Here is a 288,358-nt window from a genome sequence, read left to right on the forward strand (position 1 = left end):
ACCGTCTTTACTAGGGAACCAGCTTCTTTCAAGAACTGCTTGTAGGATATTAGCCTCACACTACAAAGCAGCACAAATGAAAAACAATTCACAGAAAATTGAACATAGTCATCGGAACAGTATGTAGCTTGAAGATAACCTAAGACAACAAGAGTAGTTATACATAAAATGAAATGAAGTCTTACACTAAGCCTTCTCAAGCTTCTTAGCTCAGCTGTTACTTTTACCTTAAGTTTAATTTACAAGCACAGATGCTTTCACAGTTTCTTCCTGCTGAAGCAGCACTCCAAGGAGTCTCCCTACTTTCATCATACTTCCACTACTGAGAAAGGTAATGAATCACCCACGTCAACAAATTAGCAGAGCCCACTTGGCATTTTGAGATTGTCTATCTGACAATCTGCTAGAACAACTTATCCCCAAATTGCCCACTTACATTTCATGCACTTTTTCCTAACCAGTACAAATAACACAAAGAAAGGTGTCTGAAAATTTTAATCATTTTATTTATGTTATTTATCATGACACACTCTAAGCCTCGCCACTGCCAGTCAAGACTGAATAAATGCATCCACAATAATTTTCACCAAAAATCCTTTTTTTGTCAAACATAGGTAAAGCCACACAAGAAATATTAATTTATTCTGGGAGAAGGCATTCAAATATCTAGGTCACTACCTTGGGCTTCAAACATGCCTATCATTTTAAACTAACTAATTTTGAACTGACTGTATGTTCATCAAACAATGTGAAATAACTAGAGTTCTTCACTTTTAAACAATCCCATTATCATTAATTGTGTGGAGTTCATTCTGTAAAAATTTCTCTGCACTATGATTTCTACTGTTTCTTTCTTTCCAGCCCTTCCTCCCAGCTTTTCTGCCAAACTTTGAAAATTTAAAATTATTTAATAAAGTCTTTGAGTTGAGGTCAGCATGAAGTCAGTTTACAGCATTTTCCTAATGTGTTACTGTATACTTGGCTAACTGCAATAAAGTGTCATCTTTATTAAAGGAGCATTTAACTGGAGTTGAGCATAGTTTATGAGATAGAAAATTCATAGCATCTCATGGTGCAAACTATTATCCAATTGCTACATAGAGGCCTTTTAAGTGTACAGCAATACACTGGTTATGTTTTGCTTGCAGTATGTTTGGAATTTTTAGAACAAAATCATATATACATTAAATAATTACATCCACACACAATCTTTTGTTCACGGAGATGTTTATTTTTGTCTTCAATGCTTGTAGGGAATACGGTTTCACTACAAAAAGTGTCTCAGAGAAACTCCATTCAAAATCTAGACTTAAGAATGAAGGGAAAAATATACTTTCAGCTGTACCAGTCCTGAGCAAAGAAGTAAAAAAAAAAAAAAAAAGAAAAAGAAAAGAAAAGAAAAGAAAAGAAAAAAAAATCCCTTAGAGAGATAGGAAACAGCACCAATAAAACTGGAGGGCTTCTTACTGATATCTGCTCATGCTTTCCTGCTTCAGAATTGGTAAAATTTAGGTGGGAAGAATTACTTTATTAGAACATGGACCTGACTAAGATTCACAGTCCCAGTTTCTCGACAAAAATACCATGGATTCTTTTACATTTAGAAATCAGGGCCTCAGTTTTACTTTACATTAAAGTAGTCAGGACTGCTAACAGCATGACTGTTGCCCCACGGTGTAACATTTTCTCTTAAATTGGTAAATAAATATGTACTTAATATACTTATTTTAATAAATACTTATTTCCTAACCAACACTGAGTTCCTGAAAAGTTACATTTTTCTTAGAAGTATACTACTCATATGCAATTGTAAACTTCTGGTAACATCAGATCTCTAAATAAATTAAGTGGCTTACATTTCATCTCTTGTTCTTGAAGATTTCAAGCCATTGGTAATGCTCAGTACTTAATAGTCGGTTTATCCAGGACATTAAGATTCAATCTGTCAAAGTAAATACTTCTAAGAGTCAGAACAGAAAAGGCACTTAGTCATTTTGGGGAAGACACCTGATGGATACAATTTTTTTCAAAACAACAAGCCCTTTTTCTGACAATAAAATCCTTAAAAACTACCTTTAGATAAACATATACCCTATGAATAAAACCAACTTCTGTGCCCCTTCCCAAGAAAGGTAACACTACTCTTGATTGGGAAATCAAGGGTAAGAGCACCTAGAAACATTTAGAAGTTTTATTCACTTCTGTGATATTCTAGTAGGCTATCACAGCTGCCTGGAAGAAAAAGTATTCTCTAAAGAGTTTCCATTTTATAAACTGAAAGCCATAGCAATTTCTGGACTGTTTCTTATTAGGTGCTTGTATCAGCAATAAAATCTAAGATTCTAATGGATTATAACCAGAAACATCATGTCAGTTATAATCAACAACCTGTGACTCCACCCAGAAGAGTAAATCTATCAAACTTCCTTTCTTTCTGTTGAATCATTGCCTCAGTGATGCTCTGGATAAGGCACTTCATAATAGTAAATTTAAAGAGCATCTGACAGTGCTGTTGGTAGTTTTGATATGTCTGTGAGGGTGCCTCAATATTAACTGGCTAAGGTGTGGAATAATCACTGAAAATAGCCATATGAACTACTGGTCACAAAACTCTTTTCAGAAGCCACATCCATTCTCGTCTGTGTTCTTATTACCTTTTCAGCATAAAGTTATCCTTTTTCTAGTAGCCCAGGAATCTGACCATCTAAAACTGGGTAATGTCTAAATGTACCAGAGGAGTCTGTTTTGGTCCTGATTAGCTCTTTAATCAAAACTACTGCCCTTTCAATACACATGACCTAAGAGAGGAATGTATTTACACAAAACCTTACATCTATCTTTAGGTCAAAAGTCACTGGAACCAACATACATCAAGAATTGAAAAACAAAACACACCCATATGGAGTGTGGGATGCTGCCTACTTCCAATACAGTACACAGAGAAGGGAATACTAAACTCATGAAGAAGCTATACTATAAAGGCTTTTCTAGGTATCACTCTGAAAATACATTTTGCTTCTTCCTCTTCCTCTTGTTCGACTGAATGTTTCTGAACACTGCATCATGTAACATTTTAGAAATAGAAGCTGCCTACTCAGAATTTCTGTAGAAAAGCTGAAAAATGCTCAGTATCTGTGCACTCTCCTTGGTGGATCTTTCTTCAGCCAGCACGGAAAGCATTTTCTTGTGCCTAACAAAAAGCCTTCACATACTGCAATTTACCTGACAAAGTCACACCTCCATCAGTTAGAAAGCATTTTGCTTATTCTTCCACATGTGGAAAGCTCACAACAATAGAATCGGACATCTGCAGGAACATGGATAGGAAGACCAGCAACTGGCATTCCAGAATTCCAGTTACCTCATCCAGAAAGCTTGAATAGTGTAGGATTGCTAAAAATAAGTTTGTTCAGCAAGAATCTCTCCAGTAAGTCAATTACATAGAAACAAGGACAAAATTGATAGAAGAGCTCCAAGCTCTGTTCCACATACCATTTCTGATCTTATAGAAACCAAGATACACTTGAAGAACTGGAAATATCAGTCAAATTTACCACTTAAAAAAGCAGGTAATACAGATTATTTCAAATTCACTGCATCCACTTACACTACAGATGCACTTTTTCCTAAAAAAGATAAAAAGGGATCCGAATTTGTTCCCTTTAGAAGTGGGATTAGTGACACTCAACAAATATATGTCATCTTAAGAGATTTCCCTTGATTAGATTAACTCACAGCTGAAGGCCATTGCAGTAAGAGATGATCAAACAGATGGCAAATTTTCTTGCTTAGAAGTCTGTGCCTTCAGGAAATGGGCCTGGCATTGAAGCATGTTGATTTATTCTCTGTAAGGAAGGATCAGCTTGAAATAGATTATTTTGTCTTCAGGGAAGGCAGTTATATATTAGATGCATATAAATCCCTAATTAGATCTCTGAATTCCCAAAGTGAATATTCAGAAAGTAAAATCTTAGCCTGACCACTGGCTTGGCTTAACTAACTGATACTAAGTGATTCTGAACAACTTCGACCTTCTCTAACGAGGGATAGAGAGTCTGCTACCACCTTTGAACTAAGAGAAGTTGCAGTTTGTAGAATCCAGACCAAGGCACCTTGCTTGAAATGATGGAGTCTTTACTGCTTGAACCACAGACAAGGTAATACAATCTTACTAGTGGGTGGTGAGCAAGCTTAGGAAGGGAGAAAGAGCCAACTAGATAATCTCATTAGCACAGGTTATATGTGTCTCATTCTTGAGTTTACTTTTGCTTCCTCACATTGAAGAGGAACATTAAGAGCATGTGGTTAGCAGGTTATCCAAAAACATGTTCATATGCTCCTTCCCCCCCTAGTCATGTTCTTAGTAATTCCACTGTAAATTAGAGTTCCTTTGGTCTAGAGCAACGTTTCTTAAAATTTTAAGCTTGAGGGAGCTTGTTCACTTTGCAAACACTTTGACAAAGATCAGTATTTTAACACTGAGAAGACTATAATTAAAGACGTATCAGGCAGCTTTTCCAGGTGGTCTAGATCTTGCAGATATATACTGAAAGGACTTGCTCAGATTTCCTATCTTTGTGAAGACATGCTATACTCCCCCCAAAATAACTGACATTTTGGCTACTAATCTTCAAACTACTTCCTGGAGCAATATCTTTCTGATGATTATTGTTTTCCTAAATATATGGGAAAAGGAGTAATAGATCATGTATCATTTTGTCTTTTTACAAAAGCAAAATAATACAGCAATGAATGGATGTGACCATTCTCCATACTACTTATTTGAGCTATGGAATATGCTTTTGCCCTACATCTTGCATGGTTTAACTCCTTAAAAGTGCAGCTAAAACCCCCTGTGCAAAATAAACCATCCACACAGTTCCCTGTGTGAGTGAATAGAGTAATTTCTTCAGGATGACTTATTTGTTTCCCATAATAAAAGCGACAGGATTAGGATGGAAAGCATTTTTGGAAGGACTAAGTATTATACAATGGATGTTCATTTTTACTAATTGTCACCTATACACTTTAAAAGAAGCTGTAAACAGCTGTGGCATCAATAAGACTATAGGATCTGAAGCTAATTTATTTGGGTTCTACATTTTCTTTCACTGTTTGAAATTTTGATGATAGTTTAGGCATAGAAGGTGGCATCTGGTCTCCTGGGCTTTTTCATAGACATATCACAATCTTCCTGTGCAATGTCTTAGGCAAGCAACTTAAACTTCCCTTTCTGTTGAATAATACCATTTATCAACAAAGATGTAGCCACCCATTGCTGTTGCACCATTTTTTCCATTCATATCCATCTAGGTAGGAAGTTGTAATAATTTCTGTAAAACACTAATTTCTGATTAGATTGTGAATTTTAACAGTAGTCAAATCCTGTTAATTTTCATTAAGACACAGCTTTTTTCTTTAGACATCAAATGAAGCTCAATATGTGATTATTGTCTTAGACAAATCTCTTGAACCTTTTTCCCCTCTTGTTGAAATTTTGACAGTACAGAAGGAAACCAACTGAGCTCTCCTCACCTTAGCTGATTTTATTGTGCATCTTTTGCTAGTATGTGAAGTTACACCCCTTCAAACTGAGACTGCTTTCACAGAAGTTAGGACATAATTTCAGGTAGGAAAAAGATTCTGAAGCTCAAACAGTATCTCCAGCACACTCAAATCTTAACATTAAGATAAAAGAATGTTTTTGCTAAATATCATATTTGACTGGTCCACAAGCAATCTTATCTATTTTATTCCTGAGAAAGCACAGGCCAAGTTTACTGCAAGTATTGTACTCCAGAGGAGAAATAAAATTGATTTCCTTTTCTATATGGTTTCTGATATTTGAAAGGACATATACCCAGACTCTCTAGTAGAGAACAGAGTCAACAAAAGGTATGTGACAGCAGATAAGAGTCAAAAAAAATCTGGACGTACATAAAAGAACATAATAGAGTTCCATGCCATATCCATCCTGCATAAAAACATATAACCAAATAGCATAATCTGGGAAACTGTCAAGCTTTTGAGATGGGATAGATACAAACTAAAAACTGATGATGTGAAGCCATATAGCTGTGTCAAGTTTAGAAGACCCGCCTGAACACTATAAAGAACTAGTGGAAACAAATTATAGAAAGTATTCTATCTCATATATCTATCCAAAAAAAATTTACTATCTGTAATATTAAAAATTGTAAAGTGCACAAATTGTAAAATCTCGAAAGTTGTTTGTACTATATAATCTACGTCAGAAAACTTCAACTGTCTAGAGAAACATGTAATAGGTTAAAATTTAAATCATACTCAGTTTCAAGACTTTTAATATCAAGATTTTTTAAAGCTAAGTTTTTGAATGTAATTTTTTTACTATCATGCCTCTTAGAATCAAGATTTCATATGGCAGAATTTAATCTAAGTAGAACGACTTTTGTTCATCTCCAATACACAGACTCAATTCCAGAAAAAGAGATCACAGTCTACAGCTGTATATTTAATCATTTCCTTATGCCACCTATAATTACTGGCACAGTTAGGAAGATAGAAGATTGAACAATTGTATATTTTATCAGTGAATTAACTACAGTTCATTTTTCCCCTTCCCTCCCCTCCCTTTTCCTTTCTAAAATGGGACAAATACTCAGTACATAAAGGAACTTATTTACATGGAACACCATCACATTTGTCTTTGTTGGATCATCATTTCATGGAAAAATCCAGAATGTATGGCTGTTGAAGACTGGTGCATATTTAGGATTTAACAAATAACAGTTCTTATGCAGAAAACAGTCACAGAGGAAAAAATAGCTAATCAAAACACATTACAACATTAGATTTTCACTTTTTATAAATGGAGTAAAGATGCTTTTAAATATATTTACAGTTAGAAAAAGGATTTAGGATTACTACAAGTCAAAATTATTTAGAAATTATGAAAGTGAAGTTGATTTAAATTATATTTGTAACATTATGAACAGAGTGAAATTGCCAAACTCTACTGATTTTGTCTACTCTGTTGTCAGTATTGTCATATCCCTTTAATCATACACGGGCAAAAATAATTTTGTTTAATGCCACAACAGGCATTGCTGTAAGGTAAACACTAGCTATGTAACATTTACTCTTTCGATTAGAACCACCACAGCTCAATTTTTAGGTCCTAGCTGACTTGCATTTGCAGTTAAAAATTGCTTTTCCAAATCTTATTCCAAAAAGAACAGGGACTTCCATAAGCCCTTTCTGCACTCTTTTCATTATAACCATAATTTTACCACATTTTTAAGATCACTCTCTAGCGACAGTTGAATCATAGCAAAGCCACTCAAATCCTTCTTTCCTTCCATACTAAATTGCTACTTATTTCTACAGGTAAAAAGAGACCTCTTGTTGGCAGTGCTGGGTGGTTTATTCACATAAACTTAAATGAAAATAAGATTCCCATTTAGTGATCTACTGGTGATAGATTATTATTTGCTTGCAAGGAATAATGAAATGTGTTAGCATTCATTACATTTAAATTAGAAGCACATTTCATAAAACATCTTGCAATGAGATTTGCTATCATTAAACTGCTTACTTTAAACAGTTTCAGTTCTCTTGTAATCCATTACATCAGTATATTCTGCAAATACTCCCACCTAAAAATAAAATATAAAAAAATAAAGTTGAGATGCATGTACTTTTCTTTTAAAAACTAGTGTATGTTATTCTGACCTCCAGCCCAGCCCCCAAAACATTTAAGTACCTTAAAATACATTGTTTTAAAGATACTAAGATTTGGCCAGGTAATGTCAATGAACAAACATCCTGTTTAGTAAGATAAAGCAGAATACATAGTAAACAGGTCAGTAGTCATCCATCTGAAACAGCCTATACTTAACATTTGATGTCTAAAAAGTTTAAACAGCAACACCAAAGAATGAGGTATGTATGTTCTCAGATATCACATCAGACTTTCATTTTATGCAACTAACTATTTCACAACTAGCATCTTACAAAATAGACAGTACCATTGTGCCTGTAGAAGTACTGCATTAAAAACAGAAAAATACATTACTACAAGAAACCACCAAACATCACAATTGTCAGGGGCTACAAAAATTCATCATTTTAGCTGTTAGGAAGATGTATCATAGGTTGGTAATAATTTAGGGCTGGATTCACTACCAAAAGGTCCATCCAAATTTTATATGGGCATAGAAATATGTATTTTGGATGAAAGAGAAAAGAATCACAGGGATGTGAGTGGACTACCTCATAAAAAGGAGCCAAATGGACTTTTGTTCTGAATCTATAATTTTAAATCTATACATGGATGTATGTGTGTTTGCGTGCACCAAAACACTTATTGGTTGTAAACAAAAATGCAAAATCTGTATTCACAAAAATATTTTATTGGTAATTTTACATAATATTAGATGGGATTGTAAATAGTTCTGCTCTGTATCAGTATATTGCTAAGTGCGTAAATGTTGACAATTTATGCCTTAAAGCAGGGTATGGAGTTTTTTCATATGATTTATGACATAATATTTTCTAAAGGGCCAAATTAAAATGCAAGGAGTTGATTCAAGAACAAAAAGGGTAATAGTATTGTTATTTCCGTATTCTTGTGCAACATCTGATATTTCTGTAATGAAATGGTAAGTGACTGTATGACACTACATAAACTTGGGGCAAGGAAACAGTGCTAAGCAGAAAAGAGAACTGTACTTCTGGTTATTTTTAAAGCTTTTCCAAATTTTCATATTTCCAGATGTTAGTTTTGCCAAATGCTCAGTCATCTGAGGTTCAATATGCTTGTTACACAATACAGAATACCAGTGTATAATGACAATGTAGTACTTCACCTGAATTATAGAGCTAACCAATAAATCCTTAGAATATGTTTTCTATTTTGCTTGTAAACATTACAATAAGTGTTTTAAGTGTGAAAGAAAATGGTAAAACCAGCAACATAATTCAGTAACAGTGATCTAGTAAAATGTGTCAAACATTGGCAAAAATTCATACAAATGTTTTATTTAATAACATTTTCCTATTTAACCACACCAAGTACCAGCAGGTGTTTTTAAGAAGATAATTATTATGAAAATTCTGTTGCAGCAATAGTTGATTAAGTTGATCTTTGACTTGCATACATATAACTATGCTTCACAATTCTCAAATAATACATATTTAGGCAGCTTGAACTATGTTATAAAAATTTAAATTCAGTACATGCCAATAGCAGAGAATCCAAGAACTGTGTTAGAATTCACTAAACTAAAAGTAAAAATGGACTTACCAATAACACTGCATAATGAACATTCAAACCACATTTTCATGGCACCTTTACACATGAAGATTAAAAAATTGGTCTGAAAATGCTTTGTAAGCATTATTAGATTGCATTTAAAATATCATCTCTAGCACTGCATTTTTAACTGCATAAACTATGTTCCAGTAAACATACCAGTTGTGCATGGATAATCTGTCATGAAAATGTGGTAACAGGTGGCAGAAGTTATGTATTTGCATGTTTTGAAGAGAAGAGACTAAAGAAACTGGAAGAAATAAACTTTAATGAGATTCTCCATTCAGTGATGAGGCTTCTCCTCTGGGTGAAGATGACCTTGACATTCCCCTCTCTGTGTTGTCAGAGCTAGAACCACTCTGACTGTGTTGATCCGCAGAAGCTGCACTGGAAGCAGGTGGTGACTTAGTTTTCTCCTTAAAGTCTGTAATTATGACTGTCAGGTCTCCAACGGTAACTTCCAAATGCTGAGCGCTACTTCGATCCACATTTTTCAATCTTGGCCTAAATAAAACAGATAATCATATTAAAAGCACCCATACCCTCGTATTATCTTGTCTTCTTCCTACTTTCTATGAGCTCTGGAGAAGATTCACGTAACATCAGCATAATACTGCTGTGTGGAACAAGTAATACATTAAATAACGTACCACAAGTATTTACTATAGAGTATTTCCAGTGAAGTTTTACATCAAAATAGCTGTTATACAGACACAGATGAAAATAAGAAGTTGCCTTCTCCACCTTTTCCTAAGATTATATAAACTTGACCTTATGGATAACATAACTGTGCAGCAATACAGTTTTGTTATACAATTTAAGGCTTTTGTTTAATAAAATATTTCTTTTGTTATTGTGGCTATAGTTATGACCCAGAGAAATATCTATTTCTGCAGCAAGACTAAAACAAGTCTAAGTAGAGAACAGTGTTTAATAATGAAAATGTTGATGTCTGAAAAGCTCATCTGTGCTTTTTGAATTCGACAGCACTGATAGTTTTAACTACAATTTCAGAATGCAGAAGAAAGTATTAGCTTGCAGCAGGTATATTTCCTTTTAAAACCTCACTAAGACTAGTATACTGTTTGGACTGGACTTTGTGTTCAGAGTATAATTCTGGTATCCCTAGCACACGCTGTGATTTAAGTAATGCACAGAGCTCCGTATTACACACAGTGTTGCTGGCCAAGTCTCTTCATCTAATCTTTCCATCATTTGATTTTTACAACATACAGAATCAGGGAAGAATACTATGAATTATATTCTGTACAAGTGGTTGAGAACAGCATGGCTTTACGCATTTAACTGACTCCACAGTGTTCACCAGGTCAAGCTGCAATAGAAGAAATTAATATGACATCACATGCTAGCAGGTGTTTTAACAGCAAAGTCCTGACTTTTATCCTATCATCTGACTTTGCTTCAAGCAGATGTCCAGTAGGTTCCCAGTCATTTCAGCTGAAACACCTCATGCCCTCCCTCTACCAGACAGAGAGAGGGTCTGACATCTTGTTCCCCAGAGACTGAAGAATCTAAGAGAAGGCTGAAAATCTGCTGCTCTGTAACATGGGAATGGAGAGGGGAAAAAACCCAGCTTTATCAGCCTGCAGAAGCAGCATGTCTGGAGGTTATTGATCACATTTAGCATGCAGGCAGATTTTATGACCGTTTCCAGCAGAAACATATAACTTGTCGGGCAAAGAGAAAATGATATCCTTGTTTATTGACGAAATCTACTTACACTAGTCAAGCATTCTTAACTTGCTATCCTATCTAGTAAATCAATTCCGTGTAAAAAAAAAAAAAAAAAAAAAAAAAAAAAAGGGAACTTTTTGAAGAGTTAAAAAACAGAAGCCCCACAGCCTAGCTGTTTCCAGTATGTTTTCTTCGTGCAAATCTCTGTACTGCTATTTTAGTCCAAGATTTTTATTTAAGTGTTCCCCATTTTTCCTTATCTCACTTTCACATTTTTTAATGTAATGTTGCAACTTAAATGTAAATATTGAAGGTTATAATACCTAATTAGCTTCATTAAAATTTGCTATATTAACTTCAGATATTTCATAACAGAAGTAGATCAGCTGAGTGTGTGGTACAGCTAGAAATGTTGAATACAAAAACCAAGAGAAACAATCAAATAAATGTATTCTTCTGCTGAAACATCTGTCTCCTTAATCCTAACCACATCTATCTTAAAGACTGTTACAGAACTTCTCTCTTGTCTCATAGTTTCTCCCTGGTTCTGATCCTGATATTCTATTTTAGGCATAAGAAAAGCATTTGCTACTTCTCCACAGAACTGATCCCAAGAAACCTTTCTTGGCTGGACTACTTTGGAAAGTTCTCCCTCTAAGACTCTAAGAGGCTAAAGTTTCCTTCAGTATCCTAGATGTAGTACGGGGAATTTTTATCATGAGGAAATTTATTTGCCTTACCCTGTCACAATCAATACCTTAGTTTAGCTTCCAAAATTTATTCTAATTCTGCAAGGATACAAATGACTATGTTACTTTCCTACTCTTCTAGAAGCTAGTATTTGTTCTTTCTTTCTTTCTTTCTCTCCTATTATTCTGCATAAAACTAGTTGCTCTCCTCACCTCTGTTTTCCAGAACCTAATATCATCCCTTTTGCCCATCTACGGTTTCGTATGGTGCGAGAAAGACATCTCTTCCCCTTAACAAAAGTACCCAACTCTCTCTCTTTCATTTTCAGCTGGTCTCCATCTTCTGGTCAAAATTACGAACTGCAGGTTTTCTTCACATTTAATAGGCAGCCTAAAAAACAATGAAACTTCAACACAACTATTTAGCCTTATTTTTGAAAGAGTTTACCACAGCACTTACAGAGCAGTAAAATGCAGAGCATTTTCTTACTTTTTTATTATTATATTTACCAATACTGCAAAAGTTTCTAAAAATTTTACCTGGTTTTCTTATGACTGTTCTTTTTGCTAGTTGTTTCCTTTTCACTTTTTTCCTTTTCTACTTTGTCTTTTTTCTCTTTCTTTGATTGTGTAGGGGGCACGAATTGCTGGGGAACCTGCTGTGCAACCAGCTGAGAGACAGGTCGAGGTTTCCTGTGTGCACATATATATATATATACACATAATGCTTAGACTTTATAACATCAGTCTCAAAACTCTCTACACTTTGGTTATTAACAGTAACATTCAGTACAAAATTAAATACTGCTAAAACTTATCTAGCTGCTAACACTTCATTATAACAGCATATCAAATTTAAACCACTAGAGCTTTTTGATTCACTTTCATTATGAACAACAGATTTTTTTCTGAAGGATTTAAAGAAAGGACTTTTCAATGTACCCTCTTCCTCCAGTTATATCCAGACAGACTTACAGGGGGTGAGCTCCACAGGATGAAGCTTTCAGAGGGAATACACTTTTTTATCCCCCCTCAAATGAGGACAGGGTCCATTTGGAGTGTCCTGCAGTTCCTATCAGCACACAATACTTATCACAAAGAAGAAAGAGCTGACCTTTGCATTTATCAAAGTTACAGCCATTGTAAGCTTCATAGAGTAAAACTTACTGTTTCAACTCATATTCCCCAAAAGCAATGGCAAATCCTGTTGAATGGTGTTTCATTTTTATCAGGTTCTTCACTGGAAAAAATATACACTAACACAGTAGGCTGTAGCTATCAGGACATATATACTCTACAAGCTGGCCACCAAAACTTCCGAACTTCAGAATACACAATGCAGTTTTTTTCCCTGAAGTTTTGATCCAGATTAAAAACAGTTTACTATTTTCATATGTTCTGAAATATGAATATTCTTTCTTTTGAAATTTCTTCATTTTGATTTTATTTTGTATTGGAATACAAGAATTCTAACATGAAATGGAATGTTTTACTCTTTCCAATTAAAATGTATTTCTTCATTTTGAGATTTTGGAATTAAGAACTTGAAAATCATCACATATAAAAGGAAAGTTCTCTGATTCTATGAAGACTTTAAAGTCATGAAATTCTTCTCCAGAAGAATGTTTGCCCTGCAAAGCTCTGAGTTTTTTTTGTTGGTGGTAGTTTTTTTAAATAGGAAAAGCACAAATTACATGCACTGTGACACTCTGAAAATAGAAAGCAGTTATTTAAGCTATACAAGCTATCAGCTCTTATGCATATTTATTTACCCCAACCTACAAGATCACACTACCGGCACTTCTTGCTTAGGTGAAGTGATATAGTAAAAGCAGAATATCAGGGCAGCTGCCATTAGTAAGTTATCAAATTTTTAGCAATGATTGCTATAGTTCAGGTTACATACAGAAAGCCAAGCTACAAATATCCACAAAGTGCAGAAAAGGCAGTTACCATAAGACAGTTCAGATTTCACGAGTCTCCACAAGTTCTTGATGAATTAAAGTAAAAACAGACTATTAAAAATGTCAACACAGTGTAACTTCGGGGTAAAATCTAAACTACTAAATACCCAGTCATTAATTAACCCCACACTAACTCAGGAAGAAACCCTCTCAGCAATAGATTGCTTAGTGGAAACTACCCAGCTTTTATCAACTGGGAAATATATGACTAAATGCTTTTCGGCCAACCACTGCAGGTAGTTCCTCAGGAAACAAACACAGTATATTGAATCTGGAATCGCTAAAATGACTCAGTGGTCTATAACAATTGTTTGTATGAACAGAGTATATATGACATTTTTAAGAAAACCTGCCTCAGAACAGTCTCAACTTTTCATCATAGTAGTTCATAACAAAACAGGGAGAATCAAGGTGTAATGGATGCATAAATTTATTTTATGTGAAAAACACTTGTGATATATAAACAAAACTGTTCATCTGTCTTGAACTGGAGGTTGTCCCAGGAGACAGGAATATGGTGAGTTAATATTTCTAGTGACAGCCAAGTGAAAACCCCATAAGTATTTCATGGTGACCTGTGAGAATAACCTGACAGGTCACTTATCACAGAATGGTTGAGGTTGGAAGGGACCTCTGGAGATAATCTAGTCTAACCCCCTTGCTCAAGCAGGGTCACCTCACGTTGCCTAGTATTGTGTCCAGACGGCTTTTGAGTATCTCCAAGGAAGGAAGAAGACTCCGCAACCTCTCTGGGCAACCTGTTCCAGCGCTCAGTCACCCTCACAGCAAAGAAGTTTTTCCTCATGTTCAGACAGAACTGCCTGTGTTTCAGTTTGTGCCCTTTGCCTCTCGTCCTGTCACTGGGCACCACCGAAAAGAGTCTGGCCCCATCCCCCCTTGATACCCTCCCTTCAGATACTTATACACATTGATAAGATCCTCCCTCAGTCTTGTCTTCTCCAGCCTGAACAATCCAGCTCTCTCAGCCTCTCCTTATATGAGAAATGCTCCAGTCCTTTAATCATCTTAGTTGCCCTCTGCTGGACTCACTCCAGTAGCTCCATGTTTCTCTTGTATTGCAAAGACCAGAACTGGACACAGTACTCCAGATGTGGCCTCACCAGGGATGTGTAGAGAGGGAGCCCTCAACCTGCTGGCAATGCTCTCAGGATACCACTGGCCTTGGCCACAAGGGCACATTGCTGGCTCATGGTCAGCTCGTCATCCACTAGGACTCTGAGGTCCTTCTCCACAGAGCTGCTCTCTAGCAGGTCAGCCTGTACTGGTGCATGGGATTATTCCTCCCAGGTGCAGGACCCTGCACTTCCCTTTATTGAACTCCACGAGGTTCCTCTCTGCCCATCTCTCCAGCCTGTCGTGGTCCTTCTGAATGGCAGCACAGCCCTCTGGTGTATCAGCCACTCCTCCCAGTTTTGTATCATCAGCAAACTTGCTGAGGGTGCACTCTGTCCCTTCATCCAGGTCAGTGATGAATAAGTTGAACAGGGCTGGACCCAGTATTGACCCCTGGGGGACACCACTAGCTACAGGCCTTCAACAGATAAAACAGTAGAAAATTCCTTGAGATAGGATTAATTGATGCCCAGGGCTGTGGATAACACCATGATCATGGAAACATCTTAAAAAGGAGGGGAGTGAGATAGAGAAAAATAAATAAATCTTCAACATCTATTCTAGGAGTTTTTAATATGAAACAATCTCAGTTTCAGAGGGCACACTAGATTATTTCTATTATAGCACAACTGGGAAATTAGGCTTAGAACCAAGTCCTACATTTAGAACTTTGTTTATCTGGTGCCTAATACCATGAAACAAATGAAAAAGTCCCCCCCCCCACCCCCCCCGAATCTTTGCCACAAGGAACTGGTCAATTAAAACCAAAAACACTTGGGAAGATGCACTAAAAATAAATCGAGAAGTTCTGCATAGTTTTGTTGCGACAAGGAATTCCACTAAGTTGTTTTATTCCTCCTGATTAAGCATCCATCTTCACTCTTAAGATATATTTTTACTTGAGAGGTATTTTTGGCCTAACTCCTCACAGAAACAGATCGGACTGTTTAGGCTATTACTTTCCCTGAAGTATATTACTTTTCCCTAAAGTATATGAAAAATCCTCATCTGTCCAATGTATATTTGTCACTTACTTCTAAAGCTGTGTATCAGCTTTAGATTTTAGATGTTAAATGAGGCATACAATTTAAAAAAAAGAAAAAAAATGAATTCGCATCTCTCAATACTGATTTATTCTTTCAATGTTCAGTTATTTTCTCAGATACTCAAAAGGACCTACAGAACTGCAATCAAACACTTTGCAAGCCATGCAGGCTTCAGAAGATAACCGTACCACTTGAAGTTTTTAACCAATAGACTAGTTCATGACTTCGCAGTAGCTCAGTCATGTCATTCCAGCATGAAGGAATTCATACAGAGCAAGGCTTTCTTGCAGAGAAGACAAAGGTAAGAAAAGATACTATTTCTGTAACAAGAGATCAATTTTGATGATTTGCCAAAATACTTAAGACGTTTTAAGTTATTGGTTTTCAAAAACACAGTTAAAGAATCCAGTGTAATAGGTTACTACAGATTAAGTAGATACAGACAGTGTTAACATTGCTGTTTAATTCAACATATTCATAATAATTTGCTTTTTGAACATATCCAGGACAGAAATGTTCATAAATGTAATGCATGTTACTTGTTTAGATATATTGTCAGCCCCTCAAAACTGCATTTTTATCTAATAATTTCACTTCAATTGTTACAAGTGGAACACTAATCAAGAGACATACACTATTACAAAAGGTAAGAGCTATCAATTCTTTCCAGTAGAGACAAACACTATGGTTTGGACCCTATGCCTCTACCATTGGACCGATGAACTCTCACAATACCAATGGACTAATATATTAAGCTTCCCTTTCCAAGGGGACTCTAAGCATCATAGCTCCAGTTATTAAGCCTCTCCTTCTCTAACGCTTGGGTTTTCCTTTTCAGACAGTTACCTTTCTTCTAAGCTGCCATCAGCCATATTTCTACTAAAATACATTTCTATTCCAACCTTCTCTATTATAGTTTCATATATTATCTAATTGCTTTCATAGGAATACATTATCACATTCCTTTCAAGGACCTGTGAAAACATACATATGTTTTATATATATGACTGCCTTAAAAAATTAGAACAAACATTTGCTAAAACAGACAAACAAAAACACCAATAGACACTCATACAAACATTCAAGCATACCTTTGTTGTTTTCCCTACAAATCCCACAAATGCTAATCAGCAAGGATATCATCATTTTAGACACGTTTACTCTAGTTTTCTTGTTGCAGAATATGACTGCATTTTTTATGGGATTTGATATTGCTACTATTTTAGGAGATATATGTAAAGAGGCTGCAGAGAATTGTTTATTTAGGATTTGTGTGCATTAACTCATCCAACACTGATGTTCCTAATGGGAGCAAATACTTAATACCAAGAAGGATGTGCTAGTTTCTGTTGTTGGCTTTCTAAAGAAAGCTTTACACTAAAGCACTTTACATGCCTAGACATGAAAAATATCTGGAACTTGTGCCCTCAAGTCATTTCCCTTTCCCATTGCTATCTTCCTTTTCTTAAGTCATTTGGGACTTTCCACAGCAGTGCATGCTTCCTTAATCTCTCTCACCCTGATCTTCATCAATAATCTACCTAAAAGGAATTTCAACCAATTTGAAATGTTCAATAACTTGGTCTCATTACAACAAAGTAGATCAGCTTTGAAAACAAACCAAAAAAAAAGCAGTGTGCAGTGTTTCATATTCAATAATCAACATAGGCAGCAGAAGTATTGTAAACTCTCAGTCACCCCGCCTGTACATCGAACAGGCAGTGGGACAACCAAACAGGCTTACTGCTGAAGCAGCTTGGGTCTGGCTGAATTTATTTAACTCAGGCAGAGCATAATTGCATTTGCACAGTGCCGCTTCTACAGCCAGTATGGGTCCATAAGCAATCTAAAGTCCCCTGCACTGCCCGGAGTCTGAGCTCAGACTCTGACGGACATGAACTATTTATCTGTTTAACCACCTCTAGGGTCCATGCACTGCAGTCTGGAAACAAAGAGCATGATGATCTGTAACAGTTTTGCATGGAGCAACTACAAATTAACTAAATCTCAGATGATTCCTGCACAACCCTGTAAATCTTGGTACAAGACTTCCCTGCGTGCAGGGTTCTGTGAAGATCCATCCATTTGGTGCTGCATGCCCTGAGCACACAGAGCCAGCCAAGACCACTGAGCAGCACAGAGCAGAGACATCAACAGTCTCTAACACAGCAGCCAACCCCTTAGTTTTGACTCAGCGCCAGGCACACTGACTGGCCCATACAGAACCAGTACTCTCATCCTCCCAGGCCTCATATCATTCAACTTTTTCCACTGTCTAAACTCTCCCAGTCTCCCATGAGTCTGACTAATCAATCACAGCTAACAGAAAGTCCACTTCTGCAAATCTTAAAAAAGGAATATGAGCTGGTGAGCCATGCTAAAGCACACTGCGGATGCCCTACACACTATTTCTTCTTCAGTTTGATGAAGCAGCACAACACTCATTTCTTACTGTTCTCTCAGCAAGTACACAGATCTCAGAATACATCTTATTCTTCTATATTGAAAGCTAGCTGATGTAATAAAATCTCGGGACCGAACACTGACTTTTCAACCTATTGAGAGACTCAGGTCTTCATACTGTTATCTGTAGTACGCAGTTTACAGGGTAAATATTATGAAGAATAAATGATGGGGTATGTCCTCAAATGCACATTTTTTCTTGAAGTTAAATCCCCTATGCTTCATATATCCTACTATGAGAAGGCATTAAAATATTTCCTAAACTTCACAGAATGTCCTAGATTAAGGAAATACCACCACTTCTGTTTTTCTATCAAGCTGAAAGATGTTCTTCAACAGATGACCTGGATCCAGAACTAATATCCCCCCAACTAGAGCTTCCATTCTAATATGACCCTTCCCTTTCCTCTTTTTGAGTTTATCTATCTCCTGGCTCCAATTCAGATAAAAAGCCCTTGTCAGAGGCTTATCCTGTCCTGAGTAGCACATTACCTATTTCATAAAGCAAAGTGCCACATATGCAAAATAACTAAAGGCTTTTAGAATACAGTATGCAAAGCCAAACATTTCAGTCTCTTATTGATCTCTGGTCAGTTTACTCACCTCACTTCTCCTTTTATAACGAGTGCAATATTCTAGTCTGCTTCTACTTCTCTATCAATGAACAGATACAATTATGTTTTCAATTCATCTTACTCCCTGGATTCCTAAAAAGTTATATATATCCTGCTCCATCCTGGAAATTAGGAAGAAATTGCTGGATATTATGCTGTAGAGGTCCAGCATACTACCAATCTGTTTTTGTTTCATGGACTCAAGTTTCTCTTTCAGATATTAGGAAGCTACCTTTTGAGTGACAAAAGGATTGAACGAGACAGACGATGTTTATGCTATCAAACAGAAAGGTAACTATTATATACGAGGAATCACTTATTCATCAGAACAGTTCTAGTTTCCAGACTGATGAGACATATCTTATCTCCTATCATATTTTCATTTCCAGAAAAGACCAGCTCCTCCTCAGAACAGTGTGCTGTATTTTTTCAAAATTCATCATTTACTTCTGTGTGGAATCTCTATAAGGTATATTCCATAACTTTCACTTGTCACATGATTTTTTTTTCTTTCTTCCTCTGTAAAAAATCATCACTTCTTAACAAGCAGGTTTCATAGACTTAAAATAATTTTATCCAACGGAACCCCTAATCGCTAAGAAGCACTGCTTATCTAAACTTCTCCCTGCAGGGAGACGCTGACCAAAATTTTGTTCAGGACAGCAGACGCAATCCTCAAGAAAGAGAGCTTAGAAATATTTGGAATAGAAACCTTACTGATTTTGTCCTGTCCCTGGGCACAGTATGCTTTTCTCAAAAATAGAATGATCCACATTATTTTTCAAATCCAAAATATTCTTTCTTTTCAGATGATTCAGGAGGACTGGATAAATGCTTCCATGTTAAAAGAAATTTGCAAATCTTCTACACTGCTGCTTGTTCCTATTTTACCCTTAAGGCCCTTACTGCACAGGACTCAACTAATGAGCCGCCCAGCATGCTTCTGAATATTTGTTCCATTCACACTTCAGATATCCACTATATCTGTCTCACGAGCAAGGCAAACTTCATTCATTGGGAACCAGTAATCTAGTCAATCAGTGCCCTGAATTTTGCTCTCCAGGGTTTTTCCAAGGATTAATTATCAGAACCACTATTGCCAAAAGGCCTTACAAGCAGTAACTAATCTACTTAGTCAAGTCATGTTTGGTCAAACTCTTGAGAAGCTGATTGCTAATGGAAACAGAACCAGCACAAAAAAAAAGAAATGCTTTGGCTTTTACGCACATTCACCACACATTTTTCCTTACAATGTCTCCTTGGAAAAATTTTAGAGTTTGTTGCAAAAGCTGCATTATAAACACAGCATATGCTAATGAACTTCAGACTAAACTCAGTAAGTGTTTTCCTGGTTCTGATTAAGGTAGTAGGAACCTTAAAATCGGAGTCAGGGGGTTCCTGATTAAATATCTTCAGTCAAAGTGTAGAGAACAAGCTCTGTCAGCTTCTACGAAAGAACACCTAAAACTAATCCTAGGCATCAGAGAAAGTCAATCAGCTCCCCAAACCACTGGAAGTTTTCCTGTATCCCACTTTCTTCTCTCTCCCCCCCTCCCTTTTTTTTTTTTTTTTTTTTAATACGTATGAAGGAACTGTTTAAAAAACAACCTTCCCAAAATTAAGCACTTCTGACAGTCATGAAAAAATATGACTATTACAGTATCATCATGACAATGCCACCACTTTTTATCTAATTCATATCCCTTTGATTTTATTCCCTCCTTTGTATGCGGTATATACAAGCTTATGCAACTTCTATGTTATTTTAAGTCATGCCTAAATTCAGCTGGTTTCTATCTGGATAGCAAAAATTTTTGTTAAAGGACTCATCTTTACTTTAATTACACAAACTCTTCTCTCCATTTGTCTATAATTACATTGCCTGTTTCTTCCTTTGACTTCTCCATTTTCCCCTCAATTCCATATAAAAATGTGACCCATAGATCTACCTTAACCTTTAATGTGAACTTTTACCCTCATGTTCCAGCTATCTCAAGCAGCATTTGCTACTACAATTAGAGGGTCACAATCTTTAATATAGTATTCCTCACAATAGTCCACCATGGCAGAGCAATACTGTTATCCCTAATGCTACTTATTAGCAGAAGCACAAAAGAAATAAGGACTCAGACATATGAGAAGTATAAGCTATACATATAATAAGCTGATGTACAGTAACCACCATGTGCACTCTTAAACCACTGCAAACGCTCCATTACTTTTGTTAGATTAGTTTTCTTCCACTGATAAAGAAAGCTTTACTGAAGAGCCTTGCTACAGACAGTAGGCCAATTAGGTGATGCATAGGAACTGATAATACTATTGTAAGAATTCATACAGCATTAAACTTCTAAGAGACTTCTCAGAATTACTGCCAAATCTGTGGCAAGGAAAGCATTTAACCCTTTCTTAAGTTCAAAAGAAGTACCCTTATCACAGGTTGACCTTCTACTCAAGTAATTGCACAATATTTCAAAGATTAAGATCTTCCAGCATTAATACTCAAAATTTAATTTTTCTGCAAAATGACATACATTTCTATACTATCACCAGTACATTAACATTTGATTTTTGAGATATCAGACCACAGTAGAACGTACAATCACACACAGATGTATACAATGCCTACAATAAAATTTCTGGATACTTGAAAACAGCATGCACCTTACAATAATATATATCACATAATAAAAACACTGTGTTACTGTGATACAGCTAATTACTACTTTAACCATATCTTGTCCTCCTTTCCACCCACCCCTTTGGGTCTGTCTTCTTTTAGGAGTGCCAGCTTTTAGAGGCCACTATCAAACTCCAAGCTCATTCTGCACAGAATTTAAAACTCCTCACTTCCTATGAAGCCTACAGAAGTTGCACGTACCTTCTTCAGCTGGAAGTTACTGTAGCTTTACATCATTTTGAAAAAATGGTATTCCTCTCTCTCCAGTGCCCTGCTGTCTTGGGCATCTCCTTTCCATTTTCTACTGTGGGACATCAGCATGTTTTTGGCTAAGCTGACTGAGTTACAGTATTCTAATTTTTTTCAAAAGGTATTCTAATTTCAATCACGCTACTAGTACTCCCTGTACCAACTAGTACTACTTTTGCCAACTTTTGCTATCACCTCATTTAGCGAGGACATCAGAAGTGCCTCATTAACATGCCTTAGTTTTTCTAGCCTTCAGTTCTCTTAGAATTAAAAAGCAAATTCAGTTCTTGTGACAAGGAGATAGACTGAAAGTCTTTACTTGTCTATATCTTGTAGTGCATTGCCATGGAAATGAGAATAATCCTTGATAATGGAAGACAGGTCGTTGAATAGATTAAGTACAGTCATCTCCTTCTTATAGCTTTGGTCTTTACGCAGAAAATAACAGGATGGGCGACATTTCTGATGATCATCTTTGAAGTGTGTAACCCGTTTACAAACAGCAAAATGTATTTTGCATCACACAAGTCACTACATTCTTGGAAGATTTACAGTATAACTTCACACACTAAAAGGCAGATGTTGCATACCCTTTTTGGCACTACATCTCGGATACAGTGTTGCATTTCAGATATTCACACTTAGGACTGCACATTGTCATGATACTTTATGTTCTGTATCACTGTTTCACTTCTTTAACTTTTTATGTTCTCTATCACCTTTTCCTCATCTCTAGACAACACAAAGAAAGCCAGCCTAATGATGGTTATGACTGTCTCTTCACTCAAATCATTCTACGTTATCAAATCTTAATATTAGTTACTCAATCAAATAGTTTCATAAACATGAACTCTTGGCTGGATGATTTCACAAAGATGTGTCATGTAAAGACTCTCGTATACTCCCTGGTTTAAAAACAAAACTCTGAAAAAACACATTAAAAATAACGATCAAAACATTATTTATTTAGAACACTTCCATAAGAGTTTTTAAGAGTGTAGTTGCAAGCCAGGATGAGACCTGATACATCAGCTTACCAAGAAAAATATACATGGTCGTTCCATGGAGCAGTGCATCTAATAAGCCTACAGATATCTTTGCTCAACACCTCTTGAAACTGCCACCAAAAATAAAAATGAAACTCCTGTAAAGCTAATATTGGGGTACGTACTTGTTCTTTTTTCTTAAATAATTGATCTCCTTGAACAAGTAATCAAACACTAACATTCTAGTGTTTATTTCATTTAAAAAAATTAAATTATCAATATGTTGTTGTGAACTTGAACAAAAGCATTGCAAGCAACAAGGTTAGGTTTAACCAGATCGTAATAAAAATCTTTTTGTCTGATATTTGTATTACAGATTTTTTTAAAAAACTTCAAACAGAATACTGTTAAGTGCATTAGAATCTTGTTGAGATCAAAGTTGAATAATTCCAATCCTACACTGTTCTTTCATTACTAGACTGAATCATTTCCCAATACAAATGTACAGGCTTTAAATATCTTATAATTTATTTGAAGATCATTTTCCACACAGGTCTATCCTAAATATTAATGTCTCAAGAAGCTAATAGAAATCTGATACCCACAGTAATACTCTAATCTCCATTTTTCTAGTTCACAGTCATTACTGAAACCTCAAGAAAAGCTTATCTTTGCATACTTTCTACTTAATCATCATATTCCTCCTAGTCCTGACTCAATTCTCCTTCACCACATGTCCTCATTTCTCTAACTACTAAGGTCCATGCTCTCAAATACCTTAACACAGCAATTATATCAATTAAATTAAAAATAAGAAGTTACTTCTCATCTCCAATGCAAGTAGATGCATAGAGGGAACAACTGATCAGTTAAGCTGGAATGATGCCTATGGAGTTATTTTACAGTGAACAACTTTTTGAACAAACAAAAGACTCCAAAGGATATGAAAAAAACTGTATTTAGACAGAATTTTTTTTAGCTGAAAATTATTCATCACATAATGCATCTTATTAGGAGAATACCTTCACTGAAGTATGAATGTTTTGAGCAATTCTTATGGCATTTAAGTAACTTCTACAGGATACAGCTATAGTTAAATATTGTAACAATGTAGTACAATAAATCTCCTGAGTGTTTTCAAAAAGACACCAGTTATGCAGAGTTCTAACTGTAACTTTGGACTACAGCTTAGATAGCTTTCTACTCTGAAGATCACAGGACAGGTTACAACAAGCAGCTTTGGAATGCGACTTTTCCATGATGGACTGATGATTTGGATTTAGATGCTAGAAGGTCTAGTTGGCTCCAGAATGAAATATATGTATTTCAGAATTTTCCACATCAAGTAGTGAAGTACCACAAAGTAGAAGATACTAAGAATTAAATACCTTTTCCTCCGGCCCTTTCTTCCATTCTTTTTAATACAATTCTACACCCTCTTACTCCTATATAATGATGACCAGGTACTTTACAAGTGTCAAGTAATTAACTTTTTCACTTCCTCAAGCACGTCTTCTCTCTTTGTCAGAAGTCTTTCTGCAAAAGAAGTTACAATGAGGATAGTGACTTTTGCATCTATGCCCCTTCCTGTCTCATTTGCTTCCCACTTTACTGGACCTTAATACTAACAAATGCAAGCAACTTCACCTAAACAGGAGAATAAAGTTTTAAATATACATAACTGCTCCAATCTTCCCTGTTTGGACAGACCTCTGCCTGCAAAGAGCTTAACCTCAAACAATTTTTTTTTTAAAGACCAGGATCTATGAAAAATATCACAACAGCAAGGCCTATATTTATACAGACATTACAATGGTGTCTGCAGCTTTAAATAAAATAAATGGATATAAATTAAATTTAGCATCCTGATCTTATCATCACAGCTTACAAATACATAGGTAAAGAATTTCCTAAAATTCAAGAAATCGTTACTCAAGTTCTTTATAATACAGAAAGAAATCGATAGACCTGAAACACAAATACCTGCATTAAGTCATTACACAACTGTCCTCATGTAATAAACCAGGCAATCAACAGTCATTAAACTGAACTGACACATACTGAATGGCAGAATCTTATTAAAATTCAAGTCAGAAGGCAAAATTAAAATCCTACATTTTAGACCACTTATTCTAGTTTATGCACAAATCTCTATCATTAAGGTGCCAGTACATGCAATCTGGCAGTACAGAAGCAAAGAAAAAAGACTCCTTATCTTTAATGACCTCTCAACAGAGGTGCCTCAAGACAACAATGAATTTTTCAAATACCAGTTTGACAGTAAACACTTTAAGCAATGTCCTGAAATATTTTTCAGATTTCAGTAGCAGTGGACAACACACAAAACAATCATATCAAAATAACTAGAGAGAAATGTCACACAATTCTACATACACACACACACACCCCTCTCAACTTTTAATATGTCCCTCCACATACTTGCAAGTTAGTAGCTACAAAGTTTGAGACTTCATTTTCTTACATCCGGCAATTTTTTTTTTAAACTAACTAAACATTTAAATTTTTCTAGATTTGATACACAAGCAAAATTTATTTTTAAATCATAGTTATCTTTTAATGGACTATCACGTTTACCCTGTAAACTGTTTGTACAGCACCTCATGTAGCAAGAACCTCTAAGTACCCCTGAAATACCGAGTAAATAATACTCCAAACCTAAGGAAACTGCTTGCTCAACTTCACTGAAAAGCCAGCACAAACATTTGTCCCCTTACCACCAGAACAGGTTCATAACTTACCTCCTGATTCCACAGAAATTTATGATTGATTTCTGCATAAGCACATTGGTAATATTATTTAGAACAAAAGGAAAAGCATAAGAAGTGTTGTGTATACACTAAGTAGTACTGCACATATTGTGGCCAATTAGATCTTGCAGCCTGTGGTCTACAGAGCAGAAGCTAGAAGTACATGTAATGATGCTACTCTGCAGTTAAAGTCACATTATGAGAATCTAAAAATATTTCCTATTACTGTTTCTTATAGAGCAAATACAGTAGTTGCTAGCAATTAAATTACATCACTAGCAGAAGAAGCAGTCTTTGGATTATGACACAGATCAGCTCATCCTCCCCCAGTCATCAGTACTCTATTAAGCAATCCATAGCATAAAAACTATCACATTAAACTACATTTTTCTTGCAGTATCACATGAATATGCTCATGCTAATCACCACACAAAGCCACCTTGTGAGAAACTAGTCTTTATTTCTACATTGAGGCAGTTCATGATTAAATGCATCTTCAACATGCAATAATCGACTGTGCTACCCAAAATTATTTTTTCTCATTACCATCACTTCTGTTATATTCTGGAGTGTTAACAGTACATTGCACTGTCTCTGCAAATTATACAACAGAGTAATCCTGACAATTCACACACTGGAATTAGTGGTCTGTATGGGAAAATATAATATAGACCCATATGTGTATCACAGAGTAACAATGCAATTTCTACACATATACTGTATATTTTAATGCTAACTTTCAGCCAGCTCTGATTTCCAGTGTTTTAATATTCCTAGCTGTTTTACTGTGTGAACCATTTACTTGGAATTCATCCATTCAGCGCATTTCTAGCAATTCTGTCTTTCAATAAAAGCTGATTCAATTAGAATAGACTTACAGAACCCATATGGTTTTATCAGTCACTGTATAAATGTGCAGAAAACTACCCCTTGAGGCAGCGTCCCTATTTAATCATTCCCTTTAAGGGAATGCCCTATTTTCCAGATGGCATTTAACAGATGAGGCCAGCAAGTCTCCTGCAGACGACTGGTACAGCGTACAAAGGTCTGCCCTAAACAGAAATATCTGTATCGGGACCTTTAGAAAGCCCAAATTCATCTTCATGAATAGTTTTTAAAGCAGCTATCAAATGTTACTTTTTCAACAATCATTTTTAAGACTTCAACTTCTCACATGTTGTTATTAAAAATTCTTCCCCATGTGCCACAAACCGTGTGGTTCATTGATGCTCAGCATAGGTGACATTTATATTGAAAATGTTCTGTTTGAGAAACACATACACATCAACCAATTCCTGTTTCCTAGATGACAATGTGCTACACATGAGCAGGGCTCAAGAAGCTCAGTTTCCTTAATAACATCCCCTGAGGAGGCAGTATTTGGGAGTCTGCAGAGAAGGCAGTGGGTACAGTCTTTTAGACCCCTAGATCCTTGGGATTCATGGGGAAGTGACCTCTCCCAACTTCCAATCCCACAAAGGATTGGATCCTCCAGGCTGCTCCTCTGTCCCCTTCCTGTAGAAACTGTGATGCTTCTTGCACCTATGCGAAAAAACACACGTGAAAAATGAGGTTCATACCAATGCAGAAGCACAGCTATTGTTGCACAAAACAGGGTAAATATATGGCACAGGTAGTTTTGTGACCAAACAGGAAAGAACTCGTTTCTGATCTATCTTATTTGCTCTGCACTATGGGTGTGTTTGATCCTCCCAGAAGGCTGTGGCATCCTAGGAACTTCCTCCATTCAGAGCCAGCACCACAGAGATGTCCATTTTAAGGAGGAGGAGAGACTATATACTACCCCTAAACCAAGCCTCCATAATGCTCCTAAGGAAGCAGCATATTCACAGAAGAAGATGCCACAAAATCATCACTCCTCACCTTTTATTTTTCCTTTCTTTTTCAGCCAAATACAGAACTTCCAGCTCATGACACTGAGCGTACAATGTGATGATATTTGTAAGACAACTTTCACTGAATGTATCAAACCAACTTTTTTCAGCTTTTAGAGTTAGTTCTACTTTTTAAAATAAAATTTAAAATCCCCATTAATTCACTTTTTTTTTTCTGATAAGCACTATCATTTGAACTATGCAGTTCAGATATAGTGCATTCAAACTTTACAGAAAAGTTTAGAGATGAGGCCAAGACTTTCAGCAAGTCAGAATAGGAAAGCTTTCAGTTATTCATGTCCCCTCCTCTCCCCACCAGTCTCCTAAGAAAGCAAGAAAAAACTTGTAGCAGACTTCAAGGTCATATCTTGTAGTCTTCAACCTGATTTCTGATGGAAAGTTTGCCAGCCGACAGCCTACCAACAACAGTCTGCAGCTGAACTCTCCAAGTTCAAGCCTGCTCTACATCAACGTACCACACACCCGTGGAATGCACTTCAGAGAAAGCAGACAATTCTCAGGATCTCTCTGTCCTACTTAAACTACTCATCCAGTGTAAGCTGAAAGTTACTGCATGAAAGCACACAAAATGTACACTTAATGTTTTGTCCCAGTAGCCTACTTCAAAAATATTTTGTAGCCAACTGTATCAGCCAAGAAGAGAAGACATTATTTTATCATATATCAGGGAAATTTTTCTGCAGAGCATGCTGCCCTAACCTGACTTTCAAGAGGAAAAGCACAGATACTTGTATCAAAGTATAAACAGGAATAGGGGGCAGTCACAACAGTAAAGAATAAATTGTTATAAAAAGTTACAGGGCAGATGTAACTTCTGGTCATTCAGATGATCAGGTGATACTACAAAGAGCTTCCTTCTTATCAGCAAGACTTCTATTTATTGTATGTAATCTCAATGTAGGTATTTATCTTTCAGACCAAGGCAGCTAATTATTTTACTGAGAAAAGATACAGTAAGTGAGAATACCACTAGTGGAACTAAAAGCAAAGATGCTATTTCCACTAACAAAAAAAAGCTAAACATACTGAAACACTCACCATTAACGTCTGAAAGGAAAGTATATAAACATGGAAATAGAAAGGAAAAGTATGTCCATTATCAAATATAGAAAGCAAGCAAATACCAGATGGCATGAAGGCTTCTTTACTTCATTCTCCACACAAAAGTTTAATTTCATATAGCCAAATTAAACAAGGGAATATGAATACAATTTGCAATAGGAAACAGAACAGGCTACTGAATGCTACATGTGGCAGTCAGTAGCATCTAATGAAATTCACTCTAGAAAACAAATTGTTTAGAGAACTACAGGAAAAGGGAGAAGTCATCAAGTACTATGGGGGGTGTGGGGGGGAATCGCAACATGGGTAAATAAAAATCCAGGAAATTGCAGGTCATTCAGCCTAGCTTCAAACCTCAGAAAGATCCCAGAACAATTTTGTAATAATTAGAAGCAATGTAAAGGGTAAAGCCAACTGGCTTAGCATGTCTAGTTTCTCTGTAACAGAGTAATTGCCTCAGTGATTAGAAGAGCAGCAGTAAATGTCTCGAGTCTCAACTTGTGACACAGTCAGAAATGCATTCTCTCACTCAAGCTAGATATACAACAGGGATGAAGTTGCCCAAAACGAAGTGCACAATTAGTTGTTCTACTTTTTAATAGTAGTTCTCAACCATCAGTTGTAGCATTTACAGTGAGGTTTTACAAGGTATACTATTTAATGTACTTATTTGCAGTTTGGACAAAAGATTAAAGTACAAAACAACCAAACAGCACCAAGCTGAAAGGTAATGAGAATTATCTCAAGATAGTCCTGGCTTAGGATGACTCAAAAAAAAAAAAAAAAAAAAAAAAAAAAAAAATCAGAATGATAAAATCCAAGCAAGACAGCGCAAAGCACTACAGTTAGGCCAGACAACTGCATAAAAACAGAAAATACCCAAGTAAAAGCGCGACACAAATGGATATGAGACTGCATTGGATCAAGTAGATCACAGCATGAAGAAGCCAACATCACAATACTGTTGCACAAAAGGAAAATCTTCGCTCAAGGCAGCAACAACAGGCAACATTATTTATCAAGAATTTGAAAAGGAGTAATCCCACTATGCCTTACACTACAAGTGACTAAGCTGAAGGTCTATCTACAGTTTGGAGGTACCACAGTAAGAAAGAGGTGTACAGATGGAAGAGTCAAGAATAAAGAAACACAATAGACACTGAAGAAACCTGTGACCTGTAAGAAAAGCTGGTGCGATTTTCTGTGTCTAGGAAAGAGATTTAGAAAGAGAGAGAAGACAATGAGTGAACATGGAAACTACATTCCAATAACCACAGAACTACAAGTATATTGGGAACTTCACTGGGAACAGGGCATGTACAAATCATCTTAACTTACTGAACAGAAAGGCTGGATATCTAGAAAAATATCAAGGATAAAAAAGCACCAGAAATAAAAAAGGTATCTAAAAAGGTTACAGTCTCCTTCACTGGAGGCTTCTTAGGACAAAACTCAGAGATCGCCCAGATTTACTGATTGCCCTTCAATACAGGGAACTGAAGTCTCTGGAAGACCTTTTCCATCCCGTGCTCTAAGGCAACACAGACAAGCCAAGGGATCTTTAAGGCACACATTAGCCTTCTTAGAACCCTTCCTATAACAAACCAAATATGTTCAAAGCTTTTCTTACTTTAGTAACTATGGAAAACAAATACAAATATATATTTTTTGCCTTTGGATAAGCACAGTTCATCTGAACAAGTCATTCTTAACCAGCAGAACCTACCTCTGACCCTGCAGTGCCCATTTACAAAAACAGCCTTCCAGAGGGGATATCTGCCAGCTCCGTAATGAGATCTCTGACAGCACTAGTTATCATAGGAGGGGAAGAGACAAAGCTGTATGGAAAGGGATGATTTGTTTTCCGTTTTGTGTATGTTTCTTTAATTACGTAAGACATATGCATACAGAAGGCCAAGTCACAATAGCAGTTACCTAAATTGCAGGCTGAAGTTGACTGCTGATATGACTACCACTTTGAACATGATACAAAAAGAAACAACTAACCTACATTTAGACCTAGGTTGGATAACATAAACAGCCCCCACCGTGTCATAGCCTAAAATCTAATGAAATATGGTTTGCTCTGTTTTGGGGAGATTTTTTTGTTTTTGTTTTCCATTTCAATACACAAGCGATAATGAAAAGAAAGAGTCATAGAAAAAAGTTAAATTAAAAATACCAAGCTCATGATTAACAAAAGCACATTTTTCATGAGCTGTTTAAAGTAATGGATTAAAATATCTGTCAGGTTCAAAAGTACACAGATCTAAGAACAGAATTAATCTAAAAAAAAAAAAAAAGGGCAAATTATGTAGTCTTCCAAAAATATAAACTCCATCTTCTTTTGACTACCCGTTACATTCTTTATTCTCCATACAAGCTATGCCTATCAATAAAATAAAACCATTTTATTATTATTTTATTCCATATAGGAAAAACAAAATAAAACTCCATTCACATTCCCCTGTGCAAAATCCCAAAATCTCACTGCATTTTTCAGGGAAAATAATCCCTACTATGATGCAAAAAAATACTTTTAAAAAACATCTGAAAAAGACTTGAAGTCCAGAATGCCCAGATTATCTGATGATTATACACAGACTAAAAGGGAACTATTCAATAATGTTCTTCCTCATAATAATTTAATACTTCAACTAACAATATAAGACTTGTAATACAGAGCTTGGTAAAGTATGTACTACATATAATTTTTTCCACACACTTCATTCCTGCAAACATTTCCTTTTCCAAACTACCACATATAATGAACAGCTCTTCAGTACGTTAAGCTTGATTTAGGCTTATACTTGTAAAATCAGCACGACAGCTGGTTCTTCCTCTTTTTCTCCTTCACAACCTACCCCCGACACACACGCGCACGCATGCGCACACACACGCAGGCTGCATACTGGAAGGCAGAAGGGAGAGTCCTTAATGAGCTGTTGTAAAACAGGCATGTTAGACCAGATACACAAGATAAGTACCAACTCTCTGTCCTGAACACTACTGCATTTCAACAGAAATACAAATACCAGATTTGGTTAAATGTAACTGATTTGTGCTTATAAACATCCAGATGGTACATGACTAAACAAATTGCACATGTTTTCTGAAGAAAAATGACCTTGATATCCAAGATAAAAATTAAGCATTTTATTTATGCTTATCAAAGCATAAAATAAACTCATGACAGCTTCAAGTAGAGACCTGTATCTTGTATTTCTGAGATTGTCAGAAACATTTCTAAAATACATGCATATACAGAATGGCCGCATTCTCAGGTACAGTCAAGGAGCACACATCAAATATCAAGCAAACATACAAAGATGGCTTCCAAGTTCCTTATTTCTCTGACTGTCTCTTCTCTCTGGTTACGATTTAAAGTTGGCTTTTCATACCTCAAGCCAAGAGAAAAGGAACAACACAATAATGGAGATCCATAGAGCACAGGACATGCCCTCATTCAGCTGGGTTTTTATAAACATATAAATACACACACACACACACACATATATATATAAATAAATACGTGTGTGCATATATATACACAGACACAGACACATACACACTTTAGCAGTACAAAGTGTTAGAGGTATCCATCCCAGTCCCACAGAAATTGATCCTAACTTGTGATAGCCTGCTCCAGCCTGGCTACAAATTTCATGGGCTATTTTATGTAAATGAAGTTACATATAGCAGCTGGCCCAACATGTTTATCAGAAAGAGGAATACATCTTACAAAATATATCCCCACAGAAGCCAACTTGTGCCTGTTTTCTTATCTCGTTATTCTCCCTGCCTCCCTCTTTCCCCTCATCGAAAGGAAGAAAAATGCTTTGAGTTTGCATAGTGTGTGCTAGTCCTGTAGGTTCAGAGCTTTTACTGAATCTAAACTCAGCAATAAAAGTAGTTCTAAAATAAAATAAAATAAAATAAAATGAAAGCATAAGAAGGATAAAGTCGTTACACCTTTGTACAATAGTCCTTCTCCAGTTATTAACTTAGAGAATACTATTCACAAAAATATACTCTGGAATTCTGCCCATTTTGCTAATTTGAAAATCACAGAATGCTGTCACGTCCAAAGAGAGAAATCAATCACATACTGTTTTCCCCCCACCAAGACTGCTTTTTCTTAACGTTAAAAGAAGGCAACAGAGTATCACACCAAGCATTTCAAAGTTAAAAAAGCCAGATTTGCAGTTCCACCTGTAACTCTCACTATACTCCCCTGGGTGTTCATCCTTTACATTGAATGGACAGTTTGTCATAACATAGAGAAAAAGAACGGGATCAGGTAACTACAGACCAGAACGCAGTACACAAGTATAAGAACCAAATTAAGAAGCGAAAGCAACAGATATTTTTAAATCCAGACACTACACCACTATCTATATAATAAAGCGTTAATATGATTTGGGGGAAGAAGGAGGAGAGAAGGGATGGAGAGGTAATGCAGTTTCCTAGAAGACAGGAGAGAACAGGAAATATACATCCCTTCAGATCTAATGCTAGTCCTCTTCCATACTTATTCCCAGTATGTCCTTTCAGCAAGGCTGGAACACTGAACCTCGGCTTTGTAATATGCCTGAATTACATGAGCTGACAAGAAAAAAACCCAAACACCATACTGGAGGAAAGAAAAGAGGAAGCAATTACTTGCTGCAATAAGGTCTGTTCAGGGATCCAGCCCAATTCTTGAAATTCAACCTGTATTCACATACAAGTATTCACATACTCCTGATTCAGACAGTGCCAGATAGTGAGTGGAAGGAAAGAAAGAAAGAAATGGTAGTATGCCCACTGAGGCAATTCTCTTTTGGGAAAGCAATAGTTGTGAGAGCCAGTCCAGACACAGCAACCCCACTATAATATCCTCAGGAGCTAAATAATGCACTTCCACGGTTTTCAGCATAGTATCATTGCCACTGTTGCTTTTACAGTGGTGCTAGTGTGGGCTTTGAGAGTGCTCTATTACTTCATTTTTCTGTACAATGCAAGTGACAGAGGGGAAATGATGATTTTCAAGTGTTTGTGTCTCAGCAAAACTTAAACAATTTCATGGGGCAAGGAAATCAAACCACTTATTTAGCCTAAGGACTCTTCCTCTTGCCAAACTTCAATGGCTTTTGCAAACAATAGACCTTCTCAAAGAGACTGTACAAATTCTTTATCATGGAAACTATTAGGCAACCTAAATATAGAGTTTGTTACCAGTTCCCTCTATACCACAGTATGTTAGGGTTCTCTTCAGCATTCCTTACTCATACTTCTAATGAATTTCAGCAGGAGATTTGTCCAAGTAAGGAATGATTATTGCAGCCCTGGGTTCCTTACATTTATACAACATCTTTCATCTAAAGAGATTTCAAAATGTTTTAAAGGTCACATATAGAAAATTACTATATTCAGTACAGTCTCCTATCAAGAGGAACATAGTAATTTATCAGTACCCAAGCAACAACATAGAAAAACTTAGGTTAGCAAGTAAATAAGAAAGACATATCTACAGGGAGAATTTAGAACCTTGATGACGTCGCCAAATTAAAGTCTGGCAACAGTTCCACAGTAAAAGGCAGGCAAAGGGATTTAACTGGCAGATAGGACCATAGTTTTACATCTGACTCATAGCACATCCAACTCCAGCATCGTGCTGGGGCAACGATTTAGTATTAAACCCAGAGAGAAGCCTGCCACCTCAGGAATCAATTATACCACTTCCTGCAGCATCCAGGGTTTCTCTTGGAGGTCTTCCATCCAAGCACAGCCCGGGTTAACCATGCAAGGTGATACTGCCACAGTCAAAGTTAATTGAACTCCATGAAACAATCTGTTTCAGTTTAAAAGTATATTAAAATACAATCAAAAAGTCATAAGAATCATTTTTACTAATGTTAAAAATTCCACCAGTTTTTCAAGACCATAACCCATGTCTAGCCTTTGGCATAAAAGATCATTCTTTCAGAGAAGAAATTATTCAACAGTGAAACCACACACCAATGTGAAAAAATTTCCTACAAAGTTAATTGTACAAGATTAGTATGAAAACTACGACAATCAATTCCCAGCTAACTTCCAGTGGCTTTCAAATACATTCATCTTCACTACAATTGCCTGCTTTTCCACATGTTCACATTTGGTGAATTTTAACATTCAGAAGCAGACATTAAGTCCATCACAAAGAAACAGGATTCTCTGAACTGAAAAAGAAAAAAGTGTTTTGCAGTATCTTCTAGACAAAGTTCTCATCTCAGGAGTAAAAAAAATGCAGTAGACATCTTGAAATAAGAACTAATGCACACTAAAAACTCTGTGGAGGCATCAGCTTAATCTATATAAACATTAAATTTCAAAATGGTAGGCCAGAAAAATGTCATTCCCAGGGTCATCTAAACTCCACAGCACTGTTGTTCAGAATAACATTGATGAAAAACACTCCACTGCACAGGCAATACAAGCAAATGTTTTAACAGGGCCCCAGTTTGGTTTCTTGGACTCCAGCTCCTTTAAAAAAAAAAAAAAAAAAAAAAAAAAAAAATCCACCCAAATGGCCTTTTGTGTCTCTTTGGCACCCTAATGATTCCCTCCAGAGACGCAAAGCTCTACTTACTAGCTCAAATCTAATTTCAGATTTGGGGCCTAAAATTGCCTGGTCTAAAACTGCAACCTGTATTTATCTCATGCCATGTGTAAATCCTGGACTTTGCACACACATGAAACTGTGACCCATTTAAACCTTACGGGAAAGAAAAATCCATAAACCTAGTCACCTACACATTTGTTGTGGAGTTTGAGTAGAGAAATAAAAATCAATGCACCAACTAAAACTCTGTGTATCAGAACACCGTGGGGGAGGAAGGGGACATCAAAAAATTAAGCTCCATATTGTGCTCCCAAAATATTCAAGAGGAAAAGAAAAGGCCATAATAATACTGGTTTATCCGATTATTTCTTCCACACTTTTTTTTAAGTTTTAGTGCTTTTATCCCACTGAGTTTCCAGTGGGACAAAACAGTATTTTAAACTGACTCTGCCAATAAAACTGAATAGAGTTTAAAAAAGGCTGTTACCTGCATTTGTGCTGTTTTAAAGATTTTGCATTCACTTTCAGCAGGATTATTCTGTTGAATATTATCAATCCATACGCATCTATCTGTGCCATAAATACAAAACCATTCCCAACTGTAAACTATGTTACGTGCGACAGATACAATTCCTCTTAGCACATTTATCTCACCGATTTCCTTATTAAAAAAAAAAAACAACAACAACAACTAGTATTCAAGACTAAGTTATCAGGAGACTTCGGACATTCATTCAGCTTTCCAGAAGTCTAGGAAACAGGCGTTAGAAATGAAGCAGAATCTTACTTGCAAAATAATTTGACTTAACCTTGCACATTTGATTTCAAACATAGAACATTTGCTGTAATTCATATTCCATACTGCTTTGAATGATATCTAGAATGTAATTGCTGCTTTTGATAGAATTGCAACTTTTATTGCCACTTAAACTTCTCTTGCTGACAGGATTAGCCAATAGGTATGATAACCACAACAAAGGATTCTTCAATAATATTCTGTCAGCACACAAAGACTACAAGTGCACTCCTGTTGGTTTTATAAAATCCTCCATTCCCCGGGCGCACACATTTAGGCTGCAATATCGAACAATACGGATACATGCGGGAACCAGTTAATTCACTGCAAGCTTTCCGATGGGTGCTACAGGGGAAAAAAAAGGCCCTTGTGGGAAGCCACTGATTTTTCAGGGTGCCACTTCCACATGGCACAATTCAGCCCATCCGCAATTCCCTTCTAAACAGCCAAGAGTCACTACCCACCTCAAGAGCCACTAAATCTGCATGGGGGGGGGGGGAAGGCAACAGCTCTCTGGATGGAGACAAGTGTGGGGGGGAATGACGTTTTAGGGGGATGAAGTTAAACTCCTTAGAAGGATGGGGGGAAAAAAAAAAGGTATTAATTCAGGAGTGTTTTAACCAACCGGCCGTGCCCCAGGGGATCACTCTCCCCTCGCGAGGGGCACGGCTTTGCGGTGTTTGGGCCGTACAGACGATTATTTTTTTTTTTCTCCCCCTCTTTTTTTTTTGGTCCTTTTCCTGGCGGCTGCAGGGCGGTGCAACCCAGGGAGAAGGAGGTTACACACCCTCTTCCCAGCCAGTAAATCCCACAGCGGGGGAGCTGGGCCTGCCCGGGGTCACGTTTACCGGGGAGCTCCGGGCCAGGGGGTCGCGGCGAGACTCGCCGCGACCCCCTGGCCCGGAGCTCCCCGGTAAACGTGACCCAGCTGCTGCCTCCGGCGGTCTCCCTGGCTGCCCGGGGAGCCCGGGCGACGGCTCCCCGCCCGGCGCGGCGGGGACTCACCGTGTGGAAGTGCCCTTCCTCACGTCGCACATCATGCACTTGAAGGCCTCGGCGCTGTTGCGGAAGGTGCAGACGCTGCAGTCCCAGTAGCCCTCGTCCGAGGAGGGCTTCGGCTGCCGCTTCGGCCTGCGGAGACACACGCACACAGCGCGGGGCGACCCGCCGCCGTCACGCCGCCCCGCCGCCGCCGCCTCCTCCCCCGGGGGCGCCCCGCCGGCCGCCATCGCTCCCGCACCGGGCCGCGGCAAGGCGGCGCCGCCGCTGCCCCTACCTGGTCGGGCTCTTCTTGTCTCCCATGCCGGCTCCAGACGCGGCCCGGCGCGGCCCTTTGTGTGTGTGTCAGCGCGGAGCGGCGCGGGGGGCTCTGCTCCCGCACGGGGACCCGGGGAGGAGGAGCCGCCGCCGCAACCTCCAGCTGTCGGGGAAACTCCTGCCGCTGCCGCCGCCGCTGCCCCCTCCCCCCTCACGTGTCCCCCCGCCGCCAACCAGCGGCCGCCCGCAGGCCGCGGCGCCCGGCGGGCCGCGCGCGGCGGCAGGTTCGCAACGGCCGGCGGCGCGGGCGCTGCGAGCCGGGCGGCGGCGCGGCCGGGCGCCGCGGGGGCTGCTGGGGGCGGCGGGGGGTGGACTTCGCCCGCCCGCGCGGAGGGGCGGCCCCGGCGCCGCCGCCGCCGCCGCCATTGTGCCGCGGGCGCCCCGCGCAGGCCGCGCGGCCGCACATGGCCCCGCGCAGCGCCGCCGGCGCCTCCCGTGGCGCGGAGGGTTGGCGGCGGCCCCGGCGCGGCCTAGGCCCGACCCCACCGGCCGCCCCGCCGCGGCGCCAGGCGGCGGAGGCCGCGGGCAGGGCTGGGCCCGGCGGCAGGGAGCCCCGGGCGGGGCGGGCCGGGCTCAGGGCGCTGCGGGCAGCCGGGCCTCCCTGCGGGGACCGGCCGCGAGGCTCTCCCCGTCGGTGGGAGGCGAGGGGAAGGCCCGGGCCAGACAGCCTGGCCCGGGATTTGTGCTGCTCTGCACCGCTTTCCCGCTGAAACCGCTTTTCTGTTAGCACAGAGTAACGTTTGTGGTAACATCTGGCTTGCCTCATTCTCCTTTCCAGAGAATTTCTTCTTTAAGGAAGAAAAGGAGACAAACTGAATGCTTCATGAGGGTCTGTTTAGAAGGCTACGCAGGGCAGTCGTTTAGCCCGAGGCGTGTGGAGAACGCAATAGGCGCTGATAAAAAATCAGAAGATAATGGTGTTATCTGGTATCCATGTGCAGTGCTCCGTTTTTGCGCTGAAAAGCGTACAAGTATAACCTGGTTCACATGCAACGTAGCAACATAAAACAAAATACTGTTATTTGTTACCTGTGTTACGGTAGTGTACAGGGTCCCCGGTCACAGATGAGGATGCCATTTTGCAAGATGCTGTACAACCAGAACAGAGCACATGTCCGAAGTACGTAACAAAAGGCAGCAGTCAGACACAGGTGGATGGCAGAGCACAAGCAGACAATGAGATGGTGTTGGTCAGCCTCACAGTGATCAAAGCAATTTTTGCTGCACAGCCTTTGTCAAGGAACAACAGGATTTCAAGGAGAACAAAATGTGCCTGAGGGAAGCTTTACCCAAGTGTTTGGAAAAGCATAACTGAAGGTGCAGAGCTCTTTGAAAATTTAGTAAGTGGGCAATGGAGAAACTTTCTGGTTCTGAAGCCAAAGTTGTCAAAAAGGATTTCAGCTAGAAATAGTGGGATATAACGAAGGGAAGGAAAAAGTAGGTCAAGTGCTTGACGTTATCTCCTTAGGGAACCAACGAAAGTCCAATGAAATGTCCAATTAGTTGGAACATTTACATTTATGTAGAAGTTTGGGGTTTTTTGTTTTTTTGTTTTTTTACTACTGCCTGGTTTCCTGACCTCTCTCTTTAGCAATCCTGTACACCAGCAATTTGAAACCTGTATAGTATTTCCTACCTTGTGGCTGGTCATTTATTCTAATTGCCTTCCACATTTACATCCTGCTACCAGTATTCCCATTTTCCCTGCCTTCTGTTTTCTTCACTCGGATTCCATTGCCTTTCCCTTTCTTTGCCTTTCCCATTTTTGTTCATTCGTTCTTCTATTTTTATGCTGCTCTTAGGGCCTAGTGTCAATTACAGATACAATGTAGGGACTGCACATCTGGGGATGGCCCAAGGCTGAAGCAGACAGTTGGAATGGGATTTATTAAGTTAGACATCTGCAGGGACTTGCTACCCAGACCCAAACCCAACAGGAGGAAATAAGCACCTACAGATGGTAATTCAGACAGATGGTAATTCAGGCAGATGGTTTTCTCACTTTTGGGGACCACTTCTTTCCATTGACTATGAAGAGAGCTTTGCACAAAGAATTCAGAGCTGGACATTGACCCTTTATAATTCTAGAATTACGTGAGATGACTCTCACCCCTCCTTGAATCTCACCCTGCGTAGAAATCTTTAGACAGGAAACAGTGGAGAAACCTGTCTCCTTGTGCCCTTTTTACATATTGCACTGTCTCTACTGTATAAATAAACATATTCTTTCTCCACTTTCAGAAAGCAATTATTTTGAAATAACCTCTTTCTCCTGACCTTTCCTCTGTCACAGAATACTTTTCCCACATAGATTATAAGAAACAAAACAAAACTTCCATTGATGGTTACAAAACACTGGGATATATTGTAATCCCTCAGGAACTATTCTTGGAGAGAACCATTTCTAATCAGCAGGGAGAATCACAACTGCCAACCACAAATGTTATCCCTAACAGCCGAGTAATCTTTCCAATTGTAGCATTCCAGCCTTCTGCTGCATGGACATCACCCAAACCACTCTGCTTAAAGATCATAATGTTTTCCCAGCAGCACTGGGCTTGTTTCCCACTGAAATCCCAACTAATCCTTGTTTTGGGAGCTTAAAGGTGATTCAGTAGGGCATTCAAGAGATGATGTAGATGGCCCATGGTGTCATGGCTCTTGCAATGGTGAGTCTTATATTTGAATAACTTTGGAGAGGAAAAAAATGTCATTTTTCTCATACCTTGTCCTATCCACAAATAGGAACAAATGTAAACACCAGTGGAAGCACTGAGCCTCCAATGTTGACACCACAATTAAAAGACTGGTGGTTTTGTCATAGGACCAGGTGGCATTGAAGGGCTGGGAGGGGATAATTGCTCCATGCAGTGTTGTTCAATTCATAAGAGATTATGAAGAAAGCCACACTAAGCAACTCCAAGCAAATCCTGAACTTAGTCCAGTAATAGGACACTACCCTGGAAAGCACAAAATGTACTGCGTTACTGACAAGTCTGGGTGAGAAAATACCCATGTTCCTCTGAGAACTGCATTTCTTTCTTCTCTGAAAAATACTGACTTTTCTCCATTTGTGGAATTGCATTTTATTTCTGAAATGGACTATTTAAGCCTTTTCTGTTTTCAGAAAACTATCTTTTACCAGTAATGCAGGAAAACACATGGAAGAGGTGTGTAAAATAGTCAAATGCTTAATCAAGAGAGTATTTCAGAGATGTAGTAATGTTCCTAGGGCTTTGCTACAAACTAACAAAGCTGGGACTTCCATAGCCAGATGTTCTGACATCCGGTGATCCCCATATGAACCCACAAAACTTATTTGTCTTCTGCTAAATATTTGTATGGCGTGTTACCTAGATAGTTTGTGTGACTGACGAAACTGTGTGAACTGATGAAATCAATTATTACACATCTTAAAAAAATGTTTCAGGGAAGGAAAGGGAATAACTTTAATCTTCATTTTAAATTCCCTTAGGTTTTAAGTTTGGTTTTGTTTAGAAGTGGTGTTATTCCAGAATAGTTATTTACACCCTCTTTTAATTCAGCTAATGTTCAAAAGTAAACACGTCTTTAAGATAGAAGGGGTGGGCAGTATATTTGCCTCTCACTCAGTACATCAGGGATTCACTCTCTAGTTAGGATATGGTCTTATACTCCTCTCTTAACATGGACATTTTTTAGCATTGTACTAGGGAAACGCTCATGATTATAATATTGAATACAATATTATGCTGATAGCTTCATGGAAATTAAAGATATTTTCTGTATCTTATGGTATAAATGTTCTGGCATGCATGACTTCTCAGTTAAAAGTTTATTCATACTAAAGAGGATGTGAAAGGGAACAGTGGCTATTTCTGATTATTCTTCTCCAGGGAGATTATTATTATTCCTAGGGAAAGTATGTACATATGAGGTTATTCAAGACCAGGCTATTGCTGTGTAAATCCATATGAAGACTTGCCATTTAGTCAATAGTTGAACCATTGTTGAGCTCATAAAATCTATGCCAGTTACTGCACTCTCAGTATCTTCATCAATTATATAATCACTTTGGCTCTGCCAGAGTATAAAAAAGGTCTCTGTAAAAACAATTACTATTATACTGTAGATAAGCCACCTTTTAATCCCTTATTATATCATGGAAAACTGTGCAAGTATAAAATTGCACTGGTACAGATGTCACTTTATTCCAGCACAGTACATCTGTTTTGCTTGGGTTGCACTGATATAATAAAATCAACACAATTAAATGAATTCATGGGAATTTACCTGGTGATTTGTTTTAACGTGCTTGGGATAATGAAGCCTGAATCCTCTCTGGGCTTCAAAGTGCTACTGCACTGCAAAAAAGTATTTCAGAGCTCTTGAAAAGTGAAAGATATATAGCTCTTGTCATTGCAGAGTTCCCTTAGACCCTGTGATAGAGACAGTAAGCCTGGTGACAGTGGGAACTGTCCCCTCCGTGTTAGCCTGGGGTGTGTTTGCTCAGCCTGGGGGTCAGCCCAGGTCAGCCTCAGCTGAGGAGGGGCAAATGGCACAAAAAGGCGTCAGTGGCTCCTACCAGTCCGCACTTCCCTTCCTACTGAATGGGGGCAGGAGAGGGAAATTCTGGTTTGAAAAGGGCTGAGAACTCCTGGCATAGAGGGGTCATGTCTAGGGAAAGAGAGGAATTTAATCACCATGGTGATTCAACCCTTGGCCTCTTTTCTAAGAGCCTGTCTGCACCATAACATTCAACATGTCAGGGAGCACATCATAACACCCAAGAGCCTGAACCATGTTTTAAAGAAGTTGCACTTGCTTGTATGTATAGGCCTGACTGAGACACATTGTACCAGTTTGGGGGAACTGAGACTTGGTTCTTCAGGTTTCACACAATTAGAATTGCCGTGAAATCGATAGGGATATACTGTCATAAACCTCAAGTAACACAGTGGTGAATGAGTCCAGGAGTCTTTCTAAGGCCATAATTTGACTCTGCAATATGATTGTGAGAATTCGGCTCCAAACACAGGCCAAAGAGTGTTGTACGTAGAGCGCCCTGAAGTTACATAGCATGGTAGCATATAGTTGTCTGTGCAGATGATCATTAGAAGATCAAGAAGAATTTGACCATAGTGATGTTTTTTTTTATACCTGTCCTCTACTGATTGGAATGAAGCTATAAAACCACTTAATTTTAGATACTTGGTAGTTATCAGATAATTATTTCAGTAACTGCCTACTTCTCATTTACCCTACTGCTTTGGGTCTAGCCTTTATCATTGCAGATTTTGTGGTGAACTTAAAAGATGACAAATGGTCAGCACTATAGTCTCTGCAAGCCCTCTATTTCATCACAGAAAACTGTCACAGTAAGTTTCCATACTTTTTCCATTCAACATGTCTCAGAGGTGTAAAGGATCACCTCTAGGAATAAAAGAAGATTCTTAAAACTCATTATATTTCTGGTCCTTTTGCTGATATTGCTAGGCATGGTGGTGCATGTGACAGTCTTTTAGAATAATGACGCTAATTCATTTCAGCTAGGTCACTAACGAATTATTAATAAATGATAATGACGCTTAACTCTTCTATCATACCTCTCACAGGATAGGTGTGTTGTATAATGACTATGAATGCTAGATTAAAGGTATTTCAGGCTATTGCTACAAGCACCAGGAAGGTATTCAGACAACCTACATTTGGGCTAGACAGGCAGTTCCCTTTCTAACAAATGGTGAAAGACTGGCTTCTCCAGGGGGAACGGTTCGAAGTGAGTAAGCTGGGCTCTTGCTTTGAACCACCTCTAAAGGGAGCAGAGGGTGCCAAGGCTCACTAGCCTCTGTGAGAACTCTCCGAATTTGGACCAGTGGGGTTAAAGGAAGTGGGGTGAAGCTACCATTATCAGCTGTTTAAATTTGAGGCTAAATCTTTCCGTGGCTGCTCACATCAGGACGAACTGAGGTAATATCCAATATACCTCTGCTAAGGGGCGTGCATTCAGGCGAAGCGAGCATCCCCTGAGGAGGTGGGGTATGCATTGCAGAGGCTCCTTTAAGCAGAAACAACCTCTGTCTTCAGCTGCCAGTTCTTGCTGACATCAGCATCAGATCTAGCTGGTTACAGGGGTGAGCACATACCTTAATTAGCAAGCCAAGCTCCCTCCAGGCTGTGGGAGCAAAAAAATAGCCCACTCTCAGTGCTGTCTGTTCAGGTCTGCTTCCTGATTTCATCATTTGCCTTTATCCCTCCTGCCTCTTTCCCCCTCTGCTATTTGCCATCTTCCTATTTCTTTTCCCTTCTCCTCTCTTCTTTATGTGTTCCTTCATCCTACTTCCTCCTTTCTTTTCCACCCTCTCTTTCCATCTGAGATTTATCTTTCCAGCTGGTCTCCTGTACTGCTCATTCTGTCTGCGCCAGCCTCTGATTCGCCTCGCTTTCTGCCATGTTTCACTCTTGTTTCCTTCTCACCTTCACTGATGCTCTCTCTTTTAGGAGTTGTCTAAAGTGTTAAAATCTGCCCAGAGGTTGAATTTCCTATTTTTGTGTTGTGCAGGTGGCAGGCTTCCAGCAGAAATGGTGCCAAAGGAAGAACAGCAGCCCAGAGGAGATTTCACACTTTACAGCAATATTTAAAGGATTCTGAGACTGGTTAGGGGATATGGCTGAAAGTCACACAGCTTCCTGATCCTACATAGCATTTTTTAAAAGCTATCAGAGCAAAAAGTAAATACTGGAACTAAAGCCCCTAAGCAAATTCTAGCTTGAGGTCAGTACTCTGAGGTAATGTCTGCAGACACACAAATGCCTACTGCAATGACTGGATTCAGAAGTGCCATAAGCCACCTTTGGATCTAAAGTACCATTCAATTTTTCTCACTATAATTCTCTTTTATAAATTCCTCCAGATTTAATTGGAAATCAGAATTTGACTCATATGCATTATCTCTGACAAATGAAGGGAAACGGGTGAACATGTAGAACTGTAGCATCGGGAGGAAAAAAGGATATTCCAAATATACTGGTTTTTTAAATACAGTAGAATGTTGTGAATGAACAAAACCTTCTGTCAGATAAAAACATAAAAAGACAATGACTTCTTAAGAAGGATGCTTTCTCAATGTATAATAAAAAGCATGTTTCACTGCTTTTATCTATATACATATGCACACACAGACAGGCATGGGCACATATACAGATATTGAAAACAATCCCAAATTTATCTTAAATGATATGTTGGATCAGGTCATTACATTTTCATCATAAAATACTCTGAGGTAAGAGATCTCCATGAGAACCCCCTCCAGTTCCCACACTATTCTAGATGAGGAAGAGAAAGTTATGGATTTAATCAAGGTGCAGCGTGCTAGAGTGCTCGTAAGAGACCTCTTTTTTTTTTTTTTTTTTTTTGACTTGGAGTCACTGGCTTTGGCTCAGGTTTGCAAAAGAATGTCTTTCATGACATAATTCATGTCAGTATCCTCTGACTGCAGCCCCAGTGTTACACTTTTCATTTTCCCCTTTTTGTTTTTTCTCTCAATTTAATTACATAAATATAAAATATATCATCTAAACAACAAAAAGTAACCCCCTAAAAAGCATAGGGAACAGCTCCAAAGAAAATGTTGTTGCTTTGTGGGTTAAGAATCAAGGTCAGGTGAGGAAACCTCTCCCCTGAGGGGAAGACGATTCCTTGTCACTGTGCTAAGGTTATTCCAATGGCAGCGTCTCTGCACTGCATCTTACCACCCCTTCATCTCTCTCTTATTCCTTTTGGTTGGACTTGTATTGCTGCCAAGTGTAGGGTTGGACTGTGTAGAGACTTAACATTTGGTGGAAGCTCTCTACAATGGTTCTTTTCCGAACTAAACATATAAATGTGAGAGAGAAAGAGCAACAAAGTTCTTTAATTAACATTGAGCATACCCTCAGGCTTTGCCTGTAGGTTGAGAGCACTGTCTGCAGTGAGCCCATTGCACTGACAGGTGGTCTGGGGCTGGGAGCAGAAGAAATCTCCCAGAGGAACCTGTCAGTCATAATGGATTGGTGCTGATTTCCTCCTGTTAGGTAATTGCTCAGGTAGAAGACTCTTCAAATTGTTCAAAATTCAAGAAGAAAGATGAGCTCATCCTGCAGCAGTGCAATTTTTAAGACAATTTTAACCTTAAAAAAAAAAAAGTCCATGAAAACATACCACTGTCATCAAGATGATCTTTGCAGATCACCATCATTTGAAACTGAACACTGAAATCAGGCTTCTTCTTAACAAAACAGCAGCACTGCACGGTCTTGCTTGTGCTGTTTTGCCTGCAAATGGCTGGGGAGGCTGCACAGCTAACACTGCAAAGGCACGCCACTGATGCAAAAGCTCGCCAGCTAAACAGCTACTGTCTGCCTGCTAAAAAGGAAAAGGGAAGGTGGTTACCCAAAAGGGAGTGTGAAAAATGACAAATTTTGCTGCTTACTTCTGAATTGGAGTTACCATCATCTGTGGCCGTTACATAAATTTGTCTAACCCTCAGCATGCTCTGCTACAGCATTATAAAGAAATCTTCAAAGAAACACTGGGATCAATGCAGTGCAGGCACAAGCTTTAAGTCAGCTTTGCATGCCCGCGTCTGACTTATGCTTTCAAACATACCCACAGATCTCTGCCTGAGTTTGTCAGTTATCACTTGCAAAATACATAAGGGCATACAGTGCCTTAATATACCTCTCCCAGGAGAATAAAATCCTTATCTTTACTCTATTAAATTAGATGGTTTAGAGAAGAAGTATATTTTCCTAAAGACTGGATTTATGAAAAGACTGTCTAGAAGCTTCTATTTTTAATTAATTGCAAATTCTGTAGCATTATAGACAACTTTTATGTCCAACAGTAAATCTGTTTTAACTACTACCATTTTCATATAAACATTGATAAATATAGCTAAGAAGGAAGTGTTAACTGTATCTTTTATGATACTAGTAGAACACACAGTAAAGGCTTCTTACCATTGCCCTCATCCTTGCAGAAGCACTTAAGCAGATAAAGTAATTAATAATGTGAGTTCCTAGCTTATATAGTAACAACAGAATATTTGTTAGCCGCACATGTAAGAAGATTTCAAATAAATTCACTAGTTATATCTGTAGTTCATTTCTTCGAAAGAAAAAATCCTGTAATTGGATTTATTTGTTGAAAAAAAGCTATTTCACAGTTAAGGAGGGAGAGAAACAGCAGAAACTCCTTAGCCATGAAACTGTCATTAATGTGTGGTAAAATGAGCTAGATCTTCAGCTTGGGTTAAATGGCAAAGCTTTATGCAAGCTGTTTGACCTATACAATTAGTTCCAGATGAGTGTCTGTCCTTGTGTAACTAGAAGTAGGAGATAACAAATTATATAGCAGACATAGGAAAAAAGCACCTCAACAAGACAGTGGCAGGAAATGATTGACTGACTCTGTGTTCATTTGGTAACCTCAGGAGGTCAAGAGAGGCTGTAGAGCTTAAAAGTTTAAAAAGTGTACATGTTCTAAGAGCTATGCTCTGTCTTCTTAAGAATTTGCCTAGGATGCTAGCCAGAATAGCTCTGCAATAGCACCTGATAGATAAAATTAAAGCATGAATCATAATCTCTGGTCTGCCAAAGTGAGGTTTACTCAAATTGTAGTTTTAAGATAGATTATGGTTTATAATTTGATGGCATGTCCAAAAGCTAACTATCCCTTAATTTTGATCGTGTTACAGAAAGGTCATGTATTTGTGCTGGGGTACAAACCTGGGTTTGTATGATGAGAACTGAGTAAATGGGTTCAAAATCATAATAGTTTCTGCTGCTTAAATTTAAATGATATCAGCTGGACATTTGCCAGGATAAGATATCCATCTGACAGACCAGAACACTCAAGTCTATAAAACTCTTTGGATTAGTCTAAAAGAATAAAGGGTGTCAGAACATTCTTCCAAGGTAGGATAAATGTGGAATGCTACAAAAACAAGCATTCAAAATAGTGTTGATAAGAAATTATTTAAGCAGAGTTTGGAATTTGGAATTCTTGATGTTTGAAACCTTTATCTTAGCTATGAGGAAAAAGACTGGCAGACTAGTCCTGGAATAAAGCCCATTATAAGGTAAAGGCTATTATTTTCATTAATACTGGGATTGTTGATAGGTTAATCTTCCAAAGCAAATCTTCTTAATCTATAATCTTTGAAGCTATAGAATTGGTTGGATACCACAGTAAGTATCATTCTTCCAACTTTCATTTTAGACGCTGTGGCAATCAAGGGATCATACAGCTTCAAAGAGGAACATGATATAGTTTGAAGTTCAATCTATCATGCTGGTAATGGACCAACCACTGGGAATTTTTAGTTGGCTTGACTGGGACAAGGCATGGACATACAGAAGTCTTCAATCATCAGATTATGTTGATATGCATGACTAATTGCTGGTCTGAATATGAGGTTTTGTAAACTAAACAGCTTGTAATTGACAGCAAACTGCCCACTTTCATCAACACTAATGAAAAAGACTGATGCTTTCTAAGAGTTTTTCTCTCTGTGCCTAGTTATTGTAGCAGATTTGTATCTGTTAAGAAGTATGGTAATACATAGATCAAAGTATAAGATAGTATAAAAATAAAACAGAGTATTCCATTTACAATTTAAATAGTCTTAGATTTGAGTTATCAACTCTGAAAAGTAAAATAAATAGTAGGCTTCAGTTTAAGAATATGTACTTACTCTTTAGTCTCTTCAATATTGTCCAGTCAAGACTAGATATTTGGTTCCTCAGTTGCAGATATAATGAAATCTGTGAAAAAAGGGATCTAGATTTTGAGGTGAGTAGCCATTGCTAGATGTAGATCATATCTTCTCTGGGAGTATTTTCAGTTAAATTAATGATATATAAGTTAGTGATATATATATATAGTGATATATGTTCTAAATATTAACTATGATTTAATGTTGATCTTTGTCTGAGAACTTCTTAAAAAGATTTTTACATATGAATATTTAACAAGAAAACTCAGGAAGAAACCCAACAAGAAGAAACAGAAATGGTACCACAATATCTGGCATAAAGTAAAGATATGCATATATGATGAATCTTCACTAAACTGAAAATGTATTTGCAGTTTTAAGATACTAATCCATCAGTATATACTAGTTGCTTTGTGCTGCTACGTGACAATGCAAAGCAAAAAAAACATAGTGATAAGTTAGACCGGGTCTACAGCTGCTTTGCATTACTGGAAGAGCTAACTCCAGCCCAAAGAGTCCTTATAAAACTGATCATTAAATGACTACCATTCAGGCAGAGAACTTCTAAAGAGTGACATTGAGGAGCGGGTGATAATTGTGTGCGCTGTCGGGGAGAGCTATTAACAGATGAGGCCACTGTCCCTGGCTGATTTTGCCCAATTTAGTTGAATCATGCAGATGGGCTAGTGACGAAGGATGATGCTTAGCTTTGTTATTGCCAATGTTATATATCAAGTTATAGATCTGCATCTGCTTATCACCTACAGTAATTTCTATAACAGTCGTTAATACCATACAGTCAATGTATGACCTCCTGCTGTAGCCTACATGTGAGATTTCAGGAGTTTAACTCTATGGAAAGTTTGCACTCTTGTGTTTTTGCATTATTGCACAGAGATGTGGGATAAAAGACTGGCAAATGGCAAATTTCTGAAGTAGCAATTTTTTTGTTTTAAATATTAAGTTAAAAATGAATTAAAATGTTTTCTCTGTAAATTGTCACAAAAAGTGCTGTATGCAAAGCGTAGGTGATGCATTTGCAATCCATAAGAAAGGATCTTGAATGCTTGATGTGTAAAAAGCAGAGTTTTACATATTGAACAATTCACTCCGATATCCATAAGAAGACACATACCACAAACACTCCAGTACTCGCTTTTCCTTACCATACATTCAAGGTCTAGAAATATGACAATAAAAGTCACCTACGGTGACAATATTACAGATTATATAAGCTTTTTCTGGTGTTCAGAAGGCGTAGAAAAGATTGGCGTACTAGGCCTAGTCAGGATGATCTCTCACAGTGTGCTGCCACTTCAATTCGAAGTCCTCAGTAAAGAGCTTGGAAGAATTATTTCTGGCCAGTCCAATCATGGTGTCTCAGATGTGCTGATGAATGGTGTTGCTATACAAAAACTTCAAGTTCAGAAGCAACCTTGAAATGTCTGTTTCCAGTGTTATCAAAGATAGGAAGTGTTGTAAAGCGAATGTTACCTGTATAAAAAGGAAAGGAACAGCAGGAACAGCAGTGATAATATGAGTGTGCTTCAGCTGTACCTGGACAGTGGGGAAACCAGGGAGTTAAAAGAAAGAGACAGTCAGTTCCAGAAGATGGCCTGGGTGAAATTTTTCTTTTATTGTCTGCTGTTTTATTTCATTTTTAATTGGCAAGGAAGAGGGGTCATATTCTGATTCCAAGAGCCTTCCCACAGTCAAGAAATGTCATATATAAAGTAAGTCAGCATATTTTTTTTTCTTGGAAGAACTATCAAATACTAAGTTACTAAGTTTATTAGCTGATAGGTTTATTTTAAGAAGCAACTGAATATTATACCTAGGGTAATAAACTATGCAGTAACTGTTTTTTCTCTACAAATCTTGTTTCCGTAAGACAAGAAAAGCTATTACACATGAAATATTTCACACAGGCAGATGTGCGTGCAGATTCACTGTCTTAGTGTTTGAAATCGAATAGAGATGGGCGGAGAGAGAGAATTTGGAAAAGCTAGTTACATACCACAGTTTTCAGCTGCATTAGGGTAACCGTGTTGGTCTATTGGGAAAAAAAAAGTTCTGCTTGAATGCCCAGATATATTACCCCAGAATACCAGTAACCTCTGCTAACTTTTGCATTTAGGTCACCATAGGAAGATTAAAGTACATTTTCAGAAGTAATTATTGTTACTAGCTTTTGTGTGTCCAACAGCTCCCAGTTGTCGTAGCCCCTTGGCGCTTTCAGCAAATGAGGTGAATCAGAGCACTTTGTAGACTTCTCAGAGCTTTTTTTGGAGGCTGCCCTTACAACACCTAAATCCCCAGAATCCGGGCAATAATCTCTTTTACTTGAGTGTGGCTTCCCACTTTATGACCAAGCACTGGGGCCTAGGATTCATCAGATGTCCACGCTGAGGAACCTTCTCTTGGCAGTTAACAGGGTCAGATTTACTGCAGCCACAACTGCCTAAACTGATTCACAGACTTCATTTCAGGACAGCATTATGTGTTTAGACTGAAATAAACAATGGGCCTAGGTTCTTTCTTGTTTAAATCTGCTTCCAGGTTGTTTACATGTGATTCTAACTCAGCCTTTGACAAAGATTTTGAGTTCTCATCTGTCTGTCCCTGTAAATCTTCAGTGACTCCACTTAAATCAAAGCCTTTGCTCTGGATTTTCAAGAGGTTTAAATAGATGCAGTCTTTTCAGTTTTATCTTGTTTTGTTTTGTTTTGTTTTTTTTTCCTCCTTTTTTCTGCCTGGGAAATAAAATAAGCAGATGGAATCTCAAGTCTTTTGAGAACAACGGCAGGGAAGAAGTTTTCTGTGGGTGTGCAAAAACAAGCTAGAGGACAATTTGTAATTTATTGCTGCATTGCTGAGTCTGAAGTAATTGTGTCACTTCTGAACAGTCTGAGGAGGTCGTGCACATATTAACATGGGAACATTACTAGAAAAAAATTGCAATGTCAAACTGGCTAGTTCCCACAAAAATTGCTGATGTGTAAATAATAGAAAAATTGTTATTTTTCACAATGATGTTAAAGTAGGCATGGACTAAGTTGCATTAAATATAAATAAATTTACAGCTTTTCTAATTAGAAACCTGTGTTAATGGATGTGAATACAGCATTAAGAATGATTTGTTTATTGCCAGCCAAAATATTCTGACACAATTATAGCACTCCATGGTCTTTCTTAATGGATGGTGTTAATTTTGGAGCCTATCCAGGTTTGCAGAAATTATTCACTGCATTAATAGGTGCCAGCTGTGAACATAAGTCACTGACAGTTTCTTAAAAACACCCTTCTTCTTTCACACTGATTTCACTTAACGCTAATCAATGCACAGTTCTTGTTTGCTGCTAAAAGCCAAAAAGAAAACCACCACTTTTGTTTACTACTGTAAATATGTAACTGATGAAGTACAAAATATTCTCCAGCTTGCTCTTATTCTATGCCAGAAGAAATAACCATTTTTAAATAATCATTCTTTTTCGTTACATTCATTTGAGGAAAAAAGATATTGTAAGGTGTCTTCTACTGATTCTGCAGCTTCACATGGAATTTCTCATAGCACTTCTAGTGTGTTTTTTACATGTAAATTCACTCGAGGAAAAAATTTAATGCAAGTACTTCTGAGGAGCAAAAAGTGACTGATCTTGCAGTTTTACAGTCACTTTATCCAATTTAATTGCAGGGAGCACTCCCCTTCTCCGGCCAGTGGCCTGTTCCTGCCTCCTCCCTTGTGCTGGCTGCCATACTTAGAGAGCTTCATGGTGCTATAGCTCAGCTTGCCAGTCTGACTGTAACTGCTCTACTGGGTTTTCTGCAGAGTTCATTTTCTGTACTCTGATCTGTGAGATAGTCCAGCTCAGCCCACAGCTGTTTGACTGGAAGCAGCAGGAGCTTGTAACCAGAGGCAAGGAGGAGAGAGCTGGACTGTTCTTTCTAGGCTACAGACTGAGTGAAGCTTCAATGCACACATCACAAGGCAGTAATATAAAAATAGGTAACCTGAGCAAGAAGACAGCATTGTAAGTTGCACTAAAAATCACTAAAATAATAAATTGTCCTAACATCATCAAAAAGGACATAAATCTGACCTACAATCAAAAGACAGAAAAGCCTCCAAGCAGGCAATGTACTAGGAAGCAAAGAAGCTCTTTGTAGATTATCACTTGTTTAATAACAGCCATGTAAGTGGTATTTCACTGATATAGGATTGATTCCTGCCACTTATAGTCTAAACCCTTGCCCTGTACATTGCAAGATGGAGTTGCAGGGACCTGTCTACATCATGGGGTTGCAGTCTTGAAGGATCAAGCCCTGTGTTAAATAATTAGACATGATTATGGGAGGACTGAACCAGAAAGTGTCTAGACACAGCTATATTAATTTACAAGAATAAAACTGTACTGATGTCATAGCTGACATCAGAAGCTAAGGCCTTGCTTTTCCAGGGTTAATCCTGGCCATGTGGTCTCACCTGTTTGCCCTGTACTGCATCTGACACTGTTCGACCCATCTGTGTGCCAGTTCAGCTCACTAAACTAGCTTTCTGCCAGCTTAGCCAGTGGATCAAAGGCACTGTGGGGACACGCGAGCACTAACATGAAGGCAGAAGGACTGGCAGAGCAGTGAGCAGCCTTCCAGAGGCAGCCAGCCTTGGCTTGGATTGTCTCAGCTATAAAGTGAACCCAAAAATTCTCCAAAGCACTTATTATTTGCATTTGGTTTATAGCACTATTGACAGCAAATATGTGTTTGGTTATTTTTCACTTCAAAAAATCAGCATCACAAGATGTTTCAGGTTGGAAGGGACCTCAGGAGGTCTGTAGTTCAAAGTTCTGCTCAAAGCAGGGTTGGCTTTGAAGCCAGACTCAGTTGCTCAGGGCTTTATCCAGTTGGACCTTGAAAAATCACAATCTTTCATTTGAGAAGCTCCACGGTTTGCATGAAGCCTGTGATATTTTCCAGGGAAAATGCCTTTCCTCTGTCACCAGAACATCCACACAGCTTTAGCTGAGAGAGAAACTATAAAAAATGACCATTGTGCTTCTCTTGTTTGGGTTGCTCAGGCACAGGCAGAAGCACACTCTGCAAATGCCTCCACGCAGAAGGCAGCTGCTCACTGGCCACTCAGCACCTTCTCAGCTGGAAGGGGCCATTTCTGAGGGTCTGCTGAGAGTGCTGTGAATGCCCATCCTGGGAACTCTGGCTTTCCCCTAGCCCCCCTCAATCCAAATGAGGCACATGAATGAGCAAAGCCTGCTGCTCATGCTGTTTCTGACCCGGGAGGGGATGGAGGGCTCACCTGGGGGGTGCAAGGACACAGGAATCTTTGCTGGGCAAGGGGTGGATGACTACGAACCTGCAGGGAGGATAATTCTCCCCCAACACAGGTGGATCTGGAAGAGGGCATCAGTCCGTAGCCTGGGATACACACAAAATGGATGTTTTTTTCTTCTTTGAAATGAACCAGAAATTTTAGTAAAAAAGCAGCAAGGAAGAAGAATGTTATATGGGTAGCAAAATCAGCTACTCAAAAGTTAGGAAATGCCACTGCCATGCAGTGTTACAGCTGACTACATGACCTTGACTTGGTGCCCTATGCAAAGTGCATTATGCAGTATTAGCACGTATTGTCCATTTGTGGTATCTCTGTCTTGCTCAGTGCAGAATATAGATGAAAAAGGAGTAATAAGGGGATCTTAAACTCACCACTTTCTAACTTTCCAAAGCTTCACCTTGGACCTTGTATCCTGATTAATATTCCTGTAGTGTAGAGGGTTACATGCAGTATGTATGATGTGTGTAGACACACCTGTACATGCTTTGGACCTGGTTCTGACCCAAAAGAAAAGTAAAAATGCCTTTAAAAAGACTGAAAAAATAAAATGATCAAAGATGAGATTTGTTTTTCTCTCCTATTACAATTCATGTTAACTTTGGACTTACAAGGTCATGTTAAATAATTTATATAGGAAATAATAAATCAGCTAATCACAGTGAATGTAAAACAAATATGACTGAGTTTGGATGTGACAGCACAGACATTCACATGGGGAGAAAATCCAGGCAGCTGGCTCCAAATAACCAGTAATCTTCCCAAAGGCAACAGACAAGAGAATGGGCTATGGCCTCTAAGACCCTGACCCAGCAAATTTCAGGAGAAGCAACGCTGAAGAAGCTGGGATGAGGCAGAATGCTGAGAGGGGAGCTCACAAACAGTGACACCATTTGATACAAATGCTGGCTTTTTTCCATCTTTCTTAATCTCTTCAGCTTTTCTTTTCCTTCCAGAATCTGAAATAAATTCCAGAAGACAATATGTGCATGACTTCAGCCACATTAAAATTTTTAGATGCTTAGGAATCCAAGTAAAATTCAGGTAAAATTTCAGGTAAAATTTCAGGTAAAAGTTCTTATACTCCCAAGATTCTTGCAAAGAGCAAGAAATATATAGAATGGGCTTAAAGGTAGGAAATCTCTACTATTTACTCCCTGTGGAATTCAGTAACCTTTCTGTATAGCTTTCTGGCCCTTTATTGCTTCATTTTGCCTTTGTAGATGAGGTACAGAGCCATCATACTAAGGGTTTCTATTTGGTCCCTCAATTCCTATTAAAAAATTGGGGAACTATAAGATGTTAGTGGCAACACACACTGGGTGAAAATTAGGTATGGTAATGTGAACAGGAGCTTTGCCATTGGTTTAATGTGATCAAGATTTACACCACTGTTTGGTAAAAAGGCATCAATTTCCAAATGTCCATAACAATAAAAGGGCCAAAAGGTGCCCACATTTAATCAGAAAAACATGCACAAAAGAAAAATTGTAAAGTATGAAAACCTTTCTGACATAAATAAGATGTCTTTAAACACACTATTTTAATTCAGATCAAGTGTTTGTCAATTAAGAGCATTAGCTGAGGACACAGTCTTCCTAACTGGCATATGCATTCATCCATTGACATAGCCTGGAGGGATGGTGATCAATTATTCAGCAAGGCATTTTATGCTGCGTCTACCTTTCATAGCACATCATCTGCTAGATTGTGATCAGCAGCAAATATGTGAACAGCACCAAATGAAAAAACAATATTTCTAGATTGAAGCTAAGTGAGATTTTAATTTCCTCAGAAAATACTCTCCTCAGTCACTAGATTATGGAAGATGCATGAGTCCAGCTCCCTCTGTTCTCCAAAAAGAGCTGCAATGGTGGTTTCCCATTCTCCAGATAACCCATATGCTTAGCATTCAAACCCCTCAGAATTCTGCCGCTTCCATCACATTTTATTGTCACCTCCTCCTCCCCCAGATCTTTCCTGTTGGTCCATTAGTGTATCAATAAAGAACAGCTCTCCTCATGTACTTTTCCAGTTTTGAAATCCTTCTGTCTAAGAACAGTCAGAAATATTCTGGCTAAAGCTGATAGAGGTAAAGAGGTAAAAATCCTTTTCTTTCCCCTTCCTCGCCATCTACCTCCAGCCCAGTTCATTTGGGACAGCCCAGAGAAACCTATCCCACCAAAAACACATTAGTCTTCTGTTGGATCAGTGGATCTGATTCACCCTAAAGTTGCATAATCCCTGGAGGCAGTGTGAGGAAGAGAACAGGAACACAGGTGGGAGTGGGGACATGAAGAGAGAAAGACTGCCGTCTTTGGTGGCAGCCCACAGTTATACCAGATTAGGTGCGGCATGCACTGCTCTTGGAGGAGAACATGTTGACCACAATGTCTATACTGGGAAAATACAATCTTTTAAGTTAACATAAGCTACTTCCCACTTGTTTTGGCTTTTTTAGTTTAGGCTTTTTAGTTTGCGTTTCATTGGCCTGTCCCTCTCTGAAGCTGGAGTCACAGTTTTCTTTAATGCCTAAAGCAATTTATTCACTTCAGAAATGAGAGATGTTTAAAATTCCTTCAGACTCAGCTTTTTTTCTCAAATCATCACATGCCTGGATGAATCTTTGCAGGACTCTTTCCACATTCATCCTCTGACTTTCTAAATTATGTATTCTTCACTCCTTTGCTTTCTAGCACCAGGTAGATTTCACATCTTTTATGTGTAGAAAATAGCTTTTTTACTTCATAACAAGAAAAACGTACCAAAGATCATTATAAAACAATCAAGATTTCTAATCCTATTCTTCTCCTGTGGGAGCTGCTTTGTGCTTCTCCAGCTCCAGGGCATCCATCTTTTGGAAGAGCATATTTAGCGTTTTTTCCCCTGTATTTTTCGTTGTCACAGGTAACATTAGGTACAGAGTAGGACATGTGGGTGAAACTGTAGTATCTCTCTTCAGCTCTCCCTCACTCCCAGGAGGTTAGGGGTAAATGCAACATAACTAGAGAAAAAGCATTTCAGTTTATCTTCCTGTGGGCAATTATTGTATCTTCATTGTCTAAATACATTTGCTTAGTAACTTGAAAAGGTCTGGCTGATTCTAAACTAAGGGCAGGATTTGGAAAAGAAAATGTTTTCTACTAAGGGGTTAAATGGAACTGGAGATGCTGGGGTAGCTCTTTAACAAGTCAACTGTGCAGTTCTTACTTTTGTGTAAATAACCGGACATAAGGTATCTAAACTCCACTTCATGTGGAATTAAATGCCTAAGTAACAAAAAGGTAACTCACGAGAAAACATTCTGGTCACAAAGGTACCTCAGTAGGCCTAGTCTTCACCAGAAAACACACTCAGTCACCTTATTTTCAGTATCATTTAAGTCAAATACCCATGACCATTAATAGCTGGCAAGGAATGGACATAGAGCCAGTCTAACTACCTGTCACTGAAAGATTTTTCTGACAGAAATAAACAGCTCCTGTTTGTGTGAGATGTGTGAATGTGTCTGCCATCACTTCCAAAACTGTGTCTGTACCTCTTCAGTGGGGAATCTTTTGAGAGAAGGAGCAAGCAAAAACTAAGAGATTAAAAGTAGAGTCTTACACGTACCAAGGTCCTGAGGTGAGACAGAAATGTGACATGGTCTGATCAAACCTGCTGAGGCGGGACAGGCTGGAGAAGCGAACTTCTTTGCTGTGGAAAGGTCAGGGAGAGGATAGCTTGAGTACACTGGACAGTTCTGCTGAAAAAAACCTAGTACTTTGCAGTGTGGCCAGAAAATAAGACCTATTGTGAAAAAAGACGTAAAGCACCCACCAAGGAGGTCGTCCCTCATTTAGTCTGCCTATTAGCGTGGGACAGTTTCAAGGGTAGCTGGGAACTGAGGAAATCTTTTTTAACTCCTATGCTACCACTCTCACCCGCATCGCCACTCTCAGAAAACTTGTCATCATCCATGGGTACCCCTCTTGGAGGAGGGGAAGTAACCCCTACAAAAGGGAGGCTTGAGGGCTGTACCACAAAAGCCCTGCTGTACTCAGGAACTGCATCCACACTCCCACACCAACTGCAGTCAAGTTCTCTATGGTACAAACAAGACATCCCCCAGCAATGGACCATATATTAGTAATTTAGGACTTTTTATAGGCCCCCTTCAAAGCCTTGGTTAGATGTTCCACTAGTCAAGTATTTTCGATGCCTCTTCTTTAAGCATGCATGTGGCAATGGCACAGTATACCTTATCACTGGCCATTTTGCCAATGAGGGACTACTGCCCGGCAGCTCCTCCCCGGAGCCTGAGCAGATTCTGGTCTAGGATCTACTTTGGATCACAGCTGATAGGACTGAATGCAAATGACATTCATATGGCATCTGATGGACTCTACCTAGGTGGCAGTGCCACATTGTTGGGTACTATGGCAATGGAGAGGTCCAGGGTAATAAGGCAAGGTCCGAAGTAAAAGTTCTGGCTACAGAGGTCCAACTGTAGCAACTACAGAAAAAGAAAGGAACAGGCTGAGAGCTTACATTTAAAGGAATCACCTTTGCTTTGGGGCATAATCATTATGTGTGGGCCAAGAACTGACCAACAAAAGACTTGTGGACAGCTGAGGGAGGTCCAATAAAACCCAGCTGAGAATAGATAATACCTGATCTGTCATATAACCTGTCAGCACAGATTTAGCCCCCCCCCCCCTTTTTTTTTTTTTTTTTTTTTTGAACATTTAACTTCCTGGAGTGACTTAATCAGTATTTTGTATTATGTGACTGCAGGATTTTGATCTGGTGCAAAGTGTTCATAAGTTCAGTTTAGCTTTTTGTCAGTCTATGACCCAGACCCCTTTACTCCATGGCACTATCACATCTGATGGTATAGAAGGAGCTTGGGCAGGACCCAGGCATGGCAGGTGGACCCACAGATCTACGTCACTGCTCTTTAAACCACTGTTTCATTTTCTGCTCTGTATCTTCTACAATAAACCACTGTTTCATTTTCTTTCTTGTGTCTTCTACAATAAACTGCAAAGCGCCATTGTTAAAGGAGTTATTAAATAAATAAATGCTGGCGAGGAACAGCCTCCTCTTAAGCAGGAAGCTGTGTGTCATCGAACTTCTCATTTATGTCAGGGAAGAGAAGAGTGAAGGAGAGGTGATAATGACAGGGGTTGCCTCTGGGGAGGGAGGTGGAGACAGAAGAGCTCTCGGCATTGGAGGGGGTGGAGAGATCAGATCGTGGCGAGGGAGGAAAAGGAATATAGTGCAGTCAAAGGAATACGGTGGAAATAGATGAAGGTCACACAAAAGAAAAATTGATTAAAAGGGAAACAAAGCAGAGCAACCAAAGCCTTCAGAGCTATAAAAATGAGGGAAGGAAAAAGGTTTAAAAACATTCCCACCAAAATTCCTAAAATAGGCACATGTTAATGCATTCAAAGAGGAAAACAAAAATAACAGGGAGGCTTCGATCTTGTCTGTCTCTTTCTCCACCCTAGCCAGCAGTGTGCCCACGTTCCTGTGCAATTATAAGCTGTGATCTATCAAAGTAGGACCTGGAAATTTTCATCTTATTGCCCTGAAAACATAAGGGGAAGACTGCAAAATTGTTACGGTGCTGACTCCTTCGGTCTAAACACACTGTTATTTAGCACTTCACGATATGTCCACATAATGAGTAGCTGGATTTGCAGGGACTGGAGATTGACAGCATCAGACAATTAGATAGGAAATCTTATGAATGTGACCAATACCTCACACAGGTTTACTGTCTCTTGGCATCTAAATTGGAAATTGCTTTCAGTTGCCTCCTTTTAAATGGTGATCACATGTAAGACTCCCTTTCCAATTAACAAAAAACCTTGAATGTAAAACTACATTTAAAGAGCCTTTTTCAGTTTTGTCATTTATTTGTACTCGAGAGTCTGTCTTTCATTCTTTCCCCCACATGCTGACAAATTCCATGCTGACAGACTGAAGAGAATTGGACTCAGCTAAGCCCGGAGAATTTTTATTTCAGCTTTGGGCATTTAGTGCGTTGGTGATGGGTGCCTCTCTTTACTACTTCATCAAAGCACTAGCCTGCCATTTTAAAGGAGTCTAAGCCCAGAAAAATATAGGGATTCCCTCAATCTAAGAACAGTAAAGTGTTTTATAAATGTGGCATTTGATCTTGTTAGGGATGGGATGTTATTGATACTAGTGTAAAGGGGCACCAGAGTAGAGGCATAGTGGAGTTTGTTGGGGGCTGTGGGAAGTACAAGCAGGAAGAAGTCTGTGGCCCCAGGCTTCAACGTACACTTGAAAGACAGAGGACAATTATTAGCTTTGAAGATCTTACAACTTGCCTCCAAGGAAAAGAGAATTTTGTTTTGCTAGAGAGGGACTGTGGAGATCAAAACAAACAACCCCCCCCAATCCCTCCCAGCTTTAAAGGATCTCTCCCTGAAATATGAACGATAAAGTTGCTTGTGAACTGAACGTTAGCAGACCTAGCATTCTCTGGCAAAGAGAGTCTACTGAAAACTTAGATCAGCCAGGAAAATAGTCAGTTATATGAAATCAGTTTTAGGAGGGTTAGCTCATTTTTTTCTGAAAATCTTTTATTAACAGTCTGCCTGGAGATGCTGCTTAGTTCCTCATCATCTAGCCAGTGTCCCTAGTGGACAAAGAGGAGCCTTGTGCACAGGTCAGTTCTGCCCAGGTGATCGCAGCTGTGAGCAGAGGGCAGAAGTCTGCTGGAGTGGAAGTCCCATGAGAAGAAGCAAGGGCTGAGCAGAAGGTACTCTCAGAGGTCACCAGAGGTAGCTGATTAGCTCAGGAACAGCCAGAAAAGGAAGATCTATTCTTATGCCCATTCAATATTCAGCAGAATCAGACGAAAAGCCAGGACAGCTGGTGTCCTATGAGATGCCTGTCGTTTGCACCTTTTACAAGCATATTCTCCATTCTATCATCCAAGGTGTTAAAGAGAGTATTGAATAGTATTGCATTCACGGCAGATCTCTGCAGAACCCCACTAAGTACATCTCACCAGTCTGTCCTGTGAACTACTGAGAACAGTTTTCCACAAAATTTTGCATTCAAGTTATAGCAGCAACATTTAGACCACGTCATTAGTATGTCAGATGAGACAGTATCACAGATCTCAATGAATTCAAGATACAGAATATCTACCACATCTCTTTTACTTGTAAATTCTATTTCCTTACATAGAAAGACATCAGACTCATTGCAGTCCACATTAATGTTTACTTCTTGTCCCTTTGCTTGATTGTTTTGTTCTGGGATTTTTTTAGCATGGGTCTAAAATTCCTCAGCTCCTTTTTTTTTCTTTTCCTTTTTTTTTTTTTGAACAGGAGCTAAGTTTACACTTGTAAATGCAAATTCTCAAAGACAGCTCCTAGAATTGCCTAGGGCCCATATGTACTCTGGGTTGAACTCCATAAGGCCCAGCCATTTTAAAAGCATCTAAGTATTCTCTAACCCTTTCTTTCCCTATTGCAGCTTGCATCCTGATACCTTTGCTGCTGGCATTACAGTTGACTTGATTAGTGAAGACTGATTCCACCAGGAATTAAACACTTCTGCCTTTTCAGCTTATGCACTGAAAACTCCTCCCTGTTGAAGGGTGGATCAATTGAGTCCTCAGTTTTAACCTCCCTATGAACATACCCTGTTTTCTTGTTATTCTTCCAACACTCTTTTGTTTCTCATTTGATTGGCTGATGTTTTGATTTTCTCTCTGTATCCTTGTGCCAATTACAGTTAGCGAACTTAGGTTCCATTTTTCTTTCTGTGTTTCAACACTTTTGAAGAGCTCATGGTTTAGCTAAGTTGGCCTCTTATTTCACTCCTTATTTTATCCCACTTTGGGATAGTTTGCAATAATGTCTTTATCACTGCTTCTTTAAGGAATTGCCTTTTTGGCTTTTGACTGTTTCCTATGAGCTCTTAATTTCTCGTTTCCTACTGCTTCAGTTCTGCTGTGACACTATTTGAGAATTAACAAAGTAAATTTTACTTTCACTGAGTGTAACTTGATCCATATTCTTTCAATGAGAAAAATAGGTTGGGAAACCCGTAAAAATGAATGATTGGTCGTGTGGGATTCCTCCCCAGCAAGGTGACTTGTTTACTTCATATGACTCACCTGTTTCTTAATGAAACCATTCGTGCCACATAAATGATAGCAGTCTATCGAGGTTCCTCTGAGTCTCTCAGTTCCCTCCTATGATTCTTTTCTTAGAGCTGACATGCAGTTTCCCTAGATAAGTATTCCTATGTACTGGTACTAGTAAGATATATGAACATTTGTGAACAGCCTGAGTAAGGGACTATAGAAATATGAGTCAAAATACAGAATAACACTCTGCTGGTTGGCTTATTCTTATTAAAAGGGAGCATCAGCTAATACTTATTTCTAAATGAATTAAAGTACAATGAATTATGAACTGAATAAGCTTAGGACAGTATCTTTGAAATCATATCAAGATATAATAAAAATTCCCACTCATACTGTTTTCTATACTAGAAATAAAAATAGGCTCCTAAAATGAGCATGTCTGCCAAACATCAGCAGATTTCCATGGTGAACTCTTTAGTCCTTGAACAGAAGGGGGAAAGGAAGAAAGAAAGAAGAAAATAATGGAACAGCTAATAAACCTTTTAAGATAGCAACAGCAAAAAGCACTGCTGATCATAATACTGTGGCACAAAATTCATCCTTTAAAATCAGATATGGATGAATACACTTACCACTCAGACTGGAGGTGAGTATGAAACTGATATGAGTATTCTCCAAAGGACTGTGTCTAGACATTTGAAATACAGTTCGTTGGCCTCTCTCATCCGCTGAAGCCTCTGTATGATATATCTGTCATCAAACATGGCAGCAAACATTTGCCTGTGTGATTCATTGCTTGTTTTTTCTTGCTATAATTCAGTTAATGATGACCATATATATTTTAATCATCTCAGTGAATTTGATTTAGGTCATTTATATTATGCAACAATTATATTGCAAGGAGAGAGATAAACAGAGATGGCAGAGGACAGTTTCCAGGCAGGCAACTGTCAGCAAATTTTGGAATGACTTTCTTGTTCCTCACTCATTATTAATAGCAAAAATTTTAGAACAAAACATAGGATGAACTTGTATTATTATTTCCTTACTTCAGCTGCTAGGGTTGCGTTCGTTTTTAAACATTTTATATTTTTCTGGTTAATTAATTTTTTTTTTAAGGGCTAAATGTGACAGATGATGAATGTGATAACTGAATTCTTCACATTATTGGCAGTTTGCCGAAGGAAACATGACTTGAATGACTACTTTAGTTGTAAACTTAGGTCCTTATTTAGATATCAAATTAAATCAATGATAAGAAAAGTGGAAAATCAGTTGGACAGAAAAACTAAATGAAAGACATAGCTGGAAAGCATTTTTTTCTTTTTTAAAACATCTTGCATTACAATGAAAACACCCCGAAGGTAGTCTGCAAATTGGATATAAAAACAACAGAACAAAAAACTCTCTACTTGAGAGAGTAAAAGATCTGGGGAGGAAACCCTCACCATAGGAAGAAGATAAATCATCAAGTTATTAAAAAAGACAAAACCCCTGGGCACAAATGAAGTCAATGGTGAGGTGAAGAGAGATAGCAGGACTCGTCATCCAGACGGTTTGAACAACTGAAGAAAGCTCTGAGCAACCATAATCCTATGGGAGAAGGATGGACAGTAGAGCAGGGAGCTGGGTTAAGAGACACTGGTTTGCTTTCAGAGGCACCATTATGTCTCAAAAGTTGTTTGTTGGCTAAAGAGGTCTTGAACAATAATTGGAGAAGCAAGGGAAATCATTCTTGGGTTTATTTTTCAAAAAAGAAACAAAAAAACCCAGTGTCTTGCATTCACCTTGGCCATATTGGTATGAAGCTCAGCACCAGAGAAAATCAGATACAGAGTTCAGAGTTGACTATGAAGGATAAACCTTCACCACAATATATAAAATCACTCATTTTCTATACAAGCCTTCTTTAAGTGGAGGGGAATTAATATTAAAGACAATCATGTGTTTCAGTTTTTGTTGGTCTTTCATCTGTTCCCTTTTTCTCCTTACTTTGATGCTGGTCTCTGCTCCACAAATATTCTCAGTCTCATCTGCCAATTCTTCTTCTTTTTTTTAAGCTTCTGAAGTCTTCTCTATCTTCCCTCCAAGCACAATATATCCTTATTTTCCACAAAGCTGCTGTGCTGTCTGCATTTAAGCCCCTCTTAAACATAGACTTACAATCACTACAGTTGACTTGTGTGTAAAATATCAATCGTAACTTTAAGTTATCTCTATTTGTCTTTAAACTGTGGGTTCTTTGAAGTTGGTTTGGCAAAGGGCAGGAACAACCTTTGTTGAACATCTAGGATGTACTAACATATCAAGCTGCCTCCATATTAGTAGGTCATAGAACTGATAGGAAACATTCAAGTTTGGGGTTAAAAAAAAGACAAACCTCTTTTTGTCCAACTAAAGTTTTGAGATTTTTAAGATGTTAAGGGAAATTCAAGGATTTCTCCCCTACTAACTTAGTTTCTCTGGCTGATTTTAAATATCTTTAATAATATGTCAGATGTGCTTTTCACAGCAACTACTTTAGAATTGGAAGACTTCCATGAAATCAGTTTTGCTAACTATTTGTCCTTCCCTCATGTCAGAATCTATTTAAATACATCAGCTATGTAAAAAATAGTGTACAATAAATTGTTCTACTAACATGCCGGTGTCATTGTTCTCCAGGAGAAGCCAGTTCAAGCAGGAAGATAACTTAACATGAAGGTCTAGCAAGTCCCATATGCATTAAAATAATCTGTCCAGTGCTTTTACTATACTTCTGAAAGAGTCATACTTCTGAAATCAAATCTTTGCAGTTAGAATTTACATCTATATACTCCAGACTGGGGTACCGCATAAGTTTAATCCTAATAAATCCTGATCTAAAGTACTCTTAGGGGGTGAATCTGTACAAAGACATACGAAAATATTTAGCATAAGTGATACACACTGGATGGACCTTCAGCCTACTCATTTCTCTTTCCTGCCTACTTACTTCCTTCTTTCCTCTGTCTCCCAGCCCCAGGAATCACAAATAATAGATCGAGAGAATGCTGCTATAGTTATTACTGATTCGCTCTTCCTTGAAGGACGAGAGGAATCTGCGTGCAGTGCTCCTACAACATTCAAGTCAAGGAGGCTCACTGTCTTCCCAACAACCAGTTTTCCATTTCAAAGGTTTAAATGATGATTTTATTCATATGAAATCCTGAGCAAAACACCATACCAAATTTGTTAGCAATAAGTTGGTAGGAGTAATAACAACATACTGTGTAGTTTGCCGTCCTTTAACATTTAGTGGGCATACAACATGCATGCAATATAGTAAAAAATCCCCCACTCAAGCACAAGTAACAGAAGGGTGAAAAAAGTAAAAGTTTTGCAAAGGCTACTTTGTCCTGAACGCATGTAGTCCGCAGTGAACTTGACCTAAATTGTGCAGCAAAGGGACAGGATTCTGGACAGTCTCCAACAGCTTCAGCTAAATTAAATATGAACATGAATAATGCTCTGGGGCCCTGCATTCTCTGGGACTCCACAGGCATGGGACTCACAGAGGAGCCACCCTTGCTGCAGAACTGTGTTCCAGATTTTAATTAACTGAGTTTCCTCCGTTAAGGTTTTCCTATGAAAGCCTCCCACCATGAAAACACTTCTCAGAGAGTTATCCTGCAGCTGATGAAAATAAATCTTTAGCTGTTGTATTTTCAAAAAGAAAAGAAAAATTACATTTGAAAGAGTGTAATTTCAAGGACTACAATCACTCCTTTCAGATACATGGTTCATGAACTCAAAACCATCACGTCCAAGTACTGCATGTTCTCATCTTTCCTAACCTGCCATATGCTACCAAGTCATTTCAATTTATATGCACACTTATGGCTCCAGGCATCATGGGCAGATGGCTCTTTGCCACCTAATCAAATCCACACATCAAGGGCATCCCAAATGGAGTCCTTTGTAGGATTATATCCTCTTTTAGTTCCTCTCCCTTCCTTGAACATTTGCACTTGCCACAGACTTGTTCACCAAAAAGGTTCATAATTTTCAGATTTAACACAGTCATTATTCAATTAAGCACAAAGTATTACAAGCATTTGTAGCCCATTCACTGTAATAATACAATTCAGTACTTTGGAACTTCACAGCATATCCATTCAGTCCTTAATAGCCCTTCTGGTACTACTTTGAGTCCCTCCTCCTTTTATGGCTGCACCTATTCATTGGGTAGAAAGCTTATACAGATATCCTCTGCTATCACATACACAGTTAAAATCATGCATCTTCATCCCTGCAACCAAATGACAGTTTGTGCTGTGCCGCACTAAGCTCGATGCAACATCTAAATCTGGAAGCCTTCTAATTTTCTTTAGCTGCATGCTGATAAAATTGGAATTTCATGGATTAGCTCATCTTAACGTAGGCTCACAGTTGTTGCCCTTGATGGGCTCATAATCTCAGAGTTGCATTTGATTCTCTGGAGCATCCTATTAATCAGATGGGAAAGTTCTCATATTAGTAACTCAGGTATTTCTTCATGCCACTGTGACCTACACTGGTGGTTTGGTTTTTCACACATGCTTTTATCACATCTTATTGCTGTGATTTTTATAACTCTTTACCTGCTGGTTTACCTATTACATCCATTAAATACTTTTATAAGTAGACATCTTGGCTTTCAGAACACACAGCAAGGTCAGGGTTAGCCTGGCACTGAAGAAACATTATTTCACAAAGATTCAATTAGACCTGTACAAACAACTTCAAAACCACTACTTTCTGTTACATGCGGAATTTCCTCAGACTTCTAGACTTCCTTCCTTCTTTCTAGACTACTTTTTCCAGACATCAGGATAGATACAAGAAACAATCTCATCTACCCCCTGAGAGAGATTAAGCCCTTGAGTTTACACCTTTTCCTCTGAAGGAGGAACAGTGTAGTAATTTTTAATATTGCCTTCAATAGCTACAGAAAAAACTCACCCTGGTATGATCCTTAAGATAAACAAAGCTGTTTAGTATGAATATTTTAAGAATACCTAAAAACAATTTTGGAGTCTCTACCAATAAGAAGCAATAGACTATCTAATACCAGTCATTTTTTGATAACACAGCTGGAAGAGTCTATTTTAAATATTTTTATAAATCAGCAATAGTGGAAATATAAAGATATAAATTATTAAAATGACACTGCAGATGCCAGATAGAATAGAAATAGGAAACAAAGATATTTTCTCTATACTAATACCTCTAAATGTTCACAGTAGCACTTCATAAGTCCTGTTTTTAAATAGTGCATATGTCTTATATCTAGCTTTTCTAAACAGTTCAGTATCTTGTGCCTCAGAAGACTACGGCCAGAACAGCATACACAGCTCACCCTCCCATGCCACAGTAAGTCATCTCAGCAGGTTAACGAAGGGCTGTCCTAGAGAACATGGTGACCCAGAAGCCAAAAATAGAGTGTTTACAATTGGTTCCAGACATCACCTATTTAGCTACATGTAGTTCTTTGTATTTACAGCCCCTTCTACTGCTCTGCTGAGTGTAGTAACCTGAATGTGTCAAGAACATAGTGGTAGACTGCTAAAAGTGGACTAAAATACTCTGGTTTTCCAGTTTCTTATAGCTGCAATGGCTTAACAAGTGCTTCATAGGTACATTTTAAGTAATAAATTTATAACCAGTTAAGCTAAGATTCCTACCGCCTTCCATAGCCCCCTTTTTTTCCCAAAGAGAGATAAAAGTTATCCTCTAGTGGCTTTTGAGACACTACTCTACAAGCAAATTCAATAGACAAAAGAGGTCCTGTGACCCAGAAAACATTTATTTTGACAATTTTCAAGCCCTCTTTTGAAAATACAAAAGACAACAATCTAATGAGTGGATGTTTGCAGAAAGATCCAAGTTTCTGACATGATTAAAAAAATATCTATTTGCCACTTAAAGTCATTTCCTCCATAATTGTAGTCAAATTTAGTATCCTATGACAACAGCCTTCAGCTTGCTAGGCTAAGTTGAGGCCTTAAAGTACTTACTAAAAAAAAAAAAAAAAAAAGAAAAAAAAGAAAGAAAAAGGACACAAAACCTTGTGGTTTGTCTGACAGTAACAGGAAGGTGTTCTAAAGGATGTTTTTTTCCTTCTCTCTTTTGATAATATGGCTACATAGTCTCATCTGCTTCCTGAGCTGGTGCTTTAAAATACCAAACTATGACAAAAACACCACTTTGTCACCCATATTTTAAAAAGTAGTTGTACCCTATTGGCCTGCTCTAAAATCCTAGTTAGCACTCCAGCTAGCCTCTGAATGCTGATAGGACTCAGACAGGAACCTAAAGCCAAGCTGCCTGGCGTAGGTCAAGTTGGGCACAAACAGGAGCAAATCCCTTGGCATTCAAAGATCAAGGAGAGGTAGTCAACAAGCTTTGGTCTTTTCCAGAATGAGGCAGCTGCATCAGGGATTGCTTCAGACAACAAATTTAGATATATAAAGCAGAACAGGTACTCTTTCTCTCTAATTTAATAGCTATCTAATGCTGGCATTCTGAATTTCCCACCCAAAGATACTTCATTATCTTGTCAACAAAGAATAGAAACTTGTATTCCTAACTTTGGTCCCTTGAACCAGTGCAAGTATCCCACTCCTCCAAAGGCCCTCTGGGTCCTGTTTTAGGCACTTGGTGTGTTCTTTTTTATAGTTATAAGGCATAGCTAATCAATAAAAGTAAAAACAGTATAAAGAAAACTGTTAAAGAAAGATGATTCAAGGTAAGGAATTCTAAGGGCCAATTCTGCACAGAAGCAGGCTTATTTTTATCTGCTTCTTTTCCAGTGCCACCTGCCTCTTGAAGCGACTTTAACACTTGAACAAAGGAGCATGGAGAAGTGACACCAGGTCAGCTGCAATAGTCTGGACTGAGCTACTGCTTCATGCTGACAAAAGCAATTCCTGGGGGGAAAGCAGAAGCAGCAGCATACAAAGATATATCAACCTGCTTTAGCTACTGAAACCCCTTGAAAAAGTGCTGTATTAGGTCAGAATAAAGGTCAGTTTTGTTTGTTCTGACAAGACAGCAGTAGCAAATACTCAGGAAAAGTGTGCAAGAATGTAGCAGTTCTAAACTGATATTCTCTGTGTATTTCACAATTACAAGTGGTTAGTAATTGAGGATTTTTCTAAGTAGAGATTATATTTAAGCCACCATTTTTGAATAATTATGACATTCCACACATAAGCCTAATTCTTTTGACCCTATCACATTGAAAAAAGGCCCACTGCAATGAGTTCCACTACTAAATCACGAAGTGTGTTGAAATAAAAGTTTGTTGAAATTCACTGCCTGATCACTTCATTGAATGCCTTTTAACTCTTATGAGCTAGCAAATATTCCCACAACAAAGGCATGGATGATGTCAAGCAATCCTCTGTCCCATTTCAGTTTATAGCATTGCAGATGTAGAGAAACCATGGTTTTCAATAGTAGCATAACTTTTTTCCTGTTTTGTGCTCTATTTCTTTCCTATTTTTTTTGTTTCTTTAAAGATTTCATCTGCTTTTTTGACTATCATGGAGCAGTAGCCTGGTATTTGCCAAGAAGCATATATTCTAACAGCAAGATCTTTTTCTTAGCAGAGCTTAGAACTCCTCACTGTAGAAAAACAATCTTAATTATTACAGATGATGTGCAGTGATTTGCATTTATTAATACTAAATTGCACCTGGCACTTCAGAACCCAGCTACTCAGTATCAAGAGATCTTTCTGAAAAATCTTTAAAGCTTCGTATTTCACTAACCTGAGTATATTGTGCTTTCAGCAGAAAGTCACAAAGCAAGCCATAAAAACATTCTTTGGAGTACTGAGACTAAGATTTTCCTATATGTAGAGGAGTGGAGATGTACCGGGCTTTATGTCTTGAGTAGTTAGTGCAGAGAAAAATCTTTCACTTTATTACCTTGTTCTCATTTCTAAACAGAAGACCCCAGAATGACCTTTTAAATTTAACTGCTTCATATTAGCTAACTGGGAGGTAGGAGGTGTTGCTGAAACAGTCATGCAGTTATACATTTAAATGTAAATTGGCATTAACTAAGAATGTGTAATGGTATATCCAGATTTACATTTTCTATATCTAAAAGGAAATCCAGTCTTGATAAGCAACAGGAAGATCTGAAAATAGAAACAGAGGCCAGCTGGTCTCTTCTGCCAAATGTGAAAGTGTGAATGTGTTTTATATTGTGCCTCCTAAAAATGAAAAGCTTGACTTTGAGCAACCACTCATCTGTACTTTTGGGAGTGATAACTGTTGCACTGCTTTATACTGATCCTGATGTGTCTGAAGCTCACTAGGAGAACGCCTGACTAGAATCTTACAGAGATTTAGGCTTAGAGACCCTATTTGAAAGATCTGAACAGCTTTAGGTGCCAGATAGGTGCCAACATGCTTCACTCAGACTGTAACAGTTCCAAGCATACATAAGAGCTGATTTTCATGCACTTAGTGAACGCTATAGGTCCTTCAGGTTTTGTCAGCATATTCAGCCTAAAAAGTAGATATGGTTTTGAGATCAGTGTTAGATACAAGTACATTTAAAATCAGTGCAGAACCATAATGACCATGTTACACACCAAAATTGCAGTCAGGAAAAACAGTGCCCTCATCATGTTGGGAGACTTCAAATATCAGACTAGAGAATATTAAAACATAAGCTATTAGATTAGAGCAAGTTACTAAAACTGTACATAGGACAGAAAAAACAACCTTTTTGGAAAACAGACAGCTGTATTGTTTGGTCTAAAATGTTTTCACAGAACAAGCTTACGAGACAGTATTTTATTAAATAACTGCATAAACAATTAAAAGACCAGCACAACGACTAAGGCTGAAAATCAGCCCTAGGCAGAGGAGCTATGGCAAGATTCACATACTACTAAAGCACTGCTTCCAAACAGGCTCTAAACTGACCAATACATAAAGTGTCAGTGGTGCTAACAGAGATCCTAAGAGGAACTCCTCTTAGTTTCTCTAATGAAAAGGATTTCACTCCCAGGTTCAGGTCTAGACACTAACTGCATGAAGTGTTCTCCCAGATATTTCTCTGGATTTAAATTTAGAAACACATCATTGTCTTCAGCAGTTGCCTTGATGGCAGAAGTTGAGAGAGATCAAAGATTTTGTGTTAGGAACTAAAATGGGGGTTGGAGGGAGGTTACAACTGCTACAGGTTTTTTAGTAAACATCTTCAACACCAAGACAAACCCGTATTTCAGATAACCCTGTAGCACTTTACAAAATGTACATTATTATATAAATACATATGTATATAAAATAGTATTATTTCAATCACTAAGTTCTTCCTCATCACTGAAATAAGCACTTTTCTTAATCCGTGGACGTTTTGAATCATCCGAAATTGATGATTCTCCTGCAGTCTGTGTCCATCTTTGTTCCTCTTCCTCAATTTTGGCTTGCTATAGGGAAAGAATAGAAAGGATTAGATAGTACTAAGAAAAACTAAGATGCATTACAGATCAAAATGCTAATTATTAGTATGCATTGAATTATTTCAGAAGAATTCAAAGGCTTTTACCTCCATTTCCAGATAGACTGCCTGATGGCACTGGAAAGGCTTTCTGAAAGTCATTCCCACGTGCAAATAGTACAAATGTTTTCTGAACCAAATGCCGGCCACAGGCAGTACCCTTTGCTTTTCAAAGGGAGGACCGGTATGCGCATGGTAAATTTACAAAATTTTAGAGTAGTTGAGATTTGAAGCCAACTACACATTGCATTACAAGTTGGCAATATTAAAGCAGCTTTGTTCTACTAAGACGTTATCTCTTGCCTTTTGCAGTCATTCGTTTACACCCTCAGCGATGTGGAAATTACTCAATTGAAAGTTAAAATAGATATTTCCGATTTTTACTTGGACACATGACTTCCCAAGCAAAAGCTTAGGATGATGAAAGAAACTGAAGTATTTCCTGGCTTACTTACCACTTAAAATTTTTACTTCCAATGGTGGAATATTTTCAGATGGGTAATAGTGTGAATTTGCAACATTTTTTTCAGACTAGGTCATGTAAGTGTCTATTCTCACCTTGATACAGTTATATTAAGGACAAAGTTATCCTAATAACTCCGTTTTTTCTTTCTTAAAAAAAAAAAAGTAAAGGAACAGCTGGGGATTGGAAGCCATGAAATCTGTATATCAGTTCAGGCTTGCTCTGTGCAGTGAAGCAGAAGTCTGTACAGAACTATAAAGGAGATAGTCTGACAGCTGTATTACTATCACTATAACAGAAGCTGCATTAAACATGTCCTGAGGAAAAGGATCTATTGAAGACAGTGATGGATTGTATTAGGTAAAGGAAGTGCTCCAGAAACAGGTGTTCAAGGTTTTTCTTCAGTGAGGGCAAATGACATACCTGTTCATTTAGACATGACTTTGTCTGGATGCTCAGATAATAGGGTAAAAAGGGATTTGCGGACCAAAAACCTAATGGAGCATCACAGCAGATATAACAGGGAACTAAGCAGTGAAAAAAGCTTGAAGGAAAGGATGAAGAATTTGAATTCAAAAGCAGAGATAGCAGAAGTGAAACAGTAGAAAAGACTGAACATGTCTGCAACATGAAGAAACAAACCAAAAAGTCTACAACTACTGTCAGGTACAGTGCCCTGATAGCTACAGAATGGACAGACCTACGGGTGCATCTTACAGACTATAAGACTGCTTTTGAAAGGCAACTACAAAAGGAAGTTTGGTTGCATTTAGAAATAAATATACAATGCTCTGGTTTTGTACCTGAACAGCTATGGCCTGGCTGAGGCTATCTAGAGCAGGGTCTTCGCCTTCCTCTTCGCTTTCTTCTTCTTCCTCACTTCATTGCACAGAAAGAGAAAAACACATAAACCTCTATTTTAAGCATTCAGTATGAAAAATGCTGCCTAAAAGAAACAGTAGCATGTAAATAAATATACATACATTTCTTCTGGTTCGACTATTTTCTTTCTCTTCTTCTTTTCTTTTTTTTTTGGTGGCTCCCGCTCTCCTAGCATATTTTTAGGACAAGCATAACTTAAGTGTCCTGCTTCCTTGGAGGAAAAAAAAGGAAATATTGGTTAACAGAAACCATTACAAACAATTATACGTTGAAACAAATCAGGAGGAAAGTTAACATAATAAAGTTAACAAAATACAGTTCATAGCGAAAAAAATGGAAGCAATTAATAAGGTAAATGGAATGCTGTATTAGTACACAGAAGGCAAATTCTTATTTATAAATTTGCCATGGAAACAAGGAGATTGGTGGCGATATGTACATTTAGCCTCAAATTCAGAACAAGCTACAAACAAAGCAAATTTTATTCTGTTGCTGCAATAGCTGAACACACTACAGTTCAGTTTATGTTCAAGATCAGATATAAACCTCAATGTTAAGAGTATAAGAAATGAGAGAATCAACATTTCTGCTCTCAAAAATGTTAAGAACAGAGATTTGAATAATTCAAGTCTGTATTTGGTGTTAAATACTATTCAGATCTCAAATGTCTTATGATATTATATTCAAGACAAATGAGGAATTGCCTAAAACTTAAAACTTACCACTTATTCTGTGCAATGACAGTTGTTTCTGACATTTGTTTTACCCCCAAACATACCGTGAACTCCCAAAGATACAGCAAAAGCAGATAATCTGAAGCAAGGATTAGGAGGCTTTCCTTCTCACACAGCATTTTACTGATAATATTCAGCTCTGCCTACTCATCAGCACACTACACAATCATTATAAGCACATATATTTGCCTCAACCCCAAAATTCCAAATAAGAGAAGAAAGTGGTACTACCATTCCTGAACTCACTGTTATGTGAGTTAATAATACTAGCAGCAAAAAATGCCTACTACATGCAGGATTAGCAGTGGTCAAATGGGAGAAAAACTAAAAGTCAAAGATGGAATATGTGTGTTCATTTTGGTTTTACTCACCCCACATTCATAACATTTAGACTTATCAAAGTAGTTTCGCCTGCGAATGAATTCTGCTGCTCTTCCATTATCAATGGCAATACTTGCTTTTATTACTCTTCCAAATAACTACAGCAAATTGCAAAGAGAGATGAGTAAATATTTTGGGGCTCTAAATGCAACCCTTTTGTCGTAATAACTTTCCCTAACTTACCTGTTTGTTATTGAGTGCCCGGGAACAGTTTTGTGCAGATTCTTTATCCAAAAACAAAATAAAAGCAACTCCTTTACTCTTCCTGGTGTCTTTGTCTTTCATAATAGTAACTCTGAAAATATATAACCACATTACTGATAGGCTAAAATTCTTTCAGAGATACTTTTTCCTTAGTTATAGATCCTAATGGGATCTTAGCTTTGTTAAATACCCTTTCCTAATTACCATATAAAAACAGAAAGGCTCATTAAACAGAAATTCCAAAGAACGGCTATGTAAGTAATGTGCTTACAGGTAGAACGGGGATAATCCAAAAAATATTATGTGGAATCTTCCAGAATCCAGTATCATTTTTTATTTCCTTGAATGAATTAAAGAATAGAGAATACACTCTTTAGATAGGCAGATGACATAACTGGAGGGAACTACACATATTGGAAGTAAAGTTAAAATTCAGGAATAATCTTGGTCATTGCTATAACTGCTGAAAAACAAGGTGTACTGAACTAAGAATTTTGTGTTTGGGTACGACTAACCAACTAAATAGGTTCAGGATGGGGAACAGCAGACATTCTGCAGTATTGTTCTACAAGGATCTCTGACTGGAATGCAAAGCAGTCATGGGTCCATGACTTGTTATTTTACAGGACATATGAAGTAAAATCTTCAGTCTAACATAGGAAGCATCAGCTGCAGTACCACATCTAGTAATAGACATAGCAATTCAAAAAAGATTTAAACTCAATAAAATCCGCAGGCAAAGAAAAAGAATGACAAGAGGTGTAGGGAAAATGAAACCTAACCTCAGCTCTTTCAATCTTATGTCAAATTTATTTAGTCTTAAGAAACACCAAAGGAAATACAATTGCAGTCTTCATGTAAGTTAAAAATAAAAGTACACATTAAAAGGTAGAAAATAAACTCTCCATGTCCTCTGTGTCCACTACAAGCAGAAAGAGGTTCAACCATAAGGCAACCCAATGATGTAAGAAATAAGACTTCCCCCCGACAAAAAGAGCCCCCCCACACTTCAAAAGCAGGTCTGCCAGAGAGTCTATGTAGGTAACGTATGATCTGCATATTAAAAAGTTCAGAAAACAAAAGCTTAGTAGAAAAGCTCAATTTCTTTCCCCCAAATACACTTGCACACTAAGAGTTCATAGCAGTTTTTTTTTAAAATAGAGCCTCTTTCACAAGGATGCGTGTGAGCAAATGTTTAAGGTTGAAGCATCAATAAAACTGACTTTAGAACAGTTTCATTAATTCTTTTGCTATATTATTTTCCCAAGAATTCTAATGGAACTCTAATATGAAATTGTCAAAGTTCTGGTTATGGTATTTAATGTACCTGTTAATAACACAACAATGGAAAGAAACGAGGGTGACAAGTTTGTAAAAGGTTAGCAATTTCTTGGAGCCCTAATGAATTTGATTTCTCTACTGAACAAGCTAGCTGAAATCCTAATAGAACCAGCACATATTGGGGTAAGCAGTTTAGTAAGGAAAATGAGTCGGCATAATTTTGCTCAGTCAAGTCACACCACAGAAGAGACGAAGTCAAAGCTGACCTAGATAACATTGCAAACTTTTGGAGAATTGAAGTGCTTCAATGTCTCTCACCAAAGACTCTACAGATATCAAACTGTCTATTAAAAAGATCTTCTTGGGAGTTGACAATTAGTTATGAATAAAAATTTGAGGATAACCAGGATCAGTTTTCACACTGAAATGGAATCAGCAGTTGAATTCTACAGTATTTGCACTGTTCAGAGTCACATCAGCTTGCAAGGTGGCAAACAGCTCGGTAAAAGTTTTGCTACAGAAACAAAATTATTCATGACAATGTCATAAAATATTTCCAGTCTTATTTTGGCAATCATGAGATGAAATGTCAGGAAAAATTAAGCATCAGTAAGTAATTTTTGCAAAATAATACAAGTAGGGAATACAGTAACTATAACTATGAAGATAGAGTTGTGAGTTCTAAATTAGCTTTTTTCACACAGGACAGCACAGGATTTATTCTGCAAAAGCATCTGAAAACACCATTTCTACTCTCTATGGTAGTCAAAAAAAGGCAAACAAAACACCAGAAACTATTACTTAAGGAGGGAAAAAAAACACCCCACACTGCTATGACACCTTTCAAATAAACAATGCATCATACAGTCAATATTCCATGCTATTCTGATCCTCCTATCTGAACAACTTCAAAAGCCAAAAAAACATGACATACCCACATTTAGATTGTGGAACTCCTTACTGAAGGATAACTGGGAGGTCAGAAGTGATAAATTTATGGAGAATAGGTCCATCAGGAGATATTAAACACCAACAGTATTACAACATTTGGCTCAGGATTTTTCTAAACCAGTAGTTCAGCAATAGACTAACACAGGTCAGACAGCCCCACCCTAAAAGCAAAAAGACCATAGCAGCCCAGTTTTATTGGTCACTGCATGTCTGCCAGTGTCCTACATAAGGGTTTTCCTCTCAAAGTCAATTTAAAAAGCATGTTTTTCTAAAGCTGTAGTTTGACTGACATTTTGTGCTGTTTTGGCATCTGAAATACACTGCTAAGAATACAGTAACTTTGAATTTAGCTCAATATCTCACAAATTATTACAGCAGCTGCTAGAAGTTAGAGCTGATGCTTGCTGGTGGAGGGTTGAAAATAAAAGTCTAGTTATTCTGACTGGTTAAAAAACCCAAACACATACAAAAACTAAAAAAATTAAAAAAACCACCAGCAAATTCCTTAAAATAACATTTATTCTATCATTTGGTACAGGCACATATCTACAACTACTGTTCATGGATACTCCACATATTAAGAGCCATTAATACATAACCATATGCCTAATCTGGAACGTAATACTAAACAATCGCAACAAAAAGTCCCTCCAGAGGCACAAATAAAGGAATTATAGTTAGCAATTGTGGGAACTAGTTTGTGGGAATTCTAAGATTTAGTTCATGTATGTAGAAGCTCCCACTTTTTCTGTTATCCACATAGATGTCGAGAGGTAGGGAGGAAGGGGAACAACACTTACTAGAAGAAAAATATTGTTTCAACTACTTCAGAGAAAAGAGCACTGGTATACAACATTGTACTCACTCTTGAAAAGTGGTTAGCAAAACAGTACTCGTCTCCAACTCAAATATTCTCACGTTATGCATGAAACTGCAAGAGCTCCCAGCCATTAAATTAAATTTAACTTTATTAAAAATGAACAGGACTTCAATACAGTTCCACATCTCACACTTAAATTATAAAAAGCACAAGACATTCAATGGAAGCAAAGACATTAAATATTTAAAATCAAAGCTACAAAAATAGCAGGCTATATCAGGTCACTTACTTGACAACTTTCCCATATTTTGAAAAAATCTGAAATACAGAACAAAATAAACAGATTTAACAAGAAATTATTGCATTTCCTTAGTAATAAGTTTATCAAGACAAACTTCTCTGTAAATAATAGATGTGTGTTAATGGTGCATTTACACTTACAATAGCTGTCACCAATTTTAATCTGAACGATGTAACTTCTTAAAACAGATTGCTTACCCTGTATAGATCGTTGTTTGTCAGAGCAAAGGGCAAATTGGAGACATACACTGTGCTTTTGCTTGGTGCCAACCCACCACTCATTTTTCTGATGAAAGGAGAAAAAGAAAAGAGTTAACTACCTGTATTCAACAAAGCAATTCAGTTAAAAAAGCAGTTGTCAGGCTTGTTTGTTTGTTTTCTCAAATATAGCTGAGACAGTCATCATAAAGTTGGGGAAAGCATAGCTTCCATTTTCTTTCCATCATTTTACACAAAATCAGTATTTTTTTTTTTTTATGTTCTATAGCAAACAGATACTCCACTACACCCGGGCTCTGAAGAGTATTATTGTTCTTTCCTACTCAATCTGTAAGTCATGACAAAACAGAAATGTTAGTATACTTAAAATTAGCCTCTGGTCATTTGTGCAGTAAACACCGGTTTAAGTCAAGAAAGAAACATGCAATCTTCCATTTATTAAATATTCTGGCCAATATGTGAAATTAATGATCTTTGTTCAAGTAACTGCATGATCTGATTCTTTATACAGGTTTCAGTTAAGCTGCATTCAACATAGAATAAACCACATATGGTTAGAAAAAAACCTTCCTTAAAGCAAGAGTTCTAATTAAAGGGGGAGTGGGCACGCACTTCACTGGCTTAAAACTGTAGCCCAGCTGCTAAAGCAGTATTTCCTCAGTCTTGTATCTATTACTCCTGCTTCTACATCGCTCTGGAACCGCAAATTTGCGGAGCTGATTATAGACAACATCTCCCCTAGAGGCACTCCTCCTTCTGAGCAGGCAATTCTACCAGCAGGAACCAGGGAAATCTTGAAGCCATTTTCTTTTCTAACATCTTCCAAGCTCTGAGACTAAGTAGCCAAGAATATGCCTAGAAACAATAAATCAATTCAAAAACATTTTAAACATTCTGCGTTACAACTGCATGCAGATTAGATAAGTCTAGGTAATGAATAACTGAACTTGAAAAAGAGCAGACTGTGTTTTTCCTCAGGTTTGGATTCTTCCCCAACATTTTTAGTAGTACAAGAGCCTGTGTAAAGCACTTCTCCTTCCCTCTGATCCATTCTGTAGCTATGGCTTGGTCCAACAGCTAAATGAGTAAAACGCAAGATCAAAATAAAGCATCACCCTTACAAGAGGGCATGCCAGGTAGTGCAGAGCTCCCTACACAATCCAATTAATTCTTGCTTCTCCAGTTTCCTGCAGCTTATTCCAGCTTTTAGCACACCTGATTCCTAACTGCCTCCTCATTGAAGATCAAATCACTTCTTCGGCAAGACCAATTCATTTAAAAAATGCAAGCAGAGAATGATGATGAAGAGATGAAAGAAAACAAAAATATTAGAAATCAACATTCCCTACAGCACAGATGTGTAAGGGGACTTCTCAGGTGGGGAGGCTGATCATGCACAAGGGTTAAGTGCCACCAAAGTAACTAATATCATACTCCAATCCATCTGTGGTTATTTTCTAGTGTTTCATGATTCGGCCACCTGAAGACATGACATTCCTAGTAAACACTGATTATCCAAGTGTTTTGCTTCTCTTTTTCGACATGTTTACTGCATCCCAATTCAAGTGGCAGTTTCTAAACAGCTGGATTTTGAGTCTTCCCATCTACAGAGACTGTGGTTTTTGACATGAGTAGAAATGGCAACATAAAGGTTAAGCAAATGAAAACAAAATAAAGATTTGCAACAAAAGCCATACATTCTATTTGGTGTTACACAGACTGGATTCTAGTCCTAAATTCCTTGCTGCTTGGCATTAGTATCTTTGACAAAGGTAACCAAACAGACTTGGCAACATGCTATACAACTAGATACCCCTGAGTGCGGTTATCGAGAGGTACAGCGCAATACAATAGAGCTGGTAAGAGCTATCTAACTGCTGCATTATGGCACGTTGCCAATGCTAACTTACTGCAACAGCAGAGGGGGAAGCAGCAGAGGTGGACCTCACATGGCTGTAGATGGCAATTTACTCTGCTTAAAAGACAACAGAAGCTACAGCATCTTCTAATTGGGGACCAAACAGATCCCATATTAATGAACAGGTGCTAGGGAGAACAGCACAGCTGCACAACAGTCAGCTTGCATATCCCAAACACTGCAGTGCAAGCCTCCAAAAAGAAGGTGACACGTCACATGAAGATTGTTACTGGCATATTATTTCAGTACGTAGGAAATTATTATGACTGCAAGGTGCAGAATTGCCATTTTCAGCTGTACACTGCTTTTTCCAACATGTTTAAAGAAGTTCCACCTTGGATCATGGCCTCCAGGCAGCTAAGGCTGAGTTTTGTTTCTAGTCCCTCAGATAAATTCAAGTGAAATAACTGTTGCTACTCTGACCGCCCAAATATTCTTGGCAACTTGTATTGTCTAGGATTATTATGCTAGGATTTCTGTCATTTTACTTTTAATGTTTGACTCACCAAACAGATGCAATTTTAATAAATCAAGAAGTAAAGTAGCTGTAAGACCATTGCCATTTTCATATTAAATTTTGAATTTACTACTCCAGGAAAGAATACTTCCCCAAAATAGCAAGAAGACTTCCTGTTGCAAATACTAAGGGGCCTTATAAATACTTGTACTTATTTAAGCCAGCAGATACACCGAGAGGTTTGCAGAATTGCAACATTTGGGCCATTCAGGCACGTCTACAAAAAAACCTGGTTGTCCTTACTAAGTCTTTCACATTTAAGCATTTAACATTTAAGCATAATAGCTCACTAACAGCAATCTCTCAAAAAAAACTTAGGCATGTTAAAATGCTGATTCCTGGTTATCTGTTGTGGATATGGTGCTATAAATGGAATTTTAGATCTAGCTACTGGTACAATTCCTCCCAGCCTCAAAAACCTTAACAAAACAGCATACCTCTCAATTCTAACTCTGTCATAATTAATCAGTACTTTATTTTTTGCTATTTTTTTTTTTTTTATCATCATGAGGCCACTACAGCTGGTAGAGTACAAAGCACCAAAGTCATATGAATGACTTCCCCTTCCCCTGCCATTGATGGATGCTAACTTTGGCATACTAGCTTCACATTTTTTGGTCCAAATTGTTTCCAGCTTTGCAAAAAAACAAAAACAGGAAAAAAAATCCAACCCCCACTTTGAGTCAACTGTCTAGAAGAGATACTCTTCCATTACAAGGCTGCAGTGCCATTTTCTTCAGGAATTTTACAACTTCATAAATCTGTCCAAGTTTAATATTTTCATCACATTCCTTCTCCTTCATCACCAGTCTCTCTGCTCTGCAGGATTTCACTTCATAGGCTGACCAAAAGAAAAACAAAAAAAGGCAAAAAAAAATCCCATGAGCTTTCTACTTGCTGCGGGAGACTCACCCGAGAGTCATGTAAAATCTGGTTTCTATATCCTGCTAGAACTCTCCAACAAAATTGAAACATTTCTGTTTTATACTGAATGCTTTTATGTGGACTCCCTGATCTTCAAGGTATCACTTGGATATTTAACTTTAAAGCATCAGCTGAAAGCCAGTACAATATTTCCATGGGGCTAAGCACAACTCCCATTAAAGGATCAGGAAAGCTGCAATATTAATCCTTCCTCATTCATCATTTTCATATAGTAACTTTTGGGATGGGGTCATCTTTCATTACTATGACTTCCTGAATTTAATCTTTTTGTCTTATCCAACAACTCAAACCAAGCAAAGCCATTCTTCTGACAAGAGGCATCTGTTGGTGATGATTAAGTCTCCTGAAAGATATACTGGGCATCAAGTGGAGTCTGAATTTGCCAAACTTTTTATGCCTTAACATAGCAAGACATAAAAATGCCATAACATCAACATTTCAACTTAAGCACAAACTTTAAAAAAAAAAAATTGCATAGAAGCAAGGTAAGTTACTAACTTAATGAATTAAAGTATAAACAAGTTGCAGATAATTTACTCAACATATGCTACCTCAAGACAATCAATTTGAGTTTTTTTCTAAAGTTTTTTTTAAATCTTCATGCTTAAAACTCCATATTCGACCTCTTATTTAGCACCATCAACAGAGTTTAGACCCAAATAAACAAACATAATTAGTTGTGTTAAGAACTTGGTTCAAGCTCATAATCATATGCCTGTGGCGAAGGAAGAGATGGAATCCACATTCTCCTTGCTCCCAAGCTAGGACAGTCAATCACTTGCTATGCTTCTTTCCTACACAAGGGACAAGTAACAGGCTATCAGAACAGAGTCAGTTTTATCTGTACATAGTTACTTAAATCTTAAGAGAAAGATATTAAATCAGATCAGAATTAGGTCAATAAAGTTGACAATATCAGCAGAAAGAGTGCAAGGTCTTTCAATCTGTTCAAGTCAGGAATATACACTAAGAGGATCCATAATCTGAAGCAGCAGTACTCTAATATTCTACTTAACTACAAAAAAATAAACTTCAGATCATTGAGACATGGCAGCCAGGCCATCAAAAAGGACTATTAGTTTTAACCAGGCTCTCTTTCTAAATGGATTCCCAGCACACTGGAGATGTGTAGTTCCAAAAAGTTGTGTGGTTCAGTCATTTCTAGTCTAACCTAGAAACTGAACTACAAATAGCAGATCCACCCAGCTCACTTAGTAACATCAATTCCTCCTAAAAACTCTAGCTGAGACAAAGTACTTCTACTTCAGAGCACAGTTAACTGCAAGCCAACACTAAGATTAGAAATCTATAGCTTATCTGTAAACTTCCAGATATTGTGTAGAAGAATTAAGCTGTAAATCACATTAAACAATGGTTCTTCCATACCGGTATGGATCCTACCAACTGCTTCCTCAGCCTTATCTAACTGCTGCGCAACGATAAACTGTTACTTCCCCAACGCAGAGGCTCCTCTCTGCAATCACCCAGTCTTGGTGCCACCGCTGCTCCCATTCCACCAAACCACCGCGAAGGAGCAGAGCTAACCCACACACCCGGCCCCCGCATGTTTCCTCTAAGGAGAGGATAGAAGCCCCAGGGAAGCACAGCGGCTTTACACAAAGCTGTACCAGGAACCCCCTCCCCAGACGGGAGCTGCCTCTCCCCGCCTCGGGCCTGTCCCTCCGCCCCCGGCGGGGCCCCGCCGACACAACGGCTGCTTGCACGCAGAGCGCGGCGACGACACGGCCCACAGCGCCGCCGGGTCCCGAGCGAAGCGGCGAGAACAGGCGATGCCGAGCTCCCCGCCCCGCGGCCCCGCCCGGCGCCCCTACCCGGCACAGCGGGCGTTCAGCCCGCCCAAGAGCTCATGGCGCCGGAGCGCCCCTGCCCTGCCGCCGGGCCCCCGACTGCCACCGCTCCGGCGGCGGCACGCTTCCGCTGACGTCACAGGATAAACACGGCCCCCGACCAGTAGACGATGGGAATGACGGAAGGGAGGCGGGCGCTTCCGACAACGCGCAAGGGGCGCCGGAAGTGGCGCCAGGGAGGCGCGGCGCTAGCGCGGGGCTCGCCGTGCCGCTGGCGGGAGAGGTGCGGCCGCCGCGCCGCGGGCACGTGCGCACGGTGAGCGCGCGCTGGGGCCCTGGGGGGGGCGGGGGCCGGGACCCCCTCCCCCGGGAGAGCACCCGCCCCCACTCCCACCCCCGCCGGGGGGCGCGGCGCGGAGCCCGGGGCTGGAGCCGGTGTGGGGGGGCGGGGCGGTACCGATGTGTGCGGGGCGGGGGGAGGGTCCGTGCGTCCGTGCGTTCGGGGCCGCTGCCCCCCACGCCCTTGGGCTCCGCTCGGTGTCCCCCGCCGGTCCGTGCGCGCTTCGGTGCCGAACCTCCCCCCCCGCCCCCGGCACTGCCGTTTGTCACGGTGTTGAGGTGGATCTGACGCTTAGCAGCCTGTGAGCGCCCTCGCCTCCTTCCCCTTCAGCCTGAAGCGAGGAGCTTTTAATTAATTAATTAATTAATTATATTTATTTATTTATTTATTGAGACTTTTTAGCCCGGGTTAGCGTTGTGCTCGTTGATGTTACAGTTCTCCTTGCGAGGCAGTTGGGTTTTCAGAGTGCCAAAAGTTTTCGTGAGCAAGTGAACAGAGTGCTTTACTTCTGTCTGAAGTTAGTAGCAGTTGGGCATTGGCTGTTTTTAAGTACTCTTGTAATGCCAGCTCTCATTTAAGTGCATTCAAAAACGCAGTTGTAAGGTCTGCAAGACAGCGGCTCCTGAGAGCCTTTGGAGGTGGGCATTGCTGCTGTAACTTCTGTGGAGAACCAGTATCAATTTGACTGGAATCCGTGTAGTTTTTTGTAGCTTCCTAGAAGCTGGTATGAATGGAAGCATGGGGATGGGAGGAACTGGAGCCATACCGTCTCCTTGGCAGAAGGCCATTATTTCAAGACTCATGTATGAATTTTGGACAAAGAATAGGGTTTTTTTCCTTAATCACTTTTTTTAACCCATACACAACAGAAAAATTTGTCTTTCAGTTTATTATTATTTTTTTTCTTCATACTTTCGAGAGTTATTTTGAACTTTAATTATAAGAAACGAATGTTTAGAGGCTGTATAAATCCCTTTGTATACATCTTCAGAGAAGCTTTGTGTGGATGTGATCAGTATCTGTTTTTTTCTGGAGGGGTAAATAAGACCTAAGCAAGTCTCTTATGAGCTGATTTCCTTAAAAGTATTAAAACAAGTCTTTACATTTTGCTTAACAACAGATTGTTCTGTTATATACTTAAAGTTTTTATTAGTATCCGAGTGTTTTAAGTCTGCTCTTCGCAGTTCTCTCTTCTCTCTCATGCTTTTTAAGTAGGATCTTTACCCTGAATTTTGATGGATCATTTTAAAATAATTCTTTATTTGACGTGTCTGGGACTTCAAAGGTACTGTAAGAAAGACACGCAAAAAGGTGTGGAAATTCACAGAATCTGTACAGGTGATTAGTGGAAGCTGGGTTACTGATTTGGGGTGGGTGAAATGTTCAGGGCTTGTTGGTACTTTCAAGTGTAAATGCTTAAAGCATTGAGGTTTTGACCTGTTATGACAGCAGTATGGGGAGCTGGTGTATTTTGTTGTCGAAATGCTTGTGCTGCAAGGTGGAACGGCACTGTGGAAGCGGTGATCTGTACAGTTGTTTGCATCGACATTCTTAGCACAGCAGCCCCATCGCAGCTAGGTAGAATATTCTTTTGTGGCACTGACACTGATGAAGGACAGGGCGTTGATAACTATGGGTGCTCACATAAAGATACTAATACTTCACTAAAGATGCTAATACTTCAGTCTTTATATAAATATACCCCCAAAGCATTACCTTTGTTTCTTTTACTCGCAGTGATAGATTAAGTGTCTAGAAGCGTAAACCAGTGGGGTTTTAAATCCTCGTCAGAATGCTCTTGGTAGTAATATATTTTTTTTTCAATTTACGCACTGTGGCTCTTTTCCTTCTGAACTGGGAATTAGTTTGACTTCGGTGATCAGTGCTTTGTTAAGTTGATTTTTCCTTACTTTAAGTCAGAAAGATTGGAAGGAGTGTCAAAAGTGTCAGGAGTTGGAAAAACAGAGGATACAATGACAGATGAGGTTCCGTGTCAATAAATGTGCATTAATGCATGTTAAAGGGAAGCGTAGATCTAGTTAAATGTTTTACAAGCTTTTGAGTTAAATGAATCTGATCTGGAAAAGGACTTTTGGATGATGGTGTCAGTGAATACTTTTGTGTGTATATCTGTAGCCAAAAGAACAAATGATGAACGAGGAGCACTGTGGAATATAACATGGATTTTTTTCCCCCTTATAAATCAGTGGTACATGTCATTGGGAATGTTTAGATTGTATAGGACAGTTGATCCTGGCACTGCTTCCTCTCCCCCCTTTCCACCCAATTTTTCTGTTTTTCACTTGAAGAAGAAGAATATGTATGAATGGAGGTTTGCTTTTTCCCCTCCAACTTTTAATTGATTTAATAAAAGTTTCTATTTTTTCCTGTAAGTCTTACCTTACAAAAAGTATATATTGCAAAATTAAGGAGGTTGACAGATTGACTGGAGCCATGGAAGAAGGTCCTCTTGTATGTAGAGAGGCTGAAATGACTGAGATCATTCAGATAAAAAAGGGATGAAAATAGAGGCATGATACCAGTACTTCAAATATATGTTCTTGTCTTAACGCAAATGGATATTCAGGAAAATTGAAAAGTATTGAAATTGAAGGGAGGTAAGTATTTCCTCATTTATTTTAACCTGTAGTCAGAGTATGAAACTCTATGCAACAGCAAATGACTTGAACTAAAAAGATTTGGAGAAAACTTGAATAGTTTAGATAACAAAAATACTCAAGCTTTATATTTTTCCAATCATAATAGTTATGAAGAAAGGAGAGGGAAACACAGAAAGCCTCTTATTTCAACTTGTTTTGGTATCTCATCTAAGTTGATTATGCCTAAGCTTGCTTCTAATTGCTTTTGAAAATCTTATGGTGTAATGTTTATTAGGAACAGGTGGATTCTCTCTGTATCCCTCTGTTTTCTCCATGCCTTCCTCATAGTAGAGAATTTTATTTAATACTGTGCTGGATTTTTCTCTCTGTTGTTACATTCATGCTTTTTTGTGTTACCAGTATAGAATATGACTATTCAGTGTTTTCAGCCTTTCCCAAGTATGTGGATGGAGATAGCTTTTTTCCCAACCTGTTTTATCTGTCCTGCCTGCTCTCTATGAGGAGATAGCAGGATATGTTTGAAACGCTGTCAAACACGAGTTGTTGGAATCCATCTAATGTTGGAAGAAAAAGCTGCATCTCTTTCTATTCTCAAAGCAGCAATTGCCAGATGTTGCAGAATTGGCTGTGATATTTCTGTTCACTTGCAATTCTCTGAACGTCTTTCTTAGATTTTACTTATTTAAGAGCATCTGAGCTTTTTTCCAGAACTTTCCAGATCATAGCAGAGAGTTAAACTGGCTCAGATTTTCCGGTTTCCGTTGTTTGCCACAGTAACAGGATAAGCTCAGATATATCTGAGTAGCATCAGAGAGACTGCCGCTGCCTGCCTCTGGATTTACAGCACAGCTTTGGTTTTATGCGTTGTTCACATATGGCAAGATAGAGTCATCTGGGTTAGAGAGCTGCACGGTTTGTGTTTCAAAACTGTGGAGCCTGTGGAAGGCTGTTAGCACCATCTTCAGAATTAGAGATCCTGGAGAAGTAGATATTTCAAGGTGTGATGAAAATTGATGTTCAAGTGTAAACAGACAAGGATTATACAGAAAATGCTGGAGGGCTCTCAGAAATGTGCCGGCTTTTTTACCTTACTGATGTTCTTTAGAAAGGAAGAAAGAATGAAAAATTGATCGATTGAAAAAGAAAACCCTGCAAAAACCTGAAGTTTTAGTGACTCCTGTAATCCGCATGGTGAGGAAAAACCTTTTTGTATTACATCTGTTGTACTAGCATAGAACAAGACGTAGTGCCGTGGTAATCAGAGCAAAGCCATTCCTGGCAGCTGGCCACAGCGGGGCACCTTGTGCTGCACTAGTGGAGGGGTTTCTGTGCATGCTGGAGTATCATTATTTGAGAGAATAAGGAACGTGCTTTAGGGAAAACAGGCCCCTCTGACCAAAAATGAGGAAAAGGCTGTTTAAATTAATACAGCAGGTGATTATATGTCACAATATGAAAGAAATTTCGTAGTACTTTTGTTGTATATGCTAATAGAAAATAGTGTCAGTTACAGTGGTGTTAGATAGGAGGCAAAAATGGATTTTATTATCCTTGTTTTAGGACAACTTTGTTGTCTTGAGAGAACAGATAAATCTGGTTACAGTGTAATAAACTCGAGGTCTGATCTCTTGAATTCTTGTTAATGGAATTTTCTCATACTGATCTTTAGAGTTTAAATTCTTTGTGGTTATTAAAGCTGTGTTCTGAATAGGCCACATCATTTAAGAAATGGAAATTTTCTCAATGGTAACAGATGAAATACATTCAAGATACTGAAAAACACAGTTTCCCCGCTTTAAACTTTTTTTTCTCTGATATTTTCAAAAGCATCCTTACTTTAGCTCATTGATTCCAGTTGAAATTTATACGCTTGGTCTTCTATATAAAATTTGTCACCTGCTTTTTCCCTATTAGTGTTTTGGGCAATGCATTCGGTGGTGGATTCTGTCTGATTGACTTTTCTCTATTTTATTCTTCTAACTGCAGAATCTCCTCACTGAAATTTTGCTTCTCTGTCCATACTTGTTGTCTGATATAGTTCTGTTTTTTTTCCCCACCCTTCAGTCTGTTGGTTTTTGTAATAGTATATCTGTACCGTTTTTTTCTTTTTTTTCCAAGCTGTGTTTTTGTTTTGTCAAAATACCAGTGCTAATTCTTGCCAATTTCACTGTGGTCTATCAACAGTGATAAAAGTGGGAGTGTTTTTATCACCCTTGCTGCCCAATAACTCCGTAGGGCATGTAGGTGAATGTCAGTGCCTGCTTCCAGGAATGTGTACTGGGCTGTTGAAGGTGGCTTAACTGGCAGAGCAGCATGATGTGAAAGCTGGCATTCAGCTTTAATGGCATTTGTCTGAAATGTGTTGGGTTTTGAGACTGGTGTTCAGTCAACTTCACAGCTTCAGTGAGTGTTCCAGGCAGCGGTGCCTGGGCACTACTGTATTTGTCAAAATCCACAAATATTTGAAAACCACCAGCCAGAATCTTAATCCATTTTCTGATGTTTGCTGTTGGTCTAAAAACTGGGTGTGAATAGCCATCAATTACCAAAGTCTGTACATGTGCGAGAGGTGCTTGTGATGTGGATGAGTAGGACAGGCATTAGGAGATGCAGAGAAGTGACGTGGGCCACACCACAAAAAGTCTCTGTGTTTTCCAGTTGTGACCGCCTGTGGATGGAATGAATGGTCCACGCTGGGAAAAGAGGTGGGCATGACGGAACAACGGCAAGATATTTTGAGAAACAGTACCTTAAATGTATTTCAGCATCGTGATCTCGTCAGTATTCAAATGTATTCAGTTACTCTTCTTCTAGGTACAAAGAAGAGAGAATTGTGGGGACAATCAGAAGTGAGGAGCAGACAGTGTAAGAACAGGTGGAGCATGGTCCAGGTGACGCAGGAAGAAAGGGCTCAGAGACTGCCTGGGAACAGTTAATGCACATGTTGCCACTGACATGGGACTAAGTGTTTAGAAGAAGCCCTTGAAGTGGAGAATGAAGACAAGCTGATGCAGTTACTGTGAAAATGTCAGGGAAAGTGCTTCTTATGGATACATCTAACCAGCAAATACGACAATATGTTGTCTATTTTAGAATTAGGCAGTGTTACACTGAGCATGTTGGAGATGCCAGGCACAATAGATCCTCTAAATCTTATCCTTGCAAAAAAACAGTAACAACCAAACTCTTATTTGTTCAGTCAGTTTTTTATTTACAGTCTATGACTATGTCAGACTAGCCCTGTGCCTTGGTTATGGAACCTACTTAAAGTCAAGTCCATAAATGGAACAGCATTTTAAGAAGATGCTCTGATTTGTTTGTACGCATGGTACAAAGTAGATTCAACACGTCTGGACTGAAAGGCTGATTATAGTTGGAGAAAGAGCTACTTCATAAGGATTTACTCTCTAAAATTATCAAAGGAAAAGTTTATGTTGAACCAAGCTTATGTTAAACCAAGCTTTTCATTAACCTCTGACGTGCTACTGAGTCTTGTTTTCCCTCTAGTCATACCAAAAGACAGTTAAATGAATACAAGTTAAATGAATATATCAAACACAGTCCTGACTGTTTCTGTGGAAGCAGTTACAGTAATTTCCAAAAGACTTTGCTAACAAATGGAAGAGAAATTGAGACGTGGGGTAGTGAGCAAAAGATGATAAAAGGAAAACAAAACTCCAGTATTTATTAGGAAAGTGTTGTACCTAAGATAATTTGTCATGGGAGATTCTTTGATATTCTGAATTTAGCTGAATAGTTCACACACTTTCTTAGTTTAGCGTAATGAATTATTTTGTGCTAAAGCAGACAGATTATGGGGAATGGGCAGTAAAAGAATTTAGATTTTAAATGTCTGGTTTTCTTAAATGAAAAAATATTAATATATGTGAATTTTTTTACTTACTTCAGTTTAATTTTTTTTTTTTTAGGTAATCATTGAGTGGGACTTCAGAAGCGGATTGCTAAAACTGACAGAAAAGTGAGTATGCAAGTATTTGTTGTTTTTCACAAAAAACTTCCTCTGATGGTTAATAAACCCTTATCTTGATCATCTGTATTAATGATTATTTTCATATAGCCTCAGAAGTCTATCTCCAGTTAAGTATTTTTCTTGCGTGAGGTTAGAGTAGATAGTCTTATGTATCCCTTCTCCCGAATATGTCCTGCTGTTTCTTTCTTTTACCAAATATTTTTAGTAGCTAAAACAAAAGGGAACTTTGAAAAATATAATTCTAGCAATTTCTCATATATTTTCAGCCATAGATGTTATATAATTCAGGATTTAGGTGCGTCACCTTTACAACTGTCAGAATGCTCTTTTGCTCTTTAGTTTGTGTCGTCTCACACAGCACGACTAGGCTGTCTTATGGTGTTGATTTTATTTCCACCTGAATTTAGTTACTAATTTTGATTTTGAAAGCCATTTTTTTCTAGGAAGAGAAAGTCTCTTGTTCTGCCAGATCCCAAATTAAAACAGGAAAAATTTGCGTGTATAGAATATATTTAAATCACTGATGCATCATGGAGCTTTGTACTGACTGTTGGAACGATGTGTCGTATTTTAACCTCTTTCCAGATGGTCAATCAAAATTACAATATTACATTAAAAAGCAGGAATTGTTCAATCTTGTAACAGAGGAGCCAACTCTTTTTTTAAAATTTCCTGTAATTTTAGCAGAGCAGTCTCAACATTTTTGTAAGGTACGTCTGTGTGAATTTGTTTGTACAGCTGGTATTTGCAAAATGCTTATATTTCAATAGGACTGTTGTAAGTATCTGTAAGTATCTGTAATTATACTGACTGTATTGCACTAATCCCCAGTTGTTCTTGCACAAACTCTGAGCTCTTTTCTGAAGAGTGCATAGCACAACTCCGTACAGGGTTGTACAAAATCTGCCACAAGTGTTGGTCCTAGTTAAAACCGCTTTCAGACTGTGCTCAGATGCTCACTGCTCAGATTTGTTTGTCCTGTGTGGCGAATGTAAACGGCTTTTTAAATAGTCTGGTATATCAAAGTTGTACCAGTAAAACTGTATCTATTAACTCTTAGAAGAGGTTTACCTGGGCTCTTTGCAATTCAGAAGTTTTGACTAATGATGTTAACAGAACTTTGATTTTTACCTTTTTTCTGACTGAAGTTCACTGATTACTTTCTATAGCGAGGTAGATTCACTTTTGAAAGGACTTGGTTTAAAAAAGGAAGTGTATGTACTGAGCCTGTGCATAATATATTACCCTGGGAGAAGCTGGAGAGCCTTTATTCTATGCTGACTCTGTTTTGGCTACTCATAGTAAGTTTGGTTTTGGTTAATTGGATTTTTTTTTGTCTTTAGTGGCATATCGAAGAGATGAAATGTGGTCTGAAGGGCGATATGAATACGAAAGACTTCCAAGAGAACGGCTTCCTCCAAGGATTCATCCTGATGCAAGTGTACACTATGTTTCTTTAGGACTGGGCTTATACCATAAGGGCTGGATTTATATAAGTAATTGAGTTTCTAGTAAACCTTTACATATTTCCCCCTTCCCCCTGATTCAGTTCTATTCTCATTCATTTAAGCTAACAATCTAGCAAATGGATCTGCACAGAGTTAATGGGCCTACCCAATTAGACCTTGTACATTTTTCTGCCAAAATCCTTTGAAAGCATCTTAGAGTAGTCATGTTCTGACAATTTTTCAGTTTAATTCTGTGTGTAATTACACACAGGATTTTTAATAACTTCTGGAAAAACCAAAAGCCACACTATATTGTAGTTTTCCCCCAGAATGATTTTTTTTTAATGTTAATATATTTTTGAAGTTATTTGAGATGGTAAAATAACTACTTTCAGCATTGTTCTTGTCACTAGTGCCATTTTTGGTATAATGTTTAAAGATTAGAAACAAACGTTTGTAACAAACTTCTAAAATAGGTATTGGCTACAGAAATTGTATTTTGGAGCCTTGCAAGCTAAAAGCTTGCCAAGAAGAGTGTTGATGGAAGTCTGTTTTGGAGGCACGGAGGCTTCCATTGTATGTTACGTTTGTAAAAGCAAAAAATACAAAATCTACTGTTGCCCTTCACTAGATTAACTTTAGAGTGCTTTTAGAAAATCACTGTGCCAAAGAAGTAGGTAAAATAATGTTTTTTCTCCCCTGTGTCTGTCTGAGATCACTAAAGAAGAGAGAAACAGGTTGGAACTTTGTCTTTTACAGCTATTACAATTTAAATAGAATTTAAAGAACATCTTCTGAATGTTTCTGTTTACCTGGTATGCAATATACATTTGGCAATATAAATTTTTGGTATCTAAGTCTCTTATCTGGCTTTTATTTCCTTTCTTTTAAATCTGGGAGTGACAGTATACCTGATTTGCCATACTGTCTGGGTTCTCTCTACCATATTTTCAGCTTATCTTTTCTGTGGCTTACTGGTGTTGGTAGCTTAGTAACTAGTTACATAGTCTTATCTCTTCTGATTAGTGTGTTAGTAATTGCCCACTTTGTGACAGTTTTAACTCTTTTTACAGGAAACAACAAAAATTCTGCTTTTTCAGCATACCAGAAATCAGATAAGTTTGCACAGGGTATTTAGTCAGCTGCTTCTCCAATATACTTACAAAGAATAGAACACAGGGGAAGGCAGAATGGACTTTCATAGATTTTTTTTTTCTTTACTATTATTTTTTAAGTGAAGCCATATTTGACCTTACTAGCATATTGCTAATCTAATTGAATCATTGCAACAGTGACATTCTTAAATTTTGTTAGCCTTTCAAGCTGTCTAGGGAACAAAACATGGCACATACATTATGAATTTTTACTTTTAGATTTAAAAGATGTGATGCAATCTTCTTTCTAATGAAATAAAGACTTAACCAGGTATTTCGATGTTAGGGTTATATTGTAAGCATTTGCAACTGAAGATGAAGGGACTAGCAGAAAACATTAACGTATCACTGTCAGTACTATCCCTCTGCCCCCCCCACCCCCCCCCCAAGAGCCCACAGTGGTTAGGCCAACCAAGACTGATGTTGCTTGGCCTTACTAAAAAGTGGATATGTAGCTCCTTCTTGCACGACTCTTCTCCTTCAAGATGGTTGGTAGGCAGTTTCTCTCCTTGTAAGCCTGTGCTGTTATAACTGTACATATAATGGTCTGACTTATTTTTGTACACGCAAGCGAAGTGGAATGAATTTATTCATCAGTCTGTCTTATGAACGCTTCAGTGTTTGCTAGTAGTTTAATATGTTGGGATTGAGACACGCCAGTGATACAGAATGTAATGTCTTTTTTTCAGGAGAGCAAGAGGCTTGTCCAAATCTGATGATAGTTAGTATGTCAGTATAGTTTTGTGGAGCGGACTTTTGAGTGAGGTTGAAGCACGGAGCAGTTTTGCTTTAGCTTCAGAGCATATCTTCTTTCAAAGTCACCAAACTGAAAAAATGTTTTGGGAGGGTGTTCAATTAGGTAAGGGTTGATTAAGCCTTGTGGCTGTGTGTATATATGTATATAGCCTCTACTTTGCATCAGTATGGCTGTAGGCCGGCTTTGTATTGCCCTCTAGCGAATTTACTGGGTGGTCTCTGAAATCAGAGCTAACTTTTTTTTGCATGATAACATTTCACAGTTTGTTAACTGAATGTATTTTTCTGCAAAAACTTTTGTTTTGTTAGATTGTGATTTCTACAACTAGGAAAAAGTTCTAGTTTGTGCATGTCTTTTCCACCTTCCAAATTGCATGTGCTGACTCAAGCCTGCATTTATAGCTTGAATTTTTAAGGTCGGTAGAAAAAATATCTTGCTAAAGGAAGAAGACTTAAAAGATAAGGTCTTGAACTTACGTTTTCACTTACTTTTTACCTGCAATTTAGTTTATATAATACTCAGTTCTTGGAAAGTGTATTTGTATTTCTTCAGATTTGTGCTTAATAAACAAAGGATGTCTTTAACTGGTAAATGGTGTGTGATGTTTTATTTGAAGGAAATAGAATAATTCTGCATTATAGGAAATAGCTATCAAATATTTGGGGAAAAGAAAGGCTGGAATGTATTGAAAAAGTGTTTATTCAGCTCATGAAGCATGGACTGTCTTCACTATAATCTTCGTAGTGTGGAGGATATTGTTGACATTAGAAAAACAGTAGCATTTACAAATACGCTCTTTGTTTTATAGTCATTACAGATGTAACTATTTATTGCATTCTTTTCTTAAGTTAATGGTGAGGGTATCTGAGAAATATATGTAGCTGATGCTTAGAAAGAAAAAAGAGCTAATGCTACTGCTTTACACTTTCAAAAGAAACTTTAACTGCATTTAGGGTTTTCCATCTTTAGTTAAACTAGTAGTGCCTGAAGGGTTGCATCTACATCTAATGGTGTCCAATTAGATGCAATAAGCTATTCCAACATCAGACTGACATAATTTTTAATGCATATTGTTCCATTCTGCTATTTCAGCTTTAAGATTATTACTTTCCAGTTTTTAAGAAATAACCTTTTTGGTTTTTGTGCTTTCACTATAGATTTCCGGTTATTAAAAGTAATATGATTTCACTTGTTTTGTGGTTTAGGATGACTACCATAGAGTAGTAAACATTGTACCCAAGAAACCACCACTGCTTGAAAGACCTGGGGATGGAAGTTACAGCCGGTACGATGATTACAGTCACGTTGACTACAGAGACTATGAGGAGGGTCGCAGTTTTGCCCATGAACGAAGAAGTGGTCCACCACACCGAGGTGTACGTAAGGTGATTCTACTCTCATTAATATAATGCTTGTCTTCTCATTCATGCTTGAATGCTGAACAATGATGACCCAAATATTTCATATGTAACATTGTTGTTTTTCTCTTAAACTGAAATAGAATGAGGGAGAAAAGCATCTAGGTTTTGATACTTTGCGCTTTTATGCAGTTACTGTACTTCTAAGACTGTTGTGATTGATGATGCCATGTTCTGATTTGCTGCTTCTGTGGTTCCTAATTACTCTATCAACATGGAAAGGAGCCCTTTTCCAGTTTTCTGGAGAGCTCAGAGAGTCTGATGTGGGAAAACAGACATTGCTAGAAGTCTATCTGTAATGCAGTGTAAAGTTATCTAAATGAGTAGATGAGAGATTGCAGAATTATCTTCATATATAACAAGTCCTTGTACATACGACTTGTTGAATTTCTCATTTGCAAAGATATTTGCTAACTTAAATTCTGTCATGACCTTGATTACATTTTTTCTGGCAGCTACATTTAAGTACAAAAACTATGGTGATTTTGAAAAGTCATGATTGATGTCTCCCCCAACCCCCTTATATTTATTTAGCTGTCTGAAATTCTGTAATTTCAAGTTAGTGATAAGAATTTACATTTGAATGGGGAGATTATTTTTCCCCCTTTAAACTCGGGGTTCATACACATAGTTTGGAAATTTTCATAGTTGTTTGTGTTTCATACAGCATTTCAAGATTTTTTTGTTTGTTTTTGGTTCTTTTTTAGTAATGATAGAGGAAAACAAAAAGAGAAATGGTTAGAGTGGACAAGCAGAGAGTAAATCTCTGCGAAAGAGTAATACTTTCTTTCAGCTCATCAAATGCTTTCATTCTACAGTAAATAAGTAACATTTGGGTACTAACTGTATTTCGCATCTGATGCTGAGATACATTCATACAGCAATCTCTGTGTGTGTTGCAGGATGAATCAGGATACAGATGGCCAAGGGAGGATCATCCTATAAGTCGGCAGCCCGAATACAGGTATTTTGTAAAACTTGATAGCAATGCCACACATAAAATCATGTAGGTTGGAAGGTTGTCTATTCCAACCTCCTGCCCAAAGCTGCTTTTGTTAGAGCAGGCTGATTAGGATCTTGTCCTGCTGAGCTTTGAATTTGAAACCATGAAACTGCTGGGAAGCTTTATTTTAAAGATACTGAATGTTGGTTAACTCTAAGGGTTCTCCTTCCCTTCAAGTTTTCCTTCCTGAAGTTGTTTCAGCATATTTTCTTGGTTGCTGACATGTATGTGCTGTCATTCTGTTACAGGTATTGAAGTGTATTTATATGCCTGCTCTGAATCTGAGTATACTGTTAGTTGCAACTGCTAGGAACCCTAGCCAGTAATCCAGGTTTCCTGTCCTTCCCCTTGTTTGTTGCCCTAGTCCTTTAAATAAAATATGAATTTTTATAAGTTACCTTTACAAATTTATATTTTAATGCACATGTAAATATTACTACATGCAGTAAACAGTTAAATGAATGTTAGAATTTTTTTTAATAATCTTTAAAAAAATTTTCTCTTCTGGAGACTGTCTCATAAAAATGTGTTCCATGCTGTAAATCTACTTTGATCATAGTCTGTCTTTGCATCTAGAAGGTTCATGTATATACATGTACTTATGGACACTTATACTTTGAATGCAGAAACAGAGAAGAGCTCCTCTTGTATAAATTTGTCAATCTGTCATTTAATTGCTTGTTTATTCTTTAGGAGTTCCTTTCAAAAAATTCGTACTATTTTGTAATGTCTATTTTGTTCGGATACTCAGTGACAAAAAACTGTTTTCACTGTACTGGTTGTGAAAATTAAGTACATTTTTCTGATCTTTATATCAAAAGAGTTCATGGAGCAGAGTAATAAAATGACAGGGATGTGGAAAAGGACATCTGTGCAAGTAACAGGCAATAGTGGAAAAGTATTTTCTGGTTATACCGTTTGAAATACAAATTAGAAGGCCTTCATATCATACCATTTCTTTCTTTTAATATTTATTTATTGATGATGAGAGGAATAATGATGATGTGTTTGAGATGTTAGCTTGGGACTGCAAGCACTGTGATGCATCTCCCTGATGCATGACTTCGCTTGCATGACTTGCATGACACTTGCATGACTTCAGAGCAATCATTGGTTTGCCTGCTCTTTGCCTCTGTGACTGCAATAGCTTAAGGCCACAGTATAGTGGAAAGATACAGCAACTTTAAAACTTGCTGGTGTGCATAATAGTATTATGAAGCTCATCACTGACTAATTTATCTTGTAATTTTGGCTAAAACAGATGTGTTCGATTTTGTGTGAAATAGATGAGTTACATGTTTTCTCATCTAGATTGGTGACTAGATATGTCCATAATACATTATATTCACTTCTGTGAGACCACCTTTTAATCTCTGCCTCAAATTCCTGTCTATGAAATGTTAGGAATAGTATTAAACAGTAGGACTGTAGCATACATATGTTTGCAATAATGTCTGATATGGGACTGTTTGTTTGTTCAAGTGCACAGAACAATGTCATGCTCAAAGTCATGTTCTGTGGGCAAAGAGGAAATTATATGTGCCTTATATATGAAACCAAGAACTTAGTATAACTGAAATCTTAAGAGATTAATCCAAGAATCAGTATTAGTACAAATGTAGTTATTACAGAAAGAGAAAGACTATGTCTATGCAGAAAAAGTTTCAGTAATAATGATCAGTTAAATTGGTAATGCATAAACTTCTTAACATAAAGAAAAGGAGTGTAAGTTATGCTTGCCCTTCCCCTGCTCCTCTGGGTCCTAACTATGGTGGTTTCATTCAGGTGTATATGGGGGGTGTTATGGCGAGCTGCAGCATCTATAATCCTTTGCTGGGAGGAATATGATGTTCATATTGATTTTTTTCTTCTTCCTCATGCTAGGATCCACTTGAGGTCATTTTTATATATTTGCTAACACGCTTTTACACCTTTGCTCTTTCTTTGTTGGTCTGCAGCTCCACGTTACATCCAAATTTACTATGTATGATGCCTCTTAAATATGTTAGATACTGTTTCTTTGTTACCCTTAAAACCAGTTTTGTCCAACTGATTGTTGGTGAGTTGTGCAAAACAACTCTTTTGTGCCAAAGAGCCTTCAGTGCCAGGTTTGTGCCCCTATCCCTTATCATCCTGTGCCTGTGCCTCCTCTAAGCCATGTCCTGTATTTCCACTTCTCAAGGCCTCTGCTATCTTAGCAGGCCTGCATTGCTGTGTGCTGGGTCATTGGGTTAGTTGTAAATATCTCGTTTTACATAGACTAACTCCTTGTTACTGCTATCTGTATAAAGCTATGGTTGTATCATACAAAGATAAACAAAAGAAAAACACATTAGCTATAGACACCTGGTCAATTAAAAGAAATAGCTTTTTCAGCTACACCAAATAAAACAAAACTGCAGGCAGGTCAAGAAATGTTCAGACAGAGCAAGCCTGACAAGGCTCAGAGTTGAGGTGTTGCAAACTCGGTACAAAGCTTATGGCCTGTTACTAGCAATGGCAAAACCATATTACAGGGCTGCGCAATTGCAGTAGGTATATCTTGCTTTGAATATGGCAGTTTAGACATAGCATAACTAGATCATTATGTAATTTCACAGAAAAGGAGTTTACATACTGTAAGGGTTTGTCTGCTCTAGACTTCTCTCAAACTTGTTTCTTTGAGGCTAGAAGCGACCGTAAAGGATTTCAAAAAGTAGTTTGTATTGTGTAGAAACTTGCGTGAGAATTCTTTCATCTATTCTCTCCTGTTTAGAAGAATTGCAGTTGTTTAAAGCTGTAAAAAGGGACTGAGTTAGTGCCAGGCAGTTTATTTTACACAGAACAAGAGTGGCACCCAGTGGTCAAAAAGATTCTCTTAAATGTTTCTTCTTGATTTCTTCCATTAAAAATGAGAGTATAAAATTTCAGCCTGTTTTGTTGAATGCTTTAATAATGTATTGGGTGGTAGTCCTGTTTGAGTCTTTATTATACATTTTAGAATGTATAACTGTTATACAGTAGCTATAAGAATATGAAAGAACTTCTTAGAAATGTTTGGTTCAGTTGAGGATGTGGGGATGTGTTTACAATTAAATGATGCCTTACTGATTTGTTATATAAATACGCTCTAGCAAATCAGAAGTCTGGCTGAACAGAAGAGAACAGGAGCATTGAATACTCTTGGATATCAAATCCTGTGATCAGACTGTTAAACACTTGTAGCATTGTATGCTTGGAAATAATTAGGATTTTTTTGCATATCATTTGCTATTGAGCTATGCAGTGGATCTCAACAGAGGAAATCAAAGTACAGTACTCAGTGTATGCTGTTTCCTGTGGTGAAAACTCTTAATTATTTTTTGTTCTGAAAACATTTGCATTATAAAACATAAGATTCAGTGATGATTATATAGGACAAAGCTTTCTTTTTGGATATGATGAAAGTTACACTCTGTAAGTTCTCAAGCAGTACATATAAACTGGCTTTTTTCTTTGAGATAGGTAAAGGAGATTTAAGATTATTTTTAACTTCAAATTACTTTAAAAATGTTTCATGGAACATGTCTGAAACATAGTGTGAAGTTAGATTTATGAAACTAAAAATACCCAGAAGACTTGTAAAGTGAATGGGATTTTATAATCAGTACAGTTACTATACTGCTCTTTACCTGACATAAATAGTCAAACTGATTTTTTTTTCCCTTATTTTTAAAAATTCATCCGGCAGCTAAAAATGTGCTGTAAGAAGTTGTTGTCAATATTATGTTTAGCATTTTCTCTTAAATATTAACAATTCATATTTTCCCAATTTGATTTTTGGCAACTTTGCAGCCACATAGCTGTGGCTTGAGCTGCAATATGTGAGCTGACCAGTGGCAATTCCCCATGAGCTTATTCTTCAGCCACATCCAATATACGGTTCTTAGCCATCTTTTTTTTTCCTCTCTCTTCTTTCTTCTTATGGGGTTATGCTCCAATTTCTAAGCAGCTGTCATTTGCCAATAGTCTACCACTAAGCAGAGCATCACTGGTCATTTTGTTCTTTTCTGGACCACTCACTTCATCAGAGCCATTAGCCCTGTGTTGAACCCTGCTCAGTGAACAGCTATCTTGATCACAACCTTTTTTTTTTTTCCTTTCTTTTTTTTAAACCATAGTGTCATATTTTATATATAAAAATAAAAGAATTTGGAGGATGTGCTGGGCGTAGACTTCAAATAGTGTTCCTGAATTTCCTGTGCTGATCTAAGGGACTCTTTCTGAATTTCTGAACTCCAGGAACTGATGTGATTTGTGTAACCTTACAGTCATTGTTTGATTTGATAAAGTTATGTACCACTTGGTTCAAGCTTATTTGGCAAGTATAAAGAATTGTACATTGTACATCAAAGCAGAATCCCTTCAGCTTGGCGAACAGAGAATTATCTGCACACAGGATGGCGGTTTTAATGTCTTGATTGCTGATGCTGTAAGAATTGTGAAACTTACAGATTATGAATGGAGTAGAGCTCAAATAACCCATGACTTTTTTGTACGTTTATCATATACTGACTTGTGATGTTGATCACCCTTTTAGGGCTATGTTATTGCCTGTCTTTAATATTTTGTCTACCTGGGTTATTTGAAGCATTTGACCCAATTCTTTTCATGAATATCACATTGTTGGAAAAGTTGCAGAGAACAATCCACTTGTGTTGACAAACTCTAGTGCTATAGTACTTCTCTATGGTCCTCATAGCAATGGATTTTACAAACCAGCTCATTATTTTAAATTCAGATAGACTGTTCTGTGTGAAATGCTTTAGAAGATTAGCTGTTTCGTTTTAGTCATACTGAATTTTAACTCTTTTGAGTGCTCAGAGGATTACTTCATCCTTGTTTTCACCAAACTCAGTTCATTAGTTATCAAATACATGAAACTTGGCAATGTAAGATGGATAAGACTCATCTTCAAAGAGAAATTGCAAAATGATGCACTGGTAAATCCCAGCTTTATTTATATTAAATTTTCTACTTAAACTTATCCAAGGTCCGGGTTTTTTTAAGGTAAGGATTGCAATATGTGTAGACAAAGTATTCTGAATCAATAGTAATGGTGGTTCATATAATACAGACCCCTGAGAAGTGGCTCAGATAGGAGACTTTGAGCATCTCCTCTCTAGTTATTGATATGGATATGTTTTCATTTGCTAATGAAGAAAACTTGCTGCTGCTACATGTATTTTTTTTTTTTTGTGGCATGTGCAAAATTAGGAAGTAGTTTTAGTCTGGTTCTTAATGCATTTGTGTATGCAAAACAGATTTACTGATCTGCAGGGCATAGGGCACATTTTGTAATAAACAGAAACAAAACAATGTGGGATGGTAGAAATGAAACAAATTTGTCTGGGGAAAATGTTGAGACTTCTCTTTAAGCAACTAGTGATCTGAAAACAGCTGAGATTCTTCAGTCAGTTCTGTATTTTGTTTCAGAAATCTTTTAAATCAGTGGCACATTGCCTTTCATCTGAATGCCTTATGTGGCTTTCTGAACATTAAACTTCCAATTATGTCTTTAGGGTGGTAAAGCATAATATACCCCCAATTTGGTGACAGGTAAACCTTCACAGTGAAATTAATGTGTTTACTCAAGGTGATGGAGAAAATTGGTGACCAAGTGGGGAATAGAAATCCAGCAGTCTTGGCTTTCTGATCTCTACTTGAACTACTGTTTCGTTTAGTGATTCACCTCCTGCTGCTGCAGTATGTGATGATAGGATATTCTAAAGATAGGTCTAAAGATTTTTGTATTAATAAAATAATTGTTCTTTGGTAAGGATGGTGATTTTAAACCAAAACCCTTGGCAATAGTCTCTCCATATGGAAGCTAAGGGTTGCTGGCTCTTTTCTCAATAAAGCAGGATTTAATATTCAGGGTTCTATGAGAGTTTTTTCCAGACATATCATAGGCCAAGGCAGTTATCTTTACATAATCACTTGTGCAATCAGCTTTGAATTAAATGGGGTAGGTATTTTTTCCCCTCCCCAAGTAATTCAATGAATTAAATGAAACAGTGAACCTGTTTTAAATATTTTATGTTCGTTTAAAACACAGCATGTTATAAGAAAGTTTGAATCCAAAACCTGAAGACCTCCCACAATATAATGTAAACTGATCTTTGTCTTGCTTATAGAAGAGAAATTTAGCCAAAGGGATTTATGAGATGGTGCTAAAAATGCACATAAGTCTGCTGTTCTGTTGCAATATTTGACAGGTCTTAAGGGACGCTATACAAGAACCTCATTCTTTATTAAAAAGCATGTGTGGAGGGAAATCAATGTGGCAGTCTCCCAAAGAAAATGGTCTTGCTTTTGCCAGAGATTGATAAATAGAGCTCTAATCACATTTGTTAACACGTGCTTTTTTCTTTGGGGGCGGGGGGGAGAAGGAATTCCCCACACTCAAACTTTGCCAGAACATTGGATGTCTCGGGTATTCACACAGGCTACTATAGTTTCTGGTGTTTATTCATATACTTAGATTACAGTTTCCTTCTAATATGTCATTGTGGTAAATTCAACATACTTGTCCACAACTCCAGACAAGGACTTGTCTGCTGAGTTCTTGTTTCTCATTCAGAAGACCCATTGTTTTAGGCCATTGGCTAAACTAGTTTACGTCGGCTTCTGAGTGCTTTCCTTGGAACGTGGAACCTTTTGGAACAAGATAATAGTCAATAGATACTTTACAAGTAGGTTTCAGTTTACGCTTTGTAGTTAATGACTTTGTATTGTATTTTGTGTCATATGCAGCAGTGTTATTGATTGATTAGTTGCTACATTTCCTTTGGAATGTTTTCTGCTTCACCTCCTTTCTAGCTATTTTGTACTTGGAACAACCCATATATATGCAAACTGTGATTTTTTTTTTGTTGGAGAATTTGAGTTTTTGTACTTAGCCAAAAATTACATGCATCTAAATGTATTACTAATTCTTTAGGTTCCTTTGGATCACAGGTTTTTATTTTGAGGGAATTTGAAGAACTCAGATTTTAAGCAGATATCACTCAGGATTTTAAAACTGCCCTGTACAGGAGGCAGGAGGCTGTGTATAGTTAAGAACTGTTTAGGACTTTGCACTATGATAGGTCAGTGCAACTGAATGCAAGAAAGTTTCAGGTCAGACAAGCCTCTTTGTATTTCCATGATAAGTCTGTTTCTCCTGTTTAACTTAATTTTAAAGTCTCTGGGTTCTATGTTTGTAATCAGTTGTGGTTGCTTCTGGTGACGTAACTTTATTAGGCTGTTTTCTTACTAAGAAAATTGTGTCAAGCTGAATTTCTGATATTATATATCTTGGTGTGACCTGCTTGGTTTGATCTCAAATCATACTAGAAATGTCATTCAAGGCAAGGCTGCTGTCACTCTGTCACTTGAGAGACTGGGGAGAAGAAGGGAGGCTGATAGAGAGGCTTTCAGTTTTAGAATTTTTGTTCCCACACTCCGCAATGTAAAAATATGTAGAGGAGGTGAAGACTCCTCTTATTTTTAACTGTATGTTTTTGCTTGTTTCAGCTAAATAGTAGGGTTATTCTGCAAGATGAATGTTACTTCCGCTATTGAACTAATAGTATTTGAGTGACTGCTTTGAATTTTTTTTTATATTTTCATTTGCATAACTAGAGGGTGTGATCTTTACTGAAGATTTCTTTTACTTCTTTGCAGAATTTCTCATTCACATTCTGAAAAATATTTTCTTTTTCAAAAATTCCTTATGGATTATTTTATTCCTCTTAGGGGATTTTGCAGAGCTCTGATTTAATTGCTGAAGGGATTCCCTTCAGAGGTTGGGGGAGGGTTTAAACTCCAAAGTCTTAACGTATACTGTATTGAGCATTTAATTTCTTTTTCTTTTAATCATTCTTCCTGACGAGCCGCTGAGGTTAGTGCCAGTATTCCTGCCATTCAACCAGGACCCTGCAACTTCCCATAAGTGTCTGAGCCAGTGGGAGACTCCTTTGACTGGCGTGGGTAGTAGAGAGGTCTGGCTATTCTATTTCGTTTGGGAATGATGTAACGGAAGCTTTGTTTTTCTAATCAAAACATTTCAAAGTTTCTTGTATACAGGAATTGTCAAGTTAGCAGAATCTCCCACTGACTGAAAATTCTTATTTTGTCCTGCTGAGCTTGTGAATGCATAGCATCATACTGTAGAGCTTTGTCTTTGTGTGAACTGTTCTAAATCTTACTTTTAACTCCTGCTGAGAGCTGTAAGTTGAGCCATAAGTGGACAAGCTTACCTTCAGAAAAACATAGTTACAAACAGGTAATTTCAGTCTGTGATTCTGTGTGAATGGTGTTTCTTACACTTTGACAATGTTCCCTTGAATGTTTGCTACATTTAAATATAATCTTTGCGCAATGACTCGCTGAAGAGTTGATGCAGTATTTGTTGGAATAAAGGTGGATAGTCAGGATCTTGTCAAAGAAAGTTCTGATACTCTTAAAAATGCAGTCTGAATTGTTGAATGAAGGATAGTTAAGTAGTACATTGACTTGTAAGTATTTAATTGACAACAATTAAACACTTCTCTCACCATGTTTATTTTCCCTTCATGCTTGGAAGCCATATTAATGACCTGAATTTGGTTACATGTTAATCAACCTATTGATTGAGGAAAATAATTTTTTGGTTACACATAAAAAACAGATTCTCATTCTGACAATTCGCTATTGCTATCATGAATTTTTACAACTTGCTTTTGATCCAAAGCAATGTTATGTTTAAGGAACCATGGCTTGTCGCATGTGTAACTTTGTTTCCCACTGCAGTCCATGTGAGGTCTTACAACAGCATATGTGGTATCATCACTTACATGTTTTTAAACAGTGCTCGTTGCTTGAGAATTGTTTATTACAGCCATCAGTAAATATGGTATGATCTATGTATCAGGAAAAAATCCATAGTGTGTGGAAATTCAGTTAAATTTTGTAATAACATCACGGATTTGTTACTTAAAACTAAGTCAGTTCTTTGGAAAATGGTTTTCTTTTTTATCAGTGATGTTTACATAATGTTAAAGAACTGTCAGGTGATCCCCTGTTTACATTGTATAAATGGGCAGCTTGTCTAAAGACGAGATTATGTACCTGTACAGTGTGAGATCTTGGCTAACCTCAAGAACACTAGCAGAAAGCAGGCCCATTTATAGCTATAGGTCCTTTTTTATAGCTATCATAATAGTAAGGTGGTAGATGGTATGAAACTAGCAACTTAATACTCTTTTGGGAAATAATGAGACAAACTCCCAGGGATAGGACTTGATTATTCTGGAAAGATTTCCTAGGGAATATATAGAAAAAACAGCTAGATGCTGAGAGACAGCGGGGAGGAAAAGGGAGGGGAACCTCTCTTGAGTCCAGACATCTACTGTTAAGTTGGGCACCTAACTATGGTGCTTCAACAACCAGCCAATGGTTCGGCTTAATGAATGCAGTCGGGGCTCTCTCAGGACAGGGAGCATTGTCACGGAGGAGTTGCATGTAATTTCCCTTAAGAAGATGAATGCTTCGTTTGTTAGCTTCCAAGGAGCTGTTTGTTATTTTTGAAACGTATTAAAAATTCCAGGGAGTTTAATTCCCACAGTGACAGGGTGGGAATACTAGGATAGTTTTGCTAAGATATTGTTTCTTTAAGCCAACATAAGTTGCCTAGCTGTTCTTTTTTTTTTTTTTTTTTTTTAGCTGAGGAATGGGGTATGTTGTACATTTCAGTAGAGGAGAAGAAATAGAAACAAGTTTGAGGTTATTGACAATAGACATTCCTTTGTTAAGGATTTTTTTTGTAAAGAGCAGATTCTTGGTGTAACATTTCCACATGTAGTGGCTAGTGAGTCTGTTATGATCTATGTCTGAGGAAGAGTTTATCAATAAAACAACTCAATGATCTCATGCAGTTGCTATTAATTTTAAAAAAGATGATTCTGTTTTGCATAATGAATTTTTTTCTTGATGTTTGTCTTGATATTTATTCTTGATATATATTTATGTAATCATACAAGGCTCTTTCCCTTGCATGTGAAACTTTCTAGTATTCATTTGTGAATTGATAAGAAATGCTTTTGTTTAAGTGCAAGTGAATATTGATGCTGTGACATGCAACAGTGCTGTGTCAATCAATTGTATGAATATCTTTCTATTCAGAAATTGGTTCTTAACAGTTGCCTTGTGCTTACTGAAATCCTAATTTGTCTAGTATGTTTAAGTATTTTTTGGAAATTATGTTTGAGAGCATGTATATGCCATTTGGAAATAAAATGGAAAAGAGTTTTTAATGCATTGACTTATCATTCAGACCAATTCAGATTTGATGATGTAGAAACTGAGCATGTTTTATGATTTTTATCCTACCGTTTGCAGTTCTTTTTGGAAGAATTTTGCGCAAGGGCTGTTGAGTTAGGTGAAGGATTATGGAAGTAGTTCTGAGGCTGAAGTTGAGAGGCTAAGCAGTGAATGATCTTCAAAAACTTTCTATTCAGTTAACATTTTTTATCACTCACTAAAACTTGTCTCTCTTAAACAGTTTTCTTTTTAAAACTTTGTATTTGAATCTATTTATTACTCATAGCCAGAATATTGTGTTTTCAGTATAGTTTGGATATGTATGTGTATTATTTTTAGAAAAAATGTTACTATGTAACCACTTTGAGTCTTTTTGCTGCTCACTTTAGCTAGTCTAAATGTCAGCCTGAGGGGCTATTATTCCATTGAATAGTAGTAATAAAAGTCCTGAAGTCTGATCTTCCTATAGTAAAATTCAGTTTCACAGCAGTGTAAACCTATCTAAGTTGATGCTGTTGCAGTCCTTCCCTCTCCCTGTTATTGGTAATGTTTGTCTCGTGTTTGCACTCTTCAGTGAGCTGGCACTGCATGCTGTCCCACCAAAACCAATTAAATAATTTTTCTGTCAGCTTAGCTCCCTGAGGGAAAGCATCAATGCCAGGGTAGGCAAGGAGTGGGAACACAGAGCCGGGGAGGTAGCCATTGCAACAGCACAAATTTGAATCAATATGACTTGTTATGGAGCTGCACTATAAAATTAGCCATTATTAATATTGTTGAAATTACTGGAAGTGTTCAGCAGTTACCAACGGAATTTATCTAAGTAAGCTGGCTTGTCTCTGTGTTAAATGAGTTCAAACAAGTGCTGTTTGCAGTGTATAAAGAATGGCCTTAAAAAGGGAAGATATTCAGGTATATTGTTATGACTGTAGAAGAAGAGGGGAAAAAAGAAAAAAGTAAAAAGAAAAGAAAGGCTTATTGAGCTGAGTAGATGTGTAAGAGGAAATGTCATAACTCAAGGCTTTCTCATTTTGAACAAACTTGGTAGATACTTGAAAAGAAGGAATGACATCAAATAAAGGAAAAAAAAGTTGTGTACAGAAAATTTTTCTTTGTGTGTATAAAATTATTTTTATCTTGAAAAACCCAAAAGCAAAGGTAGCTTGGTAGTTTCTATTAGAGAATTTAAATTTCCAGTGCAGAAGACCAAATGACTGTTGCAAATTTTTTAGTGGTAAGCAAATCAAACCTGATTGGCTGGTTGCTGCAAACTTCACTTTCATTTAAGTACAAAAACATAGGAATTAATGGGGCATTTTTCTGTTTTATAGAGAAAAGTGGAGCATTTTTTTTATTTATACACCTCATTAATAAATTTGGGAAGAGTTAAAAAAACTATAATGGTAAGTGTACTACTTACTATATGTCAGTATTACTGACATAAAGTATTACTGCTAACAAACCTAGTCCACAACATGCTCTTTCCTTTTGCAGCTTTTTATTGGTAGTATTAGAAAGTTAACCACAAAGATTATCAAATTAGTATATTCTAATATAGTACATCATTTTTTGCTTTCTGCTAAATATCAGTGAACTAATGTCATTCTGCAGCATGCCGATGAAAAGCCATAAGAAATCCTTTAACAGATATTTCACAGTTTCTGGGTTGCTGGGTTTAAGAGTTTTAGAGATAATGTTTGGTAAAAAGAGTAATAGCTTGCTGAACATAAAATACAGTGCAAAAATCTTTCCTTCTTTCTTTCGGGTGCTTAGTGAGTATATATTGTTTAAAAGAAAAAGTTTGCTTTCATCTTATAACATGGCAAGCACTGACTGTCAAGTTAATGGTCTGTTGGCATTTCTGTTGTATGCTATTCTTTTCAGAAGCAATATGAAATTCAAATGTGTAAAAAACCAAACTTGTTCTGTTTAGATATCTGGCAATATAAGGTTGCCTGACTCTTAACAACACTTATTTTCTCTGCAGTCTCATGTTATTTCCCATGCTGATTTAATGGCTTTTTAGACAAACAATAAGACTACTTAAAAATTTCCACAGAGCTATTTACTTGCATTTTATAGCATGTTACTAGCCACAAAAAATTGTTCTCAATACCTTTATGCTTGCTTCATATAGTATTTGTGAATTTTTTCCATCCTCAGTCCAGTCAGCCCTAAGCTCTACTGTACTACAGGGAAACTTTAAAAAGTTCTTCCAATTTCTGGGGTGAAATTGCAATATAAGCTCCTATTTATAAAGGACCATCATTTGCTGACTAACCTAGTAGGCTATGCAATCATTGAAGACTGACCTTTTAGTTCAGCTCCCATTAGAACCTTTTATAGAAGTGGTAATAATAATCTATTTGTCTGGTCTGTTAAGGTTTTGGGAAAAACCTAGATTATGTGGAGATACCATAATTTGCCTCTTGGCTTTCTTCCAATTTTAAGCTTATAAATTGCAATACAAGATTTGGATGGTTTCCCTTTTGAATGAAATGTGTTTAGAAATTGATCCAGCTACTACTGTACTGAGCAGTTTATTCCTCAAGCTCGTTATCTGAACAGCATGACTGTTCTGGGATGATATGTTGCTCATAAAGTCAAGAGTATGAAATCTGGCCCAGCGATAGTGTCTGTTAGCAAATACTTTATTAAGGGGAAAAAGCCCTAGAATTCCAGAAATTCTGGATCTTTAGAATTAACTTTAGGAGTTAAATTCTGTGCTGTTGAAATTGCTATAACTCGTAACAGAAACTGAAACTTGGTCCATCACTTTAAGCAAGTACGCATTCCGGGACTTTAGACCTATAATCTCTTTTCCATTGTAGAGAAATTACAGGGATTTATTAAGCTCGCTTTTCAAAAAGAAGAGAAGCCAAGACTGCATACATTTGAATGCAGTTATTTTTTCTAATTTGCTCTTAATTTGTCTATTTAACATTATATTTTTCTCTTTTTTCAGCATACAGTTGTAAAAAGCTGTTTGCTCTTAATTCTTTGGAAATTAAATCTATGTTTATCTGGACTTTATGTCTTTTTTGTTCTTCTGTCCTAACCTCTATGCTTGACAATACTTCTCTCTATCAGATAATGGAGTGTTTAAATTTAGATATACTCTTACTGGCTGGGCTTATCTTCCAGCAAACTTACCAAAGTAAGCTTTCATTGATGAAAGTAGAAAAGAGGGTACTCTCAACTCAGGACAAAGAGGAGAGTAATCTGCTTTCCAGTTACATTTGGAGTCTATAGCTTAGCTATTCCATTAGAGGATGTAACATGCAGTCTTCTGTAATGGTACTGTAGTGCTCAAGTCATCTTGTTTTTTCTTCCCCTATCTGTCACAACATTCAGGGAAAAAAGACTCTAGTGATTTTAATGGCTTTTATGTTCAGTAAGATGGGAAAATGCCATCAGCTCAGAATTTTAGTGTTAGCATACGATGACTTCTACAGTACCACATGCAGCAATGAAAATTGTGAAGCATTTATGTACTTTCAACTTTTTGATGTATATTTCTTATTTCTGGAGATACTTCTCTTAATGAGATTTATCACTGTCTTGTAATAGTTGTTTCCTTCTGCCTTCATGTGAAAAGCCATTAATAAGATTACATTGAGTAGAACTAGTTATGTTAATTTTATTTAAAGCAAATGCAAATGTCACTTGCAAATACTGCAGTTATTTGCTCCACCGTAAAACATTGGAAACCAGTTTTCATGAAAAGTCTGTCATAATTTTTAATGTGTTTTGAGTTCAAATGAAGGTCAGTGGAACCAGGAATGTTTATTATCTACAACAGTGTAATTCATTGTGTTGTTTTAGCTTAAAATAAATCAGCATAAAGATATTTTGGAGAAAAACAAAGGATTATAAAAAGTGAACTCTAAAGCAGAATTAAAGTAAATTGTTGGTTCGATGCACAGTTATGCACTGCATACTTTGAAAAGAAAGGAAGTGACTTCTAGGAGAGAGGCTGCTGCTGTCTGGAATTTTCTACTACCTAAATTTACATTGAAAAAGTTGGAAGTAGAGGTATTCTTGACTCTTCATGTTTGCTTTTTTGGATGTTTAACATATCAGATGTGAAGTCTGAGATGCAATGTATTTTATTAAATCTTTGCACTTCATCTGAAACACGTTAGCTCCCCCAGCGTCCTGTAGAGGAAGGTAAGAAAGGTTGTCTGTGTTCATCCTGTCCTCCTCGCACCCCTTCCCCCCCGCAGTACTGTACTTTAAGAGAAAATGCATAGAGTTAAGAAGCATGGTTCAAGTCTCACCTCTTTCAAGTGATCTTTTTTTTTTGTTTGAGGTTTTTTTCGTCATTTTGTTTATCTTGGGGGATATGTATCATTTCCTCAATTTATTTTATCAAATTGCATGAGCTACTTCTGGGCAAGGCCCAAGCCTGTAAATAGAGCATCTAAGCCATGTGACATAACCATAATCTCTCAGATGGAATGGGCCACGTACATGTTTTATGTTGACTTTTTGTCTAGCCAATAGACTGTGCTCATCTATGAGTTATTAAAGGAAACTAAATTTTCTGCTCCCCAGGACTGTGCTGTTGAGTTGCCAGTCTCTGTTCAGTTCATGAGAAATGTCCTCTGTGGCTGGAGAGGATATGTAGATTAACTAATCTACATATAGTACAATAGTTAATATTTTAATTCTAAAGATAGATGATATCTGTTGGGATCTAAAAGTCCAGCTTTTTTCTTTGAAAGAGAGTAGCAAGCATCAATTTATTGGCACAGTATTGATTACATAAAAGCTCGGAGGGCCACAGCAGCTTGAATTCAAAGACAGCCAGCTAAGATGCCTCTTCGCACACTGAATTGGTTACATGTGTGTTGTCATGCTTTTTCCTATCGATTATTGATCTTCCATGATGAATTTTCTTTTGTGATTATGCATCTTTTTCCCTTACTGCTTGTGACTTGCTTTCAAGGCTCTCTTCCAGGCATTTCATATCTAGCTAGTGATTGAATTTTGGTGCTGTCCTTTTAAACTGATTCTGACACACCACTATCTGTAGTGCTTAGTTTGATCTGTACCAGTCTAGTAAAGTAGAAGGCTTCCTGCAGTTGGTTTCTTGCCACCCTGCTGCTGAGTGGTTTGCTGAGCTGAAAATGCTCTGGAGGGATGAGACCAGAGGTCCCCAGCATGTGGTGTTGATAGCTTAGGACAGAGAGCGTCCCGAACGCTTGGCAGCTGCAGAGCTGCCCTGGTCTCTGGGGCGCAGAAGGCCCTCCCTCCGCCCGCTCTGTGTTCCCGTTGCCCCGGAGAGCCTGGAACTGGCAGTTGACTGCAGGCGCTGTCAGGCCTGTGCTCTTCCCTCAGCTGCTCTCGACACACTGTGTGTAAAGCTGTGCCTGCTTACTTTTAAAATTTCGGGAGCGGTGTGCATCCAAGATTATCAGCTTTAGTGAGAGTTTTATGGTCAGGTTTCATGGAGGTTAAAAATGCCAATATTGTTTGTTGAAATATTGGAGGGAAAACTGACTTGTGCTTTTCAGACTTAAAAAGTGTGAAGACCAAGTATAGTTATAGGAGGGATGCTGTATAAAATGATTAATCCTGTATGCATTATTAAAGGAAACAGCCCTATTTTGAAGTTGCAGTTGAGCAAAAATTTTGAATCTTTGCTTAAATAGTCCCAGCTCAATACGCCTTTTGGGTATGTGCTGGAATCTCAAGCATGTGCTTAGCTGCTGTGCTGAATCGGGGCCTTCATTGCCAAGTTGCAGGTGTATGCTAGCTTAAGGATAAAAAAAGTAATGTTAAAACAATGCTTATTTTGTTCTGTTCAGTGTGGTTTGTTGCGTTAGTGGAAACATCAGAAATGCTGTAGCGTTGCTAACTTGTCTGAAACTGATTAATACAGTAAATAGCTTGAGTGTTTGGTATGAGATAGGGTCTAGTTAAGTATTAACATAGAGTGATGAATGATAGAAAATGAACGTGAGATTTTAACTTTTTATGCATTTCTGTTATATTCCTGTAGAATGAGGCTTTTTTTTGTTTTCCTGTCTAAAAGTGTGTTTCAATGATATTTTGTAAATGCTTGTGTGGATATTAAGAGCATTTATTATATGTGTGCGATAGCTGGGGCTCTGTAAACATTTCCGTAATAAACTTCTCTGTATACTGAGGCTTAATAACTTGCCCATAAAAATGTGCTTTGGGCAGAAAAGTGGTGTACCAGTCTGCCAGAAAGCTTGTGCTTTATTTAAAAAGAAAAAAAAATTAAAAGCTCTCTGTATGTTACAGAAACATTCAAATGCACCAAATGACATTTTGAATCTCAGAATTTTTGCAGCAGAACTTTTTATCATTTTGCTTAATTGCACATTAAAAAAAAAAAAACCTTTTCAGTTGCCTTACACTGATCACTGTGTACCTTAACCTTTTGTACCCTTACATTGTGTACACAAAACTCTGAATTATATGTTTAAAATTAATCTTAATTCATTTTTACTTTGGACTGCATCTCTGAAAGGTGAGATGATTTGTCAAATTCTGTGCATCTTTTAAAATCAACAGAAATGATGATATAGTCAATGAAGAACAGGTTTTTTGTATCAAATCAAAGGGAGAGAGTTAGAAGAGAAAGTCATCTGTACCTAAATCATTCCCGATAGATATTTGACCTGTTCTTAAAATAAGTAAATAAATAAAAAAATACATTTATGGATACCATCTCTAAGCAAACTGATTGAAAGCTGAACTAGTCTTTTTGGTATTCCTAGTGTCAGAACTAAATCTGCCTTTTTGCAGTTTAAGTCTATTGCTACTTGAACTGCTTATACATTTACTGTAGATAAAGCATTGCTTTCCTATTTTATATAGCTATAAAATGTTATACACTAGATTTCATATGTTTGAGAACTCATCTGAACTTCTTTAGATTTCTTTTTCCTAGACTTAAACAGACCAAGGAGTTTCATTGCTTCTTCATTAAATAGGTTTTCTCAATCTCTGATCACTCTGGTTACTTGCTCTGGGAAAGTCTCCAGTTAGTTCACCTGTTTTCTGAAGAGTAGTGTTCGCAGCTGGGCACGTTGCTCTGTGGCCTTGAAAGAAAGCAGGATTAAGCTTGAGAGTATCTGGGGATGATTCGTTCTTTCATGCACATACCTCTACAATGGCTAGTGTATATTTAACAATTCTTTTAACTGTTTCTTCTAGTGGCTCAGTTGAGGTGAAAAAAGGGTCCAAATAAACAGAAGAAAACAAGGTGTTTAGAAAAGAAATGAATATTGATTTTTTTTTCAAGCATATTTGTTAGATATAACTCTGTTGTAATGTACATTGTCTTGTGTCAGTTTTGGTATGTAGACCTGTAAAATATGCTTTTCTGTGAGATAAGAGACCTAGAAAAGGCCTGTGGCCTGTTAACAGTGAAATAATAATTTAACTGTAAAACCATGCTTTGCCTCACTAGTGTTTTCCTGAAAACCAGAGTTGCTGAGAGCTACTGAGCTGTTGTTACTTTAGTTTCTTATTAAAATTTGCTAAACAAAGATGCATTTTATTTAGCTGATATCTTATTCCATCTGATAGAAATTGGGAAAAATGCAATTACTTTGAGAAATAGGTTGAAGGATTGTCTGTATTTTCACTGGCTTATGTGACAGCATCTTCTCCTTCCCCGCCCTGAGACAATTTTCTTTTGCAGAAAAAGCTAAAGGTTGCCTGTGGGATTTTCTTGCACTGAAGCAGAACCACTCATGTAGATGTGCTGTCCGTGCAAAAAGTAAGCCAGCACTGTGTAAATCACATTAGTGTAAGTGCCTGTAATAAGGGTTTGTATTAGCGCAGCACTACCTGTGTAGTTTCAGTAGTCCCAAACACCTTGGGCACACTGAAGCCCTTTGTTAGCCACCACAAACGTGGGCCTGTAACATGCTGTAGGAGTTGTACACTAGAGGGCATTTTTCCTTTCTCCAACAGCAGAAAACTGGCTATAGATACACTGTGCTAGACAGGACCACCAGATCTTTGTGGGGCATTCCCTTATTTAAAATAGTGGCCTATAATGAAAAATAGGAGAAAAACGATGAAAAAAAGGTGCATTTTGGCATACCATAAATGCTAGGAAATCTTTCTTTTTACTCAGCAATTTTGTGACTGTCAAAGGAGCTGAGAAGCACTTGCTGCTCTTCACTATGTATCTTCTGACCAACATGAATTTCACTGGTCCAGACACTGGTCTGGTTGGTGTTCTTGTGGATGCTTGTAAACTTGCAGATTCTGTAGGAAAAGTGCAGTTTGCATGTTTTTTGACCTTTGCATGTATGCGCGTGCACACACACACACGGTCAGGTAACCAGGACATTTTGGGTATGGTCTGGAATAATAATATGTAAATCTAGTAGAAAGTTTTGGTATTTACTGGATTTATGCTTTCGGATCAGACTGGTTTTATATAATATTGAGCATGTCTGTGGCATTTTACCTACAAGTTTAAAGTGAATATCATGTAAAATGCGTAGGAAACAGACTTTTAGTAGGTATAAATCATCATATTTTTTGTTGGAGGCTTGGCCCTGGGTGGATACATAGCATCAAGATTGGCATTCTGTAGTTTTCTTTTGTCTTTTTTGGATACAAAATGATGCCTGAATGATATTTCCCAGTGCAAGGTTTGTGAAACCAAATGGGAGAGATAGTCCCTTGAAAATAAGGGTAAAAGAAAAATGAAATGGAAGAAATAGTGAAATAATGTGAGTAATACTTGCATATGCATTTTAGCTATCGTAATACTAAGATTTGGTTCCAGATAAGGCAGAATATGGAGTGAATTTGAAGAAATAAAATGTGAATGTCTCAATTTCTCCAGTGTTTTCCTCTTCTATGTTTTAGCTAAATTATCAAGTAGTAGGAGGGAAGTAGCTTCTAGCTATGAAGCAGCTGAATGAAATCTGAGGAAATAATTACCGCTATTACATATTCATTTATTTCTGTTTTCTAACTTGTTTTCCATTCACTGCATAGTACTTTAACGATGTTGACAATTTTCAGACTTGTTTTGCAGATGACGGAGAGAAAATGTTGCAATTTTTGTTATCTGGTGCTGTTCTGCAAAAAAATGTAAGGATAACTAAGTAACTTTTATTTTTGTGTTGTTTTCAAAGGGACATCAGAGATGGCTTCAGAAGAAAAAGCTTCTATCCTTCCCATTATATGAGAGAGCGATCCCCTCATAAGAGGGACTCTCCTTTCTTCAGGGAATCACCTGTGAGCCGAAGGGATTCTCCGCACAGCAGATCTGGCTCTAGTGTCAGCAGTAGGAGCTACTCTCCTGAAAGAAGCAAAGTCTATCCTTTCCACCAGTCCCAGCATAGCAGAAGTATGTCATCTTTACATAAAAGAAATATTTCTTCTCAGCAAGGTAATGCTGGATTAATGATGAAAACTGGTTAGTGAGGTGAACCTGACTGCCATTGTATAAGACCTTTCTCTTTACGTATTCTCTTATGCAGTGAGGGCACTGGATGTTTTGTTCCAATTGAGTTGTCTGCTTTCTGGTTGTTTCATTGAACTGTCTGTTCCCTTATGTAGAGCTGTAGAGATTTCATGTGGGAGACTGCAGGTATTATTTCAATAGCATCTGTACACTGGCTACACAACTCTTAGCTGCATAGCTTTCCCAGTATAGTATGCTGTCTTCTTTTTCAGATTGTCTCAAACCTTGCTTTCCTCAAAGCAATGTAAAACATATCTCAGTCAAGACTATACTGTGTATGTTCTGCTTTTTAGAAGCTTCGCTGTTTAGTCTTTTCCAGAAAGCTAATGAATCATCTCTTTTTAAAATATTTGATTTTTTTGTGTTCGGATAGCTTGCAAAAATAAGCAAAATTGATTGTTTTTAAATATACTATAATCTTAGCTACTGCTGTTTGTGAAGCTTTTGTGAATTAATCAGATTAGATCTCCCTTACTTTCTGCAAACACTTTCTGATGAGTTATGCAAACCTACCATTTATTTTGACAGCATTTTTTGTCTTCTCTGATTTCTTAATTCAGTTTTTTGTTCATTGATATGTATCTTGTTTGTTTCTATGGCAGCACACTGGACCATTATGTAGCACCTTTTATCAAAAAAGATCTTGTGTTTGGTTAACATTGCTTAAATATTGAGTAATTATTTTACTCATGGATGAAAGGCAAATTATGTCTCTAGCTGACAGCAGAAATTCTTTTAAGTTTTTGCAGCAATGCTCATGTTAAATGTAAATTCACATAAATGTAGAAGAGGAAGTTAAGAGATGTTCAACTAAAATTACAGGAGGATTATAGATACACAGATCATATTAGCAGGAACAGGAAAAAATGGTGAAACTATATAAAACTGTGGAATGTTTCAGGAATTTCCTGCAACTTTGAGCAAATTTCTGTCACATGTTTGTAGTATAATGGCAGAATTACTCAAGCACTAAATTCTAATGGGAGAACATGTTGTTAAGGTTATGGGGAAATTGCAGGAAAATACTCCATGTATTTTAAGAGAGCTTTTGCTTTCTGTACAGGAAATAAATTAATTTTTCTCAGGAATGAAGTTAAATAACATAGAATGTTTTGTTTCAACCTGTAGTCCGTGAGTCCCGTGGGGATAATGGACAGCTTCTGCAGCCTCTGTGAAAAATGACCAAGAAATGTATGTGCTACACATCGGTCTGTATGGAATTTTTGAATCAGTCCACAGACCTGTTAGAGCCTATTACAAGTCCAGAAACCAAGGAGGGTTCAAAACCACTGGTGCACTGTTCCTTTGTTTTGAAAAACAAGGTAGTGAAGTGGAGGCAGATATCTTCACAAACCAGAAATGATGCTAGTCAAGAGCCATAGTTACATTTGGGTTTGCAGTGTTTGGGATTTTCTTCTTTTTTTCACTCCGTTGTCAAACGTCTCTCTCTCTGTCATCTTTAAACTGGTCTTAAGAGACTAGCTGGCTTGCAGACTGGGTTATTTCTTTATAGTTGCTTCTTCCCTGGAAAACAGTAATTCTAAAGTGCTCTGGTAGATAACTGAATTAAACTGGCCTATTTGCAAGATATACATGGCTTAAGTAACATTTTTAGAATAGTTTTTGAATATGATTTGTGTCTTAAGTAAGCTCACATACCACATATTTAAAAAGCAATATGTTTTGTGGGAATATGTGGGAATATGCCTGCAATATGTTTTAGTCTGCACTTAAATTTTTCAATGTGTGAGTTGTTATATTGTTTCACGCTGAACTTATTAGTACTATGTCCATTTAAATATTGTAATAGTGTTTAAAATCACACTCTCTGAAATGTTTTGTCACGGTATGCATCCTTTTAAGATAACAGAGCTGATTTCTGTGCAGTGATAGACACTAATGTTGAAACAGTTTGGTGGCCTGGTGACTTTCACTGAAGGATGAATATCCCATGCTCTCCAGACTTTCATAGGTTAGAACAAATACAGGAATATGCACAGTGCAGGATCTGAAGAAACAAAACTGTGGGGAAAGATAGAAGGTTGGGCTGAAGGGACAGAAAGGGCTTGTGAGAGAGGATAGACTTTCAGCTATGGTGAATGAGCATGGAGAGACGTAAAATGGCATTCCTTGCTCAGGCTACTCCGTAAAGGCATCTCTAGAGTGCTATGCCCAGGAGAATACGAGAAGATAAGCAGCGGTGCTTAAAAAGTGTCACCTTTGATTGTACAGTTAGGGTTTGTGGTGGGTGCAAAAATAGCCATATACACATTCAAAATAAATGGCCTCCTAATAATGGCGCAAAATTAAATGGCAAGTTCTCTCTCTTCTTAATTTTGATTAATTTACTGCCACCTCTTTCATCTAGTTCCATCTATTCAAATAGAGCCATATAATATACTCAACTGAGATAATATATAAAGAGTCCAGTGTGATGAAGTAGGTATGTAGAAGGCAGAGTTTGAGTAGTTTGGTGCATTTAAAAGTAGGTAGGTCAGCCACAGTGTTGAAAAGCAGGTATCACAAAAGCAAAACTCTTGTGTTAGTGTCTTAGTGATGATAGGGAAATATGCTGTGATTCTGGGAGTGTGTGGCAAATTAAAGATGCGATTATTTCCATCTTTTTTATGTTTGTGTTGGATATGTTGTGTTTGCAAGAACTTCACATTTTTTACAGCCTTTTCTGTTCATTTTCCTGTTTCATTTGATTATTGAAAAGCTTTTGTGGTTAAAGGCAACTCATAGTTCATCTTTGATTTCATGGCCACTAGAAGATCTTAAAGGTGACTGCTTGTTATGTTTTTGAGTAAGTTTTCTATTTAGTGTCTTCATCAGATCAAGGGTTACAGTGCAATTTGGAAAGTTTACTTTTGCCTACTGCATTTTAAAGTCCAGTCATATGCTGTCTTGCCAAATGTGGTCAGTGTAAAAGTAAAAATATATTTGTCTGTCATCTTCCCCAAGTATTTTCAATATAATTGTTGAAAGAAGCATCAGTAGCCATGAAGATTTTGCAGGGATTAATAGGCCTCTGGCAGCACAGTAGTAACTCACTTGCCTCTAACAATATGCGGAGATGAGCAGTTGTTTGATCTTTGCTGTTCATTAACAGTCTGCTGTATACACATGATATCATGAAAATATGGAGAAAGAGTAGAAGGCCAACTTTTCAAATATCTATTAAACATTATGTACATTTTGCATAGACTTATTTTTGTAGGTAACCTTATTTCAAAATACACAATACAAGATGCAGTCTTAATTTACAGCACGAAGTTTGTAAAGAAAACAGCTCAGCTTTTAGGAATGAGATGTCATATTTTCTCTATATTACTTGGACTCATTAAATTAAAGCCATATTTGTTTATAGTTCTGTTATGAAAATTTGGATATAAATTAGGTATTTTATAGACTTGTTTTTAATTTATACCTTTTTAATTGAACCAATATAAATGTAATTGAAACCACAGTAAGTTATCAGTAGTTTTCAATTTGTGAACAGTCAAACTTTACCCAGTGAACATGAATTGTATAGTGAGTTTAGGCCTGCTGACAACAGATCTACTTTTCCTATTTACCTTTTGCAGATCCCTTATATGTAATCTGTGGACCACAGTTTGAAAACCAGTAGTCTGTGCTGCAACCAGTTCTGCGCTGTGGGCTGCCTGTAACTGATATGAGGCAAGGCTGTGCACCGATTGTAATGAGCACAGTAAATCTGAGTTGTCATTTTGCTGATATGAACATTTAGTTTAAAAAAAAAGAGACTGATAATATGAAGACAGTCTAGCCTATCGTTGATGCTGTATCCCATTGTAGGGCTTATATAATAAAAAGATAGGAATTCCTCATTTCACTTATTAGTAAGTTTATTCCAGGAATATTAAAAAGCAAAACTACATCATCTTGCCACATCATATTGACATGCCTCTTCAGTTAAATGCTGAAAAAAAAGGAAAACAGTTTTTCCTAAATATGCCAGCTTTATAAATTATATATCTTCTGTTTTTGCAAAGAGAAGTAAATGTTATAACACTGATGTTTGTCAGATAGTTGGGGTGGGGGTGGGGGGCAGTATAGATTTCCCGTCTGAATTAAGCAAATGTCATTGCAGTTTTTCCAAGCCACTAAGTATATTTGCAACATACAACTTTAATTTTGCAACTGTGATTTTTTTTTTTTTTTATTTTAGGTAAAGAGAGGACTTCAGCTCAGTCATTGAAAACGTCAAGAGATACATCACCGTCAGGTTCCACAGCAGTACCCTCATCAAAGGTGAATTTTCTTTTTGAGTGCTTCTCTCACCGTGGTTGCAGATTGCTACACGCACGCACACGCACATTGCTACACACACACACGGAAGGAGAGATGCTGTCTGCAACTGTTGAGGAAAGGAGTATCTTGAAGTCCCACAGAAGATGGGTTTCTACCAACTCCTTATTTGGTGGGAAGATGCCGATAATGCTAGATAATGTATCTAAAGATGACACAGACAAGCCTTTTACTCCATAGCACTTTCTGTTATTTTAGGAGAAGGGGCATTATGAATGTGTTTTAAATTGGCATTTCCCAAAATCTGGAGTATGCTAGAAAAAGAAGGGCAAGGATAAAAATGGGGAAACAGGTCTTAGGAGCAAATGAACAATACGACATGCCTGTACTTGCACTGAACTCTGTCCTTTAGTGATTCTTAAGCCGCTGCTGGATTTGGAAACAGTATCATCCCTATCAGTGTGGTGAAGTGTCTGACTGACAGAGAGTGATGTGAATAGTGGAGTTGACTTGAAAGCAGGGCTGCAAAAATGGTAGCGTTTACTTGGGAACAGAGCCACGTTGCAAAACAGTTCAGTAAATGCTGTTTTATATTCTGAATGATGCTATTTAGTTTCACATCAAAAAATCTTGTGGGCTAAGCACCAACTACATAATTATGCTAATTCGTTGAACAGACAGGCTAATAAACACTAATGAACAATCAGCATTCAGTATTGTTCTAGCAGTCCTGTGGCAATAAAAAGGTTTTCACTTCACAGGCTGCTTGCCTTAATATTATATTTGAGGTTAAAATGAACATTTCTGTGGGAGTATATTCCCTGAATTTTTGAGAAATGCTTTAATGAGAAATAAAGAAACAACGCAATATATTGTTCTAAGTGAATAAGGTCCTATAAAAAGTAGCATTCTCACTAAGTAACATGGTATACTAGCTTAGTTTTTGAGGTCTTTTTAAAGAAAAACAGTGGAATGCTTAAAGGAAAAAAATCTTGTAGGGAAGAAAGGTACTATTTTTGTGAAAAGGTGAGACTGAAGGAAATAATTAGCAGGAAAAAAAAACAGGCTTTGTTTGTGCTATGTCTTTCTAAGTACTTATCCCTTATGCAGCTGTTTTAGAACTGCTGTGCTAGGCATTAGCTAATTGCCGATGTCCTCAAGGGGGGAGGTAAGCGCTATGCTTTTAGCGATGTAGATAGGTAGAGTGAGATAAAAGCTGTTATGTGACACAAATTGCACTAATTTGGATTATAAAATAAATTTTATAATTAGGTCACCTATTTTGCTTACGAACTTAGCATATTGCAGCTTAATACCAAATTTGTGCTTAATACAAATCTCTGAGAACAGAGAGACATTGCAAAATTTCTTTTTCTGACATTAATATGCAGTGAGAGTTTGAACTGTCAAGTATTGTTTAAATGTTTTGCTTTCCTCTCCAGTCGGATCTAATCTCTGCTGTTTTGTTGCCAGAGGTTTGCCTATATCCACTGGCAGAGTTGATGTAAGCTACACAAAAATGAAACTTGATGTTTGATTAAAATCATTTCTCCAGACAGTAGAAATCTTTGTCCAGCATATATCAGCTGCAGAAATGAAGTATGCTTGTACTTCAGTGATATTTTATCACTTGTTTCTATAAGTCCTGAAATCTACCTGTAATACACTGTACCATCTATCAGTGGGGCCCCTTGGAGTGATGCCTGGATTACACTAACCAACTATGTTATATAAGTGTTTCTCTGACCTAGAAATATCAACAGCAAAAGTTTTGGTGAAACTTGATAAACATCTCTAGGGCCAGGGTCTTACAATTTAATTAAACTTGATAAATGAGTTAGATACTTTATTTCATAGCTTAAACGTGATTTCATAGCTTAAACATGATAGTTTTCACCACTCTAAGTTATAATTTACCTTTGAAATAATTATTAAGGTTTGTGCTTCCGCAGCAATATCTTTTTTCAGTGTAGTAACTGTATGCAAATCTGAAAGGTATTTTATCTATGACTTTTAATTAATTTTTTTACATATTCATGCATGTGAATTAACACATGTTGGTGTTATCTGATCTTAAGCATCTGTTTAGTTAACTGCTGCATGAAATCTTTTGTGTTTTTCTTTAATAGCTGTCTGGACTACAAGCCTTGGAGGCTGTATCCAACGTAATTAAAGCAAAAGGTAGATGTATGAGACAGGGAAATCTTCCCAGCAAAGATATCAGTAAGCTGACAGGTTTTTGCTGTTATTATATTATTCATAAGAAAGGGGAGGGGAGGGAACAACCACCAGGGCTTTTTTTTGTGCAAGCTTTTGGGTTCTTTTTGGTTTTTTGGGATTTTTTTTAAGATTATACTAGGAGGTGCATTTCTTAGTACTTTATAGCCTCAGTAGTTGAGGAGGTATGCAGATATTTTTCTCTGAGAAACATTCTCATGTTCCTTTAATTTTCCTTCCATCCTGTAGTTTATCTGTGGAAATACCATTATTTTGTTACATAAAGTGCACTGAGGACTTTTTTTTAATATGTAGACCTATAGATTTAACTTTAGTGAGATTAAATTAATCAAATTCTCTTTGCTGTATTCTAGCAGATATTTGAGTGGCTAGTTTCCACAAGCCATAGCTTGTGGAAATATTTTAAGTCATGTGAGATTTTATTTATCTTCGTCTCATGGAAAGCTGAATATCAGTGACAAAGATACTGGTCTTTTCTTTTTGTTGGTATTGGCCAGAGGTACATTTGAGGAAAGGGAGGAGTATATAATGGAACCATAATGCAAGATTTTTTGGCAGGTACAAAGAAGTCAGGCTGAAGGTACAAGTCAGGCATCCTTTGGGGAAAAAGAACATGGTGGGGGGGAAAACTTGGCAGCTAATAGTAGGTAGAGAGTGTAAGAATAATTATGTAGCTGGGAAAGGTGACCTAGACTACTTTATGAATTGTATCACCCTTTCTCTTAGCAACCCTATTAGTACCCTGTCTGCATATCAAATTTCTCTTAGATTATGTTGCCCCCTGACTTTTTTAATTCTGTAATTTATAATTATAGAAAAGAGGGATTCCTACCTGAGATAAAGGCATCTGATATTGAATCCCAGTGATATGATATTGAATCCCAAAGGGTTATATCCCAGCTGGTCCAGAGGTGAATTCTGTCTTTATGCTATACCACAGCAAAAGATGTGTGTGTTATATTTTACTTAAGGGAACCACAAAAGGTCTGAAGATGAAGCAGTCTTCCTGAGGGTCACAGTATTTGCTTCCTTTGCCTGCTTATCTAATTTCAAATGAACTGATGATAACTGGTCTGTGATTTTTGATTCTCTATTTGTTAAGTAAAGATAAAACGGCCATTGAGTGGGGATTTTGACAACCTTTCAGGCAGGAGGATTTTTTGCATCTTTTTTTGGATATCCATCTTAGTGCTGAAGTTTTTAATATTACAGTTGTATAGATTCTTGAATGGATGCTTTTATATATACAATTGTACAAATAAAACATCCACATGGTGGAAATGAGATTTGCAAAGTTAGCTGTTCCTAAATTGTTTTTGGTATGTGAGTATATGTCACTGTCTATTTGTTGCTGTATTGGTAGAAGCTAGATCATATTCTTAGAGCAAAATCAATTTTTAAATACTATTTATATGACCATTTCCATCTGAAAAGGTAGATTAAAAGGCCATAAAGCTAGGACTGATTCTACTATAAATGATGAACATTTATCCCAAGTAAAAATTAGTGATTTTTAATAGATGCATTTCTGATGGTTTAAAATATGTATAGAATACTTTCTGTCCCTAATTAACTTAGGTTGTATAGCATACGCAATGCTTACTATTTTTGTTCAAATCTGTTACAGCCTTTTGTCCTTGCAAATCGAGGTGAATTTTTGATTTGGTCCGCACTTGTATCTGACTTCCCCTCAGCTCCCGTTTGATCCAGGTTTCTTTAAACTCAGTAGAAGTATCAAACAATTTTTCTATTCTATCTACTCTGTGAATTTAATAACATTGATTCTGAAAGTAGTGCTTTTCTAACGTCTTATTGACATTCATTTATTTCTTTTTCTTTTTATTTTTTTAACGAATCAATCAGCAAATAAGATATCTTCAGCTTGTTTTTCTTTTAAAATGTTTTTGGGATCCGAATAACTGTTTCTTTTAACTTTCGAAGGTGCATTTCCATGTGTAAATATATTTCATTTTAAACCTTCACTATAATGTTTTTGTACAGGCCTTGGAAAAGAGCAACAGACTATCAGAAAAGGAACTTGCAGAAGCTGCAAGCAAGTGGGCAGCTGAAAAGTCGGAAAAGGCTGACGAAAGCAATTTACCGGATATTACAGAGTATGATGTAAGACAGGAGTATTCATAGATTGATTTTAAAATGCTACAACAGTAGACTCATTTGTTTTTTTCTGTACTCTCCTAAAAGTCACAGGTTGTAATTTACCTCTGAATTTGCCTGGCTGTGCTATTAAGTATTTGTTGAAAGGAAGAGAGAGGGAGATTAAAGCCTTGCGTTTTGTGATTTTTGTTATTTAAAAAGAAATCCATAAAAACACAGTAGGTTTTGTTGGTATAACTTGAATTCAGTTTGAGCTACAACTGACAAAACAAGGCTCCAGCTCCCCCAGGGGTTCTCCAAGGAACTCTTGCAATGGTGTAAGGTTGCATGCCTGCTGAGCTTCCTAAAATTAGTAAAGGACTTCTGAGTCAAAGTGTGAGTGTGCATTTAAAACGTAAGACTAGAAGGAAAACTGGTTCTTTGAGTTCAATTCCCTGCCATGGCAGCCTGCTATGTCATGTATTCCTTTCCAGAAAGTGGTCCTCTTCCATCTTAAAAATTAAGTTTTTACCCATGCTACTGCAGTTAGATTTTTCCAGAACCTTTTTTTTTCTTTTTATTAATACTCAACATTAATTAAACTGTCAGTTAATACTTCTTGTCCCTCTTTGGAGTCTATCCCTTGCTATGTTATAGCCTTTATCAGTCTTCATTTTGTTTTGCTGCCCTTGGATAGGTGATCTTTTTCGGATTCTGCTGCATGGGGAGAAGATGTATTTGTTGCTGCCATTCTGTCAGATACGATTTCTTTTACTGATCTGCTAGTAGAGTAGGCTCTGCAGGCATTTATTAATGCATGTCAGGGAATGGTAAGTAGTCTAGATTGAACAGTTTAAATTGAATTTTTCTGAACTAACCCATCTCATTTATTACTGAAGTTAATTTGGCAAGTGCTCATGCAGCTAGATTGGCAAGGGATTAGCAAACCTCTTGCTCTTCAGTTCAGCTGTGGATCTTGTGGTAAATATGCAAATATGGGACCTACTCAATAGCCTGAATCCCTGGTTGTAAGAGGACACAGGTTAGTGGAGATTGATGATGTGAATGTGTCTAAGTGTTCTCCAACCACTTAGGCGTTGTCTAGTGCCATTCCAGAAAAGAGTGGGCTTCTGAGAGAGCCCTCGTCATCTTATGCCTCTAAACCCTTTTCAGGAATTCCCTGTCTCTCTCATGAACATGTATTATGTGCCTTAAGGCTTTTAGTCATACAAAAACTGACTTGTGGAGTTGCCAAAGTTCACCCATCCAGTCTTATAAGATTGGTAGGCAGTAATTTCTGGTGAAGAGAGGGCATCAAGTCCTTAGTAAAGATAATGTTTTTGACTAGCACCTTTACCTCCAGAAGGAGACTTTTATCTGTCATTTAGTATAAACCAAATGTTGTGTAATGTCTCTTTTGTAAGATAGTCTGTTTTCATCCTGTGATCATTTTAGCTGTTCTTCTCTTCAACTTTAGATGAAAGTTTGAGATGATGGAACTTTGAGATGATGGATATAGTTTCTCCAGAGTCTTGCACATGCTGCTTCTCAGTCTCCCCGGAGATATCTTTCATAATGTATCTTAGATCACATGAACAGTTTGTAGCTGTCTTTGCAGAGATCAACTTGTCTGATTATAGTCATCTAATGGTTAGGTGTCAACAGAGAGAAGTCACATCCTGTTCTAGAGGCAATTCATTCTTGTCCTGCCTTGCATCTTTTGGCTCCCTCTACAATCTAGATAGTTTTTACTAGCTGTCTGACTCAAAAAGCTGGAGTGAGGTGAGAATAATTTGGGCCTCTCATACTAGTAGAATACCAGGCTGTCCTCTTCCTGTATTTCCAGTGGATAAGCTCAGAGCTTTTAGCACAAATTCTTCTTGGTTCTTGAGTATGTGACCTTTGTACTTCGCTGCCTTTTGTTATTTCTGCTACTTCAGTCTTCGAGATCATCCTACATTGTTTTCTGCTGGTTGCACCTCCCAAACTTGTTTCACATATCGCTACTGCTACTTTTTGTCCTGTAGGAAGGTTAATAAAACTCAATTTTCCTGAAACTTTGTTTTTCTTACAAAAACAAAATAGTACCTACTGTTTACATAGTCATATGTATTAAATTTATGATTAATGTGTTTGTATTTTATATTTGTTTTAAATAATTGGAGAGAAAACAGAAGCATCCTTGGAAGCATGGAATTTCCGCCTTATATTTCATGCTTGTGGAACTTAAGAGATAGGTTAGAGAAGTAAACATCATCATACGTAGCTGTTTTATTTATGAAGCTTAGACTACACCAAAATCACTAATATGTTCTGAATGCTTTGTTTACAAGATTGTATATGTTACTTCTTCAACCCATAGAACACCTATCTTGATCAGTTGTCTGCATGTGTTCTTGGAAAGTAGAGCAAAAAGTCATCCATTTATTAGTGAGCACAGATTAAGTAAAAAATTCATGAAAGGTGTGTGTTCTCAAGCTAGTACGTGGAAAACATATTGAACCCACAAACCTGAAGTCTGAATGTGTTTGACAGATTGTAAAATGTTGCGTCTCAGCCCAAGGTCATTTTTTAGTGTCTCTTTTCCTCAACACTCTGTGGTGATACTGTAATTGAAGAATTTACTTCCCTGTCTCCAAGTATCAGTTCCATGCTCCAGATCTGGAAGGAAAAGGTATTCCTTTGAGGTCAGTTTTCTAGGGGCTAATGGTCCCGTATCATCTCTTGTCCTTTCCAGTCCCACAAACATGAAAATTACTGAGGATATAGCACATGCAGAGCAGTTTTCTGTGACTTCCCCTGGCCATAGAAAAATTCATGTGCCTACATTGGTGTTCATCCGGGGCTGCTGAACCTTTTGGTCCTAGAAGTTCCTTTTTTGTGTGACTTGGGAGAAGGAGAGTATGCAGCCCCCTTTTTATAGAAATTCATTTCTTATTTCCTCTTTTTGTTGCCTTCTTTCTGTCTGCTTTTAAGGAGAGGAGGGTGAAGGGAACACAAATGGGCTGAGCATGGGTTGATGTCACCTCTTTCACTTACTAAGGTGTTGTGGTATCTACTGCACCACAGAATAATGAAATGAGGCCCTTGGGTAAATCAGTTAACATCGGAAATAACTCACTGGATCCATATTTATCTGGACTCTCAAATCATGTCCATTGGTGTAATAGCTGACTGTATCAATGATTTCTTGATGCTGGACAGGAAGGTCCAGTTAGGTAAATGAGCTATTCACTTTCCTCCAGGAAAAAGAAAGAGATAAAAGAGTTTTGAGCAGATGCTTATAGGATTACTTAAGTGTTTTCTTTCTAACCTTCTTCTTTTTTACCCTAATTAAGTCTTACAATTCTCCAATTTTTTATTTCCAAATAGTAGAAAATATTTTTATGCATCTTCCTCAATTCTCAGATCTTTTAACTGTTCTACCGTTCCATAAAACTGTTCCATAATATTGCATTTGAATGTGCTGTAGTAATTTTTTCTTTTTCCATCTTCTTGAAGTGAGAGTCTGTATTGTCTGAGGCAGGGGTACTGTCTTAATTCTGTCTTGAAGAGAGACTTATACAATGTTGGTACTGCTGAGATTTCTTCCATATTATTAGGAATCCTCTAAGTGAGTGTTTGATTTTGCTATACAGCAAGTAGCTGCATTCCTGTTTTTAGCCTATGGGTCTGAATGCTGCAAAAGTTCTTTTTGGTGGCCTTCTAGTTTTGTCACTGTTTATTTACCTGTGATTTTTATTACTTTTATTCTTTCCCAGAAAGCTATTCCTTTAGAAAGCTATTGTATTTTAGATTTCTTGCTGGTTGATGTTGTAAGTATCACACATCCAAGCTCTTTACTAAAGGAAGACAAGGTAAAGGTTATCTGACATCATTCTTCTTGCACAGTTAAAAGACTGAGTCACAATTTTTTTTTATGTTGTCACATTATCTATGGGTTCTAAATCCCATACCTGTAACTGCTACTTGGTAACAGTAATACTTCACTAATAGTCTTGATGAGCAAAGTTTTATCTAATTGAACAACTGTATTTGGTGTTTTATTTTCCTCTCATATTTTGAAGTCTGTATTTTATTCTCAAAAATGTGAAAAATCTTTTTCTTTTAAGGCTGGATCTTCAGCTCCATTATATGTTGAACAAACAGAGGAAACGGAAACAAATATAACGGATAGTACAGAGTTATATGAGGATGGCCTGCTCCTTGGCCGTTCAAAAGCAATTGCAACTAAGACCAAGGAGATTGAACAGGTGAGTCCTCTAGGCTTTTTGGCACTGATACACTGCATGTGTAATGGTTTGCTATGCTCTGTGTTTAACCTGCTAGAAATATGTTGGTATCTTTTTTTCCTCCTTGGAGCATAATATTAATGTAATCTGATCTCTTGAGATGGTATGATGATAACATCTTGACCTATTTAATACTTGTACGTTACTGAAGAACTATGAAATTCATCCATATACAAGAATTAGTGGTGGTTTTCTGTAACTTATGTGCAATAGCTGTTTATTTTTCAATCTAAGAAAATAACTGTTTCTTTGAAAAATTGCTTCAAATTCAACCATAACACAAATATTTGAAACATACTTAAAAATATGGTTTTATGTGAGATCAAATTATCAGAAATTACTTTTACACTGTAATACTCTTAAATTGAATACTTACAATATGGGATTGAACCCTACAAATCGCCTAGCTCTTTTTGTTTTTTGCTTTAATCAAATTTGAATCTCAATACCTTTGCAATTATCTGAAAATTAAGAACTTTTAGATGTTGCCTTAATTGCAACATTTTATATTTGGATGAGGGAAGGATATTGTCTAATATATCGTACTATTGTGCTCAAAAATGTTCTCTTCTGTCACTTGTTGAGTACTTGCAGATCTATTTAATATAAAGTGAGATTTCTGTTTCTCTTCCTCATAACCTTGATCTTTTGAGGAATTTCAGTAGAAATTTATTCATCTTTCAATTAGTCTTTAATATCATGTCACTGCAGGTTAAGGAAAATATCTATAATCGCCTGTTGATTTTCATGCATAAACAGTGAAACGATTGTGTGTTATATTTCTGTATCCTTCTGAAGTGGGGTTTTTGGAGTAAAGCATTCTGACTTTTTTTTTTTTTTAAGACAACTTTGCCCAAATCCGGAGACTTGCATGAAAAGTTTATGATTTGGGTAGGAGAGGTGACTTTATTCAAACTTGCTCTGCTTTAAAAAGTTGGCAGTATGTGCCAATGATAGGTTGAAAGGAAATGCGGATCACTTACCTCCTCATGGTTATCTAAGAAAATAGCTTTCTGGTCTTGTCCTAGGTAATCCTCTAAAGCTTATTTGGGGTCCTCATTTTCCTTATTAATTCTAGTGGTCTTTGTTCCATTGCCTGCAGGCCCATTTCCTGTACTGTAACACTGCTCCTTTTTCTTGACACTTTAAAGTCAAATTCCTGCTCGGTTGTTTTTGTTTCAAATTTTTATGATGATTTTGCGTAATCGTGTATTGTTGTGTTTTCTGCTTCACATGTTGTAACTACTAGGGTCATGATGTAGTTTGTGTGTGTCTGATCACCAGTTTGTACAGGGAATCAGCTACTGCCAAATATATAATTTTTGACTGTTTAAAAACAACAGACCGAAAATACTGAAGAAAAGGGGCAGATTTTGAGAAAATAGCAATTGTGATCATTTTGCTGATACTGTTAAATCTGTGATTAGTTTATTTCTGGTGAAGGTCTACCTCCAGGTCCTAGCGATAGGCTTATAGTCAAGGCTGATGAAAACTTCGGCATAATAACATGAGATCATCTTGAAAAGGACATTTGTTTTTATCTGTTATAGAGTTGGCACTTATCTCTAAAGAAATCTAGCTTGTGCTTTGCAAAACAGAAAACTTTTAAGAGCTTATCTCAGAATAGCCTGAGGAATAATTTAAAGATTTTGATTTCATAGAACCAGTCTCTCCTGTTGTTGATTTGAATATTGAAGCTCTCAGCTTCCACAGAATTAAAATAAGATTTTTAGAATGATACTAGAAGCATCTTCCATACATTTTAGTCAACTGAACAAAATCCTTTTCTTTCTTTTTTTTATATAGAGAGATATGGATTTAATCAATTAAACTGAACATTGTCAGGAGACCTAGAAATTTTTCAGGTAGATGTTTAGAAGTAATTAATTGCTACTTCAGCAATATGTTGAATTCCAGAAAATTTAATACTTAATGTTTTTCATGATTGTAAGCTTTATGAAGATTCACAGTATTTCACAATCTCTTTGTAGAAGTATATGCACTGTCCCAGTGGTTTGTAGTTGTCAGGATCTAAAAGTTAATTATGTTTAATTATGTGTGATTTGAGTGCTCCAGTATTGACAGGGAAGGAAGAAAATGAGCTGACAGTGGAATGGAAACTAAATTTTTAGTCTCATGGTGAACTTCTTACTAAAGGTTTTTTGATTGAACTTCTCGATATAATTTATATTTTGTTGTTATTTCTGTTTAATTTAAAGTATGTTTCTGGTTTTGCACAGTAAAATTGCAGTCCTTAGCATGCAATTTTTAATACTATTACTAGTTATACTGTATTGCTTATACAGCATTGCTTATATAGATGTAATATTTAAATTTTAAAAGTTAACTGCAGACCTAAATACACTTTAGGAAAAAAGAGATTGACTTGATAATTCATAATAATAAGTTAAATTTCATTCAGGTGCCTACAATAGCTTCTGAATACCTAGATTTAATGTATTATTTCTGGAATGTCTTTTTATGTAAAGGTTATTGTAATAAAATACTCATTGCAAAGAATAATGCTGCAGAAAATGGTAAAGTTATGATCCTGCAAAGTATGATTCCTAAAAGATTGGCTTACCGACCATTAGCCCTTACTGGACAACCACAGAAGTGCAAATGGGAGATGACAGGATTGAAATAACTCCTTGTGTCAGTGAGTATGTGTCTGAGAATTGGTGAGGGTCCAGCTAGTGTCTAAGAAAGCGAGGTTTGATTAGAAGGCTTGACCCATTAGACCCCTTCTGGTTCCATCTCCCCAGGGGTTTTTTTGCTTTCTCTTGAAGCACTAGACCTAGTAATGTCTCTCTTTCTGTTCATATTTAATCTTACCCTCATTCCTGAGTGTTCTTCCTGTTCTGAACTCCTGATAAATGCTGTGTGCTTTGCTGTCTCCCCATTCATCTGTTTCCAAAGCTACAAGCAGGAAAAAAAAAGAAAAATTTTCAAAATACGTACTTATAATTCATAGAATGGTACTATTTCAGATAAATCCAGAGGCAAAAACTCTGCCGACAGAATACACACTGTGTGGCAATGAGCAAAGTCTGTGCTGTACTGCAGAGAAACAGCCTGGTGCACATGGAGAGGGCGCCTCCTGGTATAGTCTGTCATTTCTCTGAAGAAACAAACAAACAAAAACCCTTAAGCAATTGAATGAAACATTCATACAGGTGTTTTGTTTCAATAACTCAATCTCTGTGTCTTATTTATCACTCATGTTTTGGTTCTTTTGTAACCTACCCCTCCTTTCTTTTAAGTTGCAATGACATAGTCACCAAATTTAGAATCTTGAAATGGAACGTGATCTTAAACGGTCCCTATGACTCATCATCAAAATATTGTATGATAGACTTGTTTGATGGTGGACTTCATGTCAAGCATTCATGTCTAAATTATGTAATTCAGAAATATATATAAAGAAATACAATTCTTTGCATGCCCATTAGGATAGGGCAAAAGTTTTTCAACTGAGAAGTGCAAGTTGCTATTTGTTGTTTAGTGACTACCTAGTGCAGACCTGCAGTTGCTTTGCAAGTATTAACTGAGGCTAAAACAAATGGAAGATTGTAGAAGTTGTGATCATGCATGAAGACTCAGAGAAGTCTGGATGTTGTCTGCACAGAGCCAGGAACTATCTGTATGATTCCCAAACTAGTAAAACTCCAAACCATATGCTTGAATTTGAAGTCTGCCAATATTCCTTGAGAACACTGAACTGGGACAACAGATCCTGGAAGCCTCTGGTCTCTTCTGTGAAATGACCAGCATGATTGTGGAATCATGGAAGAGTCAAGTTTGGAAGGGACCTGTGATGATCATCTGGTCCAACCTTCTCTTGAGAGCAGGGCCTAAGATTAGGTAATTCAGGGCCCTGTCAAGGTGAGTCTTGAATATTTTCGGGGGAAGGAGATTCCACCATTTCTCTTGATGACCTATTCCAGTGTTTCACTGCTCTTTCTCTGAGACTGTTCCCATCCCAGTCCTGTTCTCCGGAAAATCCTTTTTTTCCAGCACTGCAAGGGCCTATTCGCTGCTGCTCTCTGCAGTCTCCTGTGCCCACCTTGAGCTGCAGGGTCCCAGCATCTTGCTACAATCCCTTCTCGCAGCTGGCCTCACCTGCATGTCAGGCCCTGCTCCCCAGCACAGGCTCAGCGCTCTTGAGGAAGGGGCTGGTTCCCCTTTCTGCCCTGGGACACTGGGCCCTGCTGCTATGTCCTTGGCAGAACGAGATCTTTCCTGGCACCTCTCTGCCGTAGGCACTGGGAAAACTGACCGTTTCCACCCTGCTGGTGCATTTTCTTTTCAATCTTTATCCTTCACAGAAGGAACATTTTGCAGCATAAAGATTTATCTCATGTATGTTTTACTGCAGGCAATAATTGGGTCTAGACCTTAGTGGTGGCTTTTGACATTCTGTTTGTAAATGGTCAGATAATGCAGAACATTTTTTGAAAACAAAAAGCGTGAAGTAATTGTTGTGTTTCAGTGGGAGCTAGGCACTTCCTTATGTCTTTAAAAATGTCCTTCCCTCCTTTCCCCACAGTCATAACCTTGAAATTTGTTGTTATAAGTTGTCCCAAGGTGATGGGGTAGAACCATTTAAGTTGATGTTTGAAAGATTGGTCTAGTTACTTGAAAACAGGGTAACAGAGAATTTTGCTCTGACAGAACACAGGGTCTATGAATGGTAATAGGCTGCTGGTATAATAGTTTCATGCACTTCTTATATTTTTTGATCTATTTGGTCTATTTTTTGATCACATGCAGTATGGATATATTGTTTTGGAGTTATTTTTGTTTTTATATAGTTAAGGATCAGCTTATGCTTTTAGCACATAATGTGCTGAAGTGTGTTTTGGTTTTGTTTTCTTCCTCCAATGTGATGATAAATATGTCCCTGGTGTTACAGTCACAATTGGAGCAATTCACTGTCAGCGTTACACAAAAGGATATCTCTTTGTTTTTCCTTATGAGCGTGAGTAGCAGGCATTCTTGAGGTGTACTTCTGCGGTCTTATCTTGTCTAGACATCAAGTCTGCACCACTGTATTAACTAGTCCATTATTACGTGTCCAGTTTCCTAAATGTTGCATGTACAAGTTTCAGTGACATAAGTTACCTCTGAAAATCTATTATTTTCTGAAGACTAATTTCATGAAATAAGCCAAGTACTTTCCTTGATTTTGGCAAAAAAAATCAAGCCTCTCAGTTTCTGAATGAGATTTGACACTTGGATGTCAATTCTTCTGTTACCACAGAGCTCTGGCATTGAAGAAGGAAACATAGGAATGAATTTCTTTTTTTGTCTTTTTTTGTTTTTTGGAGTTACCACTAGGCCTGGTTAATTACTGCTGACGGGACACTTTCAGTGGAATGGTATTTTTAAATGTTCAGCAGATATATTTCATGTATTTCAGTTATATACTATTTCAGTATGTTTCAAATTGATAGTATTTCAAAATAATCTAGCTGTCTGAACATTCTGAAATATTAATTGCTTGTTTACTTGCCCTTATTTGATAACTTTTTTACTGGAAGGTGCTGAAAATCACAGATTTTTCAAAGTTTGCATTTGAAAGTTCACAAATATGATGCACGAAAAGTAGGTAAAAGGGTGTGTGGCCAGGTCAACAGACTATCCAGATTCTAGTTCCAGATCTGCTGTGCAATTCCTTCGCAGTTTCAGGCTACTTACTTGCAACTCTGGCCCAAAACTTATAGTTAAGTGAGAAAAACAGCAAGGTTTTAGCAGTTGTCATGAAGAGAAAAATGTTTCAGAAGAATTGTTCCCTGTTCTCATGCTTTGTCAAATTTCTTTTTCTGATAAGATTTATGTGGTAGTAACTGAATTACCTGTGTGTGCATTTAACACTTTTTAATGGACTCTGTTTGCTGGAGGTGCTGTTCTGAGAGAAGGAGAAGACTGATAAATCAAAGTGAAACTGTTCATTGCTAGTCTTTGTTTAAGAAAGTCTTGTTTTTAATATCACACCAGGAAAACAATATATAGGGATTTCTGTCATGATAAAGTGTACCTTCTGTAGTTTACAGAAGTATACCTACATGCCTTTTTCTCCTCTCAGCCCCTGTCCTTTGTTAATCTTGGAATAAAGAAAATGGATTAGGATGTGCTTTTGGTCGCCATGTCTGATTGTAGTACATTGACAGCATGCACTCTTCATCTGCTTTCTTATTTCAGGCCCAGTGCACTGAGTAGCCATTTTAAAGTTGTAGAGTATTAAATACAAAATGTATTTTTCAGTTCCCAGGATGTTAAGTAACTTTAATCTAGGACTTCCGATTTCTATTTTTAATGTTATGTGGTCTGAGAGGAAAAGAAAAGAAAAGAAATTATCCACAACTTGTGCTGTTGATGGGTCAATGTAGACTCGAGAGATTGCACAGGGAGTGGAAATGAAGAAGGCAGACAGGTTTGAAGTACTGTGAGTGTCTTTCAGAAACTGAGGAAGAGAGAACCGTCACTGGTAAAGATAATCACTGATTGATCAGAGAGGTATGAGAGGCTGAGGAAGAGAATTCAACAAATGTATGGTTGACATTATCAACCATGTAAAGGCAAAAGAGGATCTAAATGGGAGGTAGCTTCCAGATCTTGGACAAGAATAAGCTACTGAGAAACCATAGTAAGTTAGACATACAGTTTGGCAGTTATAGTAAAATAAGAAATAAATTAAACCAATGGGAATCCAGGAAGGAATGAAGAGGGAGAATCTCAAAGCTGACCCTGGTTGTACCTTTTTTTCTGCCTTCAGCTGAGCCAGGGGAACAGGTAACTCTTCCCTTAAATTAGCTTGCTGGTCTGCATGTGCTGTAGCTTCTTTCAGTCAAAATGATCTAGGCTAGGAAATAATATCCTAATGAAAATATGAGTTAAGAGGTAAGTTAAGAGGAACTGGAACAGTAACTAGAGAGCACATTAAAGGTTGTATCTGATTCTGAATGAGGTCAGACATGCTTTGTATCTGATGGGAATAGCCCAGACAAGAGTCATAGGCCAGATCAGAGTAGAAGATTGGGAAGCGGTAAATTTTGGTTTCCTTAGATTTTCTATGGCACTTCAAATTTTCCATTCCTAATGTACAGTAGCAAAGCTTTAATGATGAACTCATCATTGGTCTAATCTGGTTGTTTCAGGATGTATCATGCTTCCTCGGAGCTTGTTTACTTAAATGTAAGAGGTTGTTTAAGTGTGTTGGTTTATTTTTTCCTAACCAAGAAAATCTTTGTCTTGGTTTCTGGTATCTTGCCTTAGGCTTCTCAGAAAAATTGATGATGATGATTCCCTTTCTGAATGATATCATCTGCCTATGGACTTGTTTCATCCTTTTGTGGTATATTAGTTTCCTTGTATTAGTACTTTCCTCCTTATATACTGGGTAAATCATGTATTGTTCTTTACTCATTCTTAGGCACATCTTTCTTTTTTCTTTCATATTAGTTTTGAATTGCTAAATTTACTAGTCTTTTAACACTTATTTTAGAATCCCTTAATTTTTTAAAATCAACTTTATTATCATGCTTATTTGTATCCTTATCCAGTGTCCTTAAGTTTTTTTTTATACTAGAGTGCTTCAATTTCCTGAATATGAGCTGTCAGTTAGAAATACGCATTTTCATGTTTATTGGGACTGCAAGATGGAGAAAGCAAAGGCTTTTTATTAGTATCCTTGTAGTATCATTGATTCTTCTTGCAAATATGGGATTGAAAGCAGGAAACCGGTAATGGGATGTGAAACCTCTAGCTCCTTTCCTTTTCTTGTGATGGAAACACTATGATTTAGAAGTTACAACCCTTCACTGTCCAGTTGTATAGCTATATTCTATTCCCTTTCCCCGGACATTAGTGAGTTATTTGGAAAGCACCGCAGTGTTTGTAATTACAAACTGCTGCATATGCAAAGTCAATGCAACTCACTCATTTTACTTCAGTACCTAAAGGTATAGTTTAATAAGGAAACGCGTTATCGTGTTTCAGTTTTCTGCTGGCAGCTTTTTTCATTGCAAAGCTGATAAAAAGTGATTGTTGTTATTTAAGATGTAAATCTTGGAGCAATACTTTTTACAGAGTTTACACCATGTTGTATGCATGTATACAGTAACAGCAGTGTATTTTCATTTTTAGAATACATCAAATAAATTAGATGGAATTCACCTTAAACTGTCCAGCAATATCTTTCAAAGTTAAATAATGATAAAAAGTTAATTTTGTGTTATCTTTTTACTATAACAGTTTTTTGCCTGTGCTAAGCACATTATTTTGAAGTTGGTGAATGCTGGGGATTCTACCTCTTGACAAATCTAGTCATTGATAAAATTTTTGATCTACTGATGCTTGATTTACATGATCAAACAACACTGTAGATTCCAAGATATTAAACAAGGTGATTGCTTGTTTACAGAAGTTAGAGTTTGCTAGTAGACCTCTGGAAGACTTAAATGGGAGAGTGGTAGTAGTTAGGTATTTGACAAAATTGCTGTACTTAGAATGGATGAAAATATGAAAGAGGATTGTACCTATTTCAGTCAGTGACCAAATGTTCACGTTTGAAAGAGAAGACCTATTTCTTGGTCAGATAAAGTGAAAATCTAAGGAACTGGCCATAATTTTTTTTCAGTCTATTGCCAGCAACGATTGTTTCATTTAAGGTATCTTATTCTATAGTAAGAAACCAGCAAAACTCACAACAAGATGGAAAAAGACTTAGAAATTATAATACTGAGTAGGCTAGGAAGAAGAAAGATTAGTTTCAAGAGGTGATGATTGTAGACAGGATTGGAAAAGGTGTTAGGAAGAGAAGAAACTGTCTAAAAAAATGTGTGGGCCTTGAAATATAGTTAGGAACGAATTATGAGAAATTGCCTACTGGAAAAATTGTCAGAAGTTAAGGTGCTTGAAAGGATAAACAAAACTGACACTGAAGAAACTCCTCAGAAAAATAAAGGATAAAAACAAAAATGGGAAATAGTTTGAGCCTTAATAAATAAATAATAATTAATAAAGGAAGTCGTTTCTGTGGGGTTACTGTTTTGGAGTTTTTTAGTAACTTTAGTTTAATTGAGAGGATAGAGGTACAGCCTCCTCTCCTCATTGTCCAACCTTATCTCTTGCTCGTTCTTGCTTTACTGAAGGATGCTGTGTATGTGAGAGGTGGGTTTGGTAGTGCTGTTGGATTTATTATTCAACCGTCTTAAGGATGGAAGACAAAATCGTCTCTTAGTTGCCTCAATGCACTGATGCTTTAAGTTTTAACTTTTTAGCATTTTTGTTTCTTATAACTGCTGTCTCTTGAACATGGCATCTTTTGAATTTCTAAGGATATTTCAGCATTGCTGAACAGATGGAAAGGGAGGAAAATCTGTTGCTTCCTGGGTTAAAACAGAACAAGAAAACACAGAGCCAGTCCTGTATGCCTGATAACTAGATCAAGAAATTTGAATCGTCTCCGAAATAGCCCTATCCCAAAGAACTACTATCTAGCTTCTGTTTTTTACCCACCATGACACTAATTTCACATCAGCTCTATGAATATTCTCAATGCAGTTTGTGTTGATCTTCTGAAAGACTTATTAGAGATAAAATAGGGATCCAAATGACACTTCAAACAGGTATGTGTCAGGCAGATGGAGAAGAGTGTCATAAAGGAAAGGAGGTTGAGTTTCACAAAATCCTGTGCAATGATGGGAAGGTCGTAACTGAGAGAACATGTAAAAACCCCTGGTAGGTGGTAAATGGTGAATGAAATACAGTGGCATGAAGGTAAGAGACAGTAGGGACTTGATGTTTGGCACAGAAGGCAGTTTCTTTTCCTCCTGTACAAATGAAAGCTTTCAGGCCTGGCAGGGAGGTTGCAGTAGGTAATGCCAGAAGAGCATCACACAGAGAACCTGTGGGTAGGTGGGGAAAATCTGCAGCAGGGTGAATCTGCAGTTTTATATCTTCTGAGATATGTGTTATAGACTGCTGGGCTGACTTTAATGTAATACAAGTTTGTTTTTTTAGAAGACAGCTTTGCTGGTGCACATGGTTTAATCCTCTGAATTTACTCGATTTCTAATATGAGTTGAATGTATCACACATTCACATACAAACAAAGGACCATTTTTGACTAAAGACATCCTTGTGATAGACTGTATTTATCACTTGGTTCTAAATCTTCTATTTGTTTTTATATTTTGTAACTCACACCCTTCCTTTGCTGGTATCTGCTTTGTTTTTTTTTTTTTTTTAATTTTATTTTAAGAAGTTAATTCTGAAGGGGTTCAGAATTAGGAACTTACTTGCCTAAATGATCTGAAAAAACCTTTTGTGGGCTTTTGCTCAGGTTGGATGGAGGGTATATCCGGTAAATAGGGGGAATCAGTGTGTGAAGCCTGCCAGGATAGCTAAAACAGCCCCCATGGAGAGGACATAATGGAAATGAGCTACTACGTAGTATGTATCATGTAGGGCGATGTCTAGGGAGGAGTTTGCTAGTACGATGCCAGTTAGACCTCCGATGGTGAACAGGAAGATAAAGCCTAAGGCTCATAGAATAGGACAAAGGACCATTTTTGACTAAAGACATCCTTGTGATAGACTGTATTTATCACTTGGTTCTAAATCTTCTATTTGTTTTTATATTTTGTAACTCACACCCTTCCTTTGCTGGTATCTGCTTTGTTTTTTTTTTTTTTAATTTTATTTTAAGAAGTTAATTCTGAAGGGGTTCAGAATTAGGAACTTACTTGCCTAAATGATCTGAAAAAACCTTTTGTTGCATAAGTAGCTTATGCATGTGTTTCTTTTGTAATTTAAGATTATAAAAACATTAGATTTTTATCTGGGAGTATAAATGACTAATGCATATCATCATTTATCACCAACCCACAAGAATCACTTTCCTGTTTTGTTTGACTCCTATTTACACTGATGGTGTGACTTTTTCAATCCTCAGTAATTGTCTGGACATACACTAGTATGGACGTCGCAGGTTTTAATGGTACACTTCACAAAAGATGGTGAATAAATGAGGGCCAGGTTCCCCACAGATTGAAGATTTTGCAATTGTAGCATGCCCATTTCATCTTGTTACTTTATGACTTGAAAGGTTAAGAGAGTCAGTTTGACTTGTTAAATCACAGAAATTGAATACTGAGAAACGGGTCACGTTGTTCATGTTTCTTGAGCTTCTTATGCTTCTTAAAGGGCTGTTTTTGCATTAATTTTCTGAACTACCAAACTTTAAATATTGCTCTGAATGACACTAATAACCCTTAATAGATGTGTGTGGTACTGTTTCTCCATAGTTTAATTGATGTGCTATCAATCTTCACTCTCTCCTTCCGTCAAGGAGCTTAAATGTTTGGTTTCATCCCAATACTTTTATTGTCGTATGTACTTACTTGACCATAATTATTCCCCACAAGCCTTAGTATTGTAGATAACTTACCTATACACTCTTTTGGTCATATGCTACCTAAATAAAAAATCTCCACATAAGCATTTTAAACACAAAATCAGAATAAATTAGGATGTGCTGACACAAGCTTTTCAGTGATCATCTACAATTGGAAAATTGCCCATTTTTATTGCTTTTTCAGCTTGGCTTCCTGGGGAAACTAGCTTATGCAATCACAGTGTATCTGTGTTGCCCTATCTTTTGAATCTATTGTCAGGTTTCAACTAAATTCAATTTAGGCATAAATCAAGATGATTAGTTCCTACAAGTTTTATGAAAAGGGGCAACAGGAGAAACTGTAAGAGTTTCAATGGAGAAAGACCATAGTATGATTGTTCCTCAGAGACATCTTTTGCATCTCAGAGACATCAGAGAATCCCCTTAAGCAAATGCTGCAGTTGTTAGAAAAGTTTATACCTTTGCAGACCTCAGCTGCACATTAGAGTTTGGCAATTTTAGTTTAAGAAATTATGTCCTTGTGCTGTACTGTCCTGTGTGCTGGCACAATGCTTTTTGTGGGGTCCAGCCATGAATCGGATCAGGAAAAAAAATTTAAAGCCTCCAGATGTTTCTTTAACCAATTTTCTGATTCACAGTGTGGTTCCATAAATGTGTCTGCTGCCAGAAGTGAGTTCCCATGCTATGTTGTGCATCTAGAAGAAATGATGTGTCTGCTGTCTCTGAACACTTAGTATCTTGAAAGCATGGCCTTAGACACCCAATGTTGGTTAATCATGAGGCACAAATCTACAGAAAAATGGTTTTTGGTAGTTTTGGCATTTGCGCAGTGACAGAGTGTTCCTTTTTGTCGTAGAGAAGACAAAACTCTAAAAAATATTTCTTTTTCATTGCTATCTAAAGCTGCCATGACCAACACTCTCTTCTTCCCTTTGGACACCATGCCGTTTTTCAATTTGTATAGCCTTGGTTCTACATATTTTGGAGAATTTGCTCAGTTGAGAGCATTCATTTGTTGCTAGACAATCTCATAACAGCTGCTTCCAGCTTCCTCGTTGGATCAAAACTTTGATATAGTTATGAACTGTGCTGGTACCCACCTGTACAAGCCCCTGAAGTTCTTTCATGGATCTCAGCAGGAAAGAGCAGTCAAAAAAAACAGTATCTTTGGTTGCGAGCCAGCTTGGTTTTGTTAACTAAACATTCACTTTTCATTCATACACAAATATCTTACATATATTTTGTTTGAGTCTTTGCACTTTTAGGAAAATGGACAGCAAAAGATTTTTGCATGTTTTATTTATTTATTGCCTGTGAGCTGATGCGATGATGTCCTGGAAGTATGCAATTACAGAGAAATACCCTGCACAGGAGCACAACTCACAGTGGCATGAAGCTGAATGCTCTTTTGAATGCTTCTGTTACCTGTCACGAAGCAGGATGATTACAGCCAAGACTTCTGTTACAGTTTAAGATACTGTTTCTTTGTTCATTGGCAGAACCTGTAGGTTCCTGCTTGAACCCTCTAACTAGATTACTTCTGCTGGTAGGCAGTCTCACCCATAGCTCTCCAAGCAAAGGGATGGCAACTGCACCTTCCTTGAATCCAGGCAGCGACTGGTGTATCCCCTTTTGTTGCTGGTGTAACAAAAGCACAAGCTTTTTCTCTCAGGTGAGAGCTGAACCAGCGTAGGAAGGCAGGTGAATGTCAAGTTAGGAATCTTCCTGTCTAAGTTGTTTTTCTATGGAGAGAGGTGGACTGTGCCAGCAAGGGGAAGATGGAAGGAGGACTGGATGCAAGTGAGGATGTGGAATGCAGCAGTAAAAGCAGGGAAGAGTTTCTGAGGAAGAGGTGGAGTGGAGCTAAGTCTGGCTGAGGGAAGATGTGACCTCTGAATTAGAGGGTGGAGGAAGTCTGGAAGAGATGAAAGGACTTGTGGTGACAGAAGGGTTGAGAGGCTGGGAATTGAGAGTGTGGGAAGAATTGAATGAGGGTGGAACTGGACTTACAGTTGACAATAAGATTCGTGCCAAGATCAGGAACGACAGCCAAGAGGGTGGGGAAAAGAAAGAATAGAGGAACAAGAGGAATATGGGTGGAGATGGGAATTAATTCCACAGGAGAAGCTCTGAAGCCCATGGGCAAATGCAGTGGAGTTTCTCCCTGGCTGGAGGGTGGAGACGCTGTATCATGCAAGAAAACTCGTTTCTATTTCTAGTGCCAGAAACAAGTGGGGAGGAGTTGGGTGCTTCCAGCATGGTGTCTTCCCCTCCATGTACCCTTGGGGTGTCTACAGAAAGCTACAATCAGAAGTCAGGAAATGCAACGTTGCTGCACTGAGTGCCTGAAATCGCTTGCTGAGGGATTTGTCAAACATGTCGGCCATTGCTGTTTGTCCTCTTGTCTCTGTCTGGTTTGGTTTAATTTACTATATTTTTCATCAATTAAAAATCAGAACAATAGAAGTAATTTCTTAATGTAACTCTAAGTTTCAAACAGAACTAAATCTTTTTACTCAAACGTACATCCAGATTTAATTAAGGCATGCTTGAATTCTTTTTTAAATACTTCTCGTTTTTTCTGATATTTAGGACTGGGCATAATTGTGGCTCACTGTCCAGTTTCGTGGTTTTTTTTTTTTCCTTACAATGCTGTTGTAAGATGTTTTCTTGCAACAATGTTTTCTCTGAAATCGGAAGCAAAGATAAACTCTTTGGGATTCTGTTTCCTGTTTCACTAAAGTCAATTAATGTTTTTTTTTCTCTCTCTCTCTGAGTTTCTAGTAACAGGATACCTCAATGTTTAACTCTGAGCAAAACTCTCTGACTCGCCCTTAATTTGGTTTAGGCTATCGTTTTCTTTAGCCATTTATAAATGACATGTGCTTTTAGTAACACAGTGAAATGTTTCATAATACATGCAACAAAATTATTGGCCTTATTATTGTTGCAAGCTCCGTATGGATTGAGAATTACATCTGCATTCCAAATGTGACAATTATCATCTATGCACTAATAAATACACAGTAAAATGATTGTAGTGTTGAGTCATTAACATACTAATCCAGATGTGATTAGTTTAAAATTGCCAATTTATACTTGATTTGATAAGACAGATTTTTTTTTAATTAGTTTAAACAAATGCATTCTTGGTCTGTGTGTGAATTTTCTACCTCATTTATCAGCCACTATTTGGAGAATAATGGGGAGGGTATCAAAAAATCTTCAATTTAAAGTGTCACTTTGATTATATTATCTTTCATGACCCAAAAAAGTCATGAGGGAGGCACTGTTTAAAGACTACTCCTCTGTATTTTAAACAGAGTGGGCTTTTTGCTACCAAGAGAAGCTTGTTTCATTATAGTAAGTTGGCTCTGGAGCCTTTTAACCCATGTAGGTGTTACTCATGTGGTAAGCATCTAGAGGAATGGTTCTGATTGAAAGTGTCTAGTCTACTGCAAGGGCTGTTCCCTCTTTGCTATATCTATATTGATTCAAATAGATTTTCATTCATGGAGACATAATTTTTGTATGTATGTATGTATTTTTGACAGTTCAGTGAAAATATAAAGTTAACTCCTTGTTTGTCTTAGACCTGCACTATGCTTCAGAGACTTCCAAGAAAGTAACATCTGGTTTACAACAGGCTCCGGTTTCTCTCCTTATTCTGTGTGTAGACCAGTCTGTTCACTTTTTTGAATCTTGACATTTCTTGTAAAAATTGTCCTTTCTACTTTGAGAAAAGTAGGATTTGATCACTTATAACCCTTTTGTTAGAAGTGATTTTGGGTATTTTTGAAAGTCTACTATCTTTATAGGAACATGGCTCATCTGTTTCTTTGAGAATTCTTGTGACAAGCTTCAGTTTTTGTTCAGCCTGTTGCTGTTTGACCAAGTGTTTCTATACAGTGACACTATTCTTGAAAAATATATCAGCTGAAGAAGGATATTAAGATATGCAGAGGTCTGTTAGTGTTAAAGTGATAAGTGATGAACTTGTTTACATCTGTTGTGGATCAGGTAAGGTTTTAAAAGGGGCAAGGTCATAACGGGTTAACTAAGTCTGAATGCTTAAAGTATCTTATGTCAGGTGAGGTTTTATGTGTATAAGGTTACAAGTTTTCATTGGTGTATTTGCAATTCGTTTAGGTATGGATTGCTTAGCATGTATGGGTAACTTTTAAGCAAGTTGCTTTTTACTGGATCCCTTAAAGCTGCTGTACATGTTTTAAATGAAAGTTCTCAAAGAACGCCTGTACATACGTGTATACAGTGGGCAGTGTTTGTTTCTGTTCTTTAAGTAACATGTCCATTTAGTTACGAAACATACCGTGGCTTTGTTTTAGTTTTTGAAAGCAATGCATGAAATATGAATTCCTAAATTGTTCCATTTTTTATAACAAGGTAATACAAACACACTTAGATAATTCAATTGACATGAAATATTTTTTTAATAAATTTCTGATTTTTCAGGAAGTTAGGTTATAAAATGAGAGCTTGAGTGAAGGCTTGGGGGTAGGGTAAGACTTGGATAAAATAGTAGTGATGGTAGCAGTGAGTATAATGAGATGCAGTAGTCTTTCATTATGTATGTGTTAGCTAACTGTGAAGCCTTTGGAGCTGGAAGAGTGATGTGGCTTTGTCTGTGGTGTAGTTTGCTGAGCAATATAGAACTAAAGAGATGAGGTGAACAAACAAGAGGTTAATATGAAAAAGAGGTAAGATGAAACAAGTCAATGGGTCATATTAAAACTATTTTTTTCTTGATTAAGAGTGTATGTTACTGGCTTAACCTACAGAAGACAACATGCTTTTTCTTTTTTTTTTTTGTATGAAACAATTCCTATTATTGTGCCATACAGTCCCTGATGTATTTCCAATGTACTTTTAAATAGAATAAAGTATCCTTTGGTTGGCATGCAAATCAATGTTTTTTGGATAGTAATCCTTGAAATAGCAAAATGTCACACCTGATGATTTGAAAATAGAAAGTCTGCATTGTTTATAACCTTATTTGATTTTAAAAATGAAAAGCCCACTGGAATTTCTGAATGAAATGAGAAAATGTCATTCATATTCATTGTGAGTTTTTCTGTTGAATGTGACTTGGTCTGTTCTAAATCATTACATTTTTTTCTTCATTTAATTCTGTTTCCAGACAGTGTAGTTCAGCCAGATCTTTACTAGCATGAATTATTTTTGTAAAAAAGTTCTGGAAAGCTGCACAGAGTGAGGAATGCCTTATTTTTCAGGATATGTTTGTACGAACAATCCCTGTCTATTCTGTATCTTTGAGAGCACATGGTAATCTTGTGTGAAGTAAGGTTAAAAGGTAAATGGCATGGTACTGTTTCTTTTGGCTATTGCATTAAAGTGTTTGACCTTTTGAAACCTATTTTTATCTTAGGCAGTAAACTGTTTAGTTCTGCTTATCAAAAGAAACTTCGTTGCTCTCTTTCCATGCTGTTCTTACCCAAAACACACTGTATTGCTCCAGCATCAGTAGACTTTATCAGCAAGAGCTATTACTCTGTTTAGATATATAGCTTTAAAAAAGTTTATTTATATTGTAACATTACATTCTGTTCAAGAAATACTTTCATATATAGCTCCATGGTTTCCAGTTTCATTATCTAGTTCTTTATCTTCTGTTGTATTACCTCCGTATTAGTACAATGAATAATCTAAAATTCCTGCCCCCAAATTTTGCTTTTGAGGACTGTAAATCTGTATAAGTGTCATGATTATAAAAAAGTAAAAGACAGAAAAAGATTTAAATTGGTCAAAGATAGAATAAATGCATATTCAGTCCATTTTAAATTAAATTTTAAACAGTTTTTCAATGGACTGTATAGGATTATTCAGCTGGTGGGAATTCTCCAGCAAAACATTTTGTTTCACAATAATTATCATGAATTCTTATAGCTTTGGTAAATACATATGAGAAATTATCTTTGCAGTGAATAAAGATATAAAATATTACATAACTATTAGAAATATCATGGTATTGTTTGAGATTAGTAAGCTCTATTACAGAAGGAGCTGGTAGTATTAGCACTTCTTGTTATAGCCTGCCTTTTTTACAGATGCTTATCTTTTCCTCAGATTTTAACTGTGTGGCTTGACACATTTTGTTTTGGTATCTGCCCTAAAGTGAATTTTTTTAGAATATTCAAGCAAGAGTTTGTATAAAGATAAGGTTAATGTGGCAAAGTAAGTATGCTTGCAAATATTAACAGATTTCTTGATTTTTTTTTTTTTTTTGAGGATGTCTTCTAATCATCAAGGTGTTGGTGATACTTAGAAACTTTATAAAGTGTTAGCTGAACTAAGGATCAAAATCACACCTTTACTTCCCTGTGTGATTTGTTGAAGTTCTATGTATTGGAATATTGACCAGAGATAGAATGTACTGCATCTCTGAAGTGACCACAATTCATAAAGCTGCTAATGACACTCAGCATGTCTCTTTGGCCTGCAGGAAGTTGACTGAGTTGCTGGACAGCAGATAATTTATTTTAATCTAATCTTTTTTTATTGACTAATACGTTAATTTACTAGATGCTTTACCATTGTTACAAGTAAAAAAAAGCTACTTGTGCCATTAACAGCCTCCCTATTTTACACTGAGAGTAAATAAGATATTCCATGAAATAAATCTAGGAACACTAAATCTAGAACTACAGTATAGCTATCTTGTGCAAATTTTGTCTCTTGGATATTAGAAATATCTCAGTTATTTGTTGACTTAGTGAATTTGTTGTATCATGCTTTTTTCAAAGTTTACAGATACCAGGCATCACAGGACGCTGCTATAAGCTATCTGAAGAATAGAGCACTAAAGCTAGACAAACACACACGAGAAATCCTGTTTGATGATCCCAGTTTCTTGTATACGTCATAATACTTTTTGTAAGGATTGACTGAAACCAGACTCTGAAAGATTCAAAACTGTTCAGTGGAGGTCAGAACCTGAAGACAGGTGAACACTTCAAAAAGTCATGGGTATGTTCACATATCTTGCCAAGTTCATTTCATTTCAGTCCTCTGTTAGTTGACCCCATTAGACAACTTCTGGAAAATGTTCAGTGACACTAGATTGAACAGTGCAGACATTCCTTTAATGAGTTTGATAGTTGGCAGTTCTTGTGCTGAGATGCTGCAGCATTGCTCAACTATCTTAATAATAAAGGCTTGTAACAAGGAAATAGAAATACAATATTCTAAGGCTCAGAAGATCTTTTTAAACAGAAAATTTGCTAGTTTTTCACATGGAAAAATAGTTCACAATGAAAAGATAAATGATTCCCAAGCTTTTTGAACTGGCTAATAACTGTAATTCCTCAATATTTCTTATGAACTATAATTTCTCCTAATCAAATCTCTAATTGAAATTACTGTGGGCACAGTCAGTAGTGTATCTACTGAGTAAATGCAGAACTCCCACTTATGTTCCCTTGTACCACAATTTGGTAACTGCTGACCTAAGATATATGATTTACTAACCATAAGAGAGTGAATCTTTTCTCCTTGTGGCTTTTTCTTTAGAGAGGCATGCTTTTTATTTTACTGATTTTGGATAGGATTTACAGCTGTGAATTGAAGTGGAAATAGTAAAATTGTGGGAATGGTTTCAGAACGAGAAATAGTTTGGGTGTTGAATGCAAAAAATACAAAAAGAAGGAATATATTTGCAGTAAGAAATGAAGCTGGATCATGCAACTGTTCTGATGTCCCCAAGACCATTATGAGATATAGTAGCTTTACATTCTGCTTCTTTGAATATTTCATATTTGACTGAAGATGCCTGCTGTGGTATGCAATTGATTAAGCACAGATCCTGTCTGCTTTGTCTAGGTAGCAATTCTGTGAGTGGTCCCAAATGAGCCCAAAGAGACTAAATACCCTAGTGAGGCTGCAGACAAATGACCTCTCTGGATGTCATCTATAGCTGCTCTCTCACCCTGTCATAGGCAGTTTCTCCCTATAGCCCAACTGATCTCTTAGCGCATGACCAAATCAGGCTGATTTTGTCAAAAAATGGATTTAAAGAGTAGTCCTGTATGGTGCTGGTGCACAGCTAAAGTGGGGTGATGGTTTCTGGCATGGGGATGGTGGCAGGTGGGAAGGGGGAATAGTCTCTTGAGCAGTCACAGCTGCACATGGAAAAGGATATCCGTACATAAGCTAGAAAAAACCTACAGAAGTCTTCAAAATCATGGCCTTGATTTACATTTTCCTTTATTAAATGTTATATTTGAAATGAGTAGTTAGGTAGATGATGAGAGTGACTTTATTTAGAGGATAGAGATAGGACTGTGACTACAACACGGAAAAAATTTTTGATTAATTATTTAGGCGCTAATAAAACTGATTTGTGAGGCTAGTACAATGTGTGAAGTAATTCTAAACTTTCAAAAACCTTGAGGTTTAACATAAACTAAGTAATAAAATATTGGTAATCTAAGTAATTGTTTTTCTTGCAGCTGTTGCATTTTCTTTCTGAAAAAAGCTGTTCATTGCATACTGTATGTATTGTGTGTAGTATTTTCCTTATACTACATATGTGATGAAGAAAGCAGCCCTTGGCATGCATATCAAAATCTGCTTTAGCATTCTTTTTAACCACAACTTTAAAAAGAGAGTGATGAAGTTGCTGTTTAGGCTCAGTGATAGTGAGAAACCATACTCCTTAAAGGGCTGCTTCTTAAAATCATAGATCCACTAACTTTGACTTTGTAGTAACAATGCATTTGCCACTTATTAGGTGACTTATAAGATAAGAGCTACTCTTTAACTAGAAAATGAAGATTCTTTTTTTCCTCTCTTGCTGCTCGCTTATGTTGTGCCACTGAAGAAAATGTGATCAGCACCTTTAGGATAAAATTAACGCTTACCCGTTGACAAAAATAGGCTCCCTCAATGAAGAATGCTGCATCTGAGAACATTCATAGCTGAGGATATTTGTTGAAATTGACAGCATCAAGAGTTTTGTTGAGGGAAAAACTAATCACAAGTCACTTCTTAGTAAAAACTCATGGACTGTTGCTGATCTTGACTGCAGCACGGTGCATATGTGTGGTTTTTAAACTACTGTACTCTTCTGTATAAAAACATTTGTATGTTTTTATAAGGAAGAATGGTTTGTCACGTAGCTATTGCCATTAATACACCGCCCGTTCTGATGAAGCTTAAATGAATATTGCTTTTCTTTAGGGTCAGTGGACATGATAACTGAAGGTTATTAAAGCATTTCTAACAAGAGAATTAGCATAGACAAACAGAGTCTTCTGTAGATAAACTTCACCCTTCCTGTTTTGGATGGAGCAATAAGTTTACTGTGGAACAGATTTAGGAAATAGCTTTCCATCAATTCTGTATTTTATAAATAAATAGTTACAGGGCGAGGTCCTTCCTTTGGCATAAAGCTGATTGTTTCCTGTTTAATCCTGAAATGGTGCATTTCAAGTACTGGGATTTTTTCAGCATGTATCAGAGAGGAGAGCTTTTAGGATTTTGTTTTAGCTTATGGTTCTATGAAAATGCAGTTTCTGGACTATAAGGTCGTTACAGAGCAAACAGGGAAATGAATAGGTATTTAAATTGTTGCTCTTTGAGACAATTTTTTGTCTCAAAAGATTTATCTATGAAATTTTTTGTAGCTGGATATTCTTAAACGTGAGTTGAAAAGTATTAGTGATATGTCTTTACGAGATTGTCAATACTTCTAGAAAAGTTTAGAAACTGAGGAATTGTGGTTGCCTGTATAAATATGAATGCTTTGAGTTCAGCTTTATCATCTGCTTGCAGAAGGCATACACTTTCTGTAAGAACAGAGCTAGAATTTATATTAGTTTAAGGTACACAGAAGTTAATATATGAAGTAACACTACCCTCATCCAACACATCTGTTGTAAAGAAGGCCATGAAATCTAGGCCACACACAAGCTGGTCTCCAAGGGCCTGTAGTTGGTGTTAGAATGCTGTTATTATGTGGTCTGATTGGTTTGGTAAGGAATTATCTCCAGTAAAACCATGTAACATAATAGTCTTCGCTCTCCCACATGGGAACTACTTCTGCTTTACCGAGCAAGGCACTTCTTGAAGTAATAATGCACTTGCTATTGCCAAAATGTAACATTACATGAAATGTATTCTGTCATAAACATTTTTGTTCTATATCAGTTCTTGTTCATTTAGACATTCACTTAAAGTCCTCAACTGAGGTATTGAAGTTCATTAAAGTAAATATACTGATTTCCTGGCAATATATTTTAAGTAAATTTCTTACTTTTTATTGAAAGCTTGTTTGTAATAATTTCAGAGTGATTAGGAAGTATTTAGAAAGTGTAAGATTTCATAAATAAAATTCTGTTCATAAATTAAATTCTCTTCCTGAACTTTCCTAAATATTCTGAATTAATTTTATGGCCAGGAAATACAAGTCATAGTAGTTTAAATATTATCTTGCAGTGTGCTGAATACTTCCTATGTGATGATATACTTTGCCTGTTCATGTTGACTTAAAAGAGAGTTGAGAGAGCTTGATAGTTCATACGAACAGATTGCTAAATAGTGCCAACTCAGTTGGCTTTTTGGTATTATTGTTCAGAACAATAGAGCCTCAGCCTGCAGCTCTATCCTTGTTTTGTAACTAGAGTTGTAAACACTTGGTACAATTATTGAGGACTTGTCTTTTTAAGTGCTTTGTATTTTTATTATTTTTGGCTCTACTCAACCGTGACATACAAAAGCTGCCTGCTCCATCTTTATAGTCATCTGAAGCATTCAGTAAGTGCACAAGCAAATGTAATTTTGCATTTGAGTAGGGAAAAGGAAGCATAGGTTGAGGAGGGGCTGAGAGGTGATGGTTAGAAAGACTATTGCTCAAAGAGCAGTTTTGTGCAACAAATCTCGAGAAAGCAAGGCTGACTTGCTGAACACAAGGCTTATGGCTGGGCAAGGCAGTATGGCTCTTTGTTAAGGTGCTCCTTCAATTACTGCACACTTGAGCCAGTCATGCTCTTCTCCCGAGCTACAGTAGACTCTGTCCTGTGTAAACCCTGTGTAATTGTACTGTAATTGTAGAAGTGTCACCAAGGGCATGATTTGAAGCAAAGGAGCATCTGGGTGATGCGTTGAGCCTGAACTGGAGATAATGGTTCCATCAGTGTAATACACAACGTGGAAAAGACCAGAGTTGTGTGTCAAGGCCCAAGCCGAGTTTTTAGTCTAAAAATATGCACGTGTAAGCTGAGCAGAGAGATTGTTATGTAGACGTAGAAACCCAAACTCAACAATTTTGAAGAGCCCTTTTCATAGTAGAATTATACTTAAAAATTGAGGTAGAAGTCTTGCAGTGGTGGTGTTTTAGACTGCATCTTTCTCTTTCAGATTAGATTAATCAAAGGAGCAAATAAAAAAACAAATAGGAGATAACGTCTCCCAGAAGTAAAATGCTACCAGTCAGCTGATGAGAAACATGTTGGCCCTGTGCAGGGAGCAGTGCGTGGCTCTGACAGAGCTCAGTGCTGAAAAGCCTTAGCTGCCTCTCCTGGGGGCCTCCTTGGAGATGCTGTGGCTCCCAGCTCCTGGTCTTGCTGCATCTCTCACATGCCATGCGTATGCTGTTAATCTCAGCGTTTAAGGACAAAGCAGAGTTCAAATTAGAATTCATGCTTCTCTTAAAATGATGGCTATATGAGCATCTAACCCATGTAAAAGACTTCTAGCAAATCTTTGCCAGGTATTTAAATGCCAGAAGTTTTGTTTTAACCTTTTTGAAAGCTGATTAAATCTATTGAACCAGGAATTTGAAATTTCCAGTGGGAAGGGAGGCAGAATTTCATTTAAGTGCAAATAACTTTCATGTTTTACGCTTCAATAAGTAACAAATTCACATGGAATGGTTCATTATTTATATAGTAGATTAAATAACTTGTTTCTCCTGATTTGCATTTCAATGAATATCTAATTGGCCTATAAACATTGATTAATGTGTGCCAAAATTATTACACAGATTCAAGGCAAAATTGTTAGTGCGTATTTAAGAAAGAGGTGGAATAGACTTGTTGATGTTTCATAATTAAAAATTGTATACCTCTATAGTATCCAAGTATTAAATTTGTCACACATTAATTTAGCTTTTTGTAACCGTGAAAAATTGTTCATCTTGTCTGAAGACCGGTTTTAAATGTCTTAATCATGGAATTGTCTGCAAGTCATTTAATGCCAGTTCTGAACATTGCTTTCAATATGGAGCTATTTTACACGTAAACATAACAGTATAATTATCTTTCCCCTGTGGCAGTGAAAAATTCTGTTTATACTTTCAGTGGACCATTAGCTTATTGTACTTGAGGAGAGTAAATTTAGGTTATCTTAATAAAGTCTAATTTGCACAGTTGAGAAAAATCTAGGAGTGTGTGTGTGTGTGTGTGTGTGTGTGTGTGTGTGTATAAAAGTGATTTGGGGAGAGGTAATAATTCCTTTTAAAAGATGTCTTTGGCAAGTATATCCCTTGAAACTACTTTGGTAACAGAACTACTGAAGTCTCTGAATGTACAGTAGCATCCCTATTTGTTAGAACTTGCATTCACAATTACAATGTGAAATGTCACTGCATATGCAATTAGCTTAGAGTTAGGTCTAAATTACAAAATTTTTTGGCATAGTTCTTTTAGTTAGGAGTATGAGAAAATCATTCCTTGCAGTCAGTCCACTCGTGCTGGGAAAACCTGGTGTAGATGTGGCTGTGTTAAGAGAAGAGTACTTTTGTCAGATTTATTTTAGGTCTGCTGGGGAGGAAAGGCTACTACTTCTGGAGGAAATAAAAAGCTGGCTTATACCACCAGAGGGCTATACCAGCCTGGCTTTCTTGGTTTAGCTGGGGGAACAAAAGTTACCTCTGACAAGCCCAGAGGAGCCCTAGAGCTTCATTGAAGCAAGAGAAGTTTCAGGCAACTTGCTCTTTCATTAGCTGTGTGTCTCGAGGGTTATGGTATGGCTCTCAAACCTGTGCTGTGCCCTGCAAGTTCAAGCCCTGCCTTTGTCAGAAATAATTATCAGTGAGCATATTGCTTCTCCCCTCCTTGTATGGGGGTTTCGATACCTGTGGGAAATGTGCCCTTTAGTAATTGAAAAGGATCTTTCTTCTGAAGATAATACATTACATGAGTTCTTACATGAATCACAGCTACAAGATTGTGATTGCTGGGCATGTTGGATCTTCTCAATGATGAGTTAGTATCTAAGGTTGTAGGCTCTTTAGTGTGGTTTCTGAGCCACAGCACCAACTTTTCTTCCCCCACTTGAAATGAGCCTTGAGGGCCTTTGGCCTTCGGGTGAGGAGCAGAGAAACAGGCATGTCTGAAGATAAGCATTGACTCACAAGCACTGATGGTGGGGAGTATACATACGTTGCACAGCTGCTCAGAGAGCCTTGAGTTGCTTCCCAGGGCTGTGGTAAAGCAGTGCTGGAGGAGGTGAGACAGTGGTAGCCGAATCTGGGAAATATAAGGGATGAAAAGGATTTTCAAAAAATGAGGGAAAGAAGGTGATGGAAAAGAGCAAGGAATTACAAAAGTGAAATTTCAGATGAAACCAAAGGCATCAATTTTGCTTGCTAACTCATCACATCCACTGAATGGATGTGGTCGTCATTGTGCCAAGATGTCCTGCCCTCTGTTCATGGGCAGAAGTACCACCTTTTGCACTGAGCTGAATTTGGCAGCCTCTTGCATAAGGCTGCTTGAGACTTGTGTGCCTGAGTCCCTTGATGATTCCCTTTCAAGAGGATGCCTGTGTGTGTGCTGGGAGCAATGAGTTCGAAAAAGCCATGTTCAATCAAGCTCATACCTGGAGGAGGCAGTCATGATGTTAGCATTTATTTAAAGCACATGCATGAGAACAATTCTCCCAGAAATGAGAGAAGAAGGTTCAGCTGAATCATTTCTGTGAGGGAGAGGAGAAATCTCCGTCTCCCATTTCCTGCTCAATTGTGCTGTCTACCCGCTGTGGACATGGGAGACCCAGAGGCTAACTACTAGCCTATTGAGGACGGTCTTCCTGAGGGTCCTTCCAATAGCCAACTCCTCTCGTTTCCCGCTTCCCCAAAGGCTGCTTAGAGCCGAAGCTGTAGTTTTAGCTGTTCTGAATCCTCTCAAAGTGGAAAAGCCTTTCTTTGCACAGACTGTAGAGAGAAACTGCCATGGGCTGAAATAAGGTTTGTGAATACCTCCTTTCTATCTTCCTTATTTTTCCAGGCCTCATCTCCTTTGTATACCATGTTTACTCTTGCTGTTAAAATTAAGCTGCTCTTCAGCCAGGAGTGCAAGACTTTTGCGACCAAGAAGACAGAGTTTCTGATTCTGCTCTTCTGTGGGCTATAGTCTCTTGTAAGGAAGGAAGTCTTAAGTTCTGGTTTCTTCTCTCACTACTGTTTATGTATGTTACCCAGTGGCTATGTTGTTTGAAATGTGCAAGCAGTTCCAGAACAAGTTTGGAAAAGAGTATCAGGCTGTGCTAGGCAGAGAAAGGAAATGATGTAGAGTCTGTGAGTGGATGGGCATGTCACCAAGGTATTCCCTAGCTATGTGTGATTTCATCCATACCCAGGGTTCAAACATATGATCAAGCTATGGTGATGGTGTTTTCCACCCACCATCTGAGCTGTTCAGTGTGTATTATTTGATGTAAATCAAGACCACTATTAGGTCTTCACCACAGAAGGTGCATAGCAGTCTAAAATGTTAGCACTCCCCAGCTGCTTGCTTCTCTTTTTCCCAATTAGAGTTTAGTGACCCAAAGCTGAGCTGGAAGAGGACATTATGGGAAGCAGAGAGTTGAATTAGGGAGTTCTCAAAAGTTCCATTTTGCCTGGTCAGTTCTAGGGCTTGATCCCTTCCAGCCCGTGGGCAGAACAAGTACCTGCGGGCAGTAACACTTTTTATTGTTCCAGCTGGATCTGGAAGTAAAGGTCTGCCCAGGCCTTTACCTATACTTAAAAAGTTCCAACAGTGCAACTTTTGGTTTAGCTTTTTTAAATATATGAGGAGTGTTAACTAACATGCTCCATCGTCACGCCTTTAGATTTGTGTCTAGACACAAGCACTTGTACAGAGACTAGCACAGTGGAGTGTAATGGAGCCTGTAGGCTGCTACTGTATAAAAATAAAAGCTAAAATGCCTTAAAAATAAGGAATGATATATGCATAGTCATATTTGTGATCCTCAGAGCTCAAGGGTGCCAGATTTGCTGACTTTGGAAATCTTTTCAAAGAGAACTTGAGTTCAGCTTATGCACATCTTCATAGGTAAATCAGCTTTTTTTTCTTTCTCAATAGAACAACTGTTTCTCTTCCTCCTTCATCTGCTTGTTAAAAGTGCTCCACATTCTTTCCATTATGCTTGTGCTGTAGCTTAGGTCAGAGAATAAAAGTATGTTACGGCCTCGGTAAATGATCACCCTGTGGCTTTAGATGTTTTTAGGATTACCTGACGTGTATCAGACAGAATAACCATGCTTTGGTATTGTTCCCTTTCTTGTCTTTGGATACTGACATATTATTTCTTCTTTCATCACACATGGAATCATTTTCAGTGTTCAGTTCCAGATGTTTACAGATGAGTTTTCCATGGTCTGGGCTCAAAATCAATATCTGACAGAATTTTAAGGATATGGATATTGTGAAACTTTGGGTCACAAGTTCTTCCACTATTCTTCTGCAACAAAGAGTTGATCTTTAGCATGTGACTTTACTTGTTCAAAGTCTTCTCTGCCCTTCCCTTTTTTCCTCGAACTTCACATTCTCTGCCTGTTTCCCAGAAATAGCCGCTTCCTCCTTCTCTGTGGAGAAGATGGATTTTAATACATAAGGCCACCATCTTCTTTCTCAAGAGCTTTGAGTACTTTAGCAAACTTTTCAAATAGCTGATTGTACTGTGAAGCTGTTGTGCTGTCTCCTGTGATTGATACATCTGGTCTTTACTCCCTTCTGCAAGGCAGAATAGGGAGGTTGGTTGTGTCATACATTGGCTTTGGAGAGAAACTGGTTTATGAAGTTCCTATTTCCACTCCACCACTGCGGTTCACGGCTCTTTTCAGTTCTGCTGATGAGTCTGTTTTTAGAATTGAATCATTAAACTTGCATTAATTGTGGGGGAGGGAAGGTGATTTGAATAGGAATCGTTTCAGTGATGCAATTTATGTTGCAGCTATACAAATAGGCTTATCAGCACAACTGAGGAGGAGGCAAATGCAGGAGGAGAATCAGAATTAGCAACCAGGGTAGCAAATTAGTTGAAAGAAAATTATTCACGTATTTGTTGCTACAGGAGCTGGAGCTATTTCCTTTCTTTTCTCTTGCTAGAATTGCCTTCCTGTTCCACTTCCTGCCCTCTTCCCCTATTTTAGGTATACTGTCTTTGCTGTTGTTTTTTTTAAGAGGTCTTTTGCCACAAAGTATTGAAAGCTTCCATCTCTTGTATTTGGCTTGCAGATTGTTGTGTCATTAAATGACTTCGCTGTCTCCAGACATGATGATGATGGCTGTCTTGATTCTCCTTTCAGTCTTCTATTGTGAAATTTTTGGAAAAAAAAGTTACCTAGATTAGGCTAATATTTACATGTAAGGATCAAAGAATTATATCTGTGTCAGTTCTCTGTGGCATGTGTGAGATAAATAGCAAATAGCACTATTTGCCATGAATTTGAAGAGCAATTAAAAGTAGAGTACTTCCTTCAGTTGTCCCTTTTGGGCACCTTCCAGTGCAAAAGACAGAGCAGCGTGTCTGTGATCTCTATTAGTGTCAGTATTTCCCTTGTGTCAGCGTTAGTTTACCTGTGGAAGATCATTCACACTTCCTTAGTCTGAACACTTCAAAGATGATAAAGTAGGACAAATAGACATGAAAACAGAAAAAAGTATTTTTGAACTATTTCACCCAAAACATAATGGCTCTGGGGGTGGAAAGAGAACTTTCAAAAATCATGCTGTGAAGGTGATAACAAGCATGCTGCAAGTACTTGAAAGGCAGGAGGTATCCAAAGCCAAATACCATCTGTCTGTCATATGGCTAATCAGATACAGGATATTTTCCTGAACTTTTACCTTGGAAAGAATCTGAAAAAAAATGGAAACAAAATTTGCTCTGTTTGAAGTTCTCTTAGCAAGTACCATATTTCACTAGGTGTGAAAAATGAACTCTGCGAGAGTCTGCATTCCTTATTATTTTGCTGCTGAAAAAGCTAAATCTACAAAGTGGAAAATGAACCCAATGTCAGAAAAAATAGCACGTACACACTGTCTTCTCTTATAGGATATTTTGCTCAACTTTGTTTTGTCTTGCTCTCTTCTTTTTGACTTAATCTCTCTCGAAAATTAGTTCCTCCCAAAAGGCTTTCTTTTATTTGTCAGCTAGTGTTTGAAAAATGAGTCCTGTTTTAAACTGTTATAAAATGTTTGATGTCAAACATTTCACAACAGTCATTCTTAAAGGCATTAATTAATGCGTTTCTGAGAATAGTTTCATTAGTGTGCAGAATGCATTTTTTTTCCTGTTCTCCTGACATGAATGTTGTTGAGCTCTCTTGGATTTGTCCTTATGAATAAAGTAGATCTTTTTTCCTAACAAGGAATTAATTATATATGATTATATTATTTGTGTCCATAATTTAGATAAATGTGGGAGGATGGTTTTGTGTAAGAACCAAGTTCTAGCACAAGCACACTTTCAGCATTAAAAGATATGATTATCAAAGTATGATTACTTTGAGGAATATCAAAATTTTAGGTTTTTTTTTTCTCTCCTGAAGAAATAAAGCTGATTTGTCGTCACTCAGAAGTCCAGTGTATTTTCTAAAAGGAAATTGAGCAGAGGGATGTGAAAATGAACTGCATCTGGCAGTGGAAGAATTTCTGACACGCTCCTGTTTTGGTGGGGTTTTGGATTAATAAACTTAGCTAGAATTTGAAGGAAAAAAAAGGAAAAGAAAAAGAAAGGATTTAGGCCACTGACTTGCTTTGAAAACCTCTGAAGATCATAGTCAGACATTTGTTTGAAAAGCAGTTGTAGTGATATGGGAAGTTCTCAACAGTTGTACATAGCTGATTTGCAAACTCTTCTTTTGCTGTAGTACGAGATCAGATGGTTTCACATAAACCACCGCCAACGTTTCTTTAATGAAGACGCATCCCTTAGTGATTGAACTACCAATACAGTCAAACTAATTAAAATTATATTTGTCAAGGACTTATATGAGGAACAGATATCCAACAAACAGATTTGGTGAAACTATTTGAATGTACTTGTTTTTAAAGTATTATGAAAGATTGCCAAGTAAGTTATCATTACCTCAAATAAAGATAGAGATTACCAGGCATGTCATGGTTAAATTCATTTTACATATTTTTGCACTCAAAATCTACTTTAGTGTTTGTGCTTTAACATTATTTACTAAATACTGCTGAAAGAGGAAGTCACTCTTTAACATCTTTTTCAGGCATTTCTTCCAATAACAATTATTTCTTGTATCGAGATAGTTCTGAACTAGTTATATTTGGATTAGAGCAGGTCAGAAGAGGGGGAAAGGACAAATATGTCTTACAGTAGAAACTCATGTTTAATCCAATATTCATTGTTTGGTTTTGGCTCTGCAGTAACTCTTCAACTTGATGAGGTCTGTTGGTGTGCTACTGTAAAGAGTCTTGCATTTAATCATCTAAAATGTGTTCCTTCTAGGTCTACAGACAAGACTGTGAAACCTTTGGCATGGTAGTGAAGATGCTAATTGATAAAGATCCTTCATTAGAGAAGTCCATTCAGTTTGCCCTCAGACAGAATTTGCATGAAATAGGTGAGCGATGCATTGAAGAACTCAAACATTTTATTGCCCAGTACGATGCTGCCAATCAAGACTTGTCAGAATCCTTCAAAGAGGGCTCATATTAAGGACAAAAATACACTTTTAGATCCTCTGTAGTGTATACGCCATAATATACAAATATGCTTTTTGTGGGGGAAGAGGAGTTCTTGTTGGAGATCTGAACCCAAGGCCTATGCTCCTCATTGTAGCTAAGATGGCTATACCTTGTTCATTGTGGTATTCACAATTGTATTCTTCCTACCTGTACTTGTTGACATTTATTCCTTTGAAAAGGATATTCTCTTCAATAATGCTGTAAAGTGACAAACTATTTTTGGAACTTTCACACAGTTACCTAGGAAAAAATGTTCAGTCTGATGTATGTACACTTACATTTCAATGTTTAGAAGTGTAACTACAGGCACTGTATTTTTTATTAAAATAACAAGAAATAGTTCTTCATTTGTCAGCTTACTCAGAAATATGTCCTGTTTTCATGATACTATAGGAAGACTTGCAAGATTGTTCACAACTATGATTTAAATTATTTATTATAGTCTAATTTTAAACCTCAGATTCATTCTGTAAAATGACACTAGGGGTTATGCTTCTAGCCTCTGGCTGCCAGAGCCACTTTCCCTGCTTGATGCAAGAAGTGATGAATTTTTCTCCTAATTGCAGGTTCTGCAAATGCCTTTTAAATTTTGGTATTTCCTCTATTGTAAGTCATTACTAGTAAGCAGTATTATGTAGGATGAGTTCCATTTTTCTGTTAATATTTGCAACTAAATATTTCCTTTTTTGTTTTTTGACTACACCTTATCTAGTGTAACTACAGGGCAGCCTCTGAAGAGGGGAAGGTCTATTCCCTTGCATTCTCCCTCTCTCCCCTTCCCCTTTCTCACCACTTTTCATGGGTCAGTTTTAACAATTGTAGGGCTGCCTAATCCCTATTTCTGGCATTAAGAAGGAGTAGGAATTTGGGGTGTCAAGGCAGGTGGGTCAATGGCAGTGAGCAGGACTGTCTCTTTCTTTCGCAAGTCCAAGTTGCCCCAAATTCATTGGCATTTCAAACTTAGATGATTCTGTGTAATGTCTGGACTTACTTCTGACCTGACAGGGTTACTTTTAGTTGGGGACAAAAATGATTGAGGAGTCAAGAGAGTGCCAGTGCTACATGATTGGTTTTCAGACATGCAATATATCTAGGACTCAGTGGTGGTATTCTGACTATTGCATTATGTACAGGCTAACTTTTAATAAGATAGTGGTTTTTATGAACATTTTAGAAATGGGAGAATTTGAGTCATAATCACAAAGAGGTAAGTACAAGCATGATTGGTTTTATACATTTGTACTTAAAGATGTGAAACTCTGTATATAAGGACTAAAGACTAAAGCTCACCAATTCCAAAACGCACAGTATTTTTAAGTGGAAAAAGTCGGTGAATTCAGTCCCCTTATCAAGTAGCTTTTCAGACTTCATCAGAGTGGTTTGCAGAAAGATAAATACGATGGCAATTGTTTTGCATCCACAAGGTACTGTATGTGTCACAGCACCTTACACATGCACATGTTCATCTGGTATATTAAAGAATATATTGCATCAGATTCCTGAGATGCCTGATTAGTTCTAATGTCAGTAGGGTGTGGTTTTGCACTTAGTGTTTGTTGGTTTCTAAGAGTTCACATTGCTCAAAGGGGGATGACCTGCGACTTACCTTGCTGGCAATGGGGATTGTGTGGGCTGCACAGTGAGTGGGAATCAGCTCACTGATCCCACTCAAAAACTAATTTGGAGTGGGAGACAGGGGAAGAGAGGCAACCTGTCGTGGAGTGGTAGCTAGACCTGCTCTGCCCTTTTGGCAGCAACAGGGCTTGTGCAAGATCAGTCATTAAGCCACAGGCAAATCTTCTCTAAGAAATGAAACTGAAGTGCTTCAGTGCTTGCCTGCAGAATGGAGTCTTCAGGTAGTTAATGTTTTTGACTCATTTAGAAACATCAGGGTTTGTACTTTGGGTTAGAAATGCTAAGGAAAAGAATACTGAAATCATATTTAATATTTTTGATTTAAAATGTTCATTGTGACTGTATGTTGTGTTAGGAGTCTCCTTTGTTATCACAGTGAAATTTAATCAGACTTCTAAAAGTATCCAATTTTCAAGTCTGATTATCTATGAAGTAAGACCTAAGCTTACAATATTCTTGGGTTTTTTTCAGATTAGCTATAAGGTCAATAAGATCTTTCAGAAGTTTCTGTTAGGTTGTCCTTGGCTTAATCTGTTTTTTAAAAAATTTGATTAAATTTTACTAATAAACTAAGGAGACTTGATTTTTTTCTAGATGCTATTTCTATGAAAGGCTTAATATGATGTTCTCATTCATGAGTGATAGGTTACTGTTTTTCACGGTTTAATACTTGTCATTATGTTAAATGTTCATGCTTAACCCTTTGTGATGTATGCTTTATGTTGATTTAAGTAAAGTATTATGCCAGTCACTTAACTTAAAAGCAAAACATGTGGCTTTTATTCTTGCTTCCTGTAGAAACAAACATACACTTTGAATTCAATTTCATGTTGATGCAAAAAGTTGTCCTTGGTCTTGTGGACAGCCTTGATGAGGCTCCTAAAAGGGGCAGGAAAGGTAGCTATAGAAGGAACCAGATGCTGTGCTGGTGAAGAGGCAAGGAGTAATTTACTTTCTTCATTACGTTAACTTCTCTTGAAAACAAAACTTACTTTCAGCACTCATGAATGTGTAGATAGCTTTTAAAAAAGGGGAAGAGGAATCGGAAGGAATGGAGCATGGAAATTCAGTGCTGTCTGCTGATGCTGGAGCCTGCCCAAACAATAGCTTTGAGGGATTCTGAATGATCTATTAAATCTCAGTGGGTGACTTGTATCACTATAGCTATAAAGGTAGCTAATAGTGTACATCTACAAGGAGCTGGTCCTTCTGTTTTCTGTGCAGCCTTTCTTCTTTTGATGAGGGGAATGTATGGCCCTAACATCTCAGTTACTATCGTGAAAGTGCAAGCTCCACTTGGAATAACTACTACTTCTAATGATGCAAAACAGTAGTTACAGTTTGGTGACTGTATCTGCCTCTTGTGCAGGTAGCAGGCACTATATCCCTTATCGTTGTCTTTATATTTAAGAATAAAGAATGGATTAGAAGCATTTTCCAAAAGAACTGATCAAAAATAATAAAGTAGAAGAAATCTTTTATGTCAAGCTGAAAAAAAATTTTTATGGTCACCTTTAGGCGTATGATTTTTTGAAGCTGATAATGAAACTGGGTGTTTTGTATTTCTGGTCTTGCTTTGACATGACTCTCTCTTAGCAATCTATTCTTCAGCAAAACAAAGCTTTCTAAATGTTTTCTGATGTTAATTATTTGTGGTCCTGCAGCCCAGCATGGGTACAGGAGAGTGACTTAGGGGAGAGTGACTTGCAGCAGAGCTATCTAAACTAGCACTGAAAAAGCCGCTCGTGCAGTGGAAGAAAATGAAGTTAGAGCACTACTTCCCCAGGCAACACACTGTGCAGGTATACCTTCCTTGAGTAAGTATAGTTCTTAAGGAGAGAAAATAATTTGGAATAGCACAAACTCTCACCTCAGGCTGGAAAGAATAGCTGCTGCTCACAAGGAGAGCAGCGTAATACACTGTAGGTTTGTTAACACCCCTCTTGCCCCACATTCCTGCCTCTCTCTCTCTCACAAATGTGCCTCAAAATTCTTTTCTGAGTAAAACCGAGCACAGTAGAAGGCCTCTATCCACCTCCAGCAGAACCATAACAATATAAAAATGTGTGTGTGTGGCAGGGGAAGTGTCATTAGTGACACCACTCATTTTAAAGTAGCTGGAGCCTTTGCAGGAAGAGAGTGTTCAGAGTTCCCCAGCACTGATACCTTTAGTCTTAACTCATCCTTGTTTTGATATAAGGGCATGGGAAGAGTATCTTTCAACTCAAGCTTATTTTGGGGGTTTAGATGGAGGTAATGTGAAAGTTAACTCTCTGAACATAGCTTGTAACTGACACCCTTTAGAGATCTGAGTTGCACATATACATACATATTTTTTAAGAAGAAAGTATTACCTAGCAACTGAGATGACCTATAGAGAATGTTTGTCATCTTATATGCTTTAAGGCTGTGCACTTTGTGAGTACTACTCAAAAATATGCATATGCTGTATCTCAGAAGAAGGTATAAGATCTGAAGAAATAATAGTGTAGGCATTTCTACACGAGACAGTTACTTGCTCCAACAAGGACACAGCCATAGCAGCAGAGCAGTCTAGTCCTGAGGATCCTAGTCACCCATATTTGGAAACGCAGGTAAGAATAGATGGTCCCAATCACTGTTTGAGCATCTTGGGGAAAGTGTTAACAGGTCAGTGTACCTTGCCTAAAGGCTTGTCAGTGCTGTCTGGCTGGCTGTTGTAATAGTCTTATGCACAAAAGGCATTAGACTACTAAGAAAGCAAGGGCTGCCTAAGCCACCACGGCCACTAGTCAGCCACAGGCCACCCTTTGGCTCGTACTGTGTAGCGTGATGCTACTTTGATCAACTTTCATGTACATAAAACTTGTTTGTACTAGAAAAACTACTGTGGTGAATAGCACCTCTTGGAGTAAAGGAACTTTTGCTTATTTTTCTCTGAGAAATATAAGCTAGTAACTGCTAGTTTGATTTATCCACAGCAACGGATTAGTTTTCTTTGGTGTGAGCAATATCCATGTGTCCATCCCTCACTTCTAGCTGCTTCTATTTCAAGACACTCTACATCCTCAAGGACTACAAACATGGTTGCCAGACTTTTTTTGTAAGAAACATGTTATTTCATTATTTACCTTAGAGGTAGTTAAAAAGCTTTAGCACTTACTATTTTTATTGGCAGATGTCACTATTCACTCAAGTAACAAATTTCTGCCCTTTATTTAAAGCATTATTATATACACTGTCTCTCTCCTTGCTCCACATAGGACTTGACTTAAAGGCAACTTTTGAGATTACCTGCTACTTTCTAAAAAGGGTTTTTTTGCCCCACTTGCATTCTGGAACCACCAAGCATCTCTCTCCCTTTAAGCAGGCCACAGTCAGACACTCTTTGGGGGAAAGGAGGGGAATAACAACAAAACCACATCCACAGGAGTTGCATCTTTGTTGTACTGGTATATTCCATGTTTGTGTGGTTTTTACATTTATATAGTTTACATTTTGCTTGACCCATAAATAACACTTGCAAGATTAAAAGGGCCATAGTTCAGAGAGTATTTACACAGCCCCACCATGCATACAGAGCTTTTAATACCTAATAGACAAAATTAAGATGTTTTACACTAAACATTTAACATTTTTAAACTTAAAACCCCTGACTAAAATACAAGCGATATTTCATCCATAATGCTGCCGTTAAACCCCTAACAAATCTAGCTTGATAGTGTAACAAACTTTTTCAAATTCAGGGATATAAAAATATTCAGCTTTTAAAATTTTAACTGTACAATATGTACATTAGTATTTGCACTGTTAAATTATGAATACACTTTAGGCTATGAAATACTACATTATAAATATCAATGTTTTCAATTTAGAATTGCAGCTAATACATTTTAAAACCTGCATAATGCATTTCAAAAGACAGATATGGAGCCTAATCCTTTAAGCCCTTATGAAAATATTTGTTACATAAGTAGATTCATTGACTTAAATGGCGTTACATGCCTGAGCGAAGTCATCCAGCATTTATACTCTACTCTTTCAACACTATTGGGGTGGAGGAGGCAGAGGAGAGGACACAAAGCACCACTGTTCAGTGGCAGTTACAGTTAGATTTAGACCCATCAAATCCAACTTAGTTCAATTCTAAAATAGCTGAATTAATATCTTCCTTTAGCAGGCAAAACAAAACCCTTACACAGGGTTAGAATTCTTAGGAAAAGAAAAAAGGAGGGAAAAACATGAAAAGTAGAAGTAATTTACTGCTGCTTTAGGATATATCAAGGCCTCAAGCATTTCCACCGTCACATCTGATTTTTGCGTCCTTAATAGAGGACTCTTTGGAAGAGCAGCATTTTTCCAAATAAAAGAAGTTCCAGTTTTTGTAGCAAAACTTGCAGGAGGAAGAATGAGCTTTATCAGTGGAAAATGGGTATAGTGTAGAGCCTTTGTTTTCATGGAGAGAAAAGGAACGTCAAAGACCACCTGTATTGGTAAAGCTACAGTACAGCACAGACATTTTTATTTATGGATCTTTGTTGAATCCCTTCTGTCAGATTAACTAAACATAGGTGAGTAGTGAGCACAAAGTGTCTACAAAACGTCTTTATCAAGAACTGCAGTAACAGTATTTTGACAGCTGAAACAGCTGAAACATAGTATTATAAAGGAATAGGAATATCTGAGCAGATCATCACTTGACATAGTGACATTTCTGAATGTTATTTTTACAATGTAAACTCTGGTGGGATTATCAGTTACACTGGCAAAGCATTAAGAACCTTAGCAACTTGCCTAAGTACAATTATTAATATAAAAAGATGTGGTTCAAACTGTAGCTATAGAGTTGATTGTTTTAACAGTTGGGAAGACCAAATTAAGAAATTATACAATTTTTTCCTTTGTGTCCCCTCTTCTTCTTTGATTTGGTTGTCCTTTGTCCAAACTGAGAACTAGATAATGCAGTAGTCGGACCAGAAAGGTCATCTGTGTAGTATGGATATCTCAGTGATCGTGGCTGTGGAATTGGCTGTCCTAGAAAATATCCTTCCTCTTCAGAATCAGATGATGAGGATGAAGTTGAACACCAAGAGTCCTCTTCATCACCATATAATCCAAAAAATTTATCAACCATTTGATTTCGCAGTGCATAATCAGAAGTAGTATGGGCATACTGTCCATACAGCTCTGCATTTTGAATATATGCCTGAATCTCACGTGAGCTTTTATTTTGAATAAATTTTTCATGATCCTGAGGAGAGTAAAAACGAAATCTCTCTTTTGGAAAGCATCTTCTTTCTGCAGCCAAGTTAAGTGCATTATCTGAACGAGATTTCCTACTTCTTCTACGATGATGATGAGGCCGACTTCCACGCTCTTCAAAATGATAAACACGCCTACGAGTCCTTTCACTCATTGGAGGTTGTCTAATTTCAAGATTCTCATAACTTCCATTATCAATAACATCATCTGAAAACTTTACTTGCTGGGGTCTTGACTGGGACTTAGATCTTCTCAGTACAGGCATATGCACTGGCTTTTCCTCTGGTAACACCTTCTCCTGACACAGTTCTGAGCTCAGACTCTTCAAGGACTCTGTGCTCCGATGGAGCATTGAGGAATTCAGAGTTCCCATGTTGCTCATTTTCTCACAGTCCTCCACCTCTAGTTCCTGGAAAGTTTGCAAGGAATAGAGAGATGGCCGTGGCTTGCCTTCTCCATCCATTGAAGCCCCTGTGGCAGGAGTGAAGAGAGCAGGAAAATAAGAATGAGTAGAGTACCAAAGAGAGAAGTATTACAGTGAAATATGTAGACTGAAATATTAAAAATATCTTTTCACCAAAGCAGGCCTTATTACTGATTTAGAGCTATTCCCAATGGATTAGCTGCGCAGAAGAATAAACATTGTTGATTTTTTTTTAAATTACAAAGAGGCCTTGTAATATCCAAAAAAGGTTTTTATGTAAATATTTTAAGTATTAATATTAATTAGTATTAATATTTTAAGTATTTAAGCTCTGATAATCAAAGAACTAGCTAGCATTAGGACATCAAGATGGGAAGAAGTTCAATGAGTTTAAAATATTTAATCTGCTCTAACACACATACAAATATGCTTCTAAGAGAGAGAATTATTTAAAAATATTCTACAATCCCTGCTTGCCATTTTTAAGGCTAAAATATTTCATGATTCTGGTAATGCTAAATTCGATATTCCAGCTATTTCTACGAGGAAGCTAGGCCTACTTCCTCTCAGAGAAGGATCTTTACACTCAAAGCATCATCAACAGTAAGCAAGCCTGGTTTACTTCAGGTTGTGTCCAACGACCCTTCATTCCCACCACAGTAACTTCGTCTCCCCATGTCATTCCCACGTGCAATACCTCCACAGTTCCTCCTCCCCCCCTCTCCTACCCCCTAAACCTAGCTCCCTTCAGTAGGTTGTTGTGTACTGCAGCATATGGCTGGTTCCGAGCTACACAAGTAGCTGCAGTAACTCATGTTACAGAAGGAAAGGAATGGAAGATTAGAACACCTTTTAAAACTGGTCTCTCATACCTAACTCTCAGGGCTTTTTTTTTGGTGGAGGAATGGGAAAGGGAGGTTAAGTAATATGCACATGCTGCATATCTGACTTTTATCCTTTTGACTAATTTCAATCAAGTTTGACAAGAGGTTCGCAAAAGTGGATTATCAGTGTCTCTTCAGTCAATGCGCAAAACTAATCTCCTAAAGCTCATTTCCTAAGGCTAGAAGGCTACCATCTTCTCAGATTTTCTGCATATTTTTACAGGCAAACCAGGAAATTAACAGAAGCAATTTGTAGAGCCTTTTTAATATTGTTCTTAATATTACTCTAGTATATAATGCAACTTTTTGTACTTAATGTATAAAATTGTTAAACAATAGCATAAACAATTCTTAATTTACTTGAAGTGGTAGTTTGTATATCTAACAAATACATAGCACAAGATCATTCTTACTCTGTTTAACATTATGGGGGGGGGGGGGGGGTTTGTTATAACCAGAGGAGAGAGCTCTGCAGTCTTAATAATTTAAATAGCAGAATTTTATCTTGTAGAAGAATATGTGCTTGATAAAAGCTATCATTGCTTCATCTACAGGCATCCCTTGCTACTAAAGCTTTTTAAAATTGCAAATATAAGAAGTCTTAATTCAAAATATTACAACATACACGCTTTGGTTGACCTCTCTATCAAAACCGTTTGATTTTTCCCCTGTTACCTGTTATGTTAGACAAAGCCAAAGAATCCATTGAGTCTCGAACACTTTGCTCTTGCTTTTTCAGATCAGACAGACACTCCAGTGAACCTTCATACCATGGTGTTTGGTCATGTTTGTATCCTGCAGCCCCATGTTCCATGTCTAACTCCTGGATTTTTCTGCTGCTGGCAGGGCCTGGATGGCTGCCATATGCAGAGTCACCCAAGCCATCCTGCGACTGAGCCCAGTACATGTCTGACTGATACTTTTTACTTGCTAGGCTTGGATTATTTTTTTTCAGGTCCAGCTTGCTCTTGACTATGTTATCAGAAATCCAGTGTTCACTTGATCTAATGTTTACTTCAGCAGGCTGCTGGAAGAGGCTTTTATCACCAAACTTCAGAAGAAGCTGAGTCATGTAGTCTTCATGTTCAGCCCATTCTTCAGGGTCTTCAGGCATTTCTTGCTCTACTCTTCCTTTCCAGAAGTCTTCATTAACAAAGCCTGCCCCTTGCCTTGAAAGGCTTAAATCATCCAGCTTACGAGAAAGAGTATCATCAGCGTTGCTTGAAAGACCGGGAAATTTGTAATTGAGGGCTGGTGACAAAAGGAGAGACTGGCGGCACTGGTCAGCCGACCGGCTGCTTTTTCCCATACGAACACTCCTCCTGGAGTCTCTTGATCGAGCAGACTGAAATGCAGAATCAGAAGAGTCGGAGGCATGAACATCCTCACCCAAGCTGCAGGTTTTTGAGCAATAAATCTGCCCTTGCTTTGGAAGGAAGGGGCAACCAAGCAAAGAGGTCTTGCACTGAGCACAGGAAAAGCAAGTCTCTGTGGCATGCCAGTGCTGTCCATCATAGGTCATCTGAGCATGGTCAACACCTAGAAAGGGAGAAAAAGCAATACTTTGGGTTCTTTAAAGAAATTGCTTGCACAATCCAGCACTTGAAATGTGAAATTGGATTATAAATTGGCTCATAAATTGGCCTTCACTTAATTTTTAAGTTTAGTACTTAAAAAGGGCATATTTACCAATGTGTTCTCCACAGGTCTCACAGTATTCTGCATAAAGAGATTCAAAACAGTTACAGCAGAATGGTCTTCCATCCTTCATGATGTATCTCTGTCCACCCAGGATCGTTTCACACTCAAGGCAACAGAAGTGTTTCATGTGCCAGTGGCGACCCTCAGCTTCTGTACACTCATCAGCAAAAATTATCTTCAAAAAATAAAAGCAAACTTTTAGTTAAGTGGTCAAATGTCACCTTAGAACTCAGAGCAAGTAAAGTATCCAGTTTGTACAGTTAACAGACCAAATAATTCAATTTTATTTAGCTGTATTATGAATACAAAGATAGAAACAAAAATCTTCTGTGGTACTCTAATCTCTTTTTTTAAACAACAAAGAATTAAGAAGAACTATACTTTGTAAAGCAGAAAAATAAATGAGAACATAAGAACTTGAACAATTGAAAAGGCTGCTATTATGAGGGCATCCTGGAATATCTGTACAGATCCTTTTTCTAATTCAGTCTATAAGATTCAATTATAGTTACAAACGTGTATGCATTTTCTAAATACCATCACATTGCTTGCGATATTGCTGGTTTTACAAGAAATGAAGCAACGCTCAGCTTTCAACCATATTAAGCAACAAAGACTCTGGTGCATAAAAGGGATGCATTTAAAGCTAGTAATTGCCCAAATAAGTGATGCAGTTTGTTAACTGAGCAATAACAGATTTGTGGATTGACATAAAATGTAAATTATTTACCTCATCACAGGCTGAACATCGGGGTTTAAGAAGTTCAGCATGGTGTCTGCCACAGTGAATTTTTCCATCTTGGTAGAAGTAGATTAGGTCAACGAGAAGCTCATTACATGTGAAGCATACAAAACATGATGGATGCCAGCACACACCAGGCCCAGCCCTCGAGGCAAAGACTGCAACTTCACCGCCATTTACTTTTGTACCACACTAGGAACAAAACCAGAAAGTGAACACACTTCCCATCCCAGACAACTGGCCTCGGACACACACTTAAGCTAAGTACAAAACACCAAACCCAGTACGCAGTTTTTATTTCAAAATTTTGACAAAAGAGAAAAAAATATTCTCAATCTTAGGATAGACAAATTCTGTGCATCAACAAAATGTTTATGAATAGAAGTTTACTTTATACATAGAAATAATTGTGCATGTATTCCTGTTTTTCATGTGTATTTGTTTTAATAGGAGTCAGCAGCAGTTTTTTGGAGTAGGAAATGCATCAAATATTCAGTACATTCCTAGTATCAAAAGTTGTGTTTTGTTTAAGCAAGCACTACCTTCATTATATTTATAGGCAGCTTTAAGAATATTCTGATTTTTTTTTCAGAGCTCAGGCATAGACAGAGATAAGCTTACATTTAATATCAAGATATTGAAGTCTTAAATTATTCATCCTGCTAGTTCACTTGTGGCACTAGTGGTCTATTACCTGCTCACAAACTGCATGCATCACTGCTCTTGAGAGTAGTTTAATAGTGCCTCTCCCGAGTGCCTCCTTTTTGCGCTGAGAACTAAACATCTGCAGTTCCTTCTTTTCTTCTTCACTTAAAGACTGACAGTATCTCACCTTCCACAAAAAATACAGAACTTATTTTAGATAATAAGATTTTTAAATAATATATTAATAACTAAGCACACATGTGCAACACATCAGGTATGCTGGCAATCATTATTAAACTTTTCCAACTTGTCTTCTCTACAGTCTTTACTTCTAGTTAACATGGCACAATACGAGCCTAGTATTGAGACAGATTTTGCACTACAGGAAAAAAAGATACCAAATGAAGAAGTGGTCTAGGCAGAAAATAGTATTTTAAAAAGCCATACCAAAAACTGTTGCTATCCTAAAATAATTGAATGAAGCTAAATCAGATACAGCCATAACAGAGTCATTTAGATTTATGGTTAAATGCCCACAATTAAACTAAGTATTGCAGTATACACAAGATCTTAAGTACTGACACCCCCGCCTTCACCCTCCCCCCTCAAAGGGCTTGTTTGTTATTTCCACTTCTACCCCAAATTACACTGCATATCTGAGATGGGAAGCTTTTACTATCACAAAGCATCCTTTTTGTGTGCTACAATGAAATTCCAGGAATTTTAGGTTCCTGGTAATTGGTGGGTGGCTGCAAACACTATAAAAATCAACTTGTGTGAAGTTTATTGCGCTGACACCAACCCTCCTAACAAGAAAAGGCAGTATCCTTCCAGACAGCTCTTATCTGAACGCAAGTGAAACATGCAGCTGAACAATGGCCTCAGTGTACACGCCATGCTGTTTTATAGGTTAGATGCCATTACAAGCAATATTTTAGGCTTGTCATAAATACACAGGCAGGTAATTCTCCATGTAAAAGCAACAAGACCCAAGTCGTGACCATTCATCTGCGAGTTCCATATTTACCTCATTATCGTGGGGTGGCAACTGAAACAGGAGTTGTTTAATTCTGTGTTTCTCTCCAGGGCTGTTAATGTAAGGGACCTTGTCCTCTGGCAAACAGGCAAAATACAGCTGTACCTGAACAGGAGGTATGTAGAACTCAGACCAAGAGACACATATCACCCAAACCCTGTAAGCATCCTTCAGCTACTGTTTTATCTCAAGTCTTATTTACAAAGGAAAAAGGATATGCTACAGTAGACCCATGACAGGATTTGTGCTGAAAATACGAGACCCAGATGAACTAACTCAGCAAACCTGAATTGCCTCCGATATAGCTAGCACCCAGCTGCTGAATTGCTTTTCTGGAATGCAATTTGCAGTGACAATTAGGGGTATCATAAATTATGCACATTTAACGTTCTCGTTATTCCCACCCCCTTCGGGGCTGGTCAACAAGCCCGCTGAAATTCCAAGTCCCCTTCTGCAATTTACCACACAAGGCATGAAGCTTTCCAGAAAACAGCCACTATATAAACAAATTTAATTTGCTCTGTGCATTTTACACATTGTTGAGACAAAAGCTGTTTTGTAGTCCCCTGCTGATCAGGTTCATCCCAAGCATCAGCTTTCATTGCTTCCATGTGAGCTTTGTTTGGTAAGAGGACAGAAACACCCTTCCCTTGGGAGGAGGCTGGATCCAGCCACATTTTAATCAGACACAAATTAACTATGAAATTTTCATGGGCTGCACACGCACTCTAAACCTACTTGAAAATATTTTCAGACCAATCTCCACTCATTTTTTCAGAAGAAAATTATGACAGGAAAACTGTAATGAATGCTATGACAAAGCCCAATGGCAGAAAATATTTTTGTGGAACAGCTACAGATTTATTGTTTTTCCTATGCAGTTTCCAGCTTGTCACAAGGCCTGGGGCTGTAAATAAGACCTGACTATCGGCAAAAATATTACTTGCCATCCAGATTTAAATAATGCTTAGGTCAACAGCTTATTACTGTGCAAGATAGATGAAAAAGACAGTAATCAGTCACTTGACTCAGGAAGCAATCAAAATTATATGGGAAAGCTTGTATGAAACATTATTTGGCTTTCATTTATCTGAAATTTAAACATCAAGAGTCTACTGTAAGCCCACTTACTACTGATTGTATTTCAAGAAACTGCACGTTGTTAGCTTTTCCTGTAGCATGAGAAGAAGCTTTTAAAAGACACTTTATGCCCATTTCTCAAGTTTTCAAAATATGTCTATTCTTCCTAAAAGAGAATCTGTAGTAAGTTTCAGTAGGTGGGATACGAGGATATTTTACTGAATTTACTTAATTGTTCTGGCTAAACGTTAACTTGCTGTTTTGTTTTTACCTCAGATTCATGAGGATCCTTATATATGCTAAAGTAAGTGATAAAAATAATTTCACCAAAAATAACAATGTATTTGCCATTCCTGCTGACTTGTTACTTTATTCATGCTTAAGAAAAATCTCTGCATAGTGAAAAGGATGCATCTTTTTTGCCTTCATAACTATGGACTCTGTTAGCTGACCAGCTGAATGAGAGTTGCTCTCTCTCCTTTAATAGAAAGTCACTGTATCCATTTAACACTGAAGTTCAACTTCTGGATATTACTGAATACACAGCTTCAGTACAATTGCAAGATCGTTAAAGGAATACTATTGGAGTTTCATTTAAATCATGCAGAGCAACTTTCTCGTTGATAATTTTGCTTGAACTCCATTAGCATTACACTCTAACGGATAAAGAAGAAAGGGGAGAGGGAGAAGGGAACAGCCCAACCAACTCTCAAGACGCAAGGGTCAGCTCCAGTGGACGTACAAGAGAAATCCTGGCATGAATAAATAGCAGACATACAGCTATTTAAACAAATGTAAAATATGTAATTGTCACAATGACAGAATACTTACATTTCTATGTGCTATAGTAACATACATTTTCTAGATGTCAAATCTCTAGTTATTTAGGCAGAGGGTTGTACAAAACCAGTTAAATACTGGCCAAATAATACAATGCCACAAGGTATGCCCTGAGCTTTAATTTAACCGAAGAACTTATTTAAAAGAGAAAGTAAGCATTTTCTGTGCTGCTTTGACTCTACAATATATACTTGTGTGACAAACATTTATTGAAAAATCTTGACTAAAAATATTTTTTGATATATAAATTCCTGAATGACCAGGATTTTCAGCTCCCTTGAGACCATCTCACTGGAACAGGAAACAAATACAAGAAGTTAGAAGTTTTAAGAATATATGTAAGACCTTCTGCAGGGTATCACTCTCTGAGACAGTTCTTATTATGGTTGTTTTAAAAATAAAGAGCCAAAATCTGTACCTGCTCTGGTCTAAGGCCTGGTGGGACCCAGGCATATTCTTCCAAGGCACAGCCAGAGTCATCATCAGATGTCGAGCTTCGCTGACACCCAAAAGCAAGACTGTTTGCTTTGGGCTCCATCTCCAATGACATAATGTAAGTGTGAAGCGTTAAATATTTCAGCTGCAGTTCATCAAACAATTGATCTGGAGAAAGAGACTACCAGAGTGTTACTTAATTTGAACATGCAGTGACTATCAGTGTAAATAATCTTACAACAGTTTAGTATTCATTGTGTTACGCAGAATACAAAATTATTGAAGTATCATTACAACTTGCTACAATCAAAAAAACAAGGAAAAGAAAACTAGACACACACCACCGCATTTATCACGACACATATTTCAATATTAACACGTTGTCTTCTGTACTTCTGCTTGTTTTGAAACATTGCAGGTTAAGGAAAGACTCATGTTGAGCAGATATTAATAAAATGAATGACGTGAGTGCTTTTTGAAGTCACTATCAATCCAGCATCACAGAAGGCTTGTCCAAAACTAAAGAAATTCTTGGGGAAAGACAGTTGTGTAATTAGTATCCTGTTTTTAACAAGGTAGGCACAAAGCGAGCAGTGAAAGCCTGTTAGATTCTTCTGAGAACTTTGTTTCAGCTGTATCAGAGCATAAGGGCATTGGTCCAGTTAAATATCTGAAATTCAATTATGTCAGATTAGGCTCAGTAAAATACATCATGATCATTCTGTTAATTTAAAACCCTATAGGGACATGCTTCCACTGATTCACGAAGTCTACAAAGTCTAGTATCAGTGGGACCATTTTGAATCAAAACTGACAAAGAAGGTTCTAACCAAGATCTATAACATTCTGCAATAAAAAACTTAAGATAAATGTTTTATGCTAATTTTAGCAGAAGTTTCTAGGAAATTCTGAATAGGAATTTCCGAGAAATGCAGATCACTATCAAAACCAAGGAGGATGTATTTTGCCACAACCGACATCCTGATCACCTGGGGTTAGAAATAAGCAGTACAACATTACAAATAAGCTGCATGTTCCCTGTTTCAGGCAATTTTTTCACCTATTCATCTAAATATAGATGCCATTTTATCTGTGCTAGATTTGAGCTGTAGGCCAGCTGTAGAAAATTTTCATCACCTTGACATATAAGCTTGCTTTTGGATCTAAAGGAGAGAGCAAACTAAAAAACTTCTGGCTCATTTCACATTACGTTACAGGTCTCATCACCACCATATTAGAAAAATCAAGTTACTGCTAGATCACAGGTGGAAGAAAGTTTGAGATCTAGTATCTGACTAGGCTGCTTCTTACACAACCGGAGTTTCTCCTTCAGGAGAGGCATGAGGTACTGGTCAGTGCCAGACACTGTTTATTCAGTACAGCATTCCTCATGTAAATCCACACCTGCTCAATGAAAAGTGGCCGTACGCACACAAAGAAAAAAAAATACACACTCACAGAAATGACGATATTTAGTATTACACATTCTATCTATCCCTGTTTTCAATACATCTATACATTCCCACATCCAATGAAAAGAGATGGAATTACCTAATTATTCCACTGGGCTAGTGCTCAAAAAATTTAACTAAAGATTTTTGTTAATTTTATTCCAAAGCTTCTTGTTTGAAAATATATGTGCTATTTTGAATGTACTGCTAAGATGCCAATGCACCATCATTGCACTGCATAGCTGCACTGTAATAAAAGATTTATTTATTATTTTCTGAAGTAAGCAAACCTGCAAACTTCCTCTAAGAACAGTGTATTTCTACAAAGCTTGACAGAAATCAAGCAAATTTCTAAAATCTTACTCTGGTTGAGCAACCAAAGGCTAGCAAAACAACTTTTTACACAGAATCACAGAATGGTTAAGGTTAGAAGGGACCTTTAGAGATCATCTAGTCCAAACCCCCCCTGCTCAAGCAGGGTCACCAAGAGCAGGTTGCCCAGGACCATGTCCAGACAGCTTTTTAATATCTCCAGACAAGGAGACTCCACAGTCTCTCTGGGCAACCTGTGCCAATACTCAACCACCCTCACAGTAAAATAGCTTTTCCTTATGCTCAGATAGACCTTCCTGTGTTTCAGTCTGTGTCCGTTGTTTCTTGTCCTGTCACTGGGCACCACTAAAAAGAGTCTGGCCCCATCCTCTTGACATCCTCCCTTCAGATTTTTAAATGCACTGATAAGATCCCCCTCACTCTTCTCCAGGCTGAACAGTCCCAGCTCTCTCAGCCTCTCCTCATATGAGAGATGCTCCAGTGCCTTAATTATCTCAGCAGCCCTTCACTGGACTCGCTCCAGTAGTTCCATGTCTCTCTCGTATTGGGGAGCCCAGAACTGGACACAGCACTCCAGATGCAGCCTCACCAGGGCTGAGTAGAGGGGGAAGATCACTTCCCTCGACCTGCTGGCAACTCCCTCTTCCTAATGCAACCCAGGATACCACTGGCCTTCTTGGCCACAAGGGCGTACTGCTGGCTCATGATCACCTTGTTGTCCATCAGGACTCCCAGGTCCTTCTCCTTTCCAGCAGGTCAACCCCAGCCTGTACCAGTGCATGGGATTATTCCTCCCAGGTGCAGGACTCTGCACTCCCCTTTATTGAACTCCATGAGGTTCCTCTCTGCCCATCGCTCCAGCCTGTCCAGGTCCCTCTGGATGGCAGCACAGCCCTCTGGTGTATCAGCCACTCCTCCCAGTTTTGCATGATCAGCAAACTTGCTGAGGGTGCACTCTGTCCCTTCATCCAGGCCAGTGATGAATAAGTTGAACAGGGCTGGACCCAGTATTGACCCGCGAGTACACCACTATTTATGGATCTCCAACTAGACTTCGTGCCACTGAGCACAAGCCTCTGAGCCCTGCCACCCAGCCAGTTTACCTTTACTTCACCAAATTACAATCTCTGTAAAGGAAGGCAAGGAGAAAGACTCCTGTATTTGCTATTTTGCATATTAACAGCACCCCAGACAGGTAGACTGTATCCCCACTAATTAATACATTTGACATCACTTCATCCTAAGAGACCTTTCCCTCATTTCCTCTTCCACTGTTGAGGAGCTGACCTTTTAAAGTAATCATTTTCAAGAGGTGTAAACCACTTGTGGTTAGATAGCTAGTGGAAGACAAAGCCGTTGGTACACATATTCATTGTCACTGAACAGACAGCATTAATGCCACTGCCTTATTTGCTATTACAAAAGCGAGTGACAAGAAGGCAAAGATGGTCTATTGAAAAACTAATATTAACGGAATTAACAAACAAGTCTCTAATAGCTCACTCTTGAATATCTGAAGTACAAAGACAGACATCCTGGTGCACACTAGATCCCCAGAATTAATTTCCTTCAGAAACAGATACTAAGATCTTGTTGTTACAAAAGATTCAGAACTGTTTCCCGTCTCCACATACCAGCCGAAATGAAGTCAACCATCAGGTATGTTTTGTTGTTATTGTTTCTATAAAACTGGGGGAAAAAAGAGAGAGAGATGAATACCAGGAGAGAGTTGAGAAATGACTGTTAACAAAGAAAAGCGGTGCTCACTGTGCAGGAGGACTGTGGTGCTAGGGTTAGCATCTTGTGTCCCACATCATGTATGCCCAATTAAGTCTGAAGTATAAAATCACCCTTTGTTGCAGTCAGTATTACTGAGAAGTCCAAGTCCTTTCTAAGATGATCTTAGCAGTAAGTGTACTGTTTCACAGTTCCCCTTTAGAGTAAGGCAGATTGTTGGTTTACAATAAAGCATCACTAACTAGCTGAAAGCTAAGGGGATATTTCCAGTTCTTATGTCATTGTGTCGTAAGAATTTGTGTTGATCAAACTGCTGCTTTTCAAGAACTGGCTCCTGCCCAATAACCCACAAATAGAAGGAGTCACAAGGTGAAACACCTGCGTCAAAGCTTCCCCAGGCAGCCCTATCTCAACTGCACCACGGGACAGCAAGTCTGCAAGGTAACTCAGCCTAGGAGCCGCACTCAGCTCTGCCACTCCTGAAACACTCAAGGTATACCTGCGAATTGCTAACAGGATATTCAAAATCACGTCAAGTAACAGATTAGTTGTTTAATCTCGATTGTTCAAAAACCTCTAAGATCAAAAATTAACTGCTCTGGCTTACTTTTTCCACTTGAAAGAAAAGGCAAAAAACCCCTTACAAAATGAATGTACATTAACTTTTCTGAGGATTTTTGAACCCTAAGGTTACATGCTACTTCTGCTTAGCACCAACACTGCTTGGTAATGTTAGGATTTCAAGTATGCCAGAGATACACAAATGCAGGAGAGTTGCCTAATTCCAAAAGGAGACAAGGCTCGATAAGCGGGACCATGCTGCTTTTCCACCAAGACTCATCCTGTCTGGGTCACCACGTTTACATATATATTTCAGACATCCAGTTCTCCAGCTCTAACAGGAGAAAAACAGACACCATAGGCCCATCAGCCCTCTAAAAGAGGGCAGGTTGAAAGCATGGGTGGTGGAGAATAAAGGGAAAATACACCTTCAAAACCACAAAACAAACCATACAATCTGGGTGCTCCTCTCCAAATAGGAGGATCAGAAATGTTAAAAGTGAGGCTCATAAATCTCAGTGAACTGAGATCCCTCAAAGGACAGCACTCACTTAAAAAAATGTTATCATAATGCTAACACTAAGTTAGCTACAAATTAACCGACAATACACCATGTATCAATATTACAAATATCGTGGTGCTGCTGAGAGCGAGGCTTCTGAAGAGAGCACAACTTAACAGCCAGCTATTTGCAGAACTATTTTAGCTATTACTTGTTTAGAAGTTCTCCTTCCTCTCCTGCTCAAGTGGAATTTGGTTTGCATTTTAAAACTACAGGGTTCAGGAGACTTCCTCCCACCCCCCAACTGCACTCATTCTTCAAAGTGACCTGTTTAAAATGATTACATCCTAAGGAGGACTCAGATGAATATAAACAACAGCTGAAAAAATAAATGATTTGTGAAGGATGATTAGAAAAGAGGTCTTTCTATTCATGCCATAACATCCTCAAAATACAGCAAATGTGTTTGGTTTTGCTTTTTCAAAGTCTATATAACATTTTGAAGTTTCGCCTCTGTTCAAATGCTATCTCGCAAATAAAGCTTCATAGCCTACAAGGAGATATTTCACTGGCAGCTTGACAACTATGAATTACATAATTGAATCAAACAACTAAATCTGATTTAAAAAGAAAAGCGATTAATACATTTTTTTTCCACTGCTGTATTGAAATGACCATATATGACAAAGTTCTCAGAGGTCAGAAATAAAGACAAACTGCACTCCTAATTATAAATCCACTGGTACATAAAATATTAGGCTGTCATAAGTGAAGCAAAGCTACTGTTGAATCCAATACGAAGGTTATCCTTATGCTAGGTTTTCCAGCTCACTGATTATGTCCCACTGTCACCTCTGGCCACATAGAAGAGGTCATGATTTGTGAGCACAGTTAGACAAACATCTCCTTGCCCATCCCCTGCTGTTTTACTCTGTCCTGCAGGGCAAATTGTTTAACAGCTTTTTTGTTAGAATGCTTGTTAACAAGGCTACAGGGGATGCAAGATGCATATCACACGCACCCATTCACAGCAGAGGGCAAGGAAGGCCCAAGGAGTTCAGATTATCATGGCCAGCCCATTCACCTGCTTATTTAACCCCTAATGCATCATAGCTACACTAGAAGAGGAAGGGTGTGGTACAGCAATAAAGCGCCATACAATAAAGATTAATAATTTAAAGATGTATTACACAAACGATCAGAAAGTCCTATTCCCTAGCCACAATATGAGTAATATATTCCCAGGCAGTACTTGACAGCTCTATACTTCAGAAACTGCAATCCAAATTTGGATAGCAGAATTTGGATCAGCACCAGCACACAGCAACTTCTTCAGCTGCTGGATTAATTTACTAACTAATGTGCAAAGAGCCGGGGGGGAGGAAGGAAGCTTGTGTACTTCACCATTCAACAGATTTTAGAGGGACCCAAGAAGACAAAAACTTTTTTTAACTATCAGCCCATGAGCAAGGACCAACAGAAGAGTTAAATAATCTTCTCTCGCATTGCAGGCCAGAGATCACTTTCCCAACTGGAAGTCTAACAATTCTTTTCATGGGATTTTCTTTCCATGAATAATGCCTTCTGGAGCTGCAAAGACAGACTGCTTGAAGTTAACAAAAGGAGGAAGCGCTAGCACAAAGCATCGCCCCGTGCCAGAACATCTTACTCGGAGGTATCGCGTCTGGCAGAGCCGGCAGAGGCACGGGCACCAAAGCAGCAGCCGAGGCAGCAGTATCCCGGGGCATCTTTTCTCCCCGCTCTCCGTCAGAGGGTGCACAGATTCAGAAAGAAGGAAATCTAGCCTTTACAGTCTCCCATTGATTTTTTTTTAAATTCTGTTTTAAACAGCAGCCAGACTTTACTCCAATGTACACATATACTCAGGTTTCACCCCGTCACCTGTTGGCTCCTGAACAACACCCTTCTTTGTTAGAGCTCACAGCCCTCATTTGAGACAAGTTTCCAGAGAAAACACCTCAAGAAAGTGTTCAGTAAGTCGCAAGACTGGAGCTGTAAAAACAAAATTCCGCGCATAGCCCAGTTGACTCTGACAGATAAGTTCAAGCGTACGAGCTCATCTCGAAAGAGCCAGACCCGACGCCTTCCCGGGCAGGTAGGAGAGCTCCGCGCCCGGGCTTCTCCGCCCGGCAGAGCCCCACGGCGCCCCGCAGGCCGGTACCCCCCGGCCTTCCCAGCTCCCACCGGCCGTAACCAGGCACCAGCACCTAATTAGTCTCTCTCGCAGGCAAGCTGGACGACTAAGCGAATACAAGACACTGCAAATTACCTCTTAAAGAAATAATAATAGCGGGGCGCAGAGGCGAGCAGCAGGAGAAGCGAGGCAGGGAGAAGACCGGGCAGCGCGGCGCACCCCTGCGGCCCCGACCCCGCTCCCCCTCGCTGCATTTGCTATTTTAAACCGAGCCCCTTTCCCCCGTGGCTGCAAATAGCAACAGACCCGGCGAAGCGTCCGGAGTTTCCCCGGCCCCGGCGGGGAGGAGAAGGGCGACGGCGGAGGCGGGCGGCAAGCGGCTCCGGCAGGGGCCGGGACCGGGCTCCGTCCCGGCGCGGCGGCGACAGCGACGCATCCACCGCGGCGAGCTCCTCACCACGGGCCGGGGCTCCGCGGGCAGGTCACGGCGCCGAGCGCAGCCCCGCGGAGGAAGGGGGCGGCCGTGGCGGTGGGGGCTCGCCCTGCCCTGCCCTGCCCCTGCCGCAGCCGGCAACGCGGCCCGCAAGCTACCTGCGCCGCCCCCGCCGCGGGCCGAGCACGGGCCCACGGACCCCCGCCCTGGCCCCGGGCTGCCGGGCAGGGCAGGGCCGGGCCGCCTCCCCCAGCGCCGCTTCCCCGCGCGGGCAGAGCCTCTCACCTACCTCCGCGCCCGCGGCCCCGCTCCGCATCGCCGGCGGGCGCGGAAGGAGCCCGGCGCCCGCGGCTCCTCCCGGGGCGGCGCGGCGGGGGGCCGGCAGCGGGCAGAGGAATTTGGCAGGAATTTCTTCCACCGGCGATCGTCTCTTCGAGGCGCTACCCGAGGGGAGCGGCAGGGAGGCGCCTCTCTGGCCGCCGGTGCCGGGAAGGAGCCTCCCCCGAGGCCGGACGGCCCCTGGCCCGGCCGCGCGTTTACTCGAGGGACCGAGCGTTTGCACAAGCCGTAAATTTCCGCGCGCGGCGAACATGTGTTTTAACGACCGCGCTTTTGTTCGCCTTTATACCCGGCGCAGGGCTCCCCCCCCCGCCGCACCGCGGGAGCCTCCTGCCCCGGGCCGGCCGCGCCCGCCGCCGCCCCCCGGCCGCCGGGCACGCGAGCGGGCAGCGCCTCACCCGCCCCCGGCCGCTGCCAGACCCGCACCCCCTGCAGCCGGGGCAGAGGAAGGCAGCAGCGCCCGGCGGCCGTTCGCACATCGTGAGACAGGGCAGGGAAGGGGCTCCGGCCTGAGCTGACGCTTAGGCACGACCCCCCCCTCCCCCGGCAGCCCTGTCCGCAGGCCTGGGAGACCCCTGCCCCCCAAAAACAAGCCTTTGAAGGCTTGTCTTTGAACAAGACTTTGAATGACCTCTGTACTGTCTGAAACAAGCAGCATCAGTGCTCTCCCAGCCGACGGGAAGGCAGAGGAATCAAGCTCCCACTGCTCCTTGCATTAAAAAAAAGAAAGCAGCAGCACACAGAGGAATTAAGGACTCTGAGAAGAACAGGAAACCAGCTGATCGCTGGACCATAATCAGGACCATGACAGACAGTGGTCTATAAGTGCCATTATAGGCATGCCTTGAGTGAGAAAGGGGCCTCCAAGCCCAGGCGTATTCATGGAAGTGTAACATCCACATCACCCGGGCTACCAGGACATTTTCTAAATGCTTCTAGACAAACAACTGTCAACTACAACGGCGGGTAGAGTGTCACTATAAAAAGTAACCAAGAAGGATCTCCCTTGCAGTGCACAGCCAGGGAGCTGCCTGCTGCACATATGTTTCTGCACCCAGCTGAACAATGAGCTCTATTGTAAGTCTGAGAATTAAAACTAGACAAACATGTTGCTGTAAATAGCTTGGCAAAACGAATAGCCCACTGGTCGCACTCTGGACCGTGGCGCTCCTGCTCGCTGAAGTGCCAAAGAGCACAGATGAGAAAAATAACATTGGCATTTATTGGAAAGCAGAGATCAGAGCCATACGTGTGAAGTCTATACAGCTGTAGCGCTGGTCAGACAAGAGCGCTGCTAAGCCAGGCACTCCTGGCTGGCTGCCAGCCTTGACTCCATCCTCGACAATAAATTTTCAAACAGGGAGGAACCGCGGACATAGTTGTCACTTTTACTTCCTCGGCATTTAAAAGGTGTAGCCTTTCCTCCAGCTTTGACAAAAAAAGCTCCGAAAGCCAGTTTGTTTGGCTTCAAAGACTGGTAGGCCGTTTCCTCTACAGAACTGTGAATTTAACCGTGAACACCTAGGTCAAATTTCCTCCTTCCTCTTTCATACTGCTCTTTGTTTCCCTTGGGAAGTCATTATCAAAGCTAATTTATTAGCGCTGTATCTCTGGGTCAAAGAAGCGACCCCACTCGCTCTCAGGCAGAAGGGGCGGCAGGAACTAAGCCACCGAGCTCCCGGGCCGCTGCTTGCACGCCCAGCGCCGACGCCTGCACGAGGGCGCAGGCCGGAGGCGGACGCACCGGCACCCGAGGGTCTCGCAGCCACTGGGGGCTGCTGGGCCTATTGTTGGGGCCCTACATAGGCCCCACGATGAGGCAGTTCGCAGGCTGTTAGCGCCTCCTGCGAGGACTAAACCTGAACGAGACAGACTCGACCCCCAGGGTTGCAGAGGAGAGGCCGCTGGGGCTGAACGGCGCCGCTATCGTCAAGGGCAAGGGCGTTCAGAGTGCCGCTTCAGGTCTGGTCACAGCAGCCGGCACCCCTGGGTGCCCCCGGCCCGGCCCAGCTTGGCCTGGCCTGGCCCCACTGCGGCAGCCCGGGCAGGGCAGCACAGGCATGGCTCTGCAGGGCGAGCACAGCGTTATATCCGGGCTAGGCAGCAGGCTACGGGCTCCACAGCCTGACCCTCTGCATTTGGGATGCTCAGCTGCCCAGTGGGGTATCGGTGTTGTGCTTTGAGGCAGACCCTAATCTCAACCTGGCCAGAAAAAGTCTTTGGCCTCCTCCCAGATGCACACTCCTCCCTTGTAGTACCAGATCGGCAGAGCTGATCATATCACCAGGCACAGCCAGAGACAGAAATGTGTCCTGATGGACCAGTACGGCATTTAGGTCCTGGGCTACCTGATCTAATGTTGCAAAGCCTATCCCAGATTAACAGCATTAAAAACAACTTATCAGCTACAACTGATCTCCATCACAAACTGATTGTGCCTTGAGGTACGCCATGAGACCTTCCAATTATGCAGCTGGAGAAGGTTCTTCATTGCTTAAACTGTGGTGAGTGACATACACAAGCAGCAGTCCTCACTGCTGGTGCACGAGGAGGGACACGGTGCTGAGCAGACAGTTTGGTGCTGGCATAATCACAGCACTCCTGACCCCCGGCAGCTGCAGCGGCTGCCAGCACAGCACCCCCAGACTGCCAGAGCCCTTACAGTGGCAGGCCCATGAGGACTTCCCAACTATACAGAACTAGAAGATGGCAAAGGAGCATCAACATATTAACTAACTCCGTTTCTGTCAGAATAAAGGCTTTTCGCCATTCTTCCTTGGTGCTGATAAATGAATAGGCAACTGATCGGAAGGAAACCCATACAGAACCAACCCCATGAAATCAAAGCTACAGACTACAGCTCCTGCAGTGGAAGTAAGTGCTGAAACTCTAGCAAATTAACCAGCCAGAGTCCCTTTCCACCCCATTTCACTTCCATAAGTAGTTTCATTGGTTGTATTACCTTGATGCTTAAACTACTAAGCCATTTTGAGTTCAAAGTTGGCATATCACTTGCATGAACCAGAGCTTTTGTCAGAGCTTTTGCCAGTGTTAGCTTTACAAGATGCAGACCGTTTCTATTCTGTTTGTTGGACTGAACAGACCCCATCTGGTGGCCAGCTGAACATCTGCCAATTCCATTCATCATTAATCAAAAATGGAAGTGTCAGGAATAATGTTTGTTCCCCCCCTACATTAAATAACAATTTGCATATCTCATCTACTCCTTTTTCAGGGGTGCTTGACCTATTCTTAGTTGTTCTCCAAGGTCCAAGGACTCACCATGTCTGCACAGCACATTACTAAAAGGAGACAATCTCATTTGTGACTTTGGTAACACAATTAACTTAGTATCTACAGACAACGAGTTTGCAAAGTCTTCTAACCTAAAGCCTACTAAAGCCAATGAAGAAACATTTACTGACTTTACTGGGTAGACAAACTGTCCCCAATCTTGTTGACTCTTTCACTGACATTAAAGTGTTTGAGGTGTGTAGAGACAGTTGGCTGGAATGTATTTTTTCTGGACTTTCCTGACTCAAGCATAGAAATTACTATATTGTTCCAGGCAATGCACTTACAGTTTATCAGGCCAAAAACAAGCACTGTGATATTCTAGCCTGAACCCATGTATACGCAGCCATAAGATTTTCCTAAAATTACTGTGTGAATGAAACATTTGATTTTGATTTAAAAATACCAGCAATGAAAAACTCACCATGAACCTTGTTAAATCCACTACAACCCTTCTTAAATTGTTTCAAGTAGTCGATCATTGTAATTTTTTTTTCTCTTCAATCTTAGATTGCTGTGTTTCAATGCTCAAGCACTGGATTATGTTGTACCCTTGAATGTTAGGCTAGAGAGTCAACTGTCGTAACTCCCCCTAGGCATCTGCAAATTGTGAAAGTTATTTCTTAACTATCTCTTTGGTTTAAGCGTCATCCACAAGAACAAATGTGTTACCATGATTTTTTTTTCAGTGAGACTGCAATACATACATTTTATCTCAAGCATAACCTATGCTATAGAAATTGTCTCAAAAAAGGGGGGGAGGGGGAAGCACTAAAAAAAAGAGAGGGAGAGAGAGAGAGAGAGAGAGAGAGAGAGAGAGAGAGAGGGACACAAGCACAAACCTAGTGGCCCTTTAAGGCATGTTCCACATTCTTGACTTCTTGACTATGGCTGGGTAGATAGAGCTTATTCTTCAAACAACTGGATGGTTCAAGGGATCTGTAATGGATATGGAACCTTTTGCCCTAAGGTATTAGCATAGTTTTAGACTTGGTAACAACTTTCATTTACTACTGACCATGCCATGGTTGTTCTATGGCCTGTAAGAAATTTGCTAAGAGTATCAGTTTGGTTTCACAGTTCGCAATTATCCACATCACAGAACATCCCTTGAGATAACACTAGTAATTGCTACCTTTGTTGGCAGTCACAGAAGAGAGACCAAGGAGCAGAGAAAGAATTAACCTCCTGCGCTTTAGAGGCAGTTTCGCCTGGTAGGATAGTGGCATAACACCCACTTCTCAAGCTTGATTAGTCTATGGATAAATAGAGGAGTTCACCCTCTAAATCATCACCCTTTAATGATCACCACCTTCATTCCAAGAGTTTTAATTAAGCATCATCTCATCTATTCATTTAAGAAAAAAAATCATTTGTGAGTCAGCTATGAAAGGTGAAAACATGCAGTAAGGTGAATGGGAGCTAGAACAAAAAATCTTTGCCACTAATAATTCTTTCAGAGAAGTCAGCGAGACAATTATTCAAAATAAATCAGGTTTCATGTTAGGAAACAAAACAAACCAAGAAACAATTTGCATCTTTCTGATAGCACAGAAAGACTCCATGGAAGAGGAACTACAAATACCCTCCAAAAGGTTATTCACAAATCAAAGCCTGGGCCTGACAAACACAGGTATGCCCTCAAGGAATTTTAGGAAAGACCACTAGACCATACATGATCCTGACTACAGGCTACACTGCAGGTAGCTCTAGGATGCTTCCACACCATCAAGATCCTTCTCACCTTCACTGGCCCCACTTCTGTACCAAGGGAACAAAAATATTAGAGTTAGGGATGCAGTTCCATGACAGTCTAAGCTGATCCAAGCAGAAATTCAACTCAGTGAAAAAAATGCTGGTTTAGATACCTGGACCAGCCAGTATTAGCACACAGGAAAAACAGTACTAACTAGTATCAGCCTGGACTGTTGCAGAACTACAAGCTCAGCTGTCAGCCTCACTCCCTCTCTCTCCTCTGACAAAATTGGGAGTTTTCGGCCCAGAAAACAGGAAGACAAGAGGGCCTTGCTCAGCCACTGCACAAATAGCTGGTCTCTAGGACCACTTTACATGATGTTCACAAATACAAATAAAATTTAAACATTTTAGACTTCTCCCTGATGTACTTCGATCACACTCCCTGATCCCACTAGGCATCCATCTGCATCTCTAGATATTTAAGCATTTTGTCAAATATGGCCCCAGGCTGTTTCTTCCAGATTAAGAACACAAGTGTGGAAGTGCGCCTTTGGAGGTCGGAGCACTTTGCACAATTTTACTGCTGTGTGTGTGTGTGTATATATATATATATACACACACACACACACGTATATATATGCATACACATCTCATTAGGAGACAACTGACATACTGGATGCCTCTGAAGCAAAGCTGAAGTCTTAAAGGACCCATAAGGGGCTGCCAAAGCAAGGTCATCCCCCTCTGTGTCACTGTGCACCTACAGGCCCAGGTTCCTCATACTTTCCCTGCTCAATACTGCTTCCTCTTGCCCCACCTCCTATACCTTCCAGTGTGGTTCCACTGACTCCTGGGAGATATCTATCATTTTAGGATGAGGAGGCAGCTAAGGAACTGTGTCAGCTCCTCTTGCCACTGCTGTATCTCCCTTCCCAGTTTGCCTCCAAGGGCCAGCGAGCAGGCTGTCTGCCTCCCTTGCACTGAGATCAGTGCTAGAGGCAAGCCACCTGCTCACATAGGCTAGGGGAGAGCAAGATAAGCAGCGATAGCATCTGGTGTGGGGAGTCCAGGGGCCACCACACTGCACAGAGGGGGGAGGACACCATACTTGTCCTCCACAGCCATCTACTAAATGGAGAAAAGCTCATTTGGAGAGTAGTTTATAGCACCTAACTTGGGAGACTGAAGTCAGTGCAACTGCCCACCCTTCTATGTTCACCTCTCCAAAGTGCTGGTGAAAGAGCCTAAAGATTCACAGCCCCCTTAAGTTCTCTTAGGTATGCAACTAATCAAAACTAATCAGCTGTCACTTATCTGGAACGATAGTAGCATGCAACTCTGCTACACGCATTCATGCTTTTCTGAGCACCCTGACATGCTTTTTCTCTGCTCTTTCTCCCGGGCACTGCTCCTTTGCAACTACAGAAAACAGCCTTTTTCCTCTCTTCGCCCTCTCCTAAAGGGCATGGGGGGCTGCCCATGGTTATCATGGATGCAGGAAGGAGTCACATGAAGAATGAGGCCACCCCTTGCTAAAATCCCTGCCCAGAGAGTTCTCAGTCTGTCTAGAGAGCAGAGAAGAAGGAAGGGACATAACACACAAATAGACTAAACACACTGCCCATTTGCAAACGCACACTAGCATGCACATTGCACAAACTGGTGGCACAACCTGCAGGCATGTTTTGCTGCTTTTTGAGAAGTCTGTTTACTAAGGAGAGAAGATAACAGGGATGCAAAGACAAGGGCATACGTAAGTATGGCACAGAGAGGGACAGGAAGCAAGGAGGGGGAAGAGGGGAGTTTGGCACAAACAGCTAATCACCACATGCTGCTCAGAGTACAAATTACAAAAGGCAGACCAGTGCTGCTGTTGGTGTATGGAGGCTGCTGAACTGTGTCCCTGACTGGTTTCTTCCTGTATTTTTCTTTTTCAAGGCTACAAAGAAAGGGCACAGAGGTAGCACCAAAGGACTCCTGGTGTCTCCATAGTCTCAATCCTTGCTGATGTTTTAAATAAAATATAAAAATTCAGGGAAGACCAGCTCAGTGGAAGACAGGCAGGTAAAAACAAAAGATTATGATATACAAGAGAGAGGAAGCAGTGTTGGGAATAAAAGGAACATGTCAAACGCAACAGGTGAAAAATAGGGAAAACAAGATTTGTGCCTAGCACAGGTTTGTTACTAGGTCACAGTGCTCAATTTCGACTTTTCTCTTTGCCAGATTCACTCTGATCTTAACACACTGTCCCTCTATTTACTTTATCATTGACAAAATGGGGACAGTGCCCAAAATAACTTTAGAAAGTAAGTGAAAACATCCAAAGGAAATATTAGTATCAGATAACAAACTGGGAGACATTCAAGTAGCATTAGATAAATCAGAAAGAAAAAATATGCTCATTTACATTTCCCGTCACTGAACAATGGTACAAAATTCTGCTGAAGTATCTAGCAAGCAGCCGCAAACAGGGAAGCTGCATGAACTGCTGAATATGAAGAGCTCCTACACCCATTGATGGCCTGAGGACTGACTGGCATCAACCACTGTTTTGGGAATGCACATCTAAAGGAGGTTTATTTTATTTTCTTTACTTACTGCTTTTAGAGTTCAGGACCAAAACAGCTTTTAAAACCATGATTTTACTTTGCTTCTGCAGCAAAGAATTAAAGTTTCATTAAAATGCTATGCAGCCCTTCCTTGTTGGATCGGGCTAGGACTTGCTCCTGAACCAACAGGTCTGTTGCAGTATCTGGAAACTCTTTACTCCACAGGCTTTTATGAAGACAGTAATCTGATTTTATCATAATTGACTCTGCATGGCTTATAGTCGCACACGTATGGGTAACTGACTGGGTATACAGCTATTCAGACCTTGCCCACAATACCACTGTAACCACAAACTGACTAACTTATAGGTACAAGTGCCACTCTTTGGTGGTGCATCTGGGGTTATCTTAGCCACATCAACATCCCCAGTTAATTATTCCCCCGTTCCCCAGACTGTGCAAGGCATAACAAAGTGCACTGCAACAACATGTGCCTGCAATGCTTTGCCTGTAGCAGAAGCTGATGTAGGATGGAATCACTGCCTCATTTTTTAATAATACACCAGCACAAACACAATTACGCAACATGGAAGGTGTTGCATAGCCAGTACTAATGCGATGTTTGCTTACTGAGGTACTTCTAAGCCAACTATTATGCCAAAGCCTATGTGGATGATGAATGATGTCACTCTTATCTGTGTCAAGTTCTGTTCTCAGGCCTTGCCTCCAAAGAACTTGTCCCAGTTTATCTAAATTGGTTTGGAAATTAATTTAGATTAAAAAAGGAAATGGTGCAAACTTTGTGTGGCTCTTTTACTATGACTGACATATATATACGCACACACATATATAAAGGACAACTCATTGCAGAAGTAGGGCATCCAGGTAAAGAAACACTAATATATAAAAATGAATTTCAACCCCCTAAATCAGTACAGTTTTGTGTGTGAGTAATGCTTCAGTTGCACTTAGTCTACCCTATTGTTGGCTATGCTTTTGAACACTCTGCCTTGAAGCCGGAACTTAAAAAAAAACAGGTGATTTGAGTTTAAGTGAAGACAGAGTTTGACATGGAAGATTACTGCTGCTGCATTATATCCAGACAAAACAAAAATCCAATTTTAAGTTGAAGAGGAGGTTTGCAAAGGTTTGTGGTTACTTCCTTTTGCTTAAAATTATGGAAAAAAAATTCTAGCAGTCACTGAAACACAGGCAGTGTTACAGTGCCATTTTCTGAAACTCATACAAAGCAAAACATACTGCAAACACATGTGGGAGAGCAAACTGTTTAGATTAACTGTTAGTTTATTTTGCTAAATTAATCTCACATGCCATCCTCAAGGCAGACAGTGATGTAATGAGGATATAAAAAAACCTGTCACATGAATAAGGAAGATGCCTTATACCTTTGTTAGCTTTCTTCAGTATAGCAGATGCCAAAAAGAAAGAGAGACTACTAAATTTATGAGCTGTCAAGGCTGAAGGCCAGGCAACTCTACCAACAGACATCAGCAGAAAAAAGATAAGTGTTTCAGTCTTCTGCATAGAAAGATCAACTGCTAAATAATTATTACAGCCACATAAGCCTGGGGACAATCCTCTCACTTCTTGCTCAGCAAACAACGTAATCTGTCTCGAACCTGAGCACTCTTCCTACCTTATCAGAGGTTCACTGCTCTCCTATCTGGTCAGTTCATGCTCTCTGCCGTTCTTGTTGTTGTAGCTTTCTGGGTTTTTCTGAGGTTTCTTTTTCTTCATATTTAAGAATGCTTGTCATGGGCTAGATAGCATCCAAATGAAACCCTGATTCCAGACACTAATGCTGTCACCATTATATATATATTTTTATATATACACATAGTTTTACAATGAGTTTCCACATTAAGTTGTAATTGGCTTAAAACGTAAATGATCCTCAAAAAAGGAGGAAAAAGACTTAAAGTCCTGTATCTAACTGAAGTTTATTCTTGAGAGATATGAAGGCTTTCCCCCTCATTCCCTTGTCTTTCTTGAAAGTGTTACACATCTTACTCCATAACCTGTCATCTTGCTGAAACAAACAAACAAACAAACAAACAAAAAAACCCCTCACAACCACCTGACTGTCTTGTTTGCCAACAGAACTACTGTAATGTAACCCGTTATCCCAAAATGGGTGTAAACCAAGTAAACCCAACGGTAAGGGTACTTTGGTTTTAGTACAAAATTCACCTGACTGACATTAATCTAACTTTATGTGATCAAATAAGACATGAGATAGAAATGCTGGGTTTACGCTTGCTTTCTCTTCTCCTAGGAGGGTTATGACTCAGCCTGTTTACACTGTGGCCAAACTGGCTTTCCACTTAACAGAGTGAGGACTGCTGATTATCCAGGAAGTTACTTTTTTTTTTTTTTTTTTTTTTTTTTTTTTTAAGGTAGGATGAGTTTTTCTTTGCTGGTTTAGCTCCCAGAACTGGTTTGTCACAAGTTGAGTTGAGCGCAATTGTCAGCATAAGGGAGGAGATGGGAGGTAGGCTCAGAGGGATGGTCCCACTCCTGGTCAGTGGCAGGCTATAACAACTACATTGACGCATTGAAACCACATCAAAAAGCAGCCAGGGAAGGTTTCACCAGCACTTCTCTCAGACGCCTGCCGAGTGCCCTTGGGATTATGGATGAACAGGTAGGAACAGGGGAGAAAGACCAGTCACAAAGTGCTCGATCAGTAAAAACAAAACCAGACCTAGTAGGGTCATAGTCAAAAGGCATTTCGAAGAGTCAGATTTCTTCCTCCAAGTATTCCCTTCACTACATAGTTCGATGCTTAGGACCAGATGGTTGGGGACAAAACAGCGATCCCTCCCTTCTCTTCACCTCCGCTACACTTGAAGTTTGAGGCCAAGTAGACAGGCAGTGTCTGCTCTCAAGATGCGAGTTACACCTGCTTTTGAATAGGATAATAGGATCTCAGTTCAACAAATATTCAATAATAAATCACATTAATAATGATCTTTAACTATCTGTCATTACACTTTCCACACTGATTGGCAATATATGTTACTTTATTGCAACTACAACAGGGAAAATCAGTTTAAGTTTCCTAAATATCAAGTTTCATCTCATCACCAGCATGACATTAATACAAACAAGTTTGAAGCCTTTAATACATACATATTTCCTTGAATATGAGGTATACAGTACAAGTGAAGATTATTTTTAAAACACTCCACCAGTATACTTGGCATGAGTGACCTTTGTACAAGCATCCATTTATCCTTAAGTCCTTATGGCTCTGTCAACTGCTGGGACAGCAACTGGTGGACAATACCTAACACCTCATACTTAGCTGGTAGCTTCCCAGCTTTCAGCTATACCCACCTGGACTTCTCAACATGTCCCAGCTTTTCTCACTTACCACCTTACACAGGAGAAGGGATTCCTTTGGCTACGAAGTAATGATGCCTTGCTTAAAAAAAAGTGCTAGAATTTAATGGAAGTGAACAATTGCTAATGCAATCTATGGTCACAGACAATGTATGCTTCTAGGAATAGAGAACATCGTATATTTTCTTTTTATTTAGATTCAGCCACTATTAAGTGAAACACTTCACAGTTGCTATGGGTTCCAGTATTGGAGGTTGAAGAAATCTGCTCAAGCATTGCACCACTTTTTCAAAGACAGTTCAAGATAAATTTTTGCAACTCTTTAGTTTCTATGGAAAAAGTTCAATCATTTTCAAGATGAGACAGCAGAAAAACATGCAACCTTTCCACTACATAACACTTCAGTATCTTTAAAACAGGTTTTGGAAGCAAATATTTTCAAGGCAAAACCCTTAATTTTGACATGTTATGTTTTGCTAAGTAAAACTGAGAGCCGTATCTGCTTGATATGACTTCAGACATGTCTGACATAGGTGATTTGTCAAAACATTACATTTTTAGAGGTCTGAGAAATGGCAATTGTCACATACAGAACTCAAAGTCTCGAGCATATGCATGTAGGTTTAGCGGTGGCTCAGGTTTCCAGTGATTCTGTACCTTTAAACTTGCACATTTTCCTGACTAGCTTTGTCTACAGCAATTATTGCTGAGACAAAGCAACTATTGCTGAGACAAGATTAACTCCCAGACAATTAGTAAGCAGAGGAAAGATGAGAACAAATGTTTCACAACAGCCATATACATGACTCTCCAACTTGATGTAATCTTTGCATTTTTATGTTACGCACATACACATCCCTCCCTCCTCAGTCATCATCTACTTTCTCCTCAGTGATATTCCTTCCTAATCCTCCTGCCATGATATGCAGAAGTAATGAGTCAGTGATAATTACACCGCTTTTGTAAAGGCAGGCTATTGACAGCTGGTCTGGACTTTAGTTCCAGCATCTTAACAAGAACTGTTCTTCAGAAGGTACTCTCAAAGTGGCACCAGGCAAATTTTAAAGCAAAAAAACACTTTTTCCAACAAAAGGCAGGACAGAGATTTGGGTGAGAATCACTTTCCAGGTCTGGCAGACTTTCACAAGCAGACATCCCATACAGACCTTCAGAATGGGGCAAACTCCACTCCCAGAAAGATGTCCTTAACAGAATTACTAATGGAAACATTAAAAAAAAAAAAAAAGAAAGAAAAAGAAAAAAAAAGACCAGGTTAAAAAGGACAGTCTAGTTAAACTAGCTATAATTTAATTAACAAGACAACAATTGCAGAAGAATCTTGACCTTGTTTTGAGCACTACCATCTGCAACTGCTGCTTTCTAAACAAGCTTCGTTCCATCATGCAGTTACATTAGAAAGTCCTTCCTGAACCTATTCTTGGCATGCTGATTAGATAATCTCTAAAATTTGGTCAGAACTAGTTACCATAGAAAGGTCCAGTGAGTTGCCTGTTCTGCAGGAGTGAAACCAGTTCTTGTAAAAATTCTACGTGGTTAATTTGCACTATGCTGAACTACAGGGACTAAAGGATGCCTAATACCAACCTAGACTGACTGTGATGGGACTAGAGTCTCAACTGCTACTCAGCTTCTTCTAAATGAGATCTATGAAAGCTGGATTTACTTCTTCACTACACATCAGACCAGGAAGACTACATGTAGAGAACAACTGCACAGCCAAAACTTGCAGTGCAGGTTCAGGAGCATGTGTGTGGCACTGTATGAAGTACCAAAGCAGATGGTGACTTTGTGCATCTACCTCAACTCTTGCCTGATACCATTAGACTGCACCACCAGAACTGAATAATTCTTCAAGATGTGACTGATCAAACAGCATCAGCTGTGCCACTGGGATAACGTACATACTGGAGGAGCAATAGATTTCATAACAAGAAAGGGGGTGAAATGGAAAAGGGTGGCTAAGAGTCTATACAATTTAGATGCTAAAATAAGATCTTTGTACCTACTAATGATCTTATTGCTCAGCTGCCACAGATTGCAATGGATAGGTTGCCTCTTCTTTGTTTCTCTTTTTGATCTACAGAGACGGTGTAACTAACATAAAAAGGTTAAAGAACTGAATCAGCATGTTGATCCTCCCAGCAGCGGATTTCAACAGACAACCGTTACCACACAGTAAAAATGATGGAGGTAAATTTAGTAGATGCAATTATCTATAGCTCTTCCCCGTTAAGCCTTAAATTCTCATCGAGAGAGTTACAAGAGCATAACTGCTTCAGCTTCTCTGTGACGCTAAATAACTTTACAAGAGACAAACAGTAGAACAGGCCATTCCCATTTTGTACTATCAACAAATAAATGCTTAAGAGCAAGTTTTTGGATCCGGTTATTATTTCAAATTACACATACCTTCTATGAATAAACAAAACTGGTTTGCATTTTTTTCCCTGATCATTAGCCCATTTACATAAGTGTTATGAGGCCAGTTCTTTATCCATTAGCATGAATTAAGTGATAACCTGCTGGGTGCAGGACTGTTCAGACATGCTGACTGTGGAGCAGCTGCTCTCCTCTTTTGGTATTGAATGTTGATTAGCATCATAGCACGTGACACACTGCAGGGCATATCATGTGTCACACTATGACATACAACGTTTAATGAGTCTCCAAAGCTAATCCCATCATTTAGGCAGCCAATCTCTGCTCTGAATAGCAGGGCAATGATTAAGCGCATAGTCTATATTAGCAAAGATGGACCCATTGAACAGAGACAACAGTTTTTGTGACAACGCTGACTACCTGAGGCAGAACTATGTTTTCTTAGTTACTATAAGTAGTAGCAAATAAATCCACTGCCAAATAATCAAGTGCATTCACGTTTTCCTGCAAGACACTTGTATGTTACCTTTTCAATTCTGCACTATGAGACAGGATGACGCATCTGTATTATTAGACCTATGAAGAACATCTAATAAAAAACCCCACAGAACCTATCAAAACAGAGTGCATGATACAAATTAAATTCCTAGAACATAGAAAAATAACTAACTATCCTTGCTAACTTGCAAGGATTGATTACTTATTTGAACAGTACTTTGACAATACTGTAAAATAGCATATCCTGGTATTACAAACAACATTTCACTACTTTGGCATTATTAAATGCAGGCAGGGAAAAACTTTTTTACAGCAACGAAGGAATTAATCTTACACTGTTCTAATTTATGGAGAAACTAGTTATTTTAAGAGAAAACATATTTATGGTAAGTGGTAACAATGCAAGAATACTGAAAGTGCTGATGCCTCAGCTCATCCACAACGAACTATCAGCTGATTATTGACAAAGATTCTCTTAGTTTGAATTCTGAATTAGTTTTGAGTTCTGAATGACTGGAACTTGATTAGTAAAGATTTCAGCAAGTACAGCTCTTCTCTAGAAGACGCAAAGGCAACAACAGAATCCATCCTCCCAGCTAAATAACATGTTTTACTCTGCATAGCTCTTTCTTGCTGCTAGGCACTGATGTAAGCAAAACAGAAGAATCCCTCTGAAGAGGATGGGCCAAGTTCTGTCACCAGAAATGGATCCAATTACAGTCATAGTTGTACATCTGTTTCAAAGAGTAGAGACAAAATCCTGCTCTAAGAGAAGTTTTAGAATAAATTAGAGTGGTGTCATTAATCAGGAGAACAATGAAGAAGCATAAAACATGCCTCTTTTTCTACGCTGTTCACAACACAGTCTCTTTGTAGGAGAACACTGTAGCATAACAACAAGGGACTAAACGATTCCACATTAACAGTTCAGTCCAAGGAAACAGCTAACAAGTGATTTGCAAGGAACATGCCACCTCTGTATTTTAATTTTAAAAAATAGGGGGGGTGGGGGAAGCAAGGGGGGAATCACAAAAGTTCCCTGAATTGCACACTTTCTTCTTTTTGTCCTCCCATGATCCTAGAGTATAAAGACATTTTTTCAGATTTGTTGTGGGGAAGCCACTTCAGAAGCACGACTTTTTATTAAAAGGGTCTTGTATTTTAAATTGAAAGCAGATCTCGGCTCACCAGAGATCTTTATAAACTAGGTTCCTATTTTTGATGGTGTTAGCCTCCCTTCACAGGGCTTAGGCTAGCATCTTCACCAGAACATTTATATAAAGCTCATGCTACCTCTGCAACAGTATCGCAAGATAGTGGTGTCCAAGGTTTTTCTGGGCAGATCACTAATCTCAGTTCAACCTCAGAAAAGGCTATACATCATAGCACATCCCCATCCTGGGCTGTTCTTTAACATCCTAGATTAATTGCACATGTACCATGCATGCTTAATAATCTACTTGCATTTTTATTTTACATTTGCAGAACAGTGTACTGGAGACTCCTGGCCTGCTGTCCCTGCAGAGACAGCAAGTTGCCAGAAAGCAAGCCATCGGGAGCAGACTGAAGGAACAGCCCTGGGCAACCAGCTGTAATGTGTAGGTCATGTTGAACACTTTTGATATAGGACAGGTCTGGAAACCTTTAGCTCTGAGTCCAGGGTTCAAACATGGGTTGGGAGCATAAGCAAGACAGCTGCCATTAAACTTTAGTGTAATTTGCTGCATGCCGCACAGTCGTAGCCTTTGTGGGTGTCAAACTGTGCCAAATACAGCCAGCCACAATAGCCCTGATGCAGTTAAAGTACACCTCAGCCTCCATCTGAGAAGAAAAATGCTCCAGCTGTGTCTGTACGGCTGAACAAATCGGGGCCTGGGCACAAGCTCAAGCACTAGTCTGCACTCACCTATACTGTTTCAGGGCTAGTACGTTCCATGGCACGGTTTGGACTAACTAGCACTGCTGAGCAAAGTGTGAGGGATACACCAAAGGCCATGGACTGTTCCTGCTAGGCACGCTAGAAATGAGAGAGTTGGGTTTGGCTTTCCACACCTTCTACAGTTCTCCAGCACTAGCTCAAAGAGGCTTTGAACCACTGAGCACCCCAATGTGCTTTGGCACACACAGTACCCCCAGCCATGCAGTATATACTCTCGGTTCCCTGCTGTAAGAGCACTACTCAGATCAGCCAAAACAGTATCTCAGACACTTTGAAGAGGGAAAAAAAGAAAATTCAAAGAGTAATAATGGCCCTATGAGGTGGGCAGACACAGCACAATGCAACTATGGGCCAGGGCTATGTAACATGGATTTGACCAGTCTGACATTTGGTCTCAGGGTCAGGGAACAGTTACTGCTGAATAAAACAGCAACTCAGACAGTTGTACTTTCAGGCTTCTGCTGGCAGTCTTCTGCTAACTTTAATAAACACCTCTAAAAATGTATGATATCAATAACTGCTGCTTTCCCTCAACTTTTAGGCTTGCATGAATTTCTTTATAAAACAAAACTGAAACTCTGAATTACCCCAACATGAATTTTTGAAGACATTATTATAAACTTCAATGCAAAATGTCTACGTCAGGAAATATTAAAACAAAGCTTTCCAAGCTTTTTTGATAGAAACTAATCCAATTCATGATAAAAATAGCTTTTAACTATACAGATCTGAGATTATCAGGAAGAGCAACATTACAACACAGAAGGGAAAACAAAATTAACAAGATATGAAACTACTTTTTGAAGTTAGGATAATGTTTTTCTTATGTATCTGACACTTGTAAATGAACTCGACTTCAGAAGTAATTGCAAAAAAGCAAAAAGACTTTCAATGTCATTCACACAGACATGAATTTCATAGGACATTGCTATTTTCAATCACATTTTTAACAGTGTTAATTTTTCCTCATTTTCAGTAAAACTGAGCAAGTACATGCTGGGGGATATAAGAAACAGCTTTGTTTATCTTCAAAATCATGTGCTTACCATAACTAAAACATGTATTTGCCATATGCCAGTTTCTTTTTTTTCCCCTTCTTTAAAATACAAATTCATTAATATAACACACTGGATTTTGCATTAAAATGTGCTTTATTCCTTGCCAACAATCTTTAAAGAGCAATCGGTAGGATACAGCTACTTTGACAGAAAGGTTTGCCACCAAAGCAGTACCTTAGGGTGACCAAAGGGGAAACCTGAGACGGTGGAATGTTAGTCTGAACTTGATGAGTTTTTAGTCAGAGCAGAGTCCCCCCTGCAGCTGCTTCCCACGTCCATGTTTCACAATACCCCTCATGAGCATTTCCTCTTTTTCCAGGAAAGGATGTCTGTGAGACAGATCTGTTTCTATCAATACATTTTAAAACAGCCGTATCTTCTGTTATGGTCCCAAACTTCACAGCTCAGACCATCTGTATTTTATGTGTGGTCTGCCAAAGATGGCTGTTTCGCCAAACAGATCGCTAGTGATGAATCTGTAAAGTCCTGGTCCAGAACACATGAAGCTGAATCAAATACTCCCCCAACAACAACTGTCTTTCCATAAGACCTACAATCCAGTCTCCCAGGATGGACATGTTGGAAATATCAATAGTTCAGGATAGGCACATAACAAGGCTCAAAATCAGATCAAGCCAGTTTTAGTTTCCTTCTCTTTACTTTTTTGGTAGTGAGACTTGAGAGAAAGTCTAATGGCTCAGTTTCATGGCCTACAAAGAGGAGCTTGGAAAAGCTAGACAGAACTCTGCTTTAAATGAAAACAGATTATCAAAGGCACAAAAAAGACTATTGCTTAACAATGTTTTGCTTGCATCAAATGTCTCCATAACGTTTAATATAGAAAAGAACATTTAATTCTACAGTGAAATGAAAACAAAGGTTCATTAAACATATTTCTTAGTTTTTCTATTAAAGTTTTTCACTGTTACCTATTGTTATTAACTGTCCTACAAAAGATACTACAAATATCCTCTCAACTTCTGTCCTTTTCCCTGGGAGTTAGGATGCTCAGCATTTCACAAATGTGGCTCTTAAATCAACATACGTTTGTTATTTAAGTTATATTGTCATTGCTTCCTTTCTGTTCTTGTAAGGGTGAGGAATGGGACGGCTCTTTCTTCCAAGCCTGAAATTAGCATCTTTAAAATGTGAATATTACATTATCCACACACCTACAAAAAACTAGGGAGAAAATACTGCATAGAAAGACTAGAAACTCTAAACATGCCACAATAAAAAGCAAGACCTGATAAAAATTCCATTACTCGCTTATCTGGGATGATTCTTCACAGTTCAAAGGGTCAATTTCACACCAGGGCACCGGCGCTTATCAGCTAGTTCTGCTGAGCCTTTCAATTGCAAAGAGAAGTGTTGCCTCCAACTGGCATGACAATGACACTATTAAACAGGCACTTCAAAGATATAGATGTTGTAAATGCTTTGAATTTGCCAAGTTCTCTGCGCCATCAATATCCAACAGACTTTCGCATGAAGAGGTTAGGATAGATTCTTCAGCAGGAAAATGAAAAGCAGGTAATAAAATAAGTCATGTGAACTGCAGCAAACGGATCACATGCCTATACTCCCAAAACAGATGTCTACATTCTCCTAGCTACAACTTCTGAATATTTTAGAGAACAGGAAAAAGTTTATTCTCTTTGCTGTCTGTAGTCCCGGTCCCATCTGGGCCAGACCCTGCAAAAATATCTAATTCTTACTCCCATAACTAATGCCACATTCTTCAAATCAGGACTCAGAAGTACATCTGGGAGAGAAGTGACAGGTCTACAACTATATCCTCACTTCACCTTGCTGCCACTACTGTTTTGTGCTCCAGAATCTCAGTCTGCACTTAAAGGTAATTTGTACTACTATTGCCATCAAAGTTTTCAGAACACATTCAGAATGCAAGGGCTGCAGTGGCATTTGCAATAGCTGAGGGAGGCACGAACAGAAACCATTCCTATCAGTAGTGCTTTAACTGTAAAGAGAAGCTGGTATTTCATTGAGAGAAAAACAGGGCTGCTGTATTACAAAGTTCTCACTAATCTGTTGTAACAGGGAGCCAAAGCCATGAACGTGTTTAGATCCCACAGATCTGTAACCCTCCTTCCAGTAGAAGTAAACACATGGACAATACTGTTATTGAGGAGAACTTGCAGGACTGGACATTCAGATGAGCAGATCTGAATTCAGATTAGCTACTTGTCTAACAAACCAGCCTGGATTCATTTTAAGCAGACTGCGTAGGCAGACAAAGTATTCCCTCTGGTGATTAGAGACACAGGGTTTGTTTGTTATCTTCCTATATGGAATGACATCAAGGAGACTGGGCACACTCAGCATTGACTGACTGGTCATTCTCCAGTTATCGCAAGATCATGTGGTAAAGATCATACATGTTAAGAAGCATACTGGGTCATCCAGCATCTGCTGGTTTGCATCAGGGCTGGATGCATCTACCTTTATCTAGATCATCATCTTAGGTGACAAGCCTCAGACCTTTCCCAGCAGTTGATCTGTAACCTTTTCTCACACGTAAACCATGTTTTAAGTAAATCTCTCCTGCCTCGAGAGCAAGAAGTTTGCAAGTCATTCATCTTTTAAAATTCCTTTTCACTTAGTTCTCTCCCTGCTTTTCTTTGGAGCAGCGTCCCCGGGTCCCAGCCTTGTTTCGTCAGGCCAGTCATCTGCTTGGATGGAGCAGCGTCCTTTGGAAAGAGCTCTGGAACCTCTTTTGAACGTCTGCAGTGTAATTCCCTCAACCCATTAGCTTGTAACCCTTGGGACCCCCACAAAAAGATGTGCCAAAAAAGATTGCAACAGCCAGGACGTTCATTTTCACATGAAGGAGGACATGACAGGAAGCTTTTCAACCCAAAACATTTCCTGTCTGATCAACAGGCCATAGCTACACATAGTAGTAAATATGTGACCCACTGCAAACCAAGGCTATTTACACTGCATGTCTGATGAAAACACATACAGAGTCTGAATAAATTAAGTTTTAATTCCAGAAAGCAGCTTAAACTCAGCCAGGGGGCCTTAAAACAAGCTAGCAAACTTAGCTCTTAAAGCAAGTCAAGTTTCCCAAATTTTATGATATAGAAATGAAGACAAGGCAATATTAAGGCTATACATCAACATATATCACTTTACCATGACAGCATACACATTGTTACACATGCCTTGCAGCTGTAGAGGTGGCAGGTCCTGTACTTAAACTTGTCACCCTCAGACCATGCTACTGCTGAAATAATCAGAGTTGACAAAAACTTTACAGAAAAGGTTTGTCAAAGTCATAGGTTGCCTGGTTTGTTTCTTTCATTTTTTTTTTAAAGGTGGGAGGAGTGAGTTTCAATCTTCAGGGAAGGTACTCACCCTGCTTTTTCTAGTAACTCACTCTGTTCACATTACATAACATCTTTACAAGAGAAGAGAAAACTCTCACTCGGACCTCCCTTGTTTGGTTTATGCAAGCAGAGTTAACAAGGGGATGACATGCAAACAAAAGCTATTAAATTATTGTATCCTGGCAAGGTGCAGCATATCAGCAGAGTCCCAGGAGTGCGCCAGCCCCACACATTTTCCACCAGCCCCAGCGCAAAACTGTACGAGCAGTTAATGCCAATGGATTGCACCTCACAGCAGGCTGCAGTTCCCTTACCTTAGCCAACCATCAGCAACACAAATATTTCCCAGTGCATACCCATAACCAAAAGCACTTTGTAGTTTTAATAAAATTTACCAGGGCAAAATAAAACTCTATTCTCTACCGTAGACAGGCTCAGGTTGATAACTCACATGTAAGTTATAAACAGTCTTAAGACTTTATGTCATTTCAGCCTCCCTACAGTTATATACTCTCTCCTTCCAAGCCCCTGGCAGCGAAGAATCACGGCCCGTGGTTCTGACTTGTGCACACATATTCTCTCGTGCTCTCTTTTGTCCTCTCCCTCCCACCTTTCTTCTACTGTATTATCTTTCAGTTAGTCATAGGAGTACAATAAAACATATAGTTCTCTGATCTCTTAAAAGATCTTTTATTTATAAACATTAGTACCTGCCTTCTTTCTAAGAGGAACACTCTTTCCATAAATAGCACACTTATCAAAGAAGAATAAAGAAGACAAGATTAGAGGAATTAGGTAGGAGATGTTTTAAATAGTAATGCTGGCAACCTCTAATAAAAACACTGGTCTTGATTTCATCAAGCATATTCAGAAAGGATGGTCCCAAAGCTTAAGAGCAAGTGGTTGTGACTTGAAACCCCTACTGGCAGCTCAATCTCTAGGACACCTCATCTTGGACAAGGAAATCTTTAAAGTTAAGGCTATCTTCTTCTTCATGGCCATATTTTATTTACAACATTGTTTAAGACAGAGACTTCCCCTTTACACATTTAATAGAAGCAGGTCTCCTGCATGTTATAGTCCTGTGTCAGTCACAGGATTCACAATATAATATTTCCTGGTGGAAAACAGAGTGGTTTATATGAAATGCAGGAAACAGTGGAGTGCATGAAGCTAGTTCTTGAAACAGGGTCAGTGGTTTAGTTTTCTCTCATTTGTTTTGTTGCCCTTTTTCTTATAACGCTTTATTTAAATTACTTCAGACTTTGTCTGGATCAGGAAGCTGTATTAGTTTGAGGATATGCATACTGTTAACAGAAATAGGTTTATGACTGGCATAACAATTTCCTTTCAGTAGACGGAATAAAATTTGCCATAAAGGCATTAGCAAGGTGTCTTTGTACAGTGCATATTTATCAGTAACTACTAAAATTTCTTCCACTTTTCTGAAATATACAGCAGTATTTAAAGAAAAAAAAAATCAATACTTTTATCAGATGAGTGAGTCCAGTCCTTCCTCCAGAGCTGACCAATCTCTTCAGCACTTACAAAACTGAGTGTCAGGGGTAACCTGTACAGTTAAATCTCTGTACAACTGTAAATACATTGTTTGAGATGTACCTAACACTTTGAAATAGAAAGTACTTCTATTCTAAACCATGTCACTTAGCCACATTAGCTGTACTTTGCCAGTCATCGGCTGTGGCACCCTGCTATGGGAAGTTCTAAAATTGTGCCAAAGAGAAGGTTTATTACTTTAGCGGTTGCCAGAGTCCATCCGTCCTTTTCCCTCCATTAGCAATTAGAAGTAACATACTAATTCTTTGCTTTAGAAAAAGTTCTAAGTGAATAGTACGTAAATATGATCCACAGTCCTTGGGATCTAAGTGTTCAGTATGCTCTACAGAAAGAAAAAAAGCTAGCTTTGTGCTACTATAATATTTCAGGTTTAATAAGTATTACATGTGTTTCAGAGCAATGAATTGCCAACTATATTGCACAGATCAGCTTTAAACAAATCATTTACAGGGTACTTAATCATCATGTTACTGTCCACTGTTTTTGGCAAATTTTACAGTAGTAAACTATAGGTCAGCAAGATAAGATGCATCTGTGTTTTTTAACTCATGGAGAAGAGTTAATTTAATGCCACCCCAGCACATACATACACACCCAGGAACCTGACTGACAAAACAACACTGTCTTGAAAAGCTTAGTTAAGACCTCATCAGTTAATATCTAGATGGCTTTCCCTGAAAACACTGTTTTAACTGCAATATAAGCTACCATCTTGCAACTACGCTAGAGGAAAAAAAAAAGAAACAAAGATTGAAATAAATTAAGATTTTGCAATGTGAAACTTACTCCTGTATCTCATTCCAATAAAAAGATGTTCAGGATAAGTATTTAATAAAAAAACACATCTAGCTTTATAGTGTAGTATATAAGGATTCCAAGATGGTAGTAGGAAGAGAACACAGGAAGATTCTATATGTAAGAGTTCTATATGCAAGAGTTTGATCAGAAACTGATGATTTCTAAAATAATTCCTACTGATCTAGAAGAGCTCATCTCTTCATTAACGTCATTATCTTAAGTTACTCCATCATCACCCATTTATGGTCTCTCATAGTGCTCATCACTTTAAGCACTTCTCCACCTGAAAAGTCTTGCTAGAGAATTTATTTCGTGGTGTTATTAAGGAGAAAGTTCTGCATTCTCCTTTGCAGTTTGAGGTTCACAGTTATTACAGTTTTTCTGCTAGAATGATTCAGAGTAGATGACTGAGTTAGTTCAACCACAAGTCTGGAGAGCTGAAAATTCAGATGTGACTCCAAATTGAGGCAGTGAAGAGAATAAGGCATTAGGCAACATGCCCTTTGCACATGGCTGCTGAGCACCCAGGCTGCTGGCTTCTTTGACAGTCATAGCCCTAGCATTAGTATTTGAAATAGTAAGATCTAGAAAGTTACAACAGTCAGAGACTGAACTCCTGAATGCCTACATCTGCGACAAGGTGCATGCCTACATCAAAAAACAGATTGGGAGCAGAGTTTCATGAGCTAGTGGAGACTCAAACTCATAAATCCACATGATGCAGTGCAGATGGATGTACAGCTTGCATCCAGGATCAATATAGCTGCATTTATATAGGTCCTGTGCTGCTGGACTTGGATGTCTCTATATTGTATTGCCCCAGAGCTTCTGCTCCTCAGGAAGTTCAGCCAGTTTGGGAACACATATTTGGGGTATAAGAATGCTCCAAGTCCAAGCTGACAGGATGTGTCATAGCCACTCCACCAGCTAGAGGGTGGAAGAGATTTAACAAGTGACCTGTCCCATCCTAATGGGCAGCTGTGATACTCAGAAACAGATGGGGGTTCAGGTGAACAGAGGAGCTATTGCAGGCAGTCTTGATCTGGAGACAGACGCTCACCAAAGAAGAGACAATGCTAGAGGCACAAAGCTGTTTAAGGGTGAATTTCAAATAGGACTTCAGTCTTTGACAAAAGCAGCCTAAGTTCAGGAAGGATTACTGCTTTCCATTAAGCCTTCGAATATTGGAGAGACTTTAGATACACTAGCACTAATCTACTGAGTAGCCCATAAAGGGCACTGAAGTTTTATTTTAATGATGTCCAATGAGATAAACAAGCAGCACAGAGTCAACACTCGTAGTGTTGGGAAAAAGCCAATACTAAAGGAGCAGACTGAGTTGCGACTGGGAAACTGGGAGGAAAGCTCCTTAGCAAGGCCTGTAGCCTTAGGCCAAAAGGCACTGGGCACCATGCTGCATGGAACAGTGAAGGGAAGAAAAAGGCAACAGAAGACAACTTCCATTAAGCTGCATAAATCACTAGAGCTATTTACATGGAGTAAAGAGTACTGGGAAGAGAGGTCTGGCCACACACTGGCTGTTGTTTTTGATTGCCTTCTCTTCCCTCCCTGCCACTCTTCTTTAATATTAAAGAGTTCATTTTGAAGCAGAGCAGCCACATTTGCTTTGTTTTGTCCATCTAAAGTGCTTTGCTTTTGAGTCACAGTATCCAACCATCCAGCACTGAGGGCAGGAGGCAGAGCAACATCACTGCGTTACCATCCCAGCTCTGCTCTCCGTACCCTGCTGTGTTTGCATTCCTCGTTCGGAGGACTCCAGCCCCTGGGGTTCCAGCACACAGGGAGACTATGACTACTCACCTGGGACCAGGGCAGGGGAAGGGCTCAGCTGGAGAGGGCTCAGTAACAGCACCTGCATTTCCAGAGGCTGCCCTGGCAGTGGAGACAGCTCTGGGGCACAGCCACCTTTCCCCAAAGGCAGGGCTCTTCCAGAACAGCAGACTAGAAAAAGGTGGCATGCCATGGTTAGTGAGGATGGGTTGTTTCACAGGGAATGAATTCTGCTTTACACATAATCCCGTATCTCTGGCTTACTTTTCTGCCTGGGAATTAGGAATGGCCAGGACAGCCACAGGCTTTTGCATCAAATTTCTTCCAGTTTAGGACCCAATGGGGCTTTAGCTTTTTACTGTACTGTGATGGCAACAAAATTCCTGGCAGTTTGCCTGACAAAAGAAGAACTCACCCCATAATCAGGCTTGCTATTCAGAGTGACACATACGGGCCCTTTGAGTCCTCTCCCCAAAGTCTTGTCATTTTTTATGACTTCACTGCAATACTGACTCAGAGACACTCCCTCTCTGTCTTTCAAAAAGATGTAAAATGAAGGAAACTCAGCGTTCTGGTGACTGTTGTCTCAGCAGTACAGGGAGTGAAAGCTCTCGAGCCAGGATGACATGGAAGCAGAGAGCACACAGGCCCAGCAAATGAATTCTGAACTAGAACAAAGATATACTCAGCTGCATGCTCTGGCTATATATGTGTCTGTATGTATGTATATGTGTGTGTGTGTGTGTGTGTGTGTGTGTGTGTGTGTGTGTGTGTGTGTGTGTGTGTGTGTGTGTGTGTGTACGTGTAGACAAGACTATATTCAGGCAAGATGACTCCAGAGCACTTAAGGACACACCACTAGACACGCTGAGACAAGTAAGCAATAATACTATTTGAAAGAGCAAGCTGAGGGCTAAAAGATGAAAAGTAGTTTATTCTAAGAAGTACCTACATCTATTTTATGGTGGAATAATTCATTCTGTATTCAGTAAAATTTGTTTCCAAAGTCAATAATGCAAACAGACTCCGGATAATTTTCTTTTTTATTATTTGTGCAGGTACATGATGATTTTTACCTGAAAGAAGTTAACCTGGAATCCCTGCCAAGTTTAACAAATTATTATTTTATTTCATGGCTAGATCCTAAATATTTGCGTAAAGCCATGGCTTGATTCAAGCAGTCTCATTTTCAGAAGCACTAACCTAGCAGCCAAGTGATACAGCTCTTCTTGCTGTTCGACCTGCTGAAACAGGCTTACTAAGCACGTGAACCCTCACTCGTTCTGGTCAGCAGCATGAAGATCTGTTTTGTTTCCACTAGAACATTTTCAGTCATTTGAAAGCCCGAATGCAAGCACATACCTGTGACCATGCTTCTCCTCACAAAGGCACACAGATTGAGGATACACCTCTCTCCAGGAGTGGAGCGATTTTGGAGCTCATCTGCACAGTTTTGTCTGTGTTCCATTTCCAGTACATGCCATTAAGCACATACAAATTAAATTGTCAAGCAAGACTACCTCCCCTCCCTCTCCAAAATAAAACCCCTCAAGAAATCTTGCATCCCAAACCACATCCTTATTAAAAACACTAATAAGTAAATAGTCAGAAGGGTGTGTGCAAGCCACTAAAGTTAAAATCCTAAACTCTAATCCTCTCCAACAACGAAACCTTCTGCTCCTGCCAAACCACTTGGTCCATCTGTTTCACTCTCTTCTACTGTAAAAATAAGAACACAACTTCCTCTACTTTACAAAAGCAGTCTGTGGACTCAATGTTTATAGTGTCCTCTTCTGAATAAACTTTTCTTAGTTTTAAACCCCTGTCACACTAAAGTTTCAGGTCTTCTCTAATAGAAAGCTCAGGTGATTGTGCAAATGTTCATTCCTGTGTCATTGTCATAAACCATTGTCACAAACACAAAATGACCTTTTTTTTTCTTTTTGACAAAATAGTTGGAAAAAAAATGGTTTTTTTTGGGGGGGGGGGAGGAAAAGAAGAGATCATCTTCCCACACAAAATGCCACTGCTCTCTTGAAAGCCTGAATCCTGAAAAACAAAAAGAACAAAACAAAACAAACACACAGTTCTGCTCTCAGCGAAACTCCTTCCAGGTTTTGACTTTTTTTGGAAAGATCAACATCTTTCCTGAAAATCTGAAACCTGGAGAAAGTGTAAATATATATGTATTTTTTTCTAATATCGCCTCATTACCATAAAGAAAAGCCTAATCAGTTAAAAAAGAGGACTTTTTTTCAGTTAGCCATTTAAGAAATCATTAAGCCATTTAATGCCCTTTAATAGTTCAATGATGTAAACTTTGAAGAAATTCCATTTCTTGTACTGTAGCTCGATAAACCTTTCTAAAACACATGCTGTTGAGAATCTAGCAACCATTCCATCAAGACCTAGGTAACTAATCCAATATCCTTTTTACTTAAGGCAAGAAACAATTATTTAAAGCACATATGCTACTTAACTGCACCCACGTTTAGGCCTACTACTTCAAGGTATTAAGCAAGGAGGGCTCAAGAGCAACTTAAAAAAAAATCTTCTGCAGGCTACCTTTAGAGGAATTGCTCCTGTGGGTGGATATAGGTAAATAAGAGTTCCTGCTCCTCAGGGTTTCATATGGAAACATTTACTGAGTTACACCAGCATAAAGGGCTATAAAAGCTTAGAACAAACCTCCTCCTTCAACATTAGATACTTCACCTCAAATTTTATTTGTAATTAAAATGTTCCACAGGAAATAATAACTGTAGCCTTAATTAGGTAATTAAACCTGTTCTTGAAGACTTATGTAATGCAAAAGAATAATCATGCAGATGGAAAAGTTTAAAATGAGTACGAAGCCAGTAATTATATATGCGCACGAGATACAAGAAAAAGACTCTTTCTTAAACCTCTTATTTAACTTTGGCAAAATTACATGTTTGACAACCAGCTGTTGTGCATCTCAAGTGAAGAGCTTACTAATGTAATTCTTTTGTATCACAAAGCTGCAATAAAGGCCATACTTGTTAATTCTCAGAGTTAGCAGACTCATAAGAAGTAAATCAAAGAGCCACAAGAAGCTTAAGTCTACTCCTTAGATCCTGTAGTGTTCAGATGTGCCAGGAGTTCAGAATAACTTACCTTTACATGACTGTAGCTGTTTCTTCCCCACCTGCCTGTCCCACCCTCCTCTAAGATGTTTGGTAATGAGGATGTCTCAGCCGCTCATAAAGCAGCTGTTAAACTGCCCTACTTCACAGCAAAGCACAAGGATTAGAGAGGGTGGGGGGAAAACCAAGTACAATTATTGTTAGTGACTAAACGTTTGTACTTTTGTAAATGAGAACTGATAAACCAGCTCCTCAAAACTTACTGAGAACTGCCCTTCCCAAACATTTTCTCAATCAGTTAGAAGCTAGAACATTTATAGGTCTGCATAGGGCAGGTTTACTGACTACTTAAGGACATCTGCAAGCATTGGTCAGAGTTACATTGCCATGACACTCTGGTACCACTTTTCTAGTTAACAAAGGGTGGTGCAGGCTGGAGATCTCCATAGGGATGGGGAATTGAAGCAAAATAATACACTCAAAATCATGAGTAGTTTCTAGACTACAAATTTAAGACAAGTGCACTGAGCTGGGCAAGCCTATAGAGATTAAAAGGTTTTTAAAATGAGTGCTTCTCATCCACTTCTGCAACTTGTCATCCAACATATTTACAGCCCAGGTTGGGATATGTCTCAAAATTAGTTTCCTAGGATCATCCCACAGTTTCCTGAGCTGATTCTGAAAAAAATAAAGTTATAGTTATACCTATTCATATAGGAATGCATTTCCCTAAAATATTTAGATTAGTTCACACCCGTGCCTCAAGTAAACAATCAGTGATATTATACAGTGAGTCAGCCAGTTCTCTAAAGCTTTTTAAATAAAGTCTTGCCTTAGCCTCACAAAACTTGGATGACAGAAAGAAACAAAATACTGTTCTTCCACACAGCTCCCTCTGCTGATAAGCTCTTCATATCTTCTCACATCGCACATTTGTAGAAGACTGTTCAGCTATACTGATTTCTAAAGAGGTCACAAATATTTGACTGCTATTATGTAAAACTTTAAGTGTCAACTCTGGGGAAAAAAAGAGCCTCCAAACAAGTCAGTGTTGCATGCCCAAAAACTATTCAATTTCATGAAAACCTTGGGACAAAACTAAATTAGATTTGCCAACCAAAATGAAAGAAATCATTTTGAAATCTCACAGAAAAGTTCAGCTTTACAGAAGCTTGAGACAGTAATAATGCAGAACTTATTAATATTTACTAACCAAGATTTTTCAGACGTGATGAATAATTGGGAATCTTATCTCAAAACCACAAAGGCATCTTAGTATCAAAAAAACCCAAATAATCTTTTCTGTACAGGAAGCAGGAAATAAAGAGAAACCAAAAACTAAGCAATTTTTGAAAGTCCTAAATTGAGTCCTATCCAAAGAGAACAGATGCTGCCCATCACATTGTCACATTTATTATGGCTTTAAAATGTTTATATTTTGCTTTTATCTTTTCAATAGGAAATTGCCTATTCTGTGTTTGAATTTTAAATTTTTTCATTACAAATTGAAGGCTGATTTCTCAACATTAGTACACCGATGAAAAATTCTCCAAATATTAAGAACCGAAAAAAAGGTATTGGCCATTTTAAGCCAAGCTTACAACAACACTTCCAAATAGTTAACATCACGTTGCACTCTGTGCCTAGACCTTAAGAACCTGACACAGACTTCAAGTGAAGTCTTAGCGACTAAAAATTCTAGCATCCTCCTTCTTCTGTAATGTTTGCTTACGCAAACACTTGTTACTAGTAAAGATTACAGCTAGACAGAAGTGTTCCACTTAGAGCCCCATATTTGCTGCATACTCTGTAGATCTATCACTACAGGCTTAAAATCAACTAAGTGTAATGCAACAGAGAAGGCAAAGCACAAGAATGGAAACAGAAGTGTTATACTAGCCAGTTACCTGCGTTTCATTTGATTTTTAGAAAAAAGTGACATTTAATAACCTACTGCCCCTCAGAAAAAAAATAAGTTTTTCCTCTGATCTAAAACTCTACAACTGCAGACAAGATACTTAAATTATTTCAGCTGATCTAACCAACAAGGATTCAATTGTGCACATGTAGATGGCACAGGAGCGTGGTAGCATAAGAATTATGAACATCAACATCTACATTAACCCTTAAAAATTACAGTTCATCGTCAGGTTGTATCTGTTCTTTCAGTTAGTCCCTTAAGTGTAAGATGCTACATACCCATAACATGCTTCTTTTATGCATTATTTCACTCTGCTTCTACAATGTGGGTTCTCTAAAGTCAAATACATAGATAAGTCATAAATCAGGGATGTTTAAGTTCTGTTCCAGGTATTCATTAGTTACATGCCAAGTCCTCCAGGACACTTGTATGTTTAAAGCTCAGCTGCTCACCAAGCACATCCTACAGCTTTGATGACACTCCTCAGCATGATCATTTGTCCAGTTTCTCTTCAGGATCCCTATGCATAGTTTTAGCTGTTCCAGTGTTTCTGACGAGAGGAAAGACGAGGCATAACAGTAACGCCTTTTTAAACATTGAGACAGGCTTGTCTGTCGGATATTACACAACATTCCCACCAGGGCAATGGAATAACCAAACCCAAACCAGGTAGGCTTTCTGCAGCATGGAAGACTTAGTCTGCTCCATGTGCTCGCCTCACTTTTTGAAACATATTAAACATACAGTGGTCAACAATTGCTATGTGAAGATGATCCTCCTAACTCTGGCCTTATCAGTTTGTAAAGTAGCCTGTGCAATTTGCGATTTATTCCTGTCTCTTGCATACTCCACTCTAGTACTGGACCACTAAGTATTGCAAGAGCAGATCAGTAGCCCCTTCTTTTCTTAATCCTTGGGAGTGTCATGGACTAAAATACTTGTGCCTTAACAGCATAAAGTCACTCAACATTTACCATTTTTTATTTTATTCTAAGGTCAGTGGAAACAGTTACTAGGTTTAGAAACACTCGTAAAGAAATAAGAAAAACATACTTCATAGCTTTTTATGCTTCAGTTCCAAGATGTTTGCTGTGTTTCACTCAGCAAAAATTTCATATGAGTGTTTACACAGCTTTTGAAGCCAGGTTCCATTTACTATAGGAAGCCTTCAACCTGGCTTTTCACAAACAGATTTGCAGGCAAGCATGTCCACATGCATGCATTTTTCTTACTCCAATTCTGTTCAGATTCCTTCCTGTTCAAGCCTTTCCCTACGGGTATCCTGAAAATTTTAAAATAGATGAATAAAATACCAGACTTTAAAACACACTACTCCCAAAGAATACCAATTATCCCTTACTTCAAAAACATTGATGTCCTTTGGGAATGGCTAGATAGAGCCATCTCCTCGCTAGAGAGTAAAGAAAACTTTATTGAATGCAAACATAACAATGTCTGTAAACAAGTTATTTATCCATTCCAAAAGATATGCCTTGTACAGATGGAAGGGTTGGTTTCACTGGATGGTCCTTAATCTTCATATTTGCATACTACAGTTCCTCAAAACAATTAATTATTGACTACATAGATGAAGGAGAACAACCCACCCTGTTTTCTACTACATTTTGGAGAGTATAGGCATGAAGTTAACAACTCTAGGGTGAAGAATCTGAAGCCCAACCTCCTGCTGGTTTGAGAAACAAATTTTTGGCTTTTGGCTTTATGAATTTTTGTCCTTAACAGAAGTCAGACTGGAAGAACACTCAAGGTCGAGGAGATAAATATCTCATGCTAGGCTGGTCAGTACTATTAGTCAACTCATTCCCCCCATCCCAGCCCCTCCTATTTCCTTAGTCATAACGCAGGGATTATTAAAATCAGTTACTTTGTATGGCATCTCAGAATCAATTGGCAAAAACAACTAATAGTTACACTTTTGAATTTCATTCTGTCTATAGGACTATGTTAAAACAATGAGTTTAACATGGCTTAAGTTCCTAAATATCTCCTGTTGTGGATTTGCTTAAAAATCATAGGAAAACATTCTTCCTATGTTTAATTAAGGTGTGTTTTTCTTTTCAAAGTAATACAAAACTTATGATAGTTCATCTGCCGTGGAAACAATGGGAAGAAAATTAAGAGAAATACTGTTAGTTATATACCAATTGCTAAAGAAACCTTAAGTTTCTCACTAGAAGAAGCTGCTTTCTTAATTTTTCCTGAGTATTTTTTCATTGATAGCCCACCTTTTTAGCTGTAAGGAAAAGTGTACAGTCTCTGTGCAAATGAACAGGAAATTGGAGAATTTTTTGGAGATTTTTTGCTTTTCTGGTTTTGTTTTTTAAGTCCTGGCTGCAATATCTATATGTAACTACAGAAGAAAGGCTATACCTTCTTATTAGCTGCTAAAGGTGTTACAGAACAAACCAATGTTCCCTTAAGTTCTCCTTTGGCGCTTTTTACATAGAGTAAAGAGAATAGCATTGACATATTAATTAATATGATTAACATTAGGAGTGCACTTAAACTACAAGAGCACTATCGCAAATCAGAAACATAACCATTAAATGCAGCTATTCCAACCCAGCCTGAATGCCCCTCTTAACATTAGGAGCCACCAGTGATTCAATATAACATATTCTCTCATCTGCAGCACAGATAAGTTAGGGGAAGTTTAGTGGGGGCTCCTTCATTCCCTATACCCACAAAAAGAACCCACACAGACTTTGCAGGACTGGATTCTGTTCTGTAGGTAGGATGATGAGTGGTGAAGGACTCTAGCATAATGATTTGGTTAACAGCAATCATTTACTTTCACTCAAAATAACAGGAAACAGCCACAGTCAGCAATTATTTGAGGGAGGGGGCCAGCTGGGAAGAAGTGAGAATGCACAAAACAAGGAAGCACTCTCAACAGCTTGCTCCTTCTCCAATGGGATTCATTAATTTCAAAATGTCATTTCTATTTTTCATCACATGCCTTCCCTCCCCTCATTTATCTATTCCTAATGTAGCCTTAGATAGCCTGCAATATTATCCTTCACTAGGCTTCAAAACTGTAATTGCTGCTTCTTAGATAGAAGCCACTAATAGAATTCTTCAAAAAATACTTCTTTATGCAACATCCCTACAACCAATATGTGAGAGTCATTTTCCTATTTCTACCAAACCAGAAGAGTTGTGAACACTCCAGGCTTCCTTCTTTGAACTGAGCATCTCTCTAGATTCCTAATTAAACTAACAAGCAGGACTCTTAACAGATGTCAGAGGTTACAGATAAATAAGTGGATTTTCTTCAGTTAAAGATCTTTGTTAGTTTTTCCCCTTCCTCCTAAAATAAGTATTTCCATCTCTTCTGAGTGGTGGTAAACATTGACCCACCAGTAAACATATACAGTATAAACACTGTACAGACCTTAGGACACATAGGAAACATGCCAGAATCACGAGGGTTCAGTGGAACCATAAAATAAAGTGGAATAAAGAGCTTGCCCTGGTAGGAAAACTAATCTGTCATCATTTGCTTCTTCAGATTGTGAGTGCAAGCCATAATTAACTGCAACCCTTCATATCAGGTTTTATTTTATATTGCATTGACTATGTAAGCCCTCATCTCGGAGAGACCACAGGCTTCTAGAACCTAGTTCTAATGTTTCACCTGCTACAACCAGACAACTGTCCTTTAGTTCCCTCCTTGGAGGCAGATGAGGGTAAGAAGTTCAAAATATGCTCCTTTCAGCCACCACCAGGATGATCTAATGTCCATATTATCACTTTCATAAGATTTGTGGCTTCGACCTTGAAGTGGACACTTGGTTTTCCATGTGTATTCCTCATGAGTCTACCCTGATACACAAGTTCTGACAGCAAAGGGAACTTTCTGAAGAAGTGTCAAAACCAAGGTTCCCAAATTCTTCTCTTTCCTTTTTATCGTGTACCACTACTCATGCAAAGGCAGCAGCAGACACAACCACTAGCAACTGGTGTAGCTTGGCCCTGTGCCAGCCTGGGCACCATTTCAAAGTGAATCATGTATCACAATTTAGGGATCCTGGGCCAGAGCAGTGCATGACTGAGGCTGATCAAGCAAAGCAGAGCACTCTGGTCCTGCATTAAGGCTGCAGTCCTCTCCTACATGTGTGCATAAGCAACATCTAGATCATTGGAAGCATTTCACGTAGGCAGTCTGGCAAGTCACAGATGTCACTTTTAAATAACACAGACATTATTCATAGCCAGTCACTGCTTGCTATCTACAGATAACTGAATGCATTCAGACCAGATTGGAAACAAGGTTGGTTTAAAAAAAAGCACCAGACAATCTGTCCTTTCAGAGCTCCAGCCATTCTTGCAAGCAGAAAGTGGGAAAGACTCAGACAGTGGGACCCACACTTTATCAAAATAGCTGCTCAAAATCAAGAATAGGCACCACAGAAACCTCAGCAACTGGCTATTGAGTCTGCTTTCTACTGCAGCCAGAGAATGACAACTTTATGTTCCAGTCCTTTCCTGCTCTGTATTTGTGTAATCATGTTTTAAACATCCAGACTTTCTGATCTACATGCTGTATAGTAGCAGAAGAGACCATCTGAAAGTTCAACTGGTCATGTGAACATGCTTAGCTTGTTTTGCATTTTTTTAATTGCTTGAATAAATACTATGAGTTTTACTTGTAAAGATTTATATTCATGAGAGTACACATGAAAGTTGAAATAAACATAGTAAGAGCAGCACAAATCTCTGACAATACAGAGTTCCTACATCAGCCCATCTTCCCTTAACTATAGATATCACTTCAAATGGACAGATTTCCATATTCATTACATTCTTGGCTTCTTTGTTAAAGCATGGTGTGGCCTGCTTATTAAACAGCTGCAATAAGGATCTCTTCCCTAGGAGCAGAATATAATGAAATAACAACTTTTGGCAAGTACTTCATAGCCACAACTCACCTGGATCAAGTTTAATCTGTTTGGTTCAAAAATTAAAGATGTTTGTTATCACCAGGTTCTGCGACTCACAATAATACACACTCAAATCAGGAAGTTTGCTCTCTGAAAGAATATACTAATATTGAAAAAAACTTAGTTGCGTTCATAATATTCAAAAGTAATTTAGTTATTGCACAAAATTTTTGCTGGTTTAACCATTAGATTACAAAGCTGAACTGTCAACAAAACGTTTCACACAGATATCACCATGACCTATAGATGAACTAATACCAGAGCACCACCTTTTAAGTAGAAGTTACTTAAATATTCCAAAACATTTCCCTTCCTCAAGGAACTCATCTCTGTTAATGTTCAAACCCAGTTCTTGGCAAAGCTAAACAAATAAGCAAGACTTTTTTTGCAAGTGCACTTCTCTATCAGCCCCCAAATTTGGGGCCTCCAGAATCCTCATTAAGAGCATGATAGCAGAGCCACAATATGAATGAATTATTATTATGTCTTTTTTATCTTTCTTGCTAGTCTATTTATGCACACGTGATTTATACAAGAACTTGTTTATGAACATCAGACCTGAGTTTACACTTGTGGGTACGATACGGATCAAATGATTAACAACAGAACACCCAGATGTTTACAAAAGCATAAGGCACAATCAAGCTGAAGACAGACAAACTTAAGTATTCAAGATCTAACAAGATCTAAATTTTTAGAGGATGATGATTATTGTGAAGTATTCCTAAATCTCTTGCCATTGTCCTTTTTGATCTTCTTTATGTGAATCAAGATTAGTCATGACATTACTGAGACACACAAAGCTAAACTCTATTCCTTTCAAAAATGTAAACTCAAGTACTAGGGTCTTCTCCTGGCACTTTATAAAAAAAAGTTATGGACAACTAGAAAAGGATTCAGAGGATTACATGTTACAGCAAACTAAGAACCAAATGCACCATTTGATTAGATATCCAATGTTCTGTGGATTTTTTTTTAATTAATCAGAATTAATTTAATCTCACTATCTCACGTTAAAGAAAGGCATGAGGGACAAAAAAGTTCTTCTCAGATTCTATCTACAGGAAAAACTTTTTTAAAAAAGAGTATCTGTTACACAGGAAAGTTCAGCTTTAATATCTTTAAAAGATCTGGGAATACCCAGGATTTTTCCAGAGAATGTACTCTTTACCTACCCATTCTCTGGAAGTACATCACTATGTACTTCCATGTTCCCTCAGAAGAGAAAAAGACTCCTATGTCTCCCGACATAAGAGAAGATACCTGAAAAATGCATGGGACATAAGAGTAGGAACAAAGCTACTCTAAGAAATTTAGTTGAGGTAGTATGAGAAGTTACTACCTTCAACTCCTTAACCCATCTTATCTCCCCATTATACATATATACATCTCGGCCCCCTCAGTAGGATGTCCAGCAATTTGGCATTAGACCCATCCTTATCTACAAATTAGACTTGAGCTTTCACTGAAGTGGCTGAGATATACGCAAGTTATATTCCAGCACCTCTGCTGGGCAGGGGCGGTAAGTTGTGGCAAAGAGGCCAGTGATAAAGGCAGTACCGACGGATGATGAAGGAGGAAGGCAAAGAGTTCTCCCCAGTCCTCCCTGCATCTAACCAGGCATAGTAACAGCCCCAACTATTTAAGAGTCAGCATGTGCCTATATCTCCGAAGACCATTTCACTAGTAGGAAAAGCCAAATAAAAAAAAGAGTAGGAAGGGAGACGTGGAGCATTCCTGTAGGACAAGACAAAGCAAGACATACAAAGAATGGGATAAAGGGGAACTCCTGGAGTACAGTATCGTGAGAGCTTAAATCCATTCATGCTAGGGATGCTGCAGGTATTTTGCCTTCTTCCTCTGTGCTGACTACACAGCCTCCTTTTGCCAGTGCTGGCACTCATCTGATCTCATGGTGGAAGTGTTCAGGAATTCAAACAAGCAGAAAGCTAACTCTGCCAAAAAAAAGAAAAAAAAAAAGTGAAATTTGCTGTTGGTATGAGTCTGTAAACCAGTTCACTATGAGGTCAGACAAGTAGTAATGCCACTACAAGGCGAAAGACAAACCACAGCAGCGCTTATCTAAATAGTGCTCTAAGCCAATGAAACCATGCCCTATATGAGGACTTCACTCTCCAATGTTGTCAAAACATTATCATTGCATCTATGCCAGATGATTCTCTCTTCGCGATCAGAGTGACACCATGACTCTTCCTCCTCTTTTGCACTTGCACATTGGGGTGCGGAAAGGGAGAGACACAAAGATAAATTTACAGTAGGTTGGAACTAGCTGTTTGTATCAATTGCAAGTACTGGATTTTTGCTGACTCCAAGTGACCAGTTTCTGAACCTTATTTCCTATCATGGAGATTTAGGAGATGATATAAACTTCTCCTATACTTTCAGTTACATTTTCTCCTGGAATTAATATAGACTGATATTCAGAAACTGTTGTTTCTGAAGGCTTTCCTGGTGCTCTACAAACAAAAACAAATCCCATGGGGGCCACGTAGATGAGAGGGGTCTGCAGTCCCACATGATTGCCAAATCTCTTCGGCATGACAGAACATAGTTGTCCATCATCTGTATGACATGTCTCTAAATACCAACATGAAGCCAAACTCAGTGGAGAAGATCTTTCATGAATGACTAAGTTAATGATATTTTATAAGCTATTTTCAAAAGAATTCTAACTTATAGTATAGTTGAATCTTAATCAGCTCCTTTTAATGCTTCAAAAATATCATTATTACTTAAGTGGCGTTCACAGACAACCATGCAGCTACTTAAGCAAGCAGGAGTCCAACAATGAATGAAGACATACAAATAGGCCAATATGATCTTTGTAAATGGTCATGATGCAGTATTGTAGCCTCAAGGGTAATTTTACTTACAAGGAAGGAGAAAAAAAATTTCCTTATTAACCTGATTCTTTCAGTGGGAAAACATGATTACAGATTGTACCTTCTTAAAAAATAGGATGTCTTGAATAAATCTTGAAGAAACACTGGCAATGATTTACTATGGGCTAATCAAGCGTGGAAATCGAGATGTTACATTGATTCAGGATGGTCTGAATTTGCTGTTGAACCTGCTTTTAGAAGGGGTTGGTTAAATGACCTCCTGACGTCCTTTCCAGCTGGAAGGATTCTATCAAAGTGTCAGTATTCTTACCTGTGGGGAAGTGCTGTGAATAGCTATGCCTGCTCTCACACAGCATTTGTGCTGGATTTGACCTGGCAGAAGTAAGTGGGAGCTACAGAATAAGGGTCCAAAATTCAATCCCTTCCAAAATTCAGTCCCTTCCAACAATTCATGGATGTGAGAAACACATTTACAATTGTGATCATACTCCCCACATCCATGATGATACCTGACTCTCAGTCCAGTGAGAACATGCTTGAAACACTAGAGAAGTGCTGTTTTCTATTACGAATTTGTAACTCTTCAAGCACATTGTCAACCTTTTTTTTTTTCTCCTTTTTAAATGAGGAGGTATGGATGTATGAGCACTGCTCATGCTTCAGCGAGTTACAGTAGCTTTGTTTCCTCATGAGTACAGCACTGTTGCTAAGCTATCCTTTGAAGTGTATAGAGCTCGCTCAGTTCAGGGCTATACTGCCACTTCATTACTAACTCCAAGTCATTATTGGTCATCATTAGTCCAAGCCATCCCAAGCTCAAGTCATCACTGACTCACTATAAGCCTATTTCTATTCAAATAAAATGAGGAACTGTTTGAAAAGTAGATAAGGTAATTATTTTCTCATCTCTTTCTCCTCAGTATCTCAATTAGTTGATCTTTACCTCCTGCATCTTTACTGATGAAAATTAAACTACTGCATTCCCATGAGTACCATTTTCTGGAATCAACATTTTCGTAAGCACCACAGAACTCAAGTCCTTGAATAAGAGAGGAGTAGACCTAAATCTGAACCAAGTTAACCAGTGGCAGGAAAGAACATATAAAATACTTCAGATACAAAGGACATTAGTTATGTAATATGTTTAATTTTCTAAACATCTTCCCAACAGACTCCACTGATAAGAAAAAATAGACTGCACATCCAAGCTTGAACTTCGTGAAATCTTTAATTGATTTTTTTTTTCTTTTTTAAGGGCAGATGAAAAATGTGCTTTCAGTGGAACAAATACGATCTTGCACAAATCTGATGAAGTAATCAATATTTGCCAGGAACTACTCTGTCTCAATAATTTACAGTATTCTATAGCAACAGCACAATAATTACAGAAGGAGATAAAAAACAGGTCAGATAAATGGATGCAGCTTAAGCATAATTTATAAATAAAGTATGAACATATTTTAAAAATCCACTCTATTTCTACTTAAACAGCATGCTTTTCCTTTCTTAGGGTATAGATATTTGGTTAAAGGAGGACTTGGTCTGAAGGCAGAAGCTTCCAAAAATGCTGCCAGTAGTAGTCCAAAGTCCTCTTAAGTTTGATTTTTTTCCCCCCTACAATGTGAACATGTTTGAAGGTTTCCTTCATGAAGCATCAACCTTGAGGAGCTAAACACTTCAGAGCTGGACACGTATGCAAAAGGGCTTATTTCACTGTTTCAGATCTTCATTATGTTTCATGGGCCAGGTTCCCCAATAGTACTGCATATTTCTGGGGACTACCTTGTCCAGGTGCTGCTCTGATGCACTATACGATGTCTTTAGAAAGGAAGGTCACAAACCGAGTATAGCCAAAAAAACCCAAACAAAGAAACAAACCACAGTGGCACCCGAGTTATAGATTCTACAGAAAGGGACAGTGGATCAACATTTTTGGCTTACATTAAAAAAATGTGTTTTATAAAGCAGTCAGAGAGGTGCTGTCTGGAGATAGTGATCAGCAGTAAACTCCTCAAAGAAACTCATTAGAGCATTCAGAGGTGTGGGGGGGGGGGGGGGGAAATGCACCCAAACCCTACCTCTGTCAAAAGAGAAATTTCATTGAAAAACCTTTTTATTTCAAGAAACATCTTTGGCATTTATTATAAGCTTCTGTGAAGGGAAAGGGCTGCGTACCTTTTAAAAATACTATACATGTCCCATTAAAGATATCAAGCTATTTCTGGAAACAGGAAAAGGAGATCAGAAGAAAGTCAACAGACAAGAACCAGCATGCAACAGGGACATTATTCTATAAATGGGGAAACTATGGTTTATCAGCCCTATAATTTCACTCCTAATATAGCTTCCAAGAAAGACATGGTACTTGGTCATTGCTCTCTTGCTCCTGCCCCCTCTCCCCCATACAATAGTGACATTTGTAAACAAGTTGTTCTATAACGAAAACCAAAACAAAGAGTGTTTACTTTTGCATAACATTAGAGCCACATCTTAAGGTACTCCACTTATAACCAACTTATCAAGTGGATAATAGGGAAAACATAGGTAACATATCTACTAATCACCATGATGTAGATAGGCTTGATGGCTTACTCCTGGCTCAGTGTTAGCCATGCCAAACCCTGGCTGGCGCTGGCAGTTGCAGAGGCACTGCTATGGACTTGGGGAGCACAGCGATGCCAGGGTTGGCTCTGCAAAGACCCTTGCGGAGTCTAACAGGACTTGCTAGGTTCTGTGTAAGCAAAGGACAACACATCTATGGGGGTGGAGGAACGTTCAAATCCCAATGATATTGAGAAGATGATAATCATATTTACACCACTATGTTTTCCTTGAGCCTAATAATCCTGTCAAACTTTAGTTTCCTCTATCCACAGCACAAAGTAACTATGGGAAAAATCAACTGCAAACTGAGTGTTGCCTATATTGTCAGGATTTTGTATTCTTGTACTACTTCTATAAAACACATATGTGGGTGCATAGACAGCCATGCTACCCACTCAGAGGCAGAAGGTGTTACCTGATCAATACAAACCTCCTAAAATTTATGCTAGGAGACTTAAAGACACCCACATGCCCACAGTCTGTCATTCCCTGAAGGCATGTGTCATACTGCCAGACACGATCAGAATGTGATAAGAGAAGAATTTTTAAAACACTAAAGACAATGTACAGGAAGCAGCTTCAACATTACACCTTATCAACCCAATCTACTTCTAGTTTTGTAATTATTAGGAAATGGTCAGAGTCAAACAAAACATTACTTTTACAGCAAGTAACTCAATTATTGCTTGGAGTAAGACTGACACATTCTAAGCTCCAAATAAAAGTATATGCACTTTTCCAGGTTTGAGCATTACCCTGTGTAGTCCAAACCTGAATGCAAATCGCACTTGTTAAAAAAAGTCAGTAGTCTTTCACCAAAACTTTTTAAAAGCCTGTTTAAAAAGTAAGGGCCATTCCCATTCAGCCTATCTGCTAGTCATTCTCATTATTGAGCCGAGTTATTGCTAGCAATTCATTATTTTACAGTCTTTTGGTGTACAGTATTTGCAACCTTGATCCTAGAAATCATTTTCTTGAGCAGCTTGCTCAAGACCAAGATGATGATCACAGGCATTATGCACTTTAACGTTACATACTGAATCCCGAAGAAGCACTCCAACTGCTGCTGAAGTTCGAAGAACTGACATCTAAGATGCAACCTCACTGCTTTTATTACTTCCTCACATTAAGTTTTTTTTCCTCTTTTAACTCCGATTATTTGAAGCCCTGCACCATGCAATGGGAACTGTAGGCTACTTCCTTCTTAATACTCAAAAAAAGTGGGTTTTTCTTCTTAAAAAGTAGTCCCTCAGCACTGTGTGCTTCTCTACAATTTTAATGCCTCATGGCTGTACAACAAAACTAACACCAGGGCTGAACAACGCTTCACTTAAGAGAAAAAAAGATTGTCACATTTTCCAGAAGCACACAAGAGGAATGTTCCTCTTCACACAAGAGGAGAGGCTTACTTCGAGTCTCTCAAAATCTGAGCTTTACTTCATTTGAACATTTTGTAAGACGCTTAGCATCACAAATCTAACTTCTTACGGCCCAGTGGCCAAGCTACATATTAGGCAATGTACCTTCCATAGTAGCTCTTGCTTCCACATCCCTATATCGTGTCTTTCTGTTTCAACACCAGTATTACACTCTTGCCAATGCTAGTTACTTGACAGTAAATCTTGAAGGAGCTGATCTTTTCTTTACACTCAGCTCCTGAAGTTAGGGATTACTAGAAAGCAAGCAGCTTTCAGACACAAGACTAACATTAGTATTTTCAGAAGTCCACAAGGCAAACATTGCACCCCACCTCTTCCCATTCCCTTCTGCTTTTAAGACAGTCCCAGGATTTGGGAAAGCCCAAAGTTTGCATTAGCACCAGTTAGTGAACTTCCGTGGCACCTTTCAGCTCCAGTCATGGCACGAGGTAATGGGAGGTAGTATCTTGTGCCAGGACAAAGTGCCACAGTGCAGGCAGAGCCCTAATCGGTAGGGAACTAGTGAAGTACTAAGTTTCAATCCAAACAGGAAGACAACAGTAAAAGAAACTTCAGAAAGCCCACGAATCATTTAATTTCTCTCAGTATGAGCAACCGAGACAGCCCATTTACATCATCAGCTTATCGTTATAGCAAACAGAAACACAATTGTGAACAACAGGTTAAAATTAGACTTTTGGACGCAATTATACCTTCTTTTCAGGACAGGGGAGAGAGTAACATCACACAGAAAACAGTATGTTTAGAATCTGCATATAATTTGAATATATCAGCAAAACTGGAAGGAAAAGACATTCAAGATGCATAATATAGAGGCAGAATGAGGACAGCAGGACTCCTTGAGGAGAGGTTAGGCTGCTACATACAAATACCTTGTTAAACACTGACCAAGGGTTTGTGTATCATGTAGGAGAATGTTAATTGTTTACAGGTTCTCGGAGTCAGAGGACTTGCATGAATACCAGGAAGCAGCGCTGAGAAAGTCCATTGTGCAATTAAAGGGAGAGGAATCGCTGAAGGAGGCACTTTCATTTAAGTCCATCCTGCTAGTTCTAAACCTAATTATTTACCCTTGAGAGTTTCCTTTTCCCAAGACTGAGTTCAAGGAGCAAAAACACTGAAAGAAAATTTTCCTTTTCTTGTGGGAAGAAGGCTGTATGTGTGGAGGACAGTTCATTATTTGGTAGAGCACTACCCAGTATTTCTAGAAGATAAAAAAAATACCTTCTGGTCTACTTGAGAATGGCTTCAATGCCTACCAGTAGGGTGATTATTACTAGCACTTCTGCTTTACATCCCTAGCATACAGGCAATAAAGTTAGTAACACTTTTTACAGTAACAAGATAACACAAGGATTTAGTAAACTCTCAAATCATTACGCCTAACTTCCCAAAGACACTGTTTTATTTTTAAACAATATTTTCATCACATTGGTCAAATACTTGAATTCTGCAAACAATTCTTCCCCATTTCTTCTCTGCATAATCACATTTTCTGAATCCTCAAGAAAATATTTTTTCCATACATAATTTTTCTCTAGGTGGATTAATTCTATTCAAGTGAGGCAGGTTCACTATACAGGAAGCTCAGTGCTCAGCTCTCAGCTTTGACCTCTCAGAGTCTGGTTGCAGGCTGCTGTACCTTTTATCCTGCTTGCCAGTCTTTGACTCATATTCCTCCCGCCTTGCAGTCATAGAAAGAGACAGACACTTGAATTAGACAATCCAGTTCTCCTAAAACCTCAGTTATCTTCCAAGGTGCCCCCTTTCCTTTCAAGACCTGCAGAGGGAACTTCTGGCAACCACAGCCTATATATGAAACAGAAGTAGTCAGCAGGCCTGGGTTTAGCATCTGCCCATCTTTCCTCCAAACCTCAAACAGCCTTTCATAACAGAATACCATCTAATGTTAACAGTATGTACACAAGGAAGCATGAATGCTTAACCTCCCCAAAAATGCATTTCTTCTGCTATTTCAGGTAGGCCTATCTTATTCCTACATCTGCAGGACAGGCTCACTTCAGCGCAAAAGCTCTCAAGGAATGAGGAAGATAAGGAAGTGCTCCTTTAGAAATTCAGCAAAGCCCATTTTCTTCCCCCCTCCACTGTCTCTCGGGTCTGGTTAAACTAGTTTGGGCAGCTTACCAGGGGCCTGGAGATAGGCTTCAAAATGCTTGGTTTTCTTCTATTGTCTCCTGTGTTTGGGTAGCAGCTGTTATCAGGCTATTGTCTCCATTCATTCACTCAGACAGCTCCCAAATGAGTAAACCACATAGGCCTGCACAGAACAGCTACCACCACAACAGACAGCACGTTAATAGGGTTCCTTGCTCCGTCAGAGGGTTTTCGAAGGAAAGAAAGTTGTTTATGTAAACGCCGATCCTGAAAGTATGGAGCAACAAACAGCCTGTCACACATTCAGCCTGAATCACCTGAGAAGGAAGGCTTCATTTGCGATCTCATGTTTGTAAACTGTGTCCACAAAACCAGCTCCACTTACATCAGATGGAAAAATAAAAATGTATCACTCCACAAGATGTTCATATAAACATATTTTGGGGCACATGGGCTGGGATCTCCATGCTTGCTTTTCATTTAGATTTGAGCATAACTTTGGACAGTGGCAAATTAACACAGAGACACAACAAGAGGAGGAATGGTTAAAAAAAGGAAAGAAAAAAATAAAAGAGTTCCCTATTTCTGCACTGGCAGATTTTTGTCTATCCTCTAAATCCATTTATTTTGCTCATTTCACATAGAATTCTAACAATTTGAGGGAAAGGGCAGGGGGGGAGGATGTACACCTCTGCCTGTTATTTCGTTCTCCATGTCACAGAGAGCAAATTTTTTAAAGAAGTCCTAAACTTAAATCCTGAAACATAGAAATGCTTAAGTGTCAAAAAGAGTACTGAAAAAAATAGTGATTTCATTTCTTTGTATTCCATTTCTTATAACATCATGCCCTACAAAACTGTATTAGAAATTTTATACAACTTCTCATAAATTCTTGGTTCAAGAATTCTGTTACTTTGTTTTCACACTTCAATTAAAAAATATATATATGATAGTGTCTCAGTTCCCAACTCTCCTAAGCACCTGACTAAAGAAACAAGATCACTTCAAGCTTAAGAGTGCCATCTAGCGACTCTTCTTGCTACTTTTGCAAGCTGGAAGTTGTTTCTTTAGCAGTGCAATGTGGTTAGTGTCCCGCATTGTTCCCTTATCAAGGCCACTCGTTTTAGTTCCCAATGCCTTGAACAACGACATTCTTTTGTCATACGACGTCACATTTTCTTCAAAGCTGAACATTCTTGAGATAAACAGGAAAGAAAGCTAAAATTTATTAACCTTTGGTCAACTATAGAATTAAACAGCCATCAGAAATCACACCAACTTCTTGGCTACAACCTCTCTAAGAAGAGCATGTTATGTTTTTCCACCAAGATCAATGGGCCTCCACTGGAAACCAATGACCAAAGTTCTACCACTGCAGGCTATGAGTTTATCGTATCTCATAAATCAATCGACCAGTGAACAGTATGTCTTCTACTACGTTGGAGTCTGCATTTAGTGTTTGTCTGACTGGATCCGGCTGGTAATCCATCTGTTATGGTATCCCACCCTCTGATACCTCTCCCTGGAAGAACCTGGTAAAACAGATCCGAGGCAACTACGCGTGAGACAAGGCTACTTTTCTTTACAAAACCAAATAAGTAATCAGCTCTCAAGCCTCGTATTTCAGTATTTAAATGAAAAAATTCAAGCTATCATTCATTCTAGATATTTTTCATCCATCCAGTTTTGTGGTGATCATTCCCAAGTTTTTTTCTTCTAGACAGCCTGCATGACAGTGAATTTAGTGATCCAACTATGCTTTCTGAGGCAGGGATGTTGTGACCTCCCTGCTGGTAGTGCACTTTTTAGCACTGGCTCAACAACCACAGAAATGCTCCAGTTTTGGAGGCGCTCCCCAAGCTGAAGTTCAGAAATATGATTCTAACCGCTAGTACTAAATTAGCGTTTTATGGAAGCATATAAAGAGTGCACCAAATTGTCTTGCAGCTGCAGCATGTACAAGCAGGCTCAATGTCTCTCAGGTGTTTTTCTTAAGGGGCAAAGCCATACTGGTGCCAAGCTGCATGCATACTTTGGGCAGAGATTTAGAAATAATTATTTTGCAGTATTTCCTTCTAACATTTTATTCCACAAAGTGAAACAGAATAATTTGTTGGTGAAGGCTGGAATTGTTTCATTGGTAAGACAAAATGGAAGTTACTGAAATGCTGTTAGACATCAAAGTTAAAGCTATCTTTTATATTAATTTTGGAGGGACTTCAGGAAATATACCTTATCCTTCCACAGTGCATCAATTTTTAATCATTGTTTTTCCTTCTTGAAAAGGATGCAAAGTCAGATAAAGATTTAGAGCCTGCTGGCATTACTCAAAATGTTGCTTTATTTACTAGAAAGATATACTTCTGAAAAATTATTTGGGGTTTATTTCTACTTCCAAAACAGAGTCCTGCCTTGAAGAAGTGCTGCACCATCATCTCTGCAGTTGTTGAAATATTCCTCAAAACTATTTATTATAAAGTTCAGGCCCTATATCTCTCAAAATACATCTCTATTCCCAGAGGTCAAGTTTTACGTCAACCATTTCCACACACAGCAAAGGTTACTGAAGTCCCTTCAGAGACTTCAGCTGATATGACCTTATGATATGAAACTATCTTTGAGTAGTTGTTAACCAGTGCAGCTAATTAAAAGTCAAAAGGATGCTCTTCTATTCCCGTATCTTTTCAATGGAGCACTAACTGCTTCATCCATGAAGCTGATAAGGCACTTCATATTGCTCTGCAAATATTTCAGTCTTTCTTCAAGCTTGCTGCATATGTCCAACTTGCATTAGAGTGATTTTCCAAGAGTTTCTCATACTACAGCCTCAATACTTTCTTTAATTACAAAAGAAAAAATTGGGGGGGGGGGGGCTTGTTTGAATTTGTTTGTTTGTTTTGCATCCTGCAGCTTATGCTTAGAACAGTTTCTCTTCCGGCCAAGCACTGGAGCCTCTGCAAGAATTACTCCTCAAACAGCTTAAAAATGCTCCAAAAATGGTATTACAGAACGAACCTCAAAGCCATCAGATTAAAACCAAAACTGACCATCACATAGATTGCCTGCAAATCTCTCCTTTCTGAAGACTGTCACTTCCCTATTCCACAACAGAGGCTGACCTTACAAGACTCCTGGGAAACACCTATGACTTGCACATGATTTGAATTAAATACCATATAAGATAGCTCTATCAGAGCACAAAGGTAAGAAACATGAACTGTTAAATAAGAGCATATTGCATTGAGAAGCACACGTATCTGTCATATATGCTAGCTTTTTTCTTCTCTGCCCCCACTGCTCTCTAAATCAGCTATAGAAAGCACTACTGCGCCCACAATCCTCAACAACAGTAAGTGAACTACAAACCTTGTTTTAGAGTCCCCATTACAATGCTACCTCAGTGTTAGGCATTCATACCTCAAAAAATTCCAGTTAAAACTAAAATCCATTCATTATGATGGATCCAATACCTATAACATGATTTTTCCCTGTGAAAATATTGCAAAGCTTTGCCAAGACGAGGAAAAATCTCACTATTGGAACTACCACAGTCAAGAGGGCAGAACTTGGTTGCGTATCACCTCCGTGGCCATCGAACCACACAGAAGATAGGCCCCCAACACCACAACACTGCATAGTACAGCAAGCTTCTGCTGGATTTTCTGTCCCCTGATACTCTGCTTAGTTACATAACACCATCACACACCAGCAAAGCATCCTATTGCCTTTTTAGGGAGGGTAGCTTAAAGGACTGAACAGCACAAGAAGCTAAACACCCTTTACTCTCACCATAATCAAGTTAGATATAAAATTTAAGTGATACACTAAACCTACCACATTCCCCAAGTTTAAAGAGACTCCCTTGTGGACACTTGCAATTTGCTACTCTAGCAGGAGGGGGGAAAAAAAAATCAAAGAAGCCAATAGATCCACTCTGAGTTAGAATACGTTACAAGAGTCAACTACTTCATGTTATTTTTTGAACTATAAAAACAGGCAGTCAAAGCAACGTTTCAGTTAGGTAGAGAATACCGCATTAATTTCTAAAACTAAACAGTGGTGAAGTTGGAGCCTGTTGCACTGGTTAATGAATGAGGTGACTGTTTTCAAAGATATCCACACATGTGTAGATCATAGCTAGCATGAACAGTTTTTACAGCATTGCTGTATAATCTCATTCAGTTATTTGACTACTGATGGTAATTAAGGACCATAATCCATTGCCAAAAAGTAAACAAACGTGAGGAACCATGATAGTGTGGCAATAGCAGAAATTGTGCATGGATAGTCCAGGTCTATTGCCAAGTACTTAGCTGTGCAGAGAAAATCTAAAGTTAAAATAAGTTCTTCCATATGTACAAAACATAAGAATGAAGCCAAACACTTTACAAGCACATGAACCCAACAACAGCTGAGAAAGTTTCATTTATGCAGTTAGTTCCTTGTTATCCGGGTTCAAGACATAAGTTTCAGAGATGGGAACTAATAAAGCAATAGAGAACTGCAACAAAAGTTTAAGTTGCATGGATATAGTCAATCCAATCTTCTTTTCTTTGGGACGTGCATAGGAATAAAGCTACACTCAAGACTTTGTAGGCTCTGACCTTAGTAAGGTAAGTACTTTACCATGTATGTCGGTTACTAAATACCAAAATAGATGCTGTAGTACTGAAGTATTAAATCAAAAACTGTGTGTCATGATTAGGGGTACTAGCTGTAATGTATTATATATGAAAATGAAACATTATGTATGAATAGAAACAAGTACAGCAACTGATATCTACAAAATAAAGTCACAGTGGTACATTGAACAATATTAGGTTAACCAGACTCACTTAAAAATAGAAACTGGGATTGGATTCTCCTCTCACCCCATTTTACATGTCTTTACTTCCATTGGTTTCAGTAGAGTTATTCACAATTTATGCCATTGTGAGAGGAGAATCAAGCCTTGTGTGTTTAAAAGGAAACTGCAGACATGTTTCCCACCAGAGTGCAGGGGGAGATTTAAAAAAAAAACATAAGTATATGAACTGTGAAACCGACAGAGTACACAAGTGAAGCCAGAGAAAGAGGCTCTAGCTGGGAAAAACCTTACAGCTTATCCAGATATTTTTTGAAAACTTGGGCTTAGTATTAAGTCAGAAGCCCAGTTATGAAATTAGCATTAAAATAAAAATTTGGAAATAAGTATTACATTTTGTTAGTGATGTCTTCAGTGCATATTTTGCTGCAGTTATTCTATCAAATGAGGACTGGGCTATTTTCCTTGCAAAGACCACAAGATTTTCCATTCCTAGAAACTGGAATAGGAGGTCTGAAGTACTACTACTAGAAAATGGTGCCTGACAGCTGCACACACCCAAAGTAAAATAGAAGATTTTCCAAAATCCTTTCAGGATCAGACAACTAATACTATAGCAGTTTGAAGAAGCAACATTTATCCCTGGAATTCAAGTCTGACAGAGTATTCAAGTGATTTATAGATAGCAAAACCACTTTGTGGCTTAGACCTACTGGGAACCTGTGACACAACTGAAACTATAGCTTCATGATCATGTCTTTGGTTAGCAGCACCTGGTTAAAAAGCTCCTCTCGTGCCATCCTGGCAAGAGCCTCTTTTGTGCACTAGTACAGTCATTGTACTCATTTGTGCTGATTTGGGAAACTCACTTCAGTAAAAATAGAAAAGCCAGATGTTTTCAAACCAGCTCTGTGTCTCTGGTCACACTGTGTTAGCACAACTAAGGGATGGTGTACGGGAAATAGCTTAAGCATTTTACAGAGGAAGTATGGACTTACTTCACTGTGGTATCAGCACTACTGCAGTAATGCAAAATTAAAGTCATTCATAGCTCTTGTCATTGCTATAGAAAAAAGTTCAATACTAACTAACAAAATATTACTGTAACTACCTGTTTGGAGATACTCTTCCTCCACCTTCATCTGTGTGCATAACTTGTTTCACAGTTCACATACTTGTTTTTAAATCTCACCCCTTACACTAGTAGAAAGACAGGTCTGCAGTTTTCTTTTAACAACAGAAGTCCAGATTCTGTTCCATTCTTCCCACAATGGCATTAGGTATTGACTGATTAAGTGCACAGAATTGTATGAAAGAGGATGACTTCTACCACTGAGAAAAGAACCTCTATAATTAGAGATCTACCTGCTAGTTTTCATGAGAGCTCTTCTTTTAAAGCCTTTGGAAACAGACTAATGCTATCAGTGGGAAGATGGAAAGGGACCCAAGAACAAACATATATGCTCTTGAATATCTAACTTGAAATGTTTCCAGGTCAGTATTTAGATGCTGAACACTGACTACGTACCAAGGTAAAAACATCCTTAAGCGAACAGCAGCCCGATATCACCTTGGTTCCAAAAATAAGCCTATCCAGTACACCACAGGCTAAGAATTCCCATCATACTGCTGCCTTGTGACAGCATCATCCAAACGTCAGCTCCAGGATAATATGACATGCTTAGCATCAAACAGCTCAAGAAGGCTTATGAACAGCAACAGTAATACAAAGAGTGGGGTTCCCAATATGAGAAAGACATGGAGACATTAAAAACAAACCCACCAAAATTACAGCCTAAAAAGGGACAGATTCAGAACTAGAGTGAGCTCTTGAGTATCAGAGATTACATACAGAAATCTGAAAAGCAATAAATACGCAGCAATGAAACAGATACCTGCTTGTTATTGTGGTCACTTCATTTCAGTCAAATACCTGCTTTGCTCAAGTTCAATATATTTGCAGTTACTCTAAAAAACATAAGAGCTGGTCTTGCAAGCAATCACAATTTTACATAACAAGAAAGTCATACGTTAAGAAAGAAATTGGCTATTATCCTGAACTACGGAACTACAGTTTCATATCACCTGAAAATCCCCCAAAGATCGTCCAAGCAGATTGACTGTATGGAAGGTCAGGGGTGAGGCTCAGCATTCCCCAGATTTACAAATAGCTAAATAGACTATTTTTCAGCTCATTAACCTACCCAGCAGCATGTCCTTCATGGCAAGTGCCTCTCAGGACTACGCCTGGCTAACAGCATGGTTTTCCTGACAGAGAGTTGAAGCAGACACTCGCACAGCTCTTTGGCAGCCCATGTTTATATGCAACAATAACTGGAGCTCACTCTTACCATACTAACACCCTCCTCAAGCAAATGCAAGCTCTCCAGCTTCACCCTCAAACACGCCTCCCTTCTCCAGACCTTTTACAGGCCAGTTAACACCTCAGAGGTGACCAGCACTCTGGGATCAGGCTTCAGAGGAGACCTGCAGTGACATGACTGCTTGCTTTTTCAGGCAGGTCACATTTCTCTCATAAGCTAATGGTACTTCATAACAGCTACCTGCCGAAACCCAAACCAATCCTGAGTTGCTGAGAAGGCAGAACAAAGCTGGGCAACGTCCTGATAAGGCTGGAAGTAAGTACATTTCCAGCACCTCAACACAGAGGAGAGCCCAGTCTACTTTCTAAATGTTTGGCAGTGCTCAAAGACATTTGTTGGCTACTGGCCTGCCAATCTGCTTTGGCTTGTAAGTTCCTTTGCGCTCGCTTTATACAATAAATTTTGTTAAACATAAACATATCCTTTGTATATCATCTTCCCTTCCTCCATATGCACAGAACTAACTCATTTCAGTCCGAGGATAAGGGGAATTCAGTATTTATCACATAGATCCACCATGCTTTGCAAACAAGACAGAAGAATCTCATGATGAAGTTATCCCTATGATCTTCCTGATGAGGAAAGCATGAGAAAACAGTCCAAAGCTCTCAGAAAACCATATGTATACTTTTACAAAAGACATCTGCAATTCACCAGTGAGGTTCTAGACCCAACATCATTCATTTGGCAGTTTGTATATATAGACGCAAATATGCTTGGTTCAGACATTTCACTTTCATAAAATTCATTTTAAAGTATATTAATATCACATTTTGACTAGTCATCTCAGCATCTGAAGCTTGTATTTTTCTAAGAAAATACTGAATCCTGAGAAGATAACACTTTTCTGGATGTAGGTTAAAATAAAAGTAAAAATATATTAATCATATGCCTGCACATAGGTGTTTTATATACATATATATACACACACACACACACACACACTTTTGAACTTCTGGGTGATTAACACTTGAGCACAACGAGACATCTTTAGAAACCACCTTTGATGTAATGCACTAATTTTTAACATATCTGACAAGTCAGCTTTCACTGCAGTCAGACAAGTTGATTCATACTTGAAAGTTTTAAGGTGGCTTTCAATTTGTATCATGGTTACTATGCATCTGTATTGCTACAGGAATGGGCCATGGGTGAGGGCAGTGTCTGACTAGCCAATGTGCTCAGCTGGTTGAGCAAGAGTGACTGTGTGGCTAGGCACAGCCTCTTGCTGAGCTAGCACCATCTCTTTCACAGAAGGACTTCATTCATGAAAAGACTGTATGAGGGTAAGATGGATAAAGCTGAAGAAAAGACTGTATGAGGGTAAGATGGATACAGCTGAAGAACCAGTGCTTGTGTCAAGGAAAGCTTATATTGCTCCACTGAGGAACACTGCTATACAGCTCCTCAGAACACACATCTCATGTATTCTAATAGCCCTGTCACAGAAGATACATTTAAGGACTCAATTTCACAGCTCTTTCATTTCACAACTTTTTCATTTCAGTCACTTACAAAAGAATAGTGAGGTAGAAGACAGCTCCTATGGCACGACATGCAAGAACTCTACCATGCAGCACTATGTGAAGCCTATGTCGCTATATTTGTACAGAGCTTTTTTTTTTTTTAGAAGATCCTTCAAACACCTTCAGAAATAAAGATGTTTGAACAATGTAGATCGCCTTTAAAATAAATGTAAATGACTAGTATCACCTTGCTTTGAGAAAAAAACCTGACTTTTACTGTGTGCCATGATATTGACATGTGATGATTTTTAATCATGCTGGTTGCAATTACACAAATCAGTGATCAGTGAGAAGTCAGAGCTGTAGCTGTTCATACTACGTTGACACAAAGATTAGACACAGATTTGGCATGTTGCAGACACAGAAATTTAATTCTAAGATCATATAATACTAAGATTGGGGATACTTGATGCAAGATTAGAAGGCAACAAAGCTGAAAGGTAGTTATAAAAACATCACAGGAAACAAAATTTATTTCAAATAAAAGCAAAGCAATCATATTTCAGTATTTGGAAGGCATTTGAAAATGCTTTTTTGGCATGCCGCTGCTCCGTGAAGCCAATATTGTGTGTAACTGGAAACATTTCAAAAATCAGAATTGTTACTAAAGTCAAAGACTGTAATTGCAAGCTGTGGGATCTATGCTCAGATAAAAGAAGGGCAGCTGAATAAAGTTGTTATGCATGGAGTGTGCTTGTAGGTTTATATCTATAATATTTTTAATCAGCTTATGCCAACTGTAGAATTAGAAAGCAAGGGTGGGGGAAGAAAAGGAAAATGAAGGAGAGAGGCATATAAAGCAGAACAGCAAGAACTATTGGGTGCTATAAATCAATGTTTCAAACACAAATCTTAGACAGGAGTACATGACTTCAGTACAGAACAACTGAAACAACACAGTTCCAGCTTTTGTTGATGTGTAATCCACTGGAAATGAAAGGCCTGTCTGAGAGATTGTCTACCACAAGCTTACTAGCTAGAAAAAAACACTCTCAGCTTGATAGGTTCAAAATGATCTTGAAAAGCAGTCTTATGGTTACATCTGAGAACTTAAGAAGTTGGCGTTGTAGGCATAGATCCAAGAAAAGGTAAACGAGTTAGAAGCTGTCATTTAAAGATATTTTTAAAATATTAAAAATATTTTTATTGGCTCATACTTCTTGTCTCTGGGCACTTCACTCATCCTGCAGATTTAAACAAGAACCTCTTTGCACAAAAACAGGCTTGAGAAGTATCGTCGGTTCACGCTGAGTAGTCATTTGCTTATTCCATTTCTCTCGGAAACTAAAGTATAATGCACTTCATGCACAATATAAACAAAATAGAGAGACATGGGAAGAATTATTGCAGAACACTGAGAAATTTTCTTCAATAACTGGAAATGTCCTTTGATGATGAACTATCAGCTAAAGAATTGTTTCTGTAAAAACAATGTCGTTTTGGCAAACTGAAGTGATCTGATAGTCTATCTGGGTACTTCTGCCAGAAGTGTCATGACTTCAGTGTGCTATAACTTGTAAAACATGTTTCTTCCCGTCATTCTGCAGCCATAAGGTGGGAGGGGGAAAGAGGAGGGTTTGCAGTGTTGTATCTTTCCAAGCTGGTTCTTCCCATTATGCAACTCCTAATACAAACAATTTAAGCATACAAGTAAAAGCTACTCATTTCTATAAACATTTCCAGGAGCAGGACCTAAGTACATATTGCTTACAATGAGCATATACTAATGAACAGAGCTAACCTCAAGCTTACCTCTGTTTAAAAACAGTATAAACAGAAAACAGTGTTGGCCAAACTGAAGTTTAATCCTTAATACAGGAGGGTAACTGAAGATTGATATAAGCCACGTGGTCATTACGCATCCATCTCAATCAAGTATTCTTAATGCAATACCATACCATCAAACAATCCTCTCAGAAATCCTTACAAAGAGATCTTCTTGTTATAAAAATAAAACACAACTGTTACAGAGTATGTTCTTTTATAACCCTATAGACAACAGTAATGATCTTTTTACTTAGGACAACCTAGTGGTGAAAAACAGAAACAAAACACAGCTTGTTTGTTTGTTTTAAATGGACTCCACCACTGCACATATAATTAACTCTGGAATGCACAAGACATAGTATCCAAGCAAACAGAGCCTTTAAATGTAAGTGCAGCTCTTAATCTGCTTTGTTAGAAGTTCTGTAGAGCAACCATTGACAGTACATTATGCAAGATCCATATTACAAAGAAGGACTTTTAGACTAGGATACAAAGACTGGAACATTACAAAGGGTCAAAGCAATCTGCAAAGATAAAATACGAATCAATTCCATTCAAATTATTCCATAAAATGTAGACAGCAATTAGCATAGAAAAGTTTCACAGGAAAACAATGACAAAGTAAAAGCCATCTGATTTTCATATGCTAATTAATTAAATATGCCAAATTCATTTAATCTCTTATTGTAACCATAGGGGGAGACAGACCAAACTCAAAGTTCTGAAAAGCCAGGTCATTAGCATGCCAAGTCATTCTTCAGATCTCCCGCTTACATACAGATTTACATTCCCAACTTATTATATATGTAAGTAAAACCTGGCTTCCCTCCCTCCAATTTCTCCTTCTTTGGAAGACACTTGCTATTTCTACTCAACTACTCTAAATGTCTTATTAAATGTTATAATGAACTAGTTTGCTGGGGGGGGGGGGGGGGGGGGAGAGGATAGAAGCTGTTTTTCCAAAAGCCTAAGTTACATGTTTTAGTGTCCCTAAAATGTAGAATAAACTAGTCGAGAATGAGATTAAAAACATTCTTGCACATGTGCATGAAAATCCATGCATAGTTTGTAGCCTTTTGCTTTAAGTTCAGATGACATTTTCTAGCCATTTCTTGCCTTTCTAAACAAGAAAAGGATTCTGATGTTTATGTAAGGTTCTTCTTGCTTAAAAAAAACTTAAATTGAAACAAGATTTTTTTAAAAAACAATTACCTTCTTCAGAGTTATCATACTACAGGATATTAGGAAAAAACAGACTCCTGTTGCTTTTACTCACATCTGACTCCAATCTTAATAGTTTAGCTATTAACCCTGTAAGGTCCCCCACATACACACCTTGTCCAGTTTATGTTAAAATTTTTATATGACCGATCTGGGCTTACTCATTACAGAACCTTTTGTTATACAGAAAGAGAGCGGTTTCATGGACCTTGGTTTACAGGACGCAATTAACCATTTTGTTGTCAAGAACTGAACCAGGTTCTGCTGTGAGAAATGAGAATCTGTCACTGCACAAGAGCAACTGCTTTCCTTCTTTCCTCTACCCTTCATTCCCTTTCCAGACCTGCTCTGACGACTATTGGCTCAGTGACATTTTGGGATGAAAATCTGGCCAGTACAATACATCTGCGCTGTAAAGACATAATACAAATAACAATATTTCCTCCACTAGTTAACCAGAAGTGAAGGGGGGAAAGAACGTTCTGCTAGAAAATCTCAACAGTCACTCTGAGCTCGCCATAGCAAAACAGGCAGTTTAACCCAAGGATCACATTTACCAGCTAAATAACAACAACAGCGAACTTTCCTAGCAGTAACGCTAGCCATTTATTTTTGACACCTTTTAGGCTTTAACATGCAGGGAATATGCATTGTTAACTTTTAAATCCTCTGTATAAACATTTCTCAGGCAGCTTGTAGAACATCCCCCACCGTGTTTCCTGGCTCTCCGGCTGACGCATTTAGGAGCGGCGGTGCTGGGGGGGCGCTTTATTTGGCTTTCCCCAGCCGCCCTCGGGGCGCACGGGCAGATCCCCCCCGTCCCAGGCCAGACCCGCGGCCCGGCCCGCAACGCGGGCGGGCTGGACTCGGCCCGCCACCAAGATAAATGGTGGCTGCTGAAGTCTGAAGCCCCCCGGTGGGGACAAATATTGTTCGAGAAGAGGCTGAATATTCATCGCCCTTCCAGGCCTCTCTGAATTGAGGAGAGAGAAAGGAGAAGAGATACTTGGGCTGTGTCAGTGCCGCGTTTCGGCCGCCCCTCCCCGGCTGTCACGGCACGGCACCCCGCAGCCGCGCTCACACGACGCAGCCTGGGAGCAACCCGCACCGCGAGGGATGGCGACGCCGGGCCACCCCCGCCCCGACACCGGGCGCAGCCGCCTCGCAGGGGCCCGAGCACTGACACCCCGCCGGGGGCGGCGGCGGCGCGGAGGCTCCGCGGACGGAACCAGCTGCCTCCGGGCGGCTGAGCCCGCGCACCGGGCGTCGCCAGACCCAGCGGCTCGGCGCCCCAGGTCCGGCCGCTCCCCGCCCGCGTCCCGGCGCCTTAACGCCCCGCGGGGCGCCCGCCCCGGCGCCGCCAGCGGTTGATCCCCGCGCGCGCGGGGCCAGCGCCGCCGCCAGCCTCGCAGATGCCCCCCAGGGGCGGAGAGCGGAGCCGCCACTTACCCTCCCCGCAGCAGGGTGAGCCGCGGCGACGTACTCCCAGCGCGGGGGCGGCGGTGACAGCCCGCGAGGCAGGTATCCCCGGCCCCGCGCCGCGCTCCCCGCAGGACTCAGCGCGGGCCGGCGACGCTCATCGCCGCGGAGGCGACCCGCCGCCCAGCCGCCGCCCGCCCGCCCGCCCAGCAGGCAGCCTCCGTCGCCCAGCGCGCCCGCCCGCGAGTGGCCGAGCCTTGCGCCCGCTCCCCTCCCTAATGGGAGTCCGGCGCTCCGAGCCCGGGACAGCGACATGCGGGTTCCGCGGCGCCCATTGGCTGCCGCCGGCCGCACTCGCCAATCGCCGGCGGGCTGGGGCTGCCGGCAGCTCGCAAAACCCGGCGGGGCGGAGCAGCTGGGGCAGGGGCGGGGCAGCTGGCGCAGGGGCGGGGCGTGGGCGGTGGGCGGTGGGCGCCGCGCGCCGCGGCGGTTGGGCGACGGTTGGGAGGGGCGGGCGGCGGCGCGAGGGGGCCCGGCGGGCGAGCGGGAGGGGCGCTGCCCGGCGTCTGAAGTTCACCGAGGCAGGGCAAAAGTCCCGCGAGCACCCGTCGCCCCTCGTTCTGAGGCTTTTTTAACGATGCAGAAAGGTTGGAGACCAGGAAGAGGAAGAGGGAACCTCCCTCTTTCAATTTCCCGTGATCAAACAGAGCTCTGAAGCCAATTACTCTGCTCCTTGCCTCCAGCTCCTGCTGAGGGAGCGGAGAGGGAGAGTTAATTAAAAACTTTTTCCACTGATCTGTGCAGAGATGGGCGACGGAGCCTGCTCTGGGTGTGGGCCCTGTTTGTGTTAATGGGACAGAGATACGCGTCTGGCTCGGCCTGGGGCGCTGCTCGGGGAGGAAGGAGGTGTGGGGGGCGGCCGCCCTCGCCCTCGTGGCTGCGGCGAGGTGGCAGCTGCCAGGCCTCAAAAAAGCTCCGGAAACCTTGCGGGGTGGGCACTGCCAAAGCACAGCACCCCGGCATTAACATAAAGAAAATACAAAAGCAATGTCGTATTCATTAAAGGGATACTTAAGTAACTGGGCGTGCATTTAAATCTCATCCCTGATATTGTTAGTGCTTCTGGTATCTGTTTAAACCATTGAAATTCACAGTGGCAGCTCTTCTCACCTCATGCAGTTTAAGCAATAAAGATCGAGCTGCTGGTTCATGAGTTAATGATACCGCAAAAGAATGGTCTCGCAATATTAAAATCCTATATGAAAAACATTTTAATTAAAGAAAAAGATGAATATCAATGAAAATGTTTTACTTAACATTATATAGGTGCAAACTGAAGGATAGGATAATGTTGACCAGACTGACCTCTAAATTATCACAAACTCTTCCCATCCGGTAAAACAAATGTGTTTGGAACCATGAAAGCTTAATATAAAGCTGAAATGTGGGTTATTATCTGGCAATGTCTATATTGATTCTCTAAACAAGAAATTATTTGAGATTAGGAAATGGCAAAATTCCCTTCATGTTTTCAACCGCATTGAGTTTCCTGTATTAGGAGAGTATTTTATCTAGAATTAGGTCTTGTCAAAATCATCTTTCTGTATCTGAAAAAGTGAAAATATAGCACTTCACAAGAAACAACTTTAGACTACAACCCTAGGCTACAACTTTATTACAGGCAAGAACGTTAAACCTACTTATGATCTTAAAAGTTTCAGCTGCTTTTCTAACCCTTTGTGTTCTGCTTTTCTGTTTCCTTGTCTGGATGTAGTATCATCATCATATTGCTCAAGTGTGAACACATCCTTTTAAGTCTTAACAAAGTCTGAAAATAAACACTTCCAAATTGCATCTGCATGGAAGTTTTCAGAGAGAAAGCAAAGACAATTGTACAGACAGGTGAGACCTCAGAAGAGGCAGTCTCCATTACTTACCATCAGAATGAATATTGTTGTGTCTCCTGTAACTTAAGAAAAATCATATGAAGGATGAAGAAATGAAGCAGAATTGTGAAAACATGGATAAATTGTAAAGCAAATAAGAAGAAAAGAATGGCAAAGATGGAAAAAGAGCTGCTTAGAGCTGTTCTGCACTATTTGCTGCTATTTTGCTGTTTGTCCTGTGTTCTTGCATGCCACCTATTCAAGCATTTCTGTAGCACTTATCACTAAGATCTAGATAGGTGTAGACTGTGTTTGCAGCATTACATGGTTTCCGTCATTTACTTCTTCCCACTTTAAGTTCCACAGATATAGGAAATAAGATTGCTTGGCTTTTAAATAACCTTGTCAAAGGTGTTTACAGTCATATATTAGCAGATCTGAATCTGGAATGAAAGAATTTATGGCCAATCCACTCTTTTAAGTTGTATATCTGTTTATCTGATACCCACTTACAAAAGCCTCTAATTAAGCTATAAACTCTTAGTTTCTACTTAACCATATGGGTAGCCTGGGAAGTCTGTGATAATAATGTAATTTACCCATTCTACAGCCATGTCTACAGTGCAAATCCAGCATATCTGCTTTAATAGTGTTACAACCTCATCTGTTTCTCACAATATGGGTAGAAATAAAGTATGTTCTAGTTAACTAGAGTTCTGATAAAACAGTCCAGACAATTTTCTCTTTGGACCTACAGGACTTTGTGTTGGGGAGAAAACATCCTCATAACCCTTCCATCAGCAGGAAATAAGATACAAAAGTGCAATCTGCGGATGCAAGTACTTGGGAAGGGCATATAACATTCTCCAACAATCTTTTGTATTTTCTGTGTCTGCTTCTTGGCTCCTCTGTAGCACTCCTGTTGTATTCTAACTACTGGTAGTGTTTGTGGTTTTTAGGTGGATCCAGTTTTCGTTCACTTGGAGTCTGGAAAATTTTGACATGAGGTCTACTCTGCCACTGGAGTGGATTGAGAGAGGGTATAAGGAAAACTTGCACTTAAACGAGGCCCTGTGTTATGATATCTATTTGTTGCATTTATTAAATACTTCATACATATTTATGAAAGAAAAAATTTCTAAACTACAGATAAGCAAGCCTAAGTAAGTGGCTTGAGTCCCAGCTTTGTTACTTTGACATAATAAAGTTCCTGACTTGCATGGAACTCTGGGAAATATTTATTGTATGAAAAATACATTCTAAAAACATATTTAGGATTTTTCTCTAGAAAGTTCTGCTGATAGAAATCATGAGTTTCATGTGAGGAGTGCATTTTTTAGCCTATGTTGCAAGAGCTTTTGTAAAAGTATGAACTTCTGTCCTTGTGTGATTTTGAAACAGAAGGGAAAGACATCCATGTAGATTTGCACGGGGTACCATGGGAAAAAATGCCCAGAGCCATCCGTAAGACGTTCTTTTCTAATCCTACTTCTTCCAGTGACTACTTTTAATATTTCTTATTATCCTTAAAGTATACTGTGTTTTCATATCTGAAGAGACTAGCTTACATTCAACCGTTGGTAGGTGAGAGGTTGCACAAAACTGTGTCTTTGTGTGAACCATATGTAGGCAGTTGCTATTGCAACTGCAGGTAGGTGAACAAAATTTTTTTGTCATGTCAGATTAGCAGGGATCTTTGTTTTCTTTTAGCTTTTCTCTGTGGTCTGAAGCATAGGCCAGTTTCAGGGATTATTTGGTGATTTTCACTTTTAACAGATTTCATCCTGTTGCTAGGATTTAGACTAGGAACAATAATTTCTGTTGCTCTCTTTCTACAACACTGTACATTGGCTTTTGGGTTCGGGGTATTAGCTGTTGTAGTTTCTCTTTTTATTTCTTAGTCTTTGCTTAGGAAGGGACCCTATAATCAGCGGAATGGCCATTCTTTCCCTATTTAAGCTTCTAAGTTGCGGTAGGGATGCCTCAGTTTCCCAATTGCATGCAGAGAGTAAAACTCTTACGCCACATGGGTGTTGTGAGGGGTAGTTAATACTTATGCAGCACTTGAGCTTTCCAGACAAAAAGTTGTGTAGAAACACATCATGACTGATATTAATGAGAGTACCTTGCTGTTGTGTGTTGGGTGTTTCTGGGCCTTTTCAGCTTGAATTGGGTCATGTAGACTGAAGCAATTAGGCATAATTCTTCAAATGCTGATTCTTATAAAACAAACTTTTCTCTACCTTGTCCCTAGCAATATGTTCTTTATCAGATGTATAGATTCAGCTTAAAAAAAGGCTTACAAAACTGTGTTAACAGGGAGTTTTCAAAATATCATTGGTTAAGAGGGCTGTTTTACCCATTAACTTAACAGGTGCACCACTTTCTTCACCTGTTTCCTCAGAAGTCCCCACAATCTGTATCCAATCTGAGTGCTGGGTGGTCTTTGCAGGGTAGGTTGGAAACCTGGTTCCCGGTCATTCAAATTAGGGATAGATTGAGGAGTGCTACCACTCTGTCTCAATGGACAGGTTTGATTCATTTTCCCAAGTAAACCTAGATGTAGCATACGTGGAGGAAGGGAATTTCATTCTGATGTGGAGTCAGGACAAAGCTGCAATGCATGTTTGCATTTGGGAGAGGGAATGGGCTCTTAGGTTTTCCAGTTCAGATATTGTTCCAGGCTACATAATCTTCTTTTCTGGTTCATTTTTTTGCAAAACATATTCTGTCTCTCACCTTAATGTAAGAGTTTCCCTGCTGTTTCTTGCCCCTTTTTTTGTTTTATTTTATTTCGGCCTTAACTTCTGGGTCCGTAACTCTTTTAGTTACATGGTCCTTTACAGTCTCTGTTAAAAGTCAACTGAGTCCTTGCATGGCCTGCTAAAAAAGTCCCTTATTGGCTTCATTCCCAGGCATCTCCCTTAGCTGTAAAACCCTTCCAGGTCTTCTCTACCGAGGCTACAGTATCATCCTCATATGAAAGCTTCATGCTCTGCCTTTGATCACAGACTTCACCATTAGTTCTCCTAGCCTAGTTATCTCCTGTGGACTAGGATAAAATGGGCAACTTGATTCAGATGAAAAGAACAACATGTAGTTTACAATTAAATGTAACTAATACCAGTCATGTTTATGAGATCTGCTGTTGTACCCTGTGCTCCCCCTGGACCTGGAATCAGTTCTGCTAGCTGCAGTGACATTTGGAGCAACTCTTGGAATACATCCTAAAGTCCCTGTAACTGTTCCAACTGTGGGTGGTTATACTCTGCCTTCTGAGTGGTCTCAGATGAATTGAACTGTATTCAAGAAAAAATGGCAAAAGTCCCTGAGTTTTTCTAGTTCCAGATGAATACTCAGAAACCCAGTGTTTCTTTAGAGTATCTGTTTCACTGTCTAACTAGGCATTAGATTTCTACCTCTACTCTTATGAGGATACGATGGATTTTTCACTTTCACAGCATTTTCCCCAAGAATATTGCTATTTCATTGCCAGGAGGTGTTTCTCTTTGAATAGGAGATACCAAGATTGAACAATATTCTGTTGTCCCCACTTTGAGAAATACATGAAACACCTTTGAGAGTATATGTCTGATCCCACATCCACTGAGACATTTGAGCTGTTTCATAAGATCAACCTGGATTTGTAAGTACTGCGTATAAAATATTTGATGGAAGGCCATAAATATTATTTTGGATAAATACTTGTGATGATTTTAAGAATCTTTTTTTGTTATTAAATTGCATTTACTTAAAATTTACACTTTGAGACACATTATAAGAAGCCAGGTTGTTTAGAAGTTAGGGATGATACTCCATACCATTTGTCCTTTTCCTTTGCTATAATGGCACATGTGTAAACCACAGCCCTAACCTGATTATCTTATGTTTCACTGTGTTACATTTTTAACATTATTTAAGCATAGTTCATTATTTAACTGTGCAGGAGTTCTTAATCTTTTACTTCAGTGTAAATTACAAAGTACAATCGCTAAACAAATTGATTGAATACCATTGATTATTCATCAAATAATTGTGGTAGATCATGTAATCAATTATTCATCATCCTCAGAGAAGAATAGATGACATGAAGAATAAGCTGTAATTAAGATAAAATACTATTGGATTCCGTACTGATAATTTCTTTTCAAATTACAATTCTTGCAATTAAATCAAATTGAAATTAAAATTTGAGTAGTCTGATTGAGACACTGAGTAATGATTGTACAAAAATGTAATCTGCTAGGGCTTATTCATGTATGGGGACACAAATGACATATTTGCTGCCTGAAATGTTTTCTATTTTTCCCCATCCATTGCTTCTGTCTAATGCAAATATGCTATTATTATTATAGATTTTAGTCTCCTCTATTATTACGCACCAGTGATAAAAAAGAACATATTCCTCAAAACAATTTAAATGTTTAATTCCAGTGATAGATTTATCTTTAGCTTAATTTGTATTATTTCATCCTAAGTGCCATCCAGAATCTAGATTCAAAATGAACATGGATAAATGTACATTCACGACAAGAACTTGGTTTTGCAAATGTTACAGTTTTGACTTTATTCATTGATTTATTATTTCCATGAATACAGGACCTGATCCAGTAGCTATTAAATCAATGGAAAAACTTTCGACTTCAGTCACAGAATATACCTAGAAAAATCCTATCTCCAGGAAGCAATAACATCAGCACTAGCCTTCATCAAAACCATTGTTAATTTAATAATTTCCCAGTGAATTAAACTCAGGTAAAAGTGAAGTCTGAGGTTCACAGTAATCCCCAACATATGTGAGTACTATCTTCAAATGTTCAGTTGCTTTTGGCTGTTATGCTAAAAATGGAAGGAATTAAATGGTCTTCCACCTGAAGGAGTAAACTCCAAGGTTGTTAATGTAGCAAGTTGGGGTTTTTTTTTTCAAATTCACAAAATATTTCAAAAAAATTGATAAAGTTAGAGGATTTTTTTATGGCCAGGGATGAACCTTTCTCTAGAAGTAATCACTCTTCAAGCTATGTAACCGAATGCAGCTATTATTTACAAATAATAACCTCACATGACATTGTTTTGATGTTGATAGGATGAATGCAGTAATACACAGAGTGCAAATATTTATATTGATTTGAAATTCAGTTAGTGGAAATACACATTCACTTACGATAGGAATTGTCTGATAGTTTTTTAAGTCTTTTTGCCTCAGTAACATGTATTGTAACAATCAATTTAGAAGGGATGAAGGCAAAGTTTACAAGTGACATGCACAAAAAATGTATTCCATCATTGCGTTTGCCAAAATATCCATTTTTCTGCAAAATAAAAAGGGAAATCAGAATTCATTCAGACTTAAGTACTATTTTAGCTGGACCTTTGAGGTTGGACAGATAGGTTAATTTGATTAGAAGTGTTTCTTTTCCTCTCCCCTCTAACGGATGAGATAAGTTTTATTGGGTTTCTATATTAAGTATCAATGAGTTAATAGTTTTCAACAGTTTGTTGAAAGTAATTTTTGAAAAAATGCATGTGTAAAAGCAGATTCAAAGCAAAAGAAAACATGCAATATTATATAATTATATTCATAACATGCAAGAAATTTACTTTTGTTTTTTTTAATGCATATATTGTTTTCAGTATTTGATGTTCATTATTCAAATGATTTCTGTTCCCATATAATAGGCTCCATGACATTGTTCCTGTTTTCTTACTGGGTAAAGGCACTGTGCTGATGGTGTGTATGTAGACAAATTTAAAATTCTGCTTCCTTTACCAGCTTGAAATGCATTTTCAGAAAACATTTGATCTGTAAAACTTGGTAACATGGGAGTTCATGGAAAGTAAACATAAAAGCCACTAGTAAATAAATCCAAAAATGTTTTTGAGAGATGACGAAGAGCCAGAAATCCAACAGAAGGAAAAGGGAATAATGAGTGGGCAGCATTTCTGAAATCAAAAATGTTTACAAAATCCAAATACTTGTTCTTTTTTTCCCCAGTATTTGCCAAACTCAGATATCAAGTATCTTCACTGAGGAGCTGATCCAAACAGTTTATAATTAAGCACTGATCTTTTTTTCAGTTTTATTCTCTTGCACAGAGTGTCACACCACAATTTGCTATAACCCTGACAGCTCCCTTTAGCACTAAGTCTCTCTCTAAGTCTAGTTAGAGGGAAGTGTTGCCAAATTTTTCTACTTTCTCATTCACCATCCTGAAAGGCTCATTGTGTATTAATTTCCTCTGTGAAGTGTCAACAATTAAGTCAGCTGAGGTACTGGGTATAAAAATGCATCCTTGTTACTTTGTAGGTGTCATTTTCTCAGGCACTGCCTATCTGTCTGTCAACTTTGGCATGTGAAAATATGTCAGGTCTCCTGATTTGCCAGCTAAATATGCTTTATATTTCTTTGCATACATTTTATATGGTTAAACCTGATATAATGGAAGCTCTGGAGGGTCAAAACACTGGAGTCGGTGAAGCAGAATTTGGCAAACACACACTGAATTATTCAGTCAGTTTAAACTAATTGAGAAAGAAAAATTATCAGAGCTGACTGTACTCAAGATTGTTTTGAGGTTCTCTATAATACAACATAATTTTATTATGTACGTTGTTCAGTCTCACCACAGAAAAGCACCTGAGCCAGTGCACTTAAAACTGTGTACAAAAATTGCAGAACCACAGTCATCAGTAAAATTTTTCAGCATATTTCCTTTCTTCTTAGGGAATAATATTTTCTTTTGCCTGTGTGAATTGGGCTCCTTTCCATTCTTCTCATTGTACTAATCTTCTGAGAACTTTTCTTGCCCACAAACATGCCTCTCAAAGTCTCAATTCTTTCATCCAGTGGCAGCACTGTATCTTCTCATCTTATCGATGAGAAATTTGTCACAATTGATCACTACTTGTCAAATCTATGTCAAATCTTTGTGAAACCAGTGCAGTATCTCACCAACCCTTAACTCATGATTTGTCAGATGTAGCTAAAACCCGCACCCAAAATGGAATCAGATGAGGAAAGAGGGAAAGAGGGAGGAAGTGGAACTCATTACTAAGTGAAGACATTTTCTTTTGTAATTCAGAGAGCTTTGAAGTCAAGACTTACCTTGGTCAAAGACAGTGCAGACATATTACCTAGACAGTGAGGAGAACACTCTCATTGTAAAATACGTATCTGCTATTGGTGCTTCCTGAAGGGTGGACTTTGCTTTGAAAATCAGAGAGATGTAGGCAAATTGGAAGAAGTCCAGGCCCGACCCACATACCTGAAGGTCGAAAAAGTGATTCTTATATTTTATATTACCCTGGCCACTAAAATACTTAACTAAGATGTAGGTATATGGTTTCTTTTCCAGCCATAGCTTAAGGGTTACAAGACATATCTCCTACCTTGAGGAAGAACGACCTGAGAACCATGCTGGAGAAACAGGGCAAAGGATGCTGGGCAGGAAAGTAACCACTCATGTGACCAGGGAGGGTATAAGAGGGAGGAGGATCCTGAAGTCCAGGAATAAGAAAACAACTGGAGACCTGGGGTTTGATCTGTCTTCCCAGTACTGTTTCTTATTTTACTAGTGACTGTTTAATGCATGCTGTATACGTATCCTGAAATTTGAGCTCAAGAACAAAGTCTTACCATTTGCTAAAAGCTGCCTGTGTCCCTGGACTACATAGTCGCATTTTGTCTTGTGTTCATGCTTCCTGGCCTCATGAGTCTCACACTCCTTTCTGAGTGGTGATACAGCTTTGACAGCAGAAGTGAAGAGTTTTGTGCTCCCTCATTCCCTTGTTGATACTCTGCTTCTCAGGGAAGCTTTCTGGGTCTGTCACTTCTTTGCCAAGTGCTTTAACCATTAAGCTCTTAAATAAACACTGGCTAATCACTGCAGGACATCTTTATTTTTTTAAAGAGGACTGACCTACTCAGAGCCAAAGGGATGGCTTAGGTGTCTTAAGTTCAGATGGGGTTGCAGGTTGTCATTCATGAAATCACTTAGGCATGTATCTGAGAGCTGATTAGAAGAGAGGTGGGCTTTTATATTTGCCTCATTCTGTGACATTTTCTATTAGGTTCCCCTTACTGACATACCACCAACATGCCACTTACTGGCTCAGCATCTGTGCTGCTGTGTGTGTCATTCATTGTCTTTAGGTACCCCATAGGAGTTCGGGTGCTTGTTTAACAAATTCCATTCCAGGATTTGAGCACCAAAAAATTAGGGTAGCAGGGCTATGTCCCTAATTGTTTTTATCAGTCTGACTCTCAGGGAGGAACAGCCAGAATTATAAGGGTGTTTGAAGTCTGATTTACTGTTCACAGAAAGGGAAAGGAAGAGAACCCCCATGTTTATTTTTCATTTGTTTGTTTTTGCTGTAAGGACTGCTTACTGTAAAGATAAGCCAGTGCATCCAGTTTTGGAGAACTAGGGTCCTGGTATAGATTTGCCTTGCTTCATGTGTGCCAGTCACCACTAGCGTAGTACTGCATGAGGTTGCTAGCTCACTCCCCTCAAGGGGCAAACAGTTACTGCTTAGATATGCTACTATTACCAGAAGAAAACAAATGTGAAGTGCAAGGTGCAAGATAAGTGAGTATGTATAAAATGTACATAAAGTAATTGGTATGTGGTGGGCATGCTGTTCGTGTTTGGTATGTTTGGGTGTGTTTAGTTGGGCCTGCCATTCCTGGAATAATCAATTTCTCTGTCATTGATCCATGAAAAAATCAAAGCGACAAATGATGCCCTCAGATACTCATATATGGCTCCTGCTGAGGTCAATGAAAATTGGCTTCGTTAGTCTGAAAGCAGAATTTTGCCTGGAGAACAGAATCTAGTAGAAATTGGGCTACTCTGTTCACTACTAGAGATTTGCTGGCCTTGCCTTTTTGCTTTCATTGAAATGGAAGAGGCTGACCTTGTGCACAGGTACCTTGGAGACGGTTGTTAGCATGCAAAGTGACCCTTCTTTGATGCAGCAGCCTTGTCGAAGTTGAGGTTGAAGGTGAGCAGAAGCTGTTGGTGCTCTGGTGGATACATCCAGGGAGGGAGAGGTGGAGCACTTGAGATAACTCTTGAAACCATCATTGAAACCAATCAATCTCATTATGGGGTATCATTGGAAGTATTGCATTTCACTCGACTGCTCTGACAGATTCCTGGTTGTACATCACCTCAGAGGCAAGCACATTCTGCCCCTGAATCTCTGAGACGTGTGGGGCTTCATGCCTCGTGTAAAATCCTAGTCACAGTTAAGTCCTTTAATAGAACTTCCAGAGAAGAAAAGGTAAAAATAAGTACAGTTTCTTTGACAGTTACATTAACAATGAAGGACAAACATAAGGCTGGTAGTCTAGCCCTTGGGAGTAAGTGTCTGAAGAAAAAATATAAAGAATAACCTCTAAGATATAAAGGGTAACCAGAGCCTACTGGGTTCCCCACACTCATGCCCTGTCTTATCCTATTGCTGACTAGCAGCAATAGCAAACTTTTTCTCTTAACTATTACTCCTATTTCATAGACAACTTGTCTCTTGATCTTCTCTCTGTGGTCCTCCTTCAAACGGCTGTCTCTAGATTGCTGGGTTTGGTAGCTCTCCTGACTGTTTCATCTCTGATCTCATGCTGTACTTGCCTATCTTTCGCTCTGAATGTTATGGGGACCTCCATTATTCTTCATAATTTCCCAGATACTAAATTGTAGGACAGACCACTGTGATTAGCTCCTCTGATGTCCAGGATCACACATATCACAGGAATTTGGTGAATTTTGATGAATCATTCTATCAGCTATTTGGAACAATAGGTTATTAGTGTCATGGTAACAACTGTGTGCCAGATTTCTAACCTAAAATTAGTTTCTTCTTTCAGCCATTGGACTTGGTTATATCTTTACCTGCTAGACTGAAGAGCCCTCTGTTATCACATTTTGATACTCAAGTACTCAAGTAAATGTTTATTGACTGATCAAACTACCTCTTAATTTTCTTTTTATTAAGCTAAATAGGTTTAAGGTTCCTTTCTATTGATTTGTTCTTGTGGCTCTTCTCTAATTCCTTCAGCCTTTTCTTCTCTTCCCTGAGCTGGAGATGCCATGGCTGGATATAGCCAGAGGTAGTTTGTGCCAGTGCTAAATATACTATTAACAGTAGGAGTGGAATTAACAGAAATGAGGGAAGATGGAGCTGCAGCCATCTGAAAAGTGTTGTGCTGTCGTAAATTCAACTGGCCTTTGTTTTCTCCTGGTATCTTTTTGCTTTCCTTTGAACTGTAATTTAGGAATCTCTGTTTCTCACTTGTAGTATTGCAATTAGCATCCCCTTTCCTCCATCTGCAATTTATTCCTATAGCTGCTTTCAGTTCTCTTCTAAATTATCCTGTTTTTTCAGCCAATCTTCTTTCTTGATTGTGGGACTGGGCCTTTGGGAACATCCAGTAAAATATTCTTAAGAAGGTTTTTTTTTTTTTTACCATTTCTGTTTTTCTACTTTAAATATTTTTCCCCAATGGATTTGGCTTGATGCTTCCAGCTTAGTTTTCACAAAACTTTTAAAGCATAAACTGCAAATATTATTGACTTTCACTTTTTAAAATACTTTTTCACGTAACAAATGCAGTTAAGTCATAACTGTTTACATCTAAGCTACCACTAATGTTTCGTCTGTGATCAGCTCCTCTTTATTTGTGAAAATGGGTCCAATATCTGATTGCTTCATGTTGGATTTGATCACTTCAGCTGGAAAACTCACCCACATTTTTTTGGAATTCCACAGGTTTTTCAGTCCTGCTAGCTCAGACACTGCAAACAGATGCCTGCAAACAGATGCCATTCAGCTTTAAATCCCCTGTGACAATGCAGCATTTTTCCTGATATATTACAGATAATTACAGATATGGTTATTGTGTTCTCTGCTATGAGCTTTCATTGCGGTCGGCTCTGCTAGGTACTTTAGCTCTTCAAACATTATCTTATAAACATTCAAGATATTTTGCTTCTGAGTGATTTGGAGGCCAGGAGCATTCTTTTCCAAATATGCCCTCTTCATCCTTCCTAAATACACTAGAACTAGTTTTAAAAATACACTCATATAGATGTTTTCATTGTGTTTCATAATACTGACTAAGTACAACTTATAAACAGTTGGTAATCTCTTACCCACGTAATGCTGTAATATCAGTAGGCCAGAAGGTTGATTCTAAATAGATGTAGAAGAGCTGGGGGATTTAAAAAATGTTAAAAGTCCTCGTTCAACATGAAACTCAAAACCAAAGCACACACTCCCCTCAAAACTGAATTTGGCTGAGGTACCTGATCTTTCATACGAACCTCTGGGTTTGTCTTAACTCATAGCCATGATGTCATCCTGTAGATTTTTCATTCAAGGAATTTTATCCACATTGTGTGCCTAAATTCAGGGGTGAAAAATACTCTTTTTATTTAGATTCTGTCATTTGTTTACTGATACTGATGTATACTTTTAACTGAGGAGTATAACTGAAATTTATGTGAAGAACTTCAGTAATCTCATTCAAAAACAGTCCAAACTTCAAACTTGCCTCTCATGCAAATGACTAATTAGCTAATTTTACCACTTGAGAGTAGGACAGTGAGTGTAACTGATTTCTGCATGTTTAAGTACAGTTTGGTCACCAACAGTAATGAAAAACAGCAATAACATAGATATTTTGTGAAGGGGAGTACCAGGGAATTTCTAGTTCCAGAGATAAAACAAGTCACTGAAAAGCAATTGTAGACAAAACATACTACTAGGGCAATGGAATATAATCAGCCGAACTCTGGCTGCCCCGTACAGGTGGGAAGAAATAGTGTCACCAGATTTTAAGTCCTCTTGGTGGTAAGAGGGTGTCCAACAGAGACTGAGCTCCAGAGAGGTAAGAAGCATCAGCCCTTGCACACTTTACAGTTCTTACAGCCTTTGCAGCTGTTGGGGGTGGCCCCCAGGACTATTTCCCTCTCATTCAGGAGCTGGCAAAATTTTCTGGAGGAATGTGGAAGAGAGAGAACCCTGTATCAGTCTCACAGGAGGGCAGATGAAGAAGGGAGCAGAAAAACCCAGCAGTTTAGAATGATTTTGGACCTTGCTGCCACATCACTGCTCTTCTCTCGTCTTATCACACCATGGAGGGGGTGGAAAAAGGCTTCTGCCAGAGCTGCCACCCTCTTCAGGACAAGGAGGGGAGTGGGCTCAACACTCCCAGCACATACCCCATGACACATGGAGCCTCCAACGCTGCAGAACAGTTGGGGTGATGCTAGGTCAAGAAACAGCTGTGGGGCTGGGGACAGAATTGCAGCTGGAGAATGTGTGCTTGCTTCCTCTCCGAGTGCTGAGGTGGTTGCAAAGTTTAGGTATAGATGTGATGGAGGTCACTGAATTTACATGAGACTGAGGGAAGCATAATTAGCCAGTGGATGATCATTTAGTTTGACTTCTTCCAAAATACAGATCGTCAAACCTCACCTAAATACTCTTCTATTTTTTCAGCAAAACCTGATTTCCAGAAAAACCTCTTGACCATCATTAACTTTACTGTCTTGTATTCTTATGTTCATTCATCTTATCTGAGACTTCCCATGATTTTGCTCAGAATTCAGAGTAATGTACAAGAAAAATCCATAATTGTTCTTCATCCTATTAGCAACAACTTGTCAAATGTTTCCGATCCTCTGAAACATCAGAGTTCCCAAATATGCTTAAAAACTGCATCACTGCTACATGCCTTCATAGTGCTTCTTGGCCAGTCTTTTGCCAATTTTTTAAATTTTCTAGGATGTGTTTTATTTGGTTCTGCAATTTAAAGCATTTACTAGTTAACGTTTAATATCTCTCTTAGTTTATTGAGTAAAATAAATTATTTCAGTATCATTTCTGACATGGTTACATCATCTTATTTCTGAATAGAGACTAGAAGTATTTATTAAATACTTTTCTGTGCCCAGTGATGATTTTACTCTCTTCACCCTGTATTGGCTCTAAAACACTGCTATAATTTTATTTGAGAAATAAATTCTTCTTAGTAACCTTTATTTACTTCAAATGGTACACTTGCAGCTTCCTTTACTGACTGTTGATTTGTGCTGTTGATTTGACTGCCAAGTTCCCCCTTTCCATTTGTGTATATAGTGCTCCCATTGCCTTGCCTTGCCTTGCCTTCCCTTCCCTTCCCTTCTGCTGTTTAACCAAAGAAATCTTTTTCTACAAAACTCTATTTCTGAGGAATATAATAATATTTTCAGATGTTATGTATTTTTTTTTCTTCCTCTGCGGTACTGGTCAAAATAGTTTTCAGCTTTGGGATAGACTGTTTTAAGGTACCAACTGCATAGAAGTGTATGTGTAGGTCTATAAGAAATCTTATTGATTTTAACTATATTCTGTCTGCATTTTTCAGCTGAGCATAGGTGCTACACCAATGCCATTCAAACTCTTCTGGTTGTCCTGATTTACTGCTGGAAATTAAGTTTCTTTTCTGCTGGGAGGCAGGCTGTCCAACATGTATATCCTCCTCTAGAATGTCCAGCAAAGGCTGACACTTTGTATTACACTATTTACTTGCCAACAAGTTTCCTCCAATATCACATGCTTTTTCTCTTTCGCTTGTGAAATGAGAAACATCTCTGAGAAGTTCACCAATTTTTTTTTTTCAGCTGCTTTTTGAATTCCCTGTAGCTTTAGGAGGTGCACTGCTCATTAAGCGTATGTTCTGAGCCTGGAAGAAACTGAGAGTCATATACTATCAGACAGTCGTGGATAACAAAGCTGCTGTGAGTTGATCCCAGGTAGGTCTCCCAAGCAGAGCTCTTACAGAGAGCTTCCAAAAGTATTTCTCAATATTCCCAGTATATGGGAGCTGGCAGCACTGTGAATACCATAATGATATTTGGGAAGGGAAAAGGAGAAAACAAATATGATCTTAAATTTCTAATGAGAAATGAAAGAGTCAAAAAGGCATCTTAGAATCTGGGAGCTCATCACATGTTTTTTGGGGATAGGGGTCATGACTTTTAAGTGCTTGAGGTTGGCAGGAATAGACAAATATTGATTCAAAGCTCCCATGTGTAATGTGACAGCCAAATGCTCTTTTGAGGTCACTAATATATGTCCTGGGGAAAGGAGCACATACTATAGCTTTGGGGGAGTAAATGAGAGCATCCACTAATTGTGCTTTCCTTCAGGATCCTGTAGGGACAATTTATTTTTTTAAGCTATTATTTTAAGCTATTTTAGCTATTTTTTAAAATATTGTATCTGTTTAGCCAAAAAAGAAAGATATTAAAAAATCTCTGAATGTTCAAATGAATTCTCAGCCTGATTCAAAACAGAACAGTGGGGAGAAAAATCACTAGAGTTTCATAAATTCTAGGTACAGCTTTGACAGAAAATGTGGTATAAGGGCCAGATCATATGCTTTGCATCACAGAGTCAGCAAATTCTGGCCATAGTATGGGCATATCTACTTCTAGACAGAAAGGGGTGTGTCCAGGATACTCTTTTGGTGAGCTGATCCCTTGCCTGCCGTTTTGATCTCTTGTGGCTTAAATAAACCTGGTAGAATATTTTCACAATTAAAAATTATGCTATTAAAAAAGGAATATTTCCCGTCTGGTTTTGACCAGCTCTAGCTGTAGGTAGGGCTAAGCCTGCTAGGTGTGTGGTCCTCAGCTGTAGCCAAGGATCTGGCCTTGTGTGTCTGAGTTTGTTCTGAGTTACACCAGCATATATACAGGAGGAGGAAAGCTGTTAACAGAGCTACAGTAGACCAGAATCTGGCAGTTTGTGCCAGAGCTTTATATAGCAGAAGGTTAGAGAAAAGTGGAGAAATAGCTGCCTCCAACTTCTTATTTCCACCTGTGATATAAGCAAGAGTAGATTTTGCTTTTTGTGCAAAATTTCCTGAGCTCTTGCTCCTGCAGTTCGTGACACAGCTGTCTTTGTCAGTGGGTCATGGTGCTGCAGTTACAAGACTGTCTTCTGTGAAAAGGAGTAATTTCCTCTCTATTTTGGCTCCTGGGGCTCTTAAGAGTTAATGTCCTGGAGTTAGATCAGTTCAAAAAGAACTTGATTGATGAAGGGCTTGCACCTTTATGACCCAAAAGCAAACCAGGATCTGGTCTGTGATCTAATGCTACAATATATTATGGAAAATTTTTAGTTCTCAAATTTGAATGAACTCTAGGCTACTTGGATAACAGACAGCAGTTCTGAAGTACATTACTGTATGAGCAAGTTTACAGTCCTAAGCAACCTGAAAATAAGAACCACTGTTGCAGTAAAATAGCTGTATGAAATGTGCTTTTTAAATACAGGCTCTAGGTCTTTTGTAGTTAATGTCTAAGTAAGATATATGATACTAGTAGATACACAAAATAAAGTCTAACAGATTCATACCAGCTAGAAAGTATGCCTAAAAGGGCAGTACAGAATGTCCTCACAATAAATCAGTTCCCAGATTTCTTCTTTACCACTATTAAGAAGAAGTGGTTTAAAAGACCAAAATCCCAAGAACCCAGTTGGGAAAAAGCCCATTAAACTAGGGGGAGAGAACTGAAATCAATCTCCCCAATTAATCCTGTGTTTGGACTCCTTTTAAAGCTTTAGCACATGTTATTTTTCTTTAAGGGGGGATTTAGTACTTGAGCAAATGTTCCCACCTATCAGCAAATATAAAGTCACTTCTTTACTTTTTCCATAGCCTTTTCTGGTTAATGAACAAAAATATCTGTATTTTGAACAAAGGTCTATTACTTCCTGATAATTTTCATGCTTGAACCTTATCTCTGGTAAACTAATATAAATGAGGAACAACTTGGTTTAAACCAATGAAGTAACATTAGTATAGGAGCAAAACTGGACCCAAAATAGTCTTGCAATAGACATCTCTCATCTCTTGTATTTGTACAAAAGTATGTAAGCCAATAGCATGAATCAAGTATAATTAAGAGCAGAATTTAGCCCAAAATGTTGTATGTGAGAAAACACATTGCCGTGGCAGCAGACTGATGTCACCAACAGAGAATTTTTCACTTTCCTCCTGCACCAGTTATTAGATCCTTGAGTTGTGAAAAAGAAAGTGATTATTTAGAAGTAAAAACTGGAATCAGTGATGTCATGGTATGGAGAATACAGAAGAATACTAACCAAGTAAATTGCATTTTACATTACTGGTTCTTTTTGGACCTTTGCTCTGATGTGAAACTCCTCTTCAAAAAAAGTAACATGAAAGACAAAGCTGCAGCAAAGCAAATACATTCACTTTTGCAATGGTTTCATATGTTTTCTTGCTATTTAAATGTAATGTTTATCTAATAAATAGTATTTCAGTGTTAAGCAGTAACTCTCTGTCTGTGCTTGCATTTTGAAAGTCAGAGCCTCCTTCAGGTATTGCTGTGATGTTGAAAGCAGTTTTTCTCTAATGAAAAGACATACTATGTCACTGGAACAGGGTCCCAAGGAAGGCTGTCTACTGCTTTGTGCCTTTGGGTAATTTGGCCTCAAATACAACCCTGTGTCAGTATTGCTTGCTTGCTTGCTTCCTGTTCTGGAGTAAGCTAAGCTGTACCTTGGAAGGAAATTTTACCAAGACAATAGATAGTCCAAAGTCAAGTCATTAGTTACTGCATGAATAGATCTTAAAGAAATAAACCTTTTTCTAGTTGCTTTTCCTGTGTGTTGAGGGAACAAAATACAAATGATTCTTCAGATATTCAAGTCTTGCCTACTCAAGTATAGCGCATTTCTTCTTTAGGGCTACTTACTTGCTTAAAACTATGCTTAAGAATCTTGTTGAATTAATGACTTAAATTGTGCCCCCCCAAAAGCAAGAATCCTGAAGTAAAATGAAATTACTGTTTTGCAACTGTGAAGTTTAAAAATAAGCTTCTCTTCTAATTCTTAAACAGACGAAATTAAATTCATACTTTCCAGTACAGTTAATCCTGAGCTGTTTGACATATTTGAACATTAGCCATTTGCAGTGGGGTATAAACTGAGTGTGGCTTTCAGAAACGCACTATTCCTGTAGACTGTTGATCCAAATTGACTGTCAGAAGTTATCTGAAGAATTTCAGCAGCTGACCTCTTTTATCATGGCCACCAGCTGCTAAAAGCCGTAGATGGTGATGAGAGCTTAGGTGAGAGAGAAGAATATGGTGAGAACTTAAAAGACAGGATGATAGAGAAGCTCTGTGGGCTCTGCAGATCTTTGGCCATCATTTCTTACCCATTAAAGAGAAACTTTGTCTGAATGATACCTACAGAATGAGGTCCTTAGAGTGGAGCCATTTAGAGAGACCAGGGGAATGATAAGCTACTATGTTTACTTTGAGCAAATAAAATAAGGGATTGTACACTTCATGCCTTGTGTTAAACTGTTCGTAATCCAAAAGCAATAAGAATAGAGCTGCTTAAGCTGTGGTGGCTCAGCCTGAGATTTATCTCATAAAACTTTACTGTAGATATCCATGTTTGAGGTAGCCATCAAAATCCCCTCATAGTCATTAGAGAGAAAGAGAAATTAGAGTAAGATTTATCTGACCTTCATTAGTTGAGATGCCTATTTATTTCAATCAACTATAAAAGGAACCTGGATGACTAACTCACTAACTAACTAACTAACTAAATGATTAGGTGAACCCTGTTCTCTTTGTTTCTAACTGTGGATTAGACAAGAGAGAGAATAAGGGAGCTAGCTTTTCTAGATTCTTCAGCAGATTTTGATTTGAGGTTCCCAAGTCCCTGTAGTTTGCAAGACTTGCATAAAAGGTCACCTTCACTGCTCAGAACCTGATTATTATTACTGGAAAAAGATAACCACTTGGGTCAGCAAAATACTACAAGAAGAAGGCAAACTGTTCCCCTCCCCCACTGCATGACTTCTTTTCCAAGCTGTATTTCTTACCATCTTGAAGAGGACAAAAAAGAGCATGAGAATGGGTTAATAAAATGAGCAAGCATTTTACCAGGCATTTCAGCGATCTGGCTAAATGTTTGTGTATATGCTCTGTGTCACCATTGTTTCTCTTTCTTCTTCTTGCCCGCTCCAAGGAAGTGGAATGCAATTGGCTTATCATTGCAATCCTGAAATAGCAGTCTCCTGATTGCAGCACTGCTCTTTTGCGTTATAAAATTCCTGTAGATCTGTGGACAGAATGGGTGCATTTTTACTGGCAGCTATGACGATATACTTGTATCGATCATATCAATCAAGAAGTCCTAGAGATAACTATGGCTTTTGCTTTATTTCTATATTCATGTGAAATAAAAAAGGGGAAGGAGCACGGGAATGGATCTGAGGAATTCCTACATTCTGAACACTGCTTGGGTGCTGAGTCTGTGGCCTCAGGCTAGTCTAGCCTTTCACTACTGCAGCTACTGACACTCTATAAATACACAAATAACGGATAGGAATAATTTAGGTCTGGATTTTATCCTGGCTGCAGAAGGCATAAGCCCAGGAGCTGCAGACAGTAGTCTCCTGACAATCTGCTGTATGGCTCAAGAGCCACAGCACTGAATGTTGCAGTCACTCTTCATCTTATTCATAAAATACCTATGAAGCAAGGCTTAGAATCTGTACATTAATTTCTCTGTGTCCCTTTCCTCATCAATAAATGAGGGCCTATTTACAAGATTTTCAAGACTGAAATCAATGACAGAACGAACAATAAGCCACCGTCTTTTCAAAAGTCCTCTGAAATCAGAAGTACCAGTGTTCTAGACCACGAAACATCACATGCCAGATTGTGAGCACCTTCCTTTGGTGAACAGATGTTCACACAAGTAGTTAAATTCAAGTCAGCAGAGGTACACACAGATAACTTTTTGCTAACGTGAGTAGGGGAGCCACAGTGTGGCTTGTATTACCAGTGATATTATAGCAATATTAGTGATGGAGGATATCCAACCAGTATGGAAGGACTTTCATGTTATCCAAAGGCCTGTGGGATTTTTTAAAAAATAATTCATGATTAAATGACAGACAATATTGTGAAAGAAACAAAGTAGTGATGTAGAAAGAAAGTGATTACTAAAAAATATCTAACAAACCACCGCAGGATGTTTTGCTATAATTATACAGCAGGTTTAATAATACATAGACTCTGAGGTTCTCTTGGAATTAATTGATGTAAAATGTCAGTGTAGATTTCTTCCTCTTTTGCCAGTATTTCTAGTAATGCAGAAGAATGAAAAGAGCCTGATTACTAATTGGGAAGAGTTCAATAGGTTACCTTTTCTGAGAGAGCTGTGCTTCCACAAAGTCTTTGTGGCCAGATCCTCTCATCCCAGTTCAGACAAAACTCTCACCAAAACTCAACATTAATGTGTTTCAGGATTAGGTCTTGTCTTTGTTACCTGCCTCTGCATTTGCAGTAGTTTAAGATTGGCTGTAGCCCCCAGTGAATGAACTACTTTCAAATAAGAAGTGTGTTTCTTTGAAGCTGCAGTACAAAAGGGGATATATAGTGGATTACGGCACAATATACATAGCATAAAATCACCCTACACATACTAAAAATGGAGAGCTGACTAAATTGCAAAGCTCAGCCTGAGACTTAAAGTGCCCCGAACATGGGCAATGTCGGGGCTGGTAGGACAGATTCTGTGTTATCTTGCCTGTAGAGCACCATACAGGGGCCTCAGGTCAAGGGAAAAATGAGGCATAGCTAACCTGATCTGCTCCTGGCATCGGCGTGTCCCGGGCACATGTTAGGGAAACCCACCCAAGGCACTTCTAGATCTGCTTGTGTAAATCTTGGGGGCGGCACAGGCTAGTGAAACGCAGCTCCCTGTGGGTCACTCCCTGTCTGTGGCAGCCGTTATCCTCTCATCATCCACACTGCACATTTACTAGTTAATCCCCACACTCCCTTACCCCCCAGACAAAAACCTGCAATGACTCATAAAGTTGTTCCCTCTGATCTCTCAAGCATATGGCTGTGGCTATTTTGTGGCATGCATTAGGGAGCAAGCCCTGCTGGCGTTTACAGGTCTATGTCCATGCTGCTTACTGCTAGCACAAATCTGCCCTTAATCCGAGAGTTACATAGAAGGCCAATGTGGCTCCTTTTTCTCATGCAGCGGCATAACACAATCACATTATGGACTCAGGTCTACTCCAGGTTGGTTTTAAGGACCACTTCTAGTCAAACAGATCTCTGAGGCTTACAGATGCAAGCAGTTTCCTTCTGAAAGAAGCAGAGGCCAGAAGCCAAGAAGCTCTGATCCCTTGAGGAGTGAAGGCAAGACTTCTGTTTGCCAAATGGAGAGCTGTTCGTTTGCCTATGTTTGTTTTGCAATCTCCTGCTGAGGTAATAAATATTCAGAATTGTTGGCATTGTTATGTGCTGCTACTTGAAGTCTTCACTGCATCAGTAGCCATGCAATACATCTGAAAAGGTTTACAAAAAGGAGCTTTGCTTCCAGCCAGGACAAAGATAAACAGTAAAAAGAATTAAAATCCACTGACATGCTCCAAATTTTCCACAAACTGGTGAAGTTAAATACAAAGGCAGAATATATGCCAGCCACTGGCTGTGGGTGTGAGACACAGAAGCAATCCTGTTGCTCTGCAGTGTGCACTAGTGGTCCTACCTCTTCCGTACCCATGCAGGAGGGCTTTCTTGTGCTCATGCATCCCTGACTGAGAGACATTTTGCAGCCAGTTCTTGAGGCTTCAGGGGAACTTTATGAGACTATCTGGAGGACACTGACCTACAGATAGTGACTATTTAGTTAAATTAGTGACTCATAAGAGGCATACATGGCAGAAAAGAGTTGTACATTAAGAGAGAATTTGAGAAGAGTGATCTGAGATCTGTCCTGTGCAGTTCCGGAAACTTATGCATGCTGATCACCCACATTTTGTCCAATGCACTTTGATGCAGTGGTTGGCGTCTGTGAGATATGTTGCTCTGAGCCTTCCAAATCCCATCAGCACCGTGAGTGCTCTGTAGCTGAGGTTTCATGTAGTTTTAGAGGAAGAGAGCTGGTGGTAGAAATTGGCTTTATGGGAAACGAAGGAAGGTCAGCCATAGTTCCAAGCATGCTCACCTGGAAAATCCTTATTATTAATGATTCATCATCAGGTAAGAACACTGCCAGCTAGAGAGCAAACCTTGGATTTATTCATACTCTTGTATGCATGTGGTTCTACATGTGGGAGTGATAGTGTTTGTTCCCGAGGACACTCTCAGCCCTCCCTGTCCCTGCCCCCCCAGGACCTCCCCCCAACCCAGCCCCAGCCCTGACATTACCCCCACCACTGCTGGCCCCCAGCCCCAAGCTGCACCCTAAGAGATGGGGCCTGTTGTAAGAAAACCTCATGTCATCCTTGTTGTAGTGTCTTGTAGTTCACCTGGAGTCTGCTCTGGTCTTTGTGTAATTCCCTGGGAGCTGCTGTGAGAAAAACAGATTTGGCTATAGATGGGCTCTGAGCACTGCAGGGCTGAGGCTCCATCTGACTTCCCGAGGCTGCTAGAAGGAGTATGTCAGATAACCTGCACATTGCTTGTGTCTAGTGTTGGATTGTTTTTCCCCTCTGTGCTATGTACAGAGGAACTGTTAAGCTTAGCATAAGGAAAGAAATGCAGTTACAGCACACGACCAACATTAGAAAATTATTCCTAAGGCTTTCACTTACTGAAAATTACAGAAAACCTCGAGCCTTTGAGACAAACACTTTGATGTAGCTTGGAAATTAACAGAAAAGCTGCTCTGAGTGCTGGGCAACCCACCAAGAGTTCATAAGTTAATAAGACTCAAGAAAGTGTTACAGTACAGGAGCATTTCAGTTTGGGGCTTTAAATTAAGCATATATCTTCCATAATGAAAAGAAATACATGCCTGGATTTAAAGAGAATATGGGAATAGGGCATAATAGGAAAAACATTTATTATGCCTTGTCCTCCTCCACCGAACACCACCACCACAAATTAGTCTGACTTTTGCAGAGTTCTGGTGACTGTAGAGGTCAAAATTTAGTTGTCTGAATTCATAGTGCCTTGTTTCCCCTAATGCTCTTTTTTTTTGAATCTTTGAAGACATCTGTACACAATCTTTCTTACAGATGTTCAGCTGTGGTCTAGGTGTAGAGAGACCAAAGGAAGATCAGTGTTGAGCTGATCCAAGCCTTAACCATTCACCATGTTCTAAAGAATGTCTTTGCAAAATTTACTGACTAATATCTATGCTTGATATTTGGACTAATGTAAATGAGCTTTCAGAAGGTATAAACTATGCTTTAAGATTCCAGCATTCAGGATTTTATACTGGCATTTTATATTTAGGGGCATGAACTGTATGAAAAACTGTAAATTATCCATGTTATGCAGCCACTCAAAAAGAGTAGTGATAACAAGGGCATGATAGATTTTTGCTTTTGTTTGATGTTGGTTGATGTGTTGCCTTCTTGTGATGTGCATATGGATATTCACAGAGTAAGCCAGAACTGCCTCTTTCATTACATTAGTCCTGATGTTTGTGCCTGACAAAGCTGAAAACGTCTTCCAGAGTATATTGTATACTGTTTTTTAACAATATTTGTCTAGTTTTGTACTTGAATTACAGAAGCAAATAGAAGCTTGGTCTCCACTTCTGTCTTAGTGTCTGATGTCTGGAACCCAAAAATGCAAGTTATGCAAAGAGAGTTCCACATGGAATTTGTGATGGCGGTTTATGATTCATTTTATATTTTGTATATGATCTGGGTTATTGAAGAGTTTAGGTGGGATTTTAATACTTCTAAAAGTAAGAATCTTACCTTTATTTGTTATTATGCTTGATTGAAACTCTTCAGAGAAAGACATGGGTTTGACTTACTTCAGATATTAGCTTCAGGTATTAGCTTTTTTAGTTAAAGGTTTTGTTATCAAACGCTTTCCAGTATTTAATTCCCATAAATGGTTCTTTCTAAAGGAACCAAGATTTAAAAACTCATCTGAAAATCTATGTGGTATGCTCACTAGAAAAAGAAAATCTCACTGAAATATGGATATGTGAAATCTATTGCTTAGATATATTTGCTTGCCTTTAGTCAAGATTTGCTTGGAAATGAAATATTTAAAAACGGAAACTAAATATAAATGGTAAACCAGAGCAACATTCTGTTGGAAGTACACATTTCTACTGACAATAGAGTATTAATACTTCAGTTAAAGTACTTTCTTCAATGGATTTACCTCTCAGGGACAAAGAAAGGTTTGGCTTGTGGTCTATTGTGTACCAAGGACAAACAGACTAAAATGGTTGTCATGGTCAGATTAAGTCTGTTTCAGACTAAGAATGTGAAGTCTATGACTCACCTAATGTTTTTTTGAACAGAAGAGTAGAGAAAAAGTATTTAAACCAAAGTGCTCAGTTGTTGTTATGGTGACACACTATCTACTCATTCTGTTTTGGATCCAGAAGCAATTAAAATTGTAGGAAAGGTGTGCACATATTTTGGAGGGATTGAAATCGAACTTTCTGTGAATTGAAGCTGAAAAGTGTCTTACAGTTAGGATGGGATTTCTTATAACAAAATCACATACCAAATCTACATTGAAGCCACTTAAAAGCTAGAAAATGCAAAAATTAAGATGCTTGTGCAACCTTAGCTCACTTCCTTTGCCATACATTTGAAATGTTTTTCTTTATACGATCACATGTCTCCTTTGGCAGATATGTGGCAATCACTGAATGAGCAATTCAGATGCTCCAAGGAGTGATCCCTCTTCCAGCATGGTAAGAATGGTACAGGCTGGTACCAAACAGTGCCTAAACAGCACAGGTCTGTCACTCGCACACTCTTCTGGGCCAGTTCCTCTATAGCAGGCCAGCTGCATGCATGCTGGCTCCAGATGGCACCCCTGTGGCCCTAAGGCATGTGAGTGTACATAAATACATATTTTTGCGTATGGTTTTTCAATGTAAAGTGTCTGAAATATGAAAGCAGTATTGCAGACTGATGTTTTGATAAGATGATGCCGAGAGTATCTGTTGCCTGCCTCTGTGTGAGCACACATTACATGGGTTGCAGGGAACCAGACCTCTCCCAGTAAGCTGCAGTTCCTGGAGAAAATTATTCCCCGAATTGCACACAGTGTTTGCTTTAGGGAGAACCATTTTTTCACTTGAAAAGTGAACCAACATATGACCAGTGTGGATAATGGGTCTAAGTGGTCTGCGGAATCTTCCATAATCCTGTGAAACCAATGCTCATTCCCATTTCTTATAGCCAGTGTAAATGACTGCCCCGGTAAGTTTGACATATTGATTTCACTGAAAAAATCTCTCTTTTTTTCGTAGTAAAAAACCCAGTGTTTGTTAATAAAAAATGTAAAATAACTGGGGAATATTCACAACAGAAATTGTAACCTGCTCAAGAGCGGTAGGAATCCTATAAACTACTCTCTATTTGTGCAGTATCATGCATAGGTGTTACTTTAATAAATGTAGTCACTACGAAATCATCCTAACAAGAAGGCTATAGTAACTCTAAAGACAGTGCCAATGGAGTGGCTGCTTCCATCATTTGCGCTGTACCCATTGTGTAGATGAGCAGGGGATTTAAATACATTCATATGGCATTCTGATAGCAAAAGAATTTCCCTTTTGCAGTACATAAATGAGTTAAAATATTTTTAGATATAAAGTGGAATGCAAGAGGAATGCTTGCAACTCCCAAGTACAGCACATTCTACAAGAAGAGAAAATGTATTACAACTTCAGCTCCTAGCAGAATCGGTTCTGCTAACATAACCCACAGCCCAGCTTTGTTTTTGCAGTTCTGGAAGCAGCAATAGCAGATCCGAGAAAATACTAGGTGTAATTTCTGCCTGAAGTAGAACACTGAGGGGCAAAAGGGATTAGTTTCACAGTATGTTTGAATATTGGGCAGATGTCAAAGAAAGAAGGAGGCTGAAGAAGTAGATGCCCCTGCAGGTCCTTCTTACAGTTCTTCAAAAGAAGTAGTGCAGCCCTTAGTGCTGATGAATGCTGAGGGTTCTCAGCGTTGTGTGGGGATCTGGTAACATTCTCATCCAAAAATGTGTAATTTCCTCATTTAGTTTCATCAAGTCCTCTCTTTCAGGTTTGCATTAAGACATCTGAGAGTGTGTGCACACGGTCATACTGAGTAGGAGTCAGCATTATTCTTTCTGTATACAGAACAGGGAAGGAAGAGGAAGAACAAATAGAGAAACCTGCTCTGTTGCACCTCTCTAACACTGAAGGGAACGGACAGGACAAGGCAAAGGTCATGGTCAGGCAAAGGACTCAGCCTAAGATCCAGCGCTTGGCAGAAAGCCTGAATTTCAGATTTGTGAGAAGCCGTCTGGGGGAGAGAAACATCTTTACACTAGATGTGAAACAGGAGGGCCTGAGGGAGGCTTGGAGAGGAGCCCAAGAATGAGCACAGCCTGCTGCAGTCATCGGCTCCAGTCAGGGCCTCCCTCCTTCCACTTGCATGAAACTATTTCTATTGTCATTAAGCCTTAAAAAGCTGTTGTGTATCTGCATGTGCACGTGCATGTGTGCATGTGTTTGCAAAAGTGACATGTTTAAGTTTAGATCTGACAACGTGCCTTTGGCAAATCCAACATAAAAATTAACTTGCTCTGTGCCTTTTTTTTTAAGTATAAAACAAAACCAGATTGAGCTTTTACACTTAAAGCCCAAAGAAAATCATAAAAGTGAATTATGGGGTGAGAATTGCTCTTTAAAGGAAAGCTTTACACTGGAGTAAACTTGGAACATTTATGCATAAAATATTACATATAACATTTATATGTATAAAATCTGCTGAACTGGCCAATTTCTGACTCTTATATAAACTTTATGCATTTGAGAAAGCAGACTTTCACAAAAAATTATTTGTTCTAGCTCCTATTGTAAAATAGTAATCCCTTGGTATCAACACTTGATGCTGGTGTCACAAGCTGTCTCCTCTGTGACCTGTTTGGTTGAATACTTAGTACTTTTTACATTTAGTATAAAGTACATCAGCCTAGCAAGATAAAAACACAGCAAAAATGAGCAGAAAAAAAGGATAAAGTTCATAAGGGAACATTTATTTTGGAAACACACAATTTTGGGGTGCAGAACTCATATCTAAACCATTCCCAGGTTAGCTTGGCTAGGTAGTCCGAATTTGGCCAGCTGTACAGATAGTCAATCTGCTTGATATAAGGTAGAGCCCAGGTTTTATAGCTGCCCTTTGAGATAGCTCAAGGAAAGGAAAACTAGGTGACTGGCAAGTACCACCTCCTGGAGGGGTGGGAGCTTCTTGGACACTGTGGAATGACTTTCCAGAGTAACTGGACACTTACAAGCACAGCACAGGACATGGAAATTGAACAGACCTAGAAAGATAAATATCCTTCATTGTGTGCAGTGCTGTCTTTATGAGGAAAGAATGACAGAGAATGATAAAAAATGTGACAGATATTATTGCTGTCACTCAATCCATGATTGGAATGTGTTGAGATACTGTAATGCAAGGCACAGAGTACTACAGAATAGCCTGCAAAAATATTTATGTGGGATAATTAGGCATTTCTTAGCACATCTGTAGAAGTATTGGTTATTTTTGCATGTTGGCTAATGTTAGACTGTTCAACAGTAATTCCTGTGAGATCTCTTTCTGCATATCTACTGTTTGAAAGCTACTACTGGTTCTTACAGTAATTATTACAAAATTAAAAAAAAGTAGACGAAAGATTAAAATTGTTCATAGAATTATAAGCTGTAGAACTGTTGATTTTTTCTTACTCTAAGCTGCAACAGAAACTAAGCATTTCAGTACCCTCAGAGAAATCTAGTATGTAGGATCTTCTCTAATAATCTGTCAGGGGAAAGCTGTGATTATGAGGCAATCACTGATCTGATCCCATAGTAGCTTTTTCTAAGACAAAATACTGTATTTTTTTTCATTTCTCAAGTATTGCATTGTTCTAAAAAATTTTTAAATGCCCTTTTCAGAATGAAACAAGCATCAACACTGGTTTAACAGAATCAAGGTTTATATTCTGAAATGATATGGAGAAAATGGATTAAGCATTTAATTGAATTGGAGATGTTAGGTCTAGGAGAGCAAAATAGTCTGAGAGTAATTGAATAAGTGACCATCTACACTAAGCAGAGATTTTCAGAACTGAATACATATGGAGAATGCAAATGTGGAGAAAACAAACATGCGTTGAATGTTAGCTTCCAGTGGCATCAAGGAATATACATGTTTTTCTTCGATTTTAGAACTTAGTGGTATCAGTGGAAATAAAATAAAACATCTGATTATATTGCTGAAGTCAGCAGAGGAAGAATGCAAGGGAATCTTATTCCTCTTCCTGAGAGACAACTATCATAAATCATACGTGGTATATTAAAAAATAGATTATAACCATGGGACCAGCTATTTTCCTATTCACCAAAGGAATAAAAAGGAGGATATTGAATTATGAACAATATGAATCGGCTTTTGTGCATATTTAGGCCAAATATGAAAACATCAAAATGTTCTGTATAATGTTTTTCAGTCCCTGAAACTTCATAGCATTTTAAACAACATATTGTGGATAGAAAAGAGAACAGAATTTTTTAGGGGAAGATTCGTAGTATAGAAATTGCGATTTCTGGTTTCTATTTTTCTAAAACAAGCAGTTATTCAAAACATTGAGAAGTATTAGTGGTATAGCAATAGAGAAAATCATCAAATTTTAGCATCTCAGGTAGAGAGAAGTACAGAATTGCCTTTTCGAGTGTGAATGTTATATTAAGCTGTTCATCTGGTCATTCATTTACATTTCAGCTTGCAGCACAAAAGATTGCACAACCAATAAGATTTTAATTAAATCAAAGGACAAAGCATGGCAATTTAATGCCCTGATATGAAACCTCATAAGTTTCTATTGGCCCCAGGAGTCTTCTTGAATGGAAAACAGTAAGAATCAGATTTTCTGATCTATGCGGACTTGGACAGCTTACTCCCAATAGAAATGAATAGATATTGGGCTTTAATCTCTGTTGGTGATCAAACCTCACTCAAATTAAATATGGATCAAACAGATACTGTAATGATATTAACTAGGCAAACATCCCAAATTAATTATGACAGTAATCATCTTTTCTTTAACTGTAACAGAGCACTGTTATCCAAACAAAAACACAGGCACATCTTCTGTGTATAGATTTTGAGATAAAATCAGCATTGCCAGCCTTGGTCTTTTCTGATTTTGAAAACAAAATAAATAAAATTATGCTTTTACTATTTTCTGTTCACAGAAAAACTTCAACATGTTACTTTCATGCATGTGCTTCTGCTCTAGATCTCTCTGGTTTAATTCTAGTTCAGGTTGATAACCTACCAATCTTCCTGACACACTGAGAAGGAAATGACTTTTGGATTATTGCTATAGCTTGGCAGATGCTGTTGATGTGATACCTGCACTTTGTCAGAGAGCTCAAGAAATTCCACAGCTGATACTTAAAGCAGCTGATACTTAAAACAGCTGATACTTAAAGTTTATGCAGGATTTCCAATCACTGACAAATGTGGAGTACACAACAAGCTAGCCAGCTTACATTTTCTTCATCTGATGACTGTACCAAGGCTTTCACGGCATATATTGGTGGTCAGAGCTTAGCATAGCACCAGACATTGTTACGACAGTCAGAGACAATGAACTGGTGGACACAGACATTTAACTACCTTCTCTTTATTTAAATGGAGGTTGCAGCCCCTCAGTAAAGTTCATGTAAGGAAGCTGAAAATTTATGCTACTTGTATTCCTGTTACATCAAAAGACACAACCTCTGGTAGCTTGACCTGATGTGGAAAATCCAACCCATGTACTAAAATCTATGGTTATTTAAGTATTGAATCAACTAATTTTGGGGAGGGGGGGGCGTAATAAGGAATTTCTGTCAGTTGAAGTTTTTATCTCAAAATTCCATATTCTTCTAAGGCAATTTTGTGTTTAATTAGGAAATTTGGATATGGTTCAGAAATCATTCTGTAAAATTAATCCTTCTGCTCTTCTCTTCAAAATGACAAGTTTAGAAACCATGAGAAATTGGGAAACATTTAAAGAAATACTTTATTTAGTCAAGAAAAAGGAAGATCAAATGGGGAACTTTAAAAGTTTCAATATATTTGAAATATATCTGCAAATTGTACAAAAGAGGACAATGATCAATTGTTCTCTAAAGCAAAGTCTGGCATAATTAGCTAAGGTTTCATTGAGAGAATGTAGTTTAGGTACTAGGAGAACATTTCTAATGGTAGGAATATTCTGATAGCACCAGGATGGCTGTCTGGGGAGGTTTAGACTCTCCCTTATTAGAAGACTTTAAGAACATGTTACACAAAAATTTCACAGGCGTGTTCTAAGTACATTCCTTCTCAGTGCAGGAGAAAATTGGATTTCTTTCTTATTACTCTAAGATCCTAAAGGAAATGGCCAATATTATCCAGGAGATTATATTGGGTGGATATGAAGGTCTTTTCTATCTTTAAAATAACTGAATTTGTTTATATTTATATGAACTTCTTCCATAGATAAAGACAAGAATTCAGATCCACTGCTGTCGATTTGAAAGAACATTGTGTTACTCTATTATTTTATCAGTTTATTTAGACTCTCACAATGAATCATTTTCTTAGCTTAAATAAGTCAATCACATCTGGAGCTGGTCAGAATATTTTCAGTGAAATGAAATATGTCACTTCATCAAAGCCAAAATGTTGTATCAACATATCAGCTTTGACAAACATTTCTTGAGAAAGTTTTTGCCTGAGGTTCCCTTGTCACTTATGACTAGAGGAGAAAGAACTTGAGCTGAAAAGATCAGGTTTTCAATCCAGAAACAGACATTTCATAACAATTCCCATTTGCAAAAATGTTTGAAGGGTTTATTTTCATTCCACTGAACAGTGAAAACAAATTCTGAAACCTCAAAATTTACAGTAAAATGGAATCCTTGTCCTCTGAAGAGCTCTAATCACATTTAAGCATACAAAATGCTGATTCAGTAGCTCATATTTAGAGGATTTAGACATACCAGATGGCGAGAATTGGGTATACCGTAAGAAATGTAGCAGTAGTTTGATATTTGGCTTATTTTTCCTTGAAATAGTAATCATTTACCAAAGAACATAGAAGCATCTTTGAATTTGACTCTTGCCAGAAAGATATCTCTACAGATGATATTATATACCCCAGCGTTCACGCCAGGGATCAGTGAAGTGCATGGAAAAGTCCCTCCTAAACAATGTAGGATACGGATTGGGCCCTAAGTGATTAGAGGAACACTAGCAATATGTTTTTGTTAGCTCATTAAAATTTGTAGGCACTTCAGTAATTCAGTCAAGGTTAAAACATTTTGACTGATCCAAGGGAAAAAAAGAGAAAAAAAACGCTTGTATCAGCTGGAATAGCAGCTTCCAATGCACCAATGAAGCTCATTAGCTGCTTGAATGCTTCCTGAAAGAAATGCGGACTGTACATGACTGGGCAAGAAAGAGGAAGGTACAACTGTGGCAGATGCTATCCTGACCTTCTCTGGCTACTATTTGATAGCCATTTTGCTGTAACCCTTTTGCACCCGTTAGAAAATGATCACTCAGAATATGTCTTTTAAGTAGTTATTATTAAACAGGTGGACAGCCATGGCTGGAACACATATAATGATATTCTCACTAGAAAGGAGACAAAATATTGTAATCAAAACAGATGCTGAAGATCTATGAACATATCTATGAAGATATGAATCTATGAAACAAAGCTCATCAAAGAAAGGAGCAGGTTAATATAACACTTCTGAACATTTTCTGCACTGAATGTTGAGAAAGATCATTTTCTTCCAACATCAAGAAGCCACACGTCAATGGAAGAGGCTAAAGACTGTCTTCCAATTCCTACAGCAAATTTTCTTAGCAGTGTTCAGTGCTCCCCACATGTACAGACTGGCCGTGTGGTATCAGTGGTAGGAACTCCTTCAGAACAGGCAGTGGGGCTGAGATGGCCAAACTTGGTGAATAGGTGTCTTATCACAATGGCATGGCCACTTTACCTGTCCTAGCTTCTTCCCCACAGGTGGGTTACCAAAAAGCACCAAGGGGCAGCAAAATCAGCGTGTAAGGAAAGAGTGTTAAGGAAAAAAAGTACCGGAGACATTGATTTCAGGAATGGGAGTGCTAATGCTACGCAAAGCCAGATGTGTGACCACATGTACACGTTTGTTTCCGTTGTTCTCAAAAACTGGAGTAATACTGAGTATCAGCAGAGCTCGTATTGCAATGCAGGCAGTAATTTTTCTGTAGGGATCTGGTTTAATCAGTTTACAGAAATATTAAAGCATAAAGTGTGATTTTCCAGTAACCATCTTATGACAAAAAATATTATCTGATGAATTCTCTGCAAAGGAGCACAAAATCCAGAAGTCTGATTTTTGTCCCCTTGCAGGTCACCTTTCATACAGAAGGTATAGGAGATTACAAGTATTTCTCTGAAGCTGTTTTTACAACAAAAGTTCAGATTTTAAGGAGTCTGGAAGACTTCATTTTATCTGTAGAGCTAATGGCACTATGCTGTGATAAGACTTGAAAGTGAAAGCTGAAAAACAGAAAGGCAGAGAGATTAGGGATTTTATTTCAGTTGGTACATAGATTAGTTTAAACGGATTTATGGCTGTTGTTTGTATTTGTGGAGCCAACTGTACGGATGCCTATGTCTCTGATGTAACGGTACTTTTGCCAAACCACACCACTAAGAACTCGTGGAAGGCTTCAGCAGTCTTAATAAACAGTTGGCACACTGTTGGCAGCCTTAGCCTAGAAGCCAGAGATAAACTGAGAATAAAATACCGATGTATAGCTTCACCTTCTGGCTCTGTAGAAGCTGACAACTTTATACAATGTTTTGGCCTATCTTCTTAATATGTAGAAATAAAATCGCAGCTGTTATTTTGTCTGAGACTTGTAGATACACTGCCAAGCTAGAGGATAATTTTTATTTCTTATGCATGCCACTGTGTTTGTTTCAATTGCTTCTTTTTGAACTAAGATGCTAAAAATAGATTTATTTTCCGATTCAAATATAACAGCGAACAATGTTCATGAAACACTCATAAAGATAAAAAAAGGTAAAATCTTGATGCAGCAGGCAGGATATCCACAATGGACAGAGTATTTTTTAAGAAGAATTAGGGAAAAAGTGCTGTTTGCTAGAATAATTAAATAAAAACCTTTATTACAGCTGATAGCCAGTGACTCAGTGAAAAAGGAAACTAGAATTTTAAATATTAAGGATAACATCTATCTTTGCCTAGACCTGGACATTATTGGCACTCTCCATAAATCATCCTCTTTTTAATTTAATATAAGCATCTGTAAGGTCCAGAGATAAATTAATTGCTGCCAGATTTAAATAACACGCTTGGTTTCAGGCATTTCCTGGGGATTAATGACAGGTTAGGGGGAGCTGAGGGCCTAAAGTTCAGCCAGGAACCATTAACCTCAGGTTATCATTAACCCCAGGAAACACCCTATGTCTCAGTCATGTCTGTTCTTACAGAATGAAAATGAAAAGCATAGGGCCACGTACTTCTTTTAATGGTGATGCCATTTCAATCGGTATGTACACAGAATTTTAATAGCCTGTGTTTTAGCGAGTTAGATTGCTTGAATCAAATGTGTGCATTCCACTCCTAATATCACCTTGGGCATACCATGGCTCTGCTAAAAAGAAGAGTTTTACGCAAATAATATATTCCCAGAGTGGTTGGGACATACGGTTGAAATCTTGTACAGATCAAGAATGACATTTTTTCTTGGGAGCCAAGTGATAGAAGTTTAGAAGCCTATGCAAACAAAGGCATCTGTTAACATTGAGTGAACTGGCACTTCGAGGCCAATGTTCATCTTGCAAACGCACCTTGCTTGGGCACCTGGAGCACGGCTGTCTCCCTCACCCTGTCCTTGGAGAGCGACGTTCCTGGGAGAGGACAGCTGGCAGCTGCAGTGCTGCCTGGAGGCATTGCTCTCCATCGACTACCCAGAGAGGTGGGGGCAACTAGTGCCTTATGTGGGTGCCGCAGTGAAGAGCTTAACCTTAGGGGAATGAATCTGGGATGGTCAATCTTGGACTTCAGTAGACTAGCCTTTGTAAATGCGAGACTCTTTGTTACTGTTTTCAACTATTGCATAGTGGCGTTGGGGAACAGGGTAGCAGGCTTCATGTTTCTTAATTTAAGCAGTACAAAATTCTGTCTAGAGGAAATTTTCAGAATTTCCAGCTCAACTTATTAAGAGCCAAATTTTGACTTACTTTAAAATTGTGGAGGCCTCTGGAGAAATAGAATCTGGATATAAGGAATAATAACAATATTTATAAGAAAACTTTTACACATTTTCCAGCCTGAGGATTTCCAAACATTTTATGAGCATTTACTAATTAACGCCCACAACATTCCTGTGAGATATGTATTATCTCTGCTTTGTTCAAGTAATGACATCAGAGATGACACCAAAGGAAATTTAGTGGGGGGGGAGGAAGAAGGCATCATCACAGCTACAACATGGGGCAGAGTTCTAAGAAATCCAGCTCCTCTCTGGTCTCTGCTGTGGACTTGGAGTATAGAGGTCTGTCCACATGACGCTGCAGAATTAGGATCTGAGATGAATGCTATACATAAGGGCCTGGAAAAGTATTAGTTGTCGCTGTATGAAAAAGCAGGGAGCAAGTTAATTCAGGTTAATTTCAAAGCGCAGCCAGTGCATGCTAGAGAAAGAGCACAAATTGCTGATGGACCTATGACTGTTTTCAAGCTCCTGTCCAGTGAGTACTCAGGCTACGGACAGGTCCTGGCAGACTGTAGATGCTGGTTGCAGCATGGTTAGGTGTAGTAGGTGGATGTGCCTTTTTAAGCATAGAACTCCCTTACTTAATGCTAACCTTGTAAAGTTGGTGTCTAGACTAGGCTAGACATTTTGGCTTCTTCTCTAGCCAATATAGGCTCCTCTGTAGCTTTAAAATAAGTGTCTAAAATAACCTGTGATCTTCTCTTTGGAAGTGCCCAGTTCTTCCCACTGATTATAGTGGGATGCTAAAAGACCATTTTTTTAACAGACCATTTTTGGTGAGGAGAATATGAGATTAGGAGAAGGCCCGGATATTCCAGATGAGGGAACAGCAAAATGTCCTGCTGGCTATTTAGTGTGTGAAGACTATTGGCTAGGGGACTATTGGGCAAATATGTATATTTACCCCCAAACACACATACACCAGTTTGCCTTAGGCAGCGAAAGGCCTCAAGCTCATGTTGGCTTCATGGAGGGAGTTGATGGATGAGTGCAGAGAGATACATTGGGAACAACACATGCAACACAGATTAATCTTACTGCAACTTGGTATGCTGACAGGGCTGCTCTTTGTTTTCTGGTCTATTTAACTGGGTTTAGTTCAATGTTCATTTTTTATGATCGTCTTTACATGTACAAATCTATAGTATTGCATAGCTATATGGTTTTGCCTGTTTTTCATTATAATGCAGCTTCTCTATATGTTGCTAAAATCTGTTTTAATATAGAAATCATATCTAGTTTATGTTTTTATAGCCTACATGTTACATTTTCTTCATGCTCTTTACATTCAGATATTGTTATCACTATATTTTAAATGCTTGTACTTATAGACATTTAATTTGCTAAATAGCAAAAACATTCCTTTAAACCTGTGAGAGTTCTACAGATAAATGCCAAGCACTTTTTCATGGATTTCAGTCATTAAAAAGAAATGGCACAGCTGTCCTTTAAAGCTCTTGATATCAAAATTGTGGCCTAAGCCAAACTGCAGCAGTATTACTGGAAAAAAGGGCTTCCTGTAAACTGGTAAAAGAAGAATTCTCTGAAGAAAGAGAACTCCAAATATAGAACACACAGTATCTTTCCAGAAGCTGGCACAAAACAAAACATTAAAATTAACTGAATCTCTCTGGCTGCAAAGAAACAGTATTAGGCCAACTGTACAACACAACCTAATTCCACACAAAATATAATAGCAGTGGGCTGTGGAGAATTGGAGTCTAACTTTCATGTGGGCCAGTGGGATAAGATATCTCCGCCTTACTAGAGCTTGTGATTCACAGGCCCTATACCTTTGTTTTGATTTTAGTAAAACTTGCTGTATCTGTACTTTACAGAATTAAAGGATGGAGTATTCACACTAATTTCTGCTTACACAAAAGGAAGGAATTTGAAATCTCCTAATTATGTCAAACACTTTCTGTTCTACCCAGTCTTTAAAACTACTGCAATTGGTAACTTGAAGTTCATGCTCTTTTTGACAGTACTCATGCAAGTCTCACGTAAGTAGGTGTTACTGTCTCAAGACGCGTGGCTTCTCCTGCAGCTCCCAGAGCAAGTAATGCTGGGCTGGTCTCCATGAAGGTGGCAAGGCCTTCTCCCCAGGTTTTGGAGTCCAGACAAAAAACTCTGCTCTGTAAGAAAGCTGAAGATGGAGAAAGGGAGATGAGGCACAGGGGGCCCTGAAGACAGAGATGGCTAACTTCTTATGCTCTTTGGCCACTTTTCGACATTCGGAGATAGAACAATGCAGTCACGGTTGTGCAGGGATACTGTCCCACAGGTGATGTTGCCTACCTGACTGGTCCTACACTTCTCCCTCTAATTCCTAGCCATAGAGAGCAATGCCCTGATCTGCTTGGCCTTCCAAGTAACCCACACTCTCATGAACCAGGTCAGAGAGCCTTTGGGCTAGCAGAGAGTCATGCCTGTGTGAGGGCGTGCCCTGCAAAGAGTTGGAGGGCTACCGGGAAGTAAAGCCCTTTTTGAGCAAACAGGGAGAGAACAGCTACATCTGAAGTAATATGTTCTATAGAAAATGGTAACCTGTAACTTGGGGAGAGACACTGCCAAATCCGGATTCCTGGATTCAGATTCCTAAATCAGAAAATGGTCAAAATATTGTGGTTATTTTTTTTTTTTGAAATGATGCTTTTGGACTAGTTTGATAATTTCTTACCTCTTTTAATTCCTTTTGTTTAAAATGTGCAATTTATTTCTATTTTTTTACACATATATATGTTATATACATACAATATGCGTTCAGTCTGAAATAGTACCCTTCAAATCATTCTCAGTTCTTATTATAGTAATATCACACAGATGTACAGTTAACTTAGTGTAGATAATCTAAAAGATACTGATTCTCAAAAAGGGAAGATACATTGTCACACATTGCTACCCAGCTCAAACAAGTTATATAAAATGCCAAATACAGTTTACAAAATGAGGCAGATAGAGTTAGTTAGTCGGATATTCCAGATCCATACATGCTTATTTCAATTGTCTAGAGCTAAAAGCTAAAGGATACTCTGTAACATTAAAAATAAACTAAGCATATAATTGCTTAAGTGATTATAGCATAAAATTTGCATGAGCGATGTGCTGCAGAAAATAAGAGGGATTTTCTATACAGAATTTAATGTTGCTTTGCTTGTAAATGCAGCTTGCATTCAGGCATATCCAGAAATAAGATCATTAAATGGTTTATTCATTCTATTTAACTGAATATATCCATGGCCCATCATCCACATATTCACCTGCTGTCAGCAGCTATTGAGCTCTGTAATGAACAGCTGTGAAAAGGGCAAAAAATGTACAACCACCTCTGGCTATTTGCATTTAAGATATTTAGTTCTGTGTGAGAAGAATGACATGTAATCAGCTAGGCATATGGGTAAAAATAGCAGACTCAAATTCTGCCTACCATTTTTCTCTTCCCTTAGAGATGTTTACAGAATTCATGAATTATCTGTGTTTTGACTTTCAAAACAACATGCTGTTTTTATGGGGCTAAGGGTTAGATTCTGTCACTCTTGTTTCTGAGGGTTAAGCAGAGAAGTAAAGCACCGCTCAGTGCGCATAATGGGAGCAGAGTCTGATCCGTACTGTCAGGAGATAAACTCTCATAAACAGCTCTGTAATGGAGAGTGATGCCTGCACAGCAGGGGCAACACCTTGATAAAGAAGCAGATTTAATTTTTCCAGGGCAGTAACCATTGGCACTGTATTGTGTTGATAATGGCCTGTGCTGAAGGAGCTGGGACACCTATTAAAAGCTGCAGGAGGTGTTGTGCAATGGGTCTTAGAGCTTCTCTGCTTCAAATGGGATGGCTGCTGCTATACTCCTTCGGTGAGTTCAGAGTGTGCCCGCTGCCGTAACTGGCAGCTCTGCTGGCAGATGTGAGCCCCTGCTTCTCCGAAGCCCACGAGCATTGCTAACTCTTTTCAGTCACGGTTCACGGGAGGATAGAGAGACTGGTGTGAGGAGGAGAGAAGGTCCTTGTTTCATTCAGCTTCAGACATTTTTATCAGCATTATTCTAAAGTGACTGTTTTATTTCTCTATGCAATACATACTTGGGTGCTTTGTCTACTTTGTGCATGTTGTCGAAGTGGTACTTGAAAATTACGGACTCAGCCCCGTGGAGGCCTGAGTGCCTCCGGAGAGGCTGAGAGTGCTCCAGGTTCTCCTGGATTTTGGTGAGAGCTGAGAGCAAAATCATATCGCTTGAGAAAGCAAGAACATAGGAGACAATGAGCAAAAGGATTCAGCCTGTGAGAGTCTTATTTCTGGAACTTGAACAATAAGTAATTTTGTTCTCAGATAAAATTCTTTTAGAGTTTGCCAGGCACCGGTTGATTGGGAAAATATGAGTGCTCATTTGATACCAGTAACAGTGTTATCTGCTGTTATCTACAATGAGTTAGAAAATTACATTTTAAAGTTTATTTACTAGAAAGAACAAGAAAATTTAGATCTCCAGTAACAGAAAAATCTGGCTAAGGGAAATACATCCAAGCTATTCCAAATAATAAGCAAAGATTCTTTAGTTGTGTGCCTTTTAAGTTTCCTCGCAGCTGGAGGGTAGTATGTAATAGATTGAAATAATAGGAAAGATACTTAGAAAGTGGTGTTCCAAGAGCCAATTTGCAGGAGGCCATGTGACTTTGATGGTTGGAAAAATTACAAGATTACAGTAGAAGCTTGTAAATATTAGGTGTAGCTTCTCAAGTCCCTTTTAAACAGTCAAAATGATGACTAAATCATTCCAAGAATCTGGAATAAAAATATCAGATATTATAAAGCATTTATGATTTTGCTAAATATGAGAAGAACCAGTCTGAAGATCTGATTTAAAAGCACCATAAAAATGTGGAGTAGCCACTTTTTGTAGCCATTTAAACCAAAATTGTTTCATTTTTAAATTAAGGTTTTTAGTCAAATTTGCAGTATACAGTGAAAATCAAGAACTTTATCCGTTTAGAAAACAGCTAAAATAACCCTCTCGTTAGTTATAAAACCAGGTTATTGTGAGTAGTTCAGTAAAGAGATTTCCACAGGCTGTGCAGAATCTGCATTTACTGTAAAGGCTAGTTTCAGAACAAATTCTCCCATTCTCACAGATCAATGATCTGCAAATGAAAAAACCCAAATGTTTTTTGACATAGAGTCATAAAGGAAGTGTCTGTGTTTTCCTCTACAGTGTGATGCTGAGTGGAACTGAGTAATACATCACCCAGTACAAGTGGTGCTGAGGGAAAAGTGCAAAGAGGGAAGGGAGCTAGAAGGCAACATCTCACTCAAGACATGATTTCCTTCCCTCTGTAGCCATTGGGCTTTACTTTGCCCGTGCCACAAGCAGACCTTGGAGGCTCCCATATACAGCATGGGATTCATGTGTTTGGCCCCTACCTCCTATTCTTGTGCACTGAGGGTAGTATCCTGCTCACTTCTGAAGCACGGTGCCAGCCTGCAGTCTTACTTCTGCCTTGTTGTCAAATCATGGGCAGAGCTGTTGCATGGCAATTGCCTTGTGATTTGCCCCATTCCCCCATGCCCAAAGAACATGCCCAAACCGAAGTCTAGCATCTTGGCCTCCTGCTGTCACATGAGCTGACAGATCAAGCATGTCCGGCACTGCCTGGTAAGTTAGAAAAAGAGATATTTGGAAGGTATGCAACAGGGGTCATAATCAGAAGGAAAATTTGAAGTCTAATTGCTTGATTCTTCTCAGAATCAGCAGTAATTTACAGGATCTGAGAATAGTTTTGCTTATCTGGGATAAGAGAAGAAATGTACAGGCTAGATATTCACTTTCGTATATGCTGGAAATAGCCACAATGAAATTAGGAGATCTTTTTTAGTGTGAGTAAGGTAACATGAGAGGATCTGGATATAAAAGTGACTTACTTAGAAGCCCTATGGGACCAAACAATTTAAACTCCAGATATACCATGAGAATAGTCTCCAAACATTTCTGGCAGCAAAGATGGAAAAGTGAAAGAGAAATTACAAAAAGCTTCTATAAGCAGTTTGATATTCAAGTTAAAATAAAGTGCCTGCTAGGTTTTTTCACGAACACAATTCAAACTCATATCTGAGCTGAGAGTCTAGAGTTTTACACTGCACCTCTCCTCTCCTCTGCCTGGCTCTCAGGGTCCAGGTGTGTATTCACAGCCCTGCGCTCAGAGACAGAAGGAGGTACAGCCAGTGATTCAGGAGTCTTCTTCCCTTTGCAAACTAAAACAGAAACTGTCTGGCCTCAGATTTGCCTGTCAGGCTGAGAAACCCACAAAAGCAAAGAAAGCAAAACTGGGACCATATTCTAGCTCCAATCGCTCCTTTGGAGGCTTTTCCTTTTATGAGCACAAAGGTCAGGAAATCAGCCTGGGTTCTAGCTGCTGCTCAAAATGTCCATGCTCCTGTGGTTTTAGCTCAGACAGTCAATGCTACTTAAATGTACCTTTTTGAGGGTGGAACTGGTTTCTTGTGTGGGTTAGAAATCAGACAAGAGCTGTATGCCTCAGCTTCCTCAAAGCCATTCTTCCCTCCGTTGCCCTTATTTCCACTGCCTATAGAATTATCAATCAACTGCTAATGGAAAAAAGTCCTGCAGACTGGCTTGCTCCAACATACGCTACTTCCCTTGCATACCCTGTCACACCCGCCTTTTGTTTAAACATTTGTAGACTGAAACATCCTGTCGAGCCCTGTTCTGTGGGAGAACATATTTGTGAGACAAAGCAATGCTGTGGTCTACCAGGAGGTCTATGACTCTCTCAGTGAATTATTCACTACTTTGCTGTGGTCTACATGCCAGGTCACCCGTGTTCACAGCAGAGAAAGAAGCATTATTCATTATCAAACCTTTGGTTTTCTCTTCTAGGAGGTTCTTCCCCCCACCCCCATTGCCCTTTCAGGTTTTAACAAGACATTGCATTCTTTCAGACTTCCCCTGGGCAGCAGGTTTTTTTGCACTTGCAGAAGGTACGACAATAATAGGTAGAAAGCCTGAGCAGCTGTAATTTGTAGCAGTTAATGTCAAATTGATGGGGCAGTGATCAATGAAGTTCATAACCACAGAACGCAACCTGGGGGTGGAATGCTGTTTCAAAGATTTCTAATGACAGGGTTATAACATCATAATATAGAAGGCTTTTTGCAGTGTGAAAGTTTGTAAGAATTTATTTAGCAGATCAAAAGTTTTTGCAGGATTAGGACCAGACTTTTATAAGATATTTAGCATGATTACTAATCAATGAGGGGACTGACCCGTTCAGTTTGAAAAGGTACTGTGGAAACACCAGCTGTATTGTGTTTCTGTTCCTGGACATCCTGAGTGCACCAAAAATAATCTTTAGGTCCTCTAGTATGGTGCCATTTAATTAGAAACTGCTGATACAAAAGGAGGCTCAACTAAAAAGACCAATTTTCAGGATTTCAGATCTGTTGTTTTAACCACCAGAATTCAAGAAACCAAAGCCGTGGACGATGTCACAGCTTTAGCACAAAGGAGAACATATACAGTTCATCAAAGCTGGACAGTACACAGCTGCATCCCAGCTGGGCTGCTCAGCCACAATACTAGAAATGGCTCAGAGAGGAAAAAAGATATTATATCCATAAAAATACTATAAGATAAATATGCATGGAAAATATTTAAGACAGCCCACTACAATTTACATATGGAATTAAGGAATGAACAGCGCAAATGAGGCTTATGTTTTCATAAATGGATCCTTCTGTATTTTTAGTTTCTACTTATCTATCTATCTATTTATTTATGTTTGTGGCTTCTACTTGAGTTACTGAGAATAATCTGTGTGACGTGACTCATCATTTTATCCTTACTCATTTATATTCATCTTAGTGAAAAGGAGGTTAGCAAAAAAAAAAAAAAAAAAAAAAAAAAAAAAAAAAAAACCTTGGTTTGGAACCAAACTTCCAGCCTTTTTTTCCCTCATGACAGAACATGTAAAAGGGGAGAAATCCACTTTTAAAAGTTACAGCATACCAGTTTTTGCTTAGAGAGGAGTTAGCTGCTGCAGACTGATTAACACAAAGCCTCTAAGCTGGACAGACATTGGATTTCCTGCTGAAGATGCCAGCCTTGGTCATTCAGATATATTTCTGCCCCTCTCATCTGAGTCTTGAACAGTCCATATCTCACAGAAGTCTGTCTGGTGTTCTTGCACAAAACAACCGTGTTTGGAAAAGATGCAGGCTCAGAGCAATTTCTGGCATCATTCATTACGATCAGCCCTCCAATTTCTGACGTGATGGAGGAATATGCCAACAGCGAGTAATTTGTCTTTCCTGTCCAATCGTTCTGTTCCTGCCCTATTTCCTACTCACAGTTCAGCTCTTTGCAGTTCAGCTTCTGAAGCTAGGAAGACCCCTAGGAGCCTATTAGGTGCTATTTCACCCTATGGCACTCTGATCGCTTCCCTCTATGCTCCGAAATGGGCACATCAGATTTCATCTTTTGCACTTTGCCACCTTTGAATTTGCTGACAAACTCACCAAAGATAGCCATGAAAAGCATTCCTCCCAGTGCTGCGATGAGGTATTAAAGGCATTTAGGCAACTTAAGATGCTGCAGACATACCCTCGTGGGATTTACTTTGCCTAAGCAGTACCCATAGTAGTCTGTCAGCTCCAAAAGGCTCTTTTCTAAATTCCACCAGATGTGTATGTTTTAAGTCAGGCCTTAATATAGGAAAAAATCCCATCGAACATCTCTCCATTAGTATATGATATTAGACATCTGATTCTGTGTGGAGATCATATTACAGATGTTCTGCCATGTAGGCCTGCTTGATTGATGTATTGCTAGCAACCATTTACATTACATATTAAGAAATGGATCATCATGAGTCAGCAAATAACCAAGGGCCAGGTAACATCAGATCTGTGGGAGTGAACCATGTGCCGTCACCCAGAACAACATAATCGGTGCTAAATTGGTTGTTACTCAGCTGACCAGTCTGGTGTCACTCAATTTTGTACTGCAGATGCCATGTGGGAATGGTTTGAGGAAAACCAGTAGGTCAAGATATGTAACGTGGCTATGATTCTTGGAAATAGAAGTCAGAAGTCCTGCAGTGCAAAAACTGGAGAATATTCTTCTTCCGGAAAAGTAATTTAAACTTTGGCAAAAAATGGTTGAGATCCACAGCTTCACTGATGCCTTTTGCATCTTCCCATAACATCTGCTGCTGTATCTATCAGCTGGTGAAGTTTTTACAAAAGTGATCTGTGAAATAGATCAAAATTTTGACATATGAAGAAATATTAGGCTCATAGTTAAGATCCCATTGAGATGAATGACAGCAGGTCACGTATGCTGAAGCTGTTGTTTCAAACTCTTTGCAACCTCAGAGAACATATATTGGTTATCTGAAACTTTCTTTTGCTGTTATTTGGGCTAATCATTTTCATATGCTCGAAATTAAAACTTAGACTTTTGGAGCAGAAATATGTGGCCGATATAGAAAGAAGAATAATTATGTTGAAACATATGAAGTGATAGTATGGCGTTATAAGTGACCCATCTAGAAATTCTATGAACCAGAGCAATTTGAAATGGTGCCTGCAGTCTCTGGTTCATTGCGGAGTAAGGTGTTGCATATAGGAGCTTTAAGTTTTGTATATTTGTTTCTTTAAACAAGGTCTTCAGCTTACGATGGCCGGAGCTGACCTGTTGTTTTTTTAAATTCTGGCGTTTGTTAGTAACCTGGTAAGAATTTTATCAAGTTGTCCATCTCAGGCTTAGTGTACACTGAAATCTGGAGTCTTGGAATCTATGCCTGAAAATCATTTCCCAGAGAACATCCTACTTATTCCTGGTTTCTATCTTTTCCTGCACATCCTTTTTACCATGAAGTCCACGCCAAACTGCCATCTGAAGGAAGGTGTCCACTGATACAATTAGAGTATCTTTTTGTCTTCTTAAAAGAGCATGAGCCCAAGTCACACTAAGCCAAGCTATCCTGCCATATCACCTTCCTTTCTCCTCCTTCTCCCTTTCAAGTCCTCTTTGTTTGTTTGCACCAACTTGTCACATTTTATTTTGAGATCCTAATGCATTCTGGGCAGGATTGATTTCTTAGATCATGTTTGAATAGCAGGTGGAACTAGGAGCTCCTAATTTGACAAGCTACTGCCAGAAGAGAAGATATTCTTACTAAATGACACCCTGCTGGGAGTATTATCCAAACCAAACATCTTCTCTAAGTAAATGTAGACTTTCAACATTTTCTCTTTTCCCTTAAAAATAATGAATGATTGAAAAGTAATTAACCCCGTCTTTTTGTAAAGACTTATGACTCAGCTGCACTAACTTAGGGTCAGCTTTGTGTCTCCATGCCTCTTACCCATGTTACATCAGGAATCACATGGACAAACACTGTTTTTTAGCAGGGCTTAGAGGCTACAGGAGCAGTCATGGAGTTTAGAATGAGTAATGAAAGTAAAGCTGTGTTAAGAAGCTCCCTCATGTTATTATTTGGCAGTTCATTAAGATATACTCTGTTTACCTGCTCCAGCCTGTGCACCAGATCTAGCTCTCTGCAGGAGTTTGAAGGCATTTAACTAGCAGAAGCTGTGAAATGCAATGGAAAACAAAACACTTATAGTTCATGCTTTTATGAAAAAAGGTACTTAAACAGCAACTGAGAGCCTGCTCATCCCTTCCAGATTTTTCCACATGCAAGAAATAAGTGTGTAACATGAAAGTAAAAAAACATATCTGATGGTCTTTACTTCACTGGCAGACTGGAAACATGCTACATTTCCTGTTTGGCTCTTTGGGCTTTTTGTAAGATCCTATAATCTTCTTTGGCTTGTTAACTGGTACTGTTAAGCAGGCCAGAATTCCTTTATATACTTATGCTGTTCAGTGACCCCCAATGATGTTAGGTAAGAACACTGATTTTTAATTAAAATCTCAATTTTCAAGTACATTTCACAGTTAATACACGTTGAGAAATCCTGACCAGCTACATTATTTTGCTAAGCAGTATGGGTTCAGCTGTCTTTTAACCACCTTTGTAGCCAAAAATCTAAGCTTCTGTTCTCTGCCTCCCAAAAATCTGTCTTCCCAAAACAATGAATATGTGAACAATAGTTCGTATCTGCTGCACACACTGGGCAGTTCCCCATTTGAAAGAAACCTCAACTGTCTGAGAACAGGAAAACATCCTATACAAGATTTCAAAAAGCCCAGTGTGCTGTAGTGATGCCAGTGTGCTGTAGTATACAACACATTGCTGTTTAATGTGTTCCCATGCTATTTGTTTTACTCGTTCTGTTTTCTAGGCCTTTATAAGCCCATCACAATAGGCACTCCTGAAACACTGCTGTCAAATACAATATTTTTGATACAAAAATTTGTATCTGTGCATCTGGGGAGTAAGTAACTTACCTGGGGTCACACAGAAAATCTGTAGCACACCTGGGAACTGAATTCACACCTGAATGCCACACACAGGTTCAGCCTCCTCACCTCCTCATAATACTTATTGTTAAATATTTATTTTTTCCACTCGTGAGCCATAGCACTACCAGTAAAGATGGTTAGCTGCACACATTAGACCCAGCTGGCCATTTAGTAGCTGGCAGAGTGCATAAGGAAGTCTCTTGTTCAACAGCTGTTCTTCCTTTTTTTGACTATGTTGAGGTTCCTCCCCACCCACCCAAGGCTTTTCAATATTTTCAATGCATCAAAAAAAGCAGTTCTGGACTGCTTGCAACATCTAATTCACCTTGAATCATTTGGTTTCACTTTGGTGCATGGTAAAAAAAAAAAAACATCAAAAAAACAAGGGTCAGATTCACAAGAGGAATGAGGTAATAATGAGAAGCTGGTATTAATGTTGTTCCTCCCTCCTGCATCCCAGTGCTCCCAGTGCTGGACATTCATGCTGTATGTGGGAAACCATGGTTCAGATTGCCTCCTTGTCTGGTCCACAGCAGGAACGCTAAGCCCAGGCTGCCCCACTCAGAGCACACCCCAGGTGTTACGCTGCAGTGTGTCCTGAGGTAGGGGTCTCACAGCCTCTTCTGTTGCCGCTGGACCACTTAACAGACGGATGTTAAATATTTATTGGATTCAAAAATAATATATATCTTTCTAAGATGGTGATTAGGATGTTTGCCTGGGAAGGGAGCTTCAGATTTTTAGTTCCTTCTCCAGTGAATGTTTATTTATGTATCTGAAGTGGAATCACTTCAACAAGAGAGAATAAATAAGCTACGTTACAGATCCCCCAGACCCAAGTGGCAAGGAGCTCCCACGGGAAGTGGTACACTTATTTACATTTCTGACCTGATGTTTGTCCTACCTACTGGGTGATAAATCCTTGAAGGGTGAGAGTGAGGGAAGGGACGATTAACCACTCTCTGAAATTTACACTCTAGGAATTCAAACCACAATTCACTAATAATTTTGTTGTGTTCACAACTACAAGTTTGGGGCAGATTAACTATTCAACAACAAAAATCATCCACCATACCATTGCTTTTTAACCAGAAGGTTTGCAGAAATCAGTAACATCCACCAGAAGAGTAACACCATGAGCTATCTTGGGCCCAGTGTTCAGTTAGGCAAAAAAATTCAGACCACCAAAACTTGCAAGGCATGGATGACTGGGAAGGTAACTGTCAAATGTTGAAGGCTACATTTTCTGTTTCTTCCCCTTCACCTGCCCTTCCCTGCTGGGGGGGACTCAGAAAAAATGAGGTTTCTAGATCAGAATCTGCAGAGAATTCCTTATAAACCCCTTGGATAGGTTTCAGTTTTTAACATTGTACTGAACCAAATGTTATTCTTCTGAACAAAGAAGCAAAAAAAAATCAAAAGCTCTCAACTAGGTCATGCTAGTATTATCATGAGTGAGTGTGAGTGGTATCATTTCACACATACTGCATCTCTCAATTAAGGAAAATGCCAGACTTCTGTTAGCAAGACAGCTGGTGGTACTCAGTGACTAAATATAGTACTGTCATCACCTAGGAGCATAGCCAGGACATTTTAATGGTTGGGACAACTGATATTTTGGTTTAGCCAAAACAATTTTTAATCATATGCTATTATTTCAAATAACTAGTGTAAGAAATCAATGAATGAATGTATTTTAAATATATTTTACTGATTTATTTATTAAGTCAATTTTCAACTAATATGCAACTGATTTTTAAAGAAATTACACATATTGTCTACACTTGGGATAGAAAAGACAGCTAAGTAAATACAGCTGGCATTCAGCTGATTCTGTGATCGTGTGTACATTAGATAGACTAAACTCCTTTGGACCGTCTTTTTATTGTGCGTTCAATCCCTCAGCCAGTGGGACTTGGATCCTCTGGGGAGTGCAGCGGTTATTTGGGATGACTCCATTGCTCGGGAGGGGCGAAACCACAAGTAAAGTTATGTAGCTGATCTTAACCAAAGGCTGATCCAGCGCACCCTGTATTTGATGAAAAATGCTCTCATCTGCAGTTACAGCTGCATTAGGTTCCAAATTCTGGCACAGTTCTCAAAGAATTTACCTTCCTAATCAAAAATCTTCCATGTAGAAGGTGAAAGACTTCTGCAAACCCTACCTGTTCATCAGTGTCCCACACTAAGGACATTTTTGTGTTAGCGCTCTTAGCACTCTTTGTATTTACTGTGGACCAAGCCAAAAAAAAAAAAAAGAAAAAAAAAAAAAGAAAGAGATGCACAATTAGATATTTCTAAAGCTGAACTGAAACAGCTTTCTGCGCATAATGTTGTTGCAACTTTAAGGTCCCTGTGCCTGAGTCTGCCAGGTTTACATGCAAGGGCTGTACTCATGATTAGCTGAGGGGCAGAAATGAAGTGTCTATTTCTCCCCTCTTTCCAAAAAAGATTGGTCTTAGCTCTGGCTTAACTATGACAGAGTAGGTATTTCAAAATGTTTATTAACAGTTTTATTGCTTTATTTCTGCTGCCAGTTCTAAACAATAGGGGTCCAGAACACCAGCTTTGTTTGCACTTACATTAATCCGTGGCTGTCTGAGAACATATACACAGAGGTATTCTGTGCAGCCAGTGGATTAGAGGATGACCCTTTGATCCTGTTATGTGTTGAATGTGAACTGAAATATAATAATGCTTGAGAACTTCCTCAAAATGAACTATCAGTGTGAAAACCTGACTGTTTTCTTCTGTGATAACATTAGCAACAATGTTAGATTTTTTTCAAAATGTGTCCTCCTTTAATATGTTTCTTAGTGACAACAATGAAGAATATTTTAACATTAGGAGTGAATTGAAACTTTTTTTGATTAGAAAAACGATAGAGAGCTAGAAAGAGAAAGAGAAAGGCTTTAAAACACTTAGGGGTACTTTTAAGGGCAAACTTTTTGTCCACATAGTCAAAATAATGTGGGCAGCAGCAGCGCAAACTTGCTTGCATCTCCTGGCCAATTCTTCCTCAACCCTCCCCTGCAGGCAACAGCCTTTGGCCCTCTCAGGACTGGTTTTTCCCTTCGACTTGGACCCACCCCTGGATGAACACTGACTCCAGAAGGGCCACCACAGACATGCTAGAGCTGATCAGTTGTTTCAGTCACTCCCTATCTCAGGTGTTAACTAATAGCTGATGCATATCTAGCCCCAGACCACAGAAAACAAAGAGGTGTACATAAGTGTTGTTCTGTCACTGCCATTCACCATATTGTTTCCATCTATCTGAAAGGGCTCCTTGAACATACAACCAGTTTGTGCTTTCCTGAAGGGGACAGGTGCACTTTCTGTTGTGTTTCTGATGCTAGCTATCAGCACAGCTTTGCTTCCTTCGGCCCTGAGAGAAAACCAAAACTGTTTCAAGCTTTCTATGGGAAACATAATTCTTCTCTTCGGTGCTCTGTACCAAAAGTTTTTCTCTGGTCTGACTCATTACAGGAAACATAATAATCTGGAGGAAACTGTGATTTCTACTGCCCAAGCCATTGCAGTGGCTTGAGGGGAGCACTGAGGATAAAGCTAGTAAACCGCAAAACACTTCTGCCTGCTCATTAGATATAAAAGCTTAAGGTTCTTCTGCTGCTTTTCTTCTCTTGCCATTATAGTTGAAGAAGATCCTGGAAGATTTAATGGTAATGGCAGACAAGTAGTTTTGCTTTTGGATTATTCTCTCGTTTGAATATTTTTCAGACAGACAACTATAATGAGAACAATTAACATATACTTCTATATAAAAGCATTATTTTTTTCACTCATTCATTCTTTGTTCACTGGACTGTTTTTCAGTTAATATCACTTTAATAGCTCCACATTTGTCACAAAGTCATAGTGCTTTTGGGAATTATGTATTAATTATAATCATAATCAATAAAATTATTCTTTGAGTGATGATACTAGGCTTAGCGCTCTGTTTTTAACTTTAGTGGAACTGATAACTTACCAGCTTTAGTCAGTAAATTATGATAGCTTTTCTATTTTTAAAAAAGTCTTTCATTACTTCAGTGCTAGATTTGTTATTTTAAATAACTTTTTTTGAACACAACAGAAAGATATAACTGGGAAACAGATTAATCTGCGCTTGAAAGGTGTATTTAATTTTTTTTCTTTAAATCACAGTGTGACCTAGTTTTTATAAACAGAGAAAGCAATAAATGTCAGATCTGAAAAAGTGAAATTAACTTGACAGTATTCTAACTTTTTAATTATTTTTTAATATATGAGCTGATTTAACCATTTACATATTGCCAGAGGCTAAGGGGAAAAAAGTATTCATCCTGACTTGAGTTCAGAGAGTCTGTTTTGCCAAAAAATACGGCCAAGCATATTAATATACATAATTCTCAAAGTCTAGGCGGCATCGGGAATACATCTGAAAGAAGAGGGGTTGGTCTGGTTTGTCAGTCTGGCAAGTAACAACGGAAAAGTCAGTCATCTACCAGCAAGTAAGTATCTGCACCAGTCCGTCCCTTATCTGTGAAGGGTCTGCACATTGTTTCCACTCCAAGGGGTAACCCTGTTTTAGTGCCTGAGCTAGTGAGCAGCCGTTCACTTGTTGGCTGTGCTGGAGGCATCCCAGAGAAGAGAATGCATGGAAATGTGGAGAAGAAATATAATACAAAGGTGATTTTTCTACCTAATATTAGATTTTTGTAGTATAAAATTTTGTAAGCTCATCTTGGACCACCCAAAAGCTGTAGTGATTAATCCTCAGACCTTCCTTGTCCCTTACATGATTACTTTTAAATGTTAATTCATTCTGATATATTTTATATTGTTAA

The 288,358-nt window shown here is 38.6% G+C and overlaps 4 protein-coding genes across 10 annotated transcripts; 1 reads left to right on the forward strand and 3 right to left on the reverse strand.

Moving 5' to 3' along the window:
- Positions 1-6,472: 6,472 nt before the first annotated feature.
- YAF2 (YY1 associated factor 2) lies at positions 6,473-37,568 on the reverse strand. Its single transcript, XM_026117691.2, has 4 exons — positions 37,220-37,568; positions 36,949-37,074; positions 12,220-12,372; positions 6,473-9,799 (listed from the first exon to the last, which is right to left on the reverse strand). Exons 1-4 carry the CDS (start codon positions 37,243-37,245, stop codon positions 9,562-9,564), a joined length of 543 nt encoding a protein of 180 aa, XP_025973476.1. The 5' UTR covers positions 37,246-37,568; the 3' UTR covers positions 6,473-9,561.
- A 32,692-nt stretch (positions 37,569-70,260) lies between these two features.
- Positions 70,261-82,553, reverse strand: ZCRB1 (zinc finger CCHC-type and RNA binding motif containing 1). Of its 2 annotated transcripts, none has more exons than XM_026117711.2 (8): positions 82,432-82,553; positions 77,199-77,286; positions 76,990-77,018; positions 73,628-73,739; positions 73,435-73,542; positions 72,431-72,540; positions 72,251-72,326; positions 70,261-70,913 (listed from the first exon to the last, which is right to left on the reverse strand). In XM_026117711.2, the coding sequence occupies exons 2-8, from the start codon at positions 77,280-77,282 to the stop codon at positions 70,782-70,784; spliced, it is 651 nt and encodes a 216-aa protein (XP_025973496.1). In that variant the 5' UTR covers positions 77,283-77,286; positions 82,432-82,553; the 3' UTR covers positions 70,261-70,781. The 2 variants fall into 2 exon arrangements, with proteins under 2 accessions (XP_025973496.1, XP_064364058.1); XM_064507988.1 differs by having other exon boundaries at positions 70,837-70,913; positions 72,251-72,361.
- A 29-nt stretch (positions 82,554-82,582) lies between these two features.
- On the forward strand, positions 82,583-158,553 carry PPHLN1 (periphilin 1). 3 transcript variants are annotated; one of them, XM_026117739.2, is made up of 10 exons: positions 82,583-82,723; positions 89,298-89,347; positions 90,703-90,794; positions 93,924-94,103; positions 95,039-95,100; positions 114,582-114,838; positions 119,106-119,188; positions 123,425-123,544; positions 127,630-127,770; positions 157,973-158,553. In XM_026117739.2, coding segments are annotated over exons 2-10 (1,146 nt in total). In that variant the 5' UTR covers positions 82,583-82,723; positions 89,298-89,346; the 3' UTR covers positions 158,183-158,553. The 3 variants fall into 3 exon arrangements, with proteins under 3 accessions (XP_025973524.1, XP_025973525.1, XP_064364037.1); XM_026117740.2 differs by having other exon boundaries at positions 114,582-114,796; XM_064507967.1 differs by lacking the exon at positions 157,973-158,553 and adding an exon at positions 146,014-146,167.
- A 4,705-nt stretch (positions 158,554-163,258) lies between these two features.
- PRICKLE1 (prickle planar cell polarity protein 1) lies at positions 163,259-237,233 on the reverse strand. Of its 4 annotated transcripts, none has more exons than XM_064507942.1 (8): positions 236,876-237,233; positions 172,858-173,055; positions 170,511-170,624; positions 169,533-169,670; positions 168,827-169,030; positions 168,085-168,271; positions 167,071-167,934; positions 163,259-165,558 (listed from the first exon to the last, which is right to left on the reverse strand). In XM_064507942.1, exons 1-8 carry the CDS (start codon positions 237,158-237,160, stop codon positions 164,702-164,704), a joined length of 2,847 nt encoding a protein of 948 aa, XP_064364012.1. In that variant the 5' UTR covers positions 237,161-237,233; the 3' UTR covers positions 163,259-164,701. The 4 variants fall into 4 exon arrangements, with proteins under 4 accessions (XP_064364012.1, XP_064364017.1, XP_064364010.1 ...); XM_064507947.1 differs by having other exon boundaries at positions 172,858-173,042; positions 236,876-237,013; XM_064507940.1 differs by lacking the exon at positions 236,876-237,233 and adding an exon at positions 180,336-180,377.
- Between the last annotated feature and the right edge of the window lie 51,125 nt (positions 237,234-288,358).

Source organism: Dromaius novaehollandiae, chromosome 1 (assembly GCF_036370855.1).
Source record: "Dromaius novaehollandiae isolate bDroNov1 chromosome 1, bDroNov1.hap1, whole genome shotgun sequence".
Classification (NCBI taxonomy): domain Eukaryota; kingdom Metazoa; phylum Chordata; class Aves; order Casuariiformes; family Dromaiidae; genus Dromaius; species Dromaius novaehollandiae.

Bases quoted from the DNA above. Each gene is read 5' to 3' on its own strand.
- ZCRB1 (XM_026117711.2), bottom strand. From the start codon at position 77,282: ATGAGTGGTGGGTTGGCACCAAGCAAAAGCACAGTGTATGTCTCCAAT. The intron at 72,541-73,434 runs GTGAGTAAAACC...TTTTCCTCCAAG, and splicing joins CTAAATGTTATGAATGTGGG to GAAGCAGGACACTTAAGTTA. The intron at 72,327-72,430 runs GTATGTATATTT...TGTGCAATGAAG, and splicing joins ATAGTCGAACCAGAAGAAAT to TGAGGAAGAAGAAGAAAGCG.
- PRICKLE1 (XM_064507942.1), bottom strand. From the start codon at position 237,160: ATGTCGCTGTCCCGGGCTCGGAGCGCCGGACTCCCATTAGGGAGGGGA. The intron at 173,056-236,875 runs GTAAGTGGCGGC...ACACTCTGGTAG, and splicing joins CTCACCCTGCTGCGGGGAGG to TCTCTTTCTCCAGATCAATT. The intron at 167,935-168,084 runs GTAAATATGCCC...CTCCCTTTCTAG, and splicing joins GACCTGTGGAGAACACATTG to GTGTTGACCATGCTCAGATG.
- PPHLN1 (XM_026117739.2), top strand. The intron at 90,795-93,923 runs GCAAGTGTACAC...TTTGTGGTTTAG, and splicing joins CTCCAAGGATTCATCCTGAT to GATGACTACCATAGAGTAGT. The intron at 94,104-95,038 runs GTGATTCTACTC...TGTGTGTTGCAG, and splicing joins CACACCGAGGTGTACGTAAG to GATGAATCAGGATACAGATG.
- YAF2 (XM_026117691.2), bottom strand. From the start codon at position 37,245: ATGGGAGACAAGAAGAGCCCGACCAG. The intron at 37,075-37,219 runs GTAGGGGCAGCG...GTGTCTCCGCAG, and splicing joins GACAAGAAGAGCCCGACCAG to GCCGAAGCGGCAGCCGAAGC. The intron at 12,373-36,948 runs GTGAGTCCCCGC...ATGTGCACACAG, and splicing joins AGGAAGGGCACTTCCACACG to GAAACCTCGACCTGTCTCTC.